The following is a 288,358-nucleotide window of genomic DNA, read 5'->3' on the forward strand; positions in this document are numbered from 1 at the left end:
AAAAAAAAGTGTGAGAATTTTTCATAAATCATTTTGCCTCGAGCAATTAAATGAGAAGAATAAGAAGAAAAATAAGGAAGAAAGTGAATGAGGAGAGATCCATGCCTTAATTGCTCGATTTATGTTGTAAACAATAAGCGCCATGGAGACTCAGAAATTGTATGGAACGTGAGGAAGTTGGGGATGTTAACAAGGGGGAAAAAGCTTGGTGAAATATTAGGCATAGTCTAATTAAATTTTACAATGTTTTGCTACATTTTGCAATGTTTTACATTGTTTAACCCCATTTTACATTGTTTTGCATTGTTTTACCACTTTTTTAAATGTTTTACTAAATTTTACGGCGATTTTCAACGTTTTTCTAATTTTACAATGTTTAACCACAACTTGGAATGTTTTGCATTGCTTCGATTAATTTTACCACCTTTTACTACATTTTACAATGTTTTGCATTGTTTTACTTAATTTTTCTATCTTTGCAATGTTTGACCAAATTTTACAATGTTTTCCTACATTTTACAGTGTTTTACTACATTCTAAAATGTGCTACTAGATTGTTTAATGCTTTGGATTGTTTTACTACAATGATTTAGATCGATTTACTACATTTTGTAATGTTTTGCTATGTTTTACATTGTTTTATCACATTTTATAATGTTTTGGATTTTTTAATAAATTTTACAACAGTTCCCAAATAAAACACCATAATTAAATGCACAAATAAATTCCACAAAAGCAACATCTCCCCTTCAAGTGGATAGCACACGCAAATGTATTGTTTACCATCAAAAAATATCCTCCCCTATAATTAGTAGATATCGCCTCCAAAAACACTTCTTCTCTCTTCAATAATTCCAATTTAGATATTTCACGCTGATAATTGTGTAGATGAGGCGAAAAATTATTGTTTCCATCTTTCGAGCCTTGATTTTTTTGTTCTATCTCGCCCTGCTTCTTACTTTTCGTGAATTACCTGTCGGATTAAATTGCCGTTACGCTCGAGTTATTCTGTTAAGTAAAAAAAAAGTAAAAGTATTTTTTTGTATTTGCAAAAATTTTCCAACAGTACACAATTTAGCTTAATGCATTCTGTCAGTCGGTTGCTTTACAGTTGACTTTAAGACCTTGAGATACATCATCCGATAAGCTTGTATTTAATGGTGATCTGGGGAACTTTGACATAATGTTTTCGCCTTTTTAAACCAACAACTGTGCATGTAAAATGTTGTGAATGAAAGTTTTTTATTGAATGGCATCCAAATGATGATCTGATGGATATGACATTGAGTGTTGTGGTGTATCCAGTTATGAGATGGATGGGAGTGTTTTTGGAGAATTTTGAGATGAATTTTGAATGAAATTTTGAGTCTTCATCTCATTTGCCTGATGTCACGTGGAAAAGCGCTTTGCCTACTTCCTACAAATACCACAAACTTTTCCAATTTTCCAAAGATTATTCTCCAAAATGGAAAATCAAGAAGAAATCAAGATGTTCCTCTTCACCTAAATCAGATGGGTGTCTCTGTTAATTTCTCACCTTAAATATTCTCACAAGAATGATTACAACGAGACAGTGCAATGACAAGCTTAACTTTTAGACAAAACAATAGAAAATAATAAACGTAAAATTTTCAAGCATCTCGTAAATCTTTTAACAAAAAAAGCATTTGTGCCTTTTTAAAGCTTCCGCTGTCTTTTGTATGTTAACTGTTTGCAGTACGAACAGTACGTATTGTGAATGTGAAGTAAGAAGTGTAAAACAAAAGGAAAAATGAAATGAATAAACGAAATTCAAAATGCGAATAAATTGACATTGAGGCTGGAGGGGGAACTTTGGTAATGTATGTATGTGAAATATTTATTCTAAACAATGGGAAGCAGAGGGAAGGAATTCTGAAGATAATAAAAAGGGAAGTTGGCATGAAATACTTTACAATAGCAATAAAAAGCGCATTCTTTATGGCACAAAGCACACACATGTTGTTTAAAATTAGATGAATTATATATTTTCTTAGGTATGAAAAGTTTTAATAAAAGGCAGTGAATTCAAAGGTATCAACACTGAATAAAATCAACACATTTTGTGGGAATTTTAACAGATAAAATGATGATTTTAATAAAATACCAAATTATGGGGAATTCCTGGAATTGTTTTTGTGTTTGTTTGTGTCTAAAAGTGTTATAGTGTATCTGTTACTCGGTAGCAACAGATATGCTTGAAATTCATATGCCACATATTAACCTTAATTTCATTGAATTATTAAACAACATCAAATTATCCTTAAAAATTATTGAAACGTAATGAAAAATTGTGTGTAACATTGGGAACGTTGCATGACAAATTCTAATGGAGTGGGTTTTTAGCTCTTTAACAGGAGCCTTGATATGATTTTAAGCTTATATAACTACAAATAGCTTTTCATCTAACTCTATTGATGATCTTTTCGTAAATCTTGTTCATAGGAATACAAAATAACCATTTTCACAGCTAACTGACTTAGAACCATCCCAAACCAAGTTGTTTTTAGAGTTCCACGACGCATTTTCTCTTGTAATTTCCATTCTAGAGCGGTAAAAAACGTGTGCTTCTGTTCCAGCATTGGCAGTTTTTGACAAAATATTCACAGTTTCTGCTGTATTGCGGAATTGTTTTTTGGATCAACAGAATTTTTGTTAAACTTCTGCAGACGTTTGGCGAATTTTAGCAAGATTCGGATAATTTTGCTTATAAAAAATTACCCTTTTATATAAAAGTTTGAGAAAACTGATGAACAGACTGCAGCTTCTCCATAACGATTCAATCACGAGATTTCATATCTATATTGTGTAATGATTAGGGCCACTGTTAAATTCTGGCAATATGGGTAATACAGCAGAAAGCCACCCTAGTAATGACCAGTAATGACTTTTAACTTTTAAGTCAGTTTCAGAATTATGAAACGTATATTATCATCTCATGGAACCTGCAAAAGGCTGCTTAAACAAAACAATCAAATATTCACAATATAAGATCCATAAGATTCAACATCCACTACATCCATGAAAAAGTATAAAGCCACGAAAAAATATAAAGAATGTCTATATATTTCCGTTATAAATGCAAGCAATATCCAAGCAAAAAGTATGTTTCCACTTTAAGTTATTCACATTTATTACAAAAAAAAAAAATATATTCAATAAGAATCATTGAAAATTTCCATGCCTAATTCTCTGCAAATGTTGCTTATCAATTTTTTTCTTGTGTTGCGGGCGTTTTCATGAAAAAAGATGAGAATCACTTGAAATTGATATTGTGAGGAAAAACAAATATTCAAATTTCAATCTCATTGAGACAAAAAAATGCAACAATCATCATGGATATGAAAAAGGAATAAAAAAAAGTCGATCTGGGGGTCTCTGAGCTCCAATAAATTGTATAAATATAGAATTTCCTTAACCTAAAATACGCAAAACAATTGATAAAAATTATTTGAGATTGAGAAGCTTCTTGATGTTCAACAGTGGTGGACAACCTGTGTGCTGTGGCACAGGAATGTGTCCTCAAGTATTTGAAATTGTCATGAATCGTATGCCGCATAGGATTTTGAGCAAGTCTTACCACCAAGGTGGGCAGCGAAAAAAAAAGGTTGCTCACCCCTGCTGTACTGCCAACATGTTGGCAATGCTGATCATAGCATTGAGGTAAATAAGAAGAAGAAATGAGCACATTTGGATTTCCTTTTTAAAAATTCTATCAACATTTTTTTTGTTCATCTGATTTTTAAATAAATGCGAATTTTAAGCTACGAATAACACTGTTGGAGTGTCGATATAATAAATGCAAAATAATCATCATCGTCATTGACAATATCAGTGGGACATACACAATGACAAAGCTTAGAGCAACACGATACAATTTCTATTCTGTCACGTACAATTTTTTCTCTTGTTTTTTTGTCGGAAAGCGCAATTGAAATTTGATTTAGGCGAGAGTGAAGGAAATGAAAGACAATAGCGTTTGTTGGGGATGAGTGGAATGAAGTGACAGCTTCTTTGCCTTCCTTCGCATGTTTTGCTGGTGTTGCAAATTTATTTTAAATTGTTAGGTGGCAATGCTGATTGTATTGTGTCGGCCTTACTAACTTGTTTTGATACATCACGTCAGAGGTCGAAGTCGGTGTTAGTCGACTATAGTCGACTAAAGTATGTTTTAGTCGACTAAAGCCGACTAAAAAATTTCTGAGAATTTTCTTAGTCGACTATAGTCGACTAAAACCGGCTAAAGCCGACTAAAGCCGCGACTAAGATCGACTAAAATTTTTTCACACTTGTGAAGTATATAGAATTTCATATAAAAAATTTTTTTTTTAATTTCCAACAAGCTTAAGTTCGAATCTCATAATATCTTTTCAATATTTAACTACTTTTTAATCTCAGAAAAGTCTAATTTTCTTATTCTAAGATGAGAAACTCCCAAAAAAGCCAATTTTGCATAGATTTTCTTATTAAAACTAGAAAAATTCACAAAAAAATCCGAATTTTGTCTCGAATTTCTAATTTTTCGATGAAAAACTCTCGAAATATTGAATTTTGCTTCAAATTTTCTTAACCAGTGAGAAAGCCGATACAAAACTTGGCTTTTCTGGGTAGTTTTTCACCCTAAATAAGATAATTCAGGCAAAACTTCAATTTTTCGAGAGTTTTTCATCGAAAAATTAAAATTCGAGACAAAATTCGGATTTTTGGTGAATTTTTCACGTTTTAATGAGAAAATCTATGCAAAATTGGCTTTTTTGGGAGTTTCTCATCTTAGAATAAGAAAATTAGACTTTTCTGAGATTATAAATTGGTTAAATATTGAAAAAATATTCAAAAAATATTATGAGATTCGAACTTAAGCTTGTTGGAAATTAGAGCAAAAATGAATTTCTTATATGAAATTCTATATACTTCACAAGTGTGAAAAATTTTCATTTTAGTCGATCTTAGTCGCGGCTTTAGTCGACTTTAGCCGGTTTTAGTCGACTATAGTCGACTAAGAAAAAAATCTGTAATGCTTTAGTCGGCTTTAGTCGACTAAACTTTAGTCGACTTTAGCCGACTAAAGCCGACTAAAACTCATCCGACTACGACCTCTGCATCACGTTATGTCTGTTGGATTTTTCAATAAAGTAAAGGAAATTTCATACGACGGATGTCATGAACTCTTCATATCCGCGTCTGAATTTGCCAGATGTGATTTATTTTTGGGAACTTTCTTTGTTGTGATGTCATACTTTTTGGTGTGAATTTGTTTGAATATTAAATATGTTGATTTTGGAGGCGGTGAAGCATGTGGCGAATTTGTCATGATTGGATGAATTTTTTGTGAATTAAGAGGAATATTAAAGTTGATTCTGATTGAGTTCAGATTGAGAAAATATATGATTCACTCAAAAACTGTAGGCTTGCGTTTCCTGTTTATTAGTGGAGCCTGTATTATTTTTCTGAAGCTTATGTACTTTAAGCAATATTTTCAGTAGGATTCTTATGCCTGCAATTTTGTGACGTACCCTACAAAAGCATATAAAGCGCAAAGATAAAACTCCACCAAACATTATATTAATTTACCCGTTACACAGGTTTTTATGAGGATTAATGAATTAAACCCGAGCATTATATGACCGCAAATAGCAAATTGCCTTAATTTAGCTTAGTGTCTAAGGTCTTAGTCCTCTTAGTCCAATTCAAGTTCAAATGTGGCAACAAAATGCACAGATTAGACAAATTTACCTGACCTAGACTATGAACATAACCATAGGCAAATGGTGGACAAAACAGGTGACAAAGTTTGTTACTTTTATCATTATTGTCTAAAGTTTTAAAATTTGTCGCCTGAATTGACCAACCTCCGGTCGAAATCATACTTTAGAAAACAGATTATTAATTAATTGCTGGAATATTTGGTTATAAGGATGACTTATCCCGAGAAACACAAGTAAGCTAAAAGTCACACTTCAAGTAAAGTTTAAAAGTCAAGAAGTAAGGGATAACAGGCAGTCTGATGTACTGCCTCAAGACATACTTTGTCCGCGCGCAAGCTTGACTTTAATACACTATCCTATAGTATGTCAAATGAATGACTTGTGATGTAACCTTGAGGTAACTTCAAGTCAACTTCAAGCTTATTTCAAGTGATCACTTTAACCTGACTTGCAAGTTAACTTGAAGCCAACTTTAATGTTTACTTGCAGGCATGACCCACTGTATTATGAATGGATCCATCTGAAAGAAAATGCTTGATCTTTTTTTTAATTAAAATACAATTCTTGCTATCCTAATCCATAAATTATTAAATTTATTCAGAAATTTACACTCAAATTATTATCATTTTGACCTAAAACGAAAAAAAATAACTAAGGAATAATGATATATTTTTTTATCTGTAACATTAAAATAATTTAAAAAAAATGATTAATCTGCTGAAAAGAAAAAGAAATTAGCACAATACTTACAGATCCTAATAATTCAAGAAGAGAAGATAAATATATTAAAAGCATATGATTTTGAGATGAATTATGATCATCTCAAAATTTTAGAAAATTTGAAAAGTCAAAATCACTATTTACTTACCTTAGGTTTCAGTTTTTTACATACTCCACTAATCTTAATGCTTACAATCTCTTTTATTACACTTAAACATCTAATTCACTTTAAATAATTAATTTTTGACACTTAACACAAAATTTTTCTGCACATTTTTTGTGTAAACAAACAACTAAAAAAAACTAAATATTGCAAAAATGTCAAAAATTGTCTTTTTGTCTCGACATTTGTCAATGTTACTTTAACTTTACCCCAAAGTATCGTCAGAAGTCAATCCTGAAAGTATTATTTGTGACGCATAAGAAGTAATCATAAACGGTCATATTATGCGTCACATATTGGTTGTTGTATTAAAGGTCATTCTCATACGCACGAACTTGAGACATTACTTAGAGATAGACTTTCCTCTACTGGTTTCTCGGGTATGCCGTGAATATACAACTCTTCAAATAAGATCCTTCAAATTGGTTAAGCAACCAAAAATCTGAGTCCAAGCTGGCGTGACTGACTTTCGGTTTAATCCAGCAGAATGAAGTCACATTGTCCTGGTACCGGATTTCGGGTCAATTATTCGACTTGTGATATTTTGAGTACTTCTATCTCTTTATAGCATACAGAATCTTAAAGCGAATAAAACATCAAAAATCACATCCATTATGCGCCTATTAAATCAATTCCTCAACAACTTCACATACTCAATTTGAATGTCCTGTTATTGTTTTTTCACTGCCATTTAAATAAAATTAAGTATATGAAGAAAAAAAAGAATGCTAAGCTGTATCTCATCTCATCCAATACCATACAAACTTCCCTCTCTTTCTGTTTTTCATTCATTCCTCTATAGACTGACATTTGTTTACCACTTGAAATTATTCCACTCTTTTTGCTTCTTCCTACATCTCATCTGAATCTGCTCGTGCTCCCTAATGAGCTCTAAATTCATTCGAAAAAACCAAGAATTTATTAAATTTTGTGTTATTTTTTTTCATAAATTTTTCATATTCTTCTCAGTTATTTGTTCTGTACATGTATAAATTTTGGTTCCTTTAGCCAACAAAAATATCCTACAATTTGTGATAAAATACAGACAATGATGGAGGATGGGAGATGAAAAAAATAAAAAATTAAATTAAAATGAGATGAATAATGAGAATGGGAAATATGGTGATAAATATTTGCGAGAGATAAGTTTTTAGAGCAGCCGGAGTTTGTTTTGTTGGTAGGAATAGGAAAATTTATAGTCAAAGTCTATTTATTTGTAAATTGTTTCATGCTATTTCCAACATCCTATTATCTATTTCTTCTTATACAATTAGTTTTATGTTTTATTAGGGAAATTAATTAATTTTTTTTATCCTTTTTACCAGAACTGGAAGTCGACTTTGATGACTTGAGTGGAGTAGAGTTTAAGTTGAGTTCGAGTTGAGTTCGTGTTGAGTTCGAGTTTTGATTCCGAATTGAGTTCGAGTTTTAAGTTCGAGTTTTAGTTCGAGTTTTGAGTTCGAGTTTTGAGTTCGAGTTTTGAGTTCGAGTTTTGAGTTCGAGTTCGAGTTCGAGTTCGAGTTCGAGTTCGAGTTCGAGTTCGAGTTCGAGTTCGAGTTCGAGTTCGAATTTGAGTTCGAGTTTTGAGTTCGAGTTTTGAGTTCGAGTTTTGAGTTCGAGTTTGAGTTCGAGTTTTGAGTTCGAGTTTTGAGTTCGAGTTTTGAGTTCGAGTTTGAGTTCGAGTTTTGAGTTCGAGTTTTGAGTTCGAGTTTGAGTTCGAGTTTTGAGTTCGAGTTGAGTTCGTGTTGAGTTCGAGTTTTGATTCCGAATTGAGTTCGAGTTTTAAGTTCGAGTTTTAGTTCGAGTTTTGAGTTCGAGTTTTGAGTTCGAGTTCGAGTTCGAGTTCGAGTTCGAGTTCGAGTTCGAGTTCGAGTTCGAGTTTTGAGTTCGAGTTTTGAGTTCGAGTTGAGTTCGAATTTTGAGTTCGAGTTTTGAGTTCGAGTTTTGAGTTCGAGTTTTAGTTCGAGTTTTGAGTTCGAGTTTTGAGTTCGAGTTTGAGTTCGAGTTTTAAGTTCGAGTTTTAGTTCGAGTTTTGAGTTCGAGTTTTGAGTTCGAGTTCGAGTTCGAGTTGAGTCAAAATCATACAAAATCCTAGTCGACTTCAAGTCCTGCTCTCTAATTTAAAATTATTCCGAATTCCAAAGTGTGAATTTAATTTTCATCATAATTGTAACTTGAAGCTATCTCGTGTGCAATTTAGGAATCTATTTATAATAAAATCTAATTGAATTTACCTAAAGCAAATCATATATTGTAGGCAGCAGCCTAATTATGTTTGGTAATTACATTTGCGATTGGGCTTTTCTCGGAATTATATATTTGATGCTAATTAATATATTTCAATTACAAATGAGCTTTAGACTATTTCATACATATAATCCGATATAATTTTGCAAAAAATTCCATAATTTTGGTTTATTTTGAATACCTTAATAAATTTTTAATAGACTTATGGACACTCTAATTAATTTGACATTTTTGGAGATTGTGTCTATTTTGGGGTCATTTGATATTAATTAATTAAAGCTCAGACTTCTTCGGTTTATGAATGCGTAAGAGAATTATTGACAATGTGACGTAGAGCTGTCCAAACTATATATCATGGCACTCAGTGTGTCAGTGTATCACATCACTCAGTTTGGACAGCACTGAGCATCAGGAATATCATGAATCCGTTGTAATGTCATAAGTATTATGCAAATCCTTGTCATATCGATAGCACTCTATATAATGATTGTAAGATCATGATACACATATCTGGTCTGTTGACTAACTACTTGATCGAAAATGTCTTAATCCAACACTGGCAGATTCGTCTATATATGACTAATTACCTCAGATTCCATTTTGTTTCTTAGTTTGTAGTTAAAGATGACAGCTTAATATGCTGGATCATCTTGTATTAACCAGTGCTTTATTTGACTCTACTCCACTATGAGGCTTCGATTGACGATCTCAACCGCAAAAAGATGGCCCCAAATTCCACTCTGCTTGACACTTCACCTATATACCAACATCATTTAATCCTAATAATCTCACAAAACTGAAATAAAATGCAGATAAATATCAGAAGTGCCTACAAAAAAAAACTATTTTATTTAGAAAATCTTTCACATTTTCTTTTTATTGCACCACACACAACAAAAAAGAATCCAATAAATTTTGCCGCTAGACGCATTCGATAAATGACAAAATAAATAAAATAAAATAGCATAAAAAAAATCCGATATGCTGTTTAGTTCAGCTATGAAATTCAATATTTGACAAATAAATACATAAATAAATTGCATGTTATTGTCAAATGAGAAATTTTTCTTCTTTTTTGCTTCTTTCTCACCGAATAAAATATATAAAAAAAAATATTCCTAGTTCTTCCCAAAGCAGCACAGAAATGAAAAGAAGAAATTGGTTTCTTATTCAAGTTTCCGCCTATTTGCTTGCTGTCTTTTCTTTTTCAAACATGACGTTTGCCAGTAGCTGTTTATGTTTGGTGTACAACAGTAGAAATAAGAAATTGAGAGGAGATGTATGAATTGGATTGATCAGAAGTGATGTCTATAATGATGCTTGAATTCTGATTTGCTAGTTCCTGTTTTTCAAGTCTTACGAAGTTTGGGATCTTCACAAATTGAAAGTCTTGACAATTTAGAGATCAGAACTAGAATTGAGCTTGACGTTGCTGACAATTTTGCATGAAGTCTAGTTGACTCATCTCGGTTTTCCTATTTCAAAATCCAGCATAATCCGACTAAATTCCACAAATAAACCACCAGGACATCTCTACAGCTGCTAACAAGAATTGATGGTCGTGCAAAAATTATGCCTGAAAAGTGCTCTATTCTTTTAAGTCTTCTGCCTTTTTGGGAGCCTTTGCTGCGCTTGATCTTGACATGATGTGTTCCCTAACATGATCATTATCGCGGATTATCGCATGTACATATCATATGCTTGTATGTTAGGACAGTAAAAAGACACATTTAGTTGCATTTTCGATTGTTTAGAACCTGGCTATTACCTATACAACATAGCCTGAATAGGACTCGAACCCATCCCTTCTTAATTCTATCTCAAGTACTCTTACCAACTAGTCTTTCCAACTTCAGTTGCTAGATAGTGTGGCATAATGCTCATTTAAACCTTCTTTTCTATGCAATGCTCATTGAACAGCTCTTATTGTTATTTTAGACCAAAACACAAATTATAAGCCGTCAGCAAGCCGAGCTGGTCATAAGCTATTGTAATAGAGCCTTTTGCTTTATTAAAGTTAGAAATTCTGGCCGAAATCAACAAATAATGCAAACAAATCCCAAAAAAAAAGCTTCAAGCACTACTACAAGCTTCTCTTCACCAAAAGTTAGACATTCCTTACAAACAACCCCAATCATGCTTCTGATTTTTGTATCTGCTCCTCGCTCAAATTGTTATGGCGTGAAAATTTTTCAATGTACACAATAAATAAATAAAAGAAAGGCAAATAAAAAAAAATAAAAACGTGAGCAATCAAATGTCGCATGATGTCGAGTATGAAGAGACACAACAGTAATTTCAGGATTGAGGAAACACGTGTTAAACGTCAATGGCAATTTCTCGTTACTGCTACTTCCCATAAACCTGATATCTCACATTGTAAAGTGATATGTAAGCAAAACAAACACAAACACACACAAACAAGACTGATAGGCATAAGTAGAATCAATTGTTAAAAGATCAATCGAATAAGAAGTATGGAAGCCGTGTCACGATACATCGATGTATGATGGTTGAAATGATTTTCAAGTGATTTGATACGTGAAGCGGATTTTCCACTTGACAATCATTTCTGATGTCGTTTAATGGATTTTTATTTCTTCTTCGATGCTGATGTACACTTTTTAAGTGTATCTATAGCTGTACATACTTGGATTATTGCTATTGAATCAGAACTGATGAAGCTATTCAAGCATTAAAGCACTTGACTGATAAAAAAATATAGCAATTTTATTTCTTTTTCGAGTAGTTTCAAGTGAAGTATTTATGATCGGAAATTTATATTTGTTCATTGACTAAGTGCGGCTGGCTTATTCAAGAGAAGCTATTAAAAATGTTAAAGTGTGATTTTGGATTTTGGATGAATCAATAGTTTTGCAAATTTAATTTTAATCAAATGATTTTATATGAATTTTAATGATTCAATTTGAATATTCATATTGGTGTGGGTGCAGGTATGGTTGTTTAGGTTGGTATACTAAGAGATAGAAACTTGGCCAGAAATGTTTAAGGGGGATTTGAAAGTTTATTTATAAGAAGCGCAACCAGTCCCTATCAGGCAAAGAACATGAACTTGAAAGGTTGAGCTCCTTAATAGGCGAGCATATTTGTGAGCGCTGCCCTTAACTTGCTCTGCGCTTGAGAGCTTTTTGCCTGCTAGGGACATTTGTTGAAAAAAACTCTAATAAGTTGAATACTTACTTACTTACTTCGCTGGTCGTACAGATCAGTTGTGATCCATGAACTCTCACAGAAGTCGCCTGAAGCTGGCTCTATCGCTGGCTTCCACTTGCTAATTTCCGATACCAAATGCAATACTATCTCTATCGACATATACCTTCAAATAGTTCTTTGGAACAAATTGAATAAATTTGTCTGAAAAGACAACTCACAGACCAGACCTTAAAAATCATCCCTTCTATAAACCTAGTTCAGAATTTGAATGACCATATCCCACTCATGCCTACTGTTCTTCAGAATTTAAAAAGCATTTAGTTGGCATAAATGCTAAAAACCTCTGAACTTTTCCGGTATTTCTAATCTTGCTGTGAACTGGATGTATAGAGCAAGATGCTAGCACGACTAACAATTCGATTAATCGATCAAAAATTCAGACACGGTTGACGTGATTCTGATTAACATAGTTACAGATTTAGTTTGAATTCAGGATTACACTGGCATGATGTCGGATTGTGAATTATGTAGCCGATTTGTGCTATTCGTGTAGAGTCTATATTACTTCAAATTGTCAGAAGATTTCAAAAAAATAGAGCCTGTTTTAGACATTTTCTACACGTGGCAATGGTCCCACATGCAGCTCCAGCCAAGGAAATAAGAAGTAAGTGGGTGGTGTTCAGGTCACAGCCTTACTCTCTCTACTAAATTATCCAATTTTTTCGAACATATAAAATACTCTCCTAAAATAAACAATTTGTATGAGTCTGAGACACAGCAAGCTATTAAATAGAATATCTGCAAATCATCGAACTCTATATGATAATGTCTCCCTGCATAAGCAATTTGTCGTTGACAAAACATTGATAAATGTTTCACTGTTTCACTGTCATTTGCATATACGAGTGGCTACTGGAGTTTCAATAAAATATGAGAGCATTTCAATCACTTTATCACATACAACCGACACATCTCTTTTTTATCATGATACCCGGAATCAAACATTCAATTATTTGGAATTCATTTTGTGATTGCATAATTCTTTTATTATTTAATCGCTTTTTTGTTGCTGTCTCGTTCTCTCACACATAATTTATGCAATTTTTACCATTGTCATAATGTGAATTAATGGAAATAAATTTTTTATTTCTGTCACAATTTTTGCAATGTGATATAAAATTTCAATTAATTATTCATGATATGTGATGTTATTTTTTTAATTAATAAAAAATATTTCTGATGAGGCTTAAGAGCTTATTAAAGCTTTTATTCCTCAATATTCTCGATTTTTCTCAATTACCTTGTGGGGTTGCTTATTTATTAAGTAATGCTCTAGGGTTGGGAACTTCCCCAACCTTAAGTTCTCACCTTTACTTCTCACCGTTACCCCCGTTTGAGATTTTGTAACGCCCAAGTTAAGTCTCTAACATTGGACAGGGTGGGAGGTCATAGATTATGATTTGTCAAGGAGTAAGGGAAGGCCTTGGGTTAAGTGAGGTCATGGGGTAAGGGTGGTCATGAATCACAATTGATCTGTACAATCAGCGAGGTCTAACAATGAAGAAGATTAGAGGGTGTCCAAAAGTTCAATTTTTCGGATTACTTAACAATCAAACGACCCCATTTATATTTACCATCATTAAAATGTATTCAAATACTTATTCAAATGCATCCAAAATCCTCTTAAAATTTGAAGCATTAAAGTGAATGAAAATTTACTGCGATTAGTATTTCCCAATTTCTATAAAAAATTGATTCATTTCCAATTTATTTTTCACATAAAACTTCCGCTCTATTACTATTAAACTGCCTAAATTCGATACTAAATAAAATCCAGAATAAATTAAAATTCAGCAAATTTATGCAAATAAAATTTATAATTAAATACTTATTTGAAGTTGGTCATATTCATGGTAAATATTTGATATTGTATGATATTAATTTCAAATTGATTTTTGAAACAATAATGAAATTGTGTATCTTAGCTGTTGATTTATTGACGATATTATGGATGAATTGGTAATTCAAGTGATTTGTTGTGATTTTTGTTGATATGGATGATTAACTTCCAATTTTATATAGTTGCATAGCCCAGAGTATGTCAATGTAATGTACATAGGTGCAATAACGAGTGGAATTGACTATGATTAGTCGACCTAAGGCTTCTTATGATTTTATTTATGGCTAGTTTCAAAAATGTCAAATTTACATTCAAACCAAATAGCGTAAATCGAACGAAAATCCAATACCATCCTGGAGTGACTCCGACTGGATTTCGCATTTGGTTTAGATCCGGTCTCATGTCAGATTCACGCCGATCTGGTGCCGGATTTTGAATTCAATAACTTGATTACTTGCATTATTTGGGTAAATATTCCAAGTAGAAATTGGTCAAAGTCAGACGTCATAGCACCATCAGGGCAGCTTCTCATCATGCCGACGTTGCGGTGTCCTAGACAACACGGTGTACATTGGGCCGTTTAGACCTTGTTGAACATTGTTTGGACATTGGGTCGACTTATCGCAGCCTCAGAAGTTGTTGGGTTCCAATTCATACCAACCGAGTGAAATGACTGGGACAGCTGATGCCTCTCAAATCTAATTAAACAATCCCTGGAAAGAGTAGGACGTCATCAATTATAAATAAAATAATTCCCAACACTTTTTCTAATTACATTTCATTTAAATCTAACAAAAATTCAATAAACCTTCAAAAAAACACTCTATAATCCCCAATAAATGCCTCGCCTTCTGTTCAACCTTCGAATAATCCTAATTACACTCTCGTGCAGACTCTCGTGCCAATTTCATTTCAGCAATAATATCCAAAAACTCATTATGATAGTGATTAAAAATGACTATAAGCTTACATCCGGTAGAATGCTAATAAAGGTTGCTTTATTGCATCCAGAACGCTAATGACCGCACTTTAATTTCATTTTACTTACTTTCTCGTCCATTTTATGAGCACTCACATTTTATATTTCTTTTTTATTTCATTTCTTTCAACGCTCATCTGCATTTTACTTTGTGAATATGTCTGTCTGTCTAGACATTTACACAGATTTCAATATCAATTCATTGTCTATGCTCATTTCCTTTCCATCCCATACCATTAATTAATTTTTATATTCGTATATTCTTTTTGTAGATTTTTACTTTGATATTATTAAGCTTAATGAAAAGCAGAACAGCGTGCAAAAAAAGTAAGCAGAAAAAGAAAACGTGTAAAAGACATTAAATTAGTTCATTGACTACTAAATGGATAATGATCGTGATTCATTGGTGTTTATGTCGAATATGTGGTTGAAATAAAATAAGCCTTAAATGATCTAATGATGTAAATATAATAAAAATGAATGGATATGCTTGTGAAAGAAATAATTAGGAGAAAATTATTTTTATATTGAGGCTATCATTAAGGAATAAAAATAAAAATCTTTATGTTAATCTTCATCATAATTACTCATTAATCATGACTCGATGATGATGATTATTTGGTGATGAATTGAAGTAATTGCTATAGCTTCTTGATATTATAGAACTTTTTGTAAAATGAGGAATTTCTTATTGTTAGGAAAAAGTATTTTAATTAGGTATTTAATAAAGACAAAATTCGCCATAACGACGATAGGAACTAGAAATACTTTATTTTAATTAATCTATTTTTTGGGAATTTTAATATCACTTTAAGTGTAAATAGTTTTGAGTAATTTTTAAAATTTTAATCAACACTTTTCATATTTGGGAACATTTAGAAGCTAGGTAACCCTATAAAGAGCGTTTATCCTAATAGACTCAAGTAAATGAACGTTGTTTTGAGTATACTCTATGGTTTTTCGAAATCCCAGTCCCGAATTATTATCGGGATCGGTATTCGAATTCAAAGCACAATATACTCAATCAAAATAATTGAGTTACGTTTTGTGAGAATGAGAGCTCGAAGTCGACTCGAACTTTGTATGGAAGAGTCAATTGTAGTCGACTCGACTCTCCATACAAATTTGAAGTCAACTTCGAGCTCTGGTAAGAATATTCACGAAAATGCTTGTATGTTCGAATTACAGACGGAATTACTCACCCCGTATACTCCAGTAATGCTTTGTAACTAAATCATGAGTCAAAATTTGAAGTGTCCCTCTTAGTGGAGGGCGTTACGTGATTTCCGAATGTTGTCTTTCCGTAATTTTAAAGCTTACGTCAACGATGCCATCAGTGTGATTTTTTTGAAAATGCTTAAGACACAAAGTTATATTAAAAACATCAATTTAATTTAGTTAATTCATGACATGGACTTTCATCTCATCTGTGTTTTTACCGAGACGATGCTTTACTTTCACAAATACTGATGTAATGACCGTTGTTATAAATTAATAATACTAAAACTGCGCTAAGGCTTGTAAGGGTACGCGAGACTCAGTAGACTTTACAGTTTAAAGTGGGATCATGAGCCGCTCCTTTGATGGCAATATTATTAGCCTATAGTAGTAGACTGTGAGCTTTGTTCCCACAGCATATGATTTGAAAAAAGACAGACAAGTATTTGTCCAGTCGAATTTCGAATCAATGACCGATTAGTTGGTCTCACAATAATTAAGTACAAAAGTATGAATCCATTCCGCTACCGATCCAACTCGACTCTCTTAATACACCTATACAGTCACTTAATTGAAATCTAAATAAAGAATTCAAATGAGTGCCTTCAAAGTAATTTCCATTTCACTTAATTTATCAATTTTAATCTTCTTAGAACAATTTATTTTCAAGGCCTCAGTATAGACGTCTTTTGAGAAAAAATTCTCAAAAAATCAAAATCAAATTAGTAGATTTCAAAGAACGCAGCAAATACAATTTAGGAATTTCATTTCTTTTTAAATTAAGAAAAATATTAGCTTAGAAAAAACAAATTTCCATCAAGTATGAATCCATAAAAAAAATTCCAGATTCTAACAAAGCATTATTAAAGCACCAGAGTGAGCTCACGTTCATTTTCCCATATTCACAACATGTGACACACACATAGTATGAGACAATGAATTGAGGATAATTAAAATCCATTATTATTATTACAACATCAAAGTATAAGACTTCACAGCTAACATGTGAACATTTCTTTACTCATAAAAAGTAATCATCACGACACAACGATGATGATGAAGCTAATTAAAGTCATTGTACATCAATAAAGAAATGAAAATTGAAAATGTGCAGTATGTGCAACAAAGAAATTTACTCATCCGAGTCTCTTTCGATACATAATGTCATTATTTGTCGTTGGAATTGTTTGTTAATGACGACTGCTGTTTATGAATGAATATCTCATGGGACTAGTTTGGGATTAGTTTAATGGGGATGTCCAAGTCGTACTCCTAGTGGACAAAAATGCTTTATAGCTATTTATAAGCTATATAACGACTACTTCTATCATACATTTGCCCACTCGGGTACTTTTCTGTCTACTATACACCATGACCTTGGTTGACAGACAGATTAGCAAATTTGGATGCTTGTTTAATAGATCAGTGAGGTCAATGGGTGATGTGAAGATAGTTAACAAGCATGATTGAACTAGACAAAAACCTACAACTATGGGTTATCAGATTCCAAGATCAAGACTTTCCGACGAATCTCGGTCTCGGTCTAGGTCCCGGTCTCAAGAATTTGTCGAGATAGAGACTTCGGGAAACCTTACCTACAATTTCCTATTGAAATTGAAGAAATATGTAATTCTTTTATGCAAATCCTTTTATTTCTACAGTTGACATCTGACCACTGTGTGTATTTCGACCTTATGTCAAATAATAAATTTGAAATTTGTGGAACTATTCACAAAATGTGTAAAGAGGAGTTCTATTAATCATAGCTTGTTCTACGTGTAGCAGCGAAAAGCGGTAATAATCAAGTGATTAGAGCGTCGGACAGAGTTGTTCTACTCGGGATTGGTTTATAATTCTCTGAGACTCGAATTTATCATCTATGGATATATTGATATACTTTATTCCTAACAAGAAAGGGACATGCTTTCATGGTAGCCTATGGCATGATCACTGCAGACACTTTGGTACGTAAGAACAACCTATTTGGCATTTGGGCTATGTAGCCAGAGAGCTTGCTTGACAAAATAACATTGTGTGATAAAAAGCAATTCCTATAGTATACATCATTTCCAAACGATCCCCAAATGTGTTGAAAAGGGAAGAGGAAAAGATTTCACATCATAATAATGAAAAAGAACGAAGATAAAGAAGAAATGAAAATCTCTTGGGACTGACTGTCACAGTTGAACATTTTTTTCTTTAATGTCTCAAAAGAGACCAGCTTTTAAGTGACTGTAGATCATTAAACATTCAATTAACACTTCATAATAAATATGAGCAAGTGAGAGAATAAAAAAACAGTCGCTAAAGGAACAGAACGAAAAATGTATCTATGACAGTTTAGCGATAACTACTGTTGCTGCTGTTTATTTTAATTGCACTTGACTCTTCTCATTCGCACTTTGCACACAAAAAAAATGAAAAATAACATAAAACAGCACTCAGACACTTCACTTTCAAAGGCATTTAAAAATGTATAGTCACACAGAAGGCTGACGGGTGAGAGCGACAAAAAACAAAAAATACACATATGAAAGTGCACAGCACAAAACATAAGCTGCAATTGAAAACACTATAGGGCAATGAAAAACAGTAGTCGAAAAAAATAAAGTTTACAGCATATGATATGCTAGATGGGGAGAGAATATTTAATGATCATATATGATGACATTTTATGTTAGACGTATGAGTCTCATTTTTATGATTGACTGAATGACTGACGAAGGATGATGAGCAGTTTTGTATGAATATTTTGGATGTAGTTATTTGTCAAATATCAGAGTTGTTTAATTTGTGGCAATTGATTATTTAACAGTCAAAGGATTAGCTTTATGTGACTGTATATGGACTTTGGTGCGAATATTCAGGCATAAATCAACATACTGCTTTGTTCTATGTCCATTTTGTTTATTCAACAGCATCAAAGTGATTGTAAAATTAAGAGAATGTTTTGATAAGCAAACATGGTCATGCTTACACCTTTGTGTGCCTTTCTGGATCAAAAGTCAATTTCCAGTGCTATTTGCATGCTCATCATCCCCACAAAAACATCTAACTCGCTGATTTTGATGACGTCGCTTAAAAATTTTACTCTCCACTTGGCATCGCTATAAATTTCTGTTTTTCGTCGTATAACACATTTGACTGTATCTAAATGTACCCCAAAAAAATACTCAATTTATCGGCTGTTGATGAATTCGAAAATTCTATTAAATGCAAATGTTTTGATAGCGTGGGAAAAAAAATAGGGTAAATGAAATACAGAAGAGCTGATTATTTGCATATTTCAATAGTAATTGAATTGTAATAAGCTGTTGATTGTTGAATGAAAAATTGATATGCTAATAATTTAGATGGTAATGAAATAGGTCGTATATCAATGATGTTGAATTAATGGAATTGGAAATATGTTCGATTATTTCTGTTTTTGTGAATGAATAGAAAGGATGAAATGAATATTTTTGAAGCTACTTGACGAGTTTAACACGTTGTGAAATTGGATTTTCGTCTTCTATGGAGTGTTTGGTGCTTGTTAATGAATGTTTACTTGGGCTTTGTTGTACATATGACGGTTTATGAAAATGACTAGAAATTGAATTATGACAAGCATTTCAAAGAGACCGCTTTTATGTACCATAGTGTTCATTATGTACAATGAAAGCATGATCTTTGCATGCTAGTGCAGCATCAGTTGACTCAATACAAACAGGTTTAAAAGGAAATTGAAGAAACAAATGAGAAGCGCAATGTTTTTGAAGCAGCTGAGATAAAACATGTCACATGCATACCATATTTTATAAGTACGTCATAGGGACATCAAACAGAAAATATCCAACTCAATCATACCTTAAATAGAATGACCACCTGCGAGGATTTTGTAATGATAATCTCTTAGTTTTTCAATGTTCAATCCAGAGGCGTATCTAAAATTTATATATTTTTTTGAATGGATTTAGAATGAATTTATAGATATGGAACATCAAAATTTTGGGTAACTTGTTAGAAACACCGTCAAAAATTGAAGATTTTCTTCCTAATTCTAGCTTCTACCCTTGTTAAACATTTTCTTCAAGATTTCGAATTTTCTTGAATATTTTGTCTATCCACAAAATTTGACTTAAGAATAAATTCACAGATCAGTGTCAACAGTATTCACAGTTAGAGGTGTAAGGGTTTTTGACACCAAACCCAAGACTTCCCAATTTCAGTCTTGAGATCAGTTGAGAGCTAAACTTTGAATAATTCTTTCAGCCTTTTTATCTGCCTTAGTCTCGTTTTGGGTCTCAGTTACAATCTTAGTGTCACTTTCAGTGTCAATCTCCATTTCAGTATCAGTCTCAGTCTCAGTCTCAGTCTCAGTCTCAGTCTCGGTCTTACTTTCAATATTAATCGAAGTCTCGATAGTTCTCGGCCTTACTCTCAAACTTGGTTCTAGTCTCAGTCTCGGTTTCTGTCCTGATCTTCAGGACTTAACAAAACTAAGAATTCAGAAAACTACAAATTGTGGGATCTAGGAAAATTTTGTTAATTTATTGACTAATTGGCGTCCAAAATTAATTCTCAACCCACAGCCATCAAGGCCCCTTAATAGCAAAATTTGAATGTGTGCTGATCCCTTGATGCTCTTCCTATCCTTAAAATCATCATTTATTTAATTTTCTCAAAAGTAAATTTCCTTCCCTCAATCAAATTGTCAAGCGAACATTTTATATTTTCAATTTTCTTTATTAACTACATATTGATCCCCCAATCATTGACATATCGTGCTGTGAGTTTTACTTTTAAGTCATACAATACAGGAAATGAAATCAAGTTAATGGGACGATGTCTCAGGCAAAAAAAAAAGAAATTGTTTTTTTCATTCTCCCTAATACGTGAAAAAGGAACAAACTTTTTCTTCTAAACTGACGCTGAAATACAGAGCTACAGAGCACAAAGACGTGACAAAGGGCAAGCATAACACTTTTTATTTTATATATTTTAGAAAGTCACATACAGAACTTTGTCATTGTTGTCTTTGCAATAAATTCATCCCTCCTTCTCGATACGTACAGTCATTGTTTTGTGCTGAAAAAAAAGGCAAAAGTTTCCACCCCGAAATCTTCTCATCTTCACCATTATCACAATATATATTGGACTAGTAAGTAAGAGAGAAAACCGAAACCAGAAATAAGATATGCTTCTATTCTATTGTCATTGCCTACCTTTTGCTCGTCTCCTACTTTTTATTACAGCTCGAGGCTAAAAAGCAGAGAAAACTTTTTTTTGTCCTTCATTCTTTGTTAAGGCTATGAAAAGCTGTAATTAAGTTATTTGAAGCTTTTACACACTTCATTGCAGAGTCAATGCTTGGCCTTTTTTTGGCGTTGTATGAGATGTTGTGTGTGACCGTAGGAGATTAAAAGCCTTTAAATATTTTTTTTACTTCTTCTTTTACGTCACCTCGTGTTGTCACTTCTTGATGATTCTGTGGATTTTGGGGTTGTTGGACTAATCTGATTTAATTTTTTTAAGGATAAATGGACGCTTTTTAAATGAAAAAAGTTGGGAAGTAATTAATAATCCCGAGCGACACAAATGACCAGCCTCTATGTGATACCTCCACCAAATGGTCCAAATGGCTAGACGAAGGCGGCTTCCTTCTGGGATTAGCAAATTAGGTTTATCAGAGCCTTAAAAGCTCTATGGCGGAGCCTTCTTCATTTGTGTGGCTCGGGAATTAATCTCTAAATTATGAAGAAATAAATGGATTCATATTACCTTAAATAACTTATACATCAAGATGTAATAGTTCCTGATACCAGCAATGATATTTGTTGTATAATTAGAACATGATACTTTTTAATTTTGTTATATTATAAATTCTTTCTTGATTGGTAATGTGATATTATTTTGTTCTTGTTCGTGTTGTCTCCACTTTCATTTCCTCATAAACTAACTTGTGATGCTGCATTATCCAAGCATTATCTGTGTTCTTATATATTGTCCTAGGGTCGGATACTATCATAAATATTGTGATAATTGCAATTTTTTTCAAACAGAACTGGAAGTCGACTCTAATTTTGTACGTAAAAGTCGACTAAAGTCAACACGACTTCATAGAAAATTCCTGTCGACTTCGTGTTTTTCGAATGAAAAATCGTCAATCTACTAATTTTTCGTGAATTTTTCAGATTGGAAAAAATTGTAAAAATCACAAGAAACTCGCAATTTTTAAACAATAATGTCCTATTTTTGATTATGGATGAATCTCAAACAATTTCTCAATCATCTAATCAAACAAAGTTTTCTAACATAATTAAGAGTTATTATTATAATTTTGTAACATAATAGGAAACAAGAATGATACAATTTTCAATCAAATTAAGTATAATTAACATGCAGCTCTAACTTTTCTATTTTTATACTGGAAATTGAGGTGATTAGGTAAACAATAGACAAACAAGCAAATGAACTATTGTAGAAATCTTTTTTGAGATGCTACGATCATTCAACTCTCTGTATTCTTCTAAATCAATGGCGTAATCAGGGTAGGCAAATGAAATAAAACATTTTCCCGTGATGCCGGTAGAAAATGAAATTGTCTGCAAAGCGGGTCGGGTAGAGAAGTGAGGTTATACTATTGTAATATTACCCGAGTGACGCAAATAAAGAAGGCTCTACCATGGTTCATTTAAGTCTCCGTCATGTACACATATGGATGCCACACAAAGGCAGCTGTCATTAGGTATTGATAAATGTTTGCATATCGAAGCAAATCGAAGCCTTTAAAAACATTAATAGAACCTTTTCTAATTGTGTCGATCAAGACATTCCAATAATTGTCTATAAGAGCCTAAAAAATATCGTTAAATATTCACTACTCCTGACTGTTTTGTCAATATAAAGAACACCACGACTCGCAAATTTAAGCATTCCATTAAATTCAATATCGAAAACTTTCCAAACTAATCTACAAAATCATTAAAAATTCAAATCGAACAGCAACAGAAAAACCTTCATTTTGTGGAACCAAAAAATGTTAAATTTGAATTACAGAATTTAATCAAACTTTAAAATTTCCCTTTCAGAATGTAAATCACAATTTAAAGTGGGTGAAAAAAATAAAAATAAAGTCCATAGTAAATAATCCAATGTTAAAATGCACATATTTTAATAAAAAGTGACGTTCAGATGCATGAATGTCCATAAATAAATAATGATTGAGTCACTATATAGTTGCATAAAGGACTTAAAAGTATTTACTTTTTCCTCTTCGTAGTTTACAAAAAAACGTTAAAAAAATTAATTTTTGTATCTTTCATTTTTAATTTAAAACATTCAGTCGAATATCAACTGCTGCACACATTTATTGCTGCATTTTTTTAAAAAATATAAAAAATTTTACTCGTGTGTGTGTAAACACTTCAAATAATAAAATATGGATTATAATTGCATACGACTGCTGCATTTGCAACATCATCTTCAGCACAAATCTCCACATTTTCGAATATCATCGCTCGTTTTACTGTTCATCGTCATACCAACATTGGCTGCTGATGATTTTACCCGGATAGATCCATTAGGTAAGCAAATATTATCATGATATGCATGAACATTCTCATAAAGTAGTTTAAGCTCTCTATCTACATTTTGTTATCCCCCCTCCACATCCACATATATATCGACTCTAAGGGCAGAATTTTCTATATTGTCACTATCTGCTTACTCTATCTATTTTTTAAACAATTTTTATTCTCATTTCTCCCACACATTTTCATTCAATATATTGCAATGAACATTGGTGATGGCATTTTAATTTGGGCACGTTGAACATTTCATTTGACGGCAAATACACATTGTGACTCGTGGGAGAACTGTGTACTGTTTTTGGTGTACTTTGAAGCAAGACACATTGGTCAATATGGTGTGGATGAGCTTAAGGCTGAAATTTAGAAACTTTTTTTTGGGTAGCTGTAAATTTTACAATAAGAGCACATTGTAACTGATAGCTGTCGACTGTAAATCTTTTCAAAATTCAATTAACAAGCTAGACTGAGCATTGGCACCTACATGCTGTGTCATAAGAATTTTTTCGTGGAGGTGGTTCAAAATTCTTGAAGACACGGAGGTGTTGAGGGCGTTTTCTGAGAAATAGAAGGTGTGATTTACAAAAGGACAGTCTTATAAGCGTTGGAAGTGACTAATGATCACTAATTGTGTTTGCTCTTGAATTAAAAATGTAATTAGAAACTTCAGAACCTAACTTTTAGGAACTAAGAAATTCGTAATTTTGGCTAGACCAACGCAAATGCTGAGACTCTGAAATGCAGCTCTTAAGGCTCTGCAAGTGGAGCTCTTAAGGCTCTGCAATTGGAGCTCTTAAGGCTCTGCAAATGGAGCTCTTAAGGCTCTGCAAGTGGAGCTCTTAAGGCTCTGCAAGTGGAGCTCTTAAGGCTCTGCAAGTGGAGCTCTTAAGGCTTTGCAATTGGAGCTCTTAGGGCTCTGCAAATGGAGCTCTTAAGGCTCTGCAAGTGGAGGTCTTAAGGCCCTTCCATGGATCTCTTATGACTCCGCTAAAGCTGCTCTTGAAAGCTCCGTGACAGAGACTTGACATTTATGTCGCTCAGGACCAATTTTCAAGCATATCAAAATCCACTAAACCTCAAACCATCCCAAAATTCCCTGATTCCTTTCAACCAAGCGCTCAATTTAACCAACCACTTAACATCACCCATCACATTCCTTTTACTTGAAGCAGTTGCCTTGACTGTCAATTTAAATGTGCATTTCATCGTCACACAACTACTCTGTTGCATGACATCAAATTTAAAATGACGTGTCCCTCGATAGATGCAGATAAAAAGCAAAACTGCATCTATTGTAGCATGTAATGTTCGATGGCTGGCTCATAAAAGTTATGTCCATTAGTTGACTTTTTACAATCGTCAGAACAGCATTAAGTTTGGCCTAATAAAGATTTTTTTGGAATAAAGCCAGTCAGCATGTGTAATTCAAATGGGCACATTGACACAAATATTTTTAGTCAGCATTAAGGATCGACTGCAAAGTGATGTAAAATGGGATAAAAAGTCATTTCCAACCAGTCTGTATTTTATAGTGGACGCTTAAAATTCATTTTCAAATGGTCCTTGACCTGCTGCTGCTGCTGCTGTGTATTTTAAATCCATTTTTTCTTATTTGTTTGTTTGTTGATTTCCATTTTTTTTATATAGAATGTGAGGATGAAAAATTGAGGTTTTTCTCTTTTGTTTATTGCTGGCATGACTTTGAAGTGGAAAATGAAAAAAAAAATAAAATAAAAATCTATAGAGAACTGTGTAACAGCTTGAAGCATTTAAATGGAGGTTAAATTGATATCACGAATGTGCACAGCACAAAAAAAGAAATCGAAACATTTCTCGTACACTTTTATGTCAATTTTCAATGCTATGAAAGCAGCTTTCAAGAATTCCAAAGAGCATACGTAAAATGTGTCAGAATTGTAGCTTTATTTTGAGATTCTTTTTTTTTACGGTATTCGAAATTAGATCATAATAAATTCCATATTTGCTCGTGCAAAGATGGATCGGATGCTATTTGAAGGCCTTTCTAGAACAACCCTTCCTTAATAAAAAATAAATTCAAAGTCGCACCTACCCCTACCCCACGATATGTCTGCCGTGAATACTCAAACCGAGTTGGTGTGACAAGAAATAACCACAAAGCTCTTAAATCCAACCAGAATTTCCTTGGAATCTAAACCAGATCGTTAGGGTCGATTTGTCAAAAGTATAACCCCGTGGTTAGCAACTTGAGTGCCCTCAAATTTTTTTTTGGAAATGCCACGAAAAATATCACTTCTTTAACCACTTCGGTACTGCTGCTTTTACGCTACCTGATCTCGCTGCATCACTGAGAGGTTTTTGAACTCTTTAGACATCTGTGCCTCATATCTGAGCTAAAAGTGGACTCGAATTTTGTGTGAAAAAGTCGATTTAAGTCGATTTGATTCCATATCAAATGCGAGTCGATTTCGAGCTCTGCCTCGTTCAAATGGCTCATTGTTTCTGATCAATCGATGCATCCTGATCAGAAGTGAAGCAAAGAGTACAAATATTGATTAATGAACTTGTTCCACAGCAAGATATTGGAAGAGAGAATAAACTTTAAAAAGCTATTTTCATCGTCACGTAATTCCAGAACATCCCCAAACCACCAACTCAATTCAGTTTGTAACAACACGTATTTTATGCAAAAAAAGAAAGAATTGTTTGCGCAAATTCAAATTTCACTGAATAAAAATGAATTTCATATCTTCTCAGAATTGTTACAATTCTTTTGTTTTCAAATTTCGCGTAAACCAAACACAAAAAAATTGTTATAAATATTTAATATACACCTGAAAATCTCTTTTTTGCTTTTTGTTACATCACAACATTTCCTACGCATAAAATACTTCCTTCCATCCAACAAAAAAGTGTACAATTGAAACGAATAACACGAATTACCCTGAAGCACTTCAATCTGTTTTTATAAACATTGGGTTCTCTTGACTTTTTTTTTACTTCCATTCATCACAAAAAAAGATTGTATCAAAATTAGTGATAAATTGAGCTCAAAAAAAGTTGTTATCAATTATGATGGGAAAATTGATATAAAATGAAATTTATTGTGCTATTGTTAATAAAATAACAAAGAATAACAGAGGGAAGCGTTCACTAATGACGTCTAGTATTTCGCTAAGTTGTACATGTTGCACGAAATTTTCAAATTAATCCAGAAAGAGAGGATGGGGGTCATTCACATTTTAAGGGGTCGGCTGGAGTAACAGTTTAAAACAGAGCTCAAAGTCGACCTGATTCTATAAAGACTATCGACTCAAGTCGACGTAAAACACAGAAGCTTATCCAGAAGGGGTTGAGATCTACCAAAATTAGCAGGACTCTTAGAATCCGGACTACAAAAGTCCAAATAGGCGCTTTTACTATAGAGTCTTCTAAAAAAATGTTTCCGGACTCCACCAGAGACCGGACCACCGTCCGGTCCTGGTGGATTCGGTCTAGTATTACAAACCTTAATCTCCTGCATTTTATATGTGTCTTCAACTGTACCTTACAGTTCATCCTAAGTTGCAAGTCTACCAAGCGGCGAACCCCATTAAAAAATTCAATACCCAACTCTCAATACAAATCCTGGATGCGCTCCTGTTCCAACATAATAAATGATCATCTCCCCCACATCCCCAAGAGGAAATTGAGGATGAAAAATATTGAAAAACGATATTTAAATATTTTATTATTCATTTTTATTGAATTGCTTCGATATCATCATCATTCAAAACAGCTCCAAACAACAGAAAAGTACAGCTAGTTTATTGAAAACATGACACAGTGAGAGTTCATAAAGTGACAATGATAGCATACAATAAAAATTGCGTATGTGAGCTGATATGAAAGTTGAATATTGATGCGACAATCGTTTTACAAGCACTTCCTACATATGGCCTCATTTTTTTTTGTTGTGCCTGAATAAAGAGGTAAATATTCATTATTATGGCATTGTCATAAATTTTATGCCTCGAAAAATTTGATCTTCAATATTAAAGTCGTGCTCGCATAATCCGTAGCTTATCATAAATTATGTCATAACACCACTGAGGTTAAGGACACCAAAGTGAGACTAGATGTTCATAAAAATAAAAAAGTTTTTAATATCCATTTAATTCCACATCTCCACGTTTTTTTCGAGGGAGAGAGGATGAGGGATTTTAAATGAATATGCTCATGTATATAAATTATCACTAGAGGATGTTTTGCATTTTTCAAAAAAAAAATAAACTTTTTCCTACAAAATATGTTTTGAGTTTATGTGTGAAACATTTATTCTTCTTCTTCTTTTTTGTATGATTTAAAGCCGAACAAGTTGAAAATTTTTTTAGCGCTTGGCTCATGTTTGGATTTTTTCAAGTGGTTTGGGTATTAAGTTTGAAAATAATGATGGCTTTTGGTGTCATGTGGTGTTTTTTTGCTTTTTGAAAAATGTTTTTAAATGTAGCATTTAATTTTTTGGTTGTTTAACCTACATAAATGTTGAAACATGTATGCAGAGGTGTTCATTAAAATTGACACAAAAATGAACAAGGTTCACACAATGTACATCAAGCACAATTTGAATTTATGGTTATTTTGGAAGATGAGGGAGGAAGGGGACCAGGATGAATCGGTTTTGTGAACCTTTGATGAATGAAACGCAAGGATGTAAGAGAATTTCTGGATTTTTGTCTCGAAAACCCCTAGAAAATTGAAGAATTTTGTCCAAATAAGAAACCAGGAGGTTTGACTCCAAATCTGTTCCCCTAAAATTGTCTTTGAATTTCACACAGCGTCATAGATCCTTCTACATCTGGTTAGACGAGTGTTGAGCAATCTGTGCACCGTTAAAAAAATTGCAAATACCATATCCCGCATGCAGTGTACAGTTTAAATCAAAACTAACCATTAAGGTGTGCTATGAAAGTTATATAGTTGCCCAAATCCGGTTTAGAGCCTCCAAGGGTGCTTAAAGGTCCACATCAGCTAGGAGAGTGTAATACATGCTACATGAACAATGTAAAGTAGCAAATGAATAGTTTCTGGGGTTTTCAAGCTAAAAATCATATAATCATATGAATTCCATACAAAACCCTTGCGTCAAATATTCCTGGCTTCACCTTTCTACACATAGATGCCAATCGTCCAATCACCTTTAACACAAACATTGAATAACGCAAGAATTACATTAACTTACCCATAACAATTCTCACGTTTTTTTACATCTCGCTATTTCAAATATCCATAATTTCAAAAGAATTAATTTATGAAACCCCATTCACGTTCCGACATAAAGCCACAATTCCATACAAACATTCACATCAGCATAAGATACTTGCTATAAAGCTTATTTAATTTTAACTCACTCGAGAGGAAAAAAAATAAGAATCTCAGAATAAAGCAACAGAAACAGAAAGTTTTCATAAAAACAAATTAAGATAAAGTTGTTTATTGTAATTACAAAAAATTGTATACATAACACTAGCACAATGACGTGGAGACTGCCATTGAGAATACATAAGAGCACAAAAATAATGGAACTGTAGAGAGAATTCAGAAGTAGTTTGAATAGCTTTTAAGCAAATAATAAAGAATTGGATGAATAAAAGGTATGAAATTATTGAAATTTGGTCCCGATCGGCATAGTGAGGCATGCTGATCCATGCTTGGCTTAAAAATGGATTGAAGTTAGGTGTCACGGACTTTAGGTGTTTCTGTTAATACGGCGATAAAGCTAAAGGTTCTCGAGTCCAGGACCAAATCTTTACAGTCTCTCGTTGTTTTCTGGACATACAGATCCATTAGACATCCCATCACCTCTCTTAGTTGGCATCTGAAGCTCGAGATTTGTCCAACCTGAGAAACCAGGCGATATCGGCGGTATTTGGCGGCATTTAGCTGTATTTGTATAGATACGCAAATTGTACCGCGGAGTTTCTCAGCTTGAAGATTTGTCGACCAAGAATTTGACGAATCTACCAAGACCCTTGATGTCTCAGCCTCAATCTTGTTCTGGAAAATTCACCAAAACCGAAATTTCGTGAAATCCTAGATGCAGCATAGCCCTAGCCAACACCTAGTAGAGTTCGGTACTCTCATCCAACATTTCTTAATGACTTTATCAGATTTAATGTCCACTCAAGAGTTATGTAAGGAAATCATTAAATTTTTCTCTTTGGCAACAGATCTAGATAATAGGGTTGTCAATTACAAATACCAATATTTGGGTATTTGGTCCATTTTGAAACTATTTGGGTCACCAAATAATTTGTAATTTCAAACCAAATAATTTGTATCTACCAATATAAGAGTTAAATGTAAAGCAAGTATGAAATTTTTCATGAAAATCTTCAAATATAAAATTTTTTAAAAAAAATTTATGTAATTTTTGAGCATTGTTTTGATTAAATATCTAATAAATACATAAATTTAACTCATATTGAGGTTTTAAAAATTAGGACGAAGAGCTAGAAAATCGCATTTCATGTCCTTATGATTAGGCCGAATGCTGTATTTATGAATAGACTTAGAACAAGACATTAAATCATTCAAAAATACTAAAAATAGGACTGAGAAATTAGATGTGCGGTATATTTCATTGAAGTCCATTCAAGCTACGTTAACAAGTGTTGAACGAACCTTCCCTGCATAGAAAGTTTTAGGTCGAAAATTCCTAATAATATGACTGAAAATAAGTTAATATTTTAGTTATTTTTCATTAATATTCTTTAGAAAACTATTAATTTCATTACTTTTAAGTTGATTGTTATTACTAATTATATATTAAGCGTGAATGTACAGGCAAATTTTTGAAAATTCAGATGATTTTAGTGTAATATCCATACTTTCGAAAATATTTGGTATTTGTACAATATTTGGGGGTCTCGATATTTGGGTATTTGGTATTTGTACAAATAGTAAAAACCCAAATAATTGACAACTCTACTAGATAACTACAAAAAAAAAAGTATAAAGTCTAAAAAAGGTCGAAAGATTGCAGTTCAAGCATCATTATGCTGATAATAAAGGAACATTTCTATTGAATCACCTTAATCTTCTTAACATCCATTCATCCTGCTCTTTTCGTTCTCATATTTATGAATCTTAATTTACTTACTCAAAAAGCCCATTTGATTTTCCCTTTTCTATTTATCCTTTCCATGTCTTCTTCACTTCCATTCCGATTTAAAATTCCAAAGAAGATGAAGACAAGCATTTCTGTGCCATTTTTGACTACAGCCAAACATAAATCTTGTTTCATTTATGAACTACTAAAAAGTGCTGTACTTTGTGTACGAAAAGAAGATAGAGCTGTTTTTTTTCTAATCCTTTCTTTCCTCCCTGATGTTCTTTGCATCTTAGCAACAAATTTCTCGTCTTGAGTCTTGTCTTGGAATAGAATTATACTCTCCTTAATGTTCATATCTGTGTCAGGGTTGGGTGGATGAAATGGAGTCGTAGATCTGTCCTTATTTGAATTGATGTCATCAATTTACCTACTTAGTCGTATTTGACGAAATGGAGTCGTACTTATGTCCATATTTGAATAAATTCCATTAATTTACGTACTTAGTTAACGGAATGAATTGTTACACACTCTTACAGGCAAAGAGACCACTTTTAGGTACCGTAGTGATCTTTCTGAACCATGAAAGCATGTTTTTTGCTGTTAGGGACATGGACTCCCCAAAGTCCATAAAGTTTCCTTCAATAATCGATTAACAATATCTGGAAAGCAATCAATTAGTTCGTCACTCTTCTAGATCATAATTCTAATCAAGAACGGAACCAGGAAGAGGTTTTTAGGCCAAAAACATTCACAAGTCCATCCCCGAGTGACACAAATGAAGAAGGCTCAACCACAGAGCTTCAATGACTCAGTTAAAGAACTTTTATCAACTCCAAATTGAAGCTGCATCCATGTAGACGTCATATGGTCGCGATTTGGATGTAACCTCCTCGTGGATGTCGTATGGCAGTCATTTGAATGCCAAATGAGAGCATCTTTTATTTGGTGTCAAAAAAAGAGCCTTAGCAGAGCGAGCCTTTCCAAATTTGTGTCTCTCGGTATCTAATGCTGAATTTCAAGATATCTACTCACAAAATTCTATATTTCATCACAGCTAATGCTCGCAGGACTCTTATTACAAACTAAAATATGTTCAAAAAGTTTTCATTCAACTCATGTACACGAGTTTCTAGAGACATAATCTGCATTTTCCTTTAACAGATTTTCTTTCTACTCCCCTAACTTCATTAAATCATTTTAAACAACGTTACAACCCAAAAAAAAATATATTTCTACATGCTCTACAATTATACACGAAAATCTTTAAGAACTTTCTCGTCCAGTCAATTTAATCCCCAACCCTGAAATTTGCTTCATGTTCTTAAGATTTCGTGTTGAACACATTTTATAAAAGGAACAAGAATCTCCTTGCAGAAACGAAAAGTTTTTTTTTATTTTAATAACAAGCTATAAACATTACAATGAGCGGAGCTGAATGGTAAGGAACTGAGAAGAGTTTTACTTTTTTCACAAAACGAAACACGAGTAGAATTTTAATAGATGGATTTTGAAAGTTATCGGTGTGAAGTTTTCTACGTGAATGTCAATTGAGAGCTTAGCTCTACTAAGTCTTGTTCATGGATTAGTAATTATTGGCAATGATGATGGTATGACAATTTAATAGGGGATCTTCTTTGCTGAATAATCAATAAGTTTGGAGATGGATTTGTAATGATGAATTAGATGACTTATGGAAGTGAGATATTATCGTGGGCAATGAGTTGCTTAAAACTGCTTCTCAACTGTTTAAATGCTTAGTTGGTACAGAAGTTGATACGAAAGTTGACAATTCACTGATGGCAATCGGTAGAAAACAGCAACTAAGTCAGATAGAAAGCATTTTCTAGCAACCTAGGCTCCATGTACGAGCATGGTTCCAGTAGTAGTAGTAATCGTCAGAAGGCCAACAATCATCTATTTCTATTGGCAGCTATCGGTGGTTGATCACCGAATGCTGACGATGGCGAAAGGCATAAGATTGTCAAAATTAGCCGAAAACGATTGAAATTAATTATTTCATTTTTTTTTTTTATAAGAGAAGTTGCATTAACTCTAAAATTCCTTTTCAATAGAGCACCGTAATTAGTACAATTTCTTTTCCATCATCTATGATAAGAATCCACTGATATCCTCTTCGAACTATCGCTGGTAAGCCAGCTTTATTTGTCAACTCTGAGCGATACTCGGTACTATACACTCAGTACACCGATGTATTATGTTTTACTCGGTGATAAAATGGAAGATGTCTGCTGATAGAATGGAAGACAAATTGAGCAGATTATTCTCTAGATTTTGTTTTTCCAATGAAAACTTAAGGAAGATTGCTGTTTTCTTGTAAGAAAACTAAAGTATGTATCTATAGATTGTGTCTAATTCAGGTACAAGTAGAGACAGTTAATATGCATATACTGACAATAATGCCATTGAATTTGAATCTTGTAAGCAAAGATAATGTATTTGAATTCAACAAAATTCCGAGTTACTTACTTAATCATTTGGCATGTGGACCCATTATCATGTGTCTTCTACGCCGGTCTACGTCTGAAATAGACTACATCCTTTGAAACCAGCTAATATGGTCGAAAATTATTCAAATTCCGACCTAAATCAATTTTTATGCAGTTTCATTCAGTAATTAGTCTTAAAACGCCATAAACTTAGTAATATGTAGAACAGATTACAATATACTATAGGAATTGTTCATAGTTTAGAGCCAAATCAGCACTGCGATCAATAATCTATTGTATCATCCAAAAACCTCTATAAAATGCCTGTATCGTTCATGAAACTTTGTAATACATTTGAAAAAAGAAATTCAAAAACCAATTTAATAAATGTCAGCTTAACCCAATTCATATTTAACATCCATTCAACCCCCCTTTCCTTTTTCAACAATCATTTTCCAGTCATTTCATACATTTCAATTAAGGTAATGAAAAATCATGACAAATTTTGTGAAAAGGAATTATATTCAACGATATAAAAAAGTGTTCAAAGTAACAACTGCACTATTTCTTTCATATTTATTTCATTCACTCAATGCTATTGCTATAAACATGTATGTCTTTATCAAGTAAGAAGGAGAAGATGAAAAGTAACAGAATAAGAAGAAGGTATTTATTTTATTTGTACGTTATGTATATGCAGGGTTGGATGTGGGAGTTGTTAAGATGATGATTTCAATGTATACATATAATTGGATGTGATTTACAGCAAGTACGTCTGAATAAATGTTGAAAAGTTCAATTCTTTGAAGAAATCATTCAATTATCTAACATTACTATGCATATCATTGCTTCCGACAATCCTACACTTAGTATTATTGCTATATGCTTACAACTCTGCAGTTAACTGTAAATATAAAGCTGAGAATAGAAGTGAAAGAGTTTTGTGTTGTCTGAAATCAGGCAACAACATGCTGCAGTAGCAATAGTTACATGAAACATCTCTTTAAACTCATCTGCTACTCCTCCTTACTGATTTACTTTCTTCTTACTCTTTCTGCACTTTGTATGTCTTCTGGCAAGAAAAGCAGCATAAAATTCTACAACATAAAAAATCTTTTTTTCATCTTTTTTTTCCTTTCGGTGAAAAACCAAATTTATCTCATTCATTTTTCTCAGTTTCTTCTTTTTTTCCGTACTCATTCTGTGTATGTACAGACATTGTAAATATCTAGCAGAGAGCAATAGATACAAATTTAAGCTTGAGATGAGAGAATTCATATAAATGAAAAAAATAAGAAATTTTACTGCAATTTGTTTCTTTTCAAATTATTATTTCAAGTATTTTTTGGGGGTTATTTCCTTGGTTGAAAATTTTTCAAGAATTCTTGAGGATTTTTGGGGAATGTTGAATTATGGTTGGATGGATATTTAAATTATTTTTGCCCAATTTTTGCTTTAATATAATTTAAATTCATTTTATAAAAAAATCTATGAATCTGTATTAATCAGTGCTGAGTAGCAACTATGCTCTGCGACAGTGTTGTCCAAACTCTTTTTCGCGACATTGCCTGTCATGACCCAAAAAAGATTGAACAACAATTCTCTACGATGTAATAGTCTCAAGTGAAGAGGCTTGACGTTGCTTGACTATTTATAGTCTAATCTCTCGACTTTATAGTCTAGTCGGCTAAACTACACTTTAGGGTGGGCCAATATATAAAATTTCATATGTACCAAAATCACTCAAAAAGCACTTAATATAACGTTTAATCGTAGTTTTAGTAGTTTTTAGGTAAGTTTTAACAGTTTTGGGTAGTTTTGAGTCAAAAAATTTAATTTTAAAATTTCAAAAAAATTTAACTTTTTTCCTTATTTTTGGTATGGTTTTAATATTTTTTGTACCATAATTGATAACAATGATCATTTTTTACAAAATGTCCGTGAATACTGATCCAGCATAGGGTAATACTGATCCAGCATAGGATAATAATGATCCCTTTTACAAAATGTCCATGAATGCTGATCCAGCATAGGATAATAATGATCCGTTTTACAAAATGTCCGTGAATACTGATCCAGCATAGGGTAATACTGATCCAGCATAGGATAATAATGATCCCTTTTACAAAAGTCTAGTCTGCTCTCAAGAGCAGGGCAATGTGAAAATAAGGTTCACGAGCACAATCAAAGAATACTTCTAAGCTCTTCTAAGGAAAGCATTCTCTTTACCTGTTAAGGGTATACAGGCTCTAAATTGTATTATTGAACATTTCGACATTGTAACAATTTTAAATCCGAGAACAGCATAGAATTTTTGATCGAAACACGATATAAATCAGAACAGCACATAAAAATAGGTCAAAATCAGTCCATTGCAATCAGGGCACTCTCAAGTTTGTACAGAAATTCAAAAATGAATCTTGGAGAATTTTATAAAGAAAAGAAGTTGGAAATTGCACTTTACTGCACGGTAATGGTAAGATTTCGAAGATTTTCTTAAGTATCGTGCATAGGGGTCCGAATGACGGATATCCATACCGTCCGTTACCGGTAATTACCGGTAATATCCATTACCGTTACCGTTCATTTATTTGGATTATCCAACGGTAACAGATTTTTAACGTATTTCTTTAAAATTCAAATATTAAGAACGCAATTTCTTTTTCAGTTTAGGGTAAAAAATTTATTTTTAGTCATTTTTCATTTTTGAAAATTTTTAACGCTTATTATTCTTCGCAATTTTGCTCAAATTTGTTGGAAAGTATTTCTTACTTATCAAATATTGTGGATATTTTCATCACAATTTTCAGACTTATCATTTCCAAGATATAATTTTAATTTGATAATTTTTGGTCAAAAAAAAAAAAATAAGTTACTTTTGGTCACATTTTTTCGCAGTGAGCATTGGATATATTTTACAACTTTTATTTGCTTGCTGTTGAAATAATGACCAAAAATTACATCTGAAAATCAGTCATTTTGTATAATTCATCATACTGAAGAAATGCTTTAATTATTTGAAAAGTTTAATATCAGGAATGACAGAGAGATGAAAAAGGTAACTTTTTAAGTACTTATTGGGTTATGAAAAACAAGTTATTTTTCGCAAGCGGCTGAAACAATAACTGACCAAATTTTGGTAATTTTTTTAATGCAGAAGTTCTTATTTTTTGGTGTTTTACAACTCTTCTATACAAATTATGGTCTAAAAACGTTTATTTTTAAAAATTACCAAAAAATTTGACAGCGAAAATAACATTTTTTTACCCTAAATGAAAGTTGGAATATACGGATATTACCGGTGTCACCGGTAATTACCGGTAAATATCCGTTACCGTCAAATCCCAATTACCGGTAATTTTCGGACCCCTAATCGTGCAGTTAACAATAAATTCCGACTAATTTTTGTCACAAATTTGCTACAAATGCTCGAAATTGCTGTAAGGTCGTGTTGATGTAACGATGTTAGCCGATATTAGCCGATGTTAGCCGATATTAGCCGATGTTAGCCGATGTTAGCCGATATTAGTCGATGTTGGCCGATGTTGGCCCATGTTAGCTGATGTTAGTCGATATTGACCGATGTTAGCCGATGTTAGAGGATGTACATACATTTTACTAATCGTAGAAGCAACACTTTCTTAAATGTTCAGTTTAATTCAATTCCATCTCCAAGCACTCAACAAAAATCCTGACAAAACCATACCAAAGGATTATCTACCATTAAAATCAACTTAAATCAGTAAATTTTCACATTAATTCTTCATATCTCAATTCATAAAATTTTTCAATATTTTGATTACCCATGAGATCATCATCATCATTATCAATCCCATCAACCATCAATTTAACAAATGGATATGAAAATTTATCTCTTCATCATAAGCAAACATGTGCGATAAAAAGAGGAAGGATGTATTTTTATGACATCAGATTGATGGAATGAAATAATTCATAGTTCATTCACACTTATCCACACTCATGTATGGAAGTGCTTGAAAGCAAATGTTCAAAAACTCAAATACAAGATATTGTACCTTGTAACTACTTTCAACTCATTGTCTGTAAGCGTGAATAGTTACAATATTATCATCATCGCCACTCATTGGATTGTTAGTGGTTTGCAAGCAACTACAACTACAAGAACAGAAGGGAAAAAAAGCAATGTGATTACAATTTACATGACAACATTAAAAATTAAGTGAATGGATACGAATAGAGCAACGAGAGACTGTGGGAATGTAGCTACATGCTAAGGTAAATAGTGTGGAATTCTCACGAGGGCAATGTCGTGTCTTTTTTTGCATCTGTTGAAGGAATTTTATATGAATTTTGTGGATGTGATTTTGATTGTCACCAAACTTACAGCATTTAAGGATATCCTCACAATTTAATAACGAGCCTTCTCTGAATTCACACAAATTGCCTTTACATTATCCACATGTCATCCACAAAACAAGCTATCCAACCTTAACCATAATATCCCCATCGGCTATTACCAATCACAAGAAAAAATGAGCATCACATGCCATGTTCAATAGCAAATTGCATTTTTTCACACACCAAATAGAATTTTGTCCCATGTATCCAACATTCATCATCATTTCTCCTTTGACTCGTCTGTCTCACCATCTGGAACATAAAGAGGAAGGAATGGTATATATGCAAAATGTGCAATACATGATGACAATGACAATATATAATGAAACTTTTTATTCCTTCACATCCACATCATACATGTTAACATAACATCGGTGACGATGTCGAGATTGCTCAAGCTGCTCAACGTTGCCATTTAAGGTAACAAACGAAGACTTGTTTCCTCCCCGTACATACATTTCATATCTGATACAATATCTTCGTCTGTCATGACATGACGTGAGCTGGTAAACAAAACAGTATCGCCAAAGGATACATACTTTCATCATCATGAACTAAAAATGACATATATGGCTATTGTCTGTTGTGTTTGGTCTGATATCTCGTGAGAAAAAAATGAAAAAAAAAGGAAACAGACAGATTGTTTAATATGATGTGATTTTTTGGTTGTACTTTTGTGTGGTCATATGTGACTGCTGGAAGCATTGCGAAAAGGAATTTTTTTGTAATTTAGAAAATGATTTTACTGTCATTTAAGGTAATTTGATTTTTTAGTAATGAAAGGTTTTTGTGGGTAATGTCGATGTCATTGAGATAGGTGAGGTTTGGAATTGGGTTTGAATTGCTGATTGTTGGACTTTGGGGATTATTTTTTTGTGTGGTTATAATGAAGTCATTATGATAATGTGAGAACAATTTGTAGGAAATTATAGTTAATAAGTCCTGATAGAAATGTATGTATTTCCAACATAATTTGGGGTATTTTGTTGAATTCAGAGACGATGCTGCACTTCAGATTAGAGTTGCAAAACAGCCACCAATCACAGGCAAAAACCGTACAAATTCTTCATAATTTGAATCTTGAAAATTGTGATTTTACAGCAATTTTTACAAATTTTTAACTCAAAATTTAATTTGAAAAATTTTGTAAAAATCTCAAAAAATCACAATTTTTTTGTCGATAGCGCCAGGTGTCCCATGATCAATATTTATCAACAACAACAATCCATCACCTCCCCCATAAAATCAATAAGCTCACAAAAGCTACAAAATGAACACAACATTTTATTTACTATTCTTATCACGAAAAAACTTTTTAATCCTTTGAAGCATCTGCGATATTTCAAATAGACCTCCAGCTATTTGGATGTTTACCTTCCAAGCTTGAGCATTTTTTTTTATTAAATTTATTTCAACTTTTTTCTGTAAAAATAAAAAAAAAAGTTAATCTTGTCGAGAAATTAAACTCAATAAAAAATCACTCACAAAAGAAAATGTTTCAGATTATATTTTGAGGAATGAGTTGGAATTGAATCTAGTTTATTATTCACAGTGAGAATCATTGATAGCAATTATTCAAATGAATGAGTTCTACTTTGTTGCTGAGTAAAATAAACAATTTTTAAATATTTTTTCGAGCAATTTGATGATTGAGATATCAAAGAGTTTCCACGAAATGTGCAGGCACACTGAGTTAAATGTAGCATGCTTAATGCGGACAGTGATTCTCATTTAATTTATGAATAAATGTTGATGCTGATTTAACCTTTTCGCATCTTGTCAATCTCGTCATTTATCCACAAATAAGACATCAGAACATACGCACATGTAGGTTGTAAGTCGCTGAAAATATAAATTTTTATTTTGTCACATTTTCAATTCCTTTTGTGGGTTTTCTTTGGAAATTTAATTTTGAAAAACGCCTTCATTACTTATTCAAGATTCTTGAATAACAAAAACATATTTTTTTGGATTTCTTTGTCTCTTAACGTCGCTGCTAGGTGATCATGTCGATAAAAAACACTCAAAGTTAAGTGTTTTGACGATACTCATCATTTTTAAAACAATTATATTTTTTAGAAAAGAAATTTATTTATTTACATATATGATGAGATTATAGACATGTGTATCATGTTACATACTCAATAAATCTATGATAAAAATAATTGTTGTGATGAAAAGAATGTGTGATAAAAATAGAAAGACAAAGAAGGTTCAAAAGCTTTTTTTAAAAAGATTCCGAGTAAGAACTCAGACTTATGCAAATGGATATAAAGTGGGATCTTTAAAAGACCCCTTAATCTAAAGTTGAAAAATTTTAAAATTTTAGAATAGTCACATGATTATACATAGCTTTGGCCTTGTGGATGGAGTGTTCGACTAGCAAGGCAAGGTCATGGGTTCAAATCTAGGTTAATAATTAGCAGGCATAAAATAGTCTTTACTTAGAAAGTTTGAATATATAACATTATGACTTACTTAATTCAGTTTTAAGCTAAAGCACCCTCTGGAGCATGTTTAAAAAGACGTAAACAAAATCCAGGCTGTTCTTTAATCATTTTGATGTCTGGATATTTATCGTCAGATGAGATCAAATAGGATTAAAATTAATCTTTGCTTATTCACATGTCCAGGCTTAAATTTCATCAAGACTTGATCTAGAGGAAAAACTGCGTGCCGTCTCAAATTTCGGGAATGCCATGAAACGAATCCCGAGTACGGTTTCGGTCTAGGTTTACCACCGAATGTGATACGAAAACCAAAAGGTTGACTACTACTGATCATCAAGACAATAGCTCATAGTCATTTAAGCTTTTTAATAGGATTGTCCACTCGATTTCTTGTTAAATTTGGATGTACACTGGACCCCAATTTTGATAAAGTTCATCTCCAGCAACACATCCTAACAATGACATTGTAAATGCACTTATCATTCCATTTTCATAACTCCTTAATAATTTTCCGTCATATGACGTTCATTTGACATCATCAAGACGTCATAATGAATGAATTTACAACGTCATCGTCATAATGTGTTGCTCGAAGCATAAAGACAGAAAGTGAGTAACATTTACCGAGCTATATAAAAAAGTATACAGTACAAAAATAACTCCTACTTAAGAATCTCAAAACCGCTAAAAGAAAAAAATATTTTCTAATCAACATGAGACTTGATTATGCAACCATTGCTCCACATTTATACTTACGTACGTGTACGTTACATTTAATGTAATATTCTCGAGGTATATAAACTCATTAAACTTCATTCTTTCAATATCCGCACCAACTTTATGATTCTCTTTGGCTTAATTTCTTTCTTCTCGCTTGGAACATAAACAAGTTGCATCCACGGGAATATTTTACCTGGTTAAGATATATATGCTGAGATGATGTAACATTCATGAAAAACTTTTTTTTCTTCTTAATTTATGGGAATCTTCTTCCTCTTTCTTCCTCTTTCTCATTTCTGGTTTATAGTTTTATGGCTTTAATCAGCCTGAAACTACTTTCATATTCGAATTGACTTTCATTTCTCTATTTTCGTGTGCATTTTTGTAAAGGTATAAGGTGTTATTGTTCACATTTTGACTGTCTATAGTCTAGTGTGTAGTTACTCCTTGTTGAGCGATATAAAGGCAAGTGTGCCAATCCGATGGTAAGGCCTCTGTGGCCGAATGGTTAAGCAACATATCGGATATCTGTATCACACTACTGTGAGTACATGGGTTCGATTCCCATCAGAGAATTGCTTCTCCTCAATCACTTTATAGAGGGTTGCTGATCCCTAATGGGCAATAACATGCATCCAAGAGCTTACTCTGCTTGAATACACTTGTTATGCATGCTCGCGAGCTTACTTTGCTCTCTTAGTCTCTAGATGGTTAATGCAATTAAATGTGACTTTATGTCATTCTTCATCAGATACCATCCTAAATTCATCAAATTCCATCATCACCTTCTCGCTATGGGCACTGTCAATCCAAGCCAAGCCAAGATTCAAACTAAGATAGTAGGGCACAGTCAAACGAGGTCCTGGTTAATACAGGGTGCGTTGTCTTAGTAAACCGCCATCCTTAAGGACAAGCTAAGAGAACCAAGGAGAGAGCCAGACTGAGACTATATTCTTGAAGGTATGATTTTTGTCTGTTAGAGGATATGACAAGGATTCGCATAAAGCTCACGACACTACCAATAATACATAGTGTCTATGAAGGTAAACTGCGCTCTCATCCGTCACAAGTAACCACACCTACACAAGCCTTTTTTCCAAAGCTTTCCATTTTCCTCACGACTCAAACTGTTGTTGTTAAATTTATTGTATCTAATATGGGAAGTTGAGTGTGTGTCTATGTATATGAAAAAATAAATAAGTCTTAAAAATCCAATAAATATTCAATGGTCATTCCGATACCAACCAACACACACGAGAATCGAGACATGAATTGAAATCGAAGGGACAAACTTGAATTAATTATTGGTAAAAGGATACACCAGCTATATGCTGCTCTCTCTATCAGACATGCAAGCAGATGAAGAAGAAGCATGTAGGATGGAAAAAAATGAAAATGAAAATTTAGAGCGGACCAAAATAAGAAGAGACATACAATGGTGGTTTGTGCTGACTGCACAACGCTATTAGTGTAAATGCTTGTGTAAAGTAAAAGGAGAAAAAAAGTTTGCTTTATTGAGCTTGTGCCAAGTCATTACTTGGCAAAAAACTATCTATCTTCGACTATTTTTCCACTTCCGTTTTACTTTATTTTCTTCACAAATTTATTTCCTGCATTTTTATCACCTTTTTTTTTGTCAATGATAAGCTTTTGCTCCGGAGGATGTTGAGGGAGATTTATTGAAGTTTGTGGAATGTTTTTATCTATTGCTTCTATTTTAAGTCCGGTTCCATTTGAAAAATTCTTTTTCTATTTCAATTATCAAGGAATAAAGTTTTAAAATACCTGAAATGGGAAAATTGAAAATTTTTTAATTTAAAATTCAGAATTTATTAATTTTCAAGCAGTTCCAAGTTTATAGCCAATCCCGAGTATCCCACATTATGTATGCTTTAATTATACAGCACAGATACATAATGAATATGCATATCAGTTCCCAGATTCATGTCAAAGTTGCAAAGTTATACCAGGTTGTACCTGTAGATGCAAATTATTATGAATGGGATACCCAAAAAAAGCATTTAACTTTTCTGTTATTTAATTAAATTTGTAACCTATAGCAAAAATTATAAATTGAGTTATAAATTTTTATAGCATGTCTACCTGTAGGATCTGTGATAATTTGTGTATTTTGGGTACATATTATGGACAAACAATTAAAAGTTTCTTGTAGAGTAGTCTTTGATTTCCAAATGATTTGTATCCTGCAGCATGTTCCTGTATATACTTCATGTTACCAATAACTTGAGCGACGCATTGTGGCAAATTTGGGTCAAAAAGAGCCACAAAGACACTATCGTATAATTTTGATGTTTTGCCTTCAACAAGACAATGGAGCAATGTCCTAAGAGCTTTGTTGTACTGATTAAGTAGCTCAATCAAAGCAAGTATCACAAATGACAAGTGATCGACTATCCGCAACCTTTTCACTCGGGTCAGCATTCAAGCCAATTTGACACCATAGCGATGACAACCTGTCACAGGTAGAGGTGACAGGTTCTGTCAAACGATGACCTGTGACAGATGGACTGTTTCTGTTGACCTGTAAAGATTGCAACTCTGGGCTACACTTAAGCTTTTATACCCAAAAAATTGGATGCCACCTCGATGTGGATGTCAAGTGGCGCACTTGGCTGCTAAATGCGAATGGCAATAATGCAAACTTTATTAATAAAAGATAGTGGATTCTTAAAAGCTCAGTGACGAAGCCTTCTTCATTTGTGTCATTCGGGATAATTTCAGGTCATCTTTGACCCAACGATTACAGCCGAGGGCAGTGTGCCTCAAATTCATATATCCTCAAAACAGAGTTTAAAGGATTCCGATGTGGAAATCTTCATTGAGCGCAGATCATGGCTCGTCTTACTATGTCCATGGTATAAGCCTTTTTGCCTTCTAACTTTGCCTCAAAATACTCATCACCTCCTTCTGTCTATTAAGGAACCACCCTTCTTTCTATATGCATGATTATTGCGACAAAAATTAATCAAACACGACTAAAACTATTCAAATTCAATTTAAATTTTGAAAATTCAACAAAAAAGCTTGCCTGCCATGAAAAATGATATGACAAAGAACCAAATGACATGAAAGGAATATTTTAGGCGAGAAAAAAAGAAGGAATAAAAATTGATATTGCTTTATATATAAAAAAAATAAATTTAAGACATAACAGAAAATATTCGCATCTGCTAACATCCTCACAATTTAGTATTTCAAGCATTCAAAATTCCTCTTTTAATTCACAACCAGACATACAAATACACACGTTTTGAGTATGATAATGTGAAATATTGAGGAAAATAAAAAAAATGCTGTGTATGGGAAAAAAAAACTTTGCCTTAACAATGATAAATTTTTTCCGGCATTTTGAATTTTCTATTAGAAAGGAATAAAGAAAGAGACAGGATAGAACACCAATTTTCAACAGAATTTTAATTTTCGCATAATTTTTGCATTTTTCTTCATGTGCCAGTTCTTTTGGAATTAAACTATCCAGCAATGTTCTCTCTTTGACTATCTCTCTGTCTGTGCTGTGCATGTGTATGGAATGTCAGAAGAATGAGGATAGGAGAAAATTGATATTTTTATATCACGTTCTGCTTGCACTTTCTGAGAAACTTGTCGGAAAAGTTAAAAGGAATTTAACTAAATGTGGTTTGTCATAAATACGGATTCCAAAATTAATACGGTCATAAAAGTTGTCCTTGTTGTCAGAATAGCTTGTTTCAGACACATAACAAGGAGTGAAATTGGGTGACACATCAAATGATCTGAAGAAAATTTAGGTTATGGCTGATTCTATTTGTCAGTTGCTAGCGACTGCAACTGCTGATTTCAACTAGTTCACTGTCATTCATGCTTAACAATTCAGGTAGTATAAGTTTAATGTGCTGCCATAAAATTCGTGATACACTTGTTTTTGACTACATACTAGTATGTCGTGGAGCATAGTATGAGAAGAGCTAGTCTACAACTGGTCTTTTAAGTCATTTTCACAATTATTTGTGGCTTAAAGCTTATTTGAATTTTGATGCCTTCCTAAGAATATTTTAGGAAGCTTAGTAGGCTAATTATGTCTCGACCAGTAGCTCAAACATCTAGTTAGTTGAGCCGAATGGACTATTTTGATGCATAATCACACAATTTCCAGGTTATGAGCTCAGAATGCAACTTATGAAACTGAAACCGACTTGTGTCGATCTAAAATGAATCGACTGCAACCCTATTGTCTTTGAGCTCTAGTTTCGATATCAGTCCACATTTATGGACATGCAAGAGTCGACTCTGAAACCCAGATGCAACGAATTTCATGTTTCCGCCCAAATAAGCCAAAAACAGCTGTTATGTTGCCGTTAAGGTACACTTACTTCTTAGCGTCAACGCCAATACATTACAGCATCCTTGTTACTCAATTGTGTTGCATCAGAGACTAATGACCAAGCTTGCAGCCCCTGATATCTAATAAACAAACGCCTATGCATAACTTTCAAACGTCATAACTCTTTCTGTGAAATATTAAATCATGTTTATGCAATTATAATTTCTGCATCGCTAATTATAAAAGTTTCAATGTTTGTCAACAGAAAGTTCATCCTTCAGCATGCATTAAAATTAATACATTTTACGTAATGCCAAACACTTTTTCTATACAAAGTGGTCACAAATGTTTAAGCTATAAATTCCAACATATCCCAAATTGCTTCATATGTCGTCTGACATCCTCAATCGCCAACGGTATAAACGTACGACTCTTTAATTCACACGAGTTGCTTTGGATATAAAAATCTAAAACAATTAATATTGAATTATGTCCTTGCATAAGAAATGGCTATTTGTATGCATTAATTAAAACTCTTTTTTTTTTGTTCCGTAAATCGCCATTTCCTCTTTTTCATGCACAAACGTATAAAAAAAAGAAAACTTTATGCAAATCATACCAACTGCCAGTGCATCGTTTGCTTTTGCTGGTATATCATGTGGAAGTTAAAAGAATTACGGTTGAATTTTAATTAAAAAATATTGCAACTGGGCATTTATCTTTGGGAATTGACAATTGGAATTTAAAGTGGAGAGATTTTTTTCGGGCGAGTTGTTTGTTACTGTTGAGATATGCATTGCTGACCTGCAGCAATAAAGTACGAAATATTGTATGGATTATTATTGCTTAATTATTCAAAATTGTTTAGTAAGATGTAGGAATTGTTGCAATTATGAGCTGTACAGAGGCGTATTTAGAGGTGGCAGAAGGGGTCCCGGGTGGCCGTGGGACCGGGGGTCAAGGGGTTGATCATCAAACCCCAATCCTTTCTAAACGAATTTTTCAATTGTAGGGCAAGAAAAATAACCCAAAAACCCCCAAAATTCAAAATACCCCAACCCCCTCCTTGAAGCAATTTCCGACTGCACCCCCAACTACTACCCCCAATCTAAATCTCACCTATACAAATTAGTTCAATCAAGTATTACAGACAATATTTATCTTTCATAATTTTCCAATTAGTAAGCAATCAATATCTTCATAAATCAGTAATATAATCCATCTTTCATCAACTTTTTCCTTATTTCCTATGAAATTAAATCCATTCTAGGTCGAAGCAGAAGTGACTACATAAGAAAATAATTAAATCTTTTTTCTCAAACTTATCAATTTTATTTATATTTTCTTGGAACAAATCTTTAATATAGCACATAAAAAAAATATCCTACGGGATCAGGTGGTGTAAGAAAGTCGTAAAAAATGATTATATTGAAAATGACATAAATTTTTTTAGGCTTGCGAGTTTTTGTTAGCTATGATTATATTCTCGCTGTCATATATCTTACGACCCGAGCAGCACAACTTGTTTAAGGGTTAAGGGTGCCGCCAAGTCGTCATATTAACGTCCAAGTAGACGCTCAAGATTCGTTAAAATTGGTCATTTACTAGACATTAACTTACTTTTAAGTAGTCATGAAGCAATTTTGTCCACTAGGGACCCACTAGAGACAGTAAGACGTGAAGTCCCCCTGACAGCACAACGACGGCTGATTTGGCTCCATTTTTATGCCAAATAATGCTCTTTGTGCCTCTCGGGTACTCAATGTTATCATATCCTCCATTCAATTCCGAAAAAATATTGTTAACAGAAGTGTCAAAGTTATTTCTTTCCAAGAAAAAGGGATGAAAAAAGTTGAGATAATTAGTATAGACTTGATGTGTCAAAATATGAGTGTCTGTTGTTGTGATTGAGAGTGAATTTCTTGGTACATGCTTACTATTTATTAGGTGGTTCTTCAAAGAAATTAAATTGTAAATATTCTTGGTATGAATTAAGGTAATGAAATGAGATTAAGGCGTAATCGTGATTTATTATGTAGAAAAAATTAGAATTTTGTAGTGTTTGAAATTTTTGAGCCAAAAATGATAGGAAATTGAAGAATTTTGTCTTAATCGAGGAAGGTGATGGAGTTCGTCATAATTTCATATTCTATTGAATTTAATATTCAATCCAAAAACTGTTTTGTGGCTATTTGGAGCTAGTATGGCCATTCTAGCATAGTACAGGCTAATCTGGTTCTATACATCCCTCAATATAGGCCAGAAACTGGATTTTCCCTCTTCCGATCTCCAAAATATTGCTCTATTCCCAATTTCCCACTTAAAATTCTAAAACCTTCCTCCCCAAAAAAATCCCTCCAATCTCAAATCACTACCCAGAAATTTATCATCCCTTCTCACTAAAAATAATTCAATTCTTGTCTTTAATATTTAATGTCTAAGACTATATAATGTGGGAAAGAAGTAAAAGGATCCACAAACTTTCTTATTATCTGTCCCATACTCTGCTTTTATTTCCTCTTAATATCCACATGAAATGCAATATCTTTCCTACCTATCATATCATCTCCAGGGATTTGAAACTTTAACTCATACATACTCAGCACTTAATACTTGAGATGCTCAATAATTTTTTGAAAATTTAATCGACACTCGGTACTCGAGTAAATGAAAAATGTTGGAATTCTTCTGTTATTAAGGAACTTGAGAGCATTTTTGTCCAGTGATTAGTATTTGAATGACAACAAACAATCAGTACAATAAGTTCAGCAATCATTCAAGATCCAGAAACATTCGAATCATCATTCTAAGCCCAAACTACTGTATGTTACTTCATATTAGCCGATAGTCTAGGATTTTGATGGTCTAGAGCTAATAATTCAAGTTTGAGCTTTCTACGATGTCTGGATATTAAAAGCTCACACTTTGGTCCAATTATGTTCGAAACCTATGTGTCGCGGCACCTAGTATGCGACGTCCAAAAATTTTGAAAATGTTATAAGCACCGAATGCCATATGTTTTTGGACGAAACTTACTATCACTGTCTTAGCCAGAGTTAACAGAGCATGCTTTCATGGTACACGTCGTCTCTTTGTCTGTTAGGGCAGTCAGCTGACCAAAATGCAAGCTTAAACAGCACTTCTTTCAAAAAGCTCACTAAAAAGGACAATTAACTGAGTTAATATTTAATACTCGAATTACTTCATATGTATCGAAAATTAATACTCGATACTCTACACTCAAGGAGACACTCAAGTAACACAAAACCGAGTATCAATCCCTGATCACCCTTCCCACATTTTCAAATATGTGTTACATACCCAGTCATTTAATTAAATTTATCATTTTCTTATCTGAATACTTAAATAACATATTTTTTTGTACTTTTTATTGAACATGGGGGTAAGAAGAAAGAAGTTCATTCTGTTCCTACCCACCCCACCCTGAAAATGAATCTTAAAGATGTGATGAAGGAGCATAAAGACTGTATATATAGGAAGAGCACATTATTTATGGTGATATACATTGAATTTCGAAATCATGATCAGAAAGGCAAGAGAAGTGAGGGAATAAAAGAGAGCAAAAAAAGGTTTTTTGTGTTCGAAAAAAAAGATGAAAAGCTTCCGCTTGTATCGACTAGCATTTTAAGATATTTTCACTTCATTCTATGCTGTATGTGTATTCTTTATTCATGATAATGTATAAAATGAATGAGAATGTTAATGAATGTTAAGGAAACGATCTTTCGATGGATTTATAGACCTCCATTTACCAATTTTTATGGGGAGAAATTGATTAACTTGAATATTAATGATAAGAAATTTCCAACTGCCGAGAATTTTTGTGTGCTTAAGAAGAATCTTTTCTTTAAAAAAATATGCGGATGTACATAGGAATTAATTATTCGCTATAAATTATTTCATGTTGAATAACTTCATGTTTGATATAAACTTGTGGTATTGTAGATAAAATTAGAACATGATATGGAATATTTTTGGCTCCTAAGATTCATAAACGGGAGTTAATTGAGGAAACATGTGGAACATTGTACGTAGAATTTGGTAGCCGAGAGGTACATTCTAATGGTTCTCGAAACTGACATTGGAAAGTCGTGTTCTGTCATCTAGACTGAGACGTCTTGGTCTGTGCTTAAGACCGAGACTGAGAATTCTAAGCCTGTTCTCGACAGCAAGATTGGGAAGTTTTGGTTTCGAAATTCGGAGAAATTTTTGGTCTTAAATCTATAAAGTAAGTTAGAGTCACACCGGCATGGGGCTGGTTATGGTCGACTTGTTCTGATTTGGATGCATTTTAATTCCTTTCTAAGACATTTGGAAATGATAAAATTGTAAAAAAAAAATAAAGGATATAATATGCTTTTTCCATGAACGGGAAATCCAGGGAAAGTCCCGTCCCGTTCCAGAAAATCTAGCAAGGTATCTTTTTCAATGACGTATGACTTGATGCTAAACTCAATTTATATCACAAAGTCAGAGTAAAGCCGGCTTGAGGCCAGTTATGGTTGACTTGTTCTATTTAGATGCATTTTACTTCCATTCTAAGAATTAGAAAAGTATAACAAACGTTTAAACTTTAAAGTTTCATAAAACAATTTGTATGAATTTTCCAATTGAAATTTCAAAAACTATCTGTTGCCATGATTGCCGTTAGAGCTTCTCAAGGTCTCGGTTTCGACAAATTCTCGAGACTGAAACCGGGATTAAGACTAAAAACTAGGGTTGGGTAAATATTCGAATATATTTTAATAAGATTTTGCCCAATCTTACAAAAAACTGATTAGCACAACATGTCTGCTTAAGCATCATTTTGTCGCAGTATTAACGGTAAGATTGGAAATTGCCTGGACAGCAGTGACTGTTGATTTTTACCCATTTGTATGTATTAAAAGCAATTTATTGGATTAGACTCCTAAGAATAAGGAAATTTCCCGCAGTCTCAACCTCGACAAACCTCGAGACCGACACCAAAAATTCCTAGCTTTGGTATCAAAAACACCCTCAATCTTTCATATCCTGCCAACTTCCTCATATGCACTAAAAAAGCCACAAAAATTTCCATCTAGAATTCTACAAAAAAAAATATTAAATTTATTAGGTGATAATGAAAAGTTTACAGGTCATGTTGTGGAAAATAATGGACAAACTTTACTTGTGCATGCATATTTGTGTAGTAAACCAAATTTATGATGTAAATGCATTCATTATGAAAAATTGCTGAGCATAATTTGAAATCATAATTTTAATGACCATAATTTTTGTGGCTTTTTCGTCCACTTGACCAGAATAATTGCATTAAAAAAAATTGTTCAGGATGTTGCGGCATCTGTGACATCAATTTAATGGAATTAAATGGAATTGACACTATCGATTGATTATTGATTACTGTTCGAAGAAAGTGACAAGGATTATGTATCATGCCTACAGTCAATTATAACAAATGTAAATTGATATTTAAGGCTGTCATGAACTGTTCATTTGTTAATATAAATTTTGTTGCTTAAAGCTGTCATTTGTCGTTAAGCTTTAAAGATTACTTCCTTAATTCATGATGACACATAGAAAATTGAATAACAAAATCTTCAAATTAATTCCGAATACAACGGAATGGAATTAATTATAAGCAATAACGATTAATCGAATTGATTAAATAGGAGATAAATTCATTTTATGTTTAAGAGACTGTTAATCCTCGCGGCACATAATTTGTCGTATTTTAATTTCGAGCGAATCATTGTGAATATTTGTATTTTAAGCTTGTCGAATTTTTGTTTGATGAATAAATGTTAATATTTAACTAATGCATGTCAATATGCTCGCTATTCGAATGGAGTCTAGGCAATTCTCGAAAATATGCTGCCGCTATATCAATGTGAAATTTTCGGCTCATATGTATATTAATTTATGTATGTTTAATTTCATATGCGTGGGACAGTTGTGGAGGGTGACTAGACTTTTCTACTGGTTAACAGTTCTGCTGAAAATTAGGAAATGTGTTCAATTTAAAGAACAATTCAGCGTAATCGCAAAACCCAAACCTTCCCCATTTTGGGACTATTTGGATTCTCCATGCAGATGGCTTCTCCAACTAGTTCAAATCGATGTACTGGGTCGGCGTGACTCTGGTATAGTGACGGATTTAAACCAGAGACCTAGTCATAATCACACCCTGGCTGGGGTCTGATTAAGGACCGATTTACAGAAGCAAAGAACATGCTCTCGAGTGCTTGCTCACCCTAAAATATGTACTAGATGCATGTTCGTGAGCGTTGCTTTCAGCCAGATCTGCTCTTAGAAAATGCTCTTTGCTTCTTTTAGAAAAGAGAAGGATCCAAGACGTGGCCCTTCTTTCTTTATGTCGCTTGGAAACCATCTGAAATGCTTTCTACATATAAGACTTAATTTCCGTAAAATATGCATCTGCTCAAAAAACTCCATTAATTCATTTTTCAAAATTTGCTCCCCTATTACATTCTACTACATCCTGTTCAACCTGTTTAAACTGACATGTTGGAAATATACATCAAAGAATTTTTTCACCCTTGAATATTTCTCCACTTACTAATGATACATCATAATTCACTGGAACTTTCTAATAAATGATATATGTACCTTAATTATAACATACTTCTTCTTATTATGTACAAGATAAACTTCAAAACACTCAAAAAAAATTTCCACTTTTTAAATCATGCATACTTAGGGGATGTTTAATGGTTGCGTATCATACAAAAGTGTTTATTCTTTTCTCCTTTTTGACTTACTTACTTCGTTGGACGTGCAGATTATCAGTTATTTTCAAGCTTTTTCAGTTGGTGTCTAAAACAGGATCTATCACTGGCTGATCTTTGCCAATTACCAATTACAAATGCTACACTGTATATGTTAACAGCCCATTTCATGAGCATTCCCAAATTCCTCTATTAATCAATACAGCAGGTCAGTGTGACTCTGAGATGTTACCGGTTTAAAACCAATTCTGACAGCAAGTTAGAGTTACACTGGACTTTACCCAGGTTTTTAAATGATCAACCAATTTGTGCTATTCGTGTTCTGTGACACTCCGACCCCCAGCGAAACAATTCCCAAATCTCAGTCCATTTGACGGCTATTTGGATTCAAAATGGAGGTTGCTTCTTCTAAAAAAATCACAAATCGATCCAAAATCCGGAACTAGCACATCAACAACACCAAAATATATGTTTTAGTATAAATTGTCCAAAATTTCCATACCTCTTCCTCCTCATATCAAATCGCAGACATAACAAGCGAACGACCCCAAAAACAACTCAAAAAAACATTTCGTCTAATATCGCAAATTCACACAGATGACGAGACATGATGATGATAAATAGATGCATTAAGCTCTAATGATCTTTCATATTTATTTTTTCTGCATAAACAATTTTTTTTGACGATGTGAAGAGTTGAATTTATTGCTATTTATAATATCTCGCGCACATATGAGACTGAATATGGATAAAATCATGAAAATGAAAACACTTAATACATATTCCGGAAAAAGGCATTAGAAGAGTAGACATTATATGGATGTACAGCAGCAATAAGGGGGTGTAGTAAAATTGTTTAAAACAGACAGCTGAAAGTAAAGCAATAGCTGGTAAGAATTAAACATAATAAAGTGGTTTTACCCGTACCCTCGTGTTTTTGTGTCAATTTCTCATGAAACTGCATATTTGGGGACTCTTTTTAATTTTCACATGAAGTTCAGTTCATATATGGATGTGATGAAAAAACATGCAAAATTTAGCAAACACACCCGAAAATATTTCCGCTGTTATTTTGTGATTTATTGCGGGTGCATACGCGAAAAGTCATTAATTTTCATTTCCTCACTCCTTTTCACTGTTCTACTGCTGCTGCCTTTTTTTATTTACACAATTTTTGTTATATTTTTTTATGCATTTCAAATTGAAATTTTTACACATTTGGTAAAGTCTGTGGAAATATTTGCTTTTGTGCAGGAATTTATTTCCATATTCATGCTTTAACCTCAAATTTGTTGATTGTATGCCTGCAGCTGTAATTTTTATTTGCTTTCTCTCGAAAAAAACAAAACAAAAATAACATGAAAAGTACGTAGGCAAGTAAACAAGTCATGTTGAGTTGAGGTTTGTCATTTTTCTTATTTGTTGCGAATTTATTTATTGATTAAATTGATTGGTTTTTGATGAATTGTGGTTTTTGTTGACATGGTCAGGGAAGGTAAGCAGCAGTTGCGTAAAGCTTAGAGTTTCGGACAACTAACCTAACGACCTGGGTTCGATTTCAAGCAGAGTCTAGTCAATTTTGGGAACTTTTTCACTGTTCGAGCCACGTCAACTCAGATTGTGTGATTCGAAACTTACCATCAATCATGCAATTCTGCAGAGTTGAGAATCTATCATCTTCAAAGTGCATGACAAAAGTTCTACTTCGACCAAGTTCAAATCAAACTCCGACCAAATTCTGACCAAATTCCGGCTAAGTTTCTAATGGCGACGAGGCGCCGTCATGGATATCTGTAATGTTAACACTCCGTTGAGTGCCTCCCTGCGTGGCTTTCTTTTGGCTTCTACATGTCTTCCATTAACAATGGCTTATGCAAGGGATGGAACTTATTCGTGAATGCGAGCAAATGTGAGGCAACGTGGGTTAATTTTCAAGTTCCTCCCTTTGTGTTACTGTTGGATTTCGTGACGGAATTTCGACAGAATTGAAACCGAGCTCTTCTCATTCGTCTTGCTCGGTGTATCTTAAATCAACCAGATAGGCACAAGCTTTCCATGGCAGCTAAATAGCGGCCACATGACATCCAAATGGCAATTTTTATAGCTGATATCATAAAAGCTGCCGCTTGGATACCATGACAAATTTATGTCGATCGGGTATTAAAGTCATTATACTAAGTAACCAGCTAGAACTTTTCAATCCAGCACTTTACTTGACTTGAATGAAAGTCATAGAACAAAGTGAATTCCCATGTGCATTGAACATTAAAAAATCATGAAACTTGCATAAAAAAAATTACTGTTCCATTTTATGCATTTTTTTATTTTGCTATATTCATTCACTAACTGTTAGTTTATTACACAGTTGCACAATAATATTTGTGCAAAGTGTTGTGGATTAATTTACGCTACCGCCTTCAATTAAAATAATTGATTGTTATGTTAGCTGTCGAATTTAATGATTGAAACTTTTTTCTGGAATTCTCATCAAAATGGTAATTTGTTATTAAGCAATTTTCAATGGCTTGTGGCTATTGAGGCTTTAAAAATCTAATTCAAAATTTATAATCATCTATTCATTAATCTAAATTATTTAAATTTAATAAAGTTTTCTGATTCAAGCAGAGTTGGGAATTGGGTGTCTTTGGTCATTTGTTGTCTTTTACAATCGGTGGCCACTAACATTATGTCATTGACTGCTGATGGTAAGGGGTATTCGGAGGTCACCTAGTGTCTATGGTTTATGATATTGGGGAGTCACTGACTGTCTATGGTAGATGATGTTAGGCGGTCACTGACTGCCAATAGTAGATGATATTCAGCGGTCATTGATTGTCGATGGTAAACGATATTTGCCGCTCATTGACTGCCGATTGCCGTAAACTAATTGCCAACTCTGGATTCAACCGTAAATTTGCCAATACTGTCTAGCTTAGCCAGTTCAAAAATCTCAATTTTATCAAGTTTAAAAATTAAAAATTCTATAAAAATTCCCCAAACAAAGTTCCTGCGCCCCAAAAAAGCTTCAACCCCCAGAAATTCTCATTTCTGTCCCAAACATAGTGCAATGTGTGCAACCAAGTTGAATATTTAATTCCATCATCTCCTTAAAATTTTATGACTTAGAAATGAAAACACTTAAAACTTTGTCTTGCTTAATTGTCTTTTGTGCCATTCAATATCACAGTCTCGATCTCATTTTCTTTCTATAATAAATGCTCGATGAACAACTAAGGACAAAGTCTTTATAATTTAGAATGTCATCTTATGACAATAAATATTCTGAAATGTCTACGATACGAAAGATCATTAAGCAACATTCAATCTTCTTGGGAATATCTTGTGTGAGAAATTAGAGGAAGCCTTTTTAGATAATATTGAAGATATGTGTCCCAGTTGTGGATGAATGCTTTCAAATTGCTAAAAGTTTTCTTTGTGGTCATTTCTACATGAGAGATTAAAGGTTGGAATGATTTGGATGTGATTTCCTTTGCCACAAAGTGCTTGAACATCTACGGAGACATTTAAGTATTGAACTTTAATTAAAGATATTCTGAAAGGTGCTATAAAATTTAGGTTATGGTAAAGTAGCAATTCAGATTGACACACATGAAGAAGGCTCCTCTAGAGCTTAATGCCAAATGAAAGTCGACTATGTTTGACAGCCATATGGACTTCAAATTGAAGTGTCAGTTACATTTAGTGTCAGAGGTCGAAGTCGACTTGAGCTTTGTATGAAGTCAGGTCTAAGTGAGTCGAATTTTTCAAAATCTGGGCCGACTTCGAGTTCTGTTTGGAATTGATAGGGCGGCCATTTGCTGTATTTTTGCCGGGACGCTGCTGTACTTTTCTCCCTTGCTGCTGTGTCCCGACAAAGACTCAAAATGTCCCGATTTTTTTCCAAAAGTGTCCCGATATTTTGCAAAAATCCTCTGGCCACCCTAGGTATTGATAAAGGAGCTTTAATTCATTTGTGTTGCTCGGAATTGGAACTTTGGCTCTTAAATCGGAGTGCATAATAACAGTTCATAAAGAGGTGTCATTACTCTTTTGTACCTAAGATCTTTGGAGATTTGTCTTTGTATAGGCTAGTTTTTCTGCCTCTATCTTTGACTTAATGTTGCCTTTATCTACGTTTTAGTTTAAATTCTAGGCATTACCTCAGTACATAAATTGATTTGCACAGGTTTCTGCTTTTATAGAGACACAGTTAAGGTTTATACCGGGTACAGTTTACTTAAAGACAGTTTGGAAATTAGGTATCTGAAGGGGATTTACAATTGTATTACGTAAGTGTTAAATATTGTTCACGGCCTCATTCCAAAGCATTACGATGGGAGGATGAGGGTCCTAATTAGCAATTAGGGATAAAGGAGAATTATAAAGCACCAAATTTTTAAATTTTCACACCTTTAATGTCTATCCCAGTGTAAATTTATACACTGGATCAAAAAACTCTCATCATCCTTCAACTCCATCCAAACTTTTGTTTACCTGCTAATTTTCCTCATCCCAAAGGAACCACAACAATCATTAAAAATTTCCTAAAAAGGATAAGCTATCGTATCCCAAGAAAAGAAGGAAGAAAAAACTTTTTTCATGCCAAAAATTGAAAAGGAATAAGTGAAGCTTTTGATGTGCCTAAAGCAGAATTAAAAGAAGCGATAGGAGGAAATTATTATGTGATTTAATTGAAGACTCTCTTTTCACTAATGAAGGATTTAAGGTTTCAAACCACAAAAAATTATAGAATAAAAGGAAGATGAGGAATAAAAATCCATTAAAACTGAAAATGGAAATTAGGAGACGATGACGACCAATCTCTGAAAAATAAAGTATATGCCGATATTTAAATGAAGAGGTGGGATTTTTTCGAGGCTGATTCTCGTTTGACTAATTTAAATATTCATTAACGATGAGATTAAAATTTTTTTCGTGGATGTAATGTAGCTGCGAGGGTTTTGATGATCTTTTTAAAAATGATGATTTTTAGCATCTGTTAATATTCATCAAAAATTGAAATTTTTGGCAGATTTTATGCTCGTGTAATTTGATTAATGGCTGATAATTAGGCTCCCCTAATTTTCTTTTATAGATTATAACATTGTACTTAAGATTATGAATATTAACAGATTAAGAAGGCAGTTGTCTAATCAGCAATTGAGAAGTTAATGAACAGTTTTATTAGCTTTTCTTATCCGTTGTCTGTCAATTTTCTAATAGAGCTAATCAGAAGCTAATGGGCGATAATGATCAGGCTTTGGTGGGCTGGATATATTATTATGAGACCTGTAGAAGCTTCATTAATTTTTAAGGTTTTCTAGTCTGAGTTTATAGCCTAAATACCACAAGTTAGTTAATAGATCCTAAATTAGGTACCAGCTAGTGTGACTCTGACTAGATGCCAGAGTAACACTGTCCTCTTACTGAATTTTGGATTGATAAGCCGACTTGTGCTATTCCGGTAAATCTCGAGAGATCAAGTCCAAACCTCATCTTGTGTCACTCGGGTAGAGATCCCGTAAGTACAGTGAATGGCCGAATAGATCATCCAAAGGAGCGCTGTCTATAGAAAAAGTCATGGAAAGCACAAGACGTAGAAAAGGCAAAAAATTTGGTTTAGCCAAAATAAAAATATTTTGAGTTCAGATTTCACTGAAACTGATACCAGACCAAAGTAAAGCTGATCTAATGTAAGATCTATTGCAATTTTTACGCTGTGTGCTTTTCAAGAATTTCGCAATTGGTAATGGGATTTTGAAAACGGTACTCTAGTAGAGATCATGGATCATATTTGATATTTAAGACTGAAAAAGTGAAAATGCTAGTTTTGACAGAGTTAACACAGCTTTATAACTACATGATGCCAATTTAATGCCAAACCCGGCCTTACACTAACCAGACGCTATCTCGGTATAAGTTCATTCATATTCACTTGTGCTTTTTTTAACATTTGATTTATAATTTGTGGAATAAAAAGATAATTCTGGATCATTTGTTCGAACTTGGATAGAACATCAAACATCCTTTATTGAATTATTCTTAGCAATTTTTTTTTCTACTGTTTAATCTACTCCCAAAAATTCCTATATCCCTCATAAATAAGCCATCATTTACAAGCACGCGATTAGCACAAATATCACCCGACTTAATCACATTCATGTTCTCATTACAATTACTTTCCCAAAATCATAATTACAAGGAAAGCAAAATTACATCAATTAATAATATTCTCATTCCATAAATACCTAAATCCTACAATGTTTTTATCCAAATCTTACCAAGTAATCGTTTTAATTATCTTCTGTATTTTTTACACCCCCACACAGCATACTACACGTGCTTAAACACTTGCCAAATGATAATACTTAATTAGCGATTTAATGTAAACATAAAAATTTAATCATCATCTGTTCTTCTCAGTCGTTTAAGCCACAAAAAAAGTGGAATGTTCTAACTTCCAATAGAACAGAAGTAATAAATTTCACTTCCTATTACTGTTAATTATCTTCAATGATTTCTCTTTATTAGACATTTTGTTTTCATCTCATATAAATTGGTATTTTATTTTACTTCCCCTAAGTTACATGAATGGAATTGATTGAGATGCAAAACGAAAACATTTCATGTAATTATCTTTGGATGTTTTCGCAAATAATGTCAATCGAAAAATTGGATTTTGCTGATTATCTGAGTTATTTATATGAATTTTTTCAACAAAATATCAGAGGTTGTAGTCAGTGGAGCGAAGGTCGGAAAACACATGGAGGAGGAATCTCCAGAAATCTAGTTCAAACCGATATTACTCTGGTTTTAGTACAAATGCGGTCTAACTCTGATTAAAGTACAGAATTTGGCGTCAAGCTAGAGTAAAGTCGGTCTAAGCCCGGATTTTCGTCCATTTCTATGTCGTGTGCTTTCTAGGGTGTTACATAGAGAACTGAATCATTGGACAAACTCTAAGGATTCTAGTAAACCAGCTGTATTACCTGTGTTCCAGATATATCCATTGGTTCACTCCTTGAATTGAATTGTATACAATTGAATGTGATTTCGGGAACAATCCTGGTTTCCAGTGTATTTTAATCTCGAAATTGAAAACCCTAACATCCATCCATTCCATATATTCTAGAAATTTCATAAATAATCCATGAAATTCATTAGAAAATCCACAAATCACATAGATTCCATAAATCTCATAAATCCAATTGAATCCATAGATTCTGCCCATTCTCGCCACAAAGCATAAAATGACTAGCTTCTTAATCAACGACGCTATTTATAACCGACCCCCATACTATAGAAGTGAATTTAATTCAATGAATTTCTAGGCTTATAATGATGATGATTATTATTGGTACATGCGCTCATTATAATAGTATTATTGTTGTGTTGGACCAATTTGTGATGAAGTTTCAAGGGAAATTAAATTTATGGATGCAAGTGTGGTGTCATGCTCTAATTTCGATCATTAGAGTAATGTGTTGAAGTTGTGAGTGGACTGTTTAGTGCAGAGATGGGGAACTTGAGTGGCAAGGCACATTAGTATTTTGTCAAACATTTTTGAAACTGTCATGAGCCATGTCGTGTGCAGTGTCAGGCAAAGCAGACCAACAAGGTGTGCCTGAATAAATGAAAGGTTGCACAACACTGGATTAAATGAACTTTTTTAGATTTTTTAATATTTTTAGACTTTTCTCGGGAATGTGTGTGACAATGTGAAGCAGAGGCATATCCAGGTAATCCTCCTTCCTCCTTCTTTTTCTCTCACACACATTTGGATAAAATTCTAAAATCCAAAAAAAACTCTAAATTTTTGAGTTCAAAGTGTCAATTTAGAAAATTGGATATCCGATATCCACAAACAAGCCAATACTTGGCCAATACATATGATGCATCAATTCAACATCATTCTATTACCCTTCAAATCGTATCCACCTCAACCCCAATCATATCAAATTACATCATCAGCCAAAGCTGTTCCCAATATTAAGTAATCAAATATATCACATTTATTTGGCCAGCTAGCTAGCCATAACACAAAATAAAATTAATTAACACTGCTTTTTAATCACCAAATAAAACATAAATTACCCTGAAATCGAATAAAATATATCCTTTGTGTCATCAGTAAAAATTAGTAATTAAAAAATTTTACAGCAAAATAATTTCGAATTAAAAATCCATCCGACAGATGAATGGAGCCGACCCTTTTTTTGATACAGTACTTTACGGATGCATAAAAATAAATGTTTTTAATTATTCAGTTGAAAAGTTCAGTGCTTTTGTTTACACCTTATTTTAATGCTCATCACTCACTTCATCCACAGCCATGTCTTATGGATGAAAAATAATATAATATAATAAATTTAATGAATTAAATAATGATGATGAGGAATGCTGGATAAAATCCAGCAGATTATGAAATATAAATTTTTTTTTGCACTGAACTTTTATTTCCATATTTTTTTTATTTTTGTGCTGCTGTTGCTCTCCTGAAAAAAAAATAATGTAAATAAATAAGCAGAAACAGCAACGGCTGAAAAGGAAATAAAAAATTTATTTCATACAGGATTTGGATGTAGCAAGATTTACTTATGCTGCTGTATATATGAGAAGGCAAATTCAGTCTTGCATTAATTAAAACAAGCTTGAATTGTTTAATTCTCAATGTCCACAACATGTAGCACGATTGTGTACCTTCATGTAATTTTAATATTATTTTTTACTTCCATTTTCCCTTTTCATAATTCAAAAATTTTCATGCTTACGTTTCTGCTCGAAAAACAAGTAAAATGAGAAAATTGTGGCTGGTTGTGAGTGGTTTCGTGATTAAGGTTAGGTGTGGCGCATTTCAACTGTCTTCATCGGTGAACTTGAATAATTACCAGTTTATTCGGTGCATTTGTTATGGTATTCTTCATGGAATTGGATTATTTTGAGCTCATTAAGGATTTATTTCAGAGCCACACATCATGTTGACTACGATGTAAATGCATTTATGATGTCATGATAATTACACGACATATGACGCTTATTTGAGGTGCTCAAGATGACAAGACGTCATGATGAATGCATGCATGTCATACGTTTGTTGAGAATGCAAAATAAAGTGTCACAAACCCTTCAAAACTGAGATAACTTGCATATCCCAGAATTAAATGCAATCTTTGTCAAAACTCTTGTGGCAGCGAATCTTTACGAAAAATCTAATGAGAGTTTTTTATGCCTATAATTAGTACCATTTTAGTGGGCTTTTTCCTTTAAAATAGTGAAAAATTAATTAATCAATCAAGACATACACTAGGATTGATGTTAGTGATTAGCATTGAATACTAAAACCTTGTTTACCTGTCCAAAGTTGCTTTTTCACTGCTTCTAAAAATCCGATTTTGAAAGATTTTCTTGGATTTTTGAATTTATTTATTCCATTCATTTTTATGGTATGCAAGCATTTAAACATTTAGGCATTTTTGAGTTTCAAAATCCTAACAAATTGAAGATTTTTTCCAAATGAGTGGAGGAAGAGGAAGGGAATTTGACCTAAAACCATAACTAATGCTGATGAATATGTATATTTATAACGCAATATTTTTGTGTCGTTCGGGCTTATCGATTTGTAGCTTTTCTTTACCGAGTGTAGAAGCAGAGACCTATTCAGAGATAATGATGGTTTAATGGTAGGACATTAATCGCAATTGGCCTGTACGACCATTGAAGAAATAAGAGGGTTTTAGTGGTCCTACTATAAAAAATTTCTAGTAACGCCCCTAAGTGGAGAAATCGATCTGGATAATTTTATATGGAGTCTTTTAGAGTTTGGAGCACTACTCGAAGTCGACTTGGTTTCGTAAGAAAAAGTCGACTCAAGTCTTCTCAACTCCAAATAAAATTCGAGTCGACCACGAGCTCTGGTTTGGATCATTTTAAATCTTATTCCAAGACTTGCGATACCAAATTAAAAAGTCATAAAGGTAACAAAGTGACTACAAAACACATTTTATCTGACTGCATACATATCTCAATTCAAAAAACTGCAAATGTTTACAAAGCAAATTAAAAATCATATAAATGACAGAATCATGCAGACACAATATACATATCTGATATAATTCATTCTACTTAATAAATTCGACATTAGTTCCCACACGAGGGATGTATTTGTCCATTGTGGAATTAAATAGAAAAAATGCATTTCTTTGCATTTCCCATAAAAGAAGCAAATTGCATATACGAAAGAAGTCTGTCGTTGCCATAGAAAGAAATAAAATAAATTCTGAATCATATCATCTCAGCAATCATTCATATGTGGACGAGATATGCATATTATGAGCTCCTTTTGCCTGTATGAATCATGAATGTGAAAGTGAGATTTAAGGATGCCAACAGTGTATGAATATGGAAAGGAAGACGAAAATGATAGCAATTTCCTTACTAAGAAGCTCTATGAAAAACTTTTTAAGGTATTCGTTATTTTATTAAATTTTTTTTGTCAGCATTCCCTTAAAGATACTTTGAAGAAAATAGCTGAAATTTTTATTTTATTTTCCACGTTTTACATGAAAATTTTTCTTATTTTTCCCAAGAAGACTTTTACTTGTAAGTAAAGGAATGTTTGCCATTGTATTTGTTTAATATCATTTAAATAGCAATAAACAATACTAGTAAGTAAAAGAGAAGACGGAGAGGAAACGAGAAACATTAAACTTTTTTTGGGAACATGAGAAAAACTTTTCATTTCAATTTTCTTCTTTTTCATCCAAACATTCTTTCCTCTCGTTTCGAGTACCAACTTATGCAGCATCATTTATTCAATAGTTATAATGAGTGCCATGAAAATATATTCAAGGGTTGGACTAGTTTTGTGAAGTTTCAAGGCTTTTAAGCAATTACTAAGATTTGGTGCTTCATTGAAATGCATAGCTATTGTAATTGGAATTAATTTGATTGGATTTTCTTGAATGAAGTTTATGTGATGTTCAGTAATGCTGTTCCAAAAGAGGGGATTAGATTGGGATCAAGAGGTGCGTGGTCCATTTAAGAATAGGAATGTTCAAGTTTCAAATTTTGTTGAGCTTTAGTGGACATACAGGCCAAATTTATAGAACTGGGCAATTTTATAAAGGTTTTTGAAGCTTCAAACCAAGACTTCCCAGCCTCGAATTTTCGTTTTTCCAACTGATTTTTCAAACTCGATAGCTTAAATGATTACTTCTCCTCCAGGATTTGCCCAGGACCGTATTCAATTCGTCATTAATTCGAATTAGGAGCTCTACTCATTATTGATTTCTGGAGGTACACTTTTGAGCGATATGATGCATGTTTAATTAATGCAATTCTTTATGCCTTAAAACACGCCTTTGCGAATGTGAGTGCTCTGAACTAGAATTGTAATACTCTATAATTTCATCAAATCTTAAATATCATCCTCAAGAACCATCCAAACCCAATTAACTTCTTTCAAAAATTCTGACAAGTCTACAAGATTACTCACTTTTCAATTACACTCCCATCATATCCTCAAAAATATCCATTCCTTGACAACAAATGAAAATATAAAATCTTCGCCCTTCCAACTTCACTTCCTCTTGTCTGTCATTTGTAAGATTACAGCTTAAATTTTTTTTTGCTTTCTGTAAATTCCTTATTTCCACATACATACGTAAGTGAAAATAAAATAAAAAAAATGGAAAAAAGAAGAAGCAAACAGCAAAGAAAGTTTGTTTCCTTTGAAGCCTTAAGCTCTCATTTCATGTAATAAAATTAAGTGCCTTTGAAAATGAGACCATTAGATGCTTGCTTGTCTATTTTTTTCTGCTGCTGCTTTACTTAGTGTGATGAGCAAGTTCTTAAATATCTAATCAGTAATATGAGAAGTTTGTATTGCATTCAAAATGTTCAGCACAAAATGATGGAAATTTCTCCCCTTTGTATTGTGTTAATGATAATGAAAATTGGAATGATTATTGTTGTGTCCTCTTATCGCTGTTTGAAACAGTTTCTTTGCTTCACGTCGTTGGGATTCAAGCTGTAAAAACTTTAAAGAAACAGATGAAGAAGAATTTTTTTTCAGTTGGACTTGGAATGATTGTTTAAAAGAAAATTAAAGTATCTAAGTATCTACTTTTTAAAGTTGTTTTATTCTTCGAAAGGATGTTCTCTTAAGTCTGCACTTTGTCTGTTCATTCTTAAATCTTAACGATGGGTATGAATTTTACTCGAATAGCACAAATAGCTTAATCGATCAAAAATCCAGATTAAGCTTGAATAATTCTAATATGGTACCGAATTTAAACAGAATCCGGACCCACGCAAGAGTCAGACCGGACTGATGTTGGATTATTATGGAATTTTTAAGCCAAGAACAGAAATTTAATGAAAAAATTTGAGCTACAGCTCAGGCCCAATTTAGAACAAATCAGCCCAATTCAGAACAAATTTTGAAGAACTTTTTGGGAAAATCAGTCCGGAAATTGACTTCAACTCACAAATCCATTCCAATTTTTTTCAAGAGCATTCCATGGATGGTTTTTGCCATTAAAATACCTTTCAGCTCGCAATTCGATCCAATGGTCATGCCACTTTCTGTTTTTCATCAAGCAGTTACTGAACTCGTGCCGTATATGTTACAGTTATGCATTTCGAGACTTTACAGTGTTTTTACTCATCCCGAAAAACACGATTCTGATCGATCCAAAATTTGACATCAAGCCTTCATGATACTGGATTCAAACCAAGTTCAGTCAAAGTCTCGTCGATCTGGTGCAAGATTTAGGAGCTTTTAATCAATTTGTGCTTTTCGGGGATCTGGGCTTAATAGTTTAGCAATTGTGATCAACAGATTCCTTTAGATCTCACTCATATTCTGTCATTTGCTGATTCAAGCAACTAAACTTCTCTAAAATACTTAAAGACACATAAACACATAAACACCTTCAAAATTCTCTCCTAAATACTTCCTCATGATTAGCCGCCCTAAATTTCCACACTGATAAAGACATTTCGGATATTTCCAAAGATATAGAGCATAAAAAACGCTAAGAGGCCATTCTTTAAACCAATTAAAGCTGCTAATAAAAAGACACTTTAAAATTCCGTTTGTCCTTTTCCGTACCCAACTTTTCCACGTTCCTTATACCGAGAGTCAAATTATTTGATTCTCTTATATTGTTATTGTTTCCCATTTTGCGTAATTATGTTGTTAAACAACAGAGAAACTGCTCATTCTGATTTTCATTTTTGGCATCCTATGAGTCAATAAATAAGAAAGGCAGACAAAGGAAGGCAGAAACAAATTAGTAGGAATGTAGCAACAGCATGTTCTTTTTATTATTTAAAAATAAATTCTTTTATCCGTACCTTACTTCTTCTTTTATTGTTGTTTATTTACACATTCACATGCTGAACATTAACAGTCATCATCTGTGTGACAATCTGTGTATTTTCCGCTGCCTCTCTCGTTTTTGTTTCATCATTTTCATCTTCATCTAATTAATTGCCTTTTTTTTCATCGCTGCCAAAACTTCTTCCTCCTCACATTTTCTTACTCATCCGATTTTTTTGGATGCCTTCTTCTTTTTAATTCCCCTTTGTTTGCTTGTGTCATGTTTAATTTTTGTGAAACTTCCATGCATATTCTACGAGTTCATTTACTTCTTTTTTTTGGGTTGTCAAAAACTTTTTGTCGAAACTTTAACTGCAAGCATTGGAAATAAAGTTCTATACGTACGTCGCACAACTCGAAATTGATTCATTTAAGTCTGAGATGACTTTGTAACTTAATGGATGGATTTAATTTTCTTGATGGAATCTGCGAGGCTTCATTACAATGCAAAACTTTGTCGATAGATTTTTTGTTGTTTTAGAGTAAAAGTTTTGGGGAGGGGATTTTATTGGTTGCTATGTTAATAATTTAACGTTGAGACTTCTGATACATGCATAAATGGCTTACTGTGTTGCGAAATTAGTTGTGAAAGATGAAAACTTTTAAATGGAAAATTCGTTGCTCGTCGGTTAGCTAAAGTTATTGATTTAAGTATCAAAGTAATTTCATTATTTTATCAGATTTTAAGATGTTAGAGGCTACAACATAAATTAGGAACTTTTTGATGCAAAGTACGTACTTACTTACTTACTTACTTTGCTAGACATACATCTTATAATGCATTATTGAAGGTAATAATTGACGTTATTCATAAATGCTATTAAGATGTCCATTATTCGAGCTACAATGTAAATTCCCTTTTTTACTGACAAAATGAACCAAAAACAGCTATAAAGGTGTTCGCTTCGAGCGACACAAATGAAAAAGGCTCCGTACGTTTGGATTACATAAGGAAGCTTCCATTTGAATTACAATAGAAGCTTTAATTAATGTATCCTAGATGGAAGCCCAAAGGATCTGTTGCAAAGGCTTATTCATTTGAGTCGCGCAGGTTTCAGGGCACTTTCTGAGCAACATAAAAGAGACGTTGGAATCCTATTTTAAATCCATTCAAATTGTGACTTGAGTCACCCGAGTTTCGCATCATCTTAACGTTTTTCTGTCAATTCGACTACTTCTTATGTATAGCCCGACAAACAATGATCATTTTATGCTGTAACGTAAATGTCACATGTACGAGCCTTAATGACTCTATCCTTAGTGACAGTAAGGGAAAAGGACGTCACATTGACGTTACGAAAAGCATTCGTCACGGAGTTTTGACGTCTTGTGTAATGCTTTTACAACTACATCGTCATAAAGTGACTCGAACCAAATTCTTCAATTTGTCGTTAATAAACATTTTGGTCACAGGAGTCATGAAAGAGCCTATTTTAAATTTTTTCACTCGAGTGCCACATTTTCCCGCTAGCACAATAACATGTCTGTAGCTTGACGACTTCTCTATGTTGCTCGAACAATTAACTTTAAGTCATTTGTGATCATACTCCAGAACTCGAAGTCGACTAGAGTCGACTAGAGTCGACCAAAAAAAACGATTCGACTGCAACCATATCGACTTCGAACTCTGTCATATTCTTATTCAAACTCACAAAAAGTGCGGAAGTTCAAAAACAAATCCCCACACAAAAATTCTCCCAATCTCATTACGAAACGATATTTTTCTTCTCGTTGTCATTTTATGGCAGTTAATTCAACAAAACAATCCCAATGAAAAGAAGTAATAGAAAGAAAAAGCGATGTATAATGAAGAGTAGAATCTGTGACAAGAAGAGCACACGTCTTTTATACAAATTCTAAAAATATTTATTAAGTATGATGAGCTGCACAATGTGTATTATATGAAAAATGAAAGTGTCTTCTTCATGTGGCTTACCTCGTCAACCAACCAAAAATACTAAAGAAAAAAAAAGTGAAGATAATGAGGTATGATGTGTGTGAAATTGAAACACATTTCGAGCGCGACAAATTGCTTTGCTGTGCATGGCGAGGAGGGGGGAGATGGAAATGAACAAAAAAGAGGAACAGAAAGAAAAAATCGCAGACATACAAAAGGCAAGCAAAATCTGTGAGGAGGAGACGAAAAATTGTAAAAATGAGAGATAAAAATCGAGGATAATATAGGGTTTCTGACAGCGGTTAACCGTTAACAGCATAACAGCGGTTTTTTACCTTAAAATGCGGTTAACGCAAAACAGCGGTTATAGAAAATTAACCGCTGTTAACAGCATTTTTCTCTGTAAACGCTTAAAATATGAAAATTTTAACGAAAATTTTGAATTTAATTAAAAAAAATTTAATTTCTTTCATAAATCTCTCCTTTTTTGTAAGAAAATGTGAGTTTTGGATAAAAGTTTTATGTTAGAATTCGTTTGAAAAACTTGAAAGTTTTTTGGATTTTTCTTTTCAAAATCTCGCCATTGTCGTGGAGTTAAGGGCAATTTCCGTCTTGCTTGCTTTAAAAAATCAGGAAAATTTCGGTCCAAATTTCTGCGAAGAGAGTGTTCTTAACTTTCGCAAACTTTTGTGCAAAAAAAATAGCATTGCTTTCAAATATATTACAAATGCCTTAATGTTTATGAATTTTCAATAGAAAAAATAATTTTGGAGTTCATCAATCGTTAAAAGTTATTCTTTTTCTTTGATTTTGATAAATATCTTTACTTTATTTTTACTTTTGTAGGTTTACGTAACCTAATTCAACCATATGAGCCAAATAAAAAGAAAATATATCAACAAAAAGCTCATTAACATAGTAAAATTGTGATTTTATTAAAAATTCTTAATAACCGCTGTTAACCGCGTTAACAGCTGTTTTGAGTTTTTTCGTAACAGCATAACAGCGGTTATGAAAAAACGCGGTTAATCAGAAACCCTAGGATAATATTCACATATTTTTGTGAAGCGTGTCAGTAATTGTTATCAGACGGTGCCGAATGCTTTGTTAATTTGCAAAGTTTTTTTTCTCTTTAATTAACTGTAAAGATGGCAAAATGGCATGAAAAACTCGCTCTTTTTATAGGCTTTTATTTTTTATTCACTCTTTCTCCATCTCTTCATGCTCACTGACTTCCCCAGCCATGAAAGTTTGAAAAAATTGACGTCATTAAAAAGTGGAAATTTTTATTTTAATATCCATAAATTTTCCTTTATTTTCACACTGCCTCATTTCCATGTAAAGTTACAGAATTTTACATATTTTTTTTACAAATGTGTGACTTGACTTCTTCATGCTCATTAAGGAAGTACATTTTTTTTGGAATATCATATGTCACGTTAAATGGAGATTATAATCGTTGACTGAATAATTTTTATTTTACAACATAACATTTACATTTTTAACATCTCCTTAATTGTCGTTAAAAAAAATCTCTGCTTCTTACCTTGATTTCTTCCTTTATCACCTTTGAACAGGGTTGGGATTTCTATTTATGCTTAGTTACTTTTGCTTAGTTTATCTGCAGTTATGCCAATTGCTTAGATAAATCAAACTCGTAACGAGAAAAATATTACTCCTTAGGATAGCATGAGTCAGTTTTGGTGCCGAATAGGACAAAATCGGACTCCACGCAAGACTACCACAGACCTGAGGGCACTATTTTAAAATCTGGGAAGACTTCGTACTCAGGAACAAGCATTTATAGTAAACAGACCGAAAAAACGTTTTAATTCACTGCAATAAGTGGTATAGAGCTATATGTAGAGGAATCTACTAACAAAAAAGTAAGGCTCTTATAGTCGAATGGTTAAGCAACAAGCTGGAAGTCTGCAATTTTACATTTCATAGTAAACGGATGTTTCTAAGCATCATTAGCGATGCAACTTACTACAAGCTAGGAAGTTTTCAGGAATCAAGTCCTAATGCATCCTATACTGTTAAATACTTTCCCCTCTGTAATAGTTCAGACAGAATTAAATTCTAGAAATGTTTAAGAATCAGTCTAAGAACAAGAAGATAAGTATCCTCATAAATCTCAAAAATCTCAACAAAATATCCATTAATTAATATACTGTGGATTCTGTAACAAGAATCCCTACCAAAAACAACAACTGAAACCCAACAATCTCATCACTCATATTATTCCATTACAAAACAAACAAAACTCTCAAATTTCCAACTCTGCCACAACCAAAGCAGAAAAAAAATTGAGTTCAACAATAATAAAAATAAATCTTTTTAGCTGGGAAATTTCTTATTTAGCGGTGCTTCACACGAATTCACATTATGGTTGTTCCAAACAGAAAAGAGAGAAGAAAAAAAATACAGGAGGGAAGTTGAGGAATTTTAATGATCGTAATTGAGAAGCACATAAACAATGCTATTAGCTGTAGTAGAAAAATCCATATTTGAAGAAGGAATGTGTTGGAAAATGAGAGGTGATTTAAAGTAAGTTGGGGAAAATTTGAAGATATTGAATTTTATAGGAAATAAATTGATGAAAGTTTGGATGAATGAAAGATGTCGTAGGCACTGAGCGAAGTCATGTCTTATGTGCAATATTGTATGCTTAAGATTGCTTAATGATTAAATGATCGGCTTATGATGAGAATTCAACCCACGTATTCGCAGAAGAGAATGATATGAACATGATATGAATAAAATACTGGTTGTTGCTTAACCACTCGACCATAGCACTTGTAGTGATTTGAAATGAATTTTGAAGGAATTTGAAAGAAAAAAAAGATCTAGTTTCTTATCCCTCCCAGGATATAATACCCAATACTACCTTATCTTATGTGACCTTATCCCAAGTAGACAGGATAATCCTTGAGTATCCCAACCTACCCTAACTCTATCCACGCCCTAGAGTACCTAAGAAAGGATAGAGCAAGGAAGCCTAGGACAGCTTGGGGAGTTAGTAGGATAAACTGTCTACTTTATAAGGTAGGATAGGGCAAAATATTCCGGGAACCTTAATTAACCGGGTCAGGTCTATCAGTCCATTCGACAGACGGTTCCATCAGTTTATCCACCACGGTTCCATCAGACCATAACAATACAACGTGATTGCTAGAAAACTTAATAGGAATACATGAATTTGCCCTGATGTCGAAAAATGCCGTCCGCCGCTTGGTGTCAGTCGAGCGCTCTCGAGTATGACTCGATACACTAGACCATATTAGACCATACTTGCTTAGACATATCTTCATAGAATAATCTGAAAATAATTAATTTTGCACTCAAAAACATTTAAAATGATCATCCTTAAACTTCTAATCCCATCATGAGTCATGACAAAAGTCAAGTGTCAAACATATCATAAAAGGACAATACTCTTTAGCTTCTCACATTCAAAATTCCTACATATTGCATCGTCAGCGAAAAAATTCAAAGCCATAATTCACCTTAAATTCCTCTTTAAATATCACGGAAACAATGTAAGCTAAAAATAGCTCAAACAAAAGACAATAAAATAAAGTTTTTCCTATAAAACGCGTCACGAACAAGAGAAAAAATGACAAAAAAAATTTTTTTTGTTCCTTTACAGCATCAACTCACGCTTATTCATATACACATTAAACACATTTTTGAGCCATAAAGTTTAAAATTTATTTGTTTATTTTTCCATTTTTATTTCACTCGACTTTCTTTTGTTCGCGTGTTATTTTAGTGATGATAAAAGAAAAGTTTGTGATCATTTTGGCTTTATGATTTTTCACTTTTTGCTGCTTCTTATTCTTTCATAACAATTTATTGGAGTTATATGAGCACATCTATGTAATTATGTGTCTTTTTATTTTTAGTATAGCTATTATGTGGCACTTTATGACCCCTCTTTATGTTTCACACTTTATACGTCACTTGCATTTTAATGAAAATTTAATTTCCTTTCGTCAGCTTTTATGGTTGAATTTATTTTTTCGTTCCTTCCTTTTTGGGGATTTTGATGGCTTTATCTAAGGGATAATTTGTTTTCTAAGAATCTCAAATTGATTATATAATGTCCTGCAAAACGCCTAGAATATTTGTAGAATTAATTGAAATTTTGAAGCAAAAATTACTTCCATGTTCTTTTGAATTCCTTGATTGAAAAGTTCACATATTGAAGCACAAAGCTTCATTTGACAGCATGAACTACTCCTCCGATTACCCTAACAGAAATTGAGCATACTTGCCTAAATGATCGTCCTCAATAAAAGACAATGAATAAACTTTCTTGGCACTCTACGGTACCTAAAAGTGGTATATTTGCCCTATAAAGCACATGAGCATAATTAATCAAATGATCGTCCTCACCCTAAACATATTCTAGTCCATGCTCATAGTCTGTCCAGGATAGCTTAGCTTTGGACAGAATAACTGATAGCCATTGCATACCAATGAAAGAGTTATATGTCATATGTCGGATCCTTTTTTGTTGGTTTGGTAATTATGAAGCCCTAATATACGAGCATATGCACAGTTAGCGTATTACAGTACATAGTAAGCATGCTCATTAGTACCGTAAGATGCTGAACATTACTTAATTACTTAATGTACAGCATCTTAAGTACCTAGTAAGCATGCTCATTAGTACCGTAAGATGCTAATTGTGCATATGCTCTTATGTTAGAGCTCCATAATACCTAATAGACAAAAAAGGATACTCGTTGAGCATATGCTCGTGTGATTTGGAAGATCTTTAAGTTCTAATAGTTCAACATTTTTGTGTAACAATCATTGAGAATTGACGTAATCCAAGCTCAATGGCCTTCACAAAAAAAAACTCATTGACGCAATACGAAAAAATCTATAAAAAATCCCCCAGTATCAAATCTATCAAATAAAAACTAGTTCCTTTTCATCAAAATATTTCTTTGCATGCCTACCCTTTTCAATAATATCAGACATTCTTACAAAAACAATATTTTTCTACAAATCTGAATGAAACATGCTAGTTCATTTTCAATTTAGATCTTTCTCAACTTTTTTGACAACCTCAATATTCGTTATATTACTTCTTACTAACTTACACACACACACACACATATTTTCATGTCATATAATTTCCATTCATTCCTTTTTTGCGCAATTTATGATGCTCAAGTTTTCAATATTCATGCATAAAAAAGGAACAAAAAACTTTTCATATTATTGCACGATGTAACGATGACTTTGAAGATTATTATTGCACAAGAATGGATGGAAAACTACTTTATACCTCAAACTAATAACTATTATACATCATCAAGTTATAGGGTGAGGAAGGGAAGTAGCAAACATCAGAATTGCATAAGAATGATTTTTGATGATGTGTTATTGATGAAGGAAGTGAAAAAACAGTCTCGTGGAATGTAAGCTTACAGCACGTTATATCAGATAGGTATTTATGGCTGTTTTGATGAATGCATGAAAGGAATTTCAGTAAAAATGACGTTGTATGGAATTATGAATGGGAAAAAGTTTAATGTACAGTGCCTGGAATGTGCAACATTTTTTATTGAATTTTTGACATCTTGAAGTAAGGCCGGATTCACATTTCATCACTACAATGTGTTTAGAATGTTCCAGAGGATTTGACATGAACTATACTTCAAGTTCTGGAACTATATAGATTCATGTCGTATCGACACATGACTCAATATTTCCATCCAAGTCTATATTCAGCAGAAATCATTCAAGTGAAAATGACAAAACAACATTTACCTCAAATTAAATCCATATCCAACCAATCACAATCAATGTCCATATTCAAGGTCACATTGCCCATAACAACCTTCGAAGAAATTCTAGCAAAATCAGTCTCAATCTATGAAAAAATTCCATATCACATTCCTTCCTATAATCTGTCACATTCTACATCAAAGCTTCTCTTCGTTCTCACTTTTCATCATTCAACCTTGTCAGATTTTTTGTGTTGCTCACCTTTAAAAATTTGAAGAAATAACCTTTACAGCATTGTCATGGTTTCATCTGCATCATCATGACATTCACAAACATTCATCTTAAAAATTTTGCTTTTCTTCCATCTGAGGCTTATATTTGATCAACACATTGTGTGCTGCAGAGCTTTATTTATATCTTGTTTGAACAAGTGATGAGGAATTGGCAAGATTAGGGTAATCAAGATTGAAATTAATTGTAAAATCTGGGAATTTACAACATTTTTACCATGAATGTGCGTTGGTTAAAAAAGCAACATTCAGGCAGAGCTCGAAGTCGAGTCGACTTCAACCATATCGACTTCGAGCTCTGATTTCAGGAAATAAAGTTGTTATCGTCCTGACTATTATTGATTCTACCAAACAAGTGGATGTTGTGCAGCTATCGAAGAAGAGCCTCAGTTTCTTAATTGAAGCAATTACAGGTCATATGAACATCATCTTTCAAAGTTCTGAAAATTTCACAATTAATTTTTGACAATGCAGCGAACTTGGAGTATAGATCGTCCAAAATCAGCCATGGGCAACTTTCCGTCTTACCAATAAAACGGTGATCTAGCGATGCTCTAGCGGACACGTTAGGCTCTTGGACTTACCTAGTTTCTTACTTCCTTGGCGAAGGCGCTCGGGAGCCCATTGCCGGATTTAAAATTTGTCAAAATCTGGATCTGCCTTTAGATAACTTCTACCAGTTTCTAATTCCCACCACTTTTTGCATCGTTGCTCACATAGCAATCCCATGAGCTCTTTGGTCTACCTCGAGATCTCTTTTCATCCAGAAAGGTCCTAGTTGAGGCTCTTGGATATTGCAACATCATCCCCTATCCTCGTTTGACAAAATTCTTCAACTTACTAGAATTAACATTCGTATCCACCTAAAAAAATGTAAAATTTTGGCCCTACCTATACACCCTGTAATAAAATAGGACCTTTGTGCTTCATTCTAGCTATATACAGTGATAGCCTCTATGTCATTCAAACCTAAAACTTCATAATATCTAATTATGAATGTCCACCCACTTCTATGTCATATTTTCTAGTCAAAATGTCACAGACATTGATATTTTTGTTCAATATTGTACATAAGGTGTCATAAAAAAGTCTCTGATCTTTAAATATCAAGGTGCACCCACGCTATGCCCACTGTTAATTATTGCATACAATTTAATTAAGCATTAACAACTACAAAGATGAATTTCAATTTACTACGCAAAAATTTTAATTAACAAAATATTCAAAATTTTCTTCCTAACTAATTCCATTCCACCTACATGCTTGTGATGCTCGAGAAACTTTGTTGCATATGAACAAGGGGCTCAATTTTGATATTCTAATAATAAAAATTTCGAAAAGTATTTTTTGAAGAATTTCAAATTTATCGGATCAAGTCATTCACTCTGCTACCTTGGTGAATTAGAAAAATTTTAATTGAGGATCGTTACTTGAAGAACATCAATTGATGATTTCATAGTGGGAACAGTCAAATTTATTAATTAAATATTATAAAAGTTTCAATTAATGAATTTTTTTTTTAAAAAATGTTAATTAAAAATTTCTTCAAAAATTGAATCAAAAGCTTTTATTTCCATTTATTCTGTAAAATTCGATTCATTATTTGATCTGTAAAATTATTAATGAGATTTTTTTCATCGACACAAAACAGTCTTTTTGCCAAGGCAACGTCAATATGATCAAAAGAGATTCAACAAATGTGCAATCAGAAAAATTAATTGATATAAAAATGTGTAGCTATAAATAATTTGATGTATTTTATCATCACCATTAACCTGTCATTAACTCATTGAAATGCGTCATTTACATTTACATGCATTTTGAAGCCATGAGGCCATACATTTGGTTGATAAATGCAACAATGCTTATAAATAACTTTTAAGAGATCAAAGCAAATGAATCTACATAAGCTGTTAGTTGTCTCTGTGGTAAGCTTTCATGATTTTCCAGAACCCGCAAATTTTACGTGATGAAAATCAATCCAAGATTTAAAATCAATTAACTTCAAGAATACAAGAAATAAATTGAAATGCTTGAGCGTAAATTGGTTCTTTTGTCATTTGACATGAAAAAGCTTGTAAAAAGCTTTTAAAAATTCAATGGTTTGATGGATATATGAGTTTAAAGTTATGCAAAATTGACGGTATCAAGAACTCATCAATATCTACTCTTTTGGGTAATTGGCAAGGCTCTTAGCTCAAATTTGATGTGATAATAATCGTTTAGAATTCTACTGGTCGGTTTGAATCCTACAATTCACAAATTTGTGCTTTTTAGAAATAAAAAGACTCGAGCGGTCAACTTGAAATAATTATCAATTAGACCTACGGTCGACAAGTGACACATTCTCAGGAAAGTTCCGAAAATTGCATTGCAAGTATGTCGAATTCTGTTTGAGTTCTAATTATAAATGCTAGAATTTCATGTTAAATTAGTCCACTCGCAATCATCAACTTAGACTACGGTAGACAAATGCACAAAAGTTAAGTTCCGAAACAGATCATAAATCGTCCTTAAGACTAATTATTAACTAGACATTATGGCAATGAGCCCCCGTGCGCCTTCGCCAAGGAAGTAAATAAGGTGAGATTCTACCTCTGAGTAACGCACGATTAAGAAATAAGTTAAGAGCTTGAAGTATAGCTTGAAAAATCAAACCAAACTTACAAACATGAGCGTATCCAAGAAGGATCAAAACTTCCTTTTCCATTTTTATTCACAATTCTTCAAATCACTAATGCTTTTCTCGATAAAGCTTCAAACATCATCTCAAAATCAAAGATATGCAGCACAAAAAGATATCAGAAAGTAAGAAATCGACAGCATACAGAAATAACACCAATCAATCATTTTATAGATTTGAAAAATATTTATTTTTATAGTTGAACACCACAATGGAATTGTTAACAATGAAAGTGAGCTTGCGATAGTGTCAAGTAAAAGTAGAGCTTTTCATTGAAATTCACTTAGAGAAATGACAATCTTGTCGATTATTCTTACATGAATCGAAGATTAGAAGTGATTTTGAGGGAAACAAGGTTTTGGGCTTTGAAAGTGGTGGGAAGGTGATCAAGGGCTGATTGAGTTGATGTTTTGAGAGCTTAAATCAGTGGTGAACAACCTGCTATTTTTCGCGGTACACTTTGGTGGTAAGTCTCGACCGAAATCGCATAATGCATACGTATCATGGCATTTCCTAAATTTTTTGATGGCATTCAAATGCGCCGCGGCACACAGGTTGTCCATCACTGACTTGAATTGCCACAAAATCAGTTATTTTAGCACTAAAGTGTATGAATCAACTAAAAAGTCATGAAATATGCTCATGAATATCAGAGCTTGAATTCGACACATTTGAAGTCCAGAGCTGTGGACTTTGAAACACCTGCCAACTCTGATGAAGTCAATATCAAGTGGAGGCGACTCCACTAAAAAGTCTGAGGTGGGCATAGCAACAAAATAGAGTCCTTAATTGAGTTTGGGCTTTAGACGTGTCCAGAGTTCCATTGATAAAGTCAATATGACTAGACTCGACTCGACTTCGAGCTCTGATGAATATAGAAACAAAATTAAGCATGATCAATTGAGTTCAACTCATCATGAACTCAAGAAAAATCATAAATTCGAGCGCAATGACTCAGATCATGGCTTTAATGTCTTTAAGCTTACATTTTTCCATTTGAAAAGTCATCAGGCATTTTCTCAGAACAACGAAAATGGCGGAAAAATGTGTTCCAGGAAAACTCCTTCGTGCAGCATTTCATCTTAACCAAACGTGCACATTCATTCCTGGCTTATCATATGCCACATATACCTAAATTTAACTCAAAAAAGTAATCAAATCTCCTGTGTTTATTCTCAAAAATAATCCACATCCGATTTTTATTCCTCGAAAAAAGAAGTAACAAACTTTTACTGCTTTACATCCTTCTCCAAAAATCATTTCTTGTTTGAATATGATTTAGGATCGAGAAATATAATTTTTGACATCATACTTTACCTCTTTTCTTTCTCTTACTTAAAAACTTCCTTTTTCCTTCCCTTGCTCTGCTTCTCATTTTTTGACGAGGGTCAGACTCACTCCGCACGTACAATGAGAACAAAGGAAGAGAAAAAAGGACAAGAAAGGAACTTTGAAACATTTTTGTTGGATGATTGATGTTATTATGTTTACGTTTTTTCACAAAAGTTTTGTGTTGAGGCACTGGCACTGAAAGGGATATCTGATCGGAAATTGAAATAAAAGTTTTTGCTTTAAAATCATTCAATCACTTCCTTTGATTGGCGTTAAAATTGGTGCCTTATTGGTGATGTTGATGGTGTGAATCAATTATTGGATGTTGGAAGTTATGGAAGTGCCTAATTATGGCTGTCAAATCTTATTTTTGATATTTTTGATCAAAGTTGGCATTGAAAAATTCAAAATAAAAATTTGCAAATTTGGAAAAAATTGAAAATTAAAAAAAAATTGAAAATTTAAAAAAAATTCAAAATTTAAAAAAAATTCAAAATTTAAAAAAAATTGAAAATTTAAAAAAAATTGAAAATTTAAAAAAAATTGAAAATTTAAAAAAAATTGAAAATTTAAAAAAAATTGAAAATTTGAAAAAAAATTGAAAATTTTGGTGAAATTGATCAAATTTGGAAAAAATTGAAAATTTGGAAAAAATTGAAAATTTGGAAAAAATTCGAAAATTTGGAAAAATTTAAAAATTTGGAAAAATTTAAAAATTTGAAAAAATTGAAAATTTGGAAAAAATTGAAAATTTGGAAAAAATTGAAAATTTGGAAAAATTTGAAAATTTGGAAAAAATTCAAAATTTGGAAAAATTTCAAAATTAATCAAAAAAATTCTGCAATCTTCACAAAAGTTCATCCTTAAATCCTCTCCCAAAACTCCAAATCCTGTCATTAGTGAACCATAAATCAACAAAAGCCACTTCACATTATTCAAAACTAAAAAAATCCCCTTTTTTCTCTCATTTCAGCATTACTGTCCGGAACATTACGAACATATCAGCGCGCAGGCTGTGATCATGAATATTTGCAATTAAGTTGCCCACGCGGTACCACAATTTCCATAGAATTCGTACAATATGGTAAATATGGCATCAATGGTGCTGGATTATGTCCTGATACCACAGAAAATACACAAAGTGATGCGAATGTTATTACATCTGGAACGGAAATTGAAATAAAAGCAGCAGAAAAGTGCATGTGGCCTCAGGCATTACAGGTGAGTCGATTGAAAAACGATTTTTTAAAAATTTTATTACTCGACGTGGGGAATTTGAAAATGAGTGATTCTTGGAAAGATGTATTAATTGTATAACAAGTCGATGTTGATGGACATTTCATATCTGGATGTCGAAATGGCAACGAGAAATGGTGCTTTATATGAAATTTGAATGAGTTTTGCGTCACAATTATGGATAAAAACAGCATCATCAGACGGAATGAGCTGAATTTTGGCATATGAACCAAAACTTCCAGGTGTCATTACGAAGTACTCTTAAGGATAGGGGATTAAGATTGGGTTATGGAGGGGTGATGGTGTAAATAGTCAATTTTTGGGTGAAAGACCCAAAGATCAGATTGAGAACTTGAAGATTGTGTGACACACAGAAACTTTTGTGACCTTGCGAGTATCCACCCGGAAGTTCAAAAATCTTGCCTGCTTCTCCAAGTCAACAACTCATTATCAAGTCAAATTTCAATACTATTCATAAATTTGCTACGATTTTAAATCTAAAACAATTTAAAAGCAATTTAAACTCCCAAACATCCTCAGACAATCCACAATACACAATACACGTGGCAGTAAACATTAGTTCTTCGTATTCTCCTAAAAACACAAAAGCTCTTAATATTATTAAAATATGAACTTCAATTTCAAAATAATTAAATTAATTTATTCATATAAATCAACAAACAAACAACTTTGTGTATTATTATTGTACATACAATGAACAACAATGTCTTGTGTATTTAGTTACTCATTTTACATTCTCATATGTTATTGCCTTTCATATTGTTATTGCATATCCTGCCTGGGAGCAAAAAATGCAAAGTTTAGACATCAAAATTTTAAGACGAATTTTGTGGATTTAATTTCTATTGTTGATGCTTGCTTGAACTATCTACCTTTGACTGTTGACAAAGTTGCATAAATTGTCAAATATTTTTTATTTTATTATGTGTTATACATAAATTGAACTATAAACTTTTATCTTGTAACTTTGCATAGAGCATAAGTTTAAATGATACTAATTTGTCAAATCAAAAACTCTTCAGGCAAAAAGCTCAAAATCTTAAAACCTTAAAATAATATTGACTTTCTATACTTATTCAAATTGAAACTTAAGTTTTTTTCATAAAATTATTAATTGGTATCCTAATACATCTTCAATTTTAAATCCTAGAGCTCGAAGTCGTCTCGAATTTAACCCTAACATAGGTCGGCCATCTGCTGTATTTTAACCGGAACGCTGATGTACTTTTCACTCTTGCTGCTGTGTCCCGACAAAGCCTCAAAATGTCCCGATTTTTTTTTCAAATGTGTCCCGATTTTTTGCGAAAATCCTCTGGCCACCCTACCCTAACAGCATCTTCTCGAGAGCTCGCTCACCTTAAATATTTAAAGGAGATAAACATTCTCAAGAGCGTTGCTTTTAGCTTACTCTACTTTTGAGGGCAAGTTTTTTGCTTGCTGTGGTAGTATGTAATCGAGTTGACTTTGTTACGTAATCCAAGTCAAGTTCTGAACTAAATCTCTTTACCTCATTTTAAATGCGGTTTCAGATTTCCGTTTTGTGACTTAAATTTCCTGTACTATGGTGCAGGATAGCATAAACACTTAAAAACTCAACTTTAATTGTTCAAAGCAATTTATTGTTTCATTGTTTCCGGGTGTGGTGTCTGATGCAGTAGAATGGAAACTGAGGTCAGAACACGAGTCATTCACAGAGCTTGACGTCGATTCGGTTTTTGTATGTCAAAATTGAATTAATACGAATCGACTTCATACAATATTCCATTCGATTTCGAGCTCTGGTCATTTATATAGCTAATCTGTCAGTTTGAGAGTAATGTTCACAACAAGTCAGCTATCTCCATAAAATCCTATCTTTTGTGAGAATTTTGGTTCAACTCCCAGCAGAGAGCCAATCTTTCAATCAATTATATTGAGTGTTTTGCTTTGATTTCCACAGCAATATTTAAAACATTGAAGCAATGTTCAAACATTGTTCAATATTTCCACCTAAAAACAATCATTCAACTTCATCTTTTCATCACTTTATTTCCATCAAACATTACTCATAAGTCTCAATCTACAAATTAAGATATTCTCTATGACAACAGCTCATAAGTGAACCCCAAATTCACCCACCTGAGTGAAACGCAATTTAATCAAAAATCCTCCAAAAAATTAACAGTAAAACCTTAATGAAGTGCTTTCATTACATTCGAAAGAATAAACATTACGCAAACAAGCACGTAAACAATTCTTAGAGCTGTAAAAATTTACTACGTCAGACAATTTTGCATCAATATGTTTTATTCCTATTGCTATGCGGTATGTTAAATTTACATGCATGAGAAAATTATTTAAAGCTCGCGAATATGAAGGGAGGAGGAGGCAGTGACGAGGAAAAGAGAGCATCTGATGACAAATGAGCAAATTGAAAACCATAAATTTTCATTAAATTGATTAACAACAATGTGGAAATTATGCGACATTTATTTATGTTTTTTTATGGATGTGGATATGTGTGATGCGATAACATTTATAAGGGGAATGTTTTACTCGACTTTATGCTGGCTTATGATTTTTTATGAGTCGGTTTTGATTTTTTTACCATAAAAAAGGCGTTTCCGTGAAAAGAAGGTTAAATGTCGGAAAGATTTAAAGAGATTTAGAAGTTTTATGGAAAATTTAAGATTCGTACCCAAAAAAACTTGGTCATGCTGTTTGGCATAAATTACATGAACCCTAACTTACCCTCATTCTGAAATGCATCAAAAAAAGTCATCAAATAAATCAGACATAAAAATTTATCAATTTTGTCTTGCCCCAAAAATATTTATGCTTGATACTTTAACTCGTGCCTCATTGTTGCTGTTTCTTTTATTATTATCATATCATTTTTTATATATTTTTATTTGACATAAATGTATGACCCCGGCATGATGGGGATAATCGTCTCATATTTTTGGACATGCCCAAAAATCAAAATTCATTGCTATTGTTATCATCATTGTCTCACTCCTTTTTTTCATATAAATTGTCACTAAAATTGATCTGAAAACAATAAAAAAAGAGAGGCGACTAGGGATGTTCAACTATCGAGCATCTTTATTACAATGTGCCACATTTCACATGGGATGAATTTGATGTTGGTGATAAAAAATATTATTTTTTTTGGTCATAGCCACAAATGTCCCGGAGGAACAATTTTTACTTTATATGACACACTTTTATCCCACAAAAAATAAATGTGTCACAATTTGAATGTCGATCATTTGTCTATTCATCTGACTGCCTGTCATCAATTTTTTATTGTATATTCAAATTTATTTCCTGGTGAACAAATCAATCATGAGAAACTATGTTTTTGGGTTGGCTGACAAATGAGACTTTTGGGGATGACATCTGAGTCCTTTTATGTGATTTCTTGATTTTTGGGAGCTTTAAATTTATGGGAATGTTGAATCGATAGTTGAATATTGAATTATATTGTGGATTTAGGTATTTTGAAGATGTATTCTTGTGTCTGGATTCTTATGCTATATTCTTATGCTATTGGAGGGTGACTTGATGTTGAAGGAAACAGGAATTTTGCTGGGAAAATTTGGTTGCGTAGCAGATTAGTATTTGGTGCTCTATAATAGTGTTCCTTTGAGATTGGAAGGAGCGAGTTGACCCACAAACCCATACTCCCTAAGTACGCTCCTGTTTAGTATATCACGAAGTATAGTTTTGGAAGCACTGCTCAATAGGAACTTACTTATGTTTAAAATGTCATTAATGAAGTTGTTAGTAATCTAAACTTTGAATTTTGAAACTTTATTCCATCCCGTTCAAAATGACCTTACATTGCTGGCCTTACAGATCAATTGTGATCCATGGCCTAATTCAGATGGGGCTATAATGGCTCATAATTTGTGCAATCTACGGCATTTTACAATGTCAACCTCTCTATATAGCTAATAGATCCCTGTTTTGTTCCTCCTTACAACATTCAACTCATCAAGCACATCAAACTACAATCAATGCGCTTTCAAACTTAAAAGCCATCAACAGAACCTCCCATCAAAAATTTCTCATAAACTTCCTCTTTTCATATTTATTTTTTTGATATATAAATATTTGTGTCCATAAATACATGTGGATGTGGTCAATACAATGGCTTGAAATAAATTGAACAATTGCCATATTTTGTGGCTGTAAAGCTACTTCAACTATCCAATACACCACTCATAAACCCAACAAGAATAAATAATATATCGACGATCTAAAAATGCCACAATTTTCAAATCCGCATTCATGCTGGCTACAATAAAATAAAGTACATTGCTTCCGTCTTTTGCTGCTTGATGCTGCAATAATTGTTTATTGTTGCATAACAGATTGAAACCATTTCAGCACTACCACCCACTAAATTTTCATGTAAAACATGCTTACTGCTTTTCCTCATTCAAACCATATTGAGTTCAATTATTTCTCATGCCAGATGTGCAATCTACTCAGTTATCGCAATATTTTTTTCATTTAGCAAGTCAATCTCAACATTTTTTTTTTGTGCTGTATGCAATCATAAAAACTGGACAGTCTGAATAATGATGAGAAGACGACTAGAAATAAAAATAAATGAACAGAAAAGTGCTGACTTTGATCATTGAATTGACAAATTTTTTTCTATCTGACATTCTATGATTATCATTGTTATTCCACTATCCTGACATCTACTTTTGAGATGGATATAAATTATGGTCATCAAGTCTCATATTTTATATGCTTGTGTCTTATGAGTCTTTTATTAAAGAGTTGGCTTGTGGATGTGATAACTTGGCTTTCCTTTTAATGCAGAGATAAATTTTAATCAGTTGTATGAAACTAATGAAGTGTTTCTTGATTAATGAGTATAAAATGCATCATTCCTAATATAAATTAATATTACATCTAGTTGATAATATGATGTAAGGTAAATGAGCATTTATGAGCTTAATGGAAATGAAGTAGTTTGGGATGTAATTGTGTTTTAATGATTATTACACATTAGGGAAGATTCAGAATTTAGAAATCGTAAGCAATAGCGTTATTTGAATACTCAGGGGATGATTCCCGAGTGAGGCCTCCATCCCGAAATTTTTGTGATTGTGCTCCTAGCCTTCGATCGCATCATGAAGATCTCCTTCAAACGCTGAATTATTTCTGGCTGATTCTTTATTTTATTATCTTTCCAAAGCAAGTATCTTTGAATCAATCATGAGGTCGTCTTTGACGATCATTGTCAAGCAATTTAGAACCATTTTTGAACTGTTTTTCTAACAAATTCCAGAAAAATTCGTTTCAAATTCCAATTTACTCTAGCAAGTAAAAAGCGTGCTCTCAAAGATAGAACTTTTTGAGAGTAACGCTCATGAGCATGCTTAACGGGTATATTTCCATAAAGCAAGCTCTCGAGAGCATGCTTATTGCCTGTTATGAAGCGATTTAATGTGTTGCGTATTTTTACTGCTGACTTAGTATGTAAAATGCTAAAAAGTTTGAAAACTCCTGAAATACATGAGTCAATGAGAAGCACTATCAAAAGTTTTTATATAATTAGAATCCTAGGTAACATTCTAACGTCATTGAAACAATGATATCAAAGTCTATCAAAGTCTGAATGTGTAAATGTCCTTGTATGACCAACTCCTATTACTAAATTCTAGGAAACAAAACCTTTTGTGATAATGACACATGAATCTAAACTATTTATTAACTTACATAAAATCACATTGTTTCCTGTCCATAGAAAATCACATTGGAAAATTCATGTAACCTGACAATATATAACAAAACTTTCATAATTAAGCTTGATAGCTGGAAATTTTATATTTTTAAAGCTTCAACTCAAAAAAAGCTTTATGTTAACCATCAAAACATGCCACAATTTATTCCTGATATGACCGCTGGGGGAAATCATCCATCCAAAAAAAGTTTAAATAGTTCCAACATTCACAGCATATTCAAGCTTTTATTTTTTAATTCAGTAAATGAACAGAAATTGTCTACTAGACAGCTTAAAAGCAGTGAAATGTCAAAATACATTCAATTGCAAGCATATTCAATGGAACTAACCAACTGTGACAACACGAACAGTTTTTTTTTCCGATTCCCTAATTTTTTGGCAAGCTTTTGCTCTTTGTGCTCTATAAATTTGTTGTCGCACTAAAAAGCTCATAATTTAATAAGTTTATATGTTATGAATTTGGATTTAGTATTTTGTTAGAATTTGGGAGTTTAGGGGAGGAATCAGGGGGTAGGGGTGTACTTTGCTACTACTTATTGCAACCATGTTCTTATGTGGAGCTTAGGTTACAACAGAAGGCTTTCCATCTGACTCTGTTGCTGGTTTTGTCACCTAGTTTGTACAAATTCTGGGTAGAGATGTAGCTAGAACCAGTTTTTAAAGAGCAGTTTTCTAATTTTAAAATAACGTGTCATTTAGGGGGTATGAGGTGTAATTTTGCTACAAAGCTTAACGTGGGAGGGAGGGGGTCTAAAATGTTATTTCTACCGTTACTTAATTTTCTAACATTCTCATAAAGGGAAGAACCATAAAGGGATGGATCTCATAAAACGAATGAAGGACATTAACCCACTGACATTTTCCTACTGGTACATTAAACCACTGACGTTTCTCACTGGTATATACGCCCACTATTACATTAGTCCACTGGTACATGTACGATTGGGAAAATGTCAGTGAGCTAATGAACAGTGTGCAAATGTACAGTGGTGTTTTATCGATAACCTCTTAAAATCCCTTTCTGGCTACGCTTTAGTCAGAAGATCCGTAATGGTAAAAATACTCCAAGGAAGTAGCAAGAGCTTTTATGAGGGGGACGGTCTTGATTATTTAGTATGGATTGCAAGCATTTAGGGAAGCCACTGAGATTTTTTTTTCGAAAACTCCTTAAAATTTGGAAATAAATTCGCAAAATTGAGTCATGAAGATTTTGGTAAACATCCCTCTTTGATGCCTCCACCCCTAAATACCCCACTAATCTCTTCATAAAAAATTCAAAAATATAGAAATTTTTCAACAAAAAAATCACAATCCCTAACCTACAAACATTCAACTCATTCCTACATAGCAATAAAAACAAATTTGTAAATAGGCACAGATAACAGCGGTGAACCATAAAGAATTAGCAATTAATAGATATAAAAAAAAGTGATGATTAATCATCACTAAAATGTAGAATAGTAAAAAAAGACATAGCAATTTGTTAAAATGAAGGCACAATGAGTGCACACACAAAAAAAAAGAAGGAAGTTTATCTCATTTTTATTTTTTATTGCTGTCGACAATTCTTCAAGCCTTTTAAGGTCATAAATTGTTTTTTTTTTTGTTCATTTCACTTTAATCAACATCAGCATCATGTTGTGCAGGCTTCTGCCTTTTTTTATTTCTATTTTATGAACACTATGCCGCATTTATATTGTTGAACCAAAAAAAATGAGAAAATATTGCTGCTGGTTAAGATTCTTTTATTGTATGATTGATTGGAACCGACAAGAATTTTTCATTTTCAAGATTTACAATAAAAATTTCAGTGGCTTCAAGGACGATTGACGATAAAAACAAAATTTTTATATTTGTTCGCGAAAATTGAAGCTGTAAAATACTTTTTTTGTTGACATTTTGAGTTTTTATTTACTTTTAGTGACAAGAATGCGGAGGAAATGATAATTAACTTACAATGTTATTGGAAGTGAATCTCAAAAATATTTACTACTGGCAATAAAAGTCGCAGATTGAGTTCTGAAAAAGTTGGAAATAAATCAAGAGATGAATTTTTATGGGAATATTTGTGATCTTTTATTGAGATCTGAAGTATGTCTGCATTATCTTTTGTTGGATGTAAGATTAGATGGAAATCGATGATAGTTACTTACTAACTTTCTTGGGGAAGGCGCACGAGGACCCATTGCCGTATTTAGAGCTCGTTAAAAACTGGGCGTGTCTTAAGATAATTTCTGATTAGCAGTACTTATGCATCGTTGCTCAGTCAGTAAGGAGTCGATAATAGTTAAATATTAATCCTGAAAGACAGATAAGGCTGCATTTAGTTAGGGCTTATGTCCACTTAAAAATTTCGTATTTTATATCAAGTTATTGTAGGTTTACTAATTGTAGCCTGTTGCACTCGGGAAAACTTTGCATTATACTGCACATTCCTTACCATTTTGTCTAAAATTTCCTTAAATCGTAGGTTTCAAACTGGTAAATTTCGAGTTCCTATTCCAAATTTGAGCCAAATTTCTTCCTGTCAGTGTGACAACATTACTTTTTGCGTTAAAATTGACCATAACACCAGTGTTTATCACTTTTACGATTTACCGGTGAGATGGTGGCCTGGTGGAACCTAGCGATTACATTGTGCTCTAAGATTTGTGAGACACATGGCGTAGAAAAGCCAGAAAGCTAGGACTAAAACTGACATAATTATTCATTCAACAATCCAAATTTGATGAAATCCAAACCCACATTCCAATCACGCTCAGACATTTTTTTGATTTTCATTTTCTCCTCCGTATGCCTTCAGGGATTGTAGACAACCACACAAATACGTTTGGTATCTTAATCTTTGACGCATTATCCTACACATTGTATGCATAGATTTGCAAGATAATTTAATTTTATTTAAAATTCAAAATTTTGTTTCTTTTCTGGGAAGACACGCGGCGTAGAAAAGACTGACAATCCGGCTTCCGGCCAGTGCTATTCTGGGCACATGTCTAATCGATGATATTCGGAATTAAGCTATAATCAAGTTGGTCTGAAGTCAGAATTTTGGTCCTTTTGCAAGACTTAAGCTTCTTTCTACTAAAAAAATTGCGAAAATTGTGAAATTTGTACGATTTTCAGATGCATCCGCAGATAGATCTGAGCCTTTATACCACATGGTTTTCGGGTTTCTTTGAAAAATAAAAAAGACATAATTATAGACCATGACATACAAACTTGAAAAATGAAGAAAAAATTCTCAGTAAAATAAGCAATAAAATTAACCCAGATATCCTTTTTCAAGTTTAATTGACCTTAATATATTTTCCATTAAATTTACCCCAACATACTTAATTTGTACCGAAAATAAAACTTTTTCATAAAATATAAAGCCTTTAATCCATTTCCATTCAATTCAAAACTGTCCAGAAAGCCCAAAGCTGCTTACAGCCTAAAAGCTTCGTCTCTTGTGCTGATATCATTGTCATTAGTATTTTCATTTATTGCAGGCACAGCATATCCTGTTATCATGTCTCTCCTCATTGTCAAAACAGAGAAAAAGAAGTAAATACGCAAAAATAGGGAACAATGCCAAAAATAAGAGATTTTTGAGCGATAAAATTTTATGATTCTTTTTGAGTTCTGATGATGTTCATCTTGACATTATCAATTTTGGCTCTGAATTTTATTTAATGTCTTTTTGCTATTGAAAATTATTCTCTGTTTTATATTCCTCAAAAAAAGATGAATACACATTAAATAATGGGGAAAAATCCCTTTTAATCTGACAGTATATTCTCCATAAAAGGAGGGAAGTTCCATTCATCGCAATGTCAAGTGTATGGGTTTTTGTGTCTGCTGGATGGGAAAAATAAAATTGTATCGTAAATATTTAAGCCTATTTAAAAACAAGAACCAAAAGTCAATGTTGTCAAGATGGAGAATGATAGTCAAATTAGAAAACAATAAGACTAGAGTTGAGTTGGCATTTGACTTTTTTTGAGGAATATGGCACGAGGGGTGTGAGATTGTTCGGGGCCATGAGGTTCTAGCAGAGTTGCAAAACAGGTGCCTGCTTTTTCCTACAAAACCATACAAACTATCAAGTATTTGTACAGTTTTCGCATGTCACGGGCACCTGTTTTGCAACTCTGGGTTTCAGTATTACTTCCTTACTTATTTCGCTGGCCTTATATGGCAGCTGTGATCCATATCCTCAGCTGATGTCTTAAACTGGCTCTATTGCTAACTGTCATTTGCCAATACCAAGTTCTACACTGTCTCTATTAACAGCCTTAACTCAAACTTTAATAATGCAGTAGCTGGAAATTATAATTCGAACTTGCAATACTATCAATGTCGTTCTCACACAAGCATAACTAAGAATTAACGGAATATGCTTGCTTTATGGAAAGGACTAGACAAAACTGATAATCAGAAGCTTAGCTCAAAATTGTTTGAAAAGAGTTTTTATGGAACATAAAATTTTTCTATAAGGATTTATGTCTTAAAACTTATGTATTTGCTTAACTTGTAGTAGAAATCAATAGCAAATCCATGGTTTACCCCGACTGCCAATCTCCGATACCAAATCCTTACTTACTTAGATGGCCGTCCAGATCAATTGTGATCCAGGGCCTCCCTCAGAAGTCGCATAAAGCTGGTTGCAGCTAAAGACCGGATCCTCTACATTGTGCTTCTTAACAGTGTGATTCAATACAATACTTCTTATTAGTTCTTTACATGAAATTTAGATAAAACCTTCTTACTTACAATTCTAACATCAAATTTCCTTCTAAATTGCAATTCAAATTGCTAAAAGCCCAAATTCTCAAAAAAGCATACCCACCACAGCAGGACCCAAAAAAAAATCTCCAAAAAGCATCCAAACAAATCCAAAACAAATTCCGCTCTACAAAACAAAAAAGACAGAAACAAATTTTAATTGCTAAGTAGATCAGAAATTGAATTTTTCCACTCGACTTGACTAAATCACTTAAGGAGACAGCATAGAAGGCAGTAACAGCTTATAAGTAGTAATACAATGAACAATAGACGATATATATTGTATTTATGTATTTATCCAATTTTCCACCCTCGTTGAATATCATTTTATTGTGCTGTATATCGTTACGCATTATTACCATTGCTCCATGTCTTCCTTCTTTTTTTTTGTGTGTGCTTGCCTGCGAGAGAAGGATGTGCTTAGCTAGAAGAGAAAAAAAATTTTTATAAATCATATTAAAGTGGGATTTTCAGCATAATAAGCGGAATAATTGAATGTTTTTTGAATAATTTTATTCCACAGTCATTCCTCATATGCTGCTCGTATGTGTATGAAAAATGAAACTTTTTACTATCTGTGGCTGTTCTTATTGTTTCCATCAACATTAAAGCTGTTATACGCAACATATAATTAAATTTAATTTTCAATTATACCCGCTTTAGAGACTCCAACTTTTGCAAAACTTTAATTGAAAAAATTTTCTTCTTCCTTACCTCCGTCATTGCACAGCATGATAAGACATGAGTTATATGAGAAAACCCCTGAAGAGCTTCATCCATATTAAAGATCATATCATCTCCCTAGTGGCCTTTCTAACTGCTTTTTTTTTTTATTTGGCAAATGCTGAGTGGCACTTATAATATTGCATGAATATTTCATACATGAATACACAATGAACAAAAGTTCATGATATGGATGAATTAATTTGACAATATAATTACTGTCAGCATGTCAAAGTCAAGTGTCATTGCAATTCATTGGCTTTTTTTGCGTGCTCAGATTTTTTTGATCGATAATCTTAAAGGATGAGGGGTGATTTAATGAATAATGGATGAGATGGACATGTTTGGAAGAAATGTCGTTAAGATGATTGCGGTTCTTTGTTTGTTGTTGCTTTGATTTTTTAAAAGCTGTTATAATTGACTTTTATTGGAAAATATGAAGGAATTTATGAATGTTTCATGTAATTTGTATGGAAAGTGGTTGGAAAATTACTGTGAGAACCTTGAGTTCTTCTTGCGACGATCCGCATTTTTACCCATAAATTGAGTCAAAATCAGCTGTCGTGGTACCTCATTTGGTCAAGGCAACTTTGCGTCATGTAGCTGATACGGCAATGTAGCAGTGACCTAGCAAACACGTTGTGCTGTTCAGGAGCTACAAAAAAGGGTCTATGGTGTCATGTCAAGCTAGAATCTGAGATGTTGCGATATATTCAGTCGAATTTGCCAATTTAAGAGATAGCACAAATCTGGAAATCGATCAAAAATTTGATCCCAAGCTGGTGTGACTCTTACTTAAGGCCAAATTCAGTACAAATCTAACACCATGTCAGAGTCACGTCGACCTTGTGTCGGATTTTAGATCAATTAACCGACTTGGACTATTCAAATTTGTATCAACGGAAATTGAGTGCCATATCGACCAGAAATTGAGAGATATCCCATTATAAGCATGCAGGTTCGATTCTTACTAGATTTTGATGTGCAATGCTAATGGTTATCATAGGACTGCAAGTATAGCCTTGCATAAATAGCTCCAAAAACTTGAATATTTGAGATTTTCCTCACTATTTGGAGGACGATAAGAGTTCCATATCTGCATCCGATGGGCTTGTGTACAAGCATTTTTAAATGTTATTTAAACTAGTGTATCGGGTAGAAACCCAATGCGGATATATTCACACCGTTACATAAAAAGTCTCGCGGGTAGGCCAAGCTTCGCTTGGCACATGTTTGAGGGATCAAGCTCCAGCGGGTAGACCAAGCTTCGATTGGCAAATGTTTGAGGGATCAAGCTCCAGCGGGTAGGCCAAGCTTCGCTTGGCAAATGTTTGAGGGATCAAGCTCCAGCGGGTAGGCCAAGCTTCGCTTGGCAAATGTTTGAGGGATCAGGCTCCAGCGGGTAGGCCAAGCTTCGCTTGGCAAATGTTTGAGGGATCAGGCTCCAGCGGGTAGGCCAAGCTTCGCTTGGCAAATGTTTGAGGGATCAAGCTCCAGCGGGTAGCCAAGCTTCGCTTGGCAAATGTTTGAGGGATCAAGCTCCAGCGGGTAGGCCAAGCTTCGCTTGGCAAATGTTTGATACTTTTCATACAATGTTAAATGTTTCAAAAAATCATAATAACCATTGATTTTGAATTTTTGTATGAAAAAAGTTTTTTGCTTTTTTAGAAGCAACGGCTGTTCCTGCCATGCCCAAAATCTAATCAGTTCTTCCTTGGTATAACACCGATCAAATGCAAAAAACCAGAAGTTTCTACGATGTCGCGTTTTTGAGTTATCGTGTACATTAACTTGCTTGTTTACAGAAAGCGAATTTTTCGATTTTCTCAGCAATGCCTCAACCAATTTCAAATCTGTTTTTTGATTATGGTGAGGAATTCCAGGCACAAACTTTTTGCCATAGAACATAACCTGCCATTGTGCTTAGTTTTGCTGAAAAATCCAAAAAACTGGTTTTTCAATCTGAACAAATTCAATACATTCACACGTGAAAACGGTGTGAATATAAAAATGTATATTCTTAAATGACCATCAAGCTCAACAATTCATCTCAATGAAAGGATAACTGCACAGACAGCCATTAAATTAATAAAACATTGAGTCTTTAAGAGAATATTCATAACACAATAAAGCTAATCTCTTTAAAGGCATTTGATGTTTGAATAATTGGATTCCATTTAATACTACAGCATCAAAAGAGGTTTTTAATTAGTTTCACCATCAATAAGAATTTATCTACCTTTTCCTAACAACAAAATCTACAGATTTTATTAAAGCATGAGATATAAATCCATTTAGACGAAGCAGAAAAAAGCCAATAATTAACAAAGGTTCAAGTTTCCATCAGAACCAATCTAAAAATAATGATTGATGGTAACCTTGGGTCGATGGGGTTAATAAGTTGTTTTCAATTAATCAATATTTCATATTTCTTTTGGAAAGTAATGTTTGGTAAATATTTTGGCAAGTGTTTAAGCTATTGTAAATGGCCTTTGGGTAATTGGAAATTACTTCTCTAAGAAATTTGCGGAAGTAATCTTAAAATCATGAATTGTTTTGATAAAGAGTTTTGGTTGTTTTGTTTGTGTTCTGGAAAGGAAAATTCAAAATTTTCATGCCGATCCGGAAGAGATTATTAAAGTTTTCAGCTATGTCTGTGAAAAATTACCAAAATTCTCGGAAATATTCACAGGATTCATCAATGTTTATTTACAAAAGTTAAACCTCATATGTGACGTAAGCTCCGTAACGCCACAACTTGTACAAACAGCTTCCATCGTACAAACTTTTTCCACGAATTTCTTACAAAAGCTTACTCACATTTTTGATTCATAAATGGATGTGAATAGAATGTTGTAGGAATGAAATATTGAATCTATAATGTTAGGAAAACATTAAATCTTTTCGCCTCAATGCATCTACACAAATCATTTAAAATCCTACATTCAACATTTTATGCTATAAAATTTTACTCCGATTATCGATCACTGCCAACAGCAAAATGCTGTTTTCTCGTACTCCGGAAGCTTTAAAACCCAAAAATACAGTCAGCTTTAAGATTGCCCCATAATTCCATTACAGTTTTGCTTGATGTTTCTCCTCTTCCATCACTTCTTGTTCTTGCTTTTCGTCAATTTATAAATTTCTCATTCTCCTTCCCCATCTATCCACTTACACATACAATCTTAAAGACTCTTAAACAACAGATAAAATTAATTCAACATCATAGCATCAGTGGCAGTAGAAATGGAAGCCATCAGTAGCATCAGTAAGTAGTAGACGAAAAATAACATTGTGAATGACATGGCTGAGGATTGTGATGGGAGATGGGATGATGTACAATTGATACTACTGGGATTTGAGCGCTTATTTTGGAGACTTTGTGGAGCTAATTGGGCTGCGGCTGGTTCGATGATGTGGGTTGATACTTTTGAAGCTTTGTTGTTGAGGCTGATGGCATGAAATTGGACTGATGGAGCTAAGGAGTGTCGAAATTATTAATGTTCCGTGACAGCACAGCTTGCTTACTAGGACACAGCACATATGATTAGATGCACGCGATGTTGCCCTGACAGCGACTTGTCGGCGGATTTCTGACCATTTTACAGCATAATATATAGTTTGTCGCACTGTGCCACTCGGGTTTTGACCGTTATTCTTCAAATTTGAATATCTAAAGTCCGTTATTTTTCAAATCTAATTTTTCTGTTATTTTTTTTACCAAATTTCCTTAAAAACATCCCCAAAAATCATGAACTTAATCAAAAATTCTTAAAGACAATCCCAGAAAATTTCCCAAGGTCAATCCCACCACCCAATCCGCTTTAACATAGCTTCATTCCAAGAACTGCAGCATGAAGGCTTTATGCGAATAAGAACAAGGATTGAGTAGAAGTGAAAATGTTAGAAGCTATAAAAAGTTATATGATGAGCATTTAGAAGTGAAGCTGAAATAATTTTTCAAAGGCAGAGAGAAAAAATGAAACTTTATAAGCACATATGAAGCACATAACCATCTATGAGGATGTCTTAGGAACATTTATATTCTATATCTTAGAAAGTGTATTAATAAAAGTATTATGAAAGCAGGCATATAAGCAAAAATTGCGTATATGTAGGAATAGGGGTGGTAACTTTTGTGACGCGGCACACTATGTTGTATACCCAAAATGTATGGAAATGCCATGAACAGGATGTTGTTTACGGTTTCGGTCGATGTCTACCACCAAGATGTACCGCGTCACACAGGTTGCTCACCTCTGTCCTATACTATACGTAGTAAAGTATACCCAAAATGTATGGAAACGCAATGAACAGGATGTTGTGTGCGGTTTCGGTCAAGGCTCACAACCAACGTGAGCCACGTCACAAAGGTTGCCCACCCCTGTCCTATACTATATAAGAAATATTGTTGATTATATCACCACTTCACCATTGATATCGTCAGACATAAGAAGGAGGCATACGACACAGTAAAGGAGAACAGAAAAAAAATTGAAACACATGTATCATGGTTCACTTAATTTATTTCCATTTTTCAGGGTTCATGCAGTAAATTCTTATTATGAAAAGAAAATATACGACAGAACGGGATGCGATGACAAAAACAAAATAAAAGTTCGAGACTAAAAAAAAGTCGGCAAGCGGAATGAGAAATGGGAAATCACACACACATTGCTTACTTTTTAACAAAAAAGAGACACAAAATATATTCAAAAACATCAAACTTGACAAGAATAAAGATGATGCTGATGATGATGATGAGAGATGGAACAAAAAAAAGAATTTCCATCACATTTCATTACCTTGAGGGGTCTTGTTCCACTTTTCTTTTTTGACACACTTTAAGAGAATAAATTTTTCGGTCGAACGCACTTGATATCATATCTCTTTTCGGGTGTCGCTTTAAATTTGTTTACTGATACTCGATTGTCTTCGATTTTTAAGGAAGGAGAGATTGATGACTAAAGGGACTCTTATGGGAGGTAGACATGGATGATTTTGGCTATACATGGTTTGAAAAATTACAGCTCAATTTTATAGCAAAAATGGCACTATCCATGTTCGGAACTTTACTATTACTAACCCTAACAGAACAAGATACTGCTTTTGGGTACCGTACCCTAATATGAAAGCATATTCTCAATGAGCATCTTATGGTACCAATGAGCTCACTAGGTGCATGGAATGAGCATGCTCACTAGGTTCCGTAAAATGCTTATTGATCGTATGCTTAGAGAAGTGTTGTCTTTCTGTGCCATGGAGGCATGCTCTTAGTCTATTAGAGTAGGTTCCAAAGAAAAATTACATTTTCCAGATTAGGACTCGAACTAATGCCTCTCTCGATTAAATGTCAAGTGCCCTTACCTAATGAGCTACCTTGAGTTGACCGAGTGCTGGTAGAGAATCTGACACAACTCTTAGTTAGTCGTTCTTCTCTACATAGTGCTCACTATGCAGATCTTGTCATTATATTGGACTTAGACACAAAGTTTAACAGTTCTTCTGAATAGTACCATCTCTGTATGTTTTCCATCGTCTGTCCTTAGTGACCTACTTCACTGTCTAACAGTTCAATTATGATCCATGTCCTCCATCTGCTATATTACAAGTAAACCTAGATTACGGTCACTTTGCAAGTCAATTCTAACCTCAAAAATTCCACAAAATAATCCTAAATACCCATTTACAAGCTCTAAAATGCGCTTATAGTCAATAAATTCCACAAAACCCCCGGTAATTCCACTTAAAGCCTCTCTAAAAATACTCAACATATATTACTCATTTCCCTTCATCCGCAGCAAGCAGCCTACCTTGTACTCGTCTCCTCTCTCAATCATTCTTCGTCATTTTTCTTCCACTTCTTCTTCTTCTTCTTCACTTCCTTTTTTTTCATTCAACGTTTTACAATTCCGTATTTGTGTAAAATTTCGCTTTCATTCGCGTTATGTCCTTGAAGATGGGCGAAGGCATTAACAACATCTTAATTTATTTTTTTCTCAGCTTTTGACATTGAAGATTTTTTTTCTGTTCCAAGAACATGTCTATGATGTCCGTATTTAATTACGAGCTTTACTAATGAAATTCGACAAGATGTTGGGATTAAATGAATCGTGAGGCGAGCGACTCTTGTTCCTCAAGTGCTAATCCAAAAGTATTTTGTTTGTATGACTCATCATCACGCGCCCATATCCACCAAAAATTTCTGAGATATTGTCGTACGACACATATAAATTTTATTTAAAGACAGGAAAAAGGAGAAAAGACAAATACAAGATGAGGAGGATGAAGGCAGGAAGATACTTGTGAAAGAAAAATATTATGCAAAAATATGTGAACGAAATGAAATATTTCCATTTTTTGTTATTTTTAAACAAAAAGTGGCACAAAATGTGAAATTACATTAGAAGAGATTTTTTTTTGCTGCTGCTTCCCGTGCTGCCTTTTTTCATCTTCTTTTTATGTTTGTGCCTTCAAGCAAATACAAACAAATGTGAATGGAATGGATGAGCACATGCAGGTATGCTGATGACAAAAATAAATGATATCCAAAATGAATTGGATGCGTGTGGAGGATGGAGATATGTGCATTCATGAAGAGTATAATTCTTGAACATGAGCTTCATTCTTATTTTTGTGGAAAAAAAAGTATTTTAATGGATATTCGGGTATATGAGATACCTAAAAATAACATTACGTATGACTCAACAAACATTGTTACTTAATTTATGTCCCGAAGAGCAAGATGAGGATAATTTGAGTCGTTAGGACCACTTCACGTCGTGCCGTCAACATAAAGAGCTCTGACAGGCAAAGAGACCGCTTTTGGTACCGCAGAGGAATTTTTGTATCATGAAAGCATCCTAATTGCCTGTCAGGACACCATTGTGTCTTGTCGTCAACACAACGAACCCTAACCGTCAAAGAGACTGCTTTTAGGTGCTGATGCGGTATTTTAGTACCATAAAAGCATGTCCTTTGCCTATTAAGAGAGGTAGCAGTGCCCTGTGACGACTCCAGTATACCGCTCGGATCCATAAAGCCCCTTTTGCACAATGAAGTGAATCCTCCTTCACTTCCTGTGAAATATTTTTTGATCTCCTGAATGAATTCAACAATCAAAGGGACTAACATCAATATTAATTCTCAGTATAATCTAATATTAGATTCCCTTTACTAAGGCATTCTACAAAGGCTTTCATCTAAGCTTCAATTGAAAATTCTCTTACCAAATGTGAATTGATATGCGAAAAAGTCAAAACAATTTCGAGGAAAAAGTGATGTTGCTCGGTTGCAATGGTGTAGCTTTATTATAAGGAAATTGCTAAGGACAAAGCTTAGAAACAATCTAGTGCAGCTTCAATGTTCTGACGATGTTCAGAAGGTATCAATTACAGAGATTTACAGCATCGTGTTATTTTGGGTCATTTACTCATAATAGAGGAAGCAAAAGACTTAAAATCCGGATCTAGATTGTCGTGAATTTGGGCTGGAGCTGGATTTCATCGAATCTGAGCTTTAAGCAGATTCACACAGGTCTACACCTGATTTTCAGGGTTGACTACGTTATATGCTTTCCGGAAAGGTTTTAGAAGCATATACAACTTTGTGGACGAGTATGACAAGAATTCAAATGATTTATTCAAGGATGTGGAACTGATCAAAGTCATCAAAAATTAAATAATTGGGGTTGATTAATTCCTTAACCTTGAACTTCCTCCCAAACTCTTTGAAGAGAATATCCGGACAGCAATTAAATATTGAAATCAATCTCAACCTACACACAAAGTTCATTCATCCAGAAAGCTATTGTTGTGTCTTAATTTATAAATTTCTTTGTTCAGTCAGTTTATGTTCCCAAGCACACCTCCGGAATCGATCTAATTAAATCTCAATTACCTTTCAATTAAAAGAAAGCATCTCATCGAAATCTTCATTGTGAGCAGCTGTAATGCTGAAATTTTCGAATGTGATTATCACAAACTAATTAATTTCTAAGTATACTGTAGTCATGCTGATAAAATTGTATACATTAATTTGAAATTCTAAAGAAAATTAAAGTCATGACCAGTTACAGCACAAGACAATGGCTTGGATTATAAAATGGCTTTTGGCAATTGAAGATTACTCGTTCAGGTTTAATCCTAATTGCATTGACTTTACAATCTACAAAATCCACTTCCACATTTTATCCTTCTCCTTCTCGTATCACTTTTTAGCAATGCTATATTTGTCACTATGTAAACTCAACTTGATTTAGTGCTGTTACAGCCCACAAATAAAAAACATTGACACAGTTTTAGTGATTTTCTTCTCTTTTCTGAATGTGTCCCTTTCCAATTGAGTGATTCTGGGGAATTTTGTCGTAATTGCATAGTCAACTTAAAGTTGTTATAACTCTTAAACTGTAACAGATAGTACAGACATGTTATATATCGTTGGAATTGACATCCAAAATACTATCTATTGATGCTATTTTCAACCGGTTCAATCGGTTTAAACGGTTCAAAAACCGGTTCAAAGTTGAAAAACTAAGAATTTTAATAACTTCTTCAAAACCTAATGAAAAACTTTGCTTTTAGTTTTTTTGTAGTTATTAAAAATGCTCACAACTTGTAGGAAGCAGATTTTTGATTTTCGGCTTGTGACATTATTTATGAGCCCCCAAATGTTGAAATTTTGACAGCTAATTTCTCAGCAGCCGTTAATACTACAGTTATGCTGCATGTCTTAAAAAATTGCATTTTAGTGCTACTTTGATACTATGAAGATATATTTAGGATATATTTAAAAGTTTTGTCACAATTTGAAAAAAGGTGATTTATATGATGTGATAACTTCATATTTTTATTGAAAAATGACCAAAAACCAAGTTATTTCTACACTTTCTTTCATTTCTCATAATAAGCATTTAAAAAGCTTTAAATTAATGCATGAAGTAATATTGGGGTTCATGCATCAATGATATCAAAATAGGTTTTTTACATTTTTTGCTCAATTTTTCAAATAGTTTCAAAAGTCTTTGAGCTGATTCATAATCAGTATTGAAAAACCTTTTCAACGATGTATCATTTGCTATAATACTTGTTTTTTAAATGGTCAAATATTGTAAAAGTTTTTTTAGAAATTTTTACAACAACAACAATGAAATCGGTTCAAAAAGTTTCCTGTCAAAATAATCATTTTAAGTGCTTTTAAACATAGCAAATTATACATCGTTGGAAAGGTTTTTCAATACTGATTATGAATCAGCTCAAAGACTTTTGAAACTATTTGAAAAATTGAGCAAAAAATGTAAAAAACCAATTTTGATATCATTGATGCATGAACCCCAATATTACTTCATGCATTAATTTAAAGCTTTTTAAATGCTTATTATGAGAAATGAAAGAAAGTGTAGAAATAACTTGGTTTTTGGTCATTTTTCAATAAAAATATGAAGTTATCACATCATATAAATCACCTTTTTTCAAATTGTGACAAAACTTTTAAATATATCCTAAATATATCTTCATAGTATCAAAGTAGCACTAAAATGCAATTTTTTAAGACATGCAGCATAACTGTAGTATTAACGGCTGCTGAGAAATTAGCTGTCAAAATTTCAACATTTGGGGGCTCATAAATAATGTCACAAGCCGAAAATCAAAAATCTGCTTCCTACAAGTTGTGAGCATTTTTAATAACTACAAAAGGAAACTAAAAGCAAAGTTTTTCATTAGGTTTTGAAGAAGTTATTAAAATTCTTAGTTTTTCAACTTTGAACCGGTTTTTGAACCGTTTAAACCGATTGAACCGGTTGAAAATAGCATCAATAGATAGTATTTTGGATGTCAATTCCAACGATATATAACATGTCTGTACTATCTGTTACAGTTTAAGAGTTATAACAACTTTAAGTTGACTATGCAATTACGACAAAATTCCCCAGAATCACTCAATTGTTGTTATTGTTTGTGCATTATTGTTAGAAATATATGTGAGGAGCTTATCTTTTGATTTAAATGTCTTTTTGTCTCATGTAGAGTTTGCAGGACTTCTGGAGTCAGGTTTTACTTGGCTTTGACTTGACTCTTACTGAATGGACTCAAAAAAAGAATCATGTCAAATCTGTTCTAGTGGTCTTGATTTTATAAAAATAATTGGAACTGAACACTTACTAACCTACTTCGATATCCGTACAAATAAATTGTGATTTATGACTCTTAGACGGCTCTTGAAATTGGATTTATGGCTGTTCACTTCTTGACAAATTCCAATAGCAAATGCAATCTTGTCTCTAACTCTATCAATAGCTTTCTTGGCCAAGTTCTTTGGACGACCTGGTTAACTACTGAACATATATCCTGATAAGAGACTGTAGGCGCATGGACTATAAGAATAATCATTGTCCTATGAATTCGTTTATACCTTAGATCATTGACATAACAGGGGAACAACCCTGTTAATCAAAAATATTGATTCAGGCCTTTCCAAGAACCTTTCTTCAGATCAACAAAATCCTAGATAATTTGATACAGTATAGGGTTTGCTTATAGCAAACTTGGTACTGAGATCGATGATATGTAGAGGGAATAAGGAGGTAGAACCCTCTTTGGACAATCCAATACCTCACTCTTTCAAAATTTCAGACTGTGTCCTTAATAAATCGTGTTTCTTGAACAAATTGGTTAGAAAATGAGACAATCGAACCTCCACGACTCACAATTCCTGGTAATAAATTGAATATTATTGTACATCCAAAAGTCACACCATAAAAAGCGTTTAACCCACATTTGACCGAATCTCACAAAAAAATCCCTCATTTCTTGCCTCACTCTCTTCCCCCATATGTATGTATGAGGGCGTGTTGACGTTTACATTCTTTTTGTTATCCTTTTTTTTTCATTTTTTACACTTTTTTGTGTCTGTTTTTATTCCATAGTTAGTCATCGAATGTTGTATAGTTTTGTGGTGTTTATCATATATTTTAGTGACACAACAAATATGACATACATTAAACCTCTGCTTTTTTATTTCCATGTATTTATCCAACTGATTATGTCTCGTCATCCCTTTCAATTTTCTGTTCCTCACACTTTTTTTCATGTTTTTGTTTCCGACACATTTTTTTTTGTTGCTGCCCTTCGTCTCCTTTTTGCCTGTTTATATTTATTTTATTAATGTCACTTTGTCACTTGTTAGTCATTCCCTCATCCATTTAACTTTTTATTCTTCCTCCTTTTGTTTGATTGTAAAGAGGCGTCACAATGTCATGGCCTGAGATTCAGTTAAATTAAATTGTATGCAATTTTTGCCTTTCCATTATGTCTTTGTTCTTATTATTACGTCAATACCAACATCCCATTCAATTATGAGAGTCATTCATTATTCTTACCATCTCTTCATTGCTGTATGTTTGCTTAATTTTTAAGTTTTTGCCTCGTACGATGAAGCTATTATCGTCATCCGTGAAGTAAGCACGTTTAATAATTGAAGATTTGTGGGAGGAAAAAAGGCATGGGACAATGGAAGTTGAAGACTTGTGGGGATTTAAATGGATTTTAAAGAGCATTTTGTTTATGTGGAATTTTTAATTCAATTTGACAAGTTGAATAGGGGCGAAGACTAAGATGCAGATGAAATCTCGTTCTCGACAAATTCTTAACAACACGGGAAATATTGTTCTCTTTCTCGGCATCGGAAACCTTAGCAAAGATTGATAATTCAGAATAGATCAAGCCAGTTAATCGATCCAAAACTCGGGTCCAGCCCGACATGACTATGCCATGTTATCGGATTTAAATCGAATCTGATATCAATTCATTCACGTTGGTCTGAAACTTAATTTTTGAAACAATTAGCCAATTTGTGCTGTTTGGGTAGTTAATTGAAGAATCTTGACCAAGCAGCAAGCATTGCTTCAACTCTGATAGGCACACAGCATAGAAATAACTAAAAATCCGATTCCAGGACATCTTGACTATGGTCTAAGTCCGAATTTAATCGAATTTGGATTTGGGTCAAAGTTACAAACGACTGAGGCTTGATTTTCAGACTTTTATACTCCGTGTTCTTTTCGAGAACATTTCTAGCTATACTCCTGACGTTTGCCACGTCCAGTTGACTCTAGGCTTCCACTTGACTCTGTTCTGAAGCCAAATTTCATTGAATCTTACCTGTGGATAGCGTCAAGTTGGCTTCGGGCTGGTTTTTTCAACCACTTCTTCATCATGCGCTTCCCGGTTACCCCTCAAGCTACACCTGACGCCGACAATGTGAATCACTTCCAACCCCTACTTCTATCTCTTCAACCCACAAGATAGTAAATGAACAGATATGTAGACAGATAAATTTACAAATAAATTCAAGACAATAGCTTCATTCCATGATATTCTTCAATGAATGAATATGTGGATGAATGAACGTGTGGATGAATAAGCAAATACACAATTAACTAAAACTAGAAAATCAATGGATGACTAAACAATCTGATAAATTGGATATTAGGAAATTTCTTCGTGAGAAAAACATAATTGGCAGTTTTGTACCAAAAGTGTTGTTGGAAATGCCGACAAAATATCTACATAAACTGCTGAAAACAAGCTATGATAATTTAAACGGCATTAAATACGAGAGTTGTGGCTGCTAATTAAAATCATAACAAAAATGCGCATTACTACCCAACCCACAAAATCTGACAACTCCCATCGAAATGAACCTCGCAATTGAGTTAATGTTCTGGAATGTAGAATAGCTAATAGCGGCATTGTTGGTTGGGAAGGAAGTTTTTTTGAGATTGCTCTATAAATTAATTCTTTTTATGTGCTTCGTTCACTCTCTCTTGCCCCCGTTACCACACATCACAATTCATATCCAGCTCACACACTTACCGCACATGATGTAGGAAAACGAGAAGCTACAAAAAATCGTACATGTGAAATTTTTCATCTCATTATTATTGTGCTATTGCCGCAACTACATTCGGTGCTGGCTGCTAAAGCAGAAATACTAAAAACAATTTATTTTACTTCTTTAACTCCCCGCGTAAGCTTCCACGTGTAATGGGTGTCATTAGTCATTGTTGAGGTTAATTGAAGGCAAAAAGCACAAGAAGCTCAGCTTCTTCTTTTATATCCTTCTCTATACTCATATTTCTTACTACTTGAAAAGAAAAAATCTTTATTCTTTTACATGGAAATGGTGTATATGCTTATTAATGTGTGTGCGTACATGCAAAACCCTAGATTCTCGTGCAGAATGAACAGCTTTTGAACGTACACCGCGAGAAAATAAGAAAAAGTCTTGGAAAAGGCTTCGTAAAGGAATTGAAAAATTTTGAAAATTGTTTTCGAACGAGTTGCTGCTAATTACGTTGAAGGAGATGTGTGGATGTTCATTTGTCATAGGTTGAGATGGAATTTGAGATATCCGAGTGGTATAAATGGAGACGGTTTGTCCAAAGAGCTTTAAAAGCTCCTACAAAGCTCTTTCATGGATACCAAATAGAAGTCACCTTCATTTATGCTTTAAGGCTCTTTAGTCGACCCTTCTTGATATGCATCGCTCGGCTTAGCAATCCTACCTTGATGGAAGGCTGTAAAATGTCATTAAAAAGAATACATCCTCCATAATGACTGTTTTAATCCACAAGATAGAAATTTTATTGCATTTTGCATCAATTTCAACACACATCATGTAGCATCATCCTTAACGACTAGAAAATGTTATCAGCCGCAACTTCACACGCTGGATTATTTTAAAAAAATCCAGCTCACTCGTGGCATAAACTTTCATGCACAACCATTTTTCTCTTATCTCCAGTGTAATTACTCAATATTATCATAATCAAGATAAGGATAAAAATCCATTTAAAACGTTGTTAGCATGAATAAAAAGTGGATGTAAGGTATGCGATGCCGCAACTCATCGAGTTATACGTCAGTGTTAACAGCACGTGAATGCTATAAATTACAACAGCAGTTAATAGTAGCGACGAGATCATTTATCAGCACGTTGTACTAAAGCTTATTTGCTTACTTTTTTTTTTGCTTGCTACTTCCATAAACTTCATGCTTGTGGCTCAATAAAATGAGAAAAAATTCTGACGATGAGAAAAGTTTTCAGTTTTACGAGAAAATTTGTTGAACTTTAACTTCCTGATTACTAAACAAAAAGTTTTTTATTTTTATCGTTTGATATTTTTCATTTTTTATAATGAAAATAAATATTCTGTGGAAATAGCTCAAGTTCAGTTGGCCATAGGTATGGAAGATGCTGAATTTTGTGCTATTTTGGACGATTTTATTTTGTAGTTTTTTTGTTGGAATTTTAGACATATTTAATTACATCATTAACGCATCAATAAATGCCTGGATGTTTATTCCTACAAGCCATAGGCATTATTTGCTAAGTAACAAGTAATTAAGTTGATGGAAAATATGGGCAGGATTTTTAAAATTGATTTAATTAAATTTGAGTAGTTGAGATTGATGTCGATGGGTGTAAGTAGACAATTTTGAAGGAGGGGAGGATTAAATATGAAGCACAGAAATTAGGAGAGTTTTGTGATTTTTACCTCGAAAAACACTAAAAAATTGAAGAATTATAACCAAATTTTAGGGATTTCAACCTCCAAGTCACCCCACCTTCCTCTCTAGGATACCATTGATGCCGATACAAAAGTATTTATGCAATACCAGGCAATTGATGTTATATTCAATATTCCTAAGTCTTCATTAAAGATGACAGCATTTCATCTTATTAGAATGACGTCAACATTCGTTTACATTCAGGCTGTAATAATACCCGTGTCCTTGACATAAACATCAAACTTTTAAAAGCATTATAACTTTATAGTAAAACTTATTTCTCATCCCATCGACCAATTCTTAAACTTTTTTTTCACACCAAGAATCTCAAGTACTTATGCGATATTTATCCTGACCTAATCTCATTTCCTTCCTTTATTTATTTATTTACAACTTTATCTTTTTTTATCAAAAATTCTCCCCTATTATTAAAGTTTTAAATTTACGGTGGAAATAATACTTACAAAATCACCTAATTCTTTACTCTAAGAAAAGGAAGATAGCAAGATACATTTTGTATTCATAGCCACTCATAAAATATCAAATACCTACTTCATCATCAGTGTAATCATCACATTTTTATGGCAAAATGTCGCGACTTTAGAAAATTATCCAGAATTTTGGTTTTTTGAGGAGTCAGGGTTGTTGAGTAGTTGCTTTCTAGTGGGTTATGGACATGAAAAACACAATAATGTCGTCAAGTCCGCGACACTAAGTTGACGGCAAGACGAGATAGTGCATTAACAGCTACGTAATGGTTGATTTCAGTACTTTTTTATGCCGAAAAATGAAATTAGTCACAATATTGGCTGTATTATTGATTTGAGATACTTAGTTTGACTCAAGACTTGACTCTATAGCTTAATAAATTTCAATAAGCTATCTGAAGATCTCCGTGAGCTTAATATAGCTTATTATTAACCCAGTGAGGGATTATGTACATAAAAATCAAAAATAAGCTGTTAATGTGTATTTTGACCCCGAAAAATTTCATTTTTCACTTAGACCCACCTAAATCGGTTAATCGATCAAACATCCGTGACCACCGTGACTCTGAATTAATGTCAGATTAGATTTAATTCAGACAACAAACTAGAGTCAATTTGACCTTGTGCCAGATTTTGAATTAATTAACCATTTTGTGCTATTCGGGTCAATCTCAAATGCCTCAAATTTGTCTAAATAAGGTTTTAACTAATCAGCATTTGAGTCCCAACTCTGCAAACTACTAAAAATTTAACCAAAACAGCATCAAAAGTTTTTCACTTTTTAATATCATTTTTAAATTTTTTTTCAATTTCTTCATCACTAAATTCATTCCCCATTGTCTATGTATATTGCTGCTGTTGCTTCCGAGGACTAAAGTTTTACATTCAAAAGAACGTTGCAGGCAAACACAAAAAAATGTTGATGGAAAATATTCCCATATTTTATATATTTTTACAAAAGAAGGAAATGAAAAAAAAGAGCTCAAGAAATAAGCAAAACTTTTTAATGAGAAAATTCTTAAACATGCACGACGAATACGACAAACTGACAACATTATTCGCTTTAAGTTATTGTTCATCTTCTTGTACCAACAAAGCACAAAGTATGAATGAAAATTTTTTTATGTTTATATTTAAAAAGACTAATAGACAAACAAGAACAAGCATTGAGTTATATGTCAATGACAATGGCGGTGTTGGCTGTGGGGATGTTACATGCTATATATTCCATTTTCTATTCAAAGACGTCGCACCAACGAGAAGTTACATCCTTTTTAAGCAAATAAATATTTTTTTGTAGGAAAAGAAGTAAACTGTAACAGTTAAAGTGAATACAATGCATGAATGATGTTACGACAAAAAGTTGACATTTCTATGAGATTGACTGAAAAAAATTTTTTTTACGTTGGTGGATGTGAATGCCGGGGAATTTATTTATGAATGAGAATTTTTCACTTTTTGCTTGTGTCGCCTACACGCAACATTGTAGGTTATTGTACCATAATCGTTTAAGAAAATTCGAGATATAAATATATAAGATTTTTGGGGTCATTTACCTTGCTGTACAGTTTTAATACCCAAAGTATTATATCATCACGTTCAGGGGAAAGGGTGAATCTGATTTAAGCTATAGGAATTCTGAGAGAACCGTATGCTTTCCCGATACCGGGACCGGGACCGGGAAATCCCGGGACTGTCCCGTCCCGGTCCCGTCCCGAGTCCCGAAAATCTTCCGGGACTGGTCCCGCGGGACCAGGTTTTAAAAAAATTCTTATAAACTCTTAACAAAATAAAAAGAATCAAAATAAAAAACGTTTAATTTGTAACCAAAAATTTAAAATCAAAATAAATTATATAATTTTATCGAAAAACATGAGAAATATGGAGCTATAAATTCGTATTTTGAATGTTTTTGAGTTAAAAATTTCAAATTTATTTTGGTCTTCTGATTTTTGTTCTGAAATGCAGTCGCAAATATTATAAACCCAAATCAAACAAACTTTTTTTAAATAAACCTATTGAGTTCCAGGTATTTTGAGGTTTTTCAAAAATTGAAAGATTCAATTCTTTTAAATTGATTACAAATATTAGAGATTATTTCTCATAACTTAGATTTTTTTCTTTATAACCATATAAACGGTGAATATGAAAGTTAAAATCAGAATTTTTTAGTGTTTTTCAATTTTAAAATCATTTAAAACTAATCAAGTTCAAGAGTTCTGAAAATTTAAATCCGTCATTAAATTTTTGACAATACGTATTAAGCTTAAAAACACTGAAAAAACATTAAAATATTGTACTTTTTAGCACATATTTTCTTTCGGGAAATCCCGGGATTTCCCGGTCCCGTCCCGATCCCAAGGGATTTCGGGAAAGCATAAGAGAACGGTTCCAAAATAAATTACAATAATTTTATAATTTTATCGGCTTTTTAGAATTTGAAATTTTTAACGATTATCAAAAATTTAAAATTTAGGTTCAAATTTTGAACTTTAAGCTCAAGTGTTTTTGCTTATTTAGAGCAAGTATAGAGTATAGAGATAGTTTTGTGTTATAAGAGGAATCGATACTGAAATGACACGACGGCACAGATCTAATACTTCAAACTAGAGCTCTCTATGATGTCTTATTGTCGAGATCTCGTGACATACCCAGTCGTATGAACAGACAAGCAAAGTCAACTATCTATATTATAAACACCCAATTCCTTTGCTGATACAAGAACGGAAGCCATGTGAAAGCATGTGAAGTCGAAAATTGAAGGGTAAAATGTGATGCCACGTGAACCTGAAAATTCTGAAGATGGGCGCCACTGGCGCTCTCGATACTCCAGTTAAGTATAATTTTGAAGAGCAGAGCTCGAAGTTGACTTGAATTTAATATCGAGTCGAGTCGCGAACAGCAAGCCGTGTCCATTAGGACTCTACAACGTCATCGTATTAACAGTAAGACACAAAGTTTCCCTGACAGCACCATGACGACTGATTTCAAACTCTGATGTCTCTCAGGGTCGACTCAAATTTAATATCGATTCGAGACTTTTATAAGTCGATTTAGATCGACTTGACTTGGATTTGACTCGATATCAAATTACAGTCGACCCCGAGCAGCACAATGCGAGCTGCAAACCCCCATTTTTCATCCAAAATCCGAGTCGACATTAAAAGCTTTTTAAGCTTTAAAAGAAAGGAAGCCACGTCTCAAGCTCTGATTTCAAGTAAGCAACAACGTCACGAATCCTTAAACGTCTTACCCTCTTACTTTACTTAATATAATACATGTTTCGTAGAAGTTCCTCAAGACTTTCATGCCACATTATAATATAATCTCCCACATGCGAGCAAAGGATTATTTTTTGACATAGACGAAAACAAGAAAAAAAAATTTCATTCTAACGAGGTATTAAATTCACTCGGTTCCAATTGCTCATTCAGAAAGATCTCTAAATAAGATGAAGATCAGGAATTATTTCAATATAAATGAGATTATTATTTCTGTGACATTTTTCCGTCTACAAAGTTCCGTCCTCAAAAGAAAATTTTGTTTGATTGAAGAAAAACTTTCATCAAAATTGAATGAAAACAAAATTTTTGTGCCATTTTCCATTTTTATATTTACTTAAATAAAGTTTCGACATTCGGTCTTTGTTTAAGTAGAATTACAAATCGATCTATTTTCAATAAGATTATCAGTCACGTCCGTTGATCGTACTTGCTGAAAAAGTTTGATATTGAATCGATATAAATTTTCAAAAATAGTACGTATTTACTTTAAATTGCGGAATTATGGGTCAAAAACTTTGATTATTGACATTTATTTAAGGATTTTTGTGATTTTATTGAAGACAATTTGTGCTTTTGGGAATTTTATTCGAATTTTAAGAATGAAGAATTTAAGGAATTGAGACAGATTTTTTGAATTTAAATGTGCTAAAATTAGAATGAATCTGAGTTTTTGAGTATGGCACAATAGAACTGTTGCCATTCTTTGCTTGGCGTACAGATCTATAATGATCCATGACCTTCTAAAGGGGTTGTTCCTTTATATCGTATCGCTCTTTAGTTGTCAATTTATGAACGGTCCCATAGGTGTCATTTGACGCTAGCTCTGTTGTCAATTCAAGTACAATGCTATCTCGATCGACAGCGTCTTTCAATGAGCTTCCATAAGATCCACGAGATCTTTTGCCATCGACGAAGTTTTACTAGGTGGGTTTCGCGATTTTCCACGATAAGTCTAACCAGAGCTTGAAGTCGACTCAGGAAAAAACATTCCAGTCGACTTCACTCGATCTCGAGATCTGACCTTAACAAATTGAAGTATTTTTTCCAAAAGGAAAGAGTTTCATCTTCAAATCAACCCCTTTTCTGAACACCAATGGGCCTTCTAATGTCATCTTTAGCTAATCAAATCCTATCTATTTTGGGATAATACCTAAGTTGAAAATGCGTCGATATCCACCATCACGATGCTGTCAGGGCCTCACAGTCCTTCGGTAATACGACGACGTAGACGTACCCTAGCAAACACATTGTGTTATTTGGGATAGAGTTAGCATACACGATTTCTGCAGCTTATAACCAGTTTAAGTAGATGAATTTAAGTGAAATTACTAAGAACTCCTTACACTCAAATCGAAAATTTGACATAAAGTGTAGATATCCTGCTAGTTATTAACCATACTTAATGTCGATTAATGACATTTTCTCCAGAACGTTCCGCAGTTATTAACTAGACATTATGTCAAGTTGTCCATTGGGTATAAACTTTATCGGCCACATTATTGACATTGCCGCAATATTTGAACATTACATCGTATCAAACCCAGTCATCTCTGCCTTAAAAAGCAAAATATTATTGAGAATATTCCATTTTTTTGACATTCTAATGAGCAAAAGTTGTTCCTACCTTACAGTACAAAATCCATCAAAAAATCATCAAAAGTTATATCCACCATAAATAAATTGATCCAAAAATAAAAAGGCCATAAATAATGACGATGGGAATGGTGTAAATGATTCAATCTGAATGTTACCATGTCTAACACATTTCAAGGCAAAAGAGATTCTTTTTTGGCTTTCCACATAAACCAACCATAAGACACAAGTGAGGAAGTAAAAATGAAGAAAAAGTTTTTAATCATGTTTTCATAATCTTTTCGTTGCCTTTTCTTCTCTCGCTTCTCAAAAATGTTTTATTTATGACTCTTTGTGATGTTCTGTTCCTCCTTATTTTGAATTCATTTGAAAAAATTATTATGGAAAAGTTTGATGCCAAAGAGATTCTTTTTTTGTTTTTCATGGACTTAGTGTTTTGTTTGGAATTGATTAAAACTTGGTGTGTTTTTGGTGCAAAATAGAATAAATGTCAAATTTTTGGATTTTTGCTTTAAACTGCATAAATTATGCATTGAGATAAGCTTTCATTGGGAATGAATGTCATAATTACTAGAAGCTAGTAATATGGATAAAGGAAATATGGCTCTGAATAATTAACTTAACGCTGCATTATCTTAATTATTTGAGATAGAGTAATTTATGTAATTTAGATCATTTGACTGGATGATTTCTAAAATTCTAAGCTTTTATGGCTTCGCAAGCTTCAAGCTTTTGGTATTGTTGTCAATTATTGTGTGATACAGGCAGTAGAATTAAATGACGACAGATTCAGGTCACTGATTTTCATCAAGGACGCAAAGACCTATAAATCCAGCCTCATTTCACTTTTCACATAGTTGGTCGATGAAAAGTGCCCAACAAAAAGTACATTTAAACCCCTTTTATCCACGCATAGCTTTTAAATGCACACTTGATCGACACATATTCAAACATTGCCAACATTGTACTAAGACGGCAGTTTAGATAGTGCTAAGTGGCAGTTAATTGGTGAAAATCGGCGAATTCGCTCATTGTGCACTTCAATCGAATTAAAGTACAACCTTGCCTCCTTCTGGCATGCTTCAATTTCGCAAGCTGACCGCCAATCGGTGCTTAGTATAAACTGATTCGGAACCGGAGTGGCAACTTTTTAACGTGTGCTGATCGAGACATAATAATTTTTTTCTAAAATATTTAAAATCTATGTACATACATATCTTATATGAATAGAAACTGTCAACAGAGATAATATTGCACTTGGAATCGAATAATTGACAAGCTATAGCAAGCTGAAGAACTTGCTTCAGGTTCTATCTTTGCACACTTGCAGCAATAAAATCTTATTTTTCCAACTTCAAACTAAACAAGACACTTGAAATGCATCATATGTATTGAAGTTCTTTTATATAATTTTATAAAAAAATGTTTAGTGATGTTTTTCTGTATTTTGGTTCTGACATCTTGATAAACAGACTGTTCAACAAAAAAGAAGCATTAAAACAATAGATTACACTTCAAGCAACTCAAGATTATTAAATTGACATCCAACTCCTTTTGTTTCTTTTTAAAAAAAAATTATTAAATTTCATGTTTGGGATCAGTGATGGTCGAGCTTTGGTACATGGAACGTTTGTGGATAGTAATTTGCGGAGTTCAGATGTCCTCTAACTAACAAAACGGAGCTTATTTAGGTACCATAGTGAGATTACTGTACCATGAATTCATTCTCTTTGTCAGTTAGGGGTCTTGGTCATTGAAGGGTGCTAAAGAGTTAGACAATCCAAAAGTACGGTACGGTACTAACTGTATTTGTTGAAATTATTCGTATTTGTATGAAAGTACAGCAATTACAAAAGGTACAGTCCTGTAGATTGGAGTGTCTGACCCTTTGGGTGCCATAACATGAAACAGGTTCCCCACCACTGATCCAGATTCATAAAAAGCTCTCAAATTCTCATAAAAAAACTCACCAAGCAATTTTTCATTTCTCGTTCCAAGAAATAAAATATAAAAAAAAGCTTAAAAATTCATCAACCTTTCTCGAATTTCAATTCATCCTCACAGCCATCAAAGTTTCTTCTCCTCACTGCACGACTGAAATTTATTTTCAATCTCCTTTTTCTTTTGATCGCTCATGAAAGTCAATTCCTTTTTTTTCTATATGTCCGTCCATTTCTTTAAGCATTATGTCAGAGCTTATTTTCTCGTCCTTAGAGATTGTTCCTTCTTTTATTTGTTGCATGCACAACACTCGAATGTCTTTAAAGTCTTGAAAAATACCTTCTTCAAAACCAAAACGGATCCCATTTTTATGCCTTTACATACCGCAAAAAAATATTGACCATGAACCCAAAAAAAAATGTACGTAACATGAGAATTTTTGCCACTTAAAATTCCTCAGCCATCACTGTGTCTTTCAAATATTTTTGTGTAAAGATGCCGAGATGAATAAGGAATTGGGAATTTATGTGTGAATTATTCATTATGTGAAAAATTCTCGCTGATCCCTCAAAATAACTTTTTCAAATATATCCTAAGATAAATTCAGCCTTTCTCTTTTTTTGTTCTTATTATGTTAAATGTTTGATGCTTTATTAAATCAGCACACAAAGCGGAAAGAGGCAAGAAATGAACAGCTCAGCAAAGAGAATTTTTTTTTTCCTTTTTCAATTTTCCCGTCAGTTCTGAGAAAAATTATGTTTCTTGTGTACTTTGACTGAATGTCAATATCAAGTGCTGCGACTGAATCTCAAATTTTTCCTTATATTGACTTGTATTGCATTGTAAATGGCTGAGAGCTTTTCAAGGTTAAGTTCATAATATTTCAATAAATGTTGAGGTTTTAGAGATTCCACGCACGTAAATTTCATTGTGAGTTCCTGTTACTTCGTTACGAAAGTATGGTGATCAATCAGCTGTCATTAGAATTGTTGGTGTGTTGGAGGAAGTGAGTAAATGGTTGATGGTAACAAGTAAATCAGCGCGAATGTTAAGATTAAATTAGCGGTATAAGAGCATCGCTGTGTAGGCTGAAGGAACAGATTGTTCAATTTGACAGTCACTTGGAAGCCTCATTGATTTTGGGGTCTGTTTGGGCTTGCCCCATAGATCAGTTGTGATCTATGACCTCATTCAGATGTCGCCTAAAACCAGCTCTATTGCCGACTAATGACTTACTTACTTTCTTGGCTGAGTCGCACGAGGGCTCATTACCGCGCGAAAGGAATGTCTGAAAATAGCTCTATCCTTCAAAACCTTCTGCCAGTTCGGAATATTAAGGACTCTAGCGTCCTTTAGAACACATCCAATCCAGGAATTCTTCGGTCTTCCTCGCGATCTTTTACCATCCACAATGTGCCGGCTATCGCTTACCAATTTCCGATTCCAAATGCGATACTTTCTCGATCATCAGCTTCTTCCGACTTTATATCGTCCAGGAAAATGCATACAAAATTAATAGGCAATTCTTCCAATTTTCTAACTGGTCCTTAATGCTTTAAGTTGTAAAAGTTTTGTGATTCAGCCAGCAAAAGAGTCAGATGGAAAGCATTTTGTAGCAACCTATGCTCCAAGTTAGGTGTTAGCAAGAGGAATCCACGGATAAAGCTAATTTTAGATGACTTCTGTAAGAAATAATGGATCACAATTGATCTGTACCCGAGTAGGCAACAATACGTTAGAATTAGTTGATGACAATCTAATGTCCAGTTCAAATTTAGTTCTAACGTATGTTTGTCCACTTGAGGTATGACCATCAAAGGAAAGTATGTAAGCCATGCCTGAAGCTATGTGAAGTCATGTATAGTTAATTACTTTCTTGACTGTGGAGCAAATGAGACCCATTGCCGCGTTTAGAAAACATCTGTAGACAGCTCTTTCTTTTGATAACTTCTGCCAATTCAGGATATAGCGAACTCTACCGCCAGCTTCATGTATAGCTCAGGGTAATCCAAGAAACATCCAGAACATCAGTAAAACATGAATAATTAAATTATGAAATCCGTCACTCCAACAATGTATTTTTTAATTTGTCAAGCTGATTATAAAAAGTAGGTTACTCTTTTTTCTAGACTGTATGTAGATTTAATATGATTAATTTGCATAATTAATGAGATAATAAATTACGACCAATATTGTTGTGCAATATAAACAAACAATGGCAATGAATACATGAACTTTTAATGATAAATTAATAATTATTAATTTGGATTATACAGATGTGTGGTTAGTAATAGTTGACCGCTAATGAGATAATACTATGATGGGGAACTGAATGATTGAAACATTAAAATCTATTACGCATTTGATTTTGGGTTTGTTTGGTTATGCTCAGTATTTACTGTAGTTGATGAAAATCTCGAGTATTTACTTTGCAAAAAAGTTCATTGACATTTACGGGCGTTTCTACCTTTTTTTGTTGCCAACAAAGTTTCATTCAAATGAGCTAAAAGGTAGAAAATTTGTGGACTTAAAAGGTTCCATCAAAAGAATGTAAATAAATGCAAATTATTACAAACAACATTTTTTAATATCATTGTAGATTTAAAAGGACTAAAAAGCAAAAAGTGGTGAATTAATTCCTTGAAAATGGGTTTCATTTCCGACTAGTTTTTTGTACAAATTAAATTCATATGGGGATGTTTGGATGTTAAGTAACGCTGGAAATAGCATGCATATTTAACACTCTTGGCTCCACAGTATTTATCTTATCACTGCTTTCCTGGTTGTCAGGCTCGTTGCTTACTTTGGACAAGTTGATTTTGAAAATGGTCGGTTAACATTCTTAACCTGATTGTAGGGCTGCCTCCTTTCAGAGGAAATACTTTCGACAGATCTTTACTAAATCCTTTTAAGTACTTATCCCGGTATACATGTCGGTCTTCCTCGGTGTATTTAGTGGCAACAGTGGATATGACAACAATATATAAACTTGACATTTGGTCAGGTTCAGAGTCAGGCTTCGACTTACCCCACCATATCGTTTTGTATCATGAATTAGAATTGGAATTTCGTAATAAAATTGTATCCCAACTCCCCCATTGCCTCCTCTTCTTAACTTACTCACTTACTTACTTCGCTGGTCATGCAGATCATCTGTGATCCATCGTCACTTTCAATTGGCCTCATTACCTAAAACTGGCTCAATAACTGGCTGTTCTTGTCAATTATCAAAACCAAGTGCTTTGATGTCTCTATCAACAGCTTCTGTCCAAGTGTTATCAGCCTCTGTCCAAGTGTTATCAGCCTCTCTCCAAATGCCAATAGCCTCTCTCACCTCTCTTAAGCGGTACGTAAATTCCAAACGTCCCCTATAACAAGATTTACATGATATTACTTGACATCCTGTATTTAAAACATACCAAAGGATTAAAAAAATCCTAAAATAATTAAAAATATCAGATAAAAAAGTGGAACCAACAGCAAAATAAATAACAGGATTTATAGACATGACAAAAGAAACTCTTCATAATCAGTAAAAGCTTCATGTCTTTAAATGTTCACAATTTTGTAAATCTGACCAAACAGCCCACGTAGAAAATTCTGCATCAAAATAATGTTCAGCCCACACTGCGTCAAATTGTTTCTGCTTTACATTCCACTCATCTTGTTTTCGTTTAATAAACTTCGGCATAATAAAGTCGACAGAGAGCAACATATTTACATACGGAATAAACAAATATGCCTCCATTCGTTAAATTAAATTAATGAAATGAAAACTAAGCTTAATTAAATTTGTATCTAATTGATGTGAAATGGACATGAAAGATTCTGCGTCATTTGTTAATTATTCAGATTTTTTTATGTGAATATTTTAACGATTGAAGTGGACATTTCAACATTTATTTATTTTAGGTAGGCAAACAGCCTGTCATGAAATGGTTGAAATTTTAAAAATATTAAAAGTTATGTCAATATTAAAGGTTGAAAAGAAGGCAACTAGAGTTTTTCTGGCCAAAATTGACAAAGTCAATTACTGCTGATATTTAGATACCACCCAAAATTGATTGTGCCTATTGGTGGGTAGATCTGTGGTTCCCAGTTCTGTGTTTAAAAGTGTTTATGTGATGTAAGTAGCATCTGAATAGAAGCAAAATCTGCAGTACCAATCGTCGTAACTTCTGAGTCTCAATTGACATCCAACGCCACCCTTAGATGTCTCCTGAAACTAGCTCTCTCGCTGGTTTTTGGATGTCAATCCAAGCCACAAATTGGGACGGAGAATCAAACGCGGCTCTGGTTAATACAGGGTATGTTGCAAGCAAGCTGCCATCTATATTATAAACACAAAATTCCTTTGCTGATGCAAGAACGGTAGCGATGTGAAGCGGTTTTGAGAAGCCGTGTAAAGCTGAAAATTGAGGGATATCAGGGGGGAATGGGGGTATAATGTGATGCTATTTGAAGTTATGTGAAGCTAGAAATTTGGGGGTCATGTGAAACCATGTCATGCCATTTTGTGAAGCCGTGTAAAGCTGAAAATTCTGAAGATGGGCGTCATGGGCGCTTCCGAATACACGAGTCTTTAAATATTAGCCAAGAACCAAGGAGAGAGCCAAAACTCTAACAAATTGAAGAATTTTTTTCCAAAATATGGGAAGGGTTTGACATCAACACAGATTTTTATCAAAAAAGAAGAGCTTAGACCCCAAAACACTTGAATACACCCATGTTAAGGACTTTATAATATGGACGCTATACAATATTTCTATTGGGTTCATAAAACCTTCTCGAATATGATCAATATCTCTATAATTCCTTTAAGCCGACAAACCTCAAATCTCATCTCATTCACAAACCATTCAAACAATTTAGTCCTCAGACAAAACTTTCTAAATCATATTTTACATCATCACATTCCATAAATATTAATTTCCTACCCCCTTCCATCTCATTATCATGTCAAAAAGCTCTAATCGTAAATATCGATCTCATTTCTATTTTTCTGTTATATCAACTAAATTGAATCTAAATTGATTGTTAACAATGAATACCAAAATGATAACTTAATGGAAGGGAAATTAAATTCCTATTTAAAATTTATATCCATTATATCCCTTTTTTTTGTTGGATGATGTTTACCTTCCTCAATGTAATTAATACTGTATGCTATCCATAAAATTGACAAACGATTCATTCTCGTGCCTGATTAGTAAACATTCAAATATTTATTGTTATTGTATCGATAAATAATGCTAAACATTACAATCAATTAATTTTTGCACCCTCATAAATTGGATATGCGGCATCAACAGAAAAAAAAATCCGTACTTAATTAAAAAATATTTTTGGGTATTGAAGTTTTGATTGAAAATTTTTATTTTCTTCTTGTGGAATTTAATTAGGCTGTAGAATGTAAGCTATTTGTAGATTGAATGTCTGAGGTGCTTATTAATAAAGTTTGTAACTGAAAATAAGCTTCATTTAGATTCTATTTATATAAAATGTTAAGTCTGGTTTAAATTTGTTCTAAATACGCAAAATTATCCATAATCAGCTTAATCCTTCCAATTAGGGTTTTCAATCCCGGGATCCCGAATACCGGGATCCCGGGATTCAGCTCGATTTTCCAATACCGAAATCCCGGGATTGAAATTTCGGTATTCCGGTATTACGGTATTGAGAAATTCTTAGGATTTTCAATTTTTTTTATTCAATATTCGAATTTAAAATTGAATTTTTTGCAAAGAAATAGTTTATTTTTAACTTAAATTGTTCATTAGCTCTACCTTTTTATTAAAAAATTGAAAATGTTGACTAAAAAACGATCAAAAATGTTTATTCACAATTTATCCTACAATTTCTTGTTGCACTTATTCAAGACTGGTACATCAGAAAACAAATCATCGTCGTTTTCATTAGATTACTTATTTCTCAACTGATTAACATCAATTTTTCAGTTCATATCATTAGAAACGTTAAAACTTGTCGGGATTAGGGTTTTGAATAGCGGAACTGATTTATATGAAATTTTGATATTCAATACCGATATTGGAAAGATTTTAATATCGGTATTGAAAATCCTAGTCGGAATTAACCTCGAATATGAATTGCCTGGAATCTGTCTTTACATAGTAATCAATATGAACTTGAAACTTGTTTAAAGTAGAGCTAAAGAAGTCCGTTTTTGAATAAGATTCATTTTTAAATGGCAATTCAACCTCAATTTAATTCAAATTTAGTTAGTTTCCGTTGTTTTGAGCCGTTTTGAGCATAATTTGATACCGGATTTTGAGTAAATTATGATATCAGTATTGATCCCGGGATCCCGGGATCCCGGGATTGAGAATTTCCCAATACCGTAATCCCGGGATTGAGATTTTGGTCCGGTATTGAAATCCCTACTTCCAATTATATTTTAATAATTTTTACCAAGAAAATTTTGCCAAAAATTATTCAATTTTGGCTTCATTAAAATACATTTTAAAGGTAATTTGCACAAAAATAAAGCTTTATAAAATACTAAATTTCATTTAAAGCTTACCTAAATTAAAGGCTGTTTGCCTAATTTAGTTCTAATGTCTACAATTTAGAGTGGAGTAGATTCAAAGTTGGCAAGTAAACTGCCGCTCTAGTATCAAGTATACTGTCGCCTTATGGCTAAGTGTACTGGCATTCTGGAACCAAATGTTCTGCCATTTCGGCACCAAGTGTACTGTCGCCTTGAAGTCATTAATATTGCTGTTCTGGTACCAAGTATGCTGTCATCTTGGCATTAATTATACCGTCGTTTTGGACCCAAGTATACTGCCGTTCTGACACCTAGTATGCTGTCGTCTTGGACCCAAGTATACAACGGTCTTAGCACCAAGATTATTGTCATCTTGGGGTTAAGTATACTGTTCTTCTGCCACCAAGTATCCTGTTGTCTCGGCACCAAATATACTACCGTCTCAGCACCAAGTATACTGTAGTCTTGACACCAAGTATACTGCCGTATATAATCGCCAAGTATACCATCTTAATCAACACTTGAATGTGTGTCGATCGGGATAAATCACACCTAAATATATTCAAAAACTATTCTTAATATGCATCATTTATGAAAGACGACCGCTTATTATTATAATTTACAATACAAAATGAACCATTACGGGTTATTACGCCCTACAATTCAAAACTGGAACAAATCATCATTATCAATCCAAAATGATTTTCCATAAAAACCGAAACAAATAACTGACCTAGAGGTTGGAAAATGTTCAGTTGCAATCAATTATCGGAAAATTCTGAAAATTATAATGTCCAATTTTTGATGAAATAATAACTAGAAACTCGGTTACAAAATTATCTAGCAATAAAATTCAATCTCAGCACTTTATTGCCATTACAAATTGCAAGCTAGTTGATGTAATCATTAAAATTTTAAATGCCAATTATTCCAAACTACAAACTTATATATTGCTCGTAAATCAATTGATTAAAAAAAAGTTGCAAGAAATGAAAATTGAAAAGTTTTCCGCAAATTTTATTATTCATCTCATGCAGTCTCGCTTCATCTACAATCGTCTTGATTCTTCTTTTCTCTCAAACGATTGTTGTAATAAAATTAACAGGATTATTAAATTGGAATATTTGATTGAACATCTATGCGAGAAAAAAGAGAGAAAAAGTCACGTTCATTCCTTAAATTTTCTCTTTTATTTCTTTTCGCTTTGGGGTGGATTTGTAAATGATGTCAAGGTGAATAACATGAATTGGTTAATTCGATTTGAATCCGATTCAGATCGGCGCGATTCTGACTTGTTGACGGATTCGATCAAATCAGACACCATTCTTGAGTCACGATGGGCTGATGTTGAATTTTTGATCTGTTAATCGACATTAATTGTCCCTCTGGTGTGAAGCTAAAGACAGCAGAGTCAGACAAGCCTGAGACCACATTATTCTGCACCATTTACCATTTGGAACATGATTAAGAGATTTGGTAAAAAGGAAACTTGTGCAGGAACTAAAAAAAGTACAAAATATCATGTGACAGACAAAAAATTGAGCATTGAACCTTCCCGGAAGGCACACTTCGTAGAATTGGATAAATATCTGATCCCAGGTCAGCTTGACTGTGTCACCAATCCAGATTCCATGAAATTCTGCATCAGGCCAGAGTCAAGTCGGCTTTGAACCGAATTTTGGCCAATTCAAAGCAGTGTGTTTTCTGACCTTTGGCACAAAGACTTTAACAACCTCACTAAAGCTGTATGACATCTCCAAAAGCTCACACAGCTGTATAATCTGTATGAAAATTCAAACAGAGAATCACAAATGCCTTAACTCAATAATACTCAATAATCCCAAAAGCTCCAGACCATCATTTCCAAACGAACCCTTTCACTCATTTCTGTATTTTATCAAATCCATCGTAATTCTCATTAAGAATGTGAATAAATGTCTAAATGAATCGAACGAATCGATTGATTGACTTTTAAAACTTTTTATCCAAAGTCGAGCTTTAACTTTTTCCTTCCTTACAAGCCATTAAATCAATTTTAGGTTATTCAATTTGCGTTGGTTTTGCTTCTTTTTAATGTGTGTGTGAAAAAACATTTGCATTCATGTGAGGCTTGCCGATTTTGGAATTCAAATTTTATTCAATGTTTGGAATGCTTTTGGCAGATTTTCATATAAAAGCATTTATTATTGTACCTCGAAAGAATTTTATTCGACATGCTGAATTTTGATTGATTTTGATTTTGACTGATTTGGATTACAAATTGGACAATGGATGTATTGGTTGATTGTTATTGGATGAAAGCTTTATTGATGATTTACTGAAGTATTGTAGTAATTTAGAACAATTGATAGGTACAATTATTGCAGAGCAATTCATGAACAGCACGACGCGGCAAATTTTCGCAATAAAAATGGGCCAGAAACAGCCATCATGTAGCCTCAGAGACGTATTTTTAGGGCTATGAGGGTCAAACACATCCTCCTTCCCCGAATCTTCCTCAAAAAGTTTCTGACTATGCCTTGCATCGCCCTCTTCGCTCTGCCATTAACATGGCGATATATTGGTCCTTAAGCGACGACACAGTGCGCGCTATGCGCGTTATGCGCACTATGTGAAAAGAGAATATTCAGTATTTATTGTGCAAAAACTATTAAGCCATTGAATGAACTTTCCCAAAAAAATTCAATAAATTCCCACCATCCTTAATCCCATTTCAAAACATAATGACGAATGAAAAACAAACACTTCATATTTAGTTGTTGGATATATGTGACACAACGACAACGAGAGAACCTCACACAACCATTGAGTTATTAAGCCATGTCACAGTTATTTATTTAATCCTCATAAATCTTAAAATAAAAATCTATTCAACCCGAAATTCAATCCTCTCTGATAGAAAAGAAAGACTCGACACTTCGATCTAATCTATCCACTTCCGTTAACCTTGCCTGACATATAAAGACTCCTTTTTTTATCCATGTGTGAGCATAAAAAGAAGTAAAAGAAAAATGATGCTCATATATTCGCATTATCGATTACGTGTGATACATGTATACCTAAGTACTAACATAATAATATAACATAATATCACATGTGGGTTGTCGACGACGACACAAAAGTACGAATGAATAGAGAATGGGAGATAGCAAAAAGAGTGGAAATAAGAAGAATAATAACTGGGGAAATGGATTCTGAAGGAAGATTGAGGTCATGAATATATGACAATGTAAATATCGAAATATAAATTGTCTCTATTTTTGGGAATGGGTTTTGGGTATTTTTCATGTTAAAGCTGCTTAAATATTGTTCTACGAGAAATAGCATCAAGCTTTTTGTAGCTTCATGTTTCATTCAACTTTAAAATCTCGACGAGTTTTCAAATGTTTGTTATTTTGTGCATTACTAAATGGATTTCAGGTGGAAGAATTTTATCTTTGTAATTAAAAACTACATTTTAGTATTCCGTGCTGAACATAAGCTATCCGAATGGAAAGAGTTGAGTTGAAACCCTTAGAGTAAATTTGTTAGAATTTAAAGCTACAAATATTAGTGAAATTATTCAACTGGAAATGATAATATGTCTTGATGACTATGTCTTGATATGAGGTGGCATATTCACAGGAATGGCAGTGTCTAGTCATTACTTAATTACTTCAAAAGCTGTAGAGATCAATTGCGATCCATGGCCTCTCTCAGATGGTTCCTAAAGTTGACTCTATCCCTGGCTTTCGTCTGCCAATCACCAATCCCAAGTGCAAAACAATCAACAGCTTCCTTCCCAGTGTCAAGTCACAGATGCTTGAAAATTTAGTAAGAGTAATCGATTTAGTCAAACTAGGTTACCATTCAAGAATCATCAGATATCAATATTGTAGAAATAGCCTGTAATGGCCTATTTATGACATGTACATATATCATTGGAAATAAAGTAGTAAAATGGATACAGATGATGTATAGTTAATGTATGGCGCTTTGTCATATGGTCGAATAACCCCTGATAGCTCCGGAACAGCTTAGTAGTAGGATCATGCTGCTTAAAATCGTATAGACTGGGTTCAAATCTCAATGTAGACCCTTTATTCGGAATTATTACACGCTTTTATACTTGTTTTGTTCAATATATCAAATATTGACGTAAAAATCTCCAAACTTATAGTAATTCCAATGATTCCATAAACAATTAAAGTATCAATGCTGCAAAACTTCAGTTACCATAGTATTCCAAACTGATAACAGACTACCATGTTGTCACTTAGACACCTTTATGTTTTGTCGTCAACGCTGTGACGTATTAGCGACTTATAAAAGACTGCATTGTTATGCCGTGTATTCAATTTCCGGAACCAAAATCCCAGTCATTTCCATGAGCCTTTTACCATGACATTTTTGACACAAACATTGTTTACGTCTAACAAATTCCTAGAAATTCACACTTAATTTGAGAGAATTGATCGAAAATCCTCGCAAGGATCAAACCTGAAGATAGAAGCGAACCATCCTGAAAGCTGCATAGAGAGCAAGAACAAAAATGCAAACGGAGTAGAAATAATATAAAAATGTGAGAAAGTAAAAAAGTTAGAAATGAACATTTTCTTTTTTTCTTGATTTTCATGAAAATATCTGCATGCACCAGCTGCACATGAAATTATTTTTGATTTCATCATCATTTTCAGTTTCCTTTCTACACTTTTTTTGCTCTCCTTTCCTTCTTGTTGCCATATTTTCAAATTATTAAAAAGAAAATTTAAAAGTTGAATATTTTCATGATGAATTGCAGTAAAGGATTATGATAATTTTCACTTGAAGCCACAGCGGCAGCATTGCAGATGCATAGAATGTGTTTGGAGATTAAAAAGTTAATATTAAATATTTCTTGTACCAAGTTTGAAGCTTCAAATTTTTAATAAATTTTTTTAGATTAATGTGATAAGTTGGCATGAAGAATTTTAAAGCTAATTAGACGAATTGACGGCTGCCAGCAATAAAGACCGAAATTTTTAAGAGGAGAGGCTTGATTTATTGAAAGACCTTCATCATAACTACGTATTTAGTGCAAAAGATACCTAATGTAACTCGACATAAAATATCATTAACGTGGGATGATTGAAAGATCATCTCCAATAGGTATTGAAGTGTAGGAAAATAAATAGGAATGCTTTAAAAAATATGAATGAGGAAGGAGATGAAAGGGTGAAATTTTTTTGTACGGATCGCCAACAATTCAGGAGTTTTTGGAATAGTTTGTTCCAAAAAACCTAACAAAATGTCAGTTCCGTCAGTTCCGAGTTGGACTATGTAGTCGCTAGGACAGCGATAAGGTAAAAAATAAATAGCACTAAAATGAGCGTTACTATATCAAGAAACAAAATTTCTATTCTATAACCAAAATGTGAACCTTTTCCCTCCTTACTATGTGTCAAAGCATCTACACTGAATTTCATCCGAATGCCATCTATTTTGTTCGGATGAAAGATCCTATTGTTCTGGTTTGTCTAAAAAGACAAAGTCTTTGGGGATTGATGAATTTCTGAAGCTTAGCAATCAAAACAGTATGCAAAAACTAAATATTTGCTTTCTTCCCTGGTCATTCTGATCAATTGAAGTCCCAAAGACGGATGAAATAATCTTGACTGTCAATACCTTGCTAAGCGTTTCTTAACTTATGAACGTTGTCTCAACGATGCCCTAGAAACCTCGTTATGGAACTCAAAATTGAAGACTACGCAGTGTCAAAGTCATATCGATTCCAATTCTCTTAGTTACCTTGTTAACAGCAAGACAGAAAATAAACTTGACGGTTTAGTGAAGGCTGCTTTTTGGGCACTTTTAACAGTGAAAAATGAAAAATTTAAAAGCTATTAAATTTCAATCCCGATTTCTGAGAATTAGGATAAAACAGAAAATGTAAATCCCAAATTCAAGCTCAATGACAGGAAAGAATTTAAGTAATTTATCTACCTAATTCCAACAAATATCCCTAAATCATCTTATACGCAGTAATATTCCAATGAGAAAATATAAAATGCGTATGGGTGCTGCTCATCACAACAAAGATCGTTACTATAGTAGGCGAAAAATCGTTAAAGCCTCAAAACTGTTAGATCGCCTTCCTAGATGTTTTACGTCAAAATAAAAACAAACTAGATGATATTTACGTCATTTCTACATCAATATGAAAACATGTTATGATTTTTTCCTAGAAATATCTTCTCAAAAAGTACAAAAAAGGAGGATGAAAATCTTTTGAAAGGCTCCTTAAAGTAAATTGACCTTATAATTCCATGCTATTTATATTTATGTTTCTCTCTCTTATAAAAATATCTTTTAATTTTATCTCGTAATTGCCTTTATTTTCTCCACAAGAGTAGAATTGAAAACCTTTTTTTTTGTGTGTGTTCACCTCATGGAGATGAGGACAGGAAAGAAGAAACAAGGCCTTTTTTTAGTACGGGTACATCCACAAACACACCTATACGGCATTAACATTGTGATGTCTTATCGAGTGAATAAAAAAAGGAGAATCCTTTGAGAAAACAATTTTTTCCGGCCGCAATCACATTAAAAAAAATCTTGGGGAAAAGGAGTAAAAGACAAAGTTCAGACAACTCGTTTCCTTTATATCCAAAAAAATAAGAAGAAGAATTTTAAATGAACATAAAAAGTCATGGATTTAGGGAAATTCAACAACTTACAAGAAAAAGGGATTAAAGTTTACTTTTTTTGCATTTCTAAGCTTTTTTGTACATTTTTGGAAGTGAGTTCAGCCTCTCAACAAAAAAATTGGACTAGATAGACGGATGCAAATAAAAAGTTTAATCTCCATAAGTCTGTAATGTGTGGTACGGACAGTTTTAAAAGCTGTTGCTGCTATTTTCAATTTTCAATTGAAATTTTTTGTTTTACAAAACCTTTCAGAAAAAGTTTGACTTTTTATCATGTGCTTCATCTGCTTTCATGCATGGACATATGAGAGTAAAGTGGGAGTTAATGGTGATTTAGAGCGCATACTAGCAAACAGGAAAGTTCTTTGCCTATTGGGGATTGTAGCTTGTTGTTCTCTAAAACAGTTCTTCAAAGTCTCTCAAACTTTTCAAAACTCATCAAACTTAACGATTGATTAAGCATGAATTAAGTGTGAATACCATTACTTTTTCGCAACAAACCTAAAGATTTTGATGGCACACCAGTATGTTGCGAAGCATTGTTTGAGAATGATGCATTACAGTTTGAAATCTATCTTACAGCCACGTAATTAAGTACTAAAGCCTACGTGAGAGAATTATGAATGCAATGAATGATGGCAGTCGCAATATGTTACTCACATGATAAATAATACAAAATTATAGTATTGTTCATTTATTGCGTAATTTTGAAAATCAGCACCCCCCTACGTAATGTGGCAGCTATGCATACTTACTTCCATTCTTGGCTAAGGCGCCAAGCCTATTGCCGCGCGGAGGGAATGTCTAAAGAGAGCTCTATATTTAAAAATCTTCTGCCAATTCGGGATATTAAGGACTCTAGAGTCCTTTCCAACACATCCAATCCAGGAATATTTTGCCTCGCGATCTTTTGTCATCCACGAGTTCTGAGGTAGTTATTTTAAAATTCAATTATTAAATAATACAACATTCCATGGCAAAACATTCATTATTAGAGAAGTAATAAAATCACACACATGAAGCACCATCCCTCATTAACCTAAGATCGCTACGACACAAATGAACAGCTTCTATAGTCTCCTACTATGCTATGGCATTTAGACACATCAACATCAAAGACTCAACACCTTCTCTAAATGCTTAAAATAACAGTCAGACAACTAAGTTTGAGATCTGTTGAAACTAGGAAAAAAAGCTGCTGAAAAAGCTATAATGGATTTAAAAAAATAGAAAAATAACAAGCAGAAAAAAAATTTCTCTGAAAAACTCAAAGAAAAAGTTTTTTTTTTTTCAAAAAAAAGTTAAATTTTTTTCAAAAGAGCTTTGAACAATTTTCATTAATTAATTTTTTTATACTCCATCCAGTTCTATTTGATAAAATTTTATTTGAAAAATAAATAGAGCACTTTCGGATAGAACGAGTTTCATGTTTATGTTTATTTTATTCATTATACTTTATGGGTGTTATGGCAGGCAAGCTAGTGAGGTAGAAATATTAATTTTTTTTATTCTCAATATCATAGGAAGGTCCTTTGAGAAGGAATTGACACGAGAAATTAATTTTTTCTAATATATAATGAATTTTGTTAGCCATATAGAGCTTGTGAAGCACTAGAAGCATCAAATCCCTGCTTATCTTTGTTTGTTCAATCTCAACAGATTTCTTTGATAATCTACAACCTTGATTTTAATTTCGTCAACAGCATTTGGTAGATAAAAATTAATAAAAAAAGAATGCTTTCTAGTTTAATTGGATATTCTCTATAATTTATAAATCTATTTGTTCTAATTTACGTATGAGTTGAGAGTTGGCTGTGATGCAAAACAGAACTTTCTGTGAAAATCTAATATTGCTTTGGAATCAAAGATTATGAAACAGCTTTTGTTGATCTAGTATAATAAGTATGAATTCTGAATGGCGGAACCCGATTGGGACTCGAAACCAGGTCTTACGATTTCCGGTTACATGCTCCAATCCCAGGCTAAGAGACTAGGCGGTATCGAGGGTTTTTATATGAAATACCGCGGTATTTGGCGGTATTTGGATGGATACTGCGGAGTTTCTCAGTCTGGCTTCAATCACTAAGCTTTTTGAGGTTATTGGACTTTATGGCAAAGTGCAATTATCCGGGAGGGGACAACTTGAATGACAAGTGACTAAATTGACAAAAATGCAATAGTCAAAAGTTGTCATCTGTGTTGTCCGTTTCCTGTGTCATTGTACCTTTTCGGTATCCTCCTTGCTACTGCACTCCCAATGATGTACACCCCAAATCGGTTAACTCATCAAAAATCTGACCCCAGTTTAGCATGATTCTAGGTTGGTTTCGGATTCGGTTTAAATCCGTCATCATGGCAGAGTCACTCCAATTACTTTGTAGATTGATTTACTGACTTGTGATGATTGATCTAATGTGAATCGTAGGGCATTAATAAAGCAGTTGAACAGTTTCTATTCCTAGCCAAAACAACTACTTCTGCTAGTTTCTTGTACTGTTGCTCTGCCTCCTTCTCTACGGTTGTGAAACCGACTTAAGCTATTTAAATATGCTCCCCCTATGAAACCGTTTATAGATCATTACAAGAATCTTATTCCAACAATTTTGCAGTAGAACAGTATGATTCCGTAGTGGGTAACCTCCTGTGTGCCACGAAATACTAGTGCTCTTTTATAATTCTAAGAAAATTTCATTAAATCAGCATACACACCATGTGACCTGCCATACCATACATTCTCATTCAAATCATCAACTACCCTTAATTCCTTGTAAAATACCACAATCTCTCAACTCACAGCTACTGAATGAATAGAATAATAACGAAGATAGTGCGAGAATACAAAAAAATATTTCAACTAGTAATTATTTTCCTCCTATCCCCATGAATAGATATTGTTGCTCATTCTCGTTCATGTTGTTGTGTCATGTTGTCATGTTTGTGTCTCTCATCTCATTTAAAAGGATGTCAGAGTGTAATTTTCTGTGAAAAACAACAATACCATGCCATTATATTTCTCATCATCGTCATCATGCTTCTTCTTCATCGTCTCTCTATCATGCTTCTTGCTTTCTGTTGTCATTCAATTTATAAACACACTTACTTACATTTTTATAAGTTTTATAGGAGACACAAAAAAAGAAAAAGAAAGTTGAAAGGAGGGAAAGTGAGTGTGACGACGACTTATCGGGAATTGCATCAAGCGCTTCTGTAAAGTAATTAAAAAGTTTTCTTTGTGATTATCAAGTGGGAGCTTAAAGTTGTAATTAAGTCATGGAAAAATGGAAGTTCTTCTCATATTTGCGTTAGGTCGTGCTGTTGCGAAACAGAATCTGGAGTATTAAACTATATTCTGGAAGTAGATACTAAGGTGCGTACATGACAGTCATGTGACGGTCCATGTGGCAGTCATTGTTGAGCTGATGCCTTTTGGTTTAAGTTATTCCATCCGAATAACTACAGTAAGCACAATTTGAAGGATTTCAACCCGATTTCAATGAGATTGACCTGAAATTCTCCTCTCCCAAGACAGCTCTTAAGTGTATATAAATTGGGAAGAGTCCTGATAAAGCGGCCTAGTATCAATTCCTGTGTAGTCCACTCACCCTACCTCCTTTCAATGTCAATAACTAAGGGCATTCATCCTTTTTCATTTAGCTGTGGTTTGTCGTTGCTAGTTCTAGTCCGGCTCTCTCATGGATTTTCTTAAGTTGTGCTTAAAGTAGACTTTGCTAAGCCAGAGCCTCTTGTAATAGCCAGAGTCTTATTTGACGCCACTCAACTATTTGACTTGGATTGACGGTCTTGTAGTTAAGCTAGGAGCTGCTAGAGCCACATGTATTCCGCATTAGCCACTTTCAGAAAGCCCAACTAAGGACACACCAAGCGTACTTCTAAAATACTTCAAAACCCATAATCCTAACCTAGAAAGTCCAGACAAAACTCAAATAATAACACAGTCTCATTCCAAAATCATGCACATTGTAGTCAAAACTTCAACATCATCTTATGGTGTACCAAAGATTACATTCGACAAAACCAACAGTTGTATGAAATGGCAATAGAAGTCAATGATAGAAAAAGGCAAATTTCAATATCATAATCATAATTGAAAATCTTCTTCCATACTTCTTCAACATTTTCATCTATTTCCATCATCTCTCAGTCTCTTTAAGTACAATATTATCTATGGCTCGTAGCTCTTACATCACAGAAGAGACGGACTTCTCTATAGAAATCTTAACAATCACAATAACAACAAAACTCATTGACCTTATGACAATAAATGAATAAATGGATGGATGGATGAATGAATGAGTGGAATGGACAGGAAAAATAATATTTATGAGGACGAAGAAGGCAGAAGATGATTGAAATCCTTAAAATGTATGAATATAAATAGACATGAATGTTAGAGGAACTAAATACAATGTATCAAATGTGAACTTCCTTCTTACTTTTATCATTTACTTATTCATTCATTCGTTCATCAATCGATTATGATAATAAATGGATTTTTCCCTCGATTTCATCGATGAAAATGTTTCCCATCCGACTTTATGGTCATGTTCGGTCGCTTTGTTGAATATTCTCATTATGATGATGTGACATCCTTAAGGCTATGTATTTATTACTGCTCCTTTACCCCATGTGCGGAGGCAGTGGCAAAACAATGAAATAAGAAGCTTTAGAAAAGCGATAGACACGTTTCATCTTCGATTTATTTGCCTACTTTCATGTTATTGTCGATTTTCTTCTTAGATGAATGGTTTGTTTGTTTTCTTTTCACTTTGATGTACATTTTATGGTACGGAATGAGGGTATGGGATGGGAAAAAATTGTATCTGAAAGTTGATGAAAGTCATAACTTGAAAAGGGACAAAGTCTTGAAGTTATTTTTATGAGCAAAAGCATGAATGAAAATCACAAGATTTTTTTTTAATAAGAAGCTCTTTTGGATCCGAAATTTTATCAATGAACATTCTCAGTCAATCGCCTACACATTTATAAACGGAAAATTTCATCAAGTATTTGATTGTAAAACATGTGAACAAACATTTTGTAATGCATCATTCATAAGATTGGATTGTATGTTGAAGTAGCTGCACGTTATGTATTATTTGATGTAATTGTCAATAAGCTTCAGTTTTTGGGATATTCTAGAATATCTTCTAGAGCTGCAGATTTGAAGCAGCAGTGTTGATTTTGGAAATGTTTGGCTGTAACTCAAACAGGCAATAAGTATGCCTTTGAGGATGAGCTTAACAATAAATGGCCTAATTCGTGAGGCAGCCAAGCTACATACCGACATCGACAATAAGCATTGTTTATTCATTTAAAGTCTTAGTTTCAGGTTTGTTTATCAAAAGACCTACTTACTTACTTAATTCACTGGCCATACAGATCAAGTGTGATCTATGGCCTCCCTCATTTGGCACCTGAAGCTGGCTCTATCGTTGGCTACCGCTTGCTAATTACCAATACTAGTGTGATACTTTCTCTCTCAACAGCTTCATTCTATAACCGTAATCTTGTGATTTTCGGTTGGGAGGACAACTTAGGTGACAACCTTAACAGGCAAATAACATACTTTCTTGTAACAGAAAGACTAGTGGTCAGTACCTATAAGTGGTCTTTTGAAGCGATGCATGTTAGGGCAAGAGACAAAAAGATTACAAAAGAAACAAGATTACAAGAAACTTTGTCGTCTGAGTTGTACGCTCCTGTGAAATCACACATTGAAATGTTACCCACATGATTGATAGCATTGCCGTCACAGTTGCCTAAATAACTGCCACGCAAATATCTGTTGATTCTAATTATACTGTCAAATTGTCTATCATCTGTGCAGAGAGAGTAAATCAATTTGCACCTGAAGTTGTTGACTGATATTGATATGATAAAAATACAATTCAATACCAAAACATGCAGCAATTAGTAAAGCATCTGAGAATTTTTAAATGACACCTACACTTCAAACTGAACTTTGTTATGATTCATTTAAAAATAAAAATGTATTTATTCAATTGATATTATTAGCATTCTCAAGAATCAACTTTTGTATCCCCTCAGACATCCAAATCCCACACCAAAAAAATTTCCCTCTAGCATCTGGCCATCAACATTGCTCATCGTCTCATTCATGAAACGTATGATCGATCACTTGCTATAAATATGCTTGATACTGACGCAATTCAAGGGTAGTTATCGATAAGAAAAAAATTTATTGTTCATCCTTTGCATCACTAGCCATCGACAATTTTACTCAACAACAAAAAGAATCAATCTATCCACTCATCTATCTGACATTCTTGAATGAATACTTTTATGAATGTATATCCGAAAAAAGGGCAAGAATGAACATAAATATACACAATGCAACAACAAATTGAATTGCATGTAATCTCATCTGCTTTGCTGCTGGATGAAGCAAGACAAAGAAATTCTCATCATTTTTTTCGTACTGCATGAATAAATAAAGCAAAAGAAGATGGACAAAAAAATTTATTCAAGGAATAAATATGATATTTTTGACTTATAAAAATTTAAATGTATTCCACTGTTGGCGCCTTGAAAGAAATTATTGCTTTAAATTGCACAAGATGGAATGCCGTTAGGGGGAGTTTGGGGAGTGTGTGACGCTGAAAATAGCATAGCTACAATTTGACCACCATTTACTTGGTGTTCCATCATAATGGACATATTCCGATCGGTACAATTACTGAAGGGTCTGTCCTGATCCTATAAGCATGTACCACTGCCTTACATGAAAGCATGCAGCTTATAGCAATATCAAATGTTTGCACCTCATGCATAGGCCCTTGAATCCATTTCTAGTAATTTTTAGGCCTATTTCATGGAATTTCCACAAATTTCAGTAGAAAGTCAATTGCTTATACTTAAAACTTCTTAGTCCAGTGGTGGGCAACCTTCTATTTTTTGCAGCATGCCTTGGTGATGAACCTTGAATGATGCGCATAGAGTTCATGGCATTTCCAAATAAATTTGACTTAACACTAATGTATCGCCGCATACAAGTTGCTAGTATTACTAGACTATTGGCTTAATCAGTGCTCTTCCTTACTTACTTTCTTGGTCTTACAGATTAGTTGTGATTCATGACCTACCACAGGAGTCGCCTGAAGCTGGCTTCCTTTTGCCAATTTACAAGTGCTCTGTCGGTGCCTAAAGAAGCCTCGGCAATCAATGCTTTATCACTGCCTAAAGACCCCTCCCCACTATACCATCACATACCATCCAAACAAACCCACAGCAAAAATGTCCATAAAAAAATTTCTCATTTACGCGCAATCAACAATCTTCATTAATTTTTATCTCAGCAAAAATGAAATGAAAGCACAAAGACAACAAGGCAAAGTCAGGAAGGAGGTATTCTCGACGGACAATGACAACAGAAATTGTCGAGTTACATAAATTTTCATGAAATGAGGGAGAGTTACTTGTACAGCATTTCAAAAATTTTTATATATTATTTTTGTATACAAATTTTCGTGTCATGCCTTCATAAATGTGCTGGTTTGTTTACTTTGTCAGAGGTTCTTCGTGGTTTTTTGATTAGCTTTTGGATTGTCTTTGAGAAAATAGGAAGTAAATTATGGATGGTTTGTTTTTGAAAGGCTTGTAAACAGAGTTGGAAGAATTTTTGGGAGGCCGGACTTTAAAACCCAAAATGTCTGCTTCCACTATGGAGTCGCCTTCCAAAAAAAGTAGAGTCGGACTCCATAGAGTCTTCATGCAGTCAATTTTTAATGGAAACTCCACTGGAGTCCGGCTTCCACATTGGAAACCTGCCAACTCTGCTTTCAAGCAGCATATAGGTGCTAGAATGTCGCTATGTGGCTGTGCACACGACAAGATTTGAGAGTGCGCTGATAGCAACATGATGTATTCTAGGAAGTAAGCAATGTGCCCCTAACAGACACAGAGCATGCTTTAATACAAAAATACCTCTACGATACCGAAAAGTGATTTGTTTGCCTTTTAGGGTGCTGTTCGGGTTGTACTTTGAGAAACACACAGGCAGTCAATTGCTAGTCGCTGTGTAGCTGACTATGAGGAAGATTAGAGGACTTCCAAGACATAGTCAGAGAAAAGATTCTCAAACTTTTAAGGAATGCGCTTAAACAATCAACATTAAGTCATTGACTTCGTCTCCTTTGCTTCTTCTTCTTCTCTTTCAATTTACAGCACAACGAGAAAGATATTTTTTTTTTCCTCAGCAAACCCGGAAGGAAACTAAAGGGAACGAAGCTAATTAAATTTTTGCGATAAAATAAAACCACTCAGTTCTATGCTGTGCTCTGTCCCATCTTTATTTACACAATTTTCATCCTTTCGCCTTACTCGCCATCCAGTTCCTATTAAAAAACATTTTTTTTTTCTCGTCTTCATTCTCATTTATACATTATACAGCACTTTGGTAAGTTCAGTTATTTAGCCTTCTTGTTTAAGGTTTGCATGAATAAACAAAGTCATAATTTTCCATAAGAAGCAAAATTTAATAAGAATTCCTTCAACTTTTTTATCTACTCAAAGATTGCAACGGATGAATTGAGTTTCCGCTGTGCACTTGAAGACATTATTTTGTTTTAAGTCAATTGAATAGCTATGAAATTAGGTTGAAGGAAGTATTCGATGAAAATAAATTGATGAAGTTAAGTTGTAAAGTTTTTTACAGTTTTTGAGCTTGAATAAAGGAATTCATAAATATTCAATGGAATGTAAAATGAGAACTATTAAATTTTATGAGTACGCAATAAACCATTAAGCTTTTTTGCTATGATGATGGAAATAATTGGATGGACTTTTGGAGTGGTTTAAAAAGTTGTTGAAATTGAGTAGTCAATTAGCACATCATGCGGTAGACTTAAACATGCGAATGGTGGGTTACTTGGCATATACTATGTTAACTAGTTTATATAGCAGTAGTTCTTAAGCATCTTCGAGAGCTTATTAACCCTTATCAACTTCGCTGGTCGAACAGATCAATTGTGATTCATTTGTTGTGTATCCAAGCCTTTGGGGAGCCTTTATTTTCTCTTAGTTTCTCACATTTGATTACTTTCTAGTAGATGTCTGAACTAGTAGACCTAATAATTGCCTAAAAATTAGTCATAAATCCATAGATATTTATCATACTCAATTAAAGTTGAACATAAAGGCTTAATACCCCTCTAGTTCAACTCTGCACCAAACCAATTCAAATGGAATTAATCATCGACCAATTTATCAGTTCCATTTGTAACATATTTCCATCAAACAATAAAAATTCAATATTGAGACCTAAAATTCAATTTTCCTCCATATGAGTTCAATAAATAACATCGCATCTGCTGGCGCTTCACAACACTAAATTGCTGATGACATAATGTCATTGTGAACATCATAAAAGGGATACACATTATGTATTCATGATACCATAACATCATTAATTCATGACAGTTATTATTATTACTTTATTTCTTTTGTTTTCTTTCCCCTGTTAATGACACAATTATGCCGCAAGCATTATTCACATCTCCGCGATCTGATGGACGAGTAAAAAGCTTGTCTGTTATGATTTTTTATTTTTATGGTCGTGCCCAAATGCGTTAAAATTGTAACTATTCATTTTGGCGACAAAAAATTACATTTATGGTATGCAAATGAAGCCTGGGAAAGGCATTCGGGCAATGGAAGTAGCATAACAATAACAATGAAGTTTATTTATTTTTTCTACGTCCAAAAAAAAAAGTAAAATTCAGGTCACAATTCACTGTATCCGCATTTCAGTCCTTTTTCCTACCAGTTAATGCTCACATAATGTCAATTACAAAATTAAAAAAAATTTCGCCTCCAGCTCAATAAAGTTTTGAGAATCAGCATAGCGCAAATAGCTTTTAATTGTAAATGACATGCGAAAATCAAGTTGAAACTGTTAGTTGGGGTTGAATGGAGTGACTCAATGACTGTAAAATTTGTCAATGTAAATTAAATTAACATTTAAATGGCACTTCATACGGGAAATGGATTGTCTGCATGAAGCATTAAATAAGCATATTTGCTGAACACGCTAGTTAGCTATTTTTAATAAATCTTTTGTGGCTTGATGGGATTGAGTTTTTTTTGATGGAAGTTGGGAATAATAGAAGTTGGGAGTGGGATTTGCATGGGTTGGTGTATTTGTTGCTGTCCACGATGGTCGAGGAAAGATGAAGTGATTTATAATTGGCTTTATGCTAATATCGGTGGAAAAAGTGACTTTAAAGCTGCTTTAGCGAAACTTACTAAATGTCTTCAGCTTGCGAGGTCGACTCTTATGTCTGTAGCAGAGCAGTATTCGTGCACTATCCGTACTTGAGGGAGCTACTTGTCTTAAGTTGGGGGTTTTAAGCTGGGGTCATTCTTAAGCTGGCTACTAGCACAAACAAGCACTCGATTAAAGCTGGCTATTAACACTACAGAACGGACTCTATGAAAGTGAATGAAATTGTTCTCAAGACCGATATAAAGACTTACTATTAAGACTTTCTATATAGGTCTGGAGATCTTTGTCAAGACCGAGACTATTCAACGCAGCCTGTTTTGCTCGAGAATCTTGAAGTGAGATTCAATAATTGAGAAAAACTAGAACTGAGTAATAAGTATGCAAATTGTCAATTGTGTGTGATTTTATACTTCTAAACCTCCATCCTGAACGGCATATTTCGTCCAATTTCATTCCTTGCTTTAAAAGTGGACCATAAAATGCATCAATGGTACGTCACGATACTCAAACTTCTGCCATTAGTACGGCAACAAAGCGGTGTCCTAGCGACAACATTGTGCTACTCTAGTCAGCCCTATCAACACTAAAAACGCGAATTTCCTAAATTTTCAACTAAAAGTTCATAAACCTGTCAAGAAAGCCTTAAAAATCCCAAAAAGACCATAATTTCCCTCATCTTCACACCCCATCCACTCAATACTACACCCAAAGGCATTATGTCAAATTCTCATAATGTCACTAAAACTACTTAATGTCTTAAGATGATTTTCTCATTGATGACTCAGCAACATTATGTTAAAGTATTCTAATTACATTGATTTCTTATTATTTGCCAATGAATAGCAATTATTCTACAATTATAATGCTGCATCATAATTACTATCTTCATCTGACATCAATCATCGAAAACTTATAAGTAAATAGAGTGAATATTAGCTAATTAGTAGGTTTTGAAAGTTTCAATTACACACTCCATTATATATATACATGATGAATGGCATTTGAATTGCAAATAACTGTAAAATTCGTTTATAATTGATGTAGGATATGATGATGCTAATGATATGTAAATGATATTTCAATTACTTTAGTGGGAATTGGAGATAAGTGCAATTTAGAGATTTTGTGACTTTTGTAGAGACAACACAAATCTATGGATCTATTTTTAATGAGTATATCCCGTGGGAGTTTAGTATTGATAAGCTCAGAATTCGGATTTGTAGCAACTGCTTTCTTCCATATTATATCGTACGGTTTATCACAACAATTTGTAATGATATCCTTAATGTATTGTCTGAATATAGGACAATCTGGGATGTCGTACCATATGTAGGTTAATCTGCCAATTTGAGAATAAGTCGTCTATAGTCGAGTGAATATTCAATAAGCTGTAAATCTGTTTTTCTATCTTTTGATTGCGCGTGGGTTCGATTCTCATAAGTGGGCGATCTCTCAACCTATTTGTAGAGTGTTTTTGACATAATAAAGAATGTGCATGATGCTCATGAAATTATGCTTAATCTATGCAAAATAAGAGCAACAGCACAACAAATTAGCAGAAGGTAGTAGTTTCATTCAAGAACAGAAACCTGTTCAACCGTTTTATTAACGCCCATCAATTAACAGTGGGATCCAAAGGAACTAATCAACAAACTATAAGACTCAAGTCAGAAAAAGGCCATAAGTCAAGGCCTTAACATAAAATTATACCTGAGAGGCCAACTTGACATAATGTAGGTCTGGTTATTAACTGGTCATTATAACTAGACCCCCCATTAATATCAATTTGTCCACTCGGATTAATAACTTGACATTATGTCATGTTGTTCACTAGGAGCTTCTAATATTATAGTAGATCTAGTGCTTCATCTAGGGATGTGAATCTTACGTTGAAGCAGTGTTAAGCAATCTAACCCTAAGTTCCACATTAGAGCATGATTGCAATAACAACATCATATCCAGCCATCTAGCCATCCTTACTCCCTCAACACCTCCAACTCTTCAATCCAGAAAATCAATTGAATAATATTTGACAAGTTTCATCCCACAGGAATATATATGAAAAAGGATCTATTTACGCAAATCATTGACTGGATATAGATAAACATTATCCACTCACAATTTATGAATCCATCGTGACATAAAAAATCGCTGTAAGCACCAAAAAAAATATTTGATTCAATTTATTACATATGTAATATGATAAATATCTTTTAAAAATATTTTTTTGTATCAATCATGGGCGTACAAGCATAAAAAGTCAGCATATAAACATAAACAAAAACAAGCATGACACAAAAAAAAATTGTATGAGAATGGGAAACAATAGAGAAAGGGATCGTAATGGAATTGAATTGTGTAACGAGATACTTTTAAATGAAATTTATGGTTGAATGAATGTGAAGCTTTATGACCCTTTTTAATTCTTTTTTTGCTTCTTTCTCGAGGGTTGAAAAGAACAAAAACTTTTGCTGTTTTTTATGGACACACCAAAAAAATGATATTTTTCAGTCAGTGTGTCGAAAATATCGCATTTACTCGATACATTAGTGAAATGACAATGACAAAGCATATTGCTTTGTATGCGCTGTACTTTGTATAGACTGAGATATGGCAAGGGTTGGACGTCTAATTGACCTCATTAAATTTTTAAAGTCAAGCTATTTTTGGGAAGATTTTTAAATTTGACCTAGTTAATTGAGTTGAATTGATTAATGCAGGAGAGAATCTTTAGGTCATGGTCAATTTGTGGGGTGATTTAGGGGATGAAGATGGCTTTGCCCGAGTGACGCAAATGAAGAATGCTTTCCCATGGATGTTTGAGGGCTTCATTAAACCTATTTTATTAACACTAACTGAAATCCGAATAAATTTGGGAAAAATCTATATTATAAACACCCAATTCCTTTACTGACACAAGAACGGAAGCCATTATGTGAAGCCGAAAATTGAGAGGTATCAGGGGGAATGTGATGTGAAGCTGAAAATTCTCAAGATCGGCGCCACGGGCGCTCCCGGAACTCTAGTACTTACATACTTACTTGCTCGATGGTCGTTCAAATCAACTATGATCCATGACCTCCTTTAAATGTCGCTTAAAGCTGGTTCTTTCACCGGCTTCCACCTGATATTTGCCAATGCCAAATGCAATACTGACAGCTTTACGGACGCTAAATGGAGACAGCTTCCATATTTCCTTGATTGATCCTTCTGATTTGAGACGCAAGAGTCTTAAAGCCTAGATAAATTTGTGGGATAATTTAAGGGATGACAACCAAAGTGACACAAATGAAAATAGGTTTAGCGAAGGCTTAAAAGCTCCGTAATGCAGACTTCTTCATTTGTGTCGCTCTAATGTTGCTTAGGTTGGACATAGGAATGATAATTCCCTGACATACCATTTTTCATAAAATTTGCTTTTAAAATACCAGTAAGCCATGAAAACCAAATTATTTGCCAATCTAAAAATATCAAGCATATTGCACCATAAAGCTCAAAATTGCAAACCTTGCAATTCCTTCATAACATCCACAAATTACCAACTCACACCCCTACATCCATAATATATCAACTCATATCTCACCCATAAATATCAACCCATTTACTCAAAAAATCTTCATCAACTCCAGACATAAATTCACAGCCATTTGCAAAATTCAGTGCCAAACAACTTTGCAGGACAATAAAATTCAGACATAAAAAAACTTCAAATATGTGCCATCGACCAAACATCAATAATCTTAACTTTAATGATGAAAATTGCTTTAAAAACATCCACTAATTGCCAACACAAAAGCATCCCACAAAAACTGTGGATCTTTCCAAAAATTACCCCAGCAAGAAGTTCACCGAGACCAAAAAAAATCGTCGAGTCACAAAAATAAACATTTTAAATTAATTTCTCTTTTTTTCTGTGTTCTCTTTTCAGTACTCATTACTCCAAATAGTCGTTGAGGCGTGCCAGAAAAAGAGACGATGTAGATTTTTATCGTCACCGAAAACATTTGGCGGAGATCCGTGTCCGGGAATGAGAAAGTTCATTGAAGTCGCATACAAATGTCGACCGAGTAAGTATTTCAATGAACCTTTTTTTTGTGTCATATTTTAGGAAGTAGATGTTGGGAATATCCTCATTGTGTCCTTTTGACTTTCCATTTGAAATCAGAATTGTTTTTCAGTTCTGGCTTAAATTGGGTTTTAAAGCTTATATCGAAATTGAGACCGAGATCGAGAGACTCCAAAACTAAAGCATTGCTGTCCAAACTGTGTGCCGCAACACAATAGTGTGCTGACCGAGACCGAGACCGCAGTTGAGACTGAGACTGAGACTGAGACACCGAGACAATGAGACAATGAGACACTGAGACACTGAAATCCTGAGGACACTGAGATACTGAGACACTGAGACACTGAGACACTGAGACACTGAGACACTGAGATACTGAGACACTGAGACACTGAGACACTGAGACACTGAGACACTGAGACACTGAGACACTGAGACACTGAGACTATGGGACAATGAGACACTAATACACTGAGACACTGAGACACTGTGACAAAGAGACATTGAGACACTGAGACACCGATGAGACACTGAGACACCGATGAGACACTGAGACACCGATGAGACACTGAGGCAACACTGTGACACTAAGGCATTGCGACTGACCTGCAAGCTACAAAATGCGCTTTAAACCCTCAAACTTCCAAACTTTATTTTACTTGCTATATTTCTTGTTACTTCAATATCGTCTGAAACAATTGAAAATCTTTTGCATTCTCGAGCGCATATAAGACATATTCATTATTATGAATGGATTAAGATATTGTCAGATGCAAAAGTCTTATGGCATTTCTTTCATTTGATATCCAAGCTTTACATTGTAAAATGAAATCGAAAAGAATTTTTTGTTTAATGAAAAAATTTTATTCAATCAGATTCGAAGAAGCAGAACAGAATTGAAGATGAAAAGTTTTCTCAACTCACTCAATTATTGCACAATCAGATTTTGTATATATACAGTAGCTGCAAAAGAGCTTGTTTGTTTGTTATGTAAGCACTTTTAAGGAATTCGAACAAAAGTGCAATTTCATGACTTTTGTAATTCTCGATGAACGGTAAATGTAATGAAATGCTTAACTGGAAAATTTACTTCAAATTAAGCTTATCTTTTGATAATTTTCCTTATTACTTTCTCTTAAATATTTTTCAATTTTCCTTATCGATATAATCCTTTAAATTGTAATGCATTATGGGGATGTTTGTTACTTTAATCACGTAGCTTACTTCCCGTGCACCGTAATGTAGTTTGCAAGGCCACTGCTAAGTTACTGTATTGATGGCAGAATTCATAAGTGCCAAAATGCCCCTAACTTACTTACTTTGCTGTAGCCATGTTGATACGTAAAGCTAAATTGCATTCAAAGGCTCCACATCCGACTCTGTTGCCGGCTCTGTCACTTTACATACTTACTTGCTTACTTACTTACTGCAACCATGTTCGTATGTGGAGCTAAAGCTTCAACCAAAGGCTTTCCATCTGACTATGTGACTAGCTTTGTGACCTAGTTTGTAAAAATTCTCTGACAACACATTAAGCTGACATTCTTTCATTACTTTTCTGCCAAGTAGCTTTTGGAGCTCCTAGCCGCTGTTCCCCTTACGGAATCCAACAAAAAGCGATGTAACAAACTTGTAATTTTGCCCCAGCAATGACATCTTCTCTGTCATTCTTCCTTCGAAATGGGTGCGGTGCATTTCGTAGACCGAATATTCTGCAGAATTCTGTAACACAATTCTGTAGATTTCTGCAACAAAATTCTGCAGAATTATGTAGAATTATTCCACAGAATTCTACAGAATTCTGCAGAATTCCCCAGAATTTTTGTGGTTAAAATAATATTTTGTTGCATGCATGTCGCGCGACGTTCACCAGAATATTCTACAGAATTCTATAGAATTCTATAGAATTCTATAGAATTCTGCAAAACTCATTCTGTATTCCTGATTTAAACGGGAGTGATTTTTTACGTCGACAGAAGTTCTGCAGAATTTACGCAGGATTTCTGCAGAACTTCTGTAAAAATTCTGCAGAAACTTTTCATAATTATAATTTTTTATCAAAAAAAGTTCGCTCATGCCAAGACTTGAACCCATGACTTTCATGTTGCAATAACCATAACTATAACCATTACGCCACCAAGACATATTATTTCATATTAAAGTAATGGCAATTTTTCATATATAAAGATATATAAATATATATTTGATATTATATTTTAGTTATAATAAATATCAAAAAATTTTAATTTTTTTTCACGTGATTAAAACATAGATTTTTCGTAAATTTTCATTATTATATCAAAAATTTTGTATGAAATTATAAATTATATAATTTTATACAAAATTCCGGAGAACCAGACTCTTGTGATATGTCTATATTATAAACATCCACGGCCTGTTTCACTAAAGTGGATTATCCTCGAAATCGGATTATCCACTTCAGTTTTTTTTCGTATATTTGGAATTTTGGGTTCTCAATTATTGACAAATTTATAGCAATGATTGCGGCAAATCTAGTAGATTTGACTGAAAAATTGAATAATTAATTGTTTGAGATATTTCCAAAAAACTGAAGTGGATAATCCGAAATCGAGGATCCTTTGCTGATACAAGAACGGAAGCCATGTGAAGCCATTTTGTGTAGCCGAAAACTGAGGGGTATCAGGGGGTATTGGGGGTGTAATTTGATGCCACATGAAGCTATGTGAAGATGAAAATTCTGAAGATGGGGCGCCACGGGTGCTCCCGATACTCTAGTATAATTTAAAGTTTAAAAGAAACACAAAAGCTATTTATCTCTTAAGTGGGTACCCTTTAAAATAAGATTATCCCTCACCAATAGAACCCTAAAATTCCACCTGTCTTCTTTAAAATATTAAAAAAATAAAATAATATTTTAAATAATACGAATAATGCGAATATCCTATAATATTTGTATCCGTACTGAAAAAAGTATAGTTTAAATCAGAACTACAGAATGAGTTTTGCAGAATTCAATAGAATTCTGCAGAATTCTGTAGAATATTCTGGTGAATGTCGCGCGACATGCATGCAACAAAATATTATTTCAACCACAAAAATTCTGGGAATTCTGCAGAATTCTGTAGAATTCTGTGGAATAATTCTACAGAATTCTGCAGAATTTTGTTGCAGAAATCTACAGAATTGTGTTACAGAATTCTGCAGAATATTCGGTCTACGAAATGCACCGGAAGCTGGAAACTTCTCGTTTAAGAAGCCAATCTTCTGATCGAAACTCATCGAGGCCAAAAATGTAGCCAAAAATTTTATTGAGAAAATTTTCTTCGACCTTTTTAAGAACAAAGGCTAGAATCGTCAAAGATGATGTATGAATCACTTCCGAAAATCTCAAAATGAGCGTGGCTCTGGCGATGGTCCATATTTCACCAAATCTACTCCTTTACCAGTGGCTTGTTAAGATGCGAAAACATTTCTCATTCTTTCTGTGGCGTATCCTTAACAGATAATATAACACATACTCGCCTAAACGAGTCTCAGTTTCTCAGTGTCTCATTGTTACTAGATCAATAGTATAATCAACCAATATATTTGAACTTGCTCAATCTTATAAGCATATTCATGAGTATAGTCCATGTCTGTTCATAATATGCTGTCCGGGATTCTCTGATTTGTTGAAAATCTAATTCCAAATGCTTAAACTTTATCAGTTGAATGAATGCAGCATTCAAACTTCTATTTGGATCATTGTAAACCAATTTTCACTAAAATGTATCTTAAATCAACTTGACAAAAAGTCAAAAAATCATTATTCAAGCCACAAAACCTTATAAGTGATTAAATTAAACTTTATTTATGTTTTACAAAATGTAACCTATATGAATGCATGCGGTTGAATGACACATACCTTTAAAAGTCACAGCATAACTTTTTTCAAAATGTACAATTTACATCATTGAGACAAAGTTTAATTAATGAAACTGCAAACTACATGCGGTATTGATTTAAAACTGTAGCGGAAAGGTAAATAAAGTAGAAACAGGAAGAAAACTTTTTCATCTCCTGAAATTGAATTCATCACACATATAGGATAACAAACACATCCGCCATTTGCACACGTAAAAAACAAGGAAGGCAAGAAAAAAAAGAAATTTATGCTTCACGTAAAGGAAAACATCACTAATGGAATCAACTAAGTGCAAAACTTTTAATAGCATTTCTAGTTTTTGTTTAATGAACTGTTATTTAATTAAGTATATCAGAAAGGAAGTTGTTAGCATTGGTGGGAGATTTTCTGATGAAGAAATTGAGGCTTCTTGTCTATTAAAGTCAATTTATAATTGAAGTCGTTAAATATTTTTGCTATTGATGTACTTTCGATATTTTATGATCTTTGGGAATGGAGAATTGAATATTTGGTGGGATAAGAATGAAACTTTCTGGATATGAGAGTCATAAGAGCAGTCATAAAAAGTTTTAGTAAAATTTTATGGAAATTTTCGGATATTGCAGTAAGTTTTTAGTTTCATTTCTCTTAATACTGGAATTTTGAGGTTCAAGTGCCTTCACACTAGGTTTTTTGGCATTCATGTATCTTCACACTAGAGTTTTGAGATTCAGGTGCCTTTACACTTGTATTTTGAGGCTCACGTGCCTTCATAATAGAATTTTTTAGATTCAGGTGACTTCACACTTGAGTTTTGACGTTTTTGTTCCTTTAGATTAGTGTTTTGAGGTTCAGGTGCCTTCACACTAGAGTTTTGAGTCTCATGTGCCTTCACACTAGAGCTTTTGGCATTCATGTGCCTTCACACTAGAATTCTGAAATTCAGCTGCCTTCTCACTAGAGTTTTTAGGTTTATGTGTCTTCACACTTAAGTTTTTGAGATTCAGGTGCCTTCACACTAGAGCTTTTGGCATTCATGTGCTTTCACACTAGAATTCTGAGATTAAGCTGCCTTGACACTAGAATTTAGAGATTCAGTTGCCTTCACATTTTAGATTTTTTAAAACAAGATATTTATAACAATTTATATTTATAACAAGATCCAAACCAAAACACCCAAGTAAATCCAACAGCTTCAAGACATGATACATGATAATTTATTCATAAAACTCAACTATGGGAATAAAGCACAGACTTGCTTTGAGTATCCCTAAAAAAAAGTATAAAAAAGAAACAAAAGCTCCTCATAAATTCTATCGTCAGATGTTATGATCATATTATGTCGAAATGCGTAATAAATAAGAAATCATGCAGCACAGTACGAACCCCAAAAAAATACTTAAAATTTTAATTGTCCATCAATTCCCTCCGCATTTTCATCAATTGGGAATCCTAAAAGTAGAAAAATTTATAGTTCATGTCTTTATGCTTTATATATGATATAATACAGTAACAGTAACTGCTTCCATAAGATGCCAAAAACACAAGATGCTCCTTAAAAAATTCTTTTGGTGACCCCCCTTGAAATGGTAATTTTACGTGATTCACATCTACGTGAGCTTTTTACTCAATCATGATCACTCAATATGGGAAGAAGCTTTCAAGCTTCTTATTATTCATATCTTATCTTCTGTTTATTTGTTTTGTGCTTCCATCCTTTTTTTTATTTGTTGTCTTTTCTTATTGCTAAATCGTCTTCTTTATGTGCGTAAATTTATGAGCCTAAATATGTATGGATGTCTGTTGTTTCTGACCTAAATGCGTACAAACATCTTCAAGACAAACGTCGATGAACAAAATTAAAAAATAGAAAGTTTTTGCTATACAATAAAATCCAATTTGATTTTATTTGTCCACAAAAGCATAAACTCATTTCCTTTTTTTTTATTTTAGGTCCTCAACTCGGCTCTATTTCCCATTTTCATTCACTCAATTTCACATATATGGATGAGATAGAAACTTTATGTTAATATAATCCAATTTAAGAGCTTTGCTTCTTCTTAATACTTTTCGATATGTGAATGTTATGTAATAATATTTTTATAACTGGAACTTACTTATTGCTAAGCCGCTTGTAATGCTCAATTTCCTTATTTATTGAGAAATTTTTTCCTTCAATTCATTTTGGAAAAAGGAGCAATCATCTTCACTTTAGATGTTTGGATGTTGATTAAGTGGATTGAAGTATTGTTGGAAAGAAGTTAATTGGACTTATGGATGAATCTTTGTATTGATTAGATGAAGATTGTATGGAATTTGAGATTCCTTTGATATGAACAGGCGTTGACACTGTTAAGTTTTCTTTATCTGCTTTCATCCGGCCGGTATAGAGTTTGAACTTGATTCCAATTTTATATGAAGCCTTTACATACGAGCATATACTCAACTCACCGTACCCTAGCACAATTGTAAGTTTTCAAAAATGTTTATTTCAATCCTGAGACTTTCCTGTAACTTAAATTACAACTGTTGAACTTCGAGATGGAATCGGGTTTGGAACAGTCACGAAATATGACGAATTTGAAAATTTGTCAAAATTGAAACATTTTAAATTGTTTCGAATGAAACTGGATGAAAGATTCTTTTGTTTTAGACGAAATTCCTGTTTTTCCGGACGAAAGTAATAATTGTTTCTATGCCTGGGAAATCCTCAAATACAATACTATCCTTCAGTTTGTCCATTTTCGTTTAATTAACAGTAATTTCCAGCCTGTTTTTGAACAAAAATTCATTCAGAATTGCGGCAAGTGAGAAGCTTCTATAAACATTTAATAAATCCCTTCCACTCCAAGAAAAAATAAAACACTCAAAATAACCCTTAAGCGATTACATAAACAATTTTGCAATACCTAAAGCAACTAGTCACAAAAAAATATAAAAAGAAATCCAACTAAATTCAACAAATAATATTCAATTGAAGAATATCCGTGATTCCTCATAATCCATTATTCATAATAAAAAAAAGCAGAAAAAAATCCATAAGAGAATAATCCCATATCATGTACAAAATATTCCATTTATGACAACTATTCCGCATATTTGCCTTCATTTATGATACGCTTGAAAGAAAATATTGAAATTTTACTTTAATCTCATATCAATTGAGTGTATACAAACATCCTACATATGTTCATATTCATCTGAATAGAAAAATAAGGAGAAGAAATCCATAAAAAAATAAATCAATAGCAGTTCCACATTCTCATGCTTATTTTTTATCAATCTCCTTTAAGCGAAGGACGTGAAAAAAGAAAAGCAATTGGAAATGAACTTAAGGACACTGCGTAAAGGAAAGTGTGAAGGTCCGATTGAAGATAAATGCCGAATGTTGTGGATAGAATCAATGAAAGGCTTATTGAAAAGGCTCAGACCAGAGTGTGGCTTTCTCAAAAACGACCGTTAAATTTTATGAAAAAAATAATTTTTTTTCGTAATATTCAAATTTTTTTTGACCGTTAAATTAACATTTCTTCGTAAATTTTAAAATAAGTTGATTTCGAATTTTTCGACAATCTAATTTCGAAAAACTCAAATTTGAGACAGTCACACTCTGGCTCAGACATTGAAAGAAATATTTCGTGTCCCTTTTTATCCTTCAAATATCAGCTTATTGTGCTTAGTTGTATGCGACTTGTGTAAATGCACAAAAGTGTGTTCATTCCATTCCATATGAATTGATTCGATTAAATGTTGAGCAATTTACTTCCAATAAATCTTTTATGCCTTTATATACTGTAACTATATTGATGATGTTACCGCTTTTTGCCGATTCAACATTCCAGTTTAATAAATTTCAACAACTTTTTTTTCCTTTTTTTTATTTTTCGTTCCTACTCAATATTAAGGCTATAACATAGTGTAGATGTGTTGAAAAGGGATCGATTATTGGATTATTTAAGAGAGAAAAGGAGCTTTACAATTTAATCGTCCTCAAATTTATTCAATGAATGTTTCAACACCTTCCCCTAAACACTCAATAAGCCTACTTTATTTATATACATTTTTCTGAACAGGGCCTGAAAAATTTTCTCTATTCAGATTCATCATGGCGAAATGTTTTCTTTTGGAATTTTTTTGGCTATGCCTTCTTCTTCTTGTTGAGAAACAAAAGTGGTAATCAGGATTGATTTTGTATTTTGCACACGCAAGTTTTGAGTAAAGTGGAGTGTGGGTCACAACTAAGATCAGTACGAAGTGCTTCTGATAATAATTCTTATTCTGGGACATTTGCTGTACGTTCGGTTCGAGTATGTCAAATTTTTTGGAATTATTCATTACAATTTAAGCTCAAAAATGGCATGACAGTTTAGATAAATTGCAATGGATTCCCGAGATTGAGTCAAATTCCACAAATATTTGGGTAAAGATGAGGAATATACATAAGGGATAATCTTCTTGTCTTATCGTACTCTGAACGGTTAGGGAAAAAAGCCTTCATTCTCATTGGAGCTACATTCTCCCAAATATTAAGACGATCATAATTTATTCATAAGGCTCATCAAAGTTACTTAATAAGAATTCTCGGAATCAATTCCTATATTGAAAGCTATGATCCAGGCGAATTTAGGAAGCAATCTCATTTGAGTTTCAAACCATGATCTTCTGAACGTTTCGATAGTTCTCATAATCCTAAAGCTAAGCCACTTAACAATTGAAGTATCTGGAAAGCTCATGTTTTAAAAGGATAGAATCCCAAACTACACATCATGATAATGACGTTGCAAACCTGAATAGCACAAATCGGTTAACCGTTCGAAAGTCTGGACCCAGACCGGCGTCATTCTAAGTTGGAGGATAATTCGGCTTCAATCCGGAACAATGGCAGAGTCACGCCAGTCTGTTGTCAAAATTAGGATCAATTAACCGACTTGTGCTAATTGGGAAATGCATTTATCAAGATATCTTATGAGTTAAGCGTCATGCAACAGAAATTCATCAAGACATAATGATACATGCATTTATAAAGTCATCGTCACAATGTGCAGCTCGAAAATATACTCTAAATTAAATTTATGTAACTCCAAAAAATCGAGCTAATTCAAAATTCGAGCCAAAAAAGGAAATCTTACGTCATTATTTTATGCATGACAGCATTTCTCCAGTATTCTCGGATGTCCATCCATTACAAAATAAAAACATGTAAATGTTGACCCAATCAACAACAATCAAGGAAATATAGAACTTTTTATTCTTTTTGATTTAAATGTTGAGCATTCACAAAGCCGTTCCTCATTTTAAATAATATCCGCTTTTTGTTTTTCTTGGAAGGAAAACATCCAACTTTCTTATTATCGTATCCTAATTCAATACTTTTTGATCATTCATTAACTATAATATTTCCTTACTCATTCGTTTGTTTCCGCTTTCTTTGATGTCTGTTTTATTTGATTTTTTGTTGACTTACCCTTTCTTGGAAATTTGATGGGAATGCTGAAATGGCTTCTGGGAGCATTAACATAATGATGTGTTATTAAATATTGAATTGAGTTGCAAAATTTGCTTACATGTGAATCATATTTATCCAAATTCATTTGTTCTCAACATGTTAGACATTGTAGGGAACGGTTGGTGCATTTGAAGGCAACGGGTGGTGCATTGAAGGGAACGGGTGGGTGTAGTTCATGCAGAGGTTCCAAATTTTGTCCAAAATCCGAAATCCTATGAGCCACAACTCGTAAAACAAATATTGACGCATGCTATGTATTTAAAGAACAATGGTACGATACAGGTATGCCATATTGCAATACGTAGTGTATCATATTACGTACTTTACCATGCCACCATCAGAGAAATCAATCCAGATGCTTATTCACGGGTTTGGGTGGTTTGTCGTCTCAAGTTTGTTAATTGATTCAAAATCGATTGGTCGGTTTGACTCTGACTGGGTGCCGGAATTCAACTTAAAGTCACGTCACCATGTCAAAATCACGGCACCATGTCAAAGTCACGACGACACTATGGCAAAGTCACTGCACCATGTCAAAGTCACGGCATCATTTCAGAGTCACGACACCATGTCAGAGTCAAGAATTTAAACTGAATCTAACACCAAGTCAGAGTCAAATCTGGCTAGAACTTGAATTTTTGATCGATTAACCGATTTGTGCTATGTATTCGGGCTATTTATTCAAAATTCTTCAATTTGCTAAAGATTTTTAATACAAAAATCCATAGCTACCCTTAGGCTACTAAAACAGTATAATAATATCTGTATCAACAGCTGCTATTCTGACAATCTCATTACTAAGCCACTGTAAATTCTCATTCTTCTTTAACCTTCATATTTTCCAAAATTGTGTGCTAATATTCTCATGAATATTCAACTGTACAATATTCAGCAAGCGTACGACTTAAATGCTGTAAACGATATTTCATTGTAATTCATCAGCACTTTTTTTTTACATTTCGACGAAAGGAATTTTCACTTTCATTTGAAATCAATCTCATCTGTGCTTCTTATTACCCTGCTTATTTCCATTTTCGAAATTTTCTTGTCGTACGTTTACAATTCAATACAAGTAAAGCTGATGATTTAGCCAGAAACGAAAGAAAAAATTAAAAATTCCACAACAGACTCACTCAACAATCTATTCATGCTATCAATATCAGTCAGTTAAGGAATGAAAAATTTTTTTCCATTGAGTCATTTAATTCTCAATTTTTCGACACCCATTTACGAAAATTTTGTAAAGAATTTTTATTTTTATTACAATTTAAGTGTCTAGAAATGGAAGATTTTTCTTCTATTTTTCCACTTTTATGATCGCTTGAGAATATTTTAGATTCTATTATTGTAACTATATGCAGTGGTGGGAACCTAAGTGCCGCGGCACCCTGGTATGGCATACGATTCATCAGAAAATACCATGAAATACCAAATGATGACTGTACACATGAGTCAAAACTTCCCATGCAGATGTGCCCCAGAATAAAAAAGGTTGCTCACCCCTGACATACAGCCATAAACTTGCTGAACTGTACAGAATAAAAATTTCATCAAAAATTCTCTTCTTTTCCTTTTCATTTCAGGCGAATTTCGTAGTAAAGTAGCGTGTGAAAATGACATAATGTCGTTTGAATGTAATCCGTATTCACGAATTGCTGTAAATGCGGCCAGTTTTGGACGAACGGAATATGAGAGTCTACAATGTCCACAGCAGCCAGGTGTAAAAGAAGAAAGTAAGTATAATTTTTGGTGTACTTTAATTTATTCTTACTGAGAAGCTTAAAATGAGTCATTTAAATGGAATTATTCAATGCTGAATGATTTGCAGCTACAGTTGCAATTTACATGAATTTTTTCCATTTCAATGGACTGATAAATTAATGTATTTTTCAAAAGAATTAAGCTGTTCTTTGTGGATTAATGTACATTTAATGAATCGAAGATTAAATATCAATATTTAATCCATGCTGCATATTTTTTCTCAGAAACATTAATTAACTTTTTTGAAGTGTAATGTAGCGCACAGCATTAAACACTGTTGGAAAGTCCAAAAATAGAAATTGATTCTGTATGTTTTAAGCTTTTAATTTTAAATGAGTTGTTGATCTGACAAAAATAGTCAATAACTGATCACGAGTGAGACTCGAGCTCATGTTAAATGATTTCCGGTCACATTCTCCTACAACTGAGCTTGCACTGAGCTATCATAATGGCGGAGCTCTTTAAAAGTGCTCGATGTTGGCCTCAAACGGCTTGAGCTATCAAGGGTTATTCAGACTTTATGGCAAAGTACCATATATAAATTACATATTTTCTGTATCCCTCTTACTACTACTATGTGGTCAGTAACACAGTCAGATGGAAGGCCTTTTGTAACAGCCCAGGCTATAAGTTGGAGCATGGTTCCAGTAAGTAAGTAAGTAAGTAAGTCTTACTACTACTCTCCCAATGATGTGCCGTTGAAAGTCCATTTGTGGAATCGAAGTGAGCGCAACAGCATGACTATTGCATTCGTAGCCATAAAGACGTACATAGGGATGTGTCAACAGATAAACCATCGCCTCTTCTTACTCAATTGGACATCTCTGCATTGTCAGCGAACTTGTATTAGGAAGCTGTCGATAGACTGGCAAGCAATAGGAAGCCAACAATAGAGCCAGCTTTAGATGACACCTGTAGGAACAATTGATCAGTATGACCAGCGAAGTAATTAAGTAAACATCGCCGCGTTGACTGAGACGCAAAGAACCATTGAAGTCTACTCTACAGCTGATTTTGGGCCAAATTTACTGTAAAAAGTCCTATTTGTTGCGTTTCTTAACAAGCAACTGTCCATATGAACTTTAACTGTTGATATTCATGCATCACACTTGCTCCTGGATGACATCAATCAACAGATGTCTCATACCAATCATCAACTCGATTACCTCCTGTTTACTTCCATTTTAAACATCCCCAAATAACTTCATACAATATTTATATCTTAATTAACATGATTTCAATCCAAAATTCTCAAACTCATCATCTGGACTCTTCAATCGTATTAACAGCTCATCAACATTCAATTTCATTTAAAATGTTTTATTCAGCATGCAGGAAAAAAAGGTTCAACACAAACTTACAAAAAAATTTCTCCATTCGTTCACTCTCTTAATCGTACATATGATTCATGCTGTAACATTTACAATCCGATTAAATTGATGCATGTTTATTGGGTTGCAAAAAAGCAAAAAAGGATGAATCTGGAGGAAAGGAATGGAAGAAGAACTGGAAATAAACATTCATGAATATTTTGAATGAAAATGAAAAAGGTAAAAGGCTTAATAAATGCTTTTAAAGAAAATAAGTCCTATTCAGTGGATGTTTAAACATAGCATTAGAATGTTATGTAGAGCAACTTGTAAGCACACATGTGAAAAAGATTTAAAATATTAAATTTTTCAGCAAGGAAATGTTTACAGAAAAAAGGAAGCAAAGTAATTGAAATGGAAGTTATAATTGGATGGTGATGTAAGATTTAATCCTAAATATAGTTCAGACTAATTTTGTAGACTATAATTGGAATGGAGTCATGACTAATTTGATTGGATTAATTACTGAAAATTTAACTTTGGGAGCTTTGTGTAAATTCCATTCATAATTACTGTATAGACAGAGATTTTTGAATTTTCATTTCAATAGAATTAGGTTGGGATGTGATTGATATTTACCTGGGGGTCAAATCATGGCTTGATTAGTTAGTCGAAGAATTGATTAAGGAGTCGGAATAAGTTTGGATATACTTACTTACTTATTTGGCTGGAGAGCGCGTAGGCGTGATACTGAACGTAGAGAATGTCTAAAGACAGCCGTTTCCTTCGAAACCTTCTGGCAGTTTGGGATATTAAGGATCCATAGTATTCTTTCCCTAATAATCATCACAAAAACAACAATGCCTTTCTATTTATGGCATCATCATTTCCAAGGATAAATTTTCACAATTTTGCTCAAAATAAGTAATTATCAAGTTTCAATGACAGATTTGGTTTTGGCATTGTTGAGATTAAAATATTAATTTGGGAATATAAGAATTTTTTGAAGTAAATATAGGAGTTGTTTAAAACAGAAGATTGCTGCAGAGTTGAAACCAGTTGTTAAGTAATGATTTTTTTTTTTTGAAGTTCATTTATTTATAGCGACTTAAAAAGTTGTGTTATAAATTTTTAACATTTATGTTAATTTTGCAGGATTTTTACAAAAACTATTGTTTGACTAATTAGCACCAGAATATAATTCAAAGAAATGTTCTTTTAGACGGTTTTTAATTATGCTTAACGAATGATAAGATTTTAGGAGGGGTAATGGAAGGAATGGAGGGTTTCTGTTTGCCTGATTATTAACTTTGATTCACTACTTCATCGACTCCTTCATTTTAATTCAATTCAATTTTAATATAATAGAACAGAATATAATCTAGGCAGGGACGTAGCCTGAGTTAGGGGAGCTTCTTTGGATGATTTTTTTCTGAAACAATTACTTCAGAATCTCAACGAATCCTGTCACAATTTTCTGGTTTCACCCCTGAATGTAAAGTTTGATTGATGCAAAATAAGCACTGTGATAGATTATTAGTTGTACCATCCCCAATCTTCTTGTTCCAATAGGTTGTTTTTCATATTGTTGAGTACATATGGAAAGAGGAGCGGTTAAATCCTTAATAGCATAAGTCGGTTAATTGATTCAAAACCTGGTCTTGTTTGACAATACAAACCGAAGTCAGAATCACTCCAGACTAGAATCAGATTTTTGATCTGGGTAAAAAAAATAGGGTAATTGCTCTACGGACATATCATTAACTTCATCAGAGTCTTCGAAATTTTGCGATGAAAGGACTAGAAGAAACCAAAGTACATGAATCACAGTGCTGACTTTGCTCTAACTAAACTTCCTGCCTCAGCAAGTCAACCAACTCTGCAATAAAATAACTGATTTGACAAAATATGTTAAATTAATTTCCATAATAAACTTTACATAAAATTTTTGACATTTCACCTTTCCTCGAAGACACAATAACAACAAAGTTTTATTTTTTTCTTGTAATGCCTTCAACCCCAGAAGATGCTTATGAGGATTATAAATATTTTATCATAAAATTATCTTATCATCTCCCCCTATCTTATTCAACTATCTCAAAAATCTGTCTGCTTCCGAAGACATAACACATAAAAATTTAGAAAATATTTGCATACATCAAGAAATTTTGTTAACAAATCTTTTGGCCCTTAACATCCTCTCATTTAAACAAAAATCTGTTTTATGTAAAAATGTCCAATTCTTCTTCATACTTCTCCTAATCATAAGCAATATGATGATGATGATGAGGAAGTTTTTTGGACATAGAATTGTCATCATTTTTCCTGTTGTTTTCCTCTTCATAATAGCTGAACACAAAAAAACAATATTCACGATGATGTAGAACATGATGATGTCAAAAACAACATTTTAGTCCAACAAAAAAAGGATGAATGAAAAAACAGCAAAACATTTAGGAACATCAAGAAGAGAATGAAAAAAAAAGTTCAAAAAAAAATTATGAAAAGGGAGTTGAAAATTCAAATTATTTTTTCATTTCCTTCTCTTCATGGCAAAAGCAGCAGTAGCAGCAGCATCGACCGAAAGCCTCAAAATGCAAACAATTTTTTTTGTTATCTCTTCCATTTAAGCTTGTTTTCTTCAAACAATGAGATTAGCTTTTTGGTTTGTCAGGGTGACTGGCTATTATGAATGGCTGTAGGCACAATCTCGGTAGATGGAAGTCAGTGACATGACAGAAGAATAAAATAAAGCTTGTCTGATTAATGAAGCTTAGGATTAGAGATTTCCAAGAATTGGAATGTAAAGTTCAGTACGACAGGTGCTTTTGTAAGACTAAGTTTCATGTTCTGTCATATAATGTCATGCTATTACTCTAGTGCTGTAGATTTATGTTCGATCTAGAGCAGGAATGGGCATCCATAGGCTTACATACTTACTTACTTCGCTGGTCGTACAAGTCAAGTGTGATCCATGGCCTCATTGGAATTGCCAATATCAAATGATTTCAACGACTTCGAGCTCTGGATACCACTAAATGCTTTGCTAGTCATCTCTATCTCGCGGTATGTACTTGAAAGGATAGTCTAAAAGCCAATTCTTTCATACAGGAAGCCTTGCAATCATGATACGAATATTAACCCGGAAGGCACACGAAGGAAAAATGGATATTAAATCTAACCTCCGGTCAAATTCGATGAAATCCGGCTTGAGACCAGACTCAAGCCGGCATGTAGCCCGATTACCGACCATTTCTATGCCATGCCAACCCAACATGTACAATTCAAATAAGCAACAATTCAAATAATACTGGACTAACAAGAACGACTCAACTCAAACAATGGCTATTCTGAGAAGTTATCCAAACAATAAATATGACTTTGTCCTCATCCTTCGAAGAAGTTTATCTCAAAAGTCAATTCCTTATAAGTCTAAACATTCTTAGAAGTTGTCTTCTTATAACTAGAATACTTGATCTCCCGTATTAAGCAAATTACAGTACAAAGAATCAAATGGATCAAACAAGTTCTTAGAATCCCTAAGTCAACAATCTTTTACGTCACACAAGTCCTCAAAAAGGCGCTTCCATTGTTTTCCCTTCTCCGAAACTTCAACTCAATCTCATTGTTTGTAAATATTATTCTTTCCTATCTCGTGTCTCTTTCTTTGTCGATTTTAAGAAGAACAGAAATTTGAGCTTTTTTTTGTGCCTTTTTCTTTGGTTTATATTTAACTGACATTGAAACGTGCTGGTTAAAAACTGTTGTCGAGAGGATTTTTTTGCAAATTTCATGTCGGAAGGGAAACTTTTTATGATCCAAACATTTGTTTTTTTTTTTTTGCTTACCAAATTCAACTTCCATATTTTTTGTTTCTCATTACAGATTGTTTGGCAAGTTACGCAACGGAAGCAGTAATGCAATATTGTCATGGAAGACGAAGGGTAATAATCATTCAATTTTTTTATGACATCAATTTTCTGTTTTTTTTTTTCTAATTAAAACTTTTTAATTGATATCCAAAACCCTATTTTGTGCCTTTGTCGTTTCATTTACAGTGCAATATAACCGCAGATCAGAAAACATTTGGCAAACCATGTCAACCGGATTCTAGGATGTATTTGAAAGTTATTTATACATGCTGTAAGTGTAATTTGTCATATTAATTGCATACATTTTAGGAGATGTGAATTTACTTTTAATGGGTATACGTGTTATGTGAAAATAATTTGTGGATGTGAGTATTATGTAAAAGTAAATTGTATATGTGCGCATTATGTGAATGAATTTTATTTCAAGCTAAAAATTAATTTCGTAAAGAGAAAATCCACTGAAATTAATTTATGACTTCCAAGAAATTGTGATTAAATGGATTTTCCAGAATTTACTTGATCGGATTGGATTTCAGATTTTGTCATTTTAACTGTAAATAATTAAATAATTCTAGAAATCAAAATCATTTAGAGGCATATTCAAGGAATTGGAGAGTGAGTTTGACGCTCAATTCCCTTTCTACTTTTGGATAAAATATTTTAATTTGCTTGTGTTATTCGAGATGAAAATCCAAAACCAAATTACAGAGCGTATTTTCCCTTGCGGATTCTAACCAAGGACGGTGCAACAAACTTGTATTTCTGTCCCAGCTTTGAGATTCTTATTACAAAGTGTATGTCCAATCTCGGCCCAATCCGACCGTACTTCCTCATTTGAATCACCATATTGATGTTTTGTCGACCTAATTTTTGCAAAAGCTTCTCATTTGAACGCCAATCATCTAAATTCCCGTCCCACAAGAGCTTGAAGTTGACTCGAATTTTGTATGGAGTAAAGTCGACTCGGTGAGTCGAAGTGGCTCGGTGGCGGAATGGTTTAGTACTTCGGTACATAATTATTGCAACACCGATCCAGCGATCATGGGTTCGAGACTCGGCATGGGAAATTTTTCACGTGTCCTTTTTCGAAGGCATGATGTAGTGGAAACGCGGCTTCACAGCCTTACTTTGTAGGCTAGAGACAATAAGCTGATAATTGTCATCAAAGGAGTGGTTCTGATCCCACTATAAAAACTGTAGGTCTATTGAGTGCAGTGGTCTGGCGCACCCTCACTCGTTAAACAATCATTAGCCGCGAATCGCCCTAGCGCAGCTCTGGATCTTAAAGATCTGAATAGCTAAAGGATTTTTTTTTTTAAAGTCGACTCGAGTCGACTTTTTCATACAAAATCCGAGTCGACTACGAGCACTGCGTTTCATCACATCTTAAAAATTCTTCTGTACCAGCTATTGACGTCAGATTTCAGTCTTTTCTTGACTTTGTTAGTAACAAGACTTGTCTCACAGCCATTCAGGCAATTGTCCAGACAAAGACACATACATGCTTTCAAGAGCTTGCTGAACCTAATTATACTAGTTAAGCATAGTCGGTAGCGTGATCTTAGCTTATTCTGCTATTGAGAACATGCTTACTTTTAGACTGCTGCTTAGAGTATTTGCTTAATCCAATTCCCACCTAATTAACTCGTAAAAATCCATCACTATACTCCAAAATTGAGTATATCCCTCTACATCATCAACACCCCAACAACTCAATTCCCGCTACTCGTGTTCATTTAATATTTAAGAACAGCATTAAGCTTTGAACTTTTAAAAGTGAAAGATTTTTTTCTTTCTTTTGCCACCCCTTTAAGGGTTCTTCCACTCTCTCTTGATTGATTTATGAGTCTCAATTAAGATGAAAGGCACTTCTGATGCTGACCTTAATTTACTTGCCTTTTTTCCTTTTACTTTCTTGCTTTTAAAAAAATATCCAGCGATTTTTCTTCATTTTTGTTCATTATAAAAAACAAGGCAGGGAAAAGAGTTGATGTCTTCCTTTTTATGCGAAACTATTCAATTTCTTTTACTTTGACTTCCTGCTTTGCTTTTTTTATAATAAAATTTTCCCTTCCTCATTTTTACCTTCAATTTTAGCTTTTTACATCTCTTCCATCCTTTGATTGAATGATATTTACAATCTGTGAATTTGAAAGTTCCATCAATGCTGCTTTCCATCATTTTCTTCCTTCTCGCTTGCTGATTTTGCTGTTTTCTAGAAGAAAAACATTTTCTGTTCCATTTACGGGTTTTTTGTTATCTATTTTATAGTGGAAGCAATTCTTTTACTGACAACTGACTGTGTATTTGCTATATTCAATATGTTTAAGGAACAGTTGTTAGTAGGGGTTGAAAATGTTTGACTTATTTTGTGGGATTGTCTCATTTAAGATGCAATCAAGTTTGACATCAACGCAGAGGATGGAAGTATTTTGCTGCTTTGGATATAAAATATCTGGATCAAGTTAAGGGGCGTTCAGATATTATGCTGCACAATAACGAACTTTTATCCACAATGAACAATCGAATTCTTGGAATATAAATTTAAAGTTTTGGTTTAAAATATTTCAGTGCTGTCCAAGCTTTGTCTCGAAGACCCTAACAGACTTAGATACTACTTTTAGGTCCCCTAGTGGTATTTCTGAAAAAAAAAAAAAGCATGTACTTTAGGGAGAATTTTTTTAATTTATCATAAACCACATTATGATGCAATTTTCGTCGTTATTTACCTCCAAGATCGGCCATGCCACAAAATAGTTTGGACAACACTGAACTATTTATCAATATTTCACATAAATTCAAAAATTTCCACATCAGATCTTTCAAATATTAGTAATTTAATATGTACTCAATTTCACCAACTCAGCAGTTCCTCACGTTTTCCTTTAAAACAATTTAATATACTCCAGTGTCTTCATGCAGAAATTGCTTTACTGTAGAATAGTTTGGCACACATTAATGTTTCATATTTCTATATTTTCTTGAAAAAAAGAACTTGAAATATATACAATTTTACTGTTTACGGAAGTTCTCTCATTTCTTCTTTCCTTATTGCGATACGTTGATATGATGGCACACAGATAAATTAATATAAAGAAATAACAAATATGGGTGAACATGTGAATCATGTGTGTGTGTGTTTATGTGTGCTTAATAAAAATATGAGTTATTGCATCTCATCATCCGTCATTCACAAACATCTGCAGAGTCTGTGAAAATTTACTTACTTTATTTTTCTTTTCAGTACCAAGAAGGCTTTTGATCGATCGTTTCGAATCAACGCCAGAACCCGACGAGCCACTTCCATATGATGACAATGAAGTGGATCAAGAAGAAGAGCTTTACGATGAGGATCAATTTTATAAAGAGTCTGATATCTCACCCGGTCCTGCCCCAAAACTCCAAAGTGATTTATCAAAGAAACCGCAACAACGACCTGACAATGACCCAGTTTTTACTCCAACTGTGTCGTCTAGTATAAGCCCGCCTCAACATGCACGAGATGATTCACCGATTGAGGGTAAGCTCCTTTTGAATTATTATGTACATACTTGAAATAAGAGGGAAGCACAGATTTTTTCTCTGTGGATGTATATTTTGTGTAAATAATTTTTGGAACTTTGTACAGCAATTTTAAGTGAGGGAAGTTTTTTTTTTGTTGTGGAAGTTTTGTGAGAATTTTGGATGTAGGATTATGAGTTATTTTGAATCTTTGTGAGAACCGTGGGTGCGTAATCGATCAAGAGTTGTCAAAAGTGATTTATCAGTTTCCTAATCTCGGTGAGAATGACATATATTAAGTAGGATGATCAAATACACAAATATAGAGTTCAAAGGAGACTTTAACTTTGTATTGACTCGAGTTGACTTTTTGATACGGAAATTGAGACGACTTCAAACTGTGCACAAAGATCTTAATAGGTAATTAACAATTTCTCAAGGTTTTTAACCTGCAACTTGTTATTTCTTGGTTAGAGATATAAAACAATGTAAATCTCGACTTCGACGAATTTTCAAAATCCAGATCGAAACTGGGACCGAGACAACGAGAGAATGCTTTGCTGTGTCGGTCTCTGTCCCGAGAACCCTTAGGTTTGGTACATAGAGATCAATCATACTTAAACATTTTGTAAAGCGTTCCTGAATAGACATAGTTTTATTGGACTAATTGCAGTTCTAGTTCTAGGAACAACAGATTACATCTAGGTATTGACCCCTAACAGACAAAGAGCATACTTTGAGTAAACTCAATTTTGTGTGCATATTCATTTGCATGAAAAAAACATGCTTTGAGTATGCTTATTAATGTGAGCAGGGTTGTTACAACATATTATGTTTTACAGAATGTGTATACATATGTCACATATTTCATGTGTGCAGATTTACATGTGGCATATTTTCAAAACAGATTCTGCTTTTCACACCCTGAATGTGAGCATGCTATTTGTATGTTATGGGGTATTAATCGTCTTAGAACTAGACATAAATTTAGTCATATTCAACTTCACAAAATTCGTTTAACATGGACCAGGGCATACTCAATATTCAGAGCTGACCACTTTACAGAATGCTTAATTAATAGGCCTATGTCGACAGATACCCAGTTTTGTAGAGAATTACGGACAAGTCATTATATGATGGATTTCTCACTTTTCGAACATAGATCTAGCTATTAGCTAGAAATTCGAAAAAGTTGTTCACTCGGGTATGGAACGACGCTAAAAATTGCTTTTGACATTCATTAACTCTTAATTAAAGCTAGCATTTCGTTTTACAACCTACCAATTTACATCCCAAATTCTCACAAAATCTCCCCAACGGAAGCAAGCAAACAAGTAACAAAAAAGAATTTTTACAATAATCCATAGGGAATAGAAGTTTGGCAAACAAAAAACACATTATGAGAATGAAAAGATGTGAAAAAAAAATTTAATTATGAATTTTGCTAATTAATAAGAGGCAAAAAAAGTCCTAATTTGAAACCCCTTTTTTGCTGCTTTTGCTATTTTCCACTTGCCTTACATAATGTTGTGCTGTACAATCCACCTATTAACATACTTACTAATGGATATGTGTGTATATGCCGTGTATTGTAATTTATGAAATATTTATTCATCTTGTATAAGCACAAAATAATTATTTTTAGCATATACTAAAATAACAATGAATGACCTCTGTTGGATGTATTTTCAATCTTCTTACTAACATGAAAATTTAATTATTTATTTTATCTTTTGTGTTGAGTTTTGTTGATTTTAAGCCTTATTTGGGGCGAATATTTTGATAGTTTCAAAAAATAATATTCATAAAATTTTTGGATTTAATTGAGTAAAAATTTAATGGAATGAAGAGCATTATGGATAGACTAATTGTTCAAAATATGGTCCACAATACATAAGAGATGACAGTCATATGTAAGTCGTTTGGTTAATCGCGAAGGAATCAGGGGTACTTAAATTTCGAGTGGTAGCTTATCTTCATTGAATTAGACCTAAACCACATATATAATATGCAAGGGCCCAGCCTTAAGAAGGGCCCAGCCTTAGGAAGGACCCAGCTTTAGGAAGGACCCAGCCTTATGAGCAAGAAGCACTGCGATTATAAATCTGTTATATCAGACCCTTTAGTCCTACAGTTTATAGTGAGATCCGAACCACATAAGAGCTTGATCTATTGCAAACACTTAGTCATAAGTATGCATTACACTTACTTACATCCCTGACCATTAGAACACATAGCTACTGTGATCCATATCATGTCCTAGTTGACATCTGAGTCTGGCTCTATCGTTGGCTGCCTTCTGCCAATTACCAATATCAAATGCATTACTTTCTATATGAAGTCTCTTTTCAAGAGTTCGTTGGCCACTTTCGTTGGTCGGTATAGACATTCAATAGAGACATTGTGAGGGTACAACAGATCATCAATCACAGTTGTAGGCAAACCCAACATAATATTCTATTCCATTCTAAGGATGCATATTGCTCCAAAAATTATGGACTTGAATCAGCGTCTTCACGACTTGATGACAGATCCATGCCAAATTTAGCTTTAAATCGACTTGACATCAGACAGAAGAATCAAGCTTCTATACATTTCAGGTCATTGCCATCCAGCATTCAACTCCGCTTTAAAGTTTCTTACCAAATATTTATTACTCTTCAACTGCAGTTCCTATCTTATCGTATATTTAAGCCATAAAGTGAATAATAACTGCATTATAATAACAAAGATAGTTTAACAGAGATAAAAGTAATTTAATGGATTTATATAAAGAAGAACTGCAACTAAAACTGCATATAAAAAGCTATAATTTTAAAATCAAACATTTACACTAGAAATGGAGTATTTACCTTTCACATTAATTCAGAGTACAAACGGAAGTTGGTAAATTAGTTTTTTAAACTCTTTATTGTTTTAAATTTAAATAATTTTAATTGTCGAGGATTTGGAATTTGTTAAGACTTTTTGTGAGGATTGAGTTGGAATGTTGACAAATAATGTCCATTTCTGAATATTATAATTCGCTTAATCGATTCAAAATCTGGCCCCAGCTTGGCATGACACTGACGAGACTACTGGATTGGAGTGCTGAATTTAAATAGAATCATAAACCAAGTCAGAGTCACGTCATCCTGATACCGGATCATGAATCGAACTCTTGGAAAGAAGACAATTTGGGTAATCGGTTGAATTCCGGTTCCAGGCAAGCGTGACATTGGAATAGTGCTGGATTTAAACCGAATATGACACCAATTCTGAGTCTCGCTGGCATGGTGCTGAATTTTGGGGTAATTTATCGAATTGTGCTATTCAGCATTCATTAATGGACATTTCAGAACTTCTGCCTTAGCTTTCTTACTAGTCCACAAAAATGAATGACCTAAATGCAGGAATTAATGACTGAAACTTCAAAATAACCAACAATTTCCTAATTTAGATGAACAAACTTTTTTAATTTATCAAAATTTTGCTTCAAGGACATCCAATTTTGCATTAAAAGTCCATTAAAATCAGCACAAAAAAATAAATTTGCATCGACAAATTGAAAAATCAGGAACTGCAAAAAATCTAAAAAGCTTCTAAAAATCTCATCAACATAAAATATTGTTTTTTGATATAAGAAAACTTTGTCTTGCTATAAAATATAGTTGAATGACTAGACGGGCAATTAAGACAGAATGTTAAGCATCGAAAGTTACAGCACTTAGTGATTTACATGTACATAAATTGAAGGATGTACCTAAATTAGTTTTTAATTGTTGATATTGCTGTTTAATTTTCTTTTATGGACATTACTTTTTCATGTGAATTTTCAATGGTGAATTTCTAATTGATTTTTACATTCTGTTCTATGGAAGTTCCGTCTATAGGAAAAGTTTTTAAGTAAATTTTATCATGTGAAAATAAGGTAGAATGAGTTACTCTAGACTTGAATCGATTTTTGAATATTCTCTGTAGTTAACCCGACCGACATAAATGAAAAAGGCTGTGGCATGGAAATCTGAGTTCCTCCCTAAGGGGAATTCATATCATCTTAATAAATATGTACTTTGTAACGATTAGCATACTCAAAACTGGATATTACCCGAATAGTCACAAATCGGTTAATCGATCCAAAATCCGACACCAAACCGATGAGACTCTAATTTGGTCCCGAATTCGATTGACATGTTGCCGAATTTAAACCGAATTCTACATTATGCCAGAGTCACGCTGATCTAGTGCCAGATATTTTATCTTTAACAATAGAAATTCAGCTTAGCCTTATTTAAAGTATAATTCATTTTAAATTTATCTTTTCTATTTCAAAGGAATTCCTCAACGATATGCTTTTATAGTAGAAAGTTAAAATAGGAATATTCAACTCGACATGTGCTCTCAAAATTTTATTCAATACTCAAATTATTTCCATCACTTAAAACTTTAATGTCAACCTGATCTTAAAAGTTTAAAATGAGTGTTTGTCATAAAAGAATTTAAAATAATCTTGACTTTATCATTTCACAAAACTACATCTGTAAAACTTTTCAAATGACATCTATGAACATGAAGTAAGCCAACAATACTTTACTCAATGCAATGCCAAAATAGCTTTTATTTTTAGTATAAAAAAAAAATCTTCAAAAATTCAGAAAAATAAATGAAAACTTGAGTTAGGTACAGAAATATTGCATGAGACTATGTATGTATGTAGCTCATATGTACATAAAAAATTTATAGTACTTAACGTATGCTATGAAATTCTCTCACATATCATAAATCGGAAAATGAATGGAAAAAGAAGAGAAAATGTAAGGAATGACTATGAAATGTCGTAGTAAATTTTGTGCAGTACATCATGAATTTATGAATTATATAGTCTCGGAATGTCACCGTGTCATTGTTTTTGAAAAATTTATAAATATGTATGAATAACATAAGTAGATTGTCGAGTGTGCATTTTTTAGACACAATTTGATAAGTGTGATATGTGAGGAAGAGGTAGTAGTCTGGAAACGTCAAGTTGAAGACTTTGTTGGATTTATTATTGATGACTTTAATGGTAGAAATTATTCTGTAGATTTTCAAAATTGTATGAAAGATTTTTGAAGTGCTGCACTAGGGCGATTTGCGGCTAGTAATTTTTTAACGCCTGAGGATGCGTCTGACCTCTGCACTCAGTAGACCTACAGTTACAAAAGGTCATAAGTGAGTTTTTCGAGCAAACCAAAAGCATATCGAAAGTTTCGAGTAACTGGGGTATCGTCAAGAGTTTTGGTGGTCAATAAAGCTTTAATCTAGAAATCAGCACGAATTTTACTCTAGGATCAAATTGAACCCATAAAGTAATCGATAAGCTGCATGACTCGAATTTGATAAAGTGAGACTCAAAGATCATTGGTTCGAATCCTGTCATTCCCAAATTTTGTGCTTTTTTTGAAGATTAGATACTGCAACTGCTCATAGTATGAGATCAAGCTTAAACTGGAGCTTTGGACAATGTAGAATTAAGGAACGGATCAGGAACTTGAAGCTTAGCATTAAAAATTTAAACCAGAGCTATACATGATTACTTTACGAATTGAATATTGATAGAACGAACATGAAAATATCACGTTACACCAATCGATGATGTGAATCATACATGAACTCACTATCCGAATTGACTACTCTATATTGAATTTCACTTCCAAAAGCGTTCTCAACCCCAAAAAATCACTTTTCCCCAACATTCCAATTCCATCCTCGTAAAGAAAATTGTCAATAAATTCGATTTAAACCTTTCCATTACTCTATACTGTACAGGATAGTAAGTATATAAGTCATTTCACATGACATTTAGAACTACCGAATGATTTGTTGCAATAAAAAAAATAATACAAAGTGAAAAAATATGTGAAATATTTCAAGACGATAATCTCATGCATTAATACTGCTACGAGCGTGATAAAATTACTGAAAAAAACTTGCAATGTTAAGTCAGAGATGCTGGAATAAAATTTCATCTTTAATATCTCAAAATCATTATTTCAATTCACACAATTTTCGCGAGAGTTTTTACCTTCATCTTCGCTTCCTTTTTACAAAAATCCTTTTTTTCTCACGTTTTTCTGTTGTAATTGCTGTTTTTCCGCATCAATAAGACTCACTCACGTGGAAGCATTCGCTCATGATAATACGACGAAAAAAACTCGTTTCCTTCATATTGCATTGGTATTACATTTATTTAATTTTCAGCGACGCTGTGTCTTCCTACAATGATTACTTGCCCGAGCGACACAACTGATGGCTCCACAAGTTTCAAGGCTACATGGAGGTTTAAGACTCCAAGAAGGTTTTAAGGCTCAACTGAGCTTTAAAGGCTCCATGGAGGACTTTAAGGCTCCATGGAGATTTTTAAGGCTCCATGGAGGGTTTTAAGGCTCCATGGAGGGTTTTAAGGCTCCATGGAGGGTTTTAAGGCTCCATGGAGGGTTTTAAGGCTCCATGGAGGGTTTTAAGGCTTCATAGAGGGTTTTAAGGCTCCAAGGAGGGTTTTAAGGCTCCATGGAGGGTTTTAAGGCTCGATGGAGGTTTTAAGGCTTCATGAAGGGTTTTAAGGCTTCATGGAGGGTTTTAAGGCTTCATGGAGGGTTTTAAGGCTTCATGGAGGGTTTTAAGGCTTCATGGAGGGTTTTAAGGCTTCATGGAGGGTTTTAAGGCTTCATGGAGGGTTTTAAGGCTTCATGGAGGGTTTTAAGGCTCCATGGAGGACTTTAAGGCTCCATGGAGGGTTTTAAGGCTTCTTTATTAACACCAATTGGAAGCCTAATTTTGGCATGTAGCCAAATATGAAGCGCTTGCCAAAAATTCTGTCCCTCGGGCTACACAGACCTAAAATATTCTACAATGTGAATCTACTTAAATTTTCTATGAAGTACTAATATTGCCAAAAAAAAAATAATGCTTGGATATCTCTGACGTCTACAGTAACCAAGGTTAATGTATTTATTTACGAAATCTTATTAAATAACTAGAGGATATTGAATAGGCTGTTATTATAATAAGGATGTACATGTGTCAATAAATACAAAGTCAGACTTTTATGATATTGAATTTCATGAATATCTATTTATGTAAACCATTATATAAATCATAAGCATCATAATAATAAACATTTGGAGCCTTTTTTCCGAAAAAAGCAGCTTAACAAGGAAGAATATTTTTATTAGTTTGAAAAATCTTGAGTTATTTTAAGTTTGTGCGTAAATCAAATTATTTTTGGGGAAAAGTGCAGTGAGGGAGTAACGGCTGCGTAGTGATTAGTCTGATGATAAGGTTGAGTATTCGTGATATACAATTTGTGGCTTATTTGATGTATGCTGAACTCATCCTGTTGTGTAGTGTTTTGTATAATAAGATCCTAAACTTTTGAGCAACACAATGCAGCGAACCTCATTTTTCGGTGTCAGATTGAGTCAAAATCAGCCGTCGTGGTCCCATCAGAACGTCTTCACGTCTTAACGTCGCTACGGTGACATAGCGATGGTCTAAAGTGCCTTCTTGAGAATGGACATTGATCACAATTAATTTGTATGGCCAGCGAAGTATATAAGCTTTTAAATACCAAAATGACTTTAAAAACGACTCTCTAGCAACACACGTGCTTGCAACTTATAAAACCTTGCAGGGTTGCTTTATTCCAGTGCTCGAAGTCAATTTCGGCCATACAAAATTTAGAACATTTTTAAGCTCTGAATTCAGAGAATGTGACAGATCAGAAACCCAAATGGCACAAGTCGATTAAGCGTTCCAAAATATGACACCAAACCGGTTTAATTTTGGAATGATTTTCAAGATAATTTAATCCTAGAGGCGGAATCTTGATTGATTAACCGATTTGAATAGAAATCCGGAATAGAGTACAATGAATGGCAATTTTACTTACTTACTTCCTAGAACCATACTCCGATGTTGAGCATAGGTTTCTACAAAACGCATTCTATCTGACTTTATTGCTGGCTTTATCACAAAGTTTGTACAAATTATCTGTCTTAGCAATCTTGTCTTAAACAAATATTGAAGTTGTAAAATGGCAAAATACCCAGACTAAGTTGTTTTGATAAAGGCCATTGCTGCCTGGTCTAGACATTAAGATACATAAACAGTCCAAATATTTTCTGACAAATTTGTCTTTCTAAGAAAACGTTCTGAATATACACATCACCGTTCGTAACGTTTTGTAGAAAAATCATGAGACTAGAGTGTATGCCTACACTGGTAAAGATTCCATGTAGGTGTCACACATTGAATCCTAAATATGTCCTACGCAAATCAAATCTAAGCCTAGACACATTATTTACGGATAAAAAAGCAACTTTAGAGATACTTCCAACGAAGCAAAGAAGTTTGGATAATTGTAAGGTTCTGTTGTGTACAACCTCTTTTCCTCAATAACTACATAAAAATACAATCCAAAACGCTACAGGGATAAAACCTTGATTTATGCACACCATCAAAAACTAATTAATCTCAAGTTGTTTACCTAAATTTACTTCCTTCATGATTAACAATCCAAAAAGTTCTTAAAGCATCTTCCAAAAACCACGAAAATCTATACTATAAATAGCTTGAATTATTTTTCAACGAGTAAAAACCTTAATCAGCATAAATAAAGGCATACAAATTTCCTCTAACATGAAGCATCATCCGATGCTCAATGCGAGCTTTTTTTTCCTACCCACAATAACCACTATAACAAATTAGTAACAAAATGAAAAGAGATTGGAGATTAGGCATTCAAAAGGAAATACTTTCAAGTGAATTAACCTCAACATTACATGGAAATGGAAGAAAAAAACGAACGGCATGAGAGATAAAGTTGATGTTTGTGTCTATAAACAGGATATTTTCAATTCGATAAGAAAGAAAATAGTTTTTTTTATATTCTCATCCTTGCTGATGCTTTTTGCCATCGTCTTTTTTTCTATCGCAACTTCTTCTTTTTATTCACATAAAAATAAAATTGCAAAAAAATGTAATAACCAGGGAAATTGAATTTAAAATTATAAAATAAAATGAAATAAAAGAAGAAACGTGTCAAAGTTTCTTAGCTTAGTTTTCTTCTTCCTTCTCGGGATGAAACAGGGTTGTTGGTAGTAAACTTTGAAAGCAGCATGACTGTATGTAAGAAAATAGTGTATGTAGAGAGATTTTAGATAGCGCTTTTAGTAGTTGTCGTAGTTGTGTATCTGTGAGCAGTGGCATATTCAAGATGAAGGTGCATTCGGATCAATCAAACCCCACATCAGCCTATTATAAGACAAAATTCTTCAATTTGGATAGCAATCCAAAAACTTCAAGATTTTACCAATGCTCAATGACTCCAATGTGACATGTAATCGAGTTGACTTTTCCATATAAAATCTGAGTTTCCTTCGAGTTACTGATATCTTAGTCATTTGAAACTGTACAGATTAGTGATTTTGCTAAGCTCGAGAAGAACAAAAGTCAAGTTTCCATATTCGCCATGGGTCAAAAATAGTTGTTACCGTGCTTTCCATTCACTTTCACAATTTGACGTTAACGCGTGGATAGAGCGGCACCATAACGACTATATTGTGTTGAAGGTTTTAAAACTCTTTAAAAATGTGTCACATAGCCCGATTGGACAAACCTGCATTCAGGGATGTATTCCAAATAGTTAATGGCAAATATTTGTCAAATTCTAGTGTGATTTTGTCCACTAGAATTGCGAATGGCTGATTTGGTAGAATCCATGAAATTTATGGACTCCATTGTGGATTTATTCAAGAATCTGTTCTGTTTAATGATCTGATGATGATGATTAATTCCTATTGATCCATTGTGAATCGTAGGGCGTTAATAAAGTGGTTGATCAGGTTTCTGTTCCTGGCCAGAACGTCTATTTCTGTTAGTTTCTTGTGTTGTTGTTCTAGCTCCTTCTCTTCGATTATACGCCAAGTAATTTTCCTTCATCTGTACTCAGTACTTGTAGAAATATGGACATATACCCTTTGAGCTGCAACCCAATATTAATATCGACCACATCGTGAATATTTGGCCTTTAAACCCCAAAATCAAACCACAAAATAGCCCACCTGATCACCCAATACAAATTCCCAACACTGCTCAACATCTTTTAAACCGTGAATATTCTTTAAAATTTCTTACTGGTTATTGCGCGTTGGTACCAACACAACATCATTGTCAAGTTTGAAATAAGATAAAAAAAATTTTCGCTAGCATCAACAAGAGTAGCAAAAATCATTGAAAAAGATGTCTCGTAGCATAAATATTTGAAGAAATCACGTTTCACGGGGCTCTCATCTACACACATGTACATGTGTATAGAAAGTAGCTATGACACAGCCAAGCCAAGCCATGTGGGAAGAAACATAAAATAAAATAAAAATTTCTTCATGTATAAATGACAAAAAATAAGAAAGAAAAAATGATATTGTTGCTTTTTTGATGTCTGCATTTCTATATTAAGGATAACAATGGATGAAAATTTCTGATTCCATTTTTTTTAGGGGAGGGGCGGTAAATAATACAAAAAGATGTGATTAAAACGAGTTAGAGCAAATAAGAACGTAGAAAAGGACAAGAAAATTGAGTTTGAATGTTTGCGGATATTTCTGGTGCTGCTCATTTTTTTTAAAAAAAATCCCATGATATGCCAAAATGTGCTTAACGCACATACTCAAATATACATTCGCACACACTCACATATATAACATAATATTATACATAATACGTGATGAAACTTTCCCATTTTTATACGAAAATGATGTGTGTATGTGAATATTATTGTACATCTACGAGCTTATGATAGAAAATACGTGAGGATGTTCGAAATTGGAACGTAAATAAACAAACTGAGATCTGAACATATTAATTCAACAATAGGCTATAGTTGATTGAGGTCATGTGAGATGATAAAGTTCGGATGGAAAAAATTTCCCGTTTATTGTCGGAGCTTTTTCCTCAATTATTATTATTGTGTGGATTCCAGGAAATGAAGCTTTTCATGTCGTCTCCATTTGGAGTATTTTTGCTGTAATAGTTTTTGTTTTGTAATGAGCTTTAATGTTTGTCTGGTGAAGTTGCTTTAGCATTAATTTGAATTGGAAATGACTTTTGGAACATTATGAGCATTATACGAAATGTAGTTCAAGTGGGACTCGAACTCACACTCTCTTAGTTACATGTCAAGTGCTCTTAACTGCTAGACTACCAGGGATTATTGGAAAGTGTGGTTTAATGCTCGTTTAAGCCAATTTTTCTGTACAGTGCTCATTGCACAGATCTTATCGTTGTATTGGACTAAGACACAAAATTCTACAACTTTAAGTAAATTCATTTTTTGGTGGAATACAGTATTTATTCAGAAGAACATCATTAGCTGAGAAACATATCATAGCTCTAAAAGACACAAGTTTAAAAATCTGGCAACAAGCCAAACCTAAGAACAATGTAGATTAGATGCCGATCATTTCAATGTGTCCAGTTTAGCTTCGCGTGTAATATGAAACAAAGCCAACAAAGGAATATCTACTTGACATTTTTGACAACGAGTTAGGATTTGCCAAATCTCCCCCTCAAACCTAGACATACAGTTTATAGATGGATTCTATGAAACGCATGTCATGTGTAGCTTAATTGGGTGTCCTTGTAAAACCAAAGACAAGGCTTATTATAGGCGTCCGACAAAAATTTGATCAGACACTTTGAAAAGACTCATAGGGCATAGATTTTGGCACCAATTACTCACTTCCGTTCCCTTCTACTCTCTGAATATACCCCAGCTCATTAAAAACCAATTTAAAGCTCACAAATAAATTTAGTACCTAGTTTATTTTAGTTTAACATACAATATAAAACTATATTTTAACACTAATCATATACAGTAGCGTCCAAAAATAGCTTGCACAATTACATATACATAACTTATAATATGATTATAAGCATCCTAAATATGCTGAATGCGGTTTTCACATTTTAATTCTTCTATTATGCACACTCACATTAACAACATTTAAGTTGGAAACATTTGTTAATTATACTATAATTTTTTTGATGACACGGTCAAAAATTTCAACATGAAGCTTTTTGTTGTGAACATTTTTAACAGTTCTATTATCCTCACCCAATTACAACAGCTTTTCTTGATCTTTTTTTCTTTTAAAACCATTACAAAAGTCCTCGTGTTATTGTAGGGACTTAAGCGCATTTTTGTCCCAGCTCAGCAATTGAGTAGAAAATTGCATACGAATGTAGGATCTTGGTCAAAAACAAAGTTAACCCCATCTCATTTAACAGCATCATTTTCATTCCATTTTATTTTTTTATTTTACCACACCAGCCATGATTTTTTTTATAAACACTGTTTTTTGGTTCCTTTCATTTCCATATTCGTGTTTTTTTATTTTCTTTAATTTTAGACCGTTTTCGACAATATGCAGGCAATCGCAATAAGAAAATTGCCACGCCTAATAAGCGAAATAATAGTTATGCTACGACCAAGACCAAAAGCATGGGTCGATCAAAATGCTTAAATAATGTAATTAATCAAAAAAAGGAAATCACGGGCAATAAGAACATTCGTAATATGACGAAGGTCAACAACAATAATTTATTGATTGATGAGTGCGGTAATGTTGTGGAAGAAAATAACAATATTAATGATAATAATAATGAGAAGATTGTTGTTGTACATTTTGTTGATGAGTGGATGCATACATTTGCTTTCTTATCACGTGAGTTTCATCATTTTTTTTATCATTAACATTTTACTGGCGTTTTTAGCTTTTTATTTTATTTTAATTAGACTTTTTAATTTAATTAAGTTAAGTCATTTGTCATGTCATAAACAAGCATTTTATGATTAGTTAAGTACGTTTGTCTTTGGGGAGATGGTGATATAAAGGACATTTTAGAAGAGTAGTTAGAAAGTTCGAAAACGGAAAGGTTTGTTTTCCTTGAAAGAGCTCTAATCTAAAGATTCAAACTCAAAAACTACACAAAAAGTCCTAATCATTGAATAATTTAAACTTTTGTAATCTTTGAAGCCGCCATCTTGCTTTTTTCACATAGGTTCTTTGAATTTGATGTCTGTTTTCAAGGAAGCTTTTGTGTTGATATTGTTAGAAAGTGCATTAAAAATGCTACAATGAGTATACATTTATATTGCAAGAAAAGTGAAAATTTTTGAGAAAAACTCGTAGACCATAAAATGTTTTAAGGTCCGTAGCTGGAATGCAGCATGCTCAATTTGGAAAAGTGATTTCCTTTTTTAAAAGCAATCAACAAAGATCAAGAAAAGAATCAAACCTTGTTGATATAATTGTTAAAAATATCACAACAAAAAGCTTTGTCCGCAAATTTTTGACCGTCTCATACAAAAAAATTTTTATAGTAAATTAACAAATGTTTCCAACTAAATGTATGTTTTTTCTAATGTAGTTTTTAAAGAAGAATTAAACACTGAAAACCGCATTCAATTTCATGCATTTAAACGGATTTTATAATCAAAATAAGAAAAAATATTTCTTGTCCGCAAATTTTTGGACGCTACTGTACATAAGCACTATATAGCTAATGATCCCATTTTAACACCCTTTCATGCACAATCACTAAAACTTTAACCTTAAATGACACACAAACAAATTCAATATGATTATTTTAAACATTTTTTCCCGACTAATCCTCACCCCATTACAACAGCTGTTCATCATTTTTTCATTCAACCATTTATCACTGTAGCTACTAAACTAATTGAGTAGAAAATTGCATACGAATGAAAAAAGGAAGTTAACCCCATCTCATTTAACAGCATCATTTTCATTCCATTTTATTTTTTTATTTTACCACACCAGCCATGATTTTTTTTTATTTTTTTGGTTCCTTTCATTTCCATATTCTTTTTTTTTTTATTTTCTTTAATTTTAGACCGTTTTCGACAATATGCAGGCAATCGCAATAAGAAAATTGCCACGCCTAATAAGCGAAATAATAGTTATGCTACGACCAAGACCAAAAGCATGGGTCGATCAAAATGCTTAAATAATGTAATTAATCAACAAATAAAGACGGGCAATAAGAACATTCGTAATATGACGAAGGTCAGCAACGATAATTTATTGATTGATGAGTGCGGTAATGTTGTGGAAGAAAATAACAATATTAATGATAATAATAATGAGAAGATTGTTGTTGTACATTTTGTTGATGAGTGGATGCATACATTTGCTTTCTTATCACGTGAGTTTCATCATTTTTTTCATCATTAACATTTTTTTTTATTTTAGTTTATTTTAATTTGACTTTTTAATTTAATTAAGTTAAGTCATTTGTCATGTCATAAACAAACATTTTATGATTAGTTAAGTACGTTTGTGTTTGGGGAGATGGTGATATGCAGGAGTAGGAGCGTAGTAAGAATGTTCGACAATGGGAAGGTTCGAGTCCTTTGAACAGAGACTCATGCACTCTTAAGAGCTTTAGGAAATGCATCCCGAGTGTACAGGTCTTTATAAGACTAGTCGCATGTCTCTTACCAATGAAGGATGAAATTCCATACGACAATATCCCCTAACAGACAAAGAGCATGCTTTCATGGTACACAAATACCAATACGCCACCAAAAAGCGGTCTTTTTATCTGTTGGGGATCAGTTGTTCTTTGAACTAGACATGCGTCCACATGGGTGTAATTTGCAATATTTAGGGTCAGAGTTGGAAGCATTTTGAAAACCAAACTAGAGTTGGAACGATTTTGGGAGTCTGAACTTCAAAAAAGTATACTCCAGACTTCAAAATATTCTTGGACATAAAGAAGACATTTCCACTATGGAGTTCTAAAGTCCTCATAACTCAAGTTCTAATTCTTAAATTCCAAAACCACTGTGAAGGGCGCAGCCAAGTAAGATGTGGACGTCTTCAAAATGAAGTCATGACAATTCTGACTCGAACCCCCACTTCTAACTACAAACCTGCACAGACAGTCACAAAATTTGCATAAAACTTTATATTCGTAAACATAAACTTCTCATGATAACTACTTCAACTACAGATATGTATCAAATATCTTGATATAATTCCATAAAACCCGAAATTCGATTAAGATTAAGGAGCATTTGTGTATAAACTTCTTACTATAAAAGTTCATTGAAGCAAGGAGCAATGAACTTTTCAATAAGGACCAGATTTATGGTTATGAAAATATGATGAAACCTAAGAAATAAATAATTATTCATCTTAAAGTGTGGGTTAAATTTCATCTGATGAATAGGTTGTTTGTAACAAGATTAAAGCTGTTTATTTATAGCTGTATTGTTTACTCAATTAGGTTGTTTGGTTTTGTTAAAGAACTTCATCTGAATTTTTATATTAATTGGCAGTTATTAATATGATCAAAATTAATGATAAAAGCTACTCCAAAGACCCTTTAAGGCTCGATCAAGGACAAATTTACTAACACTTTTCCAAAAATGGAAGCATTTGATGTAGAGTTGGCAAAAGCCGGGTTTTACCACTTATCAGTCGATCTTCCCAAGTGTCCCATCTCGCAGGTTGCCGTCATTTGAAAAAGACATTGCCTTTGAAAAGGCAGAAAAATTTGCCTTTGCCTTTTTTCTGCCTTTGAAAGATTCTTTTTTGAGAAACTTTGCCTTTGCATTGCCTTTTCAAAATCAAAGGCAAGATATCAACACTGGTTAATTCCATTTTAATCCAAAATACCATAGATATGAGGAGTTAATCTATTATCCTCTCAACCGTAATTCAGAAAAGCACAAATTGGCATATTGATCCAAAATCCAGCACCAGCCCAATCTAACTCTGACTTGGTTCGATTCATTTAGTCAAGCCATCCTGGGACTTGATTTTAGGTCGATTAACCAACTGATGCTCTATTCATTCCAATCTATTCGAAAATGTAACTACTATCACACCCAACCCAATATGTATGTCATCCCTTGAAACTTCTTAATTAACTTAAAACTTAATACTGTTCAATATCACACAAACTTCATACAAAAAACCTAATCATGCCATAAACCATCCAATTTTATTTCCCATTTAAAATTCATTTCATTTTCATCACTCAATTGACAAAGCAAGGATGTTAAATAAAAAGCTTAAAAGTACACAATCTTATCAACAAGCTTAGTAAACTATGAAAAAAAAGACATAGTAAGAAGATTGAAAAGCTAATCACCTTGAGACGAAAATCGAATAGAAAGTTTTTCAATTAAGATTAAAATTGCTGTCCAATAAAAGTTTCTTCTTATACAGAACAAAGTTTATTGTTCTCATTCTTCCTATATATATACAGATTTTTCTCAAAATTGAAAAGGAACTGACAAAAAAGTACGAATTCAATTTTCAATTTTTCTTCTCTTTTTTTTCTCAAAAAATTACAGAAAATCAGGAACGTCTCTATCTTTTATTGATCATTTCTGTAACATCTGGTGTGTTACTGTGTTTACTCATTGTCATCGCACGATGGATTTTCATTAGACGTAAGCCATCGAAGGATGAAAGTAGCGAGCAGGGTAAAACTCCAGCACAATTTAAAACATCAAATACAGGTGAAACAACAATAACAAATGGATTTTCAGCAGACGATATTTCTGAAATAGATGCTGATATAGATCTTACAACGCCATTACCAATGTCAACAGGCAGCAGTAGCATTACGAGAAATGATGTAAGTCAATATCTATTTTATTTCTTTGTATTTGTGTTTCGCATTGGATATATGGGTTTGGAATTGGGAAGATTTCATGCTGTTGTTGTTACTTTTATTTGTTACTCGATTCTCTTTCCTGTTATTGTTTGTTCAATTTATGCAGATTTATTGTACAACTTATGTGTACTATGCAGGAAAAGACACATGACGGAAATGAAATATTTAACATGTAAAGGAATTTCATGAATGAAATTTCGAGTTGATGCTGTAAGAAATTCAATCTTCATTATGAGAAGGCTTTTAGGGATATTGATTAGGGTTGATGAATAAGATTTGTATAAAGAAAGGAAATAATCATCTCGAGTCTGAAATTGAGAGGATTGAGACATGAAAGGATATTGAACTTTTGGGATGTTATACTGAAATACAATATATTCAAGTCTGTTTCATTTAAAGTTCTTCTTGATAAATTTACAGTTCTGGTATCTCTCTTAATTCTAACAACATTCATGATCCGTTCTTACTAAGTTCTCAGACAGATTCAAACCTTGAAGTTCAAATTCAACATAAACCTTCGAAACTTGCTTTCTCCTCGCTAAGTGAGCTATCAAAACACTTTTGCTTCTTATGACTATAAGAACAGTTACTGAAGATTAGTCAGTAGATAATGAGAGTTTGACATTCACGTCATCGTCTTTAAAAGAACTCTTACAGACAAAGAGCATGTTCTGAGTATACTCATTAGGGGCATGTCTATGAAGGTGTGTGTTTTAGGTCAAAACCTATCCAACTTCAAAAAATTCTTGACTACGCTACTTAAGTTCATTTACACTATCAAACACGATAGGCACACTGCGTGAGAAGATCAAAGAATGCATACTCAGGCTTACATGAATGGTTACGAATCCGACTAGGCAGAATCCGTTCTCCAGGAAGAGTCTTGCTATATTCCGACATTCTCACATCATATGCTTATCGGGAATGAATCCCTTTTCTAGTACAAATCTAGTAAGAAGTGCCTTTACGGTTCATTGACAGAAAGAACAATTAAATCTTCATTTGCAGTAAATTTTGAGTTCTATTTCTAAAGATGCTATTCAAGATATTGATATCTTCAGGTTAGAAACCTTACTAATTACATATCAAAATCATTGCACACAAGCAATAATCCATAACAAAGGTTTAATTGAAACTTCATTTAGTTCAAAGGAAGCATGAGTGCAGATCAATATATCCAAGTCATGACTCAGAATTGAACTTCATTCAAAAGTCTACAAAACAAACTTTTTTGTAAGTACATTAAGATGATGAACATGATATGATAAGTTTACATGATGATATGGATCAAAAATCCTTAAGACTCATGCTGTTTATTCATGAGGATGTACTTGATGAATAAACATCAACAAAATATACCCATGATAATGAAATTTGATAATATTTTGTTTATCGATGCGTTCAAAAAACTTTCCCTTTTTTTCCTTCTTCCTGACCAATGCAAGCACATCATTTTATTATCTTTTGTGATTCATCATCAAATTTCTGATTTTTTTGTTCCTTTACAGAATTTCAATACTTACACACCGTCTCCATCGCCTTATGGAAATTTGGGGCCATCAAATATCTCACATACATCATCAACTCTTCTCATGCCTCAATCGTCCATTAGTAGTTCGTCTGGCACCACTGGTACACCTTCGTTACTTAGTGGATCGATAAATCCTGCCTTGATTTTACCACCGCCATCATCACATAGTGCAACAATGACTACAGGCTTTGGTGAGTTATTTTTTGGGTTAATGAATGGATATTTGGGGTTGTTGGGTTGTGAATTGGATATTTGAGAGCTTTTGGGAATGTTAAGGATTTGAATTTTGAGAATAAGTTGAAATTGATGTCAAAATCCAATATTCTGAGCTTATTCACATCCATACTAAGAAATTCATAACATTCTCTATCAAAAGCTCTCATAAATCCACTTCCTAACCAATCCACAATGTGCACTTGACAAATAAATATTTGTAATCCTCATAGAAAATGAGATCGTCTTCGTCTTATTTAATGAAAATGTTACACGCACAAAATAAATAAATGTTATTCTATATGTTGAAAGGATGTATTCAGCTCTTCACAATATTATGCATACTAATATATGCCACAAAGTAAACATGAAAGCAAAACCCGAGATTTAATATGAATATGAATCAAAATATGATAAAAATGTCATGAAGTAGATTTGAGGAAGTGACGCATTTTGAGTTGTTGAGGGTTTAAGGGATGTTATGTCGCTAAGATTTATACCCACCGTCGTCAATGCTGAGTTGTCAGATAAATGCTTTAAGAAAGTTGCCTGATTGTGTCTTGGTAGCTTTTAGTGATTTTACTTTAGCCTAGTAGACTGTCTACATATAGACATGTTTGTGCCACTGACTAGACACAGGAATTATCTACCTAGAGATTGTCTAGACACAAGCACTATCTAATCAAAGACACTGCTTAGGTCACTTATCGCCTTACTAAGACTCAATCCCTAAATTAGTCAATCTAAATGCATTTTCTAGCTTTCCAAACATCCATCATAGATTTACTGACTTAATATACTACTTAATCCAAAATGTTCTCATTTTCATACTCAATCTCTCAAAAAAGTCAGTCAACGATGAAACGATGAATGAAAGCACAGTCCTTATAAGAAAAAAAATCCATCATTTTGGTGATATGCTCACTTAATGAAATTTCTGCTTGGGTGTGAGTTAATTAAAATCAATCTCATAATGAAATTAATCTATCTGCATGGAGGTATAAATTCTCATAGTTTCTGACTTACTTATGATAACATTTTGATTAAGGATTTAGTAGAAAGGTGTTAAGTACTTACTGATTTGTGGAACTTGGGTTTTGCTTGATATTTGTCTCTGAGATTTTAATGGGAATTTCCAAAATTTTAAATTTTGTTCACAAAAATCTAATTTCATTGCTCAATTTCTGTTTATTTAAGATTTAGATAACTTTAGCTAGTTAATTATTCGGTTTTTAACGGTAACCGCATAGTTAAGTTCTTCCTTTTACTTTAACTTACTCTTTTCCTGACTTTAATTCACTTTTTCTTCTTAATTGACTTTCACACGCGCGTTTTTCTAAAACCTTACAATTTTCGCTTTTGTACGGATTTGACAGTTTCATTTGTAAGGTTTTTGATATTTCAAATTTTCAAAGACCGTTAAAATTGAAATTTGTAAAGTTCATTATTTTTTATGAGAATTTTGTTTAAAATAGCTCTATTCTTTAGCTATTATTAAGCAACAAATTGAAATCCAACACATCAATCATTATCCAAGTCTGCTCTCATCTTCATATCACATACGATCAAGTTCAAAGAGCAATCACATCAACCATCAATCTTAGAAAATTTAATTATCGAAAGAAAGGACTAAAATTAGCACAAAAAGAAAATGTTGACGATTATGTTCAAAAGTTAATGAACCTTTATTGTCAAGGCATTTTGTAAACTAACCTCAAAATAGATTTTTCATCTCAAAACGCGTCGTAGGCTTTCAAGAAGCAAAAAAAAAGTAATTAAAAGAAGAAGTGATAAAATTAATTAAAACACGCAGCGTAACATAAGCCACACCGCAAGGTTCCTCATTATTCTATATAGAATAACATTTAAAAATTTGTTCCGTAATTCGTTAATTCATTTGTGCCTTGAAGCTTCACAATCGACACAAGCTTGAAAATAAATTTATTCTAATGCATTGTTGTGGCAAAAAAGGCACGATTGAAATAACTGTAAACATAAAAACGTGAGAAATTAATGCAAACAAATTAAATTAAATATTAATTTTTTTTTCCATCTTCTTCCTTACTTCTTTCCGTTTCCAACAGTAAATATGCCAAGTCTTAATTTAAGTGGTACACTTCCTCGTCAACATCCTGTTGTTAGTATGGGTGGATTAAGTCTCATACAATCACAACAGCCATCGTATATTGGTGGTACAATAATCGGCCATCCAACACTTAGAAGACAGTCATCACATGACATGGAACAGCAACAAAATATGCCACGATTCATTAATCGTAATACTGGTAACGTTCAATATTATTACGGATGACAAACACCAACACCCACACTCTTGTCACCTGCCTCATCCACCCAACCAGTTCCGTTTCCACAATCAATAAGCGTAAGTGGAATGAGGCCATTAAGTATAACGACACCATTGACAATAACAACAACGACGACAGCAAATGTAAATGGAAGTGGAGAAAATCAAATGACATCAACAACATCATCGACAGTTCCATCATCAATGGTAACATCAACAACAACAGCAACAACATCGAATGTTAGTGGTGATGTGAGTGGAAATCGGACATATTGTTTCTAGAATTCAGTAAATAATTTAATAATTGTATATAATGATAAGAGAAATCCACGGGATGACAATGATCTCGTGTATTTGTAAAGAAATTGTACAGAAAAATTAAACCCAAAAAAAAATACGAAATTTAATATTTAAAACAAAGGAACAGAACGAGGAGATGATAAAAATGGAGAAATAATTTCTATTGTGTCGCATTTAAATTAATGTTTTAGTTGAATTGAGTGCGGTTTTCTCGAAAATAAAGTTATTACTGATCTTACCTTCCTAATAGACGGAAACTCAGCATACAGAATTGTCAGTTTCTATCCCTCATGATTCCGAAGATTAGATTCCTACCTGTCTTCACTAGACAAACCATATTATATTGGTATTAAAAGTACCTAACCTTTGAAGCCTGAGTTCAATTCCCATTTGATGGACATACTAAAAATGCGATAGGTGTCTGAATGGCCAACAAATCGCAATTTAGATAACACTGGACCACCAAAAAAAGGTTGTGATGATCAAGGGTGTTTAGAACTGATCAAAATGATCAAAATGCTATTGATCAGTTCCACATCCTAATTGATTATTAGAAAAAGTCATCTGAACCAGTATTGTATCAGTAAGCATTAAAGTTCAATTCGAGACAAAACAAGTTGGCTGACCAGTCATAGTTACCACATGGGTTTGATACAATCAATGATCACAGTGCCTATTAGTTGAAAATTAGCATAATTTCTTGTTACCCTAAAAATTTACATGAAAACACGAGAAAACACTTTTCTAAATTGCTTTGAACCCGATCGGCAGTTGCTGAAATATTGTACACTTGGTAGAAAATCGGATAGCTAAACTAGAAACAAGCAGCGTCCTCTTGACAGTCATTTAGTAACCGATTGAACGTCACTGTCAAAACAACACAATATTTCAATGTATGGTAAGTGATCTAGTAACTGACTAATAACATACCCAGACATCACAGTGTTTTTGCTAGCTATATCAATGGTGAGACATGAAGTTGCACTGACAGCACCGTGCCGGTTGATTTTGATTCATTTTAATCGGGTAAAATGCGGTTCACCACATAGTGTCACTCGGTTAATTCTTTAACCAGACATACAAGGAAGCATATAATTTAGCATGCTAAATTTTGTAAGCACGCTCATGTAGATGATTCACATTGGGTCGCTCTGGTACCCGAACATGAGTATTTTCACTTGATTGAGCATTCTCAACTATAAAGATTGAGTATCCTCATGAACACGCTTATTGAATTGAGTATACTCATTGTCTGTTAGGGGTAAGCCTTTAAACAATTAAATGAAAAACTCCAGTTCGAGAAAATCGCACTACCGAAGAACCAGCACCCCTCCGTTACAATGACACAATAAATTCACCAAAAAAATTATGTAATTCATTGTCATCCTACAAAATCTTCAAAGAACTGCAAAGCAATTCAGCTTTAATACTTGAAAATAAATTTCATTACAAGAGTGAGAGGAGCAAAGTGAAAGCATAAGCTGTAAAAAAGCAAATTTAGTTCAAATCACAGTTTATCTGAAATTCTTTTGCTTCTTTTTTTTTTTTTTGGCTGCTGCTTTGACATTTAAATTCACATTTTTATTTTGCATGCTGACACAAAAAAATTCTGTCTTGTTCCTTTCTGTACTCACACATAGATTTCTATCGGATTCATTTTATTTATTTTAATGCAAATTTCAAAGCTGAAAAATCGAAAAAATATAAAAAAGCAGCAAAAAGATGAAAATTTGATAGAAACAGAAGCTGGGGATGAATTTTTTGTTCTTTATTTTATTATTATAACTAGAATCATTACAAGACTTTTTCTACTGATAATGTATATGGAAAATGAAAAATATATAAATAAGGCGAAATCTTGTTTTAGACTAAAAAAAACCAAAAAAAAAATTATTTTAAGATGAAAACAGATGGAAAATGATGAAAATTTAGATGAAAAATTTAGAAATAAAAAGGAAATGTTGAAAAAAAAACGAGAAAAATTGTTGAAAATTCTTTTAGATTTAAGACGTGAAAATAAAAGGTGGTAAAACATGGATTGGGGTAGATTCAAGTGATACATTAGCGATTGAATGAATCTTTGGCATTATCAAGATTTACGGCGTCACTTGGGAATTCTTTTTTCTTTCGTACACGTGTCAGGTTGTTTGCTTTTCCCCTTTTTATTTGTCTATTTGAAACTTTTTTTTACTGTGCTGATTCCTTTAAGCTTCTTTTACAGAAGAATGGGAGGTGTTATCAATAATGTTTTTGATTGTCATCTATCAGAAGGTGTGAAACTTTCAGGAGTGGAATGATGAATTGTTTTTAGAAGGAAAAAGACTTTAAAGTTGAAGGATTGAAGAAAAGTTTTAAAAGCTGAAAATTACTTTGGTGGATATGCTTACTTACTTCTTTGACGAAGTAAGTATGTTTCCTTCCTTGACAAAGGCGCACAAGGATCCATTGCCGGATTTATAGATCGTCGAAAGCTGGATCTGTCAATTAAAAACTTCAGCAAGTTTCTAATTCTCAGCACTTTTACATCGTTGCTCACACAATTTTCCCACGAGCTCTTGGACCTACCTCGAGACTTATTCTGGGTCTATAAATCTCAAATTCTCATTATTACAAAATTAAGTGTTTTTTTAAAGCTTTTAGAAACAATGTACAGTGAACTACATAACTTAAAAATCTGAAGGTTCGGTCGACACACTAGTGCAGTGGTGTATAGGCTGTTTGACGCAGCCCCAAAGGTTTGGTGTGATCCCGAGTGGAACAGGCTGCAATTTGTAGACCTTATGTCTAGTTGAGCACCATGGCGTAGGACGGTAATGAAGGAATGCCAGTTAGATGTCAAAACTGAGAATTTGTACAAGCTTTGTGATACAGCCAGCAACAGAGTCAGATTGAAGGCCTTTTGTAGCAACCTAGGCTCCAAGTCGGAGCATGGTTCCAGTAAATAAGTAAGTATGTCTAGTTGAAACTTGTAATAGAATGTCAAGCTGATAACTAGGCGTACATTCAACTAATAGCAGCCTATTCCACCCAGGAACAATTCAGACTCGCTTACTTCATAGCTTCCAATATTCATACATATGAAAATAAACATTGAAGATTATTCTTCTGATAAAATTCTCGTTTAATTACACTAAATGAGCTTAAATTCATAATTTCATAATCTCTATGTGTAGGCATAAATTACTTCATAATTTGCTTAATTAACATAATTATCAAAGTTCTATCCGCCCAATCTCCTCATCAATATAAGTTATGTTAGTATCTTTTCTGTCGATTTTTGACGTTGCTAGGCAATTAGAAATCTTATTTTGGTATTTTTGTTTCTTAAAATACTTGTAATAAGATGAAGATTGGGTATTTTTAACTGCAGTAGGTAATGCCACTTGGGGTGTCTGAGGAGAGTAGAATTACTTACTTACTTCGCTGATCATACAGATTAGTTGTGATCCATTAACTTCAAGACTGGCTCTATCGCTGGCTTCCAATTGCCATTTCCAAGCGCATCTCTATTTCTTATGATAGCTTCCTTTCAACATTTCTTTGGTCATCCACGAACTCTTTTACCGTCCAAAAAGCCAGATCTGAAAACCTTAATTAATGTAGCTTGGAATCTGGAGTGATGAGCCTTATGAAGGAAGTACAATACAATAGTAAGTATGTGGCAGATTTGCTAGCCAACAGACCGGATATCCAACCGAATAAATGAAGAAATATGTCAAAAATTTAATTTAAATTTCAACAGCGAGAGTTGCTCTATTTACGCTTAATGATTTTGTAGAGCAGATTGCTTATGGTTTTGAGATTGAAATTGAAAGTTTGACTTCTTGGAAGGCTTGTCATTAAATATCCATCAAAGATGTGAACGTCTTTACAAAGTCCCGAGCAGCACAATGCGGCGGATCGCACTTTTCGCTTTTAAAATTGATCAGAATCAGGTTCAACGGAGCCATCAGGACTACTTCGTGTCTTAGCCTTAATACGACAATTTGCGGTGCCCTAGCGAGCACTAAGTGCTTCTCGGAATCGATTATGAAAGCATTTTAAACTTCTTAATCCTCCTCGAAGAAATTTCCTTAAAGGATATTAAATTACAACATTGTACATCAACCATAGGTCACACAAAAAGCAAATCAATTTAAAATTACAAAACAAACAATATTCATTTGTATATCAAATGGAAAATTATTGAAATTGATCTCTGTTATGTATAACATAAAATAATGTTATTAATATTGTTGAACATAAACAAGCAAAATTTACATTTCTTGGGGTGAGATTAAATTTGTTTATATAGTCAAAATTGATTTGGTCAATTATTGATGAACATTTTCATGCTTTGAAGGTAATTTGAAACTTATTGACATTTTTGGGGACATTTAAAGCTATTTTTGTTAGTATTAAAATGTCTTGAATGTAAAATTGTACTTTGTGACTTGTTTGAGCATTGTTGCTTGATTAGATTCTAACCTCAACTACAACAAGTCATCATTTTCAGATTGATGCTGCAAATATTCTAATCATTAAGTAATCTCTAGTAGCTGTCGTCTATTTGGCTTTCGTTAAACTTCATGTTTCTGTTCCGTTCCTTAATCTGACGTTGTTTAAATCCCTGATTTAGGGTTGAGCTTGTACATTAAGCAGTTGAAGCATCTAAACTTCCAAAAAAGAACAATTTTAGAAATGGAAATCCAAATCTGGAACTGGTTATGTAAGCTAAGATATCCAGACTCCAGGTCTGGAGCTGTTAATGTAAATTAAGGTATCAAGACTACAGATCTAGAGCTGGTGATTTAGCCTAAGGCATCCAGACTTGCCTAAGAAGCCGACTCCTGTATCTTCTGTGAAAAGGTGAGGTTAAGCACATCGACGCGAGAGGCTAAGTGCAACTTAGCTTCATATGTTGCATATCAACACCTTTAGGGACCCAACACCCTTCGAGCGACCATACCATATTTGACCGAAGCACCTTACTTGACCCAAGCACCCTACAACAGCAACCCATCTAACTCCTTTAGATTCAAAGCACCTTTGTTTTGACGAATCCATCACAGCTGCTTTTGACCCAATTTCACAGCGAGAAATGAAAATTCCCCGAATCGTGCTATTCAGTTCAATTACTTCTCAAGAAGCCAAACTTTACAACAAAAACACCAGCTTCACAATTTCCACAGAAAATTCTAAAAGATAAAATCATTAAGCATGTAAGGGTAAAGGAATTTATGGCTTACCATACAGCTTATAATGATTTCATCATGGAAAATATTTGAAAGAGATTTTCTGCCTCGCATAAAGTTCACTTTTTTTTTTGGCTGTGTATACAAAGTAAGCACATCACAAACAAATATGTAAGTAAGAGCAAATTAATGAGTTTAATTTTTAATGAAAATCCTCCCTGGAAAACCCCACAGTCGTGGTGATGGCAAAGAAGAGGGAACGAATGAGGAACGAAAAAAAAATGTTTGAGCATCGCATATAGACGCGCTTACACATGTGTAAATATATGATGAGAATCATCATTAACGCTAAGCTGCCACACAAAATCTCTCTCTTCTGCCTCATATATATCGTTTATTATCTTTATCATTATTATTATTATTATTATTATGTTATGAAGATGACAACGACGATGAGAAATTGAATTTCATTGTCTTTTTTCTCATTTTCTCATCATTTATGTCCTTAACGATGATCCCTTTTACGTCTTTTCAAGCCATCGAATATATTAAAAATATGTATGTCTAAGGTAACATTGAAAATTGCAAGCGTAAGCTCATAAAACATAAACGTACATGGAAGTAAATTAAATTGTGGATATAAATAAAAGTAAATGCAAATAAATCATATGATATATTGTCTTGATACTGAAGCATAAGGATGAACACATTTTTACTCTTAGAGAATAAAGGAAGTCTCTCGTTTTTATGCCTTGTTGTTCAGTTATCCGTGCAGTTTTATGGTGACAACAATGGCCTTGAGAATAATATTAAAGGGAGATAGGGAAGGGGATGAATGAGATGTACGGGTTTCTTGTAGGAATTGAACTTTTGTAGTTTGTTTTTTCTCGTACTAGATCATCTACAGCACTAGAAAAGCCAAAATTTTAAATTTAATTACGTTTTACTGTCCTAAAATTCTCAAAGTTTATATTTTATAGTTTGCTCCGCGTTTAAGAATATTTTGGCAATAAAGTTCATCCAATTATGTTGATACATCCAAAGAAATTCATCTTCAAAAATCGCAAGTGGAAAATCCGCCAAAAAAAGAACAATCCAAAGTCAATGATTGAATTATAACTAAGTATGGCAGGATAAATCAGGTCTTTTGACGTTATCGTATCTTTGGAATCTGCAGAGCTTGCAAGTTTATCGGATTCTACTATAATTTGTAAGCCTATAGGGTGGAGTACAATATATTGTTAATCGCAGTGCCTCTAGCTCATAATGCAGGTTCCTTCAAACATTATATATTATTTTGTAACTAAATGTTCAATAATGAAGCAAAAGAACAAGAATTCTGATCTGCAGCTTGTAGATAGAACTAGAAAATCGATCTAGTAACAGTCCTTGCTCTCAACTGTCCGATTTAACATGTATGCACAAACAAGCTCTATTAAAACAGCTCGTACTACACAAAATCAGCCATGGCCACAATATGAAATCAATAAGTAATTTATATGACTTGCATATAACCAGCAAATGAAGCTTTGTGTACATTGTAGACGGATTTCAAATTTCAGGTAGCTCTTTTGTTATTTACTGCCCTCAAAATAACCATTTAAAAGCTCCAAAACTATTGCAAAGCTTCAAACAACTCCACTGAACGTCTCATGTGAATGACCCTCTTTATTGAGAATCTTATTTATTTGCACAAAAAGAATCTCAAACGCCAGTAGAAATTTCTCGTAAAATCCATCATAAGCTGCTTGAAATTCTTGTAAAACCACCTCAAAGACGACGGCAATGCACGAAAAAAATGAGAAATATTTTTCATCACAATAATCAGATTTGTGTACTTTATTAAAGAATGAAAGAAAAATGTTCCTTACATCAGTGTTCTTAACTCAGTCTCTATTTCATATTCACCCGATAGCTAAGAAGAAAGGAGATATAGGCATTAAATTTTCAGCTTATTTTGTCGTATTTTTTGTACCAGTTTCTCTTTTTTTATTTTTATAGGAATCATTTGAGCGGCAAAGAAGCATATTTTATGTATTTACGTTCCTTTTTATCTTGTGATATCTTTTTTCGTTTATGTTATGCTTTTATCCTGTTTTTGGTTGCTGACTTTTGTTGAATACTCTGAATTTTGTGGTAAATTTTATTGCTTAAAAATACTCAAAGTTTTTATTAGATTGTTTGCTCCGCGTTTTTGAGTGTTTTAGGATTGAAAGTCATTCAATTGAGTCAATAGATCAATAGAAATTCACCTTCAAAAATCGCAAGTGGAAAAAAATCGAATAATCCAAAGTCAATGATTTAACTTAAAAAAACACGTGCTGGTTATTTTAAATTGTTTGCTCCGCATTTTAGAGTGTTTTGGCATTGAAATTCATCCAATTCTGTCAATAGATCAAGAAAAATTCGCAACTGGAGAATCCATCAAAAAATAAAACAATGATTTATTATATTGTTTGCTCCGCTTTTTAAAGTGTTTTAGCATTAAAAGTAATTCAATTAATTCAATAGATCGAGATCAATTCACCTTCAAAGTTCGCAAGTGGAGAATCCAAAAAAAAAGTAATAATCCAAAGTCAATGATTACACTCAAGAATCATGTGCTCATTAAATTAAATCCATCATTTAACAATCTCGGCATGTAATCCTAAACACCTACAACCATCATGCAACATTAACATCAGCCTCAACATTTAAATATTTTAAAACCGTCTCTCTAAAAAGTCCTCACCTAAAGCTGTTCATTTCATCCTCTCTATTTTTCCCTCAGAAAAAGTTATTGTTGTTTCTGTGTTATGCTCGTGTTTTGGTTGTCACAAGCTTTAACAAGTTGAAATGAGAGCAAAAATACATAAATTTTGCAAAACAAAATGCTTGCTGCAACTTAAGATTACCATAGTATTATAATGGGTTTGTAGCAAAAGGAAAAAAAAAAATTTTAAATTGAGATCTGAGAGGAGAAGCAAAAAAAAGGGATGTGATGCTTTTTAAAGTTTAAAGAGAACAAAAATTTTGCGAAACTTGAGACATTTCTGAAGGATTCTATGATAATTTTAAAGGAGTAAAGTTTCAGAATGAGATAAACAATGGGAGAAATTTTCTTTTTTTGTAGGAAGTAACACAAAACTGTTGAGGTTGGGATTTTAGATTTTGCGTTCTGAATTTTTTATGGACAAACTTGTCAAGATCAATTGTGAGAAAAAAGGTATTTGAGAAGGTTGTGATGAAATCAGAGCATCGAATTGCCTTTCCTAAATTTAGATAATTTTGATCAAAAGTCGTTGATGTAGTCAAAATATTGAGTCCAGAGTTGATGATCTGGTTATCATGACTCCAGCGAAAAGAAACCCTAACCGGCAAAGATCCCGTTTTTAGGTACCGTAGCGGTCGTTTAGTACTATGAAAGCATCTTTTCTACCTGTTAGAGAAGTCAGCTGAAGTTTGGAATGAAATTATAGTTTGAGCAATCATTTTCAAGCCTGAAAGTCAACATGTAACATACATCCAACCTAGGGATCAAACTAGATAAATCACTGTCTATTGCTTGCCAATTCCCAATTTCCAGTGCAAAATTGTCTCAATATCGACAACTTCCTTCTATGAGTTCTTTGGACGCTTACCAATTAGGTCACACATTTTTATGGTATTTTCCAGGGGTACATTCCAGGACTTGAGTATGACATTCCAACTAACAACATCTTTTAGACTTAGTTAACCAGACACAGACTAGACCAATGTTGTGTACCAAACTTACAGACTAATCATTTCATTTCAGAGTGAAGCATGGTGTTGTTATCTAAAGAAATTCTTTAGCTATTCATATCATTGAGGTTCAAAGCTGCGGCGATTCGCGGTTAATATTTGTTTGACGAGTGATCCAGACCAAAAACCAGTGTTGATCCAGGCAATCCAGGCGATCCATTTGCCTTTAAGCTGACTTTTAAAGGTTTTTTTTTTTTTTTTTGAGAACATTTGCCTTTTCATTGCCTTTGCAAAGTTTGCCTTTTTTTAAAGTCAAAGGCTCTTGCCTTTGATATCTTTATCAACACAGCCAGAGACACTTACATTTTACAGTCGGATCAGAACCACTCCTTTGATGACATTATTGTCTGAAGTCTTCGAAGGAAGAATTACATCCTTCCATCTCTTTTCCACAACAAATGATTCGAAGAAGAACACATGAAAAAATTCATTTGTTGAGTCTCGAACCCACGATTCCATAATATTGCAATAATTAAGTATCAAATTATTAAATCATTCCACTATTGATCCTCATCGACTCACATGTGTTAATCAGATCCAGTCAATTAGACAAACACAAATTCAGACCCTTAAATGAAGAATAATTTTCAATTACCGCAAAAATCAAGTCGATTTCCTTAAAGCCACAACATCTCGTGATGCCAAAATAGAATAAAAATTAATCCCAAGTTTCCCATAAATCAAATTTTCCATCCCTAAATGTGTTTTTTCTTATTCAAAAGTTTTCACTTTTCAGTTTTCAACTATTTTTATATCATCTTCATAGCATCAAACCGCAACTATTTAAACTTTTCCTCCCCAATTGCTTGATTCTCTTCATTTTTAGCGCCTTCAAAATGTTGTAGGAAAATAAAAAAAAAGAGGAAAAAAAAGTTTGAATAAGGAGCAAAAACATGACATAGAGTGAGAAAAAAGTGCTGGCATGAAAGCACTTCTGTTGCCAAAACACAATTATGGTGATGGTTTGAGATTGTTTGAAGATATTTTCTTTTTTTTTATCTCGTTTCACTTCCTTTTTCCTAATTTTCATTTTTCGCTATAAACTCAAGTGGAAATTAACGAAAATTTAATTTGTAAAGAATTTTTTGTGCTTTCTTATTCCTTTCTACTTCCTTTTTCACACAATCCCACATAGACGAGTGAGTTTTTTTTTTTGTGTGCTGCTTCCATCGTTAAATCGACTTATGTCGAGTGAGGCAAATAAGGCAGTTTTGAATGAAAAACGAAATACTTGAGAAAATAAAGGAAGGATAAGAAGAAGACAAAATCCCATAAGAATCAACCTACATATATACAAAACCTGAATCATGAACACGGAAAAAAAGCTTAAATGTCTTTTTTATACTGTATGGATTCATCTTATTCCTCATTTACACGCGTGTGCAGTTATCGAAAATGTTTATGGACTTTTATGAAAAATATGGATGATGTAGCTTTAAATACTTGATGTAAATTAGGTCATAATTCAAATGTTCATTATTAATGGAAATTTAAGATAAGCTTTTCAGAGATTGATTCGAAATTTGTGTGGAGTCGAGTCGACTTGAGTGGTCTCTTTCATACAAAATTCGAGTCACTTTGATCTATGCACCACTCAAGACGACTCGACTCCACACAAAATTCAAGTCGACTTTGATTATGCAGATAAGTATAGCCATGTCCCGAACAGCACCATGCAAAAAACTTTCACTGTCGGCCCTTACAATGAGACGATAACAACAGTCACAGTGACGTCATGGCACCTTCACGTGTTTATGTGAACGATGCGACGTATCAACTGCATTATACCCGATTGCTCACCGTTTTAGCTTGGAATTGGTATCATTGCAGTATTAAAGGTAAGACAAAATGATGCCCTGATGACACAGTAATGGCTGATTTACGTGATGCGATCTATTCACGTGTGTTGCTCAGGACTGGGATAATTTGTTAATTTTAATTGTTCCAACACCGCTTATCTAGGCATAAATGTGAGAATATGTGATAAACAGAACAAACAGCTTAAAGTGAGATTCGAACTCCTTCTACATTAAAAACACAGAAATAACTTCAATCTGAATCCATAATAATCACATCCATTGATTAGCTTCAATAGAATCACCCAAGATCGCAAACAAAGCATCATTCCCCAGAAAGCAAGAAATAAATCATCTGCCTAAAAATAGGACAAAATATCAATAGGCATTGAAACAGAAATGAAGCCAAATATTAGCATCTAAGTAGATTACACAACGATTTTCATATGAACATAAATAGAAATAAGCATCAAGATTAAAAAAAAAATAAAGGTAAAATCAAGGACAGAAGGCAAAGGAAGCGAAAAAAAAGCTTTTACATGCATCAAAATGGAACATAACATGAGTTAAGATGTTCAGTGGGTTCAAAATATTTTGGGCGTATTTTCGGTCTTGAAAGGTAGTTTGTGCTTTCTAAACTTCATCAACGTCCATGTGGCATCGCCGATTTTTGACATAAAAGTTAAGATTTGGATTCAAGAATTAGCGGTAGCCAGCGATAGAGCCAGCTTTAGGAACCGACTGAGAGAAGCCATGGATCACACTTGATCTGTACGGCCAGAGAAGTAAGTATTGATACAAAAATTTTGGCATCATCTGGAAATTATGAAAATTTATGCTACCTTTCGTACCAAAATACGTCATTTCGGATCAAAACCAATAATTTACAAGCAAATACATAAGTTATGAAACACCTTTTCTTTAATTTCTTATTTTCAGTCCTATTTTGCACCCCTAAGTCGAGGTTCCTCCATAAAATGCTCCAATTTCTCCAAGGGTGCTACCGTTTCTAACTCCAAGTCACACACTGCTAAATATAGATATTTAAATACCTATTCAGATTGAAAATGATGGCAATATTGTAATTCCTTGACGAGAAGGAGCTTAAAAAGCATTTATATCAATGAAAATTGAACCAAATGGTTCAACATATTAGAGTGCAGAGCTCAGTCTTGAATAATAGAGAAGCAGTTTAAAATGTAGCACTATTACAGTCAAAGAAGCATAAATCTTGATGAAAATTTAAATCAAATTGGAATTCCCAAATCCGGTTATTTTCGCCAAGTGGCAGCCACTTGGCTTTAAGTATACTGCCACCTCGTCACGTGGTGGCATCATTTCAATATGTGCCGATTGGGATTCTATTAAAAATTTGAAATTTTGAAGCACAATTCTAGGTTTTGAGCATGAAACGCAGGTCTGCAGTTGTTGCAATTTAAATTTTCAGGTTTGCAGTTTTCGGCCTTGCCTTACAGTAGAGTTCGAAGTTGACACACTTGAAGTATCAAACTAAGTGACAAATCAAATCGACTTCGAGCTCTGCCTTACAAATCATTGTAACTTAAAGGCCTAGGTTTTAGGCATCAGCCCTGTCTTAAATCCTATGTGACCTAGCGTCACTGACCAAATATCAATCTAAAGCTTGATATGACTCTTAAAATAGACAAATTGAAGTGCTTGCTCAGTTCCCATTAAAAATTACATCCTCATTTAATCGGCTACAATAAAGAGTTGCAAATAGCAAAAAATGGAACAAAAAAGCAAGAACAAGAAGAAGAATCACAACATGACATAAAGGAAATGGAAAGAGAAATTAATGAATGTTTAAATTTCGTTATCCAATAAATCACAAAATGTTCTCATTTTGCTTGCTATATATCCAGTCATTCCTTCCCCAGCACATATATGGAATGTTATATTGTGTAATAATATCTAACATGAACATAGTTGGGATTATGTCTTATTACATTCAGTTCTCAGGGATTTTCTCATCGTCTTCTTTGGCGTTCTCCATATTGCGGAATGTAGACAAAAAGCTTTAACTGTCTTTGAAGATTTATTAAAGGCACAAAACGGCATGCAGACGAAAAATGAGTAAAAGTCGAAGTTTAGGATTAAATTATATCAAGCTTAAAACATTTTTTAGCAAGTCTTTCCACACAGATGTTCATGTCAATTTAATTAACGCTTCATACAAAATCCAATTATGGTTATTATGGCATTGAACTTTATGGAAAATGATGTTATGTTGAAATCTAATTCTCAAAGTTATTTTTTTCTTGGTGCTTACGCGATGAGATTTATAATTGGTTGTAAGTGCTGTGTAACATGCAAATTACTTCTTATTTTTAGCGCATTTTTGAAAAAAAAAAATGGCGGTTACAACTTCACTTTGATCGGCTGACAAGCTCGATGGCTGGCTAGCTGGCTGGTTGACTGAATGGCTGAATGGCTGAATTGCTGAATGGCTGAATGGCTGAATGGCTGAATGGCTGAATGGCTGAATGGCTGAATGGCTGAATGGCTGAATGGCTGGATGGCTGAATGGCTGGATGGCTGAATGGCTGAATGGCTGAATGGCTGGATGGCTAGTTGGCTGGATGGCTAGTTGGCTGGATGGCTGGCTGGATGAGACTTGAGATCTCAGCAACCAGACATCGTAGAGACTTCTGGTTTGAAGCATTAGCTCGGTACTATCGAGTTATTGGCTTATCGCTTAGTCTAGCAGCTTAATACCTTGGTTAAATACATACCTTTGGTGTTTTAGCCACAGTTGTAAAACAGGTGTCTTTGACAGGCAAAAACCATACAAATTCTTGATAATTTGTATAGTTTTGTACGATTTTTGCCTGTCACTGGCACCTATTTTGCAACTCTGGTTTTAGCCATTTGGAATTTTGAAATATTTTTGACCGTTAATTTTCAAAAAAAAAATTATCGTTATTTTTCATGAATTTTTCAGTTCAATTACTTGTGTCTGTTTGAATTTTATTGCGCGAATCTAATTCTGATCGCTAGATAAAAATGCGCTTAAGTCACTCGATCAACAGCACGAAGAATCTTAACATTTTTTCTTGGAATAGCTCATTAAGAACTTGAAAATCTACAGGAGATGGAGAACCTTTCAATTTACTTCATTTGCTCATAATTGAATTTAATTGACAGCACATCACATATTGGAACTGACATAATTCCTTTTTTTTGCATACACAAAACATTTTAATTAACATTTTTACCAAACAAAAGCTATTGAATTTCGCAAACTAGCAACTATTTGTGTCAAATGTCATATAATCTACAGCTAACAACTTTTCCATACATGATTTTCAATTATGTCAGCACTGTTGTAGAGTAGCTGTTTTATAAGTATGTCACGAACATGATCGGGTTTTTTGTTTTAAAAAAAATTATAATAATGGAAATTTTCAAACATTGTTTCACATCATAAAAAATTATATTTATGACAGAATGTTTTAAATATTTTAAATTAGATCATTTATTATGTTCGAAAATTGGAGCTGGATTACTTTAATCGAACTTGCATACATATGATTAGAGTTTTATGTTGTTTTATGTTTTAAATAGACTCCAATATGGAGACTTGAACAAATTCACACTAAATAGCAGAATCTTAGTCAGAGCGGCACACTGAGACTTACTTTCTCACTTCGCTGGCCGTACAGATCAAGTGTGATCCATGGCCTCCCTCATTAGGCTCCTGAAGCTTGCTCCTGATGGTTTCTTGCCATCTAAAAAATCGGATTTAAATACGCACACTGAGTAATTGAACCTAAAACAGGAATCCTAAGAATCTTCAGATCAGTTTAACGTTTCAACCAGAATTGACATCCTGATAGAAATAATCTGAATAATCCGCCGAATCACGGTTTCCGCAAGTTGCCCGTTCAGTAGATTGTCACCTTCTGTTGATAACCCCTTACGCAGGTCTTATGAACCGATAGTCGGCAAAACCAGACTTTTGCCAACTCTGGTTTCAGTGTTAATTAGACAATTGGCCATCAACGACACGACGTTAAAGGCAACATTAATTCGCCATCAACATTATTGTAGCGCTTAAGATAAGTCTCAAAGAGTATCATGTGCAATGTATTGATTAGTCATAGTAGATCGTATGTCTAGCTCTTATTTTTACATTTTGTCAAGTTATTCACTTGGAAACAGGTGCTTATGACAGGCAATAACCGTACAAATTCTTGATCATTTATATGGTTTTTCCTACATAGCCAAACAAATTTTCAAGAATTTGAACGATTTTCGTCTTTCAAGGCACCTGATTTGCAACTCTGATAGTAACACATTGAAGCTCAGAAGAACGTCCAACTCAGAATCCGTTATTCACAATCATAATTTTTCTCTTAAATCACCAAAAACGCTTTAATTTTAATTAAATTCAATTTAAACAATTTTACCCATTAAATTCCAACAATAAATATGAAACAATAAACTAAAATTCTCAATTTCCCCCCACCCAACTCATCGCCATCCCAAATCCCACTCAATATTATCTGTTATCAACTAAATAAATTATCCAACATTAAATTCCACGATATTAAAATCGAATTTACAAACAGATATCCTCATAAAATATGTAATAATAAGTACACACAAGTTGCCACAAACGGAACCCATTGGAAGCCATCGAAAGGAAGAATCGTCCATTAAAATTACAGAAAATTGAGAACGGGAACCAAGTTAATCGATTTTCATTGTGCTGAAATTTCAAAATTATGGCAAAATAATTTATGGTTATTATTGTTTACAATTTCGCGGCTGCCATCCCCATCCAGAACTGAAAAAAAGAGAATAAAACTTTCCACAATTGCTTCATTTAATTCCTTTATTTCATGCTATAATTTTACCAATTTCTCTCTATACAGCACTTTTCCATTTTGACGCCAATTTGAACAGCTCTTTAAATACGAAAATTGCCACACTTTCTGAGAACCGAATATAAAGTTGGGGTTGGAGTCATCAAAAAACACAAAAATAATATAATGCCTTCATAATAATTCTCATCGCGATTGTTTCACAATGAAATGAAAGATTCACAGTTATTTTTTATTTGTTCGTCGCGTGAGACGCAAGAGAGTCCATGTCCCCTACTCGGAAATGAAATTTATGCCCTTTTACTCACAATGTGAAGTTTTCTTTTTCCCCCATTTGGATGCCAAAAAAGAATGCTTTATGATGACAACAACAATAACTGAAAAGTTTGTCTTATTCTTTATTTTTTGGAGAAGGGATCAAGATGGAAACAAGTTTAGGTACGGTCATATGGAGTCATTTGAAAGCGCGTTTGTTTGGAGGTTCAATATTTCCATGAACCAAATTTTTGAAAAATAACGGTCAAACAATATTTGAAAAATTAACGATCAAAAAATATTTGAAAAATTAACGGCAAAAAATATTTGAAAAATTCTGTTTGAAATTCTTGAAAATTTTCAAAAAAATTTAAAAACGGTCAGAAAATATTTGTAATTTGAAACTTCAAAAAAATGTAAAAAACGGTTTAAAAATGTTTGAAAAATAAACGGTTAATAAATATTTGAAAAATAACCGGTCAAAAAATATTTGAAAAATTAACGGTCAAAAAATATTTGAAAAATAGCTGTCAAAAAGTTCAAAAATTCAAATTCCACAAAATGGTAAAAAACGGTCAAAAAATATTTGAAAAAAATTAACGCCTAAAACATTTTAATTAAACTTAAAATTGAGATTTTATGTTAATTTTTTAAAAAAAAAGTATTGAAAAAATTAACGGTCAAAAAATATTTGAAAAATAAAAAAAAGGTAAATCATGACAGACAGTCAAAGTTCCAATACTTCCCTCATTTTCCTCCACATAACCGCGCTCTCCAATAAATTTCCCAGCAATAAGAAGTGCTGGAAAATTTTCTTTTATGATTTCAAATTTTTATTGTGACATAATTTATGCATTTGTAGCCACAAGCACTTTATAACCCCATTTCTCTGGTTTTTTTCATTCTTAAAATATTCTTGTTACACCTTCAACAATCTTATTCTTCAGACACTTTGTTCTTTATTGTGCTGTTGAACCCTTGTAAGCATTCATTTTTATGATGAGATCCAATTTAATACTGAAAATCAATTTTTTTTGGAGAGAAGAAGCTATTGAACTACATGCTTAAATTTCGAATCGATCGGCAATAAATATTCTTTTTTGAGGTATGCAAATTTCCAATTTTGGTGTAAATAAATGTGGATGGGAAAATTATTTTGCTGATGTTCAATTTTTTTGTTGTTACTTCCAATAAACTTTTGGGTTTGTACAAAATATTTTGTGTCTCAAGTGGATGTGTTATAAAGTGCAGACTAGATTATAAAGTTGAATCAACAGAAATATTTGTGGAATTTAATATTATGAATTATGGTAGTTAACTTTCAGGAGTTGTCTAGAGCAGTGTTTTTCAAACTGTGTACCGCGACACACAGTCACTGGCAGTCGCAGATAGAAAACACTGTCCGAAACTATCACATTAGTTGATTAAAAATCCGATTTTAACTCAAACATAGAATTTGGAGTATATAAAACAGCTAAGCAATTAAGGCTGTGTGAATCAACAAGGTACATGACTCAAATTTAGTGAGATATATCGAAAGTCTTCGGTTCGAATCCTCTTAATTCCAAATGCGTATGCTTTTTCATAAGGTAAGGTCCCCTTCAACTGCATAATGTACAAGATCGAGGTTTTGGTTGGATTACGAAACGGGTCAGCAAATAGTATTGTTTAAATGGAAAATAAAAACGAAGCTACAAGGTTATGACAATTGCAGATCACAACGAGAACCTAAATTAAATCGTAAACTTTTACGTAATTCAAAAATTCAATTCAATCCTTCATAGATATATTGTAGTTAGATAGACATTCCCGAGAGTCATACATGAACCGGCCTCCGTAACAGATATTTTAAGGTCCTCTCAAAGTTGTTTTATTAACAACAAATGGAAGCTGCCTCCATTTAGCAGTGACCTTCTTTGATCCCCTTTACATATGATATAAATAATGATCTCACTAGAACTCTATGATCAATTACCAATCCCATCAAGTTACAACTTCAGTCCTCATTTACTCTTAAATCGCGAACTTAATAATCATTTAAAAGCAATCTGAATGTTCTACAACTGAGTAAACTTTCTAAAGTGTGGCTTCTAAGAAGGCAAATTCGTTCGTTTGTTGAATATTCTTGAAACTTTTTTTTTGATAATATCAACATCCCTTGGGTTCAGATGTATTTTTAACAGTTACAGACACACCGTCTAGAGTCTAGACAGACACTTTTTTTGTTGCAATGTTTTACTGTTAAATGATTTATTGTTACTTTAATTTTTAAAGTTTGATGATCAATTTGAGATGTTGTGACTGGTAAAAGGAATTAAGTTGAGGAACATACTGGATGTTTAAGTATTGAAAGTCATGCAAAATTGTTGAAAAGTTAAAGAATTGATTATAAGAAGCTTGGAGATTGCTTTTATCAGAAATTTGGAGCTTTTAGGCTCTGGAACAGAGTTGTAAAACAGGCACTATCGGGCGATGCAAGTCTATATTTAAGAGTCATTTCGCAGCTTAAGATCCAAACAATATAACTAAATTTGATCGAATCACTTCTGTAACTTATAAAAGCAGGAACTTGTTTGCTTTCTTCCATACAATAACCCGATCAGCACAAATTATTCATAGCTGCCAATTGGTTGCACACATTGCATTTAAGTGGCAATTTATAGTTAGTTGCCACTTTAATGTCATATAGTTTTTACCATGTGGCTGCCATGAAAATACTGATCTGTTAATAAACTAACAATTTCTATTGAGGGGACTATCAACCCTAAAAGGGAAAAATCAACCAATTGCAGTTGCATGCATAATTTGAATCGCAACCGTTACCATATGCTCAACAAGATTAAATTATTTATATCATCTCTTTATTCTATCTGAATGATGAATTTACACCAAAAATAACATTGTTGTCACGCAAAATTGGACGATAAAGTTTCAAAAAAAAAAAAATTTATTGATTCAATAATAATGGATATTTTAAAGCTCAATTTTTCATTGAAAACCATTCATAACTTTCCAATTAAATCATGAAAAAAAAAGTTTTCTCATTAATTTCCAATTCGGTGCCTCGCCAAACACAGTCATTTTAAACTTTATTCCTCATTAATTTTTTCGAGTATTTAATCTGAAAATAAATTCATCCATCGCAAGGATGGGCTGTGGAACAATTTGGCTCTCTATTTATTTTATCACAATATTGTATGCTACATAGCAGCACGGCATACTGATAATTTTGTCGATTTTTTGCAATTCTCTCAAATTCATTATCAGCGGCATAACAAGGAAGACGGCAAACAGGCAGAGAGAGAGGGAAGAACAAACAACTTTTCTGAAATTTATATTTACACACAAATTATATTTGAATACCTTCAACATTCCGTATAGCATTTAAAATTGCCAATTTATTTAGTTGAATGGTGTGAGGCTGCTGTCTGAATAGAAAATTATTTTAAATTGTATGGAAAATTTTTACTAGAGCAGTTGAGCTTTATAATGCTTTATAGGATCATTTAAGAGTGATGTTCATTGAAAAATGTGATTTTTGGGCTCCTATACAGAGAATTAACTTTGTAATATTCAACACAAGCGGATGAGGACGCTCTAGGTGTCTTTGATAGACGCGTAGCACCCGATTTATGACATTGTGAAGGAATGAGAAGAATTCAGTAGTCGACATAATAATGATCTTAATCTGTTATTCCAGGATCCAGATATAGTGACAGTACTACGTGCAAATCGCTTAAAATATGCAGAAGGCCAAGTGACGCCCCAGTTCTTAAGGTAACTTCTTCAGACTTTGTGGATGGCAAAAGATCGCGAGGAAGACCGCAGAATTTCTGGATGGAAAAGGACGCTAGAGTCCTTAATATCCCGAACTGGCAGAAGGTTTCAAAGGATAGAGCTGTCTTCAGACATTCCCTACGCATAATATCATCTAAGAAGTGTTTCGGATCCCACTTTAATCTGTAGATCTAAGTTTGAATGAGAGGTCTTGTGAACCCTCACTCATTAATCAATCATTAGCATTGGAACGCATATAACGTGCAGCTATTTATCTTAGGATCTGAACAGATCAGAACAGTCAAAGGTGTGCCAAGTAGCTTTTTAAACTTTTAGATACTGTCTCTCTAGCGGATTCCAATCAAGAATGATACAAAAAACTTGTGTTTCAGTATTAAGTATGAGTAAAGTATTCGAGCAGCCAACTGTAATAGCAGCCAACTGTATAGTCCCAAAAGCTCGGCTACGTCACTATGTTGACGTCAAGATGAAGGATGCCCTGTCAACTACGTAAATTCGGTCCCTTTTAAAGCAAAACTAATTAGCCGCATCTGCTGTTCGAAATTTTAGTCTCAATTTGAGATACTTAATTCAGCAGTTTAATATAGAGTCGTTCACTTATTGTGTAACGCTCTTATGGCCAGTTCCAATTAGATTTAGCTACAGAGACGCGTCACATAATAAATCAACAAAGCTCCTTTACAGGATAATACTAAACATCTCTAAATTAAATCCCATCATCTACCAACGCACCCTAATTATAATAGCCCAAAAAAATTTCGAAAATAATCTTTCAACACTGAATTTTAAATGCACAGATTTTTGGTTTAAATTTCAAAAGCATCCAAAAAATTTCCATATTCATTATCATAATCTAGTACATGAACAAACGCGAATGCGGATACAATTCTATCTTCCATCTACATTAATGAAAAAGTTTTCTGAATCACAAAATAATGCTGATTTAAGGATAAGGCTATGCATATTCAATGTGCATGGATTGTAATTAAAGAATTAATTGGAATTTAATTAGAATTGAATTTGATTAGCTTTTTTGGTATTTGTATGGAAAAATATAAAATTTTTATAGCCAATCACAGTAACGCAATAAAATGCACACATCAGACTTGTGGATGATGATGCAGTAACAATCGAGAAATAAAGGCTATTAAATCTGAGCGAGATTAAGAGAAATTGCAAGTCAACAGATTTTATTGGTTGGTTCATTCATGCATGGACAGATTGAGTTAAGTACAATAGAAAACTTGATGGGAAGTTGATGTGGAAACTCGAGAATTGGCGGTGATGGCTGCCATATGGTGGCTAATAGGCTGTATTAGGGACTGGACGACACAAGGGACTGGAAGACATAAGGGACTGGAGGACACAAGGGACTGGTGGACACAACGTTCTATTAAACAGCCATTTAGAAGCCACACGAAGGTTGAAGTCGATTTGGAATCGGTATGGACTCCATGTCGGCAGCTCTTACTTTGTGTATGAATGGTCGCTCGGACTATTCACTAATTACCTTCAATTACATTAGGAAAACGCCTTGTGCCACGCTGCACCTTAGTTGTTAGTCACGATCGAAACCGCATACGACATGCGGTTCATATACCACTAATGTGCCGCGACAAACAGTTTGGACAGCACTGCCTTAAACCTTACTAATAGTCTGAAAATCCAAGTTCTGAGCCTTAAAAATCTCAAAATGGATGTTTAAATATAAGCAATTTCAGTCCGTTACCTCCTCCAAAATGCCAATGTCTAGCTTTAAAAATTCCATACCCAAAATTAATCAAGCACGAATATTTTTTGCAAAGCAATAAAACAACCTGCAATCTCATTGGGTTCATTTTGATAATTTAAAAAAAGTTATTTCAAAATGATTTTTGGGCTTCATTTGGAATTTTCATCGTAATAATACCTACATACCGTTGCTAAGTAGCTATGCGTAACAAGGACGAGTATAAAAAGAATTTATTAAAACCTAAATGGTGTTATTGACATTTTTTTGCTCGTACAAAAGTGGATACTAAGTTGTTACTATGTTTGATCTTATTATTTTCATAGAATTCCGTTTTGTAAAATATGAAAAAATTTACAAAAATTTTGTTTATTATTTTTTCCATTGACAAATTTGATTTATGTTCGCAGTCAATAAGAGCTTGTTGTTGTTTTTGTACAAAGGTATTTGTAATAAAATAATAATTCAGTAGACTAGAAATTTCTGAACCTAAGTCTTAGATTTTTAATATTTTTCCGGGCAATACAATGTATTTATATTTCCTAAAGAATTAATCTAGTTTTATTTCTCGGTTATTAACAAAATACAGCTTAAAGCAGATTTAGTTAGAGAAAACCCTAAAGAATTGAAGAAGAAAGTAGAAGGTTGATCTTTCAACAACTCATCCTGAATACGCTGAACAGACTCTGTGATTATCATAGAAATTCTTACGCTATAAAGTTTAAATTGTAGAGAACTGCAGATGTATCATGTTATGTTATGTGCAAATTTGAGAAGTTGAACTCAAATAGCATCTATCCAACATTGAGGTTTTTAGACTTTTTTTTGAATTTTTCAAACTTAACTCCGCTGTATGTCGTTGGTCTGAAGAAGAAAAACTCGGATGGGAAAAGACTGGGGTTATTAGCAACTTGGAAGTCACATGGAATTTGAGTCTATGAGCAATTGTTCATCTAATTTGTGTCGTTTGGAACTTCGCATACTCCTCCTCCCTCTTTCCATATTCTTCGATGTAAAATATCCTTTCCTTTATTTGATTTGCTACTAAATAAAAGACTCGACTCTACACCTACAAGGCTTTATATGGATTTTATTTGGAAAAATCCAAATTCTCTCAGAGAAAGGGTGTGTTTGGACCCCCAAATCCCTTCCCATATGTCATTCCATATTCCTAAATTCACATCCTTGAATTTAATCTAAAATCCATCTTTATGTCCCAAAAATATTTTGTTAAGGATGATGTAACTGAACTGTCAATGTATTTATAAATGTTGTGTATAAAAATTTGTCATAAATATTCAATTCCATTTTCTTATAGGAGAAATTTTATATCAAATCATGTGTAAATAAATATGGATACTGTATTTAAAGATTGACCCGAGCGACAAAAATGAAGAACGTTCAGCTACACGTCTATATGGCTGCAAAGCGAGGTGGCTTCCAGTTTGCATTAATAAAATAAGTTTAACATAGCCTTCCGTGCCGGAGTCTTCCTCATTGTGTCACTCGGGTAAACAACAGCTTGAAGAATATCAATAAAAATATATCTAGTCTGAGGTAGAAAAACAAGTAAGTCTACCAGAAAAAAATATCAGTAACCAGACTAAAAAATCTTCAAGCATCTTTAAATGAAAATAAGAGACATAAAAATTATTTTTAAAGTTTAAAAAAATCGATGCCTTGTTACCAATGTTAAGTTGAAAAATGAATAAAATTTAATTAGTTAATTAACACATGGGGGTTGTTCACTTATTACGTAACACTATTAGTTAAAAAGGGTTGATTCTTTCATGCCTCATTTTAGAGCTCTAAGTCGACTCGAAATTTATGTAAAGTGTAATGGATTTCCAAACCTCAACTGTTTTGAAATGTTACTAAAAGGAGAAGAGGGAGGGTGTCAGAATACAGGGTGACAGAGTGACCAAGTGACAGGGTGACAAGGTGACAAGGTGACAGGGTGACAGGGTGACAGGACGACAAGGTGTCAGGGTGACAGGGTGACAAGGTGTCACGGTGTCAGGGTATTAGGGTGTTAAAGAGTCAGGATGTCCGGATGACAGGGTATCAAACTGTCTCGGTGTCTAGGTGTCATGGTGTCAGACTGACATGGAGTCAGGGTGCCACAAAATCAGGTTGATTGGGTGTCAGGGTAACAGAGTGTCAATATGACAGGGTGTAAGGGTGACAGGGTGTGAGTGTGTCATGGTGTCAGGGTGTCATGGTCTCAAGATGACAGAGTGACAGGGTGACAGAGCGTTAGGAAGTGAGGGCATGAAGGTGTCAAAAAATTGATGTTTCACGTTACATAATTAGTGAACGTCCCCATATCACAAAGAATAAATAAATTAAAATTTAATAATATAATGTAAATTCAGACACGGAATGAATTAAAAAAATAATACTTAAATGAATTAATGTATATGAAAAATAGCCAAACAGTTTAAGAACTTAATGATGATGATGATGAAAATGTTTTTAAAAGTATGAACAAAAAAAAAATATTTAATTGATTTAATAATAAAACAATAATTGATATAAAAAAAAAGTTAATCCTGTCAGCCTTTTTTTTATTCACTTTCTCGTTTAATTAACCTCGGTCAGTCCTGAATGATCATAAATATACATTTTCAGCAATAAATTTCCCCACTTATTTTACTTTGCCGAGTGGATTACTCATTAATTTTAAATAATCACCACAATAATTATCCATAGGATGTACAGTAAGGATTTTAAAAAATAATTATTGCCGAGAAGCTGAATTATTGACCACACAATTGAAAATTTTCTGATGATTTCAGCCGAAAATGTTATAAATTAATTGGAAAAAATGCTTTTGTGTCAATAATTTGAAAGAGTCAATACGGATGATAATTATCTGCCACAGTTGCTCTTTTTGGATTATTATCTGATCAGAATATTTATAATCTGAATTACAATACAAATGGTAGGAGCAGCTCATCAAAGAATTTTAATAAATATAGAGCTAAGATATGACGATTTTGAAATTGAGTGACGGTGTATACCGTTCCTTGAAGAAAGGTCTTTATGTCTGACTTTGTGTATCGCAAAAGATCTAGTCGGCATCTAAAGAACTCATGTACCGAAGCTGTCCATTATTCATGAAATCAGAAATTGGCAAACGATAACCAGCTATAGATAGCTATAAAGCAAATTCAGACGATATCTATGGATTAAATGGCCAGCGAAGTAAGTAAGTAAGACGTTATACAAGACGAATTATATGTTTAATAAGCAAAATCGTCTAACAAGCAAAAACGTCTTGAAATCTCACTTGACAACGCAACGTTTGAGTCACGAAAGTTGATATTGAACTTAAATTCACTCCCGGGTTCGAATCCCACCATCAGCATTAGGTTTTGTTATAAATTGATCTTTCGTATTCATTTTGCAGACATTAATATTTATCCATCGTGCTTGACTCCATAACCATCAAAATCCAAAGATCCTTTCAAGAGACTGTTCGCTAGGGTCCGTTCATTTGTTATGTAATGTAAACAATCGACTTTTTGACTTTTTGACTCTTTCTGTATCATAATTTGTATGGATTAGAAGTACTTTACGCAATCGGAGCTTTAACTAATAACTGAACTGCCTCAAATCATTGATGTAAATCATTTTAGCCAATTTTAGCTTATTCCAGCTCATTAACTCAATCGACACATTTATATCCAGTTAAAACCTTGATATCAAACCCAGATTCCAAATTCCTCTCCCTACCATCCAAATTCATATTCAATGTTCTACAAAAATTATCGACATCATTGAAATTCCGATCTCAAAACTCCACAAATATCAATTAAACTTTTATTTCCTTATAACCTTGAGACGTTCTCACGTGCGACTCAATATGAGCACGCATAAACATACATACATGTGAAAAATTTATTAAACCAAATTAATTAATTCTAACCGAATTCATTTAATACCGACATCATAGCAGGAAAAGAAATACTTATACGTACCTCGTCATACATTAAATTTAACGTTCAATATCAAAAGAAGAAAATAAGGATGTTAAGGAAGATAAAAGAGAATGTCTTGAAGGTTATACAACAACGGAGTTACAAAGATTTAAAATTCAATTTGAATCCACAACGAAGACGAGTGAATTGAAAGAGACACAATCACATGTCTATAAAAGCACATCAGTAAAGGTGGAAAAAAAAGCTATGTAGATGCCCGAGTGATGCAAATAGAAATGGATCTGCTATGCTTTGTCGATGTCGGAACCGGAAAATCTTGAGAAAGTATTAAGATAAAAAGCACCTTGTCCTGAATCCCAAATTTTCAGCCAGGACCGGGATTTCGGGAAAGCTACCACGACTCTTTCACTCAGACGGTCGACATGGTCATTATGATGCTATCTCGGTTCCCTATAAATACATGTTCATTATCTGTTAGGAAAATCCTGATCCATTTGTGGTTGGCAAAAGATCAAGACGCTATCAGGACGCTAGAGTTCCCAATATCCAGAATTGGCAGAAGTTATTGAAAGATAGAGCTGGCTACAGACGTTCTTTAAACGCGGCAATGGGACGTCGTGTGCCCCAGCCAAGGATATAAGAAGTAAGTAAGTAAGTAAGTAAGTAAGTAAATGCTGATCCAACAGAAAAAGTATGAATTTCGAATGAAAGATTCCTGAGTAGGATATGAACCCTCGTCTTATATATTCCGAACCCATGCTCTTGCCACTGAGCAATCAGGGGTTAATCGACTATGTGACAAAGTTCCTTATACTAATTATACCAGAATTTACAGGACTAAGGGAGACGGGCTCCGTTGTAATCAAACTTTGGAGCCCATTGAAAGTCTAAGAAACGGAGTTCTGTAAACTCAGAATTACATATTATCTGTATCCCACTTAATACTGCATATTTAACGATAAGGCGTCCGTAGCCCAAAACAGGAATCCTATTCCAACAGCAAAGAAGTCTTGACAAAGCCTTATCAACATGCATCACTCGGTATATGTGTAAAAGAAAAAGGTTTGCTGTAGATCTATACACATACGAAAGTAAAATAAAAGTTTAGAAGTTATATAAGCGAAACGATTAGGAAGAAGAAGTCCTTGATGTTGCTCAGAACATAGAAGGGAAAGTGTAAAAGCGTAAAAAAGTAATTGTGGGGTCGTGTATCACATCATTCCATCAATACATCCATGAAAAGACATAACCTTTAAGGTAAAAAGCACCTTGTTTCGCTATGATAAACATCGGCAAATAAAGGCAAGGTAAATAATCATAGCAGTTGGGCAATGTAATTATATCACAAATGAAATGGAATAGGATGTAGATGGGATGGAAAGGTATATATTTTTCTCTTTGCCGTTAATTAGCAGCATCGACAAAATGGAAAAGCAAATAAAAGCGAAAATTCGAGGCACCAAAAAAAAATTATTGCGTTTTTAATTAGAGACGAAAAAATGTAAGGACGAAAAAGGATGTGGAAATGGAAAAGTTTATCAACTAGGTGAGTAAAATGGAACAAAAAAAGTTATTCCTTCTTACTTGATGATGGAGAGGGTGTATGAAAAATAATGAAAGGAAATGTTGTGACTAGAATGACTGTCAGTCTCTTTAATGACAGAATGGTGTAGGATTAGAGTAGATATTGGGGTGATTCTCATGTGAAAGAAAATCTGCCGGTACAAGCGTAAGGTCCGTGTGGACTTGTCATGAGGAATCATACCAGAAATCTGTACTTCTCCCTCTTTTGTGATGACTTGGGCTCGATTCTCATTCACACAATGCTTATATCATGACAAGCAGTTCAGCTTTAATCTTTCTTAATAACTGAGCTTTAGACCAAGGCAAGGATGTAGAGACGCATTTCAGTCATTCGTCTTTCCATAGACTGCCATTGTAAAGATGTATGTCTGATATTTAAGCAATACTTGCTTTCTTCCTTGGCTAAGGCGCACGGGGGCCCATTACTGCGTTTAAAGAACGTCTGTAGACAGCTCTATATTTCGATAACTTCTGCCAATTACGGAGCAATAATTATTTAAGCAATAATCCGTTTAAAAAATCAAGCGTTGCCAAATTGTTCAACCTATTCGTTAGGGTACCGACCAGCTACTAACTTACTTACTGCAACCATGTTCCTATGTGTTAGCTCAGTCTGCAACAGAAAGCTTTTCATCTAACTTTGTTGCTGGCTCTGTCACCTAGTTTGTACAAATACCACTCAGTTATGTCACCGTATTAATAAAAAGGCACAATGTGGCCATAATAGGACCATGACAGCTGATTTCGACCCATTTTTACAGCGAAAAATGCAGTTTGCCGCTCTAATTTATATCCGAAAATTCACAATCTTTTCCACGAAATTAAAGTTTAACGTTTTCATTCATTAACTCCTCCAAATCATATGAATATCTAACACATGAATCTTTACTTCCTCGAATGACTTCATCAACCTACATAGTTTCTCTCAATCAAATGGTCACGGATTGTAAGACGACATAGTTCCTATGAAATACTGTGTAACAAGAGGGCAAAGTTTCACAACTAAAGAGGATGAACTTCGCAGCTGTATAGGCATTAGATAGGATGAAGAAATAGAAGTCAATAAGATTAAGTCTCTCTTCTTCTTTCCCCTCTTATTTCTTTTTTTTTGGGTGATTCAAGAGCTGCAGCAAACTGTAAGGGGTTTAAAGCTAAAGGTTTTCTTAATCGCAGATAACATGAAGGTGAATAAGAAGAGATGTATAAAGGGAAATAAGAAGATATTCATAAAAGTTATGAGTCGTACATAAAAAATTCTCGAAAAAGGAAAAAGTTTGTCTATCCAAATCACTTGATCTTTTTACATCACCATACCCAATGTACACTGCTCATATGAACATTCATAAAGTTTCATAAGAAGTCAAAAAGTTGTTTAAGCCTGCCACGGCAATTTACTTCATCGACATTGCGTATTGCTGTTAACATTTTCCACCTTCTCACTTACTAACTCACATTCATGTTTCTTCCTCCTTCCTTTAGATTGCTTCTTTGATGATATTGCTACTAAGAGAAATAATATTTATGCTTTATACATGCAATAAGGTGTTGACACTTTTGTCATGTTTAAAGGAAATTACATATGTGTGGATTGAGAGGTATTTTGAACTTTTGACCTCGTCTTAAAGGCTGTGCGTTATTTTAATGCATATTTAAAGCAGTTGTCGAAAGTTCTTTTGTACCATGACTCAGCTTGGTGGTAAGCAACGTCCAAATCACACAATTTATATGGTTTGTGGCATATTCCAAGAGTTTTGAAGACACACTAGTAGGTCGGGGCATAAAGCTTGGAAAACACTGATTTAAAGTAAGAGTACCTAGATCCCAAGACCTCATAGAAAGATGATGTCAATAGGAATGGAACACTAGGCGTCGATAATTGGCAAACGGTTGCCAGCAACAGAGCCAGCTTAAAACGCAAACCAAGGAAAATATGGATCATAATTGGTCTGTATGGACAGCGTAAGTCAGGTAAAAACCTAGATGATGAGGTTTATTATGATATGGTGGTTGATCAGGTTTTATCAGAGACGAAGCCAAGATGATGGGTTTTTAGGCCAAGAGTCCCCTGTTCGACCATACTTTTTCAATTGACTAGGGTACTGCCATGTTTCTGATTAAAAGCGTATCCAAGGAGAGTGAAAGGCTTCATCCTTCTCCCTATTTATAAATTGAACATTTTGGGAGTCCGGACACCATTGGAGGCGACGCCACTTTTTTTTTGATAAGACTCTATAAAAGAGGCGTTTTTTGCACTTTTGGGATCCGGACTCCCAAAGTCCTTTTGGAGTACGGACTACCAAAATCCTTCCAACTCTGGTTCAAACTTTACATTTTTCATCAATTCCTAATAAGGAAAGAGACCATTTTTAGGTACCATAATAGAATTTTGTCTTACGAAAGCATGTGCATTGTCTGTTGCAGGGAATACATCCTTAAAGGAATGCATCCTAAAATTCTTAAAAATTCAAATATCCAGTGTTCAATCCTCATATCCCCACACCCTCATCCCTTAACAACGACAAAGTATGTCTGCATAAAGAAGACATGAAAAATCAATATTCACAAAAGGAATAAGAATAAGAAAAGGAAGAAAAAAAGGTACGAAAGGATTTCTTTCACCTTCAATTTAAAAAAAATGTAAAAAAATTTTCTCATTACGAAAAAAATGGGCCATGAAAGGAATTAATTTTTCAAAAGTCAATTTTCATATACCCAAAAAAAATGGCATCCATTTTTGTTGTTGCTTTTAAGCTTCCTTTGTAATATGCAAAATATTTTGCCGATGGAAAAAAAGGACGCAAAATGCTTTTAAAATCAGTTCCATTGAGCTTTTTTTTCAGTTGTTTCTTGGCTAACAATTCTATTAATTTTATAGAAATGACGACATTACACCTAGACAATTTGCAGCCCCAAATTCCTTTAATAAATTTAAGCGTATTGTAACAATTTTTTTATTATTATCAGCAATTCCGATAAAGAATTTTGGGCAAAAATATTCACGATCATAAATTTAATTGATTATTGCCTGGGAGATAACTCTTATCCATGGTATGCTTAATGGAATAAGTTTAATATTTAGGATTTAAAAATTCCGGAAGTTCATCCTTTAAATTTAGAAACCCTTTTTTTTGTTGCTGATAATCTCTTCATATTCAGATGGGAATTGTTCAGATTGAGGAGAAGATTAATTTTAATTGGAAGAAGTTTCCTTTAAATTATTTATGATGCTTGATTGGGATTCTTTTTTTGGGGGATACATCTGTAAATAAAGTGATTGTAGACAAATGACGTCTATCTAAAATAGGATTTCAAGCCTAAATTTTCCTTTCTTTTCCGATACCTAATTTTCATAGAAATCAATTCTTTTTTTACTATGTGCTACACAACTTGAGACACCCACTTATCTCTTAGGTGGACATTATTTAGAAATTTCTCTTAAAATGACAACAAAGCTTTTTTACAAGATATGTATTTATCTCCAAGCTACTACTTTTAGAGCTATCAATTACTCAAATAATTCACAAATTCCTAAAACATTTCGAAGCATTATCAGCAAATTCATCACTTACTGAAAGCTCAACTCACGAGTGGCACAATGCAGCAAATTTGAATAATTGAATAAAACAGTCCTTACGGTATCTTCTGAGCACGTTTACGTTTTTCCATCATTATTGCAACTTAGTGGCGTCAAGCAGCATATTGAACTCGCTAAGATACTGCTAACTCACCGTATTGACGTTAAGAATCCGTAACTGACGTCTGAATTCGACCCATTTTTGAAAGGACAAATGCACTCGCCTTATTTATTTCAACTTGCTAGCCAAATTTTGCCAGAAATTGAATTCCCTTACAGGACTCTTCATCCATACCCAAATTCCATATTCATATCCATATCCAAATATTCCCACGGTTCAAAAAATTGCAATCAACAAAACATGCTCAACTTTTTATTGTAAAATAGTCGACGTCTTATCTATTTGACTATTGACTTCAACGTCCTTTTCATCAATTAACAAAAAGCGATTTAATTTTGAATTGCTATTTTGTTTATTCATATTTATTGTTGACTCATTGTCTGTATTAGTTAAAGTACTTTAACTTTCGACTAGACGGAACATTAAATTGGATTTTCGCATAGATAATGAAGAAATATGCTCAAGTAGTAATAGATAAAGAATGAAGTTTTATTGTAAAGTCTGAAGTTTGAATTATTGAAGGTGAGTCTCGAGCAGCTCAATCCTAAAAAGTAGAATCAATAGATTTTGGATTATATGTCACAAAATACACTATGTAGCAAGTTGAAGCCCCTCAAAGAGAAGTTGAGGTGCTCCCCAAACCTAACAGAGAGTTTTGAAGTTTTGAAGATGAAAAATCAAATTAGTCAGCCTTGACAGAAGTGACCTTACAATTGCCAACAAAATACAAAAGAACTGCAATTCCCAGCAAAGTCCACAATTACCATCACATCAGTTCCCAATCAATATTTCCACTAATCTCCTTAAAGTTTTCCAAATCGTCAATAAAAATCAGTAACGACCCAATTAATCCAAACATTTCCATCAAAATCAATCCTTTTTGAGCCATAAAATATATTTTTACTCTCGTATATTTTTCATGGGAAATAAGGTAATGAAACCAGAAAAAATCCAAATTGTTGCATGTCAAAACCGTAAAAAAAAACATTCAGGCTGAACCAAAATCGATAATGAAAATTTGCTGAAGTCGATTTACTGTCTTTGGGCCATAAATAGCAGTTCCATGCATGTGATAGGCTTCACAAAAATTTTTTGGTCTCTCTTTCCACATGCCTCAATTATCTTTTTCGTGTATATGTGAAACTACAAAGATGAAAATGAGGGAAACAGCCAGAAAGAGTGAGTAAAAATTGGACATAAAAAAAAACTTTTTTTATGACTTTTGCATTGATTTTTATCATCTGTATTTAATGTACGAGACTAATGCATTGAGGACATAAAATTTAATGAAGAAAATCAGTCCTGTTTATTTGCTTTATGGCTTAATTGCTACAGATAGGAAATTATTATAGCTGTATGATATGATTTAGTCCCACTTGTGAGAACTGTTTCGAAAAGTTTTTCAGGCCGTAAAATTGGAATTTTTTTTGTGAATAAATTGATTCAGAATATCTGAATCAGTTTCGGTATGTTGCGTAAATTTATTGTTGATTTTTTGGGGCTTTTATTGCAGATTAAAGAACTGTTTGTCATGTGCTGGTAGTTGGCTGGATGAGACAATTAATTCGGTATGCTGAGTAACTTCTGTAAAGAAAATTCTGAAAAATATGTTTTCTATTCTTTTAGCTCTAAAAGATAATGAACATGATACAGAGTGCCTTGATGGCCGTATACAGAGGGGGGCTTGAAGACAATCCTTTTTCTTGCTTCTTTTTGGACAAAATTCCTCAATTTGCTTGCTTTTCGAGGCAAAAATCCAATTCTCCTCCCAATTCCTTTACAATTTCTGGCTTCACCTCAGCATGCTCTGTTTCCGTTAGGGTCATGGATCTTTATAATGTTATAATTAGTTTTGAATTCTGTGAAATTAGACCACACATCAGAGTTGTGTCATGTTGTTCTTGTTTGCTGGCCGTACAGATCAGATAAGGTCTTCAAAGCTGACTTTCTGGACGGTAAAAGAGCCCGTGAACGCCCAAAGAACTCTTCAAAGGAAGCTGTTGAAATTGGCATGTGGAAGTCAACGATAGAGCCAGCTTCAAGCAACTTCTGTGGGAGGTCATGGATCACAATTGATCTGTACGACCAGCGGAGTAAGTAAGTAAGTTCAGATCAGCTTTGATCCTTGGCCTCCCTCAGATGATGCCTAAAGCTGACTCTGTCGCCATACTTAAGTCATATTTTTTGCCTATTTTATGTCGTGTGCCTTCTGTGAGTTCACAGAGCAGCAAGGTCAATAAGAACTTAATGGCATCTTCTTTGCAATTGGAGCCACTTGGTAATCGTAGGTAACAACAAAGAGTGCAGTCAGAAATTATTTTTGCAATTTTGGAGGTCAAGGTAGATGTGAGGGATCGAAGTCCTCAAAAACCTTAAAAAATTAAAGAATTTTACAGAATACACCTCTGATAACCCACAATTAAATTCCTTCATATCTTTAAATTTTCATGCTAAATTTACATTCTGAGAATTCAGAGAAAATTGAACCTACGCCCCAACAGAAATGACGACAATAACATCAAATTCAACTTTTGTCTTCCTTTTCAAAAGCAGATAAAATGGATTTCTCATTGACTAATCCCACACATAGCACAAAATTCCAAATTCTTCCATAGGTCAAATTTCATTTTAACAATACTGACTATTGTCTTCAAAATTATAACTAGGATAAAGGTGGTCACTCGTGAACGACGAAAGAACATATTCTGCATGCAAAATCAGTGGAAAGTTGAATCTGCTTGAACCTGCGAACCTGAGCTCGATGTTGATTTATCGGAATCAGTGACGACTTCAAACGGTAGCCAGCGATAGAACCAGCTTCAAGAGTCGACTGAGGGAGGCCATGGATCACACTGTACGGCCAGCGAAGTAAGTAAGTTAGCAACGACTTCATGCTTTGCTGCAGACAGACATAGTGCAGACAATAGCACCATTTCCTATAAAAATGAGGAAATATCCTAAAAATATCAACACAAGACAACTTAAAACATCCAACACAACAATCATTCGTCATAGATCAGCAATTCCACCACTACAACTTTTTCATATCTCTTCATATATCCTTCGGTACAAATTAAATTGAATACTGCTGTTCACCATGGACTCCGTTGTTACAACACCAAACAAGCCACTTAATGAGAAATTTCTAAATTTCCTCTCCGTCCGGTAATTAACAACACATTTACCAAAAATGACCTTTCTCACTTCCTTAATAACTAGTATGACACTCACCCATGGTAAAAAAAAATGACAGGATGTGAGCATCTAGACCACAATTCTTTTATTGACATGACCACAGAGTATTTAAAAGTCACTCCAATCCACTAATGTGTCAAGTACATCATTGTACCCGAAAAAACATAGAGAACAAAGAAGTCTAACACATTGGACATATTTTTCTGTTTTTATGATCTTTCCCACAGAGAAAAGCACAGCAGTGAGAAGCAACAAAAATCCCACCCAATTATTTCCCACTATAAAACTTTATTTTATAAATAAATTCCAACTTAAACCGAGCACAGCTAAAGCCAAAGCAGAGTGTGGCTGACTCAGAACCGACCGTTAATTTTTTTTTTTTTTAAATTCAAATTTTTTGACCGTTACTTTCACTTTTCTTCGTAACGTACATTTTTAATTTAAAATAAGTTGAGTTCGAAATGTTCGAATTTTTCGACAATCTAATTTTGAATTTGAGACGGCCTTAAACCGTGCACAGAAAAAAGCCAGATCAGGGTGTGGCTGTCTCAAAAATGACCGTTAATTTTTTTCAAAAATTCAAATTTTCAAATTTTTTTTGACCGTTATTTTTACTTTTTTTTGTGACGTAAATTTTTATTTTAAAATGAGTTGAGTTCGAAATGTTCGAATTTTTCGACAATCTAATGTCGAATTTTAGACAGCCACACTCTGAGCCAAAGCAGCAACAAAAAAAGAATAAACATAAACAAAAAATCGATAAATTTTTATGCATAAAGTAGGTGGGCAGTGGCAGCATCAACCGGGGTTGAAAGGAATGAGATTGGATACATATATATGTATGAAAATCTGAATAAAGAGCAACAGTATAAAATGAATATGAAGAGTAGTGCAAGCAGTGGATAACATGAGAGTATTATATGTTTAATTTATGTTTAACAAGCATGTTTTATGTTTATGTATATATTTATTTATCCATAATTTTTTTTTTTTTTTGGTGGTAAATCCGTTATTTAGTTTATATGTGTATGTATGCATGCATAATACTTTATAAACATATTTTAAGAAATAAGATTTTTTTTACTATGCACATTTTTGGAATGAAGAATTTGCAACAAAATCTTGAGTTGGATTGTTGCCATAGTTGATGTACTAGCTGGTTGAAGGGCATGGATGATTGTTTGGTTGTGTCTATTTGCAGAAATAGAGCAACTGCTTCTTTTTGGAGTGGTTTGTGAATGATGACCATCAGTTTAAGAATGAGGTAATATCAAGCTGGATAGCGTGATGTAGAGTGACAATGATCTTGGATATTAATCGTCAATATGCAAGATTGGCACTAAAGCATATATTTTACATGTTTGATCACCATCTTACTGTATCAATAGTTATAAAATACATTTAGAGAATCCGAGGAGCATATTAGGACAAATGTCATATTTTGACGCCGAAATAGATCAAACTTAGTCATTACTGTGCCATCAGAGCAGCTCCATGTAAAGCTTCTTACGACCGAGATTATGATTTAGCAGTCCTGGTCACGAGATTTGTCGAATCTTTAAGACATTCCTTTATAATCTTGGTTTCGATCTCGAAAATTCATCACTTAGGGATATCCTAGCTCAAAGTCATTTTGACGTATTATTGTCAGCAAAACCCCGAGTGACATAATTGAGAAAGGATCCTGCCAAAATCATTTTAGTCTGCGTCAGAGATACGCTCATTAACCCTGGCTCTATTTGGCTTCTTTGTGGAAGCTTCTTTGTGGAAGCAGTTTTCACTTGGGCTTAATAAATAAATCCATGACGGAGACTTAAAGAAACCTCCCTTATTTGTGTTGCTCGGATATGCAGTGTCAGAATAAGAATCTGTTTTCCAAGTAAATGTATATGCGAATATGCACATTTGAGAGATAACCCTCAGTGGTCAAGTGGGTATACCCGGGTAGACGACAGACCGAATATCGATAACTGTCTTATTTGTGAAAGCCTAAGTTCGATTCCTTCCAGAATTCAATCCCTCAATCATTAAATGACAAATAAAGATAAAGAATTTAAACTGCGATTTTCAACAGACATCATTTATGATCGACCCTCCCAACATTGTATGTAGATGAAACGACCAAACAATAAAGAAGAAATGATGAAGTGCAACCAAAGAGCTATGTAATCTCTTAAAGGACTCGAGTAAATTTTGTGGTAAAATATTTTCAAGTGATAAGTTTGACTTAAAGCTTTACAATTTGTATTTGGCTTTAATTCAAAAACAAACTGAGGAAGTCTCGTCGAATTTCAAATACCGTCTTACAACAGAGCTATACACATAAAATTAGGTCAATTCAGCTTACCACAATACAATCAGATACTTAAATGTTTGTAAACATCCAAAACGCGAACAAACTCGATGCTATGAAAATAGCCTTACGAAGCTTAACATTGAGATTGTTTATTCTGAATCTTGAAATAAGATTATTTTTGAGATTTTCAGCCTTATTATAATGAAAACGTGTATTTATAAGGAAATGCCAATCTTGGGTACACAACTTGGGCTTCTGTTTTCATTCATACTAAATTAATTCTTGGATTTTCATTGACGAAAAGTTCTTTTTTTGCTACTTTTTGTGTAAACAACAAGCTTTTGCAGAACAACAACAAAATTAAAATTTCCATTTTAATTAATTCCTTTTTTTCAAGCAGAAAGTTTTTCAGAGAAATTAATTAAAAGCTTCAAAGAATATTAAAGGACCCGAGCAGCGCAATGCGGTGAACCGTATTTTTCGGGTTCACAAAGGGTCAAATTCAATCGTCTCGGTGGCATAACCAACACTTTGTGCTGTTCGGGGTAAAGAGGCTTTCAGATGGAAAATTTTGAGTAGCTACATAGCAGTACCACACTAATAACACAATTTAGTTGAAAAGCTGTGTTAGTGGCAAGAAGCTACTCTGACGACAACATGATGAGACCAAGACCAAAGCTTTAATGTCATAATATAATCATAATCTCGATCTCTGTCTCATACCCGGTTTCTGTCTCGGTCTCGGTCTCTGTCTCAATCACGGTCTATATCTCAGTCCCGGTCTATTTCTCAGTCCCGGTTTATATCTCAGTACTGAACTATATCTCAGTCCCGGTTTATATCTAATTCCCGGTCTCTGACTCTATCTCGGTCCTGGTCTCTGTCTCGTATCCCGATTTCTTTCTGTCTCGGTCACGGTCTCGGTCTTGGTTCTGGTCTTGGTTTTGCTCCAGGTTCAGGTTTCTGTCTCAGTCTCTGTTTCGGTCTCGGTGTCGGTCTAGAGTCTCTGCATCAATCTCGGTCCTGGTCTCTGTCTCGGTTCTGGTTTCTGTTTCTGTCTTGGTACCAGTCTCTGTCTCGATTCAGATTTCTGTCTGTCTCGGTCTCGAAAACTCATCGAAACCGAGACTTCATGAAAACCAGAAATTGCCGCACTGTTTATTCGGGTACAATCATATGATATTTCCAAGAGCATAGCAATAGAGCTTAAAAGCATAGATCTCCTACATAAGTCATGGATCATAGTTTATTTTCACTAGATAATTGTAGCATATCCACAATTTTCGTCATCGTGATTCACACGTATTGAGTTGAACAGCGAAAAAATCATCCAAATCCATCCAGACATGCCTTAGGAATCGGAATCGATTAACGAATTAAGCCATCATACTCACTTTTACTAATCCGCTGTTTTTCCCTTCAGCACTGATTTAAAAACCAAATTTTCATCATCCTAGTAACTCTTACAGCATTAATCCAACGAATGAACAAATGAACCTGTCTACAACTCAATTGAAATCGTTAAGAATAGCCTCAAAGCAATTGCAAAGCATACATTCACCTGAAAAAAAAGCCACATTCTAGAGCTCTCGTTCACAAAATCAACACTCAACTTCATTAAAGCTTTATATCATCCAAACTTTGAATCCATTTCATCTACACATTTGGTCACAAAATGAAAATTCAATCCGGGAAATGGAATTTTTAGCGCATTTTTGAAATTTTTTTCAAAAAGGTAGCTTAATAAGACACTTTGTTCGGTCGGCTGCCAATAAAAACTTTTAATCTAGACATTGTAGAAAGCTCGGAATGGTTTTAAAAGATTAGTTCCATAAAGTTATTGGCGCATCGGGCATTTAAAAGTTTCAAATCAACGCATAAATGCTATAATTAACAATTTTTCATTTTCATAAAGAACAACAACAAAAACAACAATTTGAATTTAGAAGAACAACACGTTTTTTCATTGTTTTACAGTGTTTTTCAATGTTCTTCGATGCTTTAACAGTGTTTACTGAACAATGTTTGAATTTTTTTTGACCGTTATGAGATAAAATTATGTATATCCGTTAAATGATTTATTGGACTGGATCTTGTTTTTAGGTGTGGAAGCGACTTGGATCCTACTGTGTTTTGTGGGTTTGGAAGTGACCTGGATCCTACTGGATCTCGCTTTGTGGGTTTTGCTGGATCTTGTTTTTTAGATCTGGAAGTGACTAATTAATCAATTACTGATCGCTGGGACAAAAATGCGCTGAAGTCCCTCGATCAATAACACGAGGACTTTTGTAATTTTTTCGGTATTGATGCATTCAGATGTAGTTCGTTGAACTAATCCGCAATTTTGTGTTACTATGTCAGCTAAAATTGTAATCCAAATGAGTATTGCCATATTTTGTGGACTCGACATAACATAGCATTATGTACTTATACATGAACAAATGATTAGAGACGTATGCAGAAAGGTTGAGGATGAAATTTTACATAATAATTCCCATTTGGCATCAGTGACCTACAATCGTGATTATATCCATGACAAGCTTCAATGTGAATTTAGAAGACAAAAAGGTTTGTAATTCTAGTCATAATTCAATAAAGAATGGGAGGTGAAGAGATAGATTTCACGAAGGAAATTTATGCACCTGAGGGTATTGTGATAATCTGGTCCATTGATGATTCCGTTGATGCTGTTTAAGTGAATAATGATTTTATTCTCGAAAAATTCTAACAGATTGAAGAATTGTGCTAAAAAGAGGAGTAAGGTTGACACCAAATCCCAACCTCTCGCCAATTCCACCTGCGTATTACCTGCTATTTTGAGTGAATTTTCAAGCTTGCTAAGGATTAAGATTCTATTCATGTTTTAGATACGGTTTAGAGCTCTATGCCACATAATGTCACGGGGTTCATTGCAGCGTACATCGGGTCTATTGACGGAGTCGTGTTTTGACCATATGCCGAGCTGGCAAGAGGTACTTTTCACCCTTGCTGCTGTGTCCCGACAAAGTCCCAAAAGTATCCCGATTTTTTGCGAAAACCCTCTGGCCACCCTATCTAAAGCACCAGTAGTGGACAACCAGTAGTGGTTGACCAAAGTGGTATACCTTGGTGGTTAGCTTCTATCAAAAACGGACACGCCAGACAGTTCATGGCATTTCAAAAAATGTTTGACGGCACACAGGTTGCCCACAACTGTTCTAAAGGTTGGGATACAATTTTTTATTAACTACAGTACTTCCAACGCATTTGTCTACATTCTTTAAAGATTTTATTTCAGATTTAATAGAAATTCCATATACCTAATCTTTTAATCCACAATCTTGTATTTGTGACAATATTCAGCTACAGCTTTAACAATTCTAGACATTCCACAACAAAAATATCAAGCATACAGCCTTCATATCATCAATAAATCGATATAAATATCTCCTCATAAAATAAAATTAATGAAAATTACTGCTTCCTTGGACTAATGATCTATGTCCTTTTTTTCCTCATGAATAGCTTTAAATGAATGAATCGTTTTTTGAGCTCCCGCAAGGTATTACAGAACCGACACCCATGGTTGTTTAAAATAGACATTTAGCCTCATTGAATTCATTCTCAAAATGTTTTTATAAGCTATCAGCTTAATTCCATCAGCTTGTTAACACACAAAATTAATTCATTTTTAATGTCCAAAAGGGATTCCTTCCTTTATGGTCTAACAAAAAAAAATTTTGGTGTCATTTAAGTTTAATGGTATAGAATAGATGTACATTAAGAGGAAATTGTGTCACGTTATTGCAATGTGTGGTGGATTTCCAAAAATGGTTTTGTCCTTGATCAAAGGAATTATGTAATATCAATTAATTAAAGACAATGTAACTTACAGTTTACAAAGGAAATTTCTGGTTTTCTTGAGAGTTTGAGGATGTAAAAGAGATTACAAGGGATTATGGATTTTCTTTGGAAAATTGGATTTAAATTGAATTAATAAGAAATTGTTGACCTTAATTGGTTTGGAGTTAAGGTTGTCTGAATAACGATGAATTTTCTGGGATAAAGATTTCGACTTATACTGGGACCGAGACAGAAGCTGGGATGAAGACCAAAACAGCAAGCAAATTCTTCGAAGCCTCAACTCATGCTACGGACATGTCGAAAAATACGTTATATTTTTATTTGAATTTCAAAAAAACCGTTAATTTTCACTAATTTTATTGAATTTTCATGTTTTTGACGCTGAATTGTCCACAACATGTCTCAACTAATGTCTGAACTGAACAATTTTTCTCAAAATTTAGCCTATTTTCAATAACTTTCCTTGAAAATCGGTCGGTCGAATGAGCCATAACAGCACTGTGCTAGGCATTCTTTAATAATCCTGAAGTCGCAATCCTCTCACCATGTCATGTTACCATTCTTAATAAAGCTCATTTTATTCATTTTAATCCAAATTATTTAAAACGCTTAATGGCTAAGACATCAAATAAGATTATGAGAAAGAACAAGCAAATCCACGAGTTCGAATCTCAACAAAAAATAAATTTGACAAATATTTTACATTTCATCATTTCAATGAATAAGTTTTTTTTTTTGGTAATCCAGTCCAAATTTCCTCCTTTAATTCCAAATATCGCAGGTTGTAAACCTGCTATACCTATTTGTGTGGCTACGACCCTTTAGATTAGGAGTTTAAATAGGTGGACATAAGCTTCTCTAATCTATTATTTAAAGTCCTTATCCCGACACAGCTTCAGCCGCCAGAGGTGGACTTAGTGAAAAATCAAAACAGGAAGAACCACGGAAAGTTAAAAAAACTTGACGTTTGGTTAGGGCGGCCATTTGCTGTTTTTTTGCCATGAAGCTGCTGTCATTTTCTACCTTGCTGCTGAGTCCCGACAAATCTTCAAAATGTCCCGATTTTTCAACAAGTCGAAATACAAATTTTTTCCAAAAGTGTTCCGATTTCTTGAGCAAATCCTCAGGCCACCCTACGTTTGGTCAGCCACCGAATCAGGTGGACAGCTTCCCCAACTTCCCAATAAACAAGATTGATTCCAACAAAAAGATGCTCAAACCACAAAGAAATCCGTACACCCCAAAAAAAGTACACATCCTCAACATAGCAACACCATGTATGCGTATGCCATAAATATAAATATTTAACAAAGCACAAAAATGTCACATTAATGGAAAATCAATCTCTATTCCCCCCTCACATTATATAAAATTTCATCTTCTATCATCCATGATCTTCTTGTCGATGACGAAAAAAAGAAAAAAAAGCTGATGTTATGATGACTCTCACTGGGATTCATTTTCGTGTTGCTTCTTATCTTATTCTTCTTCAAATTCTGCGTCATTTCCTTTATGAAAAGCTAGCAAAAAATTCGAAATCATCTTGCTATTGTCATTTGGATTAATATCGTTGAAGTAGAATTATTATTTTCTTCTCTCACTCATCCACATTCAATGTCAATTTTTGTCTACGCTTCTTTCTTCATCTTTTATTTCATAATCGATATCGACTGATTCCATTTCATTTGTGGATTTTGAAAAAGGAAGTATTTTTAAATGGAAATTTTTTATATTATTACCTATGGATGATTAGGGAGCATTCTTTGCAGATGTTGTTAAATGGTTGATGAAGATTGAATAGCTTGGTTTGTACAGAGCAGTCGCCTTCTGGGACGGAGCTACTTGAGATCAGAATTTGATTATTTTGATTCTTTAGAAATGGTTGGATTGAATTATTGTCGAAAATTGAATGAAATCACACTTAATTACTTACTTTGCTGATTAAAGAGATCAGTGTCAAACTTAGACCTATTTTAGAAAAACACCTGACGATACTCAAACGACACAACGTGTACACTTGAATATCGTTACTTCGATGACCTTACAGATCAACTGTGATTCATGGCCTCCCTCAGAGGTCGTCTAAAGCTGGTTCTATTCCGAATGCCAATTGCCAATACCAAATGCAGTGCTGTTTATATCGATAGCTTTCTTCCAGGAGTTCTTCGGACTATCACGAGCTCCCTTATTATTCACCCTTATTATTATTAAGGGCCTTATTTAATGGAGCTTCTAATAACATCTTGAGGACTCCTACGTCGTCATATTTACGATTAGACGCGAAGTAACCCCGCGTATATGGGTCGGATGGTGCCATGAATCATTGTGTATCAAAGAAATGGAAACCGCACCGGGAAAACGTGAAAATTGCATTAAAAATAGTTGTTTTGTAAGGAAAAACAAAACTTTTTGAAATTTGACAGGATTCGACCCTAGGCACTTGGGTGGATATATTAATAAACATTCATACGAATTTGATTGTTATTTACAATCTAAATAGCTCTACCTTGACATTCTCCATTCCGCTCTAACAATTTCACTCTCAAAACTTATCCAGCTACTAAAATTCAAACGTCCTCCAGCAAAACTATTCAAACACTATACTCATATCCAAAGTGGATAATCATCATCATCATCAGATAATATGCAATGCAATGAAATCACTAATTTTCCTAAACTACTTCAAAAAGGCTTCATAACGCTAAAGGAAATTCAATGAAAATCAATTTTTTGTCTGCCTGCTTTCCTTTCGCACTTTGAATTCAATTCATTTCACTTCTTTTTGTTGTTGTTGTCAGTGGTACTAAATGAGACTTTGAAAATGTTTTCATTCTCGCTCATTCCACATCCATAAGAATTATAAATATTGCTTCTTTTGTCGGTAAATATGCGCGTGTAGGAAATTAAATAAGATTGGATGTTACTTTAAATGGGATGGCAAAAATTTCAATTCAATTCTCAATTCCGATAACTGCTTGTGATGAGTCTGAGATATCAGGAGTCGATTTATCCAGTTTTGATATGACATAGGTATGGAAAGGTATGGGTATGGGTAAGGTAAGGTATGGTATGGGTAAGGTATGGTATGGGTAAGGTATGGTATGGGTAAGGTATGGTATGGGTAAGGTATGGTATGGGTAAGGTATGGTATGGGTAAGGTATGGTATGGGTAAGGTATGGTATGGGTAAGGTATGGTATGGGTAAGGTATGGTATGGGTAAGGTATGGTATGGGTAGGTATGGTATGGGTAAGGTATGGTATGGGTAAGGTATGGTATGGGTAAGGTATGGTATGGGTAAGGTATGGTATGGGTAAGGTATGGTATGGGTAAGGTATGGTATGGGTAAGGTATGGTATGGGTAGGTATGGTATGGGTAAGGTATGGTATGGGTAAGGTATGGTATGGGTAAGGTATGGTATGGGTAAGGTATGGTATGGGTAAGGTATGGTATGGGTAAGGTATGGTATGGGTAAGGTATGGTATGGGTATGGGTAAGGTATGGTATGGGTAAGGTATGGTATGGGTAAGGTATGGTATGGGTAAGGTATGGTATGGGTAAGGTATGGTATGGGTAAGGTATGGTATGGGTAAGGTATGGTATGGGTAAGGTATGGTATGGGTAAGGTATGGTATGGGTAAGGTATGGTATGGGTAAGGTATGGTATGGGTAAGGTATGGTATGGGTAAGGTATGGTATGGGTAAGGTATGGTATGGGTAAGGTATGGTATGGGTAAGGTATGGTATGGATATATAGCGTCCCATACCACCACCAGTGAAATCATCCCCAGATTAAAGTCTTCCTATACGTTTAATTCAAAAATATGATGAGAAAATCTGTATACATATACAGATACTGGATATAAAAGGGAAAGTTTTATGTTCGATGATGAAATTACATCATAAGCAATATTCATTTTATTATTCCTTAAACTTCCTTCTTTGTATCATGAATTGCTTTCTGTAAATCTTTAAATGAATTTTTATTACTCATTCTTTTAATGGATTTTTCATGCTTTTAAAGAATATTTTAGTGCCAATTTCAATGTAATTTTGTTCTCGTTTGAATGATTCAATTGCTTAAAAGTTATCTATATCCTAACTCATATTGAGGATGTGATTCCTTTTACGCATGGCATGATTATAAACTTATTTTTCAATTTACTGCTGCTATGCTGCTTGCCATTAATCCGAAAGGCATAAGTTGGTCAATCAATCATAATTCAGGACAAGACCTACGTGACTCAGGCATAATGCCAGATTTAAATCGGATCCAGAGACCGATTCCTGCACCATGACAGAATCAAACTAACCTGGTGCCAGATTTTGGATCGATTCACCGCCTTGGGCTATTCGTACAACAAATTAAACGTGTTTAAGGACATTCAGGGTTAGTCTTCTGAGTTCAGTAGTCTGGGGCACGCTCATTCCTTTAACAGTTATTTATCAGCCGAAGGATCATCCGATCTGAATCTCAAAAATTAAAGCTTCTCTTCCACAGTTGTGGGCAATCTGTGTGCTGCCCAAAAAAATTATGGAAATTCCCTGAATCGTATACTGCATGCTGTTTCGGTCTTGTCTTACCACTAAGGTATGCCGCGAAAAATTAAAGGTTACCCACCGCTGCTAAACTAGTCAGAAGTTAACAATCCATTGAATAAGAACCTCAAACATAACCAACCTCAAATAATTTATACAATAGTCCGTACTTTTAATAAGAACTCCTTAATGCTTCCATAATATCAAGATAATATTACTCTATCCTCAAAAAAATCTCATGACATATTCAACAGCAACCCATGAGCACCCAAAATAGCAAAAAAAATTAAAGCAAAACTTAAATAAATGTGAAAGTTTTTAACGTTGGAACTAATTTCAATGTTCTGCTTTATTTTAACTTCCTTATTTCATAATAATACCGAGAAATAATTTAGTGGCATAGAACAAAAGGCAGAGAATAAGTGAAGCATTTAATTTATTAGGCCAAACAATTATTACTGAAAAGTTTCGTTTTTGTGAAACTTATAAAATAATGGAAAATAACAGCAAGTAGTTAAGGCAATAATAATAACACCATATTACTGTCATGCAAAGAAATATAAAGATGGAGAAAACTGAGAGAATATGGGGACCAATCACATATTATGTAACGTGAGCAGTCGAGTTATCCTTCCATCCGTAGTCTGGTTCTAAGTCCTCGTCTCATTCTCTCGGTCCTCCTTTCGTTCTCTCGGTTCTCGTCTGGTTCTCTTGGTCCTTGTTTGTTCTCTCGGTCCTCGTCTCGTTCTCTTGGTCCTGCTCTCATTCCTTCGGTCCTCGTCTCATCCTCTTGGTCCTGCTCTCGTTCCCTCGGTTTTCGTCTCGTTTTCTTGGTCCTGCTCTCGTTCCCTCGGTCCTCGTCTCGTTCCCTCGGTCCTCGTCTCGTTCTCTTGGTCCTGCTCTCGTTTCCTTGGTCCTCGTCTCGTTCTCTCGGTCCTCGTCTCGTTCTCTCGGTCCTCGTCTCGTTCTCTCGGTCCTCGTCTCGTTCTCTCGGTCCTCGTCTTGTTCTCTCGGTTCTCGTCTTGTTCTCTCGGTTCTCGTCTTTTTCTCTCGGTTCTCATCTCGTTCTCATTATCGTTCTCGGTCCTCCTTTTCGTTCTTATTCTACAGCGTTACATAATAAGTGAGCAGATCCTTTGGAACTAAGAACAATAAGAAGCAGAAAAAGGGGGCATAAAAAGCAATAAATCTTTACCATTTTTTTCACTCTCTCTTCTGTGTGTGTCTTTACATTCTATTCAAACATTTGCCATTTCCATTGAGCGGTTAAGTAGGGAAAGCGGGGGTAAGGGCGACAATAGAAAATTGCCAACGACAGCGTAAGAAATTATAATATTGAGAGCCAGAGAAAATTTTCCTCTCAGGCATGAGAATCGTTACGCAATCATGGAGATCTGATGGAAATATTAATCAGGCCACGCAAATAAATCTTGTATGCACAACATAAAGCATAGACATAGATAGAGAGAAGAGAAATTATGTGTTCCAAGAAGGAGGATATTGATAAATTTATTAATTGCTTTCTGCAATTTTTCTCATCCATATTAAGGCTTTATCCTTTTGTAGATTGATAACTGGAAACATTCGGTTTGCTGGCATAAGCAATAAAAATAGATTATTCATTCAATCAAATTATGCAGATGTGTGGAGGTTGCAGGAAAATTACTAAATTTATTTTAATCAACCGCTTAGAATGTTCGGACTTTCTAGGAAGGAATTGCTAGTCATGAATTTATAATCCATAATAAAGAGGCTGTTTTCTTTAAGGAAATTGGATAATCAGCATTAATTTTATCGAGATTCATGGAAAATACCATTAATTATCATCAGATGATGACTACCTACAGATCTTATGTCAACTGCTGTGCGGGATTGATGTTTATTTGTGTTATATCCTGTTTTAAAGTGCCTGAGAAACTTCCTTCTGAGAAATATTTAGGTTTTGATGTATTTTAGAGTTTAATAGTGGATTGTTATCTAAAAATACTTAACATTGAGGCAGACATTGCTAAGATTTGATGGAAGTATGTAAGTCTAGAGTAAAGTAGCATCATTTGTATCTCAAATGCATTTACCCTCACTTTTATGTCCTCTCCCGTCCTCTCTCGTCCTCTTCCGTCCTCTTCCGTCCTCTTCCGTCCTTTTCCGTCCTCTTCCGTCCTCTTCCGTCCTCTTCCGTCCTCTTCCGTCCTCTTCCGTCCTCTTTCGTCCTCTTCCGTCCTCTCTCGTCCTCTCCCATCCTCTCCCCTTCTCTCTCGTCCTTTGCGTTCTCCCCGGAACGTAATAAGCAAACAACCCCTTGATGCTTTTAAATAAAAGATACTAAAGGCCCAATACCTTGCAACCATCCCAGCATTAGCAAACCATCACCATTCCAGTATCACCCACGCCATCTCCATACCAGACACAAAGATACAAACTCAAATATATTACAGCTCTTCAAAGCTAAAATACAGCCATTTGCCGTCATTACTTCCTCATTGCTTTAATAAATATCTCAGACAGAGATAGCAGGTTCCATTGAAAGCACAACAACGTACATTTTTTTTGATGACTCAAATTTTCATACAATTGGTATACGCCTCACCATTGTAGGCTGTAAATATGTCTCATTCCACATTCAAGGTTATCGCCTTGGTCATTTATTGCCAAGGACAAATTTCATAATTTGTATGTCCTTGACAACAGCTAACGAGCGATATTTGCTCTTGACATTTATCACGACATTTATTCGTGAACTTATTCTTTCATGGTGATTACTGAGAAATTATAAAGGATCTCAGCAGTAAGGATAAGGAAGGTTCTAAGCTTTTATCGTGCTTGTCATTATAGCTGCTCACTTAAATCGCAAAGTAATCTCTCAATTGCTTTAAAATCCATGTTGATCTGGAAAAGTATGAACTTCTAGGAAAGGAAGTATGAACTCTTGAGTGAGACTCAGAACTCTCCTGAGTGAGACTCGGAACTCTCCTGAGTGAGACTCGGAACTCTCCTGTGTGAGACTCGGAACTCTCCTGAGTGAGACTCGGAACTCTCCTGAGTGTGACTCGGAACTCTCCTGAGTGAGACTCGAACTCACGTCCTGAGATTGCCGGACGCAAGCTCCTACCACTCGGTACCCAACTCTATGACAAAGTGCCATAACAAAAATCCAATCCCAACAATCCAGCAATAATAGTTATCATTAAAGTCTACAATCCTTTGAATAAAGCCTGCAAACTAGAAAGTCAAACATCCAACAATAACAGTAATCGTAAACAACAATACAGCATATTCATACATTAAGAATAAGGCAAGATGTGAAATTAGAAAAACACCTGTTTTTTATTGACTTACTTATTGTCTACTTATTTTGCTCCTTTTATCTCTTCCTGCAAGTTATTCCAATTAACAATACGAACCCAAGCACAACGAGTTGGAGATAATAAGAGCAACAAAAAACGTAGAAACAGAATCAAGTTTTTTGGGGATGAGAATAATTGGAAATATAAATTCAAACACCTTTACATGCTTTCTATTCAGCAAGTATCATTTCACATTATCTCGTATTATCTGAAAATTACCCCAAACTGAAATAAATAAACAATAAAGGGGTAATCCGACCAACTAAGAATATCACAAATGTTCATTAATTCTATTCATTTTATTGGCACTTAAGGTGTCATTTGTTACTTATTCCAAATTGAGTATCATCTGGTTTACTTTAGGGACTGCTATGTCAATATGATACGCACAGTAACTGGATCGTTTTGGAATGGAATTACGTCCAATTATGACCTTCTTCCAATCATTATGCACTCAAATTGTGATGCTGTTGCCTTTGTTCATCAAAATATTGAGCATTTTTATCCAACCTTCTGGGAAGATGGAAGTGCCATTTTCGAAGTTTCCCCAACAACACATGATGATTGCTAATGGAGCATGGTTAGGTCAACGTACTAAAGGGACAACGCGAAGTTGCCATAACCTTCTAGCAAAATGGAAGTGCTTTTTTCGGGAATTCTCGAGCAATACAGAATGTTTAGGCTAGGTTTAGGCTGTCAGGCTAAGTCACCGTATTGATGGAAATGCCATTTCTTCCCAAAAAGCACACGATATTTGCTACTGCACGGTTAGGTCGCTGCATTAATTGTACGTCGCGAAGTTGTCATAACTTTTTAAGATGATGGAAGAGCCTTTTTTAGAAATTTTTAGAACAGCACACATTGTTGGATAGACAAGACGTGAAGTTGCCATAACCGCACCATGACGGCGCATCATGGTCGGTAAGGCTTACTGCGTTACGGTAAGACTCGATTGTTTAAAGCAGCGGTGGACAACCTTTAATTTTTCGCGATATACCTAGGAGGTTAGCCTCGTCAGTAATCACACACGGAATACGGTTCATAGCACACTAATGTGTCGCGGCACATAGGTTGCCCACCACTGATTTAAAGCGTCACAAATCTAGAGCATTACGTAATAATTGTTCGGTCCCTTAACGACACCGTGACGCACTTAGTACCACTCGGGCTCATTTATCTTTTTTGGCATGCTCTGAATACTTTCTCTCATCTTTTTTGGATAAATAAAGCTTATCCACTTTGAAGAGCATCAAATTTATGTAACTTGCTTTATTTCCTCATGACTACTTAAAACATACCCAAAGTTCCAGCTTAAGATTCGATTGTTGAAAAAGGATGCAATATTATATTTTCATAATAATAAGGAATAAGGAATAAGTATGAAAAGTATTCTATTGAAATAAAATTCCATTGAAGTGCATCCAACAAATATCACAATGCATAAAACCAAATTCCATTCGATACAGAACGCAATTTAACTTGAAAATGCCTCATCTATTTAATATCTCGGAATTCATCGTCTATACGGTGAACAAATAGATACAGATATTCTCACAAAAAAAATAGAAGGAAATATCAACATGTGTTGAGAATGGTAAAAATTCATGACAATATGCAAAGTGCATGACATTCTTTTATTATCGTAATTTTGCTTATATTCCATAAAAATCAATGCAATGTACATGGAACTGAGAGGACAATTTTGAATTTTGGCATTGGATGCAAATCATCAAAATGCTGATTCAGAGCTGCTTATTGAGAAAAAAGTATATTTCTTAGATTTGTGACTTGAATGCTCGGAAAGCACAAGAATTAAAATTACTCAAAAATCCAGCACAAACTTCACTTCAATCTGAGGAATTATCGGATATAATCTGAAGATTTCACCGGATTTTTCGTGGAACCAGAGTCATACTTCCTATGTGCCATATATCCTTTTTGTGTTAGTGTTAGCGTATACCGCAGAATTTTCGGATTACTTAACAATTGTGCTTTAGTATCAAATTCATAGGTTCGAAACTCAATTAGCTACTTCTGTACTTAGTTATTGCAGGATCCGTAATTACTTACTTACTGTAGCCATACTCTTATATGGAACTCAGTATACAGTAAAATGTATTCCATCTTACCCCGAGTAGACAAATATACGTTAGAACTACTTTATTGCTGCTATTTCTGATACCTAGTTTGTAAAAATTCTCTGTCCGCATGTTTAGCTGACATTCTTTCATCACTGCGTTGCGTAATGTAACTATTGGGACTCCAGGACTTCCTGTAGGATCAAGATCGTCTTGTAGGATCCAGGACGTCTTATAGAATCCAAGACGTCTTATAGGATCCAGAACGTCTTGTAAGATCCAGGTCGTCTTGTAAGATTAAGGTCGTCTTATTGGATCCAGGACAAATTGTAGGATTCAAGACGTCTTGTAGGATCCAGGACGTCTTGTAGGATCCAGGATGTCTTGTAGGATCTAGGACGTCTTGTAGGATCCAGGTCGTCATGTAGGATCCAGGTCATCTTGTAGGATCTAGGACATATTATAGGATCTAGGACATATTATAGGATCGAAGACGTCTATATCCACCCCAAAAGGACAACATGTAGTTAATTTTTCGAAATCGACCCCTTATTTCCGAACACCGAAAAATTAATTTCAAAAAAAATTTGAATTCAATTTTCGAATTTTGAAATTTTTTGAAAGCTGCCAAAATTGCTCTTCAGAGTTTTCAGGTACATCAATGTTGTCAAACGGCAAATAAATAAATAAGTCAGCAAGTACAAACGTATCTTTAAAGCGAATTAGATTCCATCTCTTTAGCTACGCTCATACAATTCTAAGTACATATATGTATCTTGTTTATTTGACTTTGAATTTAAGTCAAAATCATACATAACGAGTTCCAAGAAGTACTTAATATCAATAAAATCATCATCATATTTAGGAATCAATATTCTGCCAGTTAAGCTTTAATGGAAGTAAATTTTTGCTAAATTTTAAAAAGGTTTGATGGAACCTTCAAGAATATAAAATCAGTAAGGTCTGTCAAATTGCATCTTATTATTCACAAATGTCAGCAATAACCTTCCTAGAAGTGCTATTGTTGTCACCTTGAAGCAGTCATTAGATACCAGAGATTGTTAATTATATCAGATGATAGGACATTGTAGATACGTGTGCATTAATGAATTCTACGATGGACATAAATGATAATGATTATGGTGATGAATCCATTAACATTGTGGTGATTGTTTTCAGGTGTATGAGACATGTAAATATTTAGCGAGATGGCTAATGGGATGCTTGATGTTATTAGTATTAATAAAACAATCTGACGTCTGCATGATTTGAAAAATCTAAGAATAGAAGCCCATTAAGGGTTTGACTACTGCTTTAGAAATTACCAGAATAGCACAAGGTGGTTGATTTACTCTAAATCTGGAAATAGACTATTTTTGCTCTTGCATAGCATCAGGCTGTCTTTATTCTGACAAAGCACCAAGTTGTGGTGACTCTGGGATGGTATCAGGCTGTTGTGACTCTGGCATGACACCAGACTGTTGTGACTCTGGATTGACACGAGGCTGTTGTGACTCTGCCGTTGAACCAGGTTGTTGTGACTCTGGCATTTCACCAGGCGGTCGTGACTCTGGCATGTTCCCAGGCTGTCATGACTCTGGCATGACCCCAGACTGCCATGACTCTGGCATGACACCAGACTGTCATGACTCTGACATGACATAAGGCTTTTGTGGCTCTGGAATTGCACAGGACTGTCGTGACTCTGGCATGGCATCAAGCTGTTGTGACTCTGGTATGATACCAGGCTGTTGTGACTCTGGCATAGCACTAGGCTGTGATTACTCTGCCGTTGAACCAGGATGTCGTGACTAAATCATGACACCAGATTGTCGTGACTTTGGCATGGCACCAGGTTGTTGTGATTCTGACATTGCACCAGGCGATCGTGATTCTGGCATGGTGCCGAATTTAAATCGATCCCAGCAAGAAGGCCGCTTATTTGACCGATTAACCGAATTGTACTATTCGGGTATCCAATAGACACACAGCTTAGAAATGGCTGAAAATCGAACATCAAGCTTGCGTGACTCTGACTTCAGGACAATTTCGACGAGATTTGGCCTCATTCCAGAGTCAAGTGCTTTCCTGGTTACAGCCTGCATCACCAGCATCATCCGAAAAATTCCTTTCAGTTCATCTGAATCCTTCTAGTAGATGCATAGTCCCCATTATCCTTACTACCTTATTTTCAATATCTTTTCAACATTTCCATTTCAATTTTTCTTTTCATAAGCGCAACAAAAAAGTCGGCGACATGAAGTATCAAATATAAGGACTTTATAGCACGAGGATCTTGGCTTTGTGTATCTGACTTTCACATGATGAACGCAATGATATATCTGACATAATGCACAATGAATATAAAAGTATGTTTGGTAAGTGAAAGATTTTTTTGTGCCGATTCTATTCTGATCAAAAAAAAATTCCGTACTCGATAGCAAATTCTCGTACATGCTGAAACAAATTTTATGCATCTGCTGGCACATTTTATTTTATTATTGATTCTGAATTCATTTTAGAAGCGCCAGATTTTGTTCTTCTTCCTTCTTTTGTAGCTTTCTCTTTCGTATGGAATGAGAAGTTGGGAAGCTGGTTCTCATATCGACACATACGAGCCATGTGAATTTTTTCATGCATACTCCTCATATTTCATAACGCATTTTTGCTTACAATTATCATGAAAAATTTACCCTTACTATGTCACAAAACTGGTGGGTTGTGCTTGAATAATTTTTTACTAGGAACAGCATTATATGTGTAGGAGCAGGGATGGATCTTGGAGATTTTCTATTAATAGTATGGTTTGAAATGTTCAGAGATTAATGTCGACTCGACCTCCATAGCCGAATAGCATAAATTTATTAATCGATCGAAATTCCGGACTATGGCCAGCATGATTACGACATCAGTCCTTTGGCGACTTTCAAGAGCTTGTGGAAAACCTTGGTGTAGTCCTAGGCAACAAGACAGTTCACGTCGGTCCGTCAAAGGGAACAGACGTGTTTTTGATTCGCTCCGCAATTAATTCAAAATTCTCAAAAGCTCCAGATAACAACAACAGAGATTAAAGTTTCGAATCTCAGTTCAACTTGTTCAGACGTGTTTTGACTTGTTCGGCAAAATGGTAGAAACAACAACAAATCTCAACAACGAGGAAAGTAACCAAAAACTTTCGGAAAAACAACCTGAATCTCAACAACAAGATTCAGCACCCGTGACAACTCTCATCACCGAGGATATAAACAACGAAAAGCAACATGACATTGAGATGGAAAATCTCAAAACAAAACAGACAACAATGGATCAATTCGTCCAACCATTAAGGGCAGAAAAACGTCGCAGCCAACTTGAAATCTTCAGTGCGCCAGCCAAAAAGATATCTAGTGCTAGCAAAAAGAAAGATGACAACAAAAAACAATTTGACTTCTCAAATGCCAGGACGAATCTGTACGATGACAGATTTTTCAACTTCAGCGGAGATAACAGCAAAGCACCAGAACAACCAAAACAAAGTGAAATATCATCATCATCGAAAGACAACAACCAAACATCACAGCAGAAACCAAAACCACCACCGATCCATATAACTAGTGGTGGAGGACAGGAGATCAGAAGGTTGATGAACCAGATCAACAACCAACCCAGGAGTTTTATGATCAACGTCAAAAAGGATAAACTCAAAACAAAAGTTGTATCAACGGAGAGTTGGGACGACTACGACAGATTCATCAAACTCCTCAGAGAAAAACAACACCACTTTCACACCTATGCAAACCAGGAACCACAGATGAAATTCGTGCTCTACGGACTTCCAATGATGGAGATCGTAGACTTGGAAAAGGAGTTGAAAACGGAAAACATATCACCAGTTAAAATTGTCAAAATGACAATGAAACAAAGGAGACACGAAAACGACGACGACCAGAACTACCTTCTGTATTTTAATAAAGTACAGGAAGGTAACATTTTGGAAAACCTTCGAAAGGTTAACTGTGTCTACGGCTTCAAAGTAAAATGGGCTAAATACAACAACAAGCGTAACGGACCTTCTTTCTGTTCGAAATGTTTGCAATTTGGTCATGGACAACGTGGTTGTAACAAACCACTAATCTGTTTCAGATGCTCTGAACAGCATGATTCAAAAACCTGTCCTTACATTTCGATTGAAACCAACAAGGTCCCAATCGAAAAACTAAAGTGTCACTTCTGCGGCGAGAAACATACAGCAATCTCACAAGAATGCAACATCAGGAAACAAATAATCGAGAAGTGGAAAGCTAAATCAACGAACGACAACAACCGAAATCAAAACAGACCATCAGGTGAACAACAAAGGATTCCACGAAATCCTGCTGGACAAAGGAATGCTCCACCAACATCAAAAGCAGGTGAACGATCAGGCGGATCTGATCAATTTACATCACAAAGACCAGCTAGGAGTATCCCAGAACCGGTACCAACAACATCTAGAAAACCAGCTTCTGAAACCTCCGCACCAGTCACCATAAAATCGCAAAATAATCATCCACAACAGAAACCCTCAAATCAGGGAAATCAAAACAAAACACGAAGAAACAGGAGAAGGGGAAGGAATGGAAATAACAACAGGTCAAAGCCAAAGACCAATAACAATCATCAACAGAACTCAACGCAGGTTGTAGAAATTATGGACCTAGACTTCAATTCACTAACCTTGGAAACAAACAAGGTCGATCCTGAACCTTCATCCAGTGGTAATACAAAGGAACAAATTTCACCAGCCCAAGGCACAATCGATGAATGCATGTTCTTCATCAACTCATTCATCGAAATCATCACCAAAAAGCCAGAGTACCTAAAAGAGGAACAGGTACAACAAGCCATCGGCCAAAAAGTTGCCAAAATCTACATGAGTCAACATGGATTGTAGTCACCAAAGAATCAACGTAATTTACTGGAATGCTAACAGCCTTGCAGATAAGATGTTAGCATTTCTCGACTACCTCAGCATGCAAAACGTTGATGTTGCGTGCATATCGGAAACATTCCTAAAACCAAACTCCAAAGTAGACTCACATCCTGACTACGTAATTCATCGATTTGATCGCATTGATAGACCAAAAGGTGGTGTTGCGATCATTGTCAAAAGAAATCTAAAACATCAGCTTCAACCAAGTTACAACACAAAGCTAATAGAATGCATCGGAATAAAAGTCTTCATCAACGAATCAATAAGCTGCCACATCCTCTCCGTCTATCTTCCAGGAGGAAGCAAAGGAAGGAAATAGACGATCATCTAAGAGATGACATCAACAAAATAACAAACATCAGAGGAAACTACTACATCTGCGGAGACTTCAATGCAAAACATCGAGAGTGGAATTGCAACGTAGCAAACAAAGCCGGGACAATACTACAGGATATGTCCGGGGAGTTCATGATCTACTACCCCGATTCACCAACGTATTATCCAGAAGATCCGACGAAATCTGTATCAACAATCGACCTGATGCTCTCAAATTCCAGTCTGAACACTACAGAACTAAAATGCACAGAGGCAATGAGTGACCATTGCGCTGTGTATTTTCAAATCAGGACATCCAAAGTTGACAGAACAGACAACACAGTTTACAGATATGACTACAGAAATGCCAACTGGAAAAAATTTAAATCTTATATAACTCGTCGCATCGAAGACAGCACTCTGGAAAACCCATGCAACACCGTAGAGGAGATAGAACATCATATCAAAGTATTCTCAGAACTCATCATGGATTCAAGAAACAAAACTGTGAAGAAGAGAAAGATCAACTTTGAATCGACAAAGCTCACACCAGAAATCAAAGACTTAATCAGGACGAAAAGAAGTCTTCGACGAAGATGGCAACGTAGCAGAGATAATCAAATCAAAACTGAATTAAACATCCTACAGAAAGTCATCAAAGACAAAATTAAGGAACTCAAAAATACAAACTGGAATAAGCGGCTTTCAGAAATCCAACCATCAAACCAAACAGTCTGGAGGATTGCAAAGCATTGCAAGAAAGGTTCAAAATCGATGCCACCGTTGATTGATGCAGATAGAACATTCATCACTAATAAGGAAAAAGCCAGCGTTCTCAGTGACTATTTTCGTAAAGCTCACGAAAATCCACTTGAGGACAACAACCCAGTACATACCCAGGAAGTAGACAACGCAGTGAAGGAAGCATTGGAAGGAGAAAATAGTGACTGCACAGAACTTACAAATGTAGAGGAAATCTCATACATTGTAAGAAATCTGAAAAATCCTAAAGCACCAGGATTAGACGATGTCAACAACATACTCCTCAAAAATCTTCCACCAAAAGGCTTCGAATATTTGAAGTTCATCATCAACACGTGTCTCAAACTTAACTATTTTCCGAAAGTTTGGAAAAAAGCTAAAGTAATCCCGATCCCAAAACCTGGCAAACCAGCAAACGAAGTGAGCAGCTATAGGCCAATAAGCTTGCTTAGTTCCCTAAGCAAAATATTGGAGAGAATATTGCTGAATAGAATAAACGAGCATCTGGAGGATAACAACATCATTCCGACTCAACAGTGTGGATTTCGCACAGGACGATCAACATCTCACCAACTCATCAAAGTAATCAAAACAGCAAAGGAAAACATAAGCAGGAAGAAATCAACAGGAATGATCTTCCTAGATGTGGAGAAAGCATTTGACAGAGTCTGGCATAACGGACTCTTGTTTAAAATGATCAAATTAGGGTTTCCACTACCACTTATAAAAACTGTAAGATCTTTCCTAAGTGAAAGAACTTTCTCAGTTTTTATTAAAGGTCAGTTCTCAGAAACCAATGAAATCAAATTCGGAGTACCACAAGGAGCAGTGCTTTCACCAACTCTCTACAACATCTACACATATGATATTGTAAGAGAAACAACCAACAATATCGCACTCTTCGCAGATGATACTGCATTGTATCATTCTGCAGAAAACTCAGCCGATATTGTAACACATCTACAACACACTGGAAGAAAAGTACAACAATACATGAACAAATGGAAAATAAATCTCAACAAACAGAAGACTCAAGCCTTATTCATCACAAATAGGTACTCCAGGCAACTTCCTAGAGACAACATCAAATTCCTCAACGAAAACATCAAATGGGAAACCGAAGCTAAATATCTGGGAATGATAATCGACAAGAGAGTGACATTAAAGCAGCATGTAGAATATGTGACCAACAGAGCTCACACTGCACTAAGACTACTTTATCCCCTCATCAGCAGGAACTCACATCTCGACGTTCGAAACAAACTTCTCATCTACAAGCTAGCCGTGAGACCCATCTTCACATACGGCTGTCCAGCATTTGAACGGATGGCAAAAACACATCTACAAAAACTACAAGTACTACAAAACAAATTCTTGAGAATTGTTCTCAACAAAACAAGATATGAAAGGATATCAGATCTACATACTGAAGCAAAAATACCCTCTATTGAGGACTACGTCGGAAAGTTGCAAGCGAACTTCAACACTCGTCTTGCGTCGCGAAACACCGAATAAACCACAACATAAATTAAAGCAAAACAATTTCAAAATAAAATCAAAAACTAAGTGATGAAGGCGATAAGTCAGAATCCTTTAAAAATTTAAATACAAATAAAATGTATCCAAACTTTGTACATAATTAAGTTAAAAATTTAATGAATAAAAAGTTTATTTAAAAAAAAAAAAAAAACCTAGGCAACAAGTCAGAGTCAATCCCGAATTTTGATTCTTTAAATCAAAATTTGTAGTGGTAAGGAAGCCGACAGATACAGTACTCCGGTACTCTAGTATGGAAACCAGTGAAAGTGATTGCTTTGGAATCAATCAAAAGGAGACCTTAGGAAACAATTGATCTGAATGGCCAGCGAAGAAAGCATATAAATACTTACTTACTTACTTACTTCCTTAAAAATAGCGCGCAAGGGACCATTGCCTCATTTAGAGTTCTTAGAGTTCTTTAGAGCTGGATCTTTCTTTAGATAACTTCTCGTAGTTACTAATTTTCAGCACTTTTGCATCGTTGCTCACACAGTCATCCCATGAGTTCTTTGGTCTGGTAAATAAGTCTTACTCAAATTTTGATCTTGAATTTTCAGAAATGTCAAGGAACTTGCTGAACGCCACTTTCTGTAGCAGTATATCCTCTACCTAGTCACAGCTCAAAATCTACATCATCTACCACAACCATTGTCTCTTATAAAGCTTCTTACAAAAATTATGTGGATTTTTTTGTCTTTAATATTCCTTCCTAGTCTACACCTCTGCATAAACGTATATGTAGCTACTAAACTTACGACATAACGTTCATTTTACATGCAGATATAAGTTTCTCCTTTTTGCATAAATTGAAATTATTTTTTTTGAGCTTCCGTAAGGAAAATTTTTCTTCATTTTGAAGGTATTTGTGTGAAGTTAGCAGAACATTTTTGTTGGGACTATGCTTAGTACTGTTCATGAATTTGAGGCTTGTCAATAAGCAAAGACTGCCACAAAGAAGCCGAAATCGGCTTGAGTTTTGTCCGCGTAGCTAAAAACCGATTGAAACTTGAATGTATATTTTTCTGCTAGCTCTTGTGAAGTATAACATTTTATACAAATTTTGATCGATTCTTAGCGAATTGTGGTCAACAAAATTAGGGTTCGAACTCTGATATTAGATTCAAATTTTAAAATCATTCCCGTAATTCTTCAATTGATCATCATTCTTTGTAACAGTTTGTACCTAACTTCCAACAAGTCTTTACTCAATTCTATCCCATTGCACCGTATGCTGGGCGTAAAAAATTGTGTAAATTTGAAACTAGAACTATCTACGTAGTACTTTTAACTACACTTACTCTTTTAATATTATACATTTATGAGAGCTCATATAAGCTTAATGATATGGCACTTCTAGTCGTATCCTTCATGATCATCATACATTTATGAGATGCCTACTAACCATTTCAATGTGGATTTTACTTACTTTTTTTGGGAAAAATCAACAAAAATTTTTTTTGATGTCATAAATGCATGTATGAATCTCTTCCATATTCCCACTTGACAATCTCAACAAGTTGAGTTTACACGAATGCTGTAGGAATTTTTTTTGGACTGTGGAAAACAACATTTCAACATTAAGCTTTTGGTTCGTTTTGAAAATTGTAAAAATGGAAAGAAAATTTCTCGGATAAAATTCATACATTCATGCATGCTGTGAGTGCATGAATTTTAAGTGATCATGTTTTTGAACTAGAAAAAAAAAATTCATTTCTTTGGGGGTTTTGGGGGGAATTTCGGAAAGGAATGATGCTTATAGATTGGCTTTGATTGGCTAGGTGGATAGGTGAGGTGTGCTTAAGCGACACGTATGAAGAAAGCTCCCAGACTGTGGGTTTAAAGCTTAACTAAGGATCTATCATTTCCAAATGGAAGTATGCCCTCCGTATGATGTCCATTTGACTGTCAAATTGAGACGGCCTCTAATGTTTGCCTCAATTTAACAGTCATATGACAGCCATGGAGGCAAAAAATCAAATCCGCTTCAGATACAACGATAGGATGCCATACGAAAAGTTTAAACCCTCCCCAACCCTTTGGTACTAATAAAAGAGCTTTAACGAAGCTTTAAAAGCTTCTTAGCGACGCCTTCTTTATTTGTGTCACCCGGGGTGAGATCCAAGCCACCAAACATGATAAAAAGTTCAAATTTGAAACATTAGCTCCGTTCTTTCGAGGAACTGACTTATCGATAGGTTTGGCAGCTTAAAATTATGGCAAAGGTGCTTTAATTCATGATTTGTAAAATATTCACGTGTTTTGAAGTTTAAATTTTTTCTGACCGTTAAAATTTCAAAATAAATTTGACCGTTATTTTTAATCAAAAATCAGATTTCAGTTTCGTAAACTTACAAGCACATCCAACAGAGTACGAACAAGATTATGAAGCATCTTTGTTAGAAGACACAAAACTCTCAAGATTCTACAGAATTCACTACAAAAAATAAACAAATTTCATTTTACATTCTCGTGAAAAAGTTCAGCAAGTAAGTTAAATTGAGTTAAAATCCTTTCCGTTCATTCTCATCATTCATCCATTCAGCATAAAAAACGACAACATAAAATAAATTTTATTTGTGTAACATAACAACAGCTCAAAATAAACAGAATTAAGGATGTTAAGTTGCTGTGTGAATTTATAAGTCATAAAGTTCCTTTTCTTTTGTTTATTTTCATTACAAATATTTTGCAATTTGCATAATTTTTTGATGCTCTCAAATTGTTCAAGTTTTTGCATAAGACTACAATGTAGTTGTGCTGAATATTGTTTGAATTAAGAATGAACTTTTATTGTGTAAATAGTTGAGTTGAGATTACTGTCATTAGGGGAACTTTCGGATGTTATGTAATGCTTATAGTAGCGTTTTGGATATTGGAGTCCAAAAGTTGGACATTTGACAGATGACCATGATTCATCCCCTAACTCAACAAAGTCATGAACCAAAATATTCCGTAATAAAATTGTAATTCCTCACCTAATAAGTGATACTAAATTTCTGAGCCTTCCCTGATGTGTCACTTTCTCTGAACTAGTTACACTTTAAAACCATGATCGGCTGTGAGTAAGATCCAATTTTGATCCAAAGATGATACTCAGAACCAAAGACATTCTACAACAGGTCCATCCAAGCCAATCTAAGCAAGTGGACCATTTTGGATTTTGAGCTCTGGCGCAGATAGTAAGTACCCAATTTGCACTTAGTCAAATTCTTTTGAAGGACAAAAATGAGAAGCACCAACTATCAATCACCTCTATTTGGAACCCATACCGACGCAACGTTGAGACGGCGTAATATCAATGCAACGTGGCTACAATTTCAGTGCCGCGAATACAAAAACCGAGTTGAACTGACTAGAAAAGCGAAGCAAAAAGCACCCAACTTTCAACTAGACTTCTCTCGAGAATCGAACTCGGGACCTTTGAGTCGATTGTCCGACTTCCTAACCAACCAGGCCATTGTCACTTTTTCGCTGCTTTTTAGTCGGCTACCATTTAGTGTTAATAAAGACAACTGTAACGGAGCCTTTTTCATTTCTGTCTATCGGGTCTTAATGCAGGTAAATATTCAGTCTAACCTCAAAAATGCGCCAAATTACCTTTTTATTTTCCTGTCTCTCAACTTTAATTTTGTATCATTTCTTGTTGTTTATTTTTTGTGATATCATTAAAGTTTTTCTTTCCTCATTTTTTTAATGTTGTGCAGTCAGTTGTTTATCCAATTTGGCACCAAACCACTGAATTTCAAAGTTTTTTATTATGCTAAATTTGTTACTTTTCAACTTGTTTCAATTTCATGGTCATGCCGACGTCAAGGTCGAAATTTTATTTCACAGACACCATCAAAAACGGAAATAAGTTTAAGGAACTAGCAAAAAGATTTAGTTTGTTGAAGATTTTTTTATCACTTTTAGTAATCTTTTCCTTATGTCGCCGGCGTCGTTGAATTTTTGATTCTTTTTGATTCATTTTTCCTTTAAAATATGATGGAATGCTTGCAAGCTTATAGAAATGAATAGAGTTCACAATGTTACAATGTTAAGCTGCAATAAAAAATTTCATTTTTTCTCATATTAAGTTATTTATTTTCTTTTGAGAATTAAGTTTATAACTCGTTTTTGAAATATTGTCGCTATTTTAAATGAATATATGAAGAGTTTAGGATTGAATTTATGTTGAACAGTTGTGTAGTGTCTGAGTGGAGTGGAATCTGGGGTATCGAGTCATATGAAGACGAATCTGCCAGTGCGAGGAGTAAGGGCCCTGTTCCTGAGTAATGCCCGAGTGTTTAGGCAATAGACTGGTTTTCTATATCACTCTTTTATTAGGACTTGAGTTCGGTTCCTACCAGAAAACGATTTCTCACAATCATTGTTATAGAGCAGTGTTGTTCAAACTGAGTGCCGCGATAAACTAGTGTACGGATACAAAATGCCATAAACCGCATACCGTGTGAGTGATTTTATCCGTAGCTTACCACTAAAATGTGCAAAGACGCAAAGTTTGCATTGCACTGGTACAGAGTATTGTCCATATGACAAGACGACACTTTATGAATTTTGAACCTAAATGATGCCAGAGCTAGAATCCTTCGAGTTAGTCTTTTCCATTTTCAAAGAATCGATTGAAATTTGTAAGAAATGTTATACTTCACAAGTGCCAGCAGAAGAAATTTCCATGTAAATTTTAATCGGATTTTAGCGAGCCAGAGTGATTTTAAGTCAACTTCGGTCTGTGCTGAAATGTACCTAATTATAAAATACTTAACTATATCCAACTGAATAGCAGAATTACCACAATTTGCTATCCTTTGTAGTTAGGGTTCGGAAAAATACTAACTGAATATATACAGTTACTAACATGTAGATAATATTCAGAATATATTCAGTTATCTACAGTTTACTAACTGTAGATAAATTTTTTGAATACAAAAATTCCGTTAATTTCAAATTTAATATTTCTGGGCATTTCTGAACTTGGCACTATTGGGGTTCTTTTTTACTATTTTGAGTCTTAATATTGAAATAACTAATTAAAATACATTAGGAACTAGCAAAAAAGTGCAGAAATTAATTGAAATTTTGTAAAAAATATGTTCAGTCCTGGGCTTGAACCTGCATCTTCAAAACGAAAATGTTTCGAAATTTGTCAAAAATTCCAATATTTGTATGGAGTTTTCGATTTGTTAAAAAATCGGGATATTTTGGGGCTTTGTCAGGACACAGCAGCAAGGGTGAAACGTACAGCAGTGTCACCGCAAAAATACAGCAGATGGCTGCCTTAAATCATAAAAGAAGATCCTGAAGAAGGAAATTTACGCATTTCAATTTAAACGGTCATTTTAAATTCAAAAAATATATTCAGTTAGTTATCTACAGTTAGTAAACTGTAGATAACTGAATATAAGTGTAGATAACTGTAGATAACTGAATATGGCCGAACCCTATTTGTAATACAAATAAAAAAGCAATTAACCTCTAAAATAATATTTTCAACATAATCATAGCTTAATATCATTTCCCAAAACCCATCTGCAACCTTCTACACAAAGCACTTCCAAAAGCTCTTTTTTGCAAATTCCACCAATAAAATAAATAATTTTTAAATCCTAGATTTTTGTACATTTTTAAAATCGTAAAAAATTAAATCTCTTCAAATATGACAGATCCTACTATGCGCATCTCATACATTTTATAAAATCCCAAGCTGTACTGAGAATTTTGCGAAGATTTTTTTGTAATTTTCCGCTTTTCCAGATTAACCAGAATTTAATTTTCTTTTGAGCTCCCAAGGTATTACAGTAATTTGGCCTAGTGTCGTAAAAGAATCTTCCATATTGTCTTTTATTTTAAATTCTTAAGAGCTTCTGGATGAGGATGACTGAGAGGAATGGAATGTTAAAAACGAAGGCAGCAGTTTGTCAAATTGCTCCATGTTGCTCCATGTAGCTCAATGTTGTTCCATGCATCTCATTGTTGCTCCATCCAACTTAATATTGCTTCATTCAGCTCTATGTTGCTCCATGCAGCTCAATGTTGCCTCATGCAGCTCAATGTTGCTCCATGCAACTCAATGTTGCTCCATGTAGCTCAATATTGCACCATGCAGCTCAATGATGCTCCATGCAACTCAATGTTGCTCCGTGCAGCTCAATTTTACTCCATGTAGCTCAATGTTGCTCAATGTTGCTCCATGTAGCTCAATGTTGCTCCATACAGCCCAAAGTAGCTAAATATTGCTAATGCTCTCTACGTCCACAATTAAAAAGACACAAAAGTACCATCATCTACAGAAACAAAATTCAAATCAAGTCGCTCATACCCAAAAGGTTGCAACTCCAAATTCTCAACTCGTCTCATTCCCAACAACAACATTAAAAAGATCGCGGCTTCATCAAAAGCTCATAAATTTTAAAAAGCTTATTTAAAAACAGATTTTAATGCACTTCCAACTTGTTCGCTCCTTAAAAAAATTCCTATAATAATCATTAAGAATTTTTAAGTAGAAGATTACATCCAAAGAAGAAGAAGGAAACGATGAAAAATTTTTATTACATCTTGCAACGGCATATAAAAAAATAAGGAATGAAAAAAGGAATTTAATGGACGTAAAAATATTTTTTTAAAGGTCCAATGTTGAGTTGCAGACTTGAGAGAAGGATGAAAATATATAAAAAATCCTTAAAAATATCAACAAGATTTAATTGAAAAGTTACGACCGCTTTAGTTGAGAGTACAGGAACGGCATTAAGTTTCATCTCTCGTTTTTATGACATTTTCTGCATGACTTTCTGTCGTGTCTTCGATGTCATGAAGTAACCGGCGTCTTCAATATAAAGCAGTGGTGGGCAGCCTGTGTGACGCGGAGCATTTCTCAAAAATTGTCGTAGCCCACATATGTGTTACGTCACACTTATGTGTCGCATCACACTTATGTGTCGCGACACACATGTTGCGCACCACTGACATAAAACATGAAATTTAATTGAGTTTATCATCACTTTATGATGTCGTGAAGATTATTGGATTACTTTTGTCACGCAATTCTCATTTGTTGTTAGTGAATGTGAATAAAAATGGAAATTATGAGACTTTCTATAGTGGATGTAGATGAAGGAACAAAAAGTCTCTCTTGTTTTATGCTCTAACACGTTTCTATGAAGTGTCTATCTGTCCACACTTCCTGACCCGCATCTGCATCATGTGCTTTTTGTGGATACATTTTCAACTCTTAATTTATGCAAATGCTTAGATTTATCATTTTATGCTCCGAGAGGATTACGGACATGAGACAATTTATAGAGAATCTGATGAGATGACATGATAAATGAAAATTTGCTTTAGTTTTTTTTTTGTCATCAGGACGAGATTTAAACTTTTTTTTTTTTTTGGTGCTGAAAAGTAATTTTCTCTTCCCTTTTTTTTTTGTTATAGTAAATTACTTCTGAAGAATTACTTGAGCAAATTGCCAAGTTTTGATTAATTGAATTTTTCTCACAGGGTTGGTATATGGGGTATGGTCATGAGTAGTTAAGAGAGCTCTAATTTTTCAGGTGCGAGGAATGTTTAGAATTTTAACAACATGGCTTAGGACGATTTTAAGAGAATGTCAGTTAGATGCAAAAACGAACAATTTGAAAAAACTTTGCGAACTGGCCAGCAATAGAGTCAGGTGGAAATCTTTTTGTAGAATCCTATGCTCTACATCGGAGTATGATTCCAGTAAGAAATAAGTAATTATAGAATTTTGATTTTATGTAACAATGACTATTGTTGAATTTCGCTTAAGTTGGTGAGCATACTCATTGTCATAGAGGGAGATTGAGAAACCCAAAGTTTGATTCTGAAGTTGACAAAATGGCATACCTTTAATTGGTATTCTCTGTTACCACTAAATGCATCATTCTCGACTAAGCTATGTGCTGGGATATGTACTTGAAAGGACTAATTACAAAATTATTCAAACAATCATACCTTTGGGATGGCACCTCAACAATCAGGATATTGGATCAGGATAAGAGTTTACTATGGCTCTAAGGCCACTCTTCAGATAGTTCAATTGTCAAGCGAAAGCCACTATCAGCTTCAATCGAAGGTTTAAAACCGATCATTTTCAAAATCATTGAATGGAGGGGACTACGGCTTTTTGTTTGAGCCACACTGTCCTAGGGGCGGATTTTTGACTATAAGTACACTTTATTCGCCCCAAGAAAAAATGGAAAGATGCTGTCGGTAGAGATAGTAATGCACTTGGCATTGGTAATTGGCGATTGAGCAATCTTCAGACGCCAATTAAGGGAGGCCATGGATCACAATTGTTCTGTACGGCCAACAAAGAAATTGAATTTTGCTCTATGTGGCTCCCAAAATCATTAAGTCTCTTGTAGAACAAATACAGGTTCCACAATGCTGATCTCAAATTTCAACAGCCAGAGTTTGAAATGCAGCAACCATTTGAAATTGGCAATTACCAGACGGAAGCCAGCGATAGAGTCAGCTTTATGAGACGCCTAAGGAGAGTCATGGACCACAATTGATCTCTCCAACCAGTCAAGTAAGTAAATAACACCTCAAATTACAGCAAACCAACCCCGACTTTTGAAACAAGATTGATTCTTTTAGTAAAACTTTTTTACATGCTTGCAATGAAGCTTTTTTTTTGTTACAAAAATTCTAAAAGTTTCATTTTTACAACTGCATCAACATTACTTCCGAATACTCGTTAAACATTTATGTCAATTTCAAAACAATCTCGAGTTAAATTTCACAGTAAAAAAAACTTTTTTTATTCCCCAATGTATTTAATTTAATTATCAGAACAGCTATAGCTAATCAAAAGTTTCATGAATTAATTAATGAAAATCCACATCTAATTCATGAGCATGCATTGAAGCTTTAATTTAATGAGTACACGATGAATCATAAGTACGGAGATAAAGTCATTATCTTGCGATAAATCAAAATTAGTTAGTTTACAATGTTAGAGACTCAAATGGAAGTGGAAGTGGAGTTAAATCAAGTTGAAGATTATACGATAAAGTGATTTATTTTTGAACTTGCTATAACATTTTACATTACTGCTTACCGTGATTAACCTAGTTTAATAGATGTATCCTTCGCTTCGTTGCCATAGGTAGAATCTTGAGTTAAATTTACATAAATCGGATCTAAAATGAGGTTAAATTCTTGTGGTTATTAAAAACTTATTAATTTTTTTTTTGCTGCTTATTGTTACCGTTTTTGCTCATTCTTTGTGGAAATTCGCTGCTGAGTGTTACTTTACATGGGGAATATGTAATTTAAGTCGTGACAAAATATCAGGGCTAGAAGTCGACTTTGGTTTTGAATGAAAAAACTGACTTGAGTTGACTCGATTCCGTATTATGCTTTCTCGCTATCGGGATCGGGATTTCCCGGGATATCCCAATCCCGAAAAATCCCGGGACCCCGAAAATTTCAATCCCGATACCGATCCCGAAAATCTATCGAGACCGGGATTTCGAGAAAGCATATTCCGTAAAAAATTCGAGTTTGGCTTTATTTAAGCAGTTCTTTGAACCTTTTCTTTTCAAGTCTGAAAAATAGATTGTCCACAGGTTTATCGCTGCTCTAAACTAAAAAATCGCTCTCGAGAGCTTGACTCACTTTAAATATACAAGGCGAGGATGCTCGTGGTAGACCAAAGAACTACTGGAAGGAAGAGACAGAACTGCATCGTGAATATGGCCTCCTCTGCTCTTAAGACTATGTCTTCTAAGGGTCATGGTACAGACAAGGCAAATTCGCGAATTCCCGTTAATAAACGGTGCCCTTCCAAACATTTTGTGCTGTTGAGGACTTTTACCGTAGGTTATCATTTACGACACATGTAGTCAACTTAAGTCAAGTGCTTAATTGGGGGTATTTCCTCTTAGATTGAACCTGCTTATCAAAATATCTTATCAACATATTTTACCCCATGTGTTTATAATTGAAAAAGTAAGTAGGATTACTAATGGAATTCACTGATAAGTTTTGTGACGTTTTTGTTTACTAAATGTGGTTTGTTGATTTTTTTAGACAAGCCTTCCTCAATTTTTTGATAATCAAGATATCAATTATTCTAATAAATTGGAGTAGTTTGAGACTTAATACAAGCTGTGGATTCCAACAACAGCAAAGCGTGTTCATTAGGGCACTGATATGTCGTCGTATCAAAGATTACATGTGATGGCTTCCTGACTGCACGTCTAATTTCGAATGTTGTTTACTGATCAATAATTACCTACTTATCATAATGAACGAGAGTTCATCCTAAACTACAGGTCTGCATACAAATATACAATCCAGCAGCCATGGACGAACTATATGGTGCAGCTTAAACTGCAGGTCTGTGCTGTTCAATCCCAAGAAAGGCAGAACTTCGGTTCTTGGCCAACAATGAGCCTCAAAATGAACCTTTGAAAAGTTGTTGACCAAATCCAAAGACACCAAAATAAGCAATGATACCAATTCTTTGATACTGATGAATTTATGGAAATTTCTAGAAACTCCCAAAAGGAATTTGGAAAGCACGAGTGATAAGATTAAGGTTAAAAGTAAAAATAATATTTCTTATCAATTTTGCAGACAGTACCATTGATATGTAAAGCTCTATAAAACCAAATACCTTCCAAATATTCATTTTCAGTTTCAAACGTGACCAGCGAAAATGAAGTTCCTTTTAGTTCTTGCATTAATTGCGTCCGCATACGCACAATCTCCTTGCGACAACATCCGCACAAGAGCTCAATGGGGTTCGAGAGCAACTAGCTTAACATGGATGGCAACTCGTCCACCATCTGGATTTGCTGTTCATCATACAGCTGGTGCAAGATGCTCAACACAAGCTTTATGTGACACACAAATGAGAAATATTCAGAATTTCCACATGAACACAAATGGATGGGCTGATATTGGATATAACTTCTGTATTGGTGATCCAGGTCAAGTTTATGAAGGCAGAGGATATGGTCGACATGGAGCTCATGCACCTGGTTTTAATGCTCGTGCATTAGGTCACTGCTTTTTCGGTGAACACACATCTGTCTTGCCAACTGCTGCTGCATTAAGTAACACTCAATCATTCATTGACTGCTCACGTGCACGTGGTGAACTTACATCTACACATTGGGTATCAACACACAGAAATGATCGTCAAAGTGCCACTGCATGTCCTGGTAACGCACTCTTTAATCAAGTCTCGACATGGCCACGCTTCAACTCAAATCCTTAGATGTCTACTGATTATTATGTGAAAAGACTTACAGTTCCTTTTTGTGCATTAAACAGTATTGAATAAAGATTTTTCTTCAGCAATTGTATGAGCAATTTGAAACGTTAATGTATCCATATAAATGTTCGGTGCTTGCTTTTGAAGGAAAAGTAATTTGAAACAGTGAATTGTGGGGATGATTTGTGGAATTGTGGCTGGAAATTGAGGATTATTTGGAGATAATGGTGGAATTTTAGATGGGAACTTACTTACTTCGCTGGTTGTGAAGATCCATGGTCTAATTGTGGGCTATGTATCCTCAAATACAGTAGGTTTGCATTTTCTGAGCTTTAAATATGCAGACCTACAGTTTTAAGTGATATTTTGATGAAAATACAGTATAAAGTACCTTATTTGATCGCTTCCTTGTTTGCTATCAAAAACTTGAAAACCGGACATCGTAGAGAGCTTGGATCTGTTGTATTAGTTCGGTTTCATCGAGTTCTTGACCGTAAGACCATTCAAAAAGTTTAAATCCATCTTTTAATACGATAATTAATGAATTGTTGATTTCAATGCAAAACGAAAACAATTTTTTGAATGGAAATTTTAAAATATTCAAAACTGTTGGACAATTTAAATTCTAGAAAACCGTTGAATTACCTATTTTTAAATTTTCGTAGATTCAAAGTTACTGGATCATGAATTCTGAGTTAACAAGTGATTTGAATCTTACTGGATCTTACTTTTTAGATCAAGGAAGTGGCCTGGATTTTACTGGATTACAACAATTGCTAATTCCATGCTCTCATTATCTCAAAATTCAATCCTTCCTCAAACAACCTCAAAAAAATACAAATTTCAACCACAATCCAATCCCATTCCACCCACATTTTACATAAGGAAACGAAATTACTTACTTCTTAATGTTCATAGCTTCATTCACACAGTCATAATTCACTTTCTTCAAAACAGTACAGAAATAAAAAAATCCAACTTAACAATGTGAGAGTTAAGAAGAATACAATAATGTATATTTATCGTACCAGCATGAGAAAAGTTACTTTTTCAAAAAATAATAATAATGTGAATTTTACTAAATGCTTCATACGAAATATACTCGTTATTGCTATTATGCCATTGCTGTTGCATTCACACACATGTATTGGATGTAAGAAAGAAAAATGAATTTTAACGTAGTTGAATATAAAGTTCGTCTATTGCTGAGTTTTTTTAAAAACGTTGGTTAAATATTTGTATGATGATATATTACAATGAAATATGTTCACAAGTATGGCACTATATGCAAGGTTCCTGTACATTGTGAGAACTCACATGCAATGAATTTGGAGGGTTTTTCGGTTTTTGGAACGGAAGCGAATTTGAGTTACTAAATTAATGGAATTCAATAGAACTGGTCATCCTGGTTATGACTCTAAGGTCGATATCATCGTACGGTATGGTACGGTACAGTATAGGCACACCACTGGTACGGTACACTGATATAGCAAGTTTGTGCGCCTGGTATGACAAGGGAGTATACCAGGTATGGCAAAGGGGTATACCTGGTATGAGAAGTTGGTATACCAGGTATGACAAGGTGGTATAATTGTTCCGTGCCAATAGTTCACCAGTTTATCAGTGACATAAAGTGGCTGAGTCGGAAGGTCTTAATTCGCGAATGGTAAGGCACAGGTGTGTGGTACTGAGGTATTGGGGTACGACAGAACGATATTGGGGTACGACAGTACGATAAGTACCAAAGATATGCATCCCTATACTATACCGCATCGTTCCGTATGTTCATCAGAGATATCAGTTCCTGCTCAGTACATATTAAAAGACCTAAAATACAGTCAAGTCCCTCGCATTCCTCCATATCCACTCCAACTTCCACATCTTCTCAAAAAATCCCATCCAGTAATTCCATCCCTTGGTTAATTCACTTTACTGTTTTTAAAAATTATTAAACACCATCCATGATACATACATTGAATTGATGCAGTTTCTTTGAGAGTTTTAAAATGAGACTCTTTTAAATTCTCATAGTGTAGAGTCATAAAAGTACAAATTGAGGAAACTTGTTCAATTCTGTAAGATATATATACACACTTCTTTTAAGTTCTCAATGTAACCAAAATTGGGTCGAATATGTAATTCAAATGAAACTGAAATATTGCACTTGAATGGTTCTTTTATGTGCTAGTTTGTGATTTGAAGCTTGTTTGAAGCAGAGTTGGTTTCTGAGGATTTAAGAGTTGCAAGGTAGATATTGGGCTGCTGCATGGGAATATGTTGATAATTCCTAAGATTGATTATCGAATTTGTCATATCCAAGGGCGTATTCAGGAGGAATGAAGGGACTTTAAGGGTCAAACATCGTTCCATAAATGCAAAACGTCAATTGCCATCCATGAACTGTATTTAATGACGTCTGAAACTAACTCAATCTGTATAGCATAGTTCATGATCCTGGTCCTGATTACTAGAGTTTTGAACCTCAAGATTGTAATGTTCTGAATCTTAAAACTTGCTCTCGAGACGTACAACAATTCAGTCTTTGGACTATTCAGCACTTGCCATTACCTAATGCAGTAGTTGGCAACCTGTGGTCCACGGTATACTGAAACAGATTACAAATTTCCGTTTGACAAGATGTGCCGCAATAAATCTTCAAGATTCAAAGTGTGCCGTACCTCAAAAAAGATTGCCCACCTCTGACCAAACAATTAGTTCCATAATCCCTTCAACATTTAATAAATTCATCTAATTAAGATAAAAAAATTGTCAATTGTTCAATTCAATTCCCACAAAACAATTAAGAATCTCCCCAAAAAACGGAATCAACAAGACACAAATCAGACAACTTTCAGCAATTCAGCACTTATCATCTAATGAATCTTTATGAACTTCATAAAATTAATTTACTCGATAGCATCAACAATCAATAAGTAGTCAGAATCTTGATGCTCGACTGACCTATGCACAGGAACCGTATTAACAATCTGATGAGACTTTTGTCCATGAAAAGTTGCCATCCATTAGACAAACAACACATCAAGTCACATGAAAATAAAAATTGCATTTTGATTCTTCCAGATCCTTATTTTCATGAACTGATTGCAAGTTGATAATGGTCACTCTGACTTCTTTCAGCATTTGCAATAAGATGAGGGTAAATAACATTCAAAAAAGGAAAGAAATTCAATAGTTTGAATGGAAATAGGAAAGGAAAAAGGGGGATATTCCTTGCTTTCATTTCTCATGGCTATAATCATTGTTGATCTTATCTGTCTTAAGTCTCTATGTCCATTCAACCCACAGATTATATTCACAAAAATGGAATTTTTTTTGTTTTCTTCTTTCTCTTAAACGATACAGTTTTAGGGGGAATAGATGTAGTTATTGGAAGTAGAGTTGGTAGTTGATGCAGTTTGTCGGAATTTAGAATGCAACAGTGAATGATGTGGGAATTGGACTATTCTTAGAAGCACAATATAGTCAACTGTAAACCGCTACGTCACCCTATTGATTGCATGACATGAAGATGTCCTGATAGCTGCATGACAGCTGATTTCAAACTATTATTAATGCATAAACATTAAATAACCTAATTGTGCTGTTCTAGTATGACATTGACTGCATTTCTGTCATTGAGTCTTAAATGCCACAGACTTGTTAATATCCTTTATAAACGGTAAGTACCAGCTTACTTACTGACTTCGCATGTTTACAGAACAATTTCGATGCATGACTTCTACTAAAGCTAGCTCTTGCGCTGTCTTCCGTCTGTCAATTACCAATGCAAAATGCAACACTATTTCTATCGACAACTTCTTATTATTCCTTAAGAATACTAGGACAAGCACTTAAATGGTTTTCTTTGATATCAATGACGAAGCAGCGGTAGCGTAGGGATTATATAGTGTAGGCCAACTTATTCTAGCCACAGTTTATTTGTCGCGAATCATAAAAATCGTGTTGACGTGGTTTACTTACTTCCTTCCATAGCTAAGGGAGAGAAACGAGGGACTATTGCCGCGAGTAGAGAATGTCTAAAGACAACTATATCGTTCAAAACCTTCTTTCAGTTCGGAACGTGGCTAGAGCTCCGAAAAAGCACCTAAATATCTAGATTTTTCCTGGGATTGAACCCAGATCGTCAGGATCGGTAGTCGGACACTCTAACCACTACACCACTGTTACTTTATCGCTGTTCTGAATCAATACAGCACTTTACTTACTTAATTGCTTAGATGGCCGTCCAGATCAATTTTGATCCATGACCTATAATACAGCGCTTTGACATCCACAATACCTTCATATCCAACCAAACTTTCTCACTTTCTTCTTCTTCTTTCTTTAATTTTTTTCTATTCTCATTTTCTCCATGTGTCTTTTTTATCATCAGCAATCCCAATTCAAAGCTTTATATTATGGACACAGAATAAAAAAAATTGTATAGGAGACAAGAGATAGAAAAAGGTCACATTGAATGACACTATGAGCTGTTGAATTTAAGTGGCAAAATGAGATGAACCTCATTAAATTGTTCACCCTTTCCTATTTCCCATTGCTGTTCTTTATCTTTATCTCCTCATTTTTGTGGCATGGCAAAAAAAAAATATTTTTGGGGGTACGGAAAAATAGCAAAAAAAAAAGTTTTGTAAATTAAAATTCCACTAGCTGTTTCTGAACAGATTTTGAAGACAAAGAAGAAGATGGCATCAGATGTTGTGAGTAGCTGTCTATTGAGATTTTAGTTCATTTTAATGCTGTTAGTTGATTAGGAGTTTGAAAATTGGAAATTGAACTTTTGATTATTGAAATTAAATTGGTAGTTGCATGAAAGTATGGATCTAAATCAGTGTTGGCAGGAAAATCAGGTCGGTATCTTGGTATGCACCAACCCTACACCTACGTTTGGTGTATACTTAAGGAAACGTCAAGAGTAAGTGTCGATGCATACTTTCGATAGGTGTAGGGGTAAGTAGGGGTAGAGGTAGGTGTAGGGATAGGTGCATACCGAAAAACTAACCCCAGGACACCAAAGTAGAAGCACCCTCACTATAGTCCGGCGCCTTTTTGAAAATTTCATCAAAACTGAATGATAAAACCATCCCCAATTCGTAAAAATGCATACTTCACCCAAAGTTATAGAACTGAAAAAACCAATGCCAGCAACCTTAAACGAACTGTAAGATACATCTCAATATTGGAGACTTGCGTATCGAAAATACAGGAAACGCAGACCTAAAATTCTTGACCAAAATCTATAAAAATGTGCAAAAGTCTGCATAGTTACAATCAAGTGGCAGTTACTAGGCTAAAACAACCAAATATGTCAAGAGGCTGCCATTTGATTCCATGCATACTGCCACCCCATCGCGATGGTGGAGACATTTCAATATGTGCTGGATCCTTACAAATATCAATTTTGGTCATCAATGAGCCGTCCAATTGCCACCAAACATGATTAGGTGTGGCAGTTAACGCGACAATGAAGCAACGCTTCAGCAACTACATTGAACTGCTTGGATCATTATTTCTAGAACTCCAGGTTTGTCCCAGAAACCCAGATCTTACTATTGCATCATTTTTGCACCAAACAACCTTACATAACAATATTATCATGCGCTTCATTCCACAATCATGCAGCATAATACTTTCTTGTATGAATCATAATATTCAATTGCTTTAAATTTCTCTGGAATTGATCATTATCATACAATGAACAACTGAAAATAAATGTTGGATGTTTCCTTCCTCTTAACTGTGTATAAAAATGCTTACAAAAAAACAAAGGATTAATAATTTGATGAGAGTAATTTACCCAACACAAAAAATAAAGGATGACCCTTTTGTTGTCTAAGCTTTGTTATGGAAGTAGTAATATTAATATTATGAAAATTAAAATATACATTTACAGGAAAAAAAAATAGAATATTAATTCAGTTTTGGATTCTCAGAGAAAGGGATTGAAGGAAGTGAGAGAGAGAGAGAGTTATGTTAATTGACGTGATATAGTTTGGATATAGCTAGCTAGTGTATACTTCAAGCATTTTATAATCAATAATTAAGGGACTTTGTGGATGTTAAGAGAACTCGTGGTAGACCGAAGAACTCCTGGAAGAAAGCTGTCGATAGAGACAGCTTTGCATTAGGTATTGGCAATTGGTAAGCGAAAGTCGACTATAGAATCAGTTATAGGCGACATTTGATGGATGTCATGGATCACGGTTGATCTGTACGGCCAGCAAAGTTAAGGGAACGTTCGAAAATTACTAAAAATCTTCTATTTTTTGCAGCACATCTTGTTGGAACTAGTAGACAGCTTGTTCACCTTAAATGTACTAGATGAGCATGCTCGTTAGTGTTGCTTCCAATTTAATGTGTTCATGAGAGCACATTCTTTACCTTCTAGGACATGAATCATCCTAGAAACATCCTTGAAACATCCTTAAAACATCCCAAAACATTGGAACTCAACTGGATCACATTATGCACATGAGAACAGTTGTTAATCTACAGAATTAAATAGCTAAGCATGATGACACAAAAAATTCATACCTTCATAAATTTCATTGCTTTAATATTTAGTTATGCCATCATAATCCTAAACTTCATAGACACAAAACATCTCATTATAAATGAAAGAAAAATATTTAGCATAGACTAAGAGGCAGAGGGGATATGTGTGATCATGATTATCTTATGCAAACCTCTCATCACACATTTAATTTTAAAGATACATCACTAACAATGCCTGAGTGTGACTTGTTCAATGCAAATTTGCTTTTGAAAATTTCATATAAAAAAAGGCTATTAAAACTGTCATTTGCAACCTTCCATCCACACATACACACACACACGGGCCACAAAATTTATTTTAGTTTCCTTCCTCTTTAAAAATAATTTTTTTTTTTTGGCTTTTTATTTGCAATTAATTATGCATGTGCATGTGCTTAGGACAGTGATGAACAACCTTTGCGTTGCGGCACACTAGTATGCCGTAAAATGCCATGTACTGTACGCCATGTATGGTTCTGGTCGAGGATAATCACCAAAGTGTGCCATGATAAACAAAAAGGTTGTCCACCGCTGGAATAGATCGTTAGACCAGTGATGGGCAACCTTTGTGTCGCGGAACACAAGTATGCCGTGAAATCTCATGAATAATCTGCATGGTCAAGGCTTACCATCCGGGTTTTTACCCTGAAGCAAAAAAGGTTGCCCACCACAGGAATAGACGGGAATAGGCCGTTAGACCAAAGGTAGACAACCTGTGTGCCACGGCACATTAGTTTGCCGTTAGTACGACATTAACCGAATGCTATATGAGGCTCTGTTCGAGGCATGTCACCTAAGCGTGCCTCGAAAAATAAAAGGTTGTCCACCTCTGGAATAGACCGTTAGACCAGTGATGGGCAACCTGTGTGTCGCGGTACATTAGTATGTCGTAAAATCTCTCTATGCCTATCGTGTGAGGTTCAGGTCGAGGCTTGTCACTTATGCGTGCCTCATCAAACAAAAGGTTGTCCACCACTCGAATAGACCGGATAAAAAAAGAATAGACACAGAATAAGCCAACAAAATATGAGAACATAGATGACTGAGTCAATGCGAACATAAAGGTTAAATGAAGGCAACAGGATCTTTATGAAATGCGATAAACGTGTGCTGTTACTGAATAAAAAAAATAGAATAAAAGATGCGCAACATATGGGGATATGATAGGAATAGGATATTACGAGTCGAATACCTTTCAATAGGGAAAAACATAAAATTCTATTGGAAGGGTGTGCCTCGTTGTCTCATTGTATGATTATTTCCACCATGTGAAGTGTGTTATGAATGAATTTCACCTTTACGGATGTGATGGGGCAGACGTCATGCAATATTTGATCCGAGAAAAAAGAAGCAACAAAATTTCCTATTCAGCCATCACATTTGAATACCGTACGGAAATATTTATTCAATATACACCCTAACTTTACAAGAAGTGTGCGAGGTTTTTTGAATACAAATTATTATTTTTTTGAATGTTAAGGTCTTGATGCTTAATGCAAAGAAGCGGTTTGGAAAAATTTTCTCTTTTTTTGGTGATGTTAAGTCGTGTGGATATAAAGATTAAAGGGGATGTACACATTCAAATGTTGATGTTTGGCATGAGGATGAAGTTTTTGATGTTTGTTATTTGGGGGGGACTTTACGTTACTACTTACTTACTTACTTCCTTGGCAAAGGCGCGCGAGAGCCAATTGCCGCATTTAGAGTTCATCGGAAGCTGGATCTGTTTTTAGATAACTTTACTTGATATAAATTAGGGATTGCAAATATCGTGGCATGCTAAGATCTCTACCATCTAACTCACTATCGTTAGATCAGTGGTGGGCAGCCTGTGTGCCGCGGTACAATTGGGTGCAGTCAATAATATCTAGAAATCTACTGAATCGTGTGCAGTATGCGGATTTGATCAAAGCTTAAAACCAAGTTGTGCTTTGAAAAATAAAAGGTTGCGCACCACTGCGTCATTAATGGTTGCCAGAGTTGGCTACTTGGCTCGTAACTACAGACATACACCAAAAACCACGGGTTTTTGTGAATCGCGGCTATAGACGGATCATGAGAATCTGTTGGACTGGTGATTGGCCGTCTTACCCAGCAGGCAGTTTATCATCTGGCAGAAACTATGGATTCCATGGATTTAGTGGAATTTGTGGAGTCCATGGAAAAATTTATGGAATTCATGGAATTTATGGATTTTTTGGTGGAATCCATAGAATCTATGGATTAATTTATAGAGCTTGTTGATCCCAGATGATCCGTATTCTACCAAGCATATTGCCATAAAACACCCCTCCTCCACGAATACGACCCAGTTGGGGTAGATGGGTCTTAGAGCGCTATTTTTGACACTCTTTAATTTCCGTACATCCCCTAAACTTATTGATCGTCAACTCTAGTTCCACTGTCATACTTCAAAAAGCAACTAATTGACACTATTCATACTCCACATCCACTGATGTGTTTGCACAAAATCGCACACAATTAATTCTCACGACTTTAATCCAATCACAATTTGTTGCATTCAGAATTGATTCCTATTTATAACAATCAGCACCCGACTCGATTCATTGCAAAAAATAATAATAAATCTTTTTATGACTTAAAAATTTGCTTCATATTTCATTCTCAATGTATATAAACAACAAAATTTACTGCCATGAAATTGGAATTTATATCCAACAGGAATCTCCTCTTTTTTTGCTACCAGTGTAATAAAATATTTTGTTTTTAATTAAAATAAATTTTTGTGTTTTACGCTTCGTGCTATGAATGAACAGTTTTGTGTGTGCAAAATTTAGTTTTAAACTCATTATAGTTGGAAATAATTAAAGGTTATGAGGATAGCAACGGGGTTGCTCAGTTATGATGTCCAGGAGTTGTGTGATTTTTCAGTAAATTTATTCACTGGTTAGGTCCAGAGTTGGCAAAAGCAGGATTTTGCTACTTACTAGTCCATATTCCGTAGATTGCCATTTTCGACCGATCTCTCATTCCGCAAGTTGCTACCTTCCATCGATGACTCCTTTCGCAGGTTACCACCTTCTATCAATGACCCATTCCACTGGTACCTTCTGTAGACGGCATTTTTCACCCGTAATTCACTTACTTACTTCGCTGGCCTTACAGATCAAGTGTGAGGCATCCCTCAGTCAACGCCTGAAGCTGGTTCTATCGCAGGCTACCACTTGCCAAAAATTAATTCCATGTGTGATACTATCTCTATTGACAACTTCTTCCTATGAGTTCTTTGGCCTACCGCGTTATCTCATCCTTAAAATGAATTGAAATTACGTCAGGATGAATTGACATCCTAAAAATGAAGTCACGGCACTGTAAAAGTAACTTCAATTAATTACTAATTTCTTTAACTGTTCAGATCAGCTATGATCAATGGTCATAGCCTCTATCAGTTTGAATCTGAAACAGGCTCCATCGCTTACTTCCTTTTGTCAATTATCAATACTATTTGCTACTCTATCTCTATCAACAGCTTCCTTCCAAGAAGGCAACTACACATATTTCTGTTAATTCTGCAACATAGCGGTGCTTTAGTAAACATGTTGTACTGTTCGAATCAAGGCAAAATTTATTTAATAAACACCAGACACTCTAGCTCTGGAGCTCAAAGTTGAGTCAACTTTATTTAATTTTTCCATAAAAAATCCAAGAGTCTTCTTCGAGCTATGATAAATCATGTCCATTCCAATGACTTTATATAAATATTGCTTCCACAGTTACTTTAAGTCAGTGGTGAGCAACCTGTGTGCTGCGGTATGCTAGTGTCATGAACGGTATACTAGTGAACCGTACGTCGTCTCATGACATGTGCGACTTTAGTTGAAGCTATCCATAAAGGTGAGGCGCGAAAACTTAAAGATTGTCCACCACAATGGTGTCCCGATTTACAGGATGATAACCGGAACGGAATTGTCCCGACAAATTCCGATCACGATCCGGAAACCGATAAAGCATATCCAACATTGCTTTAAATGGCCCCTAAAAAGTTGCCTACCACAGCTTTAAGTAATTCCTTAAAGGTTTCCCACCACAGCTTTAAGTAATCCTTTAATCTTCTGTATATCCACCATATATTTATGATCCAATATTTATATTGGATGAATATTTAAATTATTTAATAACCGATGAACTTGAAAATATTCAGCACCAGCCACAACAACAGTCTGTTTTTCTTCAATATACCGCAGATATGATTTTTACTTACTAAGAAATACATACTCGATATTATCATAATATTTACCTTCGCGCGACATTCAATTTACCTCGTGTATTTTTGCGAAGACTTGCAAAAACATCATCAATGCTCGCGTATAGGCATACTGTATGAACGTACTCTTAATATAACATCAATTGTTACTTATGTACACATACGTTAATACACATTTACACTAAAAATATTGTTATAGATTAATAAAGTTATAAAAATGAGAATGAGAAGTTGCTTGATTATTGAAACGTAAGTACCGTAAAAGGTCGTGTCCCTTCCGCATATTGAAACATTAAAGAATTTTATTCCTGCGATTCAGCTCAGTAATCAGGTCAATCCTTGCGATATCCCTACAACAAAGAACATTAACCTACATTCCGTCATATGTTTGCTCTTAAAGAGGCTCAGGAATGAGTAAGGAATTTTTAGAGGAAGTGTAGAAGGCGCATTTCTGATGATTTAATTCTCAATTAATACTTTCAAGAGATTTAAGTCGACTAAAGTCGATTTGACTCCTAATAGGCATATATCATACTCTCGAGAGCTTACTCTCTCTCTAAATATTCAAGTTGAGCATGCTCATGAGCGTTGCATGCAGCTTACTCTGCTCTTGAGCTCTTTGACTGCTAGACGACTAGATTCAAAGCAAGTTAATTCGATAATTTGACTCAAATTGATACTCTTACTGACCGCGACTCGAGACTACTCGACAAATCTCAAGACTGAATCGGACATGAGTTGGTCTGGGTATCGAGAATCCTTAAGTATCAAACCAGTTTTCAAGCTCTATATCAATTTCAAAATGTGGATACGATGTCGTATCGATTAAGAGCCGTAGTGGACAATAATTTTTGAACCTCAGTACATCTCAGTTCTAGATCTGAGAATTTTTAGAAAACCGTCTATTTTGGGCTCTTTTGAAAAAAGTTCCAAGGCATACCTGAGAGTTTTTAGGGTAACCCAGAGTACCCTGATACACAAAGTACTCCGACAACTGAGTATTCTTATGGTACACCAGGGTACCCCGACACACAAGTTGCCCACCACGGATTTACAGGCCGTACAGATTAATTGTGATCGATAATCTCCCTTAGATGTCGCCTGAAACTGACCCTAAATCTATAATCAGTAATTAGCACTATCAGGCAATCAGTGTACTCTCAAGAGCAGAGTAAGCTAAGAGTAACGATCACGAGCATGTGTAGCATAGCCTATTTGCATATGTCTTAGCCGATTGCCTATGCTACACATGTTTAACTAGTATATTTAAGACAACCAAGCTCTCCAGAGCATGCTCTCTGCCTGTTAAAATTGCAAACGACCCTTTGTTGAAAAGATCACTAATTGACAGTCATTAACATGTCTAATAACACCTAGACATCCTTTTGATAAATACAAGACAGTCAAAACAATGTCACACAAAGACATAACAACTACAAAACCTTCTCATTCATTTTATAAGAGCACTCCATGTAAACCTGAATGAATGAATAGCTATGTACATAGATGAATGACAATGAAAGCGTGCTACATGTATGAATATCCTCGTCAACATTCGGAACAGGGAAAAGGCTAATGTAAAATGTTTAATGATACGTTACGTTGCATTTTTACGAAGCGGATGATTTTTTTCATTTTTTAAAGTTCCATCCACAGTCAATGGATAAATATGATATAAATATAAAAGAATTCCCCTCCGCTGATCACATGAAGCATAACATAAAGTGAATGAGTAAATAACTGTGCATACAGGAGGAATAATACATTTATGAAGGGGATGATGATGATGATTATGATGATTGTTTGTGATAGTGTAAATTTATGAGGGGCTTGCTCAACAATTTTTTTACTGTACCTTCGTCTTTCCGCTCTTTTTAGCGGCATTTTTGAAAAATAAGCACTCCATTAATAATCCACTTTGTTTGGGTGGTTGGCTGGATGGTTGGATGGCTGGATGGTTGGATGGCTGGATGGCTAGCTGGCTGGATGGCTGGATGGCTGGATGGCTGGATGATGGTTTGGTGAGGGACGATATCTCGGCAATAAGACATCGTAGAAAGCTCTAATTTGAAGTATTAGCTCTGTGTCATCGAGTTGTTCCTGTATCAATTGGTTTGGAAGCTCAAATCCTTATCTATGTTCGTTAATTGATGATGTTTCATTTCATAAACAAAAAAAAACATTTTTTAAAGCGTTGCTTTTAATAAATTTGAATTTTTAGTAACCGTTAGAAAATTTGAATTTTGAAAAACCGTTAAATGGTAAAATTCTTTTATATTTATGTATTTATTGAGAATTGATTTGTATTTTACTGGATCTTATTTTTTATGTTGAAACAGTGAGTTAGATCCTACTGGATCTTGATATTTAAGCTGTATTAAGTATACGATTTGAACATTCGCGTTTATTTATTAACCAATTACTGATGGCTAGGACAAAAATGCGCTTTAATCCCTCGATAAGGTACTCGACGATTTGTAACTTTTTTACGGTTCATTGTTAAATATGTGCAGCACAAACACATTATCTTTATGTTCCTTTTATATTGATTTACTATTAATTAATTACTTAATGGTTGAATGAATGAGTTTGCAGTTCTTTTTTTGAGCATATTTTCATATTTTTCGTTGTGGATTAAACGATGGAGTTAATTAAAAGCCCATTAATCCCAATCTTTGTATAATATTTTCATGCTTTAACTGATTAAAATTTTTTAAAGGTTTTAAATCTATTTCATCATTAAGTTTTAGCTTTAATAATGATTTAACGTTTATGTTTGATGATAATGAGAGACGAATCTGTGTAGTGACATTACATTGAACTTACAAGTTTGTTAGAAAAATTAAAAGGAGGTCAATGTCTTCTAAATAGTTTTATTTTTGTTTGATCATATTCAGGGCCGTTCACTTGTTATATTACAACAGTGAAGCAGTTTTTTCTTTTCGTGACACATCTTGGTTTTTAGCCTCGATGATAATTGCACTCTGTATATGGTTCATGGTATTTCCAGAAACTATTGGCCGCAAATTAATGTGACGCGACACACAGGTTGTCCAATACTATTTTAAAGAAGTAACGAACTCTTTTCAAAACTTAATTAAATGTGACTATATTCGGCCGACTGTTCTCTGGACGTAGTAAGTGAACAGCTCCAAGGACCTATACGAAATAAATAAATAGCCCTTTATTATGAAGCCCTGTTCAATTTTTTAAATAGACGTGAAGGTAGTGTTTTAACATTAAGTAATAAATAAATGAGCACTAAGTGAACGGGCCCTTATAAATATCCGTAAAATAATTGAAGATGGATTATTAAAAACCTTTAGGAAATAAGTTAATGTTATAGATCAGAATAAATTAGAAATTTCGACACTCCTTCGTAGAAATTCGACAGTCAGATTTCTGTACACCAGTATTGACTGTCGTCAATCCGTGTCGATTTGGTTATTTTTAAAGATGACGGCACTCAACTCTAGTCGACTTGAGTTTATTTTTTTGTGAATCGACTTGAGCCGAGTACCGCAAAGTCGATTGAAGTCGACTTCGAGCTTTAAGCCGAATCGAGTCAATTCAAGCCGGCCTAAATTCAGCTCTGCTTAGAGTACCTCTTTGACTCCAATAAAAATTGAGAATCTTCATTAATCTTTTATGTATTATATTTAATTTTTATTTTTTACTCAGTCATAATGACATGATAAGAGTCTTTTTAATTCTATTCGCTTTTAAAAAAACAAAATATTTACTATTTTGAATTAAACCTTAGTAATAGTCACATCTGAAAAATTAATCAAGCTCCAAAATTCTTATCAGTTAAATTTTATTACATATTTTGTAAGTATTGATTTTTTGACAAATAATTAATAATGAGCCGGCTCGAGGAAGAACCACAAAATGTCGATATTGAAAATTCTGAGGAATCTGACAAGGAAGATGATGAAGTTGCTAAATTAAGGAAAAAACTAAAAAAGTACTTAAATTTAAATATTTCTATGCCTGCATTTTTAATATTCTTTTATTAATTTAGTAAAAAAGATCAAGCACTTCTAAGTCAGGAGCAGAACAAGCAAATATCATCCACAGCTCGTAATGATGCAATACGAACTCAAGATCGAACTAATTCAGGAAATAAAGGTTCAGGAAACAATCAGGGAACTCAGAAGAAGAATTGAATAATACGAAGTAATAAGAGTAACAATACCAAATAATTTTTGAACAGGCTTCTTCATAAATTGTTTTGGAAGTAAAAATTAAGTAATTTTGAGTGATTTCACAAGATTTAAAATAATTTTTAAATGTTTGTAAAATGAAAAAATAGAATAAAAATATTTAAAAAAATATTAAAATAAAACTCAATATTTACTTATCAGGAGCGTGATCAGAAGAGAAAGGATTTGAAGGTCAGATATTTTTAAATTAGAAATTCACTATTTACTCGAATATTTAACACAGTAGTATGAAACCTATGCACAGTCTCGTCGAGGCCTACCGTCAAAGGGGTCTTTCACTTATTAAGTAAGCCCCTTATGGGGTCGGTTGAGATTTGTTCCGGCTCAATCAATTCAGAAGTTTTCCATAGAGTTTTTGTGACAGAGGACAATTGGCTGGCGAAAGGAGGCGATAAAACCAGCTTTAGGCGTCATCTGAGGGTGGTCATTGATCACAGTCGACTTGTACGGTCATCAAAGTAAGTAAGTAAGTTTTGTTACGGAGAGGGTTGAGGAAGGGAGTCAAAAAGATTTTTCGCGTTACGTAATAAGAGAATGGCACCAAACTTACTACCTAGAAGTCCTAGGAATGGAACTAATTGTAATTGACCAAAACTTAACTGCACTTTATACTCAGTCTTTTCCTCAATCTTATAGAAATGTATTGCCCTTTTTAAAGTATTTTCACACTTTTGTTAGTCTCCTCCGATGATTGGCAGACTGTGTGCCGCCAATTTTTATGGAAAATGCCATGAAACAAATCAAAGGCAAATTAATGATCAATTCTTACATATTTTTGTCCACTCATGATATATATTATAGAGACTAGAAATATGTCAGTTAAATCAAAAATTCTTCAAAATTGGGAATTTTAATTGATTTTGAATTGATTTCACCATATTGTACATCTTGGTATAAAGTTTTCTAGCTATCGTTATCTTGCTTTTTGAAATTTCATTCCATTTATAGATCTACACTCGTAAAATAGTCAAGTAAGTATGTGTCCAAATTTTTTAAATTCAAAAATCATTTATTTCAAATATTAATCAAATATTAATAGAGCAATCGATTAACCTGTAGTTCCTAATGATGAATCGTCCAAAAAGTGAAAAATATGAGGATCCTGACAGTTCTGATGATGAAAAATCATACAAGTAAATACAATAAAAAGTTAAATAATTTTTTCATGTCTAAAATTTTAATATTTTTAATAGAAAAGAAGAAGCTCTTTTGAGTCAAGAGCAGAACAGTCAGACATCTTCTGCTGGTCGCAATAATTCATTGCGTAAAGGAGATCGATCAAATTCTGGAAATAAATACCCTGGAAGTAAAAATCCAGGAAACAATCCGAAGAAAGAAAAAAAGTAATGGATATTAACCTTAAAAATGAACGAAGAAACCCAAAAGGATTTTTGAGAAGAGGCTTTTCTTGAAATTATTTTGGAAGTGATTTTATATTTCAGTATTTTCATTAACTAATGACAACAGAATGAAATAAAATAAAATCACTAATATAAAATCAAAATGTCTTACTTAACACAAAGTGCGTAGTCAGGATTGAACTCTACAGCATTCTAAACTTCATGTCAAACAAAAACTCTTCACATATCCTTTGAGCAATTCCACGAAAGGGGTTCGATCACTTTTTAAGTAACACGAATAACAAACTCTTGTCAACAACTGAACTGAATGTGATTAAATCATAACATTTGATCTTACCTGAACATAATAAGTGCTGTTCACTTATTACTAACCCGAAAAATCGAATTTTTGAACATTCTCCTCCCAAGCCCTTAGTTTATCAAGTAACAAAATCTGAGTTTTTGAAGCGTAAGAAGATCTTATCACTCACTGTGACCCACCTTTGTCCTCCTTCTAAGAGCGTTACGTAATAAGTGAATTGCCCCAAACGATTCTATTAAGTACTTATAAAGCAACACACTCAATTTTCTGGAGAAAATCTTTCAAATTACAACATCAAATGCAATTTATTTTCTCACTTTCTCGAAAACATCAAAGCAAAAAAAAATTTCTTCCACAAAATCGTGTACACAATTATTTTATTCGTTTGATGAATTTTTTTTTTTTGTTGGCATCAAATAAGTTGGAGCTGAGTCAAGTGAGGTGGATTTTATTTAATAACTCTTAACTTACTCTCTTTCATGAATTTTAAAATGGAGAATTTAATGAGCAACTAGGCACTCTTGTGATTAATTGTCCATTCTTTGATCATAAGAATGATTGTAACTGACGAAAATACGTTCGAATTAGTTGATAAGGAAATGTTCGTAAATTACGTAAACCCCCAAGATGGCAGGAGATTTTACAATTATTTTACGAAATACAAATTTAGGTCATAATTTTACTAGAAAGTGCTACCGTGGTGGAGTCTGAGATTTTTTACGTTACGTAATAAGTGAATGTCCCCTTGTTATAAGCATCTACTAGTTATAAGTAGTTATAACTTGTTTAACCATTTCAGTCAACAATTTGAAAAGGCGCACGTATCACACTTGGTATTAGTAATTGGCAAGCAGTAACCAGCGATAGAGCCAGCTTTTGGCACCAACTGGATCTGTACGGTCAGCAAAGTAAGTAAATGTGTAAGTAATTTGAAAACAAATCTTTTTGTAACGGTTAATGAAATTTTGAAATGTCAAGTTTGATTACAACATTGATTGAAGGGAAAACAGCATTGTGGGAAAAGCACTTCCCACCACTCTATTTTGGATCCACTAGAAAATAGAAATTCCAGAGATATTTCAATAAAAATCTAGAAACTCTAGTTTATATAATATTTAATATTAATATTTCGACACTGTTGACAGTAAAAAATGTCAAAGTAAAGTTGAAAAATAAAAATCTTTTGAAATATTCAAGTAACAATGCTAGAATCTCATGCTGTACTCCATACCTAAAGAAGTAATAAAGCATGAAAAAAATCTCATCCATTGTTGCATGATTTTCATTTTTTTCATCATAGAAATGATTCATTCCTCGTGTAATATTATTCACTTGACAATCAATTTTGAATGCTTTGTTATGAGCGTCTATATAGCAACAGCTACAACGGTAAAAATGAATTCTAAAGAGCTTTTAATGTTAAATCACGATGATTATTATTGTCACATCACAAAAAAAAATGAGAAATAAAAGTGAATAAAAATTGTGCAATTTTGTGAATGAGAAAAAGTTGCTGTGCAGTGAAAGAATAAAGTCATGGAAGTCACACACAAAAAGCACTTGATATAATGAGTCGTTGTGCTGCATCGAATAACGATATAATCTTTTTTCATCGTTACTTGCAACAATTTTTTTTTTGTTCATAATTTTCCACTTTAAGTTTTCTGTTAAGTAGATTTTTTGTGCTTAATTCTTAGAACCATGGGCTTATTGGTGCATTTATGTCTATGTATTCTTACATAAGAATTATTAGGAATTGATTGTTATGACAAACTGTTCAGAAGATTAAAGTTGGACATGTACCTAAACAAGGTAACTGAAGTGATGCAAGTTATAGCCGCTTATCGTAAGCTGATGTTTTAAAATATTCCAGAAGATTAGGTAACATTTTTAAAGGTTCAAATTCTTAGAGATACTTACTACATGTTGCATGGTCAATATGGCTCATTACCGTGTGTGGAAAATGGTTGAATCCGATTCTATGGTTTAAAGTCTTCTTCCAAGTTCTAGAGCAGCACATTGCAGTTTTTATATTTCGACAAAATGGACGAACAATAGCCGTGTTAGAAGCATTAGGCTACGATGGTCGAGCGACTTTATTGTTCCACTCGAGTATGCTTCTTACTATACGCGAGATTACTTCCTATAATAATTGTCAAGTTCTGGTTATTACTTTAAGAAATATTCGAAAATTACGTTAAGGCTTCGTGAAATTCTTTTAAAGTCTCGGTCTCGGTCTCTGTCTTGGTCTAGGTCACGGTCTTCGTCTAGATCTCTGTATCGATCTCAAGAATTTGTCAAACTCGGGACTTCTGGAAATCGTAATTATAACTACTTAAAGACAACTTAATGACTAGTTCTAACGTAGTACAGTCGACTTGAAGAGATTAAGCCGGAATTGAAAATTAAGTCGCCGTACCTCGATGCGTGGACAACTCATGTCACAATTATTTAAAAAAAGTTCCAAACATGACAACATTAAAAAAGTTAGTCGAATCAAGTCAACTTGAATCAATTTGAAGTCAATTTAAAAAAAAACCAAATTGACTAGATTTGCAATCGCTTGACTTGCAGTCGAAAGCAGTTCCTTTTTCAGTCCTCATCACTCAAAACTCTGTGCAATATTTAATTATGACAATTTAAACAAGATTTAGTCACTAAATCTTCGATTACAAGCTCCAAAAATCCCTCTCAAGTGCTGTTTAAGATCATGATTGTTTATGACAGCTACCAAACAGACAACGCTAAGCAGAGGCTTGCTTCAAAGCATTTTACACTTGCAAAAGCATTTTTAACGCTGTTGAACGTGAAATAAAGAAGAATTTTATGGCTGAAAACTAACAAAAATTTGCTTTTTTTTTGTTGCTGTTCTCTTGTGTAACGAAACAATTTCCAGAAAAACAGTTCTGCTATATATTTGTGTGCTTCTTCTTCATTCCTTTTTATTTCTTTTCATGTCTCAAGTATCTTCTTTCTTTCAGGGCTTTTGAATTCCATTCACCAAGAATGTGAAACTTGTAGCTTAAAAAATCTCCAACTCAATAAAAAAAAAATTCTCGATTCCGTTACTATCCGAGCAACATGAGCAGCACCCGCAGCGAACGAGAGCATATTTATAATGTTTGTTGATGTCTATCTGAAACTGCTTTATTTTTACCCTTCATATGAACAAAAAAACAGCTACTGACTGCTATGTATACATTATATGCTATGTATGTGACGGGATCCCATTAAACAATTAAGCCAATTGAAATCAATTAAAGAAAATGATACAAATACCTACAGAGAGCGAGAGCAGAACATGTTGTTTATCCATTCGCTTCGTTCATCATTTTTTCTTATTTTTTTTTTATAAGAAGTACACTTTAGTATTCAGTGAATGACGTTTGTTACTGTCGACTGTGTATTTTTTTATTATTTCACTTCTTTATCATCCTCATCATCATGAAAGCGTCGCATTTTTTATTTCTTTTGTTGCTTGTTCCTCTTAAAAAAGTAAGAATCTTATTAGATTCTTTGTAGGTCTCTGATGTGCTTGCTTTATTTTATGTACATTCTCAGCGAGGAATGTCGTCATGTTTTTTTTTTTTTTTTGAGACAAATACGTGCTATAATTCACATCCTATGAACACGCTGAAATGAGAAATTTGGAAATCAATTTACTAGAATGTGGAATCAGTGGAATGACAATGATTTGTTGACTTTATTATCGATCAAGATGCACAATAATGTTTATTGGTATAAGCTTTTAGATGCAGCAAGTAAGAAGCTATGTTTTAAGCTTACTTGCTTACTTTGTTGGACGTATAGATATGCTGTGATTCATGGTATTTTCCAGTTGAAACTAAACTACGTCTAAAATTGACTCTATCGCTGCCGACTTTTGGTCAATTGCAAATACAAGTGCTACACTTTCTCTATTGAAAGACTTCGTCCAAAAATTTATGTTTTTAGGTTTTATAAGATTGAACTATAAGAAATGCCTAATTGAAGTTGCTTACAATTGAGATGAATTCAGATCCATACCCGAGCGATACAAATAAAACCGACTCCGTGTTGCATCCTCATGAATGCTAAATAGAGACAATTCCCATTTGGTGCTAATAATAGAACTTTAACGAAGCCTTAAAGCCTCTCCCGAGGCTGCAAAAATATGAACTAGTCCTCAACTGGACATTATCATGCCATCAATTAGTTATAACGTATTCGAGTCTTTAAAGGAGCATTCTTCATTTACGTCACTCGGGAAAGAGCATAAACTTTTTTCTTGGTGGTTATCAGTCAAGTAAATCCCAAGTCAAAATTTTTATAATCAACTCCTCGCAACGCGTTTTTCAGTCATCTTCATGATTTCCTTCCACCTCCTCTTATTCTAAATAATTCTATTATTATAAATGTATTATAAATTTTACTTCTATTGTTGAATTTTGGAAGTTCAAACGTACATACTTCAATTGAATAATGTGCAAAATTTCAGAGAATTTTTACTTCATTGTAGTCATAATCAATGTTGTTACCTCATTGTATTACTTTTTCAAACATTTTGATGATTATTTTCGAACAGGATAGATTCAAGCAAGTAACAGAATATGCTGCAAAACATTTTAACGATCAAAATTGCTAGAGCAATCATTATAAAAGAACACATTGCAGCTCTAGAAACCTTCTTAATTGTTGTAATTATGAAGAAATTTACCCGATCAGCACACACTGAAATATTGCTATCTCGACGACGAGTCGACAGTTTATTTAGAACCGGGTTATCTACAAAATCCCACTGTATATTTGAGCAATGAACATTAACTACATTTTCCGATTAGTCTTTTGCTATTGGAATCCCAAACCCCTAAGAATCCCTTAGATCCACATCAACAATTGGCAAAGTCAACAAAATTATCCGATTGGATGTCACTTGGTTCTAAATATACTGCCGCCACATTTCATTGTGTGCCGATCGGGATAGATATTCTCAGATAGAGCTTAAACCATACTAGACCATGCCTAACATTCCGTACTGATATAGCCAATATATTTCTAAATATTTCCTCACTTAGCATTCTCTTAACACTGACAAAACACACTAGGAAGTCCAAAAATCCCAACGACTAGTACTCATGTACCACTTCCTCTTGACCAATTTCCCAAATACCAATTCTTATGCATGAAATGTTGGAACTACATAAAAAAATATTCAAATTAAATTGTTTCATTCTCATCTTTTCCATAAATCAGAGGAAATGTGAGACCCGCATGAAATACTGCAACTACCATAGTATAATTCACTTATACATTCATTAAGTACATATATGATGGACCTACTTAGGAACAAAAGTTTAACAAAACTCCCCCTCTACTACTTAGTTCCATACAGCATTAAACTGTTAATCTGAAGAACATTTAAACACGACAAGGAAATAGCATGAAAGACCATAAAAATAAATCACTTCCAACAATTTTTTGTTATGGACGACAAGCATTATATGATGGTGGACTATCGTCAAAAATGAAATAATTTTTTACAGTACAAAATAAGGAAAAGCAATAAGTAAAGAAAGTGGATATAGATGGATGGATGGGGTAGGAGCAGAAGAGGCTAATGACATTTATTTTTATTTCCATTGCAGTAAATCTGGTGGTGGAAGAGAAACGGAAAGAGAAAGAAAAGAAAAGGATTTTTATGTGCTGTTTACTGCTGGCAATATCTAATTAAGTAATAAATTTCAATTTAGCTTTTTTTTTTGTCAGTATATACTTTAGTGTGGAGAGGCCACGATGCACTTAAGGAATTTTAAGCTGATTTTTGAAGAAAATGATGCTTGTTAATTCACTTTCGTCGGAAAGCTGGATGGCTGGGTAATTGACTGACTAAATAACAGACTGACTGGATGACTGACTGACTGGATGGCTAAATGACTGGATGGTTGACTGACTGTATGGTTGACTAACTGGATGGTTGTTCGACTGGATGGTTGGCTGATTAGATAAAAGGCTGACTAGCTGACTGGCTCACTGGCTGGCTAGATGAATTGCTGACTTGCTGACTTGCTGAATTGCTGGCTTGATGGCTTGATGATTTGCTGAATTGCTGACTTGTTGAACTGCTGACTTGCTGAATTACTGACTTGCTGATGTGCTGACTTGCTGACTGGCTGACTAACTGACTAGCTGACTAGCGGATTAGCTGACTAGCTGACTAGCTGACTAGCTGACTAGCTGACTAGTTGACTGGCTGACTGGCTGACCGGTTGACTGGCTGACTGGCTAACTGGCTGGCTTGCTGATTAGCTAACTGACTGGCTTTCATTGGCTCTTACTGGCTGTAACTGGCTTTGACTGGCGCTGACTAGCTCTAACTGGATCTAATTGACTCTGACTTGCTCTGACTGGCTCTGACTGACTCCGACTGGCTCTGACTGGCTCTGACTGGCATTAATTGGCTCTTACAGGCTCTGACTGGTGCTGACTAGCTCTAACTGGCTCCAACTGACTGGCTGATTGGCTTACTGGCTACTGGCTGGGGCGCGACTCAGCAACCAGATATCCTAGAGAGCCTACTGGACAAAAATGCGCTCAAATCCCTCGATAAATTCAAGCACTTACGACAATTTTTTTGTATCTTTTTATCTTCACTATCAATCCATCTTTTCTCATTAATGTCGTATGCTACTGTGAGACCAGATTGTATCTGCATGTAAAATTCTCCTTGCCTTTAAAGTAAGCTGATCCAGATGCATCTCTATTTTTAGGATTACAAATTCAATTTTAATCAACAGAATCAAATTCAGTCAAGTGAATATTTGTAAATGCCTTAAAACTTTCTCATAATCCACAGAATCAACTGTTCATAAAGATAATCGCACTTCTGTTAATTTCAACAACTAACTTCAATGCATGCTTAATAAAATTTTCTATGCTTTTTTACATCAGATGTTCTGAACACATTTTTATATCCAGTCATCCCAAAAAAAAAAGCAAGCAGCATAAAAACTTAATTGAATGTGGAGAAAAAAAATGCTGATACACAAGTTGCACAAGTGTGAAGAGCTTATGTCGAGTTCAGTGCACTTTAATTTATATTTTTATTCATCATTTGATGCATTTCAATTGAAGTTGTTCCTCACTCTCTCCCTTCCCTACTCTCTTATTGACTATAGATGATTATACTTTTTGGATCATTTTTAATTTATTTTTTGTGATTTATGTGTCGATGGATAGGAGATGAATATTTATTTATTTTAGTAGTAGCATTTTTGTTGTTTATGTTTAGATGCTGAATATTTTTCAGAATTTAAAAATTGCTTCATTGTGGATGTATGTCTAAAATGAAGATAAATTTGAATCATATTGAAATATTTTGAAATAATTTATGGACTTTTATGCTTGCATATATTGAAATTTACTAGAAATAGGAATGATTTTTGGAGATTTTTAGGATATTAACAATATGTTGATTTGATATTATAAAGGTTTTGGAGTTTTTCAGCTTTTGATCCAATAGGTGCCAAGCTTTATCATGAATCATAGAAGCTGTACCTATGTTTTACTGATCATCATTTAAACCTAGGAGTGACTAAACATAGTCAGTAATGTCGGCCTTGATCAGTATTGTCCAAACAATGTGTTAAGACACTCTTGTGTCGTCTAACAAGCTCAAATGTTCTGCGACAATTTCGAAAATCCCAAAAATTGGACGGATTTAGAAATTAAATTTTTTCCTTAATAAGTTAAATGTAAGCAACAAAAGGTTAAGATCTTCGGCTATATTTTTAGTTTTTTGACCAAAGAATGGATTTCAACATAATTCAACATAATTTTGTGCATGTCTAAAGATTTTAGTAGGATTCGTCCAAAACTGCAGACATGAAAACAAAAAAGCAATGCTTGGACGAACTATAAGTTCTAGTCACAAACTATGAACACTAGCATCTATTAGACTTTTGCATCTAAATTGCAGAAAATTCAAATCTACAGGTTTTGGGTGAACCATTGATTTTCATGAGTCATCAACTGAAATAGTTGAAAACCTTTGAGAATCTTTGGATCTGAAAACCGCATTTTCACTGCAGAAATGAATCAAAATCTGCCGTCACTTTGTCGACATTGCCATGACTATGTAGTCTTAGCTAAATCTATAGCTCCAAAAAGAGGAGGGGAGTATTAAGGCTCGAGTTCCATAACTCCGAATAGATACGTTGTGCTATTCAGCAATAAGAAGCAAAACAATTTCTTCACAAAAAGTTAATTAAAATAGTTTGAAACTTAGAAAATCTTAAAATAACAAAAATATCTTCAAAACACATTTTATGGATATAAATAAAGCTTTTATTCGAATTTGATTCATCTTCACTATAGTGAAACTTATGCTTCGTTGCATCATTCTCATATATCTTTATTTATCATTCTTTATCATCTTCAAGATAAGTGGCTTTTGATTATTTTTGATATTTATTCAAGCATAATTTTCATATCAACATCCTTCAATATTTTTCAGATATTCCAATACAGTAGAATATTTTGCAATATTTAAAAGATCAAAATCTTATCAGAAATTCAATAAAACTCAAAATCATGAAACATTCAATAGCTTTATTTCCATTGATAAGAAGATAGACGTACTCAAAAATAGATAGCAAAAGGTGCAATACTTTACAGTTCAAGGAATACGAAAATGTAAATATAAAGTTTATTTGAAATCCTTTAAAGCAGACTGAGCTTGGATTTTATGAAGGTTTGAAATTATTTTCGTTTATAAACTCATTTGGAATTCAAGAATCTTGTACATACCGACGCAAATATCACGTTACTGTTAGACTGTAAAAACAATTTCTTCACTTGGTGTAAAATGCATCATGAATGTCTTTATGTAATCCTTCATTTGCATATTTTATCACCGTCTATATGACCAAGACTACTGGGATTAGATAAAAAATGTAAAAGAATCCGTCGGATATATATTAAATAATGTTAATAAACAAGATGTTCTATACTATGAACCAGAGGTCGAAGCCGCTGATTTTTTAGCCACCGACCTAAGCGACTTCGATCTCTGCTATGAACTATCAAGAAACTTTAAAAAACAGTATGCTCACAAAACTGATCTTATACTGACTTTTGATTAAGGACACTCATGAACAAGATCATTTAAATGAGTCTGTCAAGTATACAGTCAAATGACAGCGATTTCAAACATCTGATGCTTTAAAGGACATTCAATGATGTCATCCACAATTTTAAACGACACACACCTTAAACTGTATACAGCTGCAGTTTTTTCGCTGCTTTCCGACCCCTTCTGTGTAATGTCCAAACTTCTCAATTCTCAACAAAACAAGCAATTTCTGGATCTATTGTTTAAAAGCAAAAGGTCTCTGTATCGAAAATTACGTCGGAAAGTTGCAAAGGAATTTAAACCATTCTCAAGCGTCACGAAATTCAGAGTAAAACATATCTTCAAATAAATCAAAATTGCGTGATTCTATAAAAAGCTGCTAAATTGAACCGAATTTTTCAAACAGTTTAATGCGGCGAATTGTACGTCTTACTGAAAACGGTGGCCAAATTGCCGTCAAAGCAGGGCCAAAATTTGTCGAAGCCGAGACTTATAGAATTTCTTGTATTGTCTATGCTTTCTCGATACCGGGACCAGGACCGGGAAATCCCGGGACTGTCCCGTCCCGATTTCGGGAAAGTAAACTATTGTCAAAGCCTCGGTCTCAGTTTTGATGTCGGTTCCTGATCTCGATCTCGGTTTATGTCTCAATTTCAGTTTCAATCTTAATCTAAGTCTCGTTCTTGGTTTCGATCCCAGTTACAAGAATTCGTAACGACCGGAATTTCATGAGGTCCTTGTATTTAGTGTCGCTCTAAAATTTGCATTCAGAAACTAAAATTCTTTCTACCCCACAAGACAGAATGGACGTCATAAACATGCATCGTAAAATAAAGTTTCCGGAAGTCTACGTTTCAACGAATTTCCGAGATCGAAGCAGAAACTCCAAGAGAATTCTTCGAAGGTTTGATCTCGGCTAATTCTCGTCCAAGACTTTCCAGTCTCGGTCTAGACAATTCTTAAGTCCAAAATGGGGAAGTACTAGTCTTGCTCACGAGAAGCTTTAGCGTACATCCTTTAAGAAAATTCCACAAAATGCTTTAACTTTTCCTTTCCAATTCATTCATAACCAAGCACCAAGAAGATAAAAAAGAACATTTTTAAATTGTGAATTAGCAATTTTTCATTCGGTTGCATTAAGTGGATTACTTTTTTTTTCCATTTTTATGGGTTTTTAGTTCTTATTCTTATTGAGATTTAAAGCCATTAACTTAATACTTTACAAAGTAATAATTTGATTTAAAAAAAATTAAATAAGGATTAATGTTGCTGATGTACTACAAGAGTTAATGTGCTGTTAAGGCATTAGCATTTGTGCATTAACTCGTTGTTTGGATAAAAAAAAAATTATTCAAAGTAAGCAGAAGAAAGGCACAATTTTAATTGAGTCAACAAAAAGGGCTTAAAACTCAATCTAAGTCGGTCAAATTCAAAAAAGGCACATGTAGATTAAGAAGTAAGCATGGACGTTAAATTTATGCAAAAAATAACTTAAAAATGGAAATACGTCCGCTGCCCACGGCACAACGACGGCATTCATTGACTTTTTTGACCTTTTTTTCTTTTCGTTCCTTCACCATGCCTTCTTCTTCTTCCCCCGCATATATAATATTTTTTCATATTTGTTGCTGTCATTATTATTGCTCAAGTAGCTTCGGACGACAACAAAACAGTCAGTTTTGGATGTTTAAAAGAAAAAGAAAAATGACAAGATTTATATGCAATACATACACACATGTCGTCAATGCTGGTCGCTTTATCATCCAAAATAGCTTTCATGTCTAAAAAAATTTTGAAGCATCTCGTCCCCCTTGCCTGTTCTCTTTTTATCATGACAACATCAGTGGAAACGTAAGCAACACGAGCAAATGAATGAAAAATCATTATTGGAACTCTGATAAAATGTTGAATAAGCAAACAGTAACATCAATAATAATCATCATAATGATGATATAGCATGAAATAAATATGCATATATTTCAAACTCAAATAACATAAAAAGAAGAAAAAATGGAAAAGTTTGAAATTTTTTTTAAAATATTGGATATAGAAATGATTCTTTTTTAATGATTTTTTAGCGCGTTTATCAGTCTAGGGTTGATGGTTTTTGTTTTCAATTGATCTAATTTTCAATCTACTACTGGCTTGAGTAGCAAGTAAAAAGGCATGAAAACCAAGTTAAATGCCATGAAAAGCAAGTTCCTAACTCTGTCCATTGCATGACTCAGTGTATAAATAAAAACCATGCACCTAACCACCATTTGAAGGTCGCAAATCAGAAAATTCGAGTTGATGTGCCTAACACAGCAAAAAAGCAACTAAATTCAACTAAACTTTTCCTGGAATTGAACTCGGACCGTTAGGATCGATTGGCCAACATTTTATGTTACAGCTGCTTTTTCACTGCTTGGAGTGTATTTTGGTTACTCGGAATTATCTTCCAATTGAGGATGCGGCAGATCACTGGACGTATTACAGTTTCAAGTGAGATCAGAATCAATCGACTCTTTACACAAATTTGAACCAAAACCCGAACGGTAAACCTCAGTTGTACTAATATTTGATCATATATCCCAAGAATTCCTAGAACGGATGTGTAGAAAAGGACGGTAAGGTCCTTAACATTCCAAATTGACAGAAGTTCTTGAAGAATAAAGCCCGCTCTAGACGTTCTATCCTAACGGCAATGGGCCCTCGTAGTAAGTAAGTAAATATATCCCTGAATATGGTTAGTAATGCAAATGGACAGAGATCCTTGTCAAATCCATTAATCTATCTATACTCACAATATCGCCACTTAATAGACACACTCCTCTCGAAAAACGCGCTAACAAAGCGATTGACAAAAAGGCACGACAACGTTACGTTAGAAATAATACATAAAAATATGAAAATATCATCAGCATCAGCATATGTACACATGAATAATATTTCTCGACAGAAGAATGTATTTTTTTTATTTTTATTTTGCTTTTTTCATGCGGGAATTTAATTGACTTTAACAAGCTTTAATTGAACGTTCATGTGTTGGTGTATACACATTCGACAGAAGATGTTGTATATTTCATGCTTAGAGGAATCACGATTTGATCTTTGTTAGTGACGAATTTCCTCGAAAAAAAAAATCTTTTGAGTTGGAAATTTTTGTGATCAAATTGGATGTTGTTGCTGCATTATAGCTTCAAATTATATATTTTTGAAATTTTAGGAAGTATTTTTATCTTGCTGAATTGTTGGTATAATTTTGAAAGTATTACATTTTGGCAAATTATGGTATTCTACAGTTGATAATCATTCATAATTTGAAGGATCAAATAAATAAAATGTTGACAGTTCTCGTGATGTTCATTGAGGGACTTATGCGCATTTTTTGGCCAACGATCAGTATTTCAACAAACTCAATTTATAAGTTATATGTATATAACGTACGTAACTATGAAATCGAAATTGACATTTAACGATTTTTTTAAAATTTTGACAATTTTTTGTAAAAAGTTTCAAATTTTATTGATTGATCTAAGACTACTTATTTGGGCTCTCTATGATTTTTGGTTGCCGAGTTTGTAACGGCAGTTGGCCGAACGATCAACTGGGCAGATATAACTGAATTGAATCATATAACCAAGGTTTTAAGCTATTAAACCAATTGAAAAGCAAGTAACTTTGTGATATGGGCTGATGCTTCAAATCTGAGCTCTCTACGATGTCTTCTTGCTGAGATCTCACTTCTCAACCTCCTAGTCAGCCTATTAAAGTATATAACGTCACTTTTTTTAAAATGTACTAAAAACAAACACTTAGAAGTAATCTATCGATAGAGACAGCGATGCACTTGATACTGGAAGTTGACAGATGAAAGCAAGCGATAGACCAACTTTAAGCACCACCTAAGGGAGGCCATGTATTACAATTGATCTGTACAGCCAGTGAATTAAGTAAGTAGTAGTCTCGAGGTAGACCAAAGAGCTCATGGGATTGCTGTGTGACCAACTATGCAAAATTGCTTGGAATTAGAAACTGGCTGAAGTTATCTAAAGACACATCCAGATTTAGATGAACTCTAAATGCGGCAATTTGCCACCGTGCGCCTTCGCCAAAGTAAAAAATGTAAGCATGCTAAAAATAAAGTTTGAACACTGTGTAGGAGCAGAAGTGACGTTTAATGTGAATTTTATTCAATCTTTTATTAAAAATAAACTTTGAAACTTTCAATTTTCGTAATTATTGTCCTATTCATCCACTCAAAATAAGTAATTAGCGATATTGACTTTTATTATCGTAAACATCATATAATTAGCTCATAGCTTCAAGTAAAAAAAAAAATATCTTCAAGATCCGTAAAGTTTTTCTTCCTTTTCAATTTCCTCTTTTTTTCAACAAACTTCTCGCTTACTTACGATAGAAATAGTTAGACAAAGTACCCAAGTCTTAAATATGAAATAATTCATTTTTTTACTCATGGAAAAATATTTTGTTTTGAAAAACTTCATAATTAAATATAGTAAGAAGAGGAGGAACTGACAAAGAAAAAAAAAGGAAAGTTTTTAAAAAGAGAGGAAAAATTTCTTAATTAACCGGAAAAAACTTCATCTTTTTCTCATTACTTTTTCTGCTCATTCCTGATTTAAAAAAGAAATAATATTTCCATAAAAGGAAATAAAAACTACAAACACAAATTACTTTTTTTATCATTTTTCCGTCCAATTCTTTTACTATTTCCAAAATTTTCAATTTAATATTTCAACAATAATATGGAAAATTGAAAAGAAAAGAAAAGTTTGTTATGTCAAGAATTTCTAAGGAGGCACACAGTGTTGTGATGGACGAAAGTTCGGTTTCAGGTCGACTCTTAGGTTAGAGTCATGCTTGTCTGGTCGGCTTGAATCTGTGGTCTGAGAAACGTTTGTCTGGTCGGTGTGATTCTGATGTCAGAGACACGCTTGCCTGGTCAGCTTGACATTAGGATCAGATTCACACTTGCCAGGTCGACTTGACTCTGGCGTCAGAGTCTCGGTTGCATGATCGTTTGGATGTCTCTGGCGTTAGAATCACACTTGCCTGATTGGATTGACTTTGTGGTCTGCTTAACTCTGGAGTCAGAATCACATGTTTCGTCGACTTGTCTATGGGGTCAGTGTCTTTATTTCCTGGTTGGGTTGACTCTGGGGTCAAAGTCACTCTTGCCTGGTCGGATTGCCACTGGGGTCAAAGTCACGCTTGAGTCGGCTTGACTCTGGGTTAGGGATCACGCTAGCCTGAGAGTCGCGCTAGTCAGGTCAGTTCGACTATTGAACCAGAGTTACACTTGTCTGTTCGACTTGACTCAGGAGTCAGAGTCATACATGGTCGGCTCGAGGTTGATTTAATTATGGGGTAAAAGTTACGATTGTCTGGAGTCTTCATAATAATTGCCATGACCAGTACGTAAAAATTCAACCCCATCTCTCTTCCAGCAACAACCTTACAATCAATTAATTTCTTAAAATAATTTATTAAAAGTTAAATCCATCCCCAAAAAAAATACAGACTGTAATAATATTCGCATTTCTGTGAATAAATAGACGATTATTATTGTTCAGACTATATATTTTCATGGAAGGTAATAAAAAATTAATTCATTGAGCAATAAAATCTATCTCAATTTGAGGAGGAACAAAAAATACCAAAAAGAGAGATAGAAGGAAGACAAGAGCAGTTAGCTGTTATATCAATTCATACTCTCCATCTTCATTGTACCGAATATAGAATTTATTGACTTATTTCATTGAAGATAGAAAGATTTTTACTGACTTAGAAGTCGATGGAAGTAAGAGGGGGAAAAAACATAGTTGGTGAGATCCCTTGGAATTTTGAAGTCAGATTTTTTTTGTCACACTCTTTTAATTGAGAATGCCCAGAAGGCACACGATGGAGAAATAGGCTTAAATCGGACTAAAGAACAGCGTGACTCATACCCGGAAGGCACACGGTGAAGAAATGGCCAAAAGTCGGACAACAGGACAGCGTGAGTTATACCAAAGGCACACAGTGTAGAAAAGTAGGACTCGAGGACAGCGTAACTCAGGCTAGATAGATTAGATCAAATCTAGCCTAAAGCAATAATCAAATAGGTCTTGAGTCGAATTTTCGATTAATTCTTCACCATGTGCTTTTCGGGATGTTCAAACGCTATATAGGCGAATCTGTCAGTTAAAGTGTTTGCGATTATAAGTGTCAGCCGAAAGGTTAAGCAATAGTCATATAAAATCAATAATTCCTTTATCTTTTATGAGAATGTAAGTTCGATTCTCATCATTAGTCAATATCTTTTTTCACAAAAATTACTGGCTAGGATGTTTAGTGTTGTAGCTGGGGGAGGGACACAAGCATGTTATACCGCCATTGGTTGGAATCTTCAAGGAACAAGGAAACCAGGAGATCCAAAACCCACATGACAGCCGAAAACCAACATGGCAGCCCCTGTTGTAACTGGGAGAGAGACACAATCTTGCTATACTGCTCTCGATAGGAATCCACAAGAGAAAAGGTGTGTAGGTGCTCTAAGACCCATGTCATGGCTTAGGTAATGAAGGAATGCCAGTTAGTAAAATGTCAAATCTGAGAATTTGACAATCTTTGGGATTCGGCCAGTAATAATGTCAGATGGAAAGCCTTTTGTTGCAGCCTTGGCTCCCATTCAGAGCATGATTCCAGTAAGTAACTATGTCTCCCATGCCGGGAGTGGATCATCTGGCAGAAACTATGGATTCCATGGATTTTGTGGAATTTGTGGAATCCATGGAAAAATTTATGGAAATCATGGAATTTATGGATTTTTTGGTGGAATCTATGGAATCCATGGAAATTGTGGATTAATTCGTGGAATCCATGGATTCGATGGATTTTTCCATGGAATCCATAGAATCTATAGATTAATTTGTAGAATTTATTGATCCTGTGGAATTTGTGGAATCCATTGAATCTATGGAATCCATGGAGTATGGAATACATGGAACTATTTTCTAAAAATTCTTAACTTTTCATGCTTTTTTAAATATTTTACTGTGATTTTTCCTTTTACAAATAAGTCCGAAACAACTGATGGGCGCATGAAATTTTCAAAACGCTCACTATAATTTTTCCTTGTACAAACAGCCCGGAAAATTTGACGAACATTAGAATAAATAGTAATTTTCAATTTTTGATAATGAAAATCCAGAATTTTTCAGAAATTTTGAAATAATTCTATAAATCGTATAAGTAAAAATCAATAAAAAAGGTAAATATAATTTAAGGATTCTATTTTAGAATTTTTTTTAATGGTTAGTTCATTATATTCCACAATCCATGGATTCCATGTATTCGATGGATTCCACAAATTACATAGGATCAACATATTCCATAAATCAATCCATAGATTCTATGGATTCCATGGAAAAATCCATCGAATCCATGGATTCCACGAATTAATCCATAACTTCCATGGATTCCATAGATTCCACCAAAAAATCCATAAATTCCATGATTTCCATAAACTTTTCCATTGATTCCACAAATTCCACAAAATCCATGGAATCCATAGTTTCTGCCAGATGATCCGGACTCTCCCATGCCAATGTAAATTATTTACCTTTCAGACAAAATTAAAGCAAGAATTAAGTAAAACTTGTGAAATGATTCAATTGAACACAGAATATTGCAATCGACAACATAAAATAAGAAAGCTGAAGTAACTGCAGCACAGAAAAAAAGTTCATCCAATTCCCAACTCTTCACATCACTATTTCAACCCCATTTTATACATCAGTACGAAGTGCAATCTAGTAAATCTATCTATCTGTGCAATGTGCAAAAATAGCTATAATGTTTTCATTTGTTGTCATATCCATGTGCACACTTTTTTCCTCATTCTATCCTCCATTCAGTTCCAATTTTTTCCGTGTATATTTTCTATCTCGCTTTTATCTTCATCACTATTAAAACTATTAGTCAACAAACAAGGCATAGAGCCGGAACAAAGTCAATGTAAATCGTTTTATGTATGTTGTAATGTACATCTGTGACATATATGAAATGAAAGAACTATGAAGCATGATATAGTGCCGAGGAACGAGAAACTAAATGAAAAAGAGTTAGTCATGTAAAAAAATATTTTTTGTGAGATTGTAAGACAAATGATGATTGTTTTGCAAAAAGTTTTTGAAATGGATTATGTTGTTGATAAATGGAAACAAGTACTATTTCGTGGAGTAAATTTAATGCTTCATATTGAGTGGGAAGTTTAGTGGAAAGTTTGTAGAAAATATAAAGTTTTAAGCTAGTTTTGAAAAATTGCTTGCGGAATTTTAATTGTGTTTGGTAGTTTTGCGAGCGTGGGATGTTCATAAATTATGTCACATGATGAGAATTATACCGTTTAAGATCCAGCAGCATGTAACCTTTTATTTTTCGTGGCAGACTAGTAAGTTTCTACCAAATTCACACACGGCATACGATTCATGGCAATTTTCAACATTTTTTGACGGCACACTGGTTGTCCACCACTGTTTTGAACTATAGTTTATAGTGGGATCCAAATTATTGACAAGCTTTGCACCTCGTGCGCCTTCGCCATGGAAGTAAGTAAGGATGTACATTTTAAAGACATGAGGAGGTCATAAAACCTGAAGTACCCTGCAGTGCATCTAGTTACAATTTGTGCAAGATTCTGGCACTAAAATCATTCAGATACCAATATAATCTTTGAATATCTTCACTTTTTGAACCCAAAACCTGCACTGAACAAAAGAACAGAATGTTCAGAAAATTAGTCATGACCTGGGATTGAACCAAGGACCTTTGTAGTGTAAGGCAAACGCTTCACCATTTATGCTACTGATGTCATTTTACAGCTGAATACAATATCGGATATGACGTCTTCAAAAAGTGAGTCAATGCTGTCCTTACATTGATTTAGCGTTTATCCTTGGATCCGTGTCAGCTACACGTCTGACAAGCATTAATTCAACTCTTCCATGTATTAAAGTATTGAATCTTTAAGCTCTTTTCATCCTTATGCCGAATTCCATATCCATTTGATGATAATGATGATTAGTTCCTTTTGATCCACTGTGAATCGCGTAACAAAGCGGTTGAACAGGTTTCTGTTCCTGGCTAAAAGATTAGTTCTGCTTCCTGTCCGCCTTCTTCTCTACAACTGTACTTCATGTTTCCTTAAAGTGTGAACAATTCAATCCCACTTCATTCTGCCAATCTTGATCGCAATAACTCCCCCATAGACATTGACATAATATCTGAATAGCCTTTATTCAGCTACACAGTAATATTTTAGTGGAATTTTGTAAATGAACTATAATTATGAGCTTTATTCATAAACTGCATACTAATTATCTCTCCGCATGCAAAATTACTACAACATTATTAAAGACACAACTGGATATAAAAAATGTTCATCATATCCCCCATAAATCCACAGCTACCTCAAACAATCAATATCACGAAAGAAAAAAAAGTCATTAAATCTCCAAGGACAATAAAGTGATGAAACATGTTCTGGAGGGGTTAATATCAGCAGATATATCACCAACCAAATCATGTTGCTCAAGGTTAAGAAGCTATTCAGCACAAGATTTATCACAAAGAACTTATTCTTTGCTATATAAAAAAAAAAATATTACAAAACATTCTACTATATTTCATATCATATTAATTCGACCTCGATTTGATGGATATGAGAAATTGCGATATCATCATCATTATCATCTTAAGTTTCAGATCTAAATGAAAGTGTGATGATTTCCTTTGTTAGGTTTTATAAGAAAAGGGATTAGTTTTTTGCTAAATTATACCCAATGTGGGACAACTCTTGGGATATTGTTATAAATATAGGACGGATATTATGACTATAATGATGACTAATGGTTGAATCACTATCATCATGTTGACGTAAGCTTGAATATTCAAATTATTATCATGAAGTCATTTTAAATGTGGGAGTTGTGATTTCAATTCTTATTACTGTGTCAACCTTCAAATATTTGTGAATCACTAAAAATTCTTGTGAATTCAGTAACAGGCAAAGAGCCTATAGTAAGCATGGTCAACTTGAATAGACTAGATGATCATGATCGTGGGCAAGGTCGTAGCCAGAAAATTTTCCTAGGGGATCCGGACAATTCTGCTCGTGGGCGTCGCTCTCAGGTTACACTACTCTTAAGACCAAGCTCTATGCCTTCTACGAGATCTGACCTGTAAGTGCTCTAGTCAAACTACATAGCCCGAGTGAGATTCGAACCCACGTCCTCTTAATTGTATATCAAGTGCTTTTATCTTCAAAGCTATTGGAGGTTGCTAAAGAGTGTGGCAAATCGCTTAAAAGACAGTACTGCGCTGGGTATCAGAAATTGACAAGTTGAAGCCAGTGATAGAGCCAACTTCAGATGACTCCTGTGGGAGGTCATGGATCGCAATTGATCTGCTCGGCCATTGAAGTAAGTAAATAAGTTGATGCTCAGTGCTCAGCTCTTATTATTGTGTCTTATCAAGTCACAAAATCCAACAAAACTTCCATCATTTCAACGATTATAATCACCATGACCCGTACAATGAACCTTAAATCATTTCCATGAAGATTTCATAAAGGTCATTTCCAATTTTGCATCGTCAATGACAATTATAGACAATGTAACCTGACACTCAATACAAAAACCCATCTTCAAGGCATAATCAGCTTAGATTATAATCAAAACAATACAATATAGACTGTGCTATTGGACGTGATAATCAAAAACTTCATCACTGTTTAACATCATCTACAGTTTCAATCTATTCAGTCCATTAAATACCCTAAAGTGTTGAGTACAATGACCGTTGAATGTTGGAAATAGAATTTGTAAATCTATGCCAATAATTGTGGATTCAATAATTAATAGTGATGATTCCGATGATTAGAGATTGTGTAATGATAAGCACTAATTAGTAAACAATCGATAATCTTCCTGTATATAAATAAATTAAAGCCTAAAGACAGCATAAATTAGACATTAATGAACTGTTTATTCAGCAAATTGTTTAGTATCAAGTCTTATTAATGAATGTGCTTTTTGAAGTCAAAGAAACCAAAGGAAAAAATGCTCAAAAAGCCACTTCTTCTTATCTTGTGATTCTTTTGATTAATGAATCGATGAATAGAATTTTGTGTTCAATACCAAAAGTCTCTACTCAGCACGAAACTTTTTATTCCGTGTATTTATGTCAGAAAAATTAGCTTAGTGCTCTCATTTCCGCGTATTCAAATGCAAAAATGATGATAAAAACAAGGATGGAATTTTTGAGTTTTCATTTTGGGGTTTGTTCGTAAATGATGTACATTATAAATTTAGACTTTCACACACCCTGCACTAAGGTGTGCTGAAGACGCGGTTTCGACGATTTTAGAAACGAAGAACAAGATCGTGGCCAAAAACGGGAACCGAGACTGGGACCGGGACAGAACCGGGATTGAGAATAAGACAAGACTAAAACAGAGGACAGAACCAAGATTTGAACCGGAACCAAGATCAAAACCCGGACCGAGACTGAGACAGAACCAAGATCAGAACCGAGATTAAGACCAGAACCGGAGATTAAGACCATGACTGAGATTAAGACCAGAACCGAGGATCGAGACCAGAACCGAATATAAAGATCAGAACCGGGGATCTGGACCAAAACCGGGGATCTGGACCAGGACCGGGGATCGAGTCCACAACCGGGAATCGAGTCCAGAACAAAGGATCTAGAGCCTGGATGGAGGATCGGACTGAGTCCAGAACGAGAGTAATTTTTTAAACCTAGACTTCGAAATCTTGGTCTTGTTTTTAAACAGAAGCGTATTAGGGGGAGTTCCAATCGATCCTTAAAGATTTCTAATGTTGAACATGCTCACATGGCATTTTTGTTGACGACGAAAAAAAAAACTGCGGAGGAAAATTTTCCGCCCGAAGTAAGCACAAACATTGAGAGAGCAAGACATCGAGCGAGAGAAAACATGAAAAAAAAAGTCAGATTGGAAGCTAAGCCTTCTTTACATAAAGGCAAAATTAAATTTAAATTCGTCAAATATTTAATGGTGGCATTCAGTATGTATGTACATTAGCCAACAAATGCTATTTGCCGCGGGTGGGAAACACATAAATTGTGTATACAATTCACTGATGTCACTAGCTCTTCATATCTTATAAGTTATATATAAAGCGATTACCCACAATAGATATAACACACAACTCATTCATTCCATTTGTTTACGGCCCATTAGAAAAATCCCTGTCATTGAAAATCTTCTCTCCATCTCACTTACTTTATATATTTTTTGTGTGACAGCTTCTGGAATGATTGATGATATTTGAAATTTTTAATATTATGGGGATTTTTTGTTGGTTGAGGGGAGTGGTGACTCGTTAGCAAAATATTTGGCACACATTTACAACATGGCGATAATATTAGATCGATTTGCGTGCCTTGGCATGTGGCTGTTCAATTATTATGTCACTAGAGGAATCGACTCTAGCTAATTCCCTTTCTAGCTTACGTAACAAAATGTTCTTCTCCCATCCCCTCCTAAAAGGGGGTTACTTATTTACTTACTTCATTGGACGTAAAGATGATCATCTGTTATCCATGGCCTCTATCAGTTGCCGTCAAAAACAAACTATATTACTGGCTGCCGTTTGCCAATTACCAAATATGCTCCACTATTTCAATGAGCGTTACATACGGCCCCATATTGCCCAGTTTAAATTGCTGGCACTCACCATAAGTATAAAAGGATGTCATTATGGATACTGTTCAAAACCTTACAACAACTAAGAGAAAAAAGAACACTTCTTCACAACACAGTTCTAATGGGAATCGAACCTACGTCCTACTAATAGTACTCCTGATGTAGTGCTGTTGATGAAGCCTTTGCTGTCAAATGGTCTTACCATATGAGCTACCGGAGATTGATAGAGAGTATGGCAGAATGCTCGCTTTCATTTTCTGTACCAGTTATGGACAACCTGTATGCCACGGTACGTTAGTGTGTCGCCCAAATTTTTTTGAAATGCCATGAATCGTATGATATGCTCGGTTTTGGTGTAGGCCTACCAACAAGGTGTGCTTCGAAAAATAAAAGGTTGTCCACCACTGCTCTATAAAGTGCTCATTGCACAGCTTTTAACGTTGGATAATACCAAAAAGCATAAGATACTCATAAGATACCCTTCAAATCCACCACTTACCATCCCCCTATCCCACATATCTTCTTTAAATCTTTCCATTTTCTTCGCATTAATGCCTAAGTATCTATGTATGTACATTTAGAATGACTTTCTCGTGAAAAAGAAAGACAAAATTTTTGAAGAATTGCCATGTATTATGTTTGAATGAATATGCTCATATTTAAGCTTGGCAATTAGAATATAAGTGCTTTATGTCTGCACGTTTCTTCGCTCAAAAACAAGAAATTTCACATACGGAATTCCAAAAAGACTTTCAGCCCCAAGTATTATATAAAAAAATGCTAAAATGACATAACAAAAGATTTATCACAATGACAAATTTGCTTTAAATAAGGCAAATGAAGTCTGCTTTTTGGATTTTTTGTTGCTGCCTTTTAAGTTCTTTATGGCATTTATTTCTTTATTAGGGTTCTTTACATCTTTTGCATACAGCATACAGAAGCTTCTTTGATTTTTTTTTTTGGAATAATTTGGAGGGCCGTTTGAGTGCTTTAAGAGCTTAATTTGAGAAACAGTCGAATGACTCGAATTATTAACTTAATCGAGTGACTTGACTGTTGCGACGGGATGAAATGGAATATGTCTGTTGAGATGGATTCAAACCTGTACTTAGCAATACATAGCAACTCAGGGGTGCACTCAGAGGCGAAGTTTAAGGCTTCGTGAGACTAAGATCAAGTCTATTCAATCTAGATTGGTCGAGTGCTTCAGTCT

At 34.0% G+C, this 288,358-nt stretch overlaps 2 protein-coding genes across 2 annotated transcripts; both read left to right on the forward strand.

Moving 5' to 3' along the window:
- Positions 1–23,505: 23,505 nt before the first annotated feature.
- Positions 23,506–181,400, forward strand: LOC139090187 (protein eva-1-like). Its single transcript, XM_070639922.1, has 10 exons — positions 23,506–23,689; positions 78,139–78,386; positions 138,903–139,041; positions 149,995–150,144; positions 155,368–155,426; positions 155,541–155,625; positions 158,599–158,874; positions 175,264–175,550; positions 177,098–177,311; positions 179,418–181,400. The coding sequence occupies exons 1-10, from the start codon at positions 23,545–23,547 to the stop codon at positions 179,642–179,644; spliced, it is 1,830 nt and encodes a 609-aa protein (XP_070496023.1). The 5' UTR covers positions 23,506–23,544; the 3' UTR covers positions 179,645–181,400.
- Positions 181,401–248,069: 66,669 nt separating this feature from the next.
- On the forward strand, positions 248,070–248,723 carry LOC139090293 (peptidoglycan-recognition protein SC2-like). The gene has a single exon (XM_070640054.1). It carries the CDS (start codon positions 248,072–248,074, stop codon positions 248,633–248,635), a length of 564 nt encoding a protein of 187 aa, XP_070496155.1. The 5' UTR covers positions 248,070–248,071; the 3' UTR covers positions 248,636–248,723.
- Positions 248,724–288,358: the final 39,635 nt, after the last annotated feature.

The sequence above is a fragment of the Chironomus tepperi genome, unplaced genomic scaffold (genome assembly GCF_022539635.2).
Source record: "Chironomus tepperi strain 1889 unplaced genomic scaffold, CSIRO-AGI_Ctep_v1 contig_217, whole genome shotgun sequence".
Lineage (NCBI taxonomy): Eukaryota > Metazoa > Arthropoda > Insecta > Diptera > Chironomidae > Chironomus > Chironomus tepperi.

What these genes read in the sequence shown, in the direction of transcription:
- LOC139090187 (XM_070639922.1), top strand. Translation starts at nt 23,545, where the DNA reads ATGGATTATAATTGCATACGACTGCTGCATTTGCAACATCATCTTCAG. An exon ending in CGCATACAAATGTCGACCGA is followed by an intron (nt 139,042 to 149,994) that starts GTAAGTATTTCA and finishes TTTTCATTTCAG; the next exon opens with GCGAATTTCGTAGTAAAGTA. An exon ending in GCCAGGTGTAAAAGAAGAAA is followed by an intron (nt 150,145 to 155,367) that starts GTAAGTATAATT and finishes TTCTCATTACAG; the next exon opens with ATTGTTTGGCAAGTTACGCA.
- LOC139090293 (XM_070640054.1), top strand. Translation starts at nt 248,072, where the DNA reads ATGAAGTTCCTTTTAGTTCTTGCATTAATTGCGTCCGCATACGCACAA.